General features: G+C 49.3%; 7 protein-coding genes and 2 pseudogenes across 19 annotated transcripts in view; 4 read left to right on the top strand and 5 right to left on the bottom strand.

Moving 5' to 3' along the window:
* The first annotated feature begins 19,751 nt into the window (after nt 1–19,751).
* STMN1 (stathmin 1) lies at nt 19,752–25,770 on the top strand. 2 transcript variants are annotated; one of them, XM_045191010.3, is made up of 5 exons: nt 19,752–19,841; nt 21,469–21,536; nt 22,000–22,172; nt 24,035–24,226; nt 25,257–25,770. In XM_045191010.3, the coding sequence occupies exons 2-5, from the start codon at nt 21,524–21,526 to the stop codon at nt 25,326–25,328; spliced, it is 450 nt and encodes a 149-aa protein (XP_045046945.1). In that variant the 5' UTR covers nt 19,752–19,841; nt 21,469–21,523; the 3' UTR covers nt 25,329–25,770. The 2 variants fall into 2 exon arrangements, with proteins under 2 accessions (XP_045046945.1, XP_053777552.1); XM_053921577.2 differs by lacking the exon at nt 19,752–19,841 and adding an exon at nt 20,965–20,987.
* Nucleotides 25,771–41,770: 16,000 nt separating this feature from the next.
* LOC112299006 (small ribosomal subunit protein uS13-like) lies at nt 41,771–42,267 on the bottom strand (annotated as a pseudogene).
* Nucleotides 42,268–49,317: 7,050 nt separating this feature from the next.
* PAQR7 (progestin and adipoQ receptor family member 7) lies at nt 49,318–59,021 on the top strand. Of its 2 annotated transcripts, XM_045190693.2 has the most exons (3): nt 49,318–49,642; nt 53,519–53,613; nt 57,853–59,021. In XM_045190693.2, the coding sequence occupies exon 3, from the start codon at nt 57,874–57,876 to the stop codon at nt 58,918–58,920; it is 1,047 nt and encodes a 348-aa protein (XP_045046628.2). In that variant the 5' UTR covers nt 49,318–49,642; nt 53,519–53,613; nt 57,853–57,873; the 3' UTR covers nt 58,921–59,021. The 2 variants fall into 2 exon arrangements, with proteins under 2 accessions (XP_045046628.2, XP_045046629.2); XM_045190694.2 differs by lacking the exons at nt 49,318–49,642; nt 53,519–53,613 and adding an exon at nt 53,827–53,952.
* A 1,967-nt stretch (nt 59,022–60,988) lies between these two features.
* Nucleotides 60,989–70,870, top strand: AUNIP (aurora kinase A and ninein interacting protein). The gene is made up of 3 exons (XM_024554402.3): nt 60,989–61,156; nt 68,468–68,606; nt 70,095–70,870. The coding sequence occupies exons 1-3, from the start codon at nt 61,079–61,081 to the stop codon at nt 70,868–70,870; spliced, it is 993 nt and encodes a 330-aa protein (XP_024410170.2). The 5' UTR covers nt 60,989–61,078.
* Nucleotides 70,871–72,047: 1,177 nt separating this feature from the next.
* MTFR1L (mitochondrial fission regulator 1 like) lies at nt 72,048–83,993 on the bottom strand. 5 transcript variants are annotated; one of them, XM_024554403.4, is made up of 7 exons: nt 83,863–83,993; nt 80,716–80,832; nt 80,104–80,208; nt 76,935–77,044; nt 76,538–76,749; nt 75,077–75,404; nt 72,048–73,030 (listed from the first exon to the last, which is right to left on the bottom strand). In XM_024554403.4, the coding sequence occupies exons 2-7, from the start codon at nt 80,737–80,739 to the stop codon at nt 72,925–72,927; spliced, it is 885 nt and encodes a 294-aa protein (XP_024410171.1). In that variant the 5' UTR covers nt 80,740–80,832; nt 83,863–83,993; the 3' UTR covers nt 72,048–72,924. The 5 variants fall into 5 exon arrangements, with proteins under 5 accessions (XP_024410171.1, XP_071076958.1, XP_024410173.1 ...); XM_071220857.1 differs by having other exon boundaries at nt 75,077–75,362; XM_024554405.4 differs by having other exon boundaries at nt 80,716–80,807; nt 83,863–83,975.
* A 2,023-nt stretch (nt 83,994–86,016) lies between these two features.
* SELENON (selenoprotein N) lies at nt 86,017–100,524 on the bottom strand. The gene is made up of 12 exons (XM_053921003.1): nt 100,295–100,524; nt 99,542–99,659; nt 96,444–96,577; nt 93,749–93,961; nt 93,432–93,556; nt 92,780–92,917; nt 91,352–91,433; nt 90,713–90,901; nt 90,323–90,428; nt 89,200–89,312; nt 89,005–89,106; nt 86,017–88,034 (listed from the first exon to the last, which is right to left on the bottom strand). Exons 1-12 carry the CDS (start codon nt 100,484–100,486, stop codon nt 87,864–87,866), a joined length of 1,683 nt encoding a protein of 560 aa, XP_053776978.1. The 5' UTR covers nt 100,487–100,524; the 3' UTR covers nt 86,017–87,863.
* A 6,371-nt stretch (nt 100,525–106,895) lies between these two features.
* Nucleotides 106,896–235,892, bottom strand: MAN1C1 (mannosidase alpha class 1C member 1). 5 transcript variants are annotated; one of them, XM_045190689.3, is made up of 13 exons: nt 234,264–235,892; nt 187,972–188,068; nt 140,480–140,595; nt 138,173–138,253; nt 135,593–135,721; nt 132,629–132,723; nt 125,164–125,290; nt 122,111–122,207; nt 117,120–117,235; nt 112,532–112,751; nt 109,934–110,106; nt 108,559–108,674; nt 106,896–107,480 (listed from the first exon to the last, which is right to left on the bottom strand). In XM_045190689.3, exons 1-13 carry the CDS (start codon nt 234,789–234,791, stop codon nt 107,324–107,326), a joined length of 2,052 nt encoding a protein of 683 aa, XP_045046624.1. In that variant the 5' UTR covers nt 234,792–235,892; the 3' UTR covers nt 106,896–107,323. The 5 variants fall into 5 exon arrangements, with proteins under 5 accessions (XP_045046624.1, XP_045046625.1, XP_045046627.1 ...); XM_045190690.3 differs by having other exon boundaries at nt 122,111–122,204; nt 234,264–235,890; XM_045190691.3 differs by having other exon boundaries at nt 107,343–107,660; nt 234,264–235,886.
* Nucleotides 235,893–260,051: 24,159 nt separating this feature from the next.
* Nucleotides 260,052–260,468, top strand: LOC112299005 (large ribosomal subunit protein P1 pseudogene; annotated as a pseudogene).
* An 11,901-nt stretch (nt 260,469–272,369) lies between these two features.
* LDLRAP1 (low density lipoprotein receptor adaptor protein 1) overlaps nt 272,370–283,802 on the bottom strand; it is a 22,236-nt gene continuing 10,803 nt past the window's right edge. For 2 of the 3 annotated variants that reach the window (XM_053920627.2, XM_053920629.2), the window contains exons 4-9: nt 283,721–283,802; nt 278,525–278,597; nt 278,057–278,143; nt 277,371–277,495; nt 275,904–275,938; nt 272,370–274,416 (exon numbers count right to left, since the gene is read on the bottom strand). The exon at nt 283,721–283,802 is cut by the window's right edge and continues 33 nt beyond it. In XM_053920627.2, the coding sequence (XP_053776602.1) occupies nt 274,272–274,416; nt 275,904–275,938; nt 277,371–277,495; nt 278,057–278,143; nt 278,525–278,597; nt 283,721–283,802 (547 nt within the window). In that variant the 3' untranslated portion in view covers nt 272,370–274,271. The remainder of the gene's footprint in view (nt 274,417–275,903; nt 275,939–277,370; nt 277,496–278,056; nt 278,144–278,524; nt 278,598–283,720) is intronic. The other variant, XM_053920628.2, reaches the window with a different exon arrangement.

Genomic DNA, 283,802 nt, shown 5'->3' with positions numbered 1-283,802 from the left:
TTAATAATGCTCTGAGCACATCTATTTATACAGGGTGTTATTTCTAGAAGTAGAATTGCTGGGTTGATATGTCTGTAGATCTTTTTCTAAACAGCATGAGGATTTATTTTTGTTTTATCTTTTAAAAAATATCCAAGACATGGGTGCCCGTTGCAAAAAAAAAATAGTAGAAAGCATAGAAAGCTATCTAGGGGGACCAAAATCACTCAGAACCCCGCAGCCAGGGCCATGACTGTTCACCTTTGGCATGCTTCCTTCTCGTTATTTTCTGTTTCTGCTGCCGTTACTGGGCTCAGGTCACCCCGCAGGTCATTTTCTCCCTGGCAGCTTTTTCTTTACTTCATGTTATAAGTGTTTTCCTATGTTACTGAGTATTCCAGTAAACATCCTTTTTATGATTTCATGATAGGTGCAATATGTGTATTTTTTCTTAGCTCTTCCCCTCTTGGGAATATTCCCCTGTTTAAGTTGCCTACATTTTTTTTACTCTAACACCTCAGTGAATATCTTTTTATGTAAATATTTGTAATTTCCTTAAGCCTGATTCCCATAAAGGAGAATTACTGGGTCTAGAGGTAGGATTTGAGTGAATCTATTTTTTCAAGTTGAATTTTGAATTGCTCGTATGTATACATGGCACAAAATTTCAAAGGTTACAAAATGAAAAAAAACCCTTTTTTTCCGACTTGGTCCCCTTAGCTGTGATTTTCCTTCTTAAAGGCAACACTAATCAAGGAGGCAGCAAAGCATTATGGTTACAGGTTTCAAAGGCAACACTATTACCTGGTTTCTTGTATATTTTTCTTGGGGAAATGAAATTTAAAAATATATGTATATACATACGTACATAAGCATACATACCTTTTTCATATAGAAATAGTAGCATATCAGAATGCTTTTGCACTTTTCCCTTATCACTTAATATTTTTGATGATTGTTCTACATATAAAATAGAGAACTGTCTCATTTTCTAGAAATATCTGCAAAGAATTTCTTTAAATGGATGGGCCATAATTAATCAATTCTGTTGATACATTTGGAAGTAGTTTCTTATCTTTTGCTCTTTGAGCCGCACAGTGATGAGCGCCCTTCCATATATACCATTTTGTCCATGTCCTGGGGCATCCATCCATCTGTAGAATAAATTCCTGCAAGAGGAATTGCTGGGTCCCAGGAATGTGTATTTTACATGCCAATCACTATTGCCATGTCCTTAGAGGCTGACCATTTCCTCACTAAAGGGGATGGATTTGAGTAAAAAATAGTATGGTGATGTTTGTGGTGTTTGTTCTCAATTGTCTTTTTTTTTTTTCCCAAAAGAATCTGTGAAAGATTTGCAGAAGTGAGCAAATAGTTAATTAAAAAAAAACCTTAATAAAAAATAAATAAAAACACAGAACCTGGGAGAATTTCCAAACCCACTTTGCCACTCCATATGTGTGATCCTGGGGAGTTGCTTGCCCTTGCTGAACCTGTACTATTTTAGAGTTGCTGTGAGGAGGAAATGAGGTAATACACTAGTACAGTGCTTGGCACATACCAAGGCTCAAAAGGTGGTAACTAAGAAAAAAAAGTTTAAAAAAAAATGCTGGCCTTCCAAGTAATCCCAACAGTGAGAGGAAGGGAGACAGCCTTCCTGGCTCTGAAAAGTAGGCTGGGCGGTGCCAGCTTTGTTCTTTCCTCCCAATTCTCCCACTGGTCTTTCCTGCCTTGAAGAAAAAAAAAGAAATCTGGCCACCAGCTCCTGGGGGAGAAACATCCCACACCACGACCAGAGGTTAGGAGGGACCGGGGCCGGGGGCTTCACCCTCATTCACCTTTTGCACCTTGGAGGAGCTCAAGCAGAGTTTAGTCTTCACCCTCCGTGGAGGTCCCTGCTGTGGAGCTTACACCCTGATCGAAGACTGGGAAGACAGGAGCGCTGACCCAGCCTTCCATTTCTCACGCAAAGTTAACAGCAGACGCTTGCTGCACGTGCCTCCCACGGCCCAGCGGTTCAGAGCTGAGGGGGGCGCAGCCAGGTCTGCGGCAGGGTGTGCAACCGGCCGGGTGTGCCCTGGCTGGGGAGGCTCTCGGGAAATCTCGGCGCTGTTCTCCGGCTGCAGGGCCCGGCCAGAGGCAGCTCACCGCCCCCCCACCCCCACCCCAAGTGCTGCGAGCGGTGGGAGGGGTCCCTGGCTGCCGCTGGGTGCCGGAGTTGCAGTCGGCTGCGCCCGGACTCAGGGCGGCCACCGTGGGCTCCGCACCAACGCAAGTCCAGCGAAACCTGGCCTCCCCGCCTTTTCTCCCAGAACCGAAATGCCTGCTGAAAAATCGGCGGCTGGGGACGGACGCCATTTGAGTTCCCACCCTTGTCTCGGCGAAGGAAGAGCCAATCAGATCCTCGTGTGTAGCTATGGAAGCGGCAGGTAGAAACTGCCTCGGTTGGGAGAGCAGATCAGTGTAGCACCGCAGAGCCATTTTCTGGGAGGATTTGGGGTCGTTTCCACTCACAGTATAATCTCCATGTTGGAGAATTTCAGCCACTCCCTACCCTCCGCCGCCCCCCCCCCCCCCCCCCCCCGCCAGCCACCCGATACACATGATGGGGGCTGGGGGAGTCTTTCATTGATTTTTCCAGGGAGAGCTGACACGGACAATATGGTGTGGTGCAAAGATGGTGCTGTGAGGAACCAGTGGACCTGGGGTTTAGACTTGACCCTGAACCTGCTCTGTGACTGCGAAGAAGCAGTACAGCCCCAGGCCTCAGTCTTCTCATATATAAAAATGCAAGAAGGAGTAAAATCAGACCATGTCAAGGATTAGTGAGGGTGGGGGAAAAGGAGTCTTGATTCCCCTTATCTAGGAAAGCTGAAAATACTCATTCCCTGTGCCCTGACCATTCTCTCCTGTCTACCCTGGAGAAATACTTGTACACGCACTCAAGGAGGCTGCCCATTGCCGGACCATATCTAATAAACCTTTGAGAACAGCTCAGTGGCCACCAATAGGGAAAGTATAAATAAAATAGTGTTAGGGATGGGGAGAAAAGGCATACAACTGCAATTGAATAACAATAAAAATTTTTTTTAAATGGTGTTTATATTCATAATGGGTCACAATACCACTGTCGAGTAAATTAGATCTATGAATGCAGGGACATGGATAGAGCTCAAAATTTATTAAGTAAAAATACAAAGTTGCAGAATAATGCATACAACATAATATAATATTTATAACATATAAAACAGAAGTGTGGGTTTTCCATGGCATATTCAGATATATGTAAAAACATTTTTAATGTACTCCTAACTCATAAGAGTGGCTTTTTCTGGAGAGAAGGGGAGGGAGTTGGGATAGACAGTGAAAGGAAACTTCAACTTTCTTTGTATGACTTTAATTTTTTCTTTTAAACAATGACAGTACATTCATATGTTACTTAGGAAAATTTAAACTGTATATTCATAAGAAAAAAATATTTCAAAATGTAAACAATGGTTAATTCCGGGTGACAGGGAATATGAGTAATTGTTGTTTTCATCTCTGTACTCTTTGGATTTGCTTTAGTTTTTAAAAATTCAGGAAAGGGGCTCAAGGGTGACTGTGTGACCCATCAAATCCCTCACCTCAAAGAGCCTGTGCCCCTGTGACTCCAGGTTGGCGTCCCTAAACTCCTAGCCCCACCCTGAAGGGCTGTGGTGTTCCTGCCCTAGCCCAACTCCCAGTCTTGACCCCAGTTTTACCCCCTGAAGCCTGAGGGCTCCCGCTAGGTAAGACCACCTGCGATTCTCTACTGCCATAGGCCTGCGCTCTCTTCTGGGCACTGAGTTGCCCTCTTTCCTCTTCCTGGAACCTTCTTCCCTTCCCTCTTCTTCTGTAGACTTCCTTTGGGTCTCATCAGTGCAGTAGTACCGCCCCCCCACCTCCCTCCAGGAGGCCATCCCTGCTCTGCCTCCCTGCTTAGGTTTGCTCCCTCAGCACTCTGAGCCACTGGGCTATTTACTGTGAGCTCTTTCTCATTCGTGCACTCCCAGAGCCCAGCGCAGGGCCTCAGTAACTCTCTGTTAAATGAATGGACAATCAACATCAAAAGCAGTGAATTCTTCTCTGGGCTAAGCTTCCTGGTGTTCAGTCCAGAGATTCTGCAACTCTGGGGATTCCACTTTCTTAAAGAAAGAGGCAGAACCAGGATTTGAACTCAGAAACTGGAACCCACACTCTTTTCTTTTATTTAATGAAAATACAAACATTTTATTCAACCAAAAGTATCAATATATTAACAATGATAATGGCATATAATGCCACTTATCATTATGCCAGTTATTCCATTATCTGCATTATTTTTTTTTTTGCATCTTTAGCAACGAATACCACCATGTTTTCAGCATGGACTGAACTCAAATACTTGAAAATAAACCTAGAGTTGACCCTTGAACAACACAGGTATGTAGAGCCCACACTCTTCTCAACCGGTATGCTCTGACACTCAATTTGTTCATGAACCAAATATGTACGTAATGAGAGCCTACTGTGCGTCAGAACTGTTCTATCGTAATAAAGAAAATGGACATGCCCCCTATTTTCATGGATCTTACATTCAATTGGGGGGGAGGGGAGACAGTAAGTAAATATATAATTTGCCTGCTTGTGATGGGAGGGATGAAATATACAGGACATTGGGAAGAACAGGTGGGAAGGTGGGGGAAGATGAGGAGATCAGTTTTAGACGCATTTAGTGTGAAATGTCTGTGTGACAACCAAGTAGAGATAAAGAGCAGGAGTTAGATAAGTGTCTGGAGTTCAGGACTGAAGCCCAGGCTTGATATATACATTTGGAAATCAGCAGCATGTATGGCATTTGCAACCAAGGACTGGCCGAAATCCCCAGGGGCGTGACTGAGTATACGGAAGAGGTCCAAGTACTGAGGTCTGCCGTACCAGAGGTGAAGGAACTGAAGAGAGAGTAGCAAAGGAGAATTGCAGTGAACAGCCAGTAAGGTAGGAGGAAAACCCAAGAGTTTAATGTCCTGGAAGCCAAAGAATAAAGTGACTCGAGGTCAGCTGTGGCCAGGATGATGAGCAAACATGGAACTGGCCCTTGGATGCAGTAACGTAGATGTCACCGGTGATCCTGGCAAGAGTTGTGTCTGTAGTGCGGTGGAACCCACGTCTTCATGAGGAGGTTTAAAGAACAAAGGCAGAGAGGGGCAGGCAACAAAGACAGCCCTTCAGACAGTGTTGTTCTAATGCAGAGCGGAGAGATGGGGGCCCTGGAGGACTCAGGGTAGAAGGGTTTCAATGAATTGCAGCGTGAATGTGGCTGGTGGGAGAAGGTGATGGGGTATGAAAAACTGACCAGGAGAGACAAGCATGGGACCCCAGTCCGCCTTCTCGCTCCTCTACCCTCCTCTTTCTCTGTCTCTGTTTCCCTGTGTGTTCTCCTGCCCTCTTCTCCTCGCCCCGCCTTCTCTTCTTGTAACGAGCCCCGGAGCCCACCTTACCTACCTGAGCACACAGTGTAGGAGATCCCTGTTCCAGGGAGGTTTGCCAGATGGTCCTGGCCTTTTTTTCATACAAAACCAGTGCTCTGTCAGGCCACCAAAAGAGGATCGTTTCTGTCCCAGATGAGAAAGCGTGGATCACCTTCGGCCCCAGTGGCATCTCTTTCTGCCTGATGTCATACACTGCCACTGTGGTTGACCTCTTCTTTGCTAACTTGTGAACCCCACTGGATTGTAAAGACCTCAAGAACAGGGACTCCCCGTGATGTTTCTGTGGGGTCCTCATGATACCTAGTTGGGTGCTGTGCAAAGAATATACATTTAATCAACATTTACTGAGTACCTACCCCGTGCCATGGTCTGTGCTAGGTGTTCCAGGCCAATAGTCCCTCCCCTCAGAGAGCTCACGGTCCACAAGATGCAGGCATGTAATCAAGTAACAGCAAATAAACTGCTGAGTGCTCTACTGGAGGAATGCAGGGTGCAGAGGAAGCTTGAAGAAGGAAGAGATGAACTCATGGGGAAGTGGGTAGGGAAGATGTCACAGATGGGGTGGCAATAAGAAGGTACTTGAACAATGGCTAGCAAGATTGGAGGGGAGAGGGCATTACAGGCAGAGGAAGAGTGCAAAGTCACAGAGGTCCAGAACAGCATCGCACACTTAGAAAAGGACAAGTCTTTTCATAGGACGTAACAGTGGGTGAGGGCGTGGCAGGAACAGGGGAAAGGATCCTGGAGAGATGGGAAAGAATTGTGGCGCTCTTCTCGAAAGCTGCCGGAGGTGACTGCCAAAAATGGTTGGCTATTCCTTTGACCTAGAAAACAAAACAAACCAAAACAAAAAATCATGCAAATCAAGGGGTTCAAATTTTGTGTTCACTTTAAGAGCACTCGTGAAACAGCCCAGGCCATCAAGGGTATGCATATCCTAAAGCCACCAAGTATCTGAAGGATGTCACTTTACAGAAGTAAAGGGCGCTGTTCCATTGTTACAATGGCGGAGTTGGTAGGTGTGCCCAGGCCACACAGTGGGGCTGGACACAGGGTCAGTGGCCCAGAAAGAGGGCTGAATTTTTGCTGCACTTGTTTAAACACGCAGAGTACAAATGCTGAACATCCAGGTGAACAGAGCTCCCAAGATGCAGCCGGAACTTCCAGAGCTCCAGGGCAGATTAACCGATATGTGAGCACTCCCTGCCACACCGAGATGATCCTGACTGAAAAAAAGCAGGTTGTCCGCAAATGAGGACAGCCATCAGGCAAAGCTAAGAGAGAGCCCCTACTGTGGTTGAATTATGTCTCCTCAATACATGTTCAAGTCCTAATCCCCTGTACCCATAAGTGTGACCTTATTCGTAAATTGGGTCTTTGCACATGGTCAGGTTAAGATGAGGTCATCACAGTAGGCTTTAATCCAATATGATGGGTGTCCTTATAAAAGGGGGAAATTTGGCCCTGGCCAAGTAGCTCACTTGGTTAGGGTGTTGCCCTGATTTGCCCAGGTTGTGGGTTTGATCCCCAGTCAGGGCACAGGCGAGAATTAACCAATGAGTGCATAAGTGGAACAACAAAACTCTCTCTCGATCATAATTTTTTAAATAAAGAGGGGAAGTTTAGACACAGAGACAGACACACATAGAAGGAAAACAATATGAAGGCGTGGGGACAGTGCCACCTATGAGCCAAGGAGCAGCTGAGGCCACCAAGAGCTGGGAAAGGAGCATGGCGGAGTCTCCCTCACAGCCCTCAGAAGAAACCAACACTGTTGTCACCTTGATTTTGGACTTCTGGCCCCCAGAACTGTGAGACAGTAGATTTCTGTTGCTTAAGCCACCCAGTTTGTGGCACTTTATGAAGGCAGCCCCAGAAACATAATACACCCCACTCCTCCCACTTAGATGGGGCCCTGCACTCTCCAGTGATTTGAGTTGGCAGGTGCCCATGCAGGAAATGGAACTGAGGGAGGGAGTGGACTCAGGACCCATTAGGAGGCTGCTGTAGTGATCCAGTAAAGTGTGTGTGTGTGGCGGGGGGGGGGGTCTGCAAATGCCCTGCAGTGCTGATGGGTACTAATTGATGCCCGGGCTTAGCGGTAAGCCTCCAAAGCTCTGCAAATCAGCCCTGAGTTCCAGTGAGACATCTTTGCTTCCCCTCGTGTATTTTCTCATACACAGCATCCCACTCTTCTCCACTTGACACCCCAGCTACCCCCACCTTCGGGGCTTGAATTCTGCTCAGTGAATACTTTCACCCCGCCTCGGAATGGGTGTGATTTCAGCAGCCTTGGTTTCGGCTTCCTGTGACAGCTGTAACCTCTGTTCTCACTGAATTACTAAGATTGTTGATAAATGCCAAGTGCTTAGAAGTTTTGTGAGTACTGGGGACATGTTCCTGTGCCACTCTATGGGAAAATAGGCTGTGGAGTGGCCAGAAGTTTAATAAATTAAAAGTAATTAATAATGCCCCCCTGTGTTTAGGCCCACCAAGTGCCCATTCAATGAAAGGGCTAGATCTCAAATGAAAATCATCTTCCTAGCCCCATATGGGAAAAATAGTGCATTTTCCTGTTTGAAGCCTCCCAAAGCCCAGCAGAGGACAAGTGCTCCGACCTCCCCATCCCCACACTATTTTTCTTGCTCGCATTTTCATTATTTAGAAAAGGTCCATTGGAAGAAACAATAGAACGCCATCACCTTCAGCCTCCACATTCAAATAAATGTCACTGGTTAAGGAGACATGATGCTACGTGCAAGATGGGGCCCTGAGTTGGGCCCCCAGTTAAAGCCAGATGTTTAGTTAATAGCATTGTACTCAATGTTAGCATTTTAGTTTGGATATGTAAGATGTCAACATCAGCTGGCCTAAGGGTAAATGGGAACTCGCTGTACTACCTTTGCAATTCTCTGGAAATCTAAAATGATTGAAAAATTAGAAGTTTGTAATGTATATTTTTAAATATCCCCGAGACAGTACTTTTTGAATTGCAAGAGACGAGACTCCAAGATAGACCCTCAGTCATGCTGTTTGAGCCTCTGCCTTAAGCGGTATTTAGTTCGGCTGCTAAAAGACAGCCGAACGATTCCTCATTTGCCAGGTGTGCATTCACAGCACTGTAGAATAGCAAGACAGGCTCATAGAGAGTCCTGCCCTGAAGGAGCTTACTCTCCAAGGACGGACAGAAACAGTTGTATGGACAGTTACAATGCCAGCAAAGTGTCTGAGGATCCCAGAGATTAATCAAGGTGGAGAGAATTTCAACAGGCACAGAAGCCAGGGGACTCAAGCCTGAGGGCTGATGACAGCAAAACACTGGGACACATAAGTGTGTGACTCTTAGGGAGTTGGGAATAGTCCATCAAGGCTGAGACTTGGGGGCATGGGGGAGGCAGGGCCTCAGAGACACAGGAGGACCTAAGGTCAGTGAGAAGGACAGAACTCTTTTCTATTTTTAAAATATAATTGTTTTATCATTAATAAAAGTAATATATATTCACTTTAAGAAGTTTGGAAAATCCAGAATAGTACGAAGAAGAAAACTAAACTCAATTGTTATTTTCCCCTCCAGACACATATTTTGATGCATTTCCTTCATTATATTTTGTTCCTAGTTGAGCTCATATTTTACACATAGTTGGGTGGCCTTCGTCAGTTCATTTAATTTAGCACAATATCACAAGCCTCTCCCAATCTTATTTAAAAAAGAATCAAAGTATGAAGGCAGGTTGCTTAGTCCACCTTCCTCCAAATGCAAGAATCCTTCTCCAACACCCTCAGTGGCTGACTGACAGGTCGTCCGGACAGATGTCTGGATGCGTCTCATAGCAACAATCTCATTGGTGCCCTGAGGGGCCCCAGGCAGGTGGTCAAGACGCTCACTCCTGCACCTCTTGGGGAACCAAAAACTAGCACTGAAATAAAGCTGAATGACGGAAGAGTTTCAGTTAAAAAAAAAAAAAAGAATCTCATTCATTCTTTAAGAGGTCCATTCTATTGTTAGCTGAGTCCAGTGACCACAGAGTTCTTCCGAGCGTCTTAATTGTGTTTCCCTGTAATTACCCTTTTCTGAGATGACAGATCTACAAGTACACTAAGAATCAAAGAGTCTTAGGGTTTAATTGATCTTCAGGTAGATGGTAGTTACCTCACAGAGGGTCTCAAATGCCATGCCAACGACCCTTGGACTGTAATCCAAGGAACTCATCACATTTTTTAGGTTTCAGAAATTTTTACCTTCTCATATGATATTCCCCAAAGTTTAATTCATGAAATGTTTCAAGCAGAAAGGTGGTGTGATCAGAAGCAATGCTAGGTTCTTTACATACATTATTTTATCTAGTTCTGACCACAACCCAGAGGTAGGAAATTATTCCTACTTACAGAAGAGGAAATGCAGGCCCAAAAAGGGGAAGTCACATGCCCGGAGTTCACACAAATAGCAACCTAACTGTACAGTGCAGCACCATTTGAAGCACAAGATGCAAATTCTTACTGTGATATGAATTAGCTGTGTGACCTTGGGCCAGTGTCTAAAGTTCTCTGGGCCTTTTTCCGTAATCCGTAAAATAAATAGCCTGAGAAAACAGTTTAGAGTGATAGCTAAAAGCATAGACTTCCAACCAGACTGCAAATCTCTGTGCTTCTCTGTAGCCTAGTTGGACAGTGAGGAAATCTCTCTGCAAGCCTGCTGCTAACATTGGACAGACCCAAGGCAGGCAAGAGTATAAAAGGGAAGCCCACGTACCCTAGGTCTAAGTGTTTAATAGTGATAAATCAAGCTAACACACTATTTCTTTTTTAAATATGTGTTTTATCCTTCTTCCTTGACAAATATACCTCCACAGTAACCCAGAAAGCCAGGTATCTTTTTAAAAGATTTTATTTATTTATTTTTAGAGAGAGGGGAAGGGAAGGAGAAAGAGAGGGAGAAACACATCAATGTGTAGTTGCCTCTCATGTGCCCCCTACTGGGGACCTGGCCCGCAACCCAGGCATGTGCCCTGACTGGGAATCAAACCAGCAACCCTTTAGTTGTCAGGCCCATGCTCAATCCAATGAGCTATACCAGCTGGGGCTAGAAAGCCAGGTTTTGAGTAGAGAATTCCGGGATTCTTTGGAGCTCCAGGTCAGAATGTGGCAGAGCCAGCTCCCTTCTCTTCCTATTTCTGGTCTTGTACTCATCCTCTGGCCTACATGCCCTGGTTCTGTCCACACCCCTTACAAGCAGCCAGCGCACTCACCAGCAGGTAAGTTTACACTTTGGAGGACAAACCCAAGGAAGGGGCTGGTGAAGATGCAGAAAGTGGATTCAGGCCATTTGTACTAGGAGTTCTGGAGTCCTGGGTGCCCAGAGTGTGGTCTAGAAATGGTTACCAAGCTCCAGGTGGGCATGTCTCCTTGGACTCGGGGGATGCTTTGCCTATGAGAAGGGGCACAGCTGGATGAAGGCAGAGAGAGCACAGCCTTTCACAGTGCGGGGCCCAGGGCCAGGACCCTATCTGACACATTTACAGGAGATGCTGTCTCTCTGTGCCTCAGTTTCCATTAGGGTGACCAACTCATTTGGGTTTGCATGGGACTTTCCCAGTTTTAGCACTGAAAATCCCGCATCCCAGAAAAATTCCTTGGCCCCAGTCACCCTTGTTTCCTCATCTTTATAATTAGGCTAATTATATATCATAAGATCGTTAATGAGGATTAAATGAGTTTTTGCACATGGAGTGTGTAGGCCAGTGACTGCTGCATGGTCAGCATTCGATGTGTGTGTTCGCTACTATCTTTTTTCCAATGATTTTTATTGTAGTAAAATACACATACAATTTATCCTCTTAACATTTTTTTAACTTTTTTAAAAACCATTTTACATATTAAGTTCAGTGGTATTAAATTCATTCATAATGTATTTAATCAGCACCATCCCTCTTCATGACCCTTTCACCTTGTAAAGCTAAAACTCAATCCCCACTAGAAAATAATTCCCCATCTGTCCCTCCCCGCCAGCCCCTGGCAACCACCATTGTACTTTCTATTTCTATGATTTTAATTAAGTATCTCACAGAAGTGGAATCATACGGTATTTGTCTTTTGTGACTAGCTCATTTCACTTAGCACGATATCCTCAGGATTCATTCATTCATCCATGTTGTAGCATGTGTCAGAACTTTCTTCCTTTTTAAGGCTAAGTGGCATTCTATTGTATATATATATACCACATTTTGCTCATCTATGTATCTGTCGATGGACATTTGAGTGGATTCTACATTTTAGCTATTGTGAATACTGCCGCTGTCAACGTGGATGTGCAAATGTCTCTTCGAAACCCTGCTTTCATTTATGTTGGGTGTACCCAGACATAGAATTGCTGGATCATATGGTAATTCTGTTTTTTAAGGACCTTCCATATTGTTTTCCACAGTGGCTATATCATTTTACATTCCTACCATCAGTGCACTAGGGTTCCAATTTCTCTACATCCTCTCCAACACTTGTTATTTTTTTTTATATAGTGGTCATCCTAATGGATGTGGGTGGTATCTCATTGTGGTTTTTATTTATATTTACCTAATGTTAGGATGTTGAGCATCTTTTCATGTGCTTATTGGTCATTTGTGTGTCTCTGGAAAAATGTCTATTCAAGTTCTTTGGCCATTTTTGAATTGGAATTCCATTTTTGCTTTAGGAATTCTCTCTATATTCTGCATACTAATTCCTTATCAGATATGTAATTTGCAAGTATTTCCTCTGTTCTGTGGGTTGCCTTTTTACTCTGTCGATACTGTCTTTTGATGGACAAAATTGTAAGTTTTCATGAAGTCCAGTTTGTCTATTTTTTTCCTTTTGTTGCCTGTGCCTTTGGTATCACATCCAAGAAATCATTGCCAAATGTGATGTCCTAAAACTTTTTCCCTATGTGTTCTTCTAAGAGTTTTATAGTTTTAGGTGTTATATTTAGATTTTTGGTCCATTTCTGAGTTAATTTTTGAATGTGGTGTGAGGGGAGAGTACAACTCCATTCTTTTGGATCACCAGTTTCTCCAATGTCATTTTTTAAAAACACTGTCCTTTTCCCACTGATTGGTCTTCGCACCCTTGTCCAAATCATTGGACCATTTATGCAAGGTTTCATATCTTGGATCTCTATTCTATTCATTGGTCTACATGTCTGTCTTTATGCCAGTACCACACTATTTTGATTCCTGTAGTTTTGTATTAAGTGTTGAAATCAGGAAGTGTGAGTCCTCCAGTTTTGTTCTTCTTATAGCTATCATCATTTGAAAGATTCCATTCTACTAGAAAGTACCAAGTTTCTATAAATGGAGGCATGGGGGGTGAGAAAGAGGGAAGAGTCCAGCAAAGCCACTAGCTGAATGGGGACCCCTAGATATTGTTGGTGGGAAGATTGAACTACCGTTCGATGTGAGTCATGTGGCATTTGAGGGCCTTACAGGTCAGGGACATCCATAAGGAGACATCCTTTAGGCTTTAGAAGTAATGTGGTTTTAGAGTTCAAGAGAGAGACAGGAGCCCAACAGGCAAAAGGGAGTCATCGCCATAAAAGGAACCACTAGAAGAAGGCATGGACTTGGATGAGAGGGATGAGGATTAGAACATGTGGAGAGAAGACTGACGTGGGCAACGACATCTTGACCCCATTCCACTCACACATTTATTATGTGTGCACTTTACCATATTTCACCGACTCCAAATGCCATTGATTTTTTAAGACATGGCATTATTGTATATACCACTAAAAATATGCTGTCAATCATTCTAATGTTATTTCTGACTATGAGGCACAACTGATTTCAAAGATACAAAAATATGAGAACATACATCATAGAATTAATTATGATATATGCCAGGCACTGTGTCAGGCATCATGAAGAGGTAAGTGGGATAAAGCTATGAAAAAGGCCCTGCCTTCAAAAAGCTTGCAGTCTCAAAGCGACACCTGCAGACGCCTCTAAACCGCAAGACTGACTGAGACAAGTGCTACAATGCAGGCACCAGCGCCGTTGGGAGATCAGCTGCTGCTTGTCAAGTATTTATAGGAATCATTAATATAGACAGACTTGACAGCCACGTCTTTCTTGGGATTTCTAATCCTCCCCCTCTTTTTCCCTGATGCCTGAAATTTCTAGGGACAAAGCCTTTCAAACCATTTTAGAATGAATTGAAGTGATGGATAAAACACCACATGGTGAGCCCTGACTGGTGTGGCTCAGTGGGCTGGGCGTTGTCCCACAAACTGAAAGGTCACCAGTTGTTTCCCGGTCAAGGCGCAGGCCTGGGGTTGTGTGTTTGGCCCTTGGTTGGGGCATGTAGGAGAGGCAACTGATCAATGTTTCTCTCTTACATCAATGTTTCTTTCCCACTTTTTCTCCCTCCCTTCCCCTTACTCTAAAGATCAATCAATAAATAAAATCTTTTTAAAAAGCAACAAAAAACCACCACATGGCCTTGGCTGGTGTGACTCAGTGGATTGAGTGCCCCCCTGCGAACTGAAAGGTCACCAGTTTGATTCCCAGTCAGGGCACATGTCTAGGTTGTAGGCCAAATCCCCAGTTGGGGGCATGTGGGAGGCAACCAATTGATGATGTATCTCTCACACACTGATGTTTCTCTCCCTCTCTTTCACCCTCCCTTTACCTCTTTCCAAAAAGTAAATAAATAAAATCTTAAAAAAAAAAAAAAACCCACATAATGAGATACAACTCCTATGGAAGGCAGTTTGCCCTTTGACCTTGCAATATATAAACTCTGTATACTCTAGGCATACATCTTGCAGATATATCACCCACATGGAAAATGCCATTACAGGGAGGAACCCCCCCAAAAGTGGAATCTATTTATAAAAAATTGTGCACTTATTCTCACATGTTTAAACTTCAGTCACTTTCCAAGTACTCTCCATTTGATGCAATATATCTATCGAGACGCTTTTTCAACTGCCTTTTAGTGCTTCTGCCATTTTTTGTTTCGCCTCTTCCACATCGGCAAAATGTTTCCCTTTGAGGACTTTATTTATCCTGGGAAACAAAAATAAGTTGCTGGGGATAAGATGAGTGAATAGGGAGGGTGGGGCATGGGAGTCATGCCACTTTTGGTCAAAAACTGCTGAACACTCAGCATGGTGTGGGCAGGTGTGCTTGTAAATCACCCATTGTGAAATGGGCAAACGTGTTAAAAGAGTCTTCAAAAAAAAATTCACTCATGCTGAACACAGCCTCTCACAACAACACCAGGTGATACAAGTGGGTTCCTAGAACACTCACCCAGCAGGGGAAGCCTGTACTGGAAGGGGCCTGCCCTCCAGAAGACAATTCTGGCTGGTTTTTTAGGGGAGGTTCCCCCCTCCTATACAAGGTCATTCATTACACCATCATTTGAAATAGCAAACAATTGGGAACAACCTGAGTCATGGATAGAGCACTGGTTAACTAAATTATGGAACATTCATTCGTGCAGTGGATCCTAGATAAGGAAATGCTTGATCTATGAACACATCCCTGTGTGAAAAGATCCCTGACATGTATTGTTGAATAAAAAAGATCCTAAGTGCAAAACTATAGAGGACCGTTCTGCATGGCAGTGGGAAATGTAGCCCAGACCCCACTCAGAAAGGCCAGTGAGGAGCGAGGTTCAGCACACAGTACCATGCCCACAGATAGGTTCTCCCATGGGGAATCAGGCCTGCAATGTACCTAGGCTGCTATGAGTCTTGCTTTTGCTAAAAATCCCTCACCCTGAATTGAGGCAGCAAATGTTTACTGCATTATCTTTAAAGTAACTTCCCCAAATCTGTGCTAAACCTCCCAAGGACGAGTGTAACCAGTTCAACCACTTTTCCCTTTTTCTCTGAAATCCAACACACCCTACGACCTTACTGAAAAGCACTCGGTGTCATCTGCCCTTACCTGAGCTGATACATGCTTTGTGTGTTTGGCCAAGTTTGTGTGTTGGCCACAACTACGGCTCGTAGCTCTGGTCCCTGTTCAGGTGCCAGATGATGTGGACCCTGGCTGGCAGGGTCCGTGTGTTGTGGCTGAGACAAACAAATTCATACGGACTACAGAAATCCTGTGGAGAAAAGAGACAGCACAGCCACTCTCTCGGTGAACGAGAGGGCCGCGACCCTTGCCTGGACAGGCTTTTATTGCTTTTCTGGGCACATTACATGGAGGATGGTCCTCATTTACTATGCACAGGTTTGTTTTAGGTGGTTACCTTTTACAGAAAACAAAGGAGAGGATGTTGCTAATTACATCAAAGAAGAAGGATATTTGCAAATGCTAAGGGAAAAGTGGTTGAACTGGTTACACTCGTCCTTGGGAGTTTTAGCACAAATTTTAGGAAGTTACTTTAAAGATATGCAGTAAACATTTGCTGCCTCAATTCAGGGTGAGGGAGTTTTAGCAAAAGCAAGACTCACAGCAGCCTAGGTACATTGCAGGCCTGATTCCCCATGGGAGAACCTGTCTGTGGGTGTGGTCCTGTGTGCTGGACCTCGCTCCTCACTGGCCTTTCCGAGTGGGGTCTGGGCTGCATTTCCCACTGCCACGCAGAACGGTCCCCTATACAAAACTGTTTCAGTACTGGACCATTTGTATTGTAGAGGGAAAGAAGAGTATGTACACATTTGCTTGTGTACATGTGAAGAAGCTTTAGGACACACAGGAAGATAATAATGGTTATGCTTGGGGAGGAGTAGGTATCAAAATTGGCAGGTGGGATAGAGAAGAGGGGAGGACTTTTTATACTTTATTTCTAAACTATGTGAATGTGTTATCTATTTAAAGTGTTTGCCCTGGCTGGTGTGGTTCAGTGGATTAAGCGCTGGCCTGCAAACCAAAGGATCGCTGGTTTGATTCTCAGTCAGGGCACATGCCTGGGCTGCAGGCCAGGTGCCCAGTAGGGGCCGTGACAACATATTGATGTTTCTCCCCTTTTCTCCCTCCTTTCCCCTCTCTAAAAATAAATATTTAAAAATAATAATAATGATAAAATGTTAAATTAATTGAAATTTGTAAAATAATCCATGGAAAGAGTTAACCCAGTGACTATGATTCCCACCACAGGGTGAAAGTCTACTATTCATTCATTCATTCAATAACCTATAGCAATCAAGAGACTTCTCTAGTAATAATAGTTACTAATAATATTAATAACAAGCATTAGGCACTTACAATGTGCCAGGCACAGTGTTAAGTACTTTTCTGTACACGATCTCATTGTAATCCCCTAGCATTACAGAAAAGGTTGCTGAGGGTGAGATTTTGTCTAAAGTCAGCTGCAAATGTCCAGGCCCCACCATCCTGGACCAGGCCTGGTTCTGGGTACTAGAGATATCAAGACAAAGATACAACCACTGCCTTCTTGGACTCACCACTCTAGTGAGGGAGCCATGGTGGGTTAAACAGCAGATTCACAGACAGCATTTGAACAGGGAAGGGAGTGTTAGAGCATGATGATTAAGGAATAGGGGACAAAGGGAACAGAGAGTCTAGCGACAAGGAGAAAGCTCTCCCATGACGCCCGTTTGCCAAGGACAGGCCCTGTAAGCAACAGTGGAACTCGGGCAGCGCCTATGTGGGAGACAAGCCCTGCAGCCTCAGAACCAACAATGAACAAAGGCTCCCGGTGCTCTGTAAGAACAGAGGAGATCTGACAACTGCCCGGCGCGTTTGATCAGTGTAGACATGCCTTCTGGACTTTGAAGCCTGAAGTGCTCTCCTTTAGCTGTCTACACAGATCAAATAAACTGGATGACTGCCATATCTTGACTACACTTTGTGCTAATCCAGTTACAGCCAGCTCCAGAGCAATTCGACCAAACCATCTGAGCAGAGGCAAAAATAATTCTCATGGGTAAAGATAGTGCCAAGATGTGAACATTAACTGCTTCCTGCCACTTTGGGAGGGAGTGGGTTTTGAAGTTGGTTTTAGGAAGCTTCCAAAAAGGAAGCTCCTGTCCCTCTCCACTGTGAAGTGACAAAACTGGTTTCTCTCCTCACAGTTGAGAGCTCTTCCAGGGCTCATAAATAAACACCCATACGAGTTGATGATAAATAGCTATGGTCGACTCTCAGGAAGACCACCCCATCCTACAGAACAGATCGTCCCACTACATAAGCACCTTTTTATTCTTGGGGTCATTCTAGGGGAAATCTTACCCCAGCCTCCTCAGTCCCCAAGCAACAGTGAGGATCTCCGAAATCCTTGTCACAGAGACTGGCAGGACCAGGTGTCTAACAACAAATCCAGAAGCTAAGTGGCATCATTAAGAAAGATTAAAAATCTACATGAGTTCTAACATCTTTGTTGCTAACTATGGTTTCCAGGGAAATAGATATCTGCTCTAGGGAGAAAGAAAAGGTGGGGGGAAGCGGTGTAAGTGCTTTAAAATAATCTGTGTTTTGAAAGATTAATTTTTTTTCATGTCACAACATTAATAGTCAGAAATGTGAGATTTTTGTATGGCATTTTATTGTATTTTTTTTAATGCATCAAATGGGTGGGACCTTTCCCTGGAAACCTCCAGATCAAGTACAAAGACTTAAAGATAAAGCCTGGTTCAGGGCATAATAGATCTCTTGGCCTTGGGTTCCTTGCTCATTTGTGTTGCCTGCCAATCTGTCACTTTTCAGTGAGGCCTGGTCCCCATCCCTCTCCAGCTTTTCTAACGATTTCTGAGATTTCACTTAGAAAACCGACAGGGATGGAAACGCCTGGCCGTTTTGTGGCCAAATTTAGTCTGAGAGGGAGAAGCCTTTCAGGGCTCAGAATCTGAATTATATCTGGTTCTGCTCACATACTAAGGGAAAACCACTTATATTGGGGGCGGGGGAGAGGCCGACCCCACACAAGGGCAATTGTTGGAGAAAATGCCGTAACAAGCATATTTCAGGGCACAGCACATTGCTAATTGTTTGCTTTGTGTGGCATGTCTGCTGCCTGTATGATCCAGTTTTCCTTGTCTCAGGCACCTATTCTCTGTATTTCTCTCCAGCACGTCCCTAGTGACTAGCTGAACATGGAGAGGCTTTTTAAATTAGGACTGTTGTTTCAGCAGAGTTGGTCATATTTGTTTCTGGGTTTGGGAAGAGGGAGCCCATTAATTACTAAAATGAAGGTGTCCTTCTGCCCAGTCAGGATCTCAAAGCAGGAGCATTGGTGTGATGACCACCACCTAAGGACACAGCCTTGGTCAGGGGAATAGGAGGAGTGGCCTGGGAACCATATTCATTTCATTCTTTTTCCTCTGGCCCTTTTGTGGGAAGAGGGAGGCCCTTCTATTGGGCTCTGATAGCCAGGGTCAGACCAATTTCCTTTGTACCTCTGCTGTACTGCTATCTATCCAGGCAGGGAGAAATTGTGACCTTGTGGCTCCTTTTGTTTAGATTTTTTAAAAGGGCCCAGCATCGCTCTGGGGAGCACGTGCTCCAAGAACAAAAGCAACACTTAACTGCAGTCTGTGTAGATAGAACAGTTTATTGTTCTTCCTTCCCCATCATCTGGCTGAAGGCTAGGCAGAGCAGATGGAGTCCGCATTTAAGCTAAGTGACTGTTAGACCAAAGGAGATCAAATTCCAGAGCTTTTGGTCTAACAGTCACTCATGCTTCCCCGCATCAGCTCTGGTCACCAGTTCAGAGAACAGTTGGATGGTAGCGAGAACGCCCTCAGTGAGGAAAGGGCCACACCTGTAATTCGTGAGGGTTGAGTGGGTTAGGGATTATGATGATGTCACAATACAGGTGACACGCGGGTGTCAAGGTAGGACTCCGATGCGGGGAGCTTTAACAGGGGCGTAGAGAGGCATTGTCTTGTCACAAAGGCTTGGATGTCTTAGGTAGCGGCACGGAGTGGGGCACCGTAGGGGCACCGCGCAGTTTGAGTATTGCCCTTTCGGCAATGAGAAGCAAGTAGGTCAACCGAAGGAGTCCAGGCAGCGACACTCTGAGAGGTGCGGAGGGACACCGCCCCGCCCCGTCCTGCCCTTTTCCAAGGGATAGAAGAGCTGGCTGAGATCCAGGCCACCGGCCACGGTCACGGGAACATCCTTTCCTGCCTGGAGACAACCGCCCCGACCCCGGGCTTACACCTGGGGAGACCCACAAACACTCCCACCCCTCGCATTGTCCTCCTGCCCCTCCAGCCTGGACTACATTTCCCAAGGTGCTTCGGGGTCCACAGGACCCCCCCCCCCCAAACCAACTGGGCTGTTGGGGGAGGGGCCGGCACGTGCCGCACGTCTCAGCCAATGCAGAGCCCTGCAGGGAGGTCACGTGCCGCTGTTTGGCGCTTTTGTGCGCGCTCTGGGCTGTTGGTGCTCAGAGTGTGGCCAGGCGGCTCGGACCGAGGAGGTGGGTTCGCGATTCTTGGAGGCGGCTTGGGGCAGCGAGAGGGACGCGGCCAGCGAGAGGGGCTGGGCCTTTGTAGCGGCCCCCTGCTGGAAGGCGGCGGGCGGGGCCGCGGGCTGCCGAGGGGCTGACGGGCGGGGGTCGCTCCGCTTTGTGTGCGGCTCGGGCGGAGCCTGGGCTTTGTCCCCACTCCCTGGGGGCGCGGCTGTCGTGGGGAGGGGGCGCGGCCAACTGGGCCAGCCTGGGCGTTAGCCCCCGGGTACTGTCGAGGAGACAATAGGGGGCGTGGGCCCCCATTTGCCTCCCTCACTCCCCCTACAGGCGCAGCCCCCCTGGGGTCCCCATTGTCTGAAGGGGCGGGGAAGGCGTCTGAGGGGAGCACCGCGGCCTTAGGACCTGCGCGAAGCCAGGGCTGAGTCCGCTCCCCGCCGTGGTCTTCGCCCAGTGACTGTGGGGCCTGAGAGGCTAACACCCCAGAAAGGCTTCTGCGTACGCGACTGGGGGTGCAGACAGCTAGGGTGGAGGTGGGTTGGGTGGGAGCGAAGGAAGTAGGTGGTGACTATCCCACGGCCTGTTGCCGAGCGGCGGCGGCGGTGGGGGTGGCCTCGGGGTGGTTTTGGCGGGAGTTAGGGGGGGCGTCCGCGGGGGGCCAGCCTGAGATGGGCGGAGCTATCCGGATGGGACCGTTAGCCCCGCCCATCCCTCCCCTTCCCACGCGAGCGGGCTCCGGAGTGTTGTGAGTTCGGGCAGATTCGAAAAGGCGCGGGGAGGAAAGGGGCGGGGCCAGGGGCTGGAGCACAGGGCGTGTTCTGATTGGCCGGGGGCGACCTGCCCTTTCCTTGCCCAGACCAGGGCCACGTCTATCCTGGGGTCTGCTGCTGCGTTTAATTCTTTGCCAGCGTTAGACCTTTTCTTTGCCTCTGGTTTTAATTTCCAGTTGTTGGGAAACTGTAGTGCTAACGTTTTTGATTCTAGCCTGGGGCCTGCAAGAATCATGACCTTTAAAAAAAATCAAGATGGGATGTAGAATTTTTCATGATACAAGGCAACAAATATTATAACCTAAAACCTAGTGATTCGTAAAACTAATTTTGCCCGCTGTTGGACAGGAACTTAAGCCCCAAGAACAATAGGAGTTCGACATTATTGGTTAGTATTAGCTTGGGCGTTTTGTTTTCCACCAAGGCAGAAAGACAAAGCAGGGGTGGGTATTTCATTTGCACAATGAGTTGTAGGCAGTATTAAGATGGCTCCGGTGTTAGTGTTGAGTCGAATCTGGAATATCTTCTCCTTGGGGGAAAATAAAATTTAGTTTATTGGTGGGGGGGGCCGGAATCTTGTGATTTAACCTATTCTAATTTTTTTTTAAATCCAAGAGCTGTTTGTTGAACAGGCAATCTCAGTTAACTTGATTTTCTACAAACAACGTTCAGATTTTCCAGTGTTTGGTATTTTAGAGGTTTCCATAATTTCTAGTTAATGATGTCCTATTTATGTCCACAGTAGTGATTTTTCTGACATTGATTTAGGTGGATGTGGTTTGAGGTCCCTTTGAATAGATGACATATAGAATGCAAAGAAATATAGAATGCAAAGAAATTGATTGCATGCTTTTGAAAATCATTTTCAGGGCTTTTCCTGCCAGTGGATTGTGTAGAATATACTGCCAGACTCTTCAGTTCACCATGGCTTCTTCGGGTAGGTAAACTGTTTGGAAAAGCTGAATTTGTGATGGGTTTATGATCTTAGAAGAGGAGATGGCACCTGTGTTTTTGGTTTTATCAAAAAGGTATTTTATAAATTGGAGAATAATTAAAGAAGAAAAACGGTTATCATTTGAACAGACTGAGAACTTATAATTGTCTCATTACTAGATGAGTTGGCTTGCTCTGAAGTAAAATTGAGGAGTTTTGCACAAATCTTTTCATGAAAGTGATTGTCAAATACTATTGTCTCAGACTGGTATTTATGAATCAAAAAATGTTGAACTTAGTTTTTGTGGGTGGTTGTATTTACATAATTATTGCTTGCAAATGAAGGTTCTTCATTGGCGCTAATTCTATTCATTAAATTGATTTGGTTTTTATAAAATTATAGAATAGTTTATTAGAATAAGAAAACCCCACTTTTCTGAATACACTATAAATATGATCAAATCCAGATATCCAGGTGAAAGAACTGGAGAAGCGTGCCTCAGGCCAGGCTTTTGAGCTGATTCTCAGCCCTCGATCAAAAGAATCTGTCCCAGAATTCCCCCTTTCCCCTCCAAAGAAGAAGGATCTTTCCCTGGAGGAAATTCAGAAGAAATTAGAAGCTGCAGAAGAAAGGCGCAAGGTAAACATCACATTTGACAGAAAACAGTATTTTTTATTGTAATGTGGCAAATCAGTTTTATGTCCATAACAGGAAGAAAATAATTACAGCTAGACAGTGGTTATAACTTCGTGAAAGTTACATAATGCCAGTGGCTGGAAGAAAATAGCAACTATCATTTATTGAGCTCCTATTATGTACCAACTTCTTATATTTTTTTCTTTTACTACAATGACTCTAAAAGGGTAGGTGTAGTTTGAGATTTTGAGTTTAGAAAATGGTCTTGGGAATGTTAAGTCATTTTCCCAAGTCCAATAGCTAGTGAGCTTTGGAGCAAGAGCGCAAGCCCAGGTCTGTCTGACACCGAAGTTCACGCTTCTCATGCTTTCACTGTGAAACCGTTTTGTGGGTGGGAGAGTCTTTTTTTGTCTCTTTAGACTTTGGGGGTGTTCTTTTGGTTTGTGTGTATGCCTGTGTAGTATTTTTGTTTTTGTGTTTTTGAGAACTGTGTGATAAAAACATTTTAAATTGCTAGTAATGTGATTGTGGTGCGCAGCTGGCATTCTGGTATTGTGGCAGCTTTCCTCTTATGTAAGCTGCTCTTCTGTTATAAAGTGGGCATCCTTAAAAAGAACTAGTCAGAAAAACCAATAAGCATTAATATGCTTGTTAAGAAAAATTGGGAACCACAGAGGTTCATTGAGTAGGAAAATAAGAGTATTTATTATCCTACTTCCTAGAAATAACCATTAACATTTTGGTGTATTTCCTTCCACTCAATATTATTCTATTAATTAAGAACTTTACATAAAATTCTCATTCATTCCCCGTACCAACAACCCTTATTGGGGTGAAAGGGGTTCAATTTTTAAATTAGGGAAACTAAGTCACAAAAAGGTAAGGTAGTAACCATCCCCCAACCAACATAGCTTGTGCAGTTTAAGTGTGATACGTTTCACCACATACATGCACCATAGTCCTTTTTTCAGCTGCTGTTGCGTGTGCTACGCACTTCTCAGAGCCATGGTTGTCTGCACGTACTCTGGCCCACTGCAGAGCCTTTCCCCAGAAGAGTGGCAGTGTTTGCTGTGGAGCATCATCTCCTACCTGCTCTCCTGTGTAGTTTGTGTCCATGGAAGAGATGCAGACAAAGGCTGGACAGAGAAGTTTTTAGAAATAAGCCCTGACCCTGTGGACGTTAGCCTGTGATTTACCCTGGCTAAATATAGTGAAACTATGATCTGACTGAGATTTTGCAAAATAGAATTAACAGAAACAGTGGCAGATGCTCTAGATTTCCTACAAATCAGTGCTTCCAAACACGTCGGAATCTGTTTGGTAACAAGCTATTCTGAGTCTTCCTACCAGGGAAGCATATCGTGGTAATCGAGCTCCAGTGGTTTGGAAGTTAATGCAGCTTCCACAGAGAAGAGCTTTTCTTTCAAACAGAAATTCTTCTGGCTTAAATAGTAGTCTGGAGGCTTAAATTTTCTATCATTCATGTATTTTATCAATATGGTTACATTTTTTACAATGAGCTAATTTTATTTGAGCAGACTTTGAAGTTAACCAAAATTCTTTACTAAAGGTTACATTCCTAAGTGCATATCACTCAAGTCATCTTTGATACTGTTAAGCAGTAAATCTTACAAGGATTTCCTTAAGGAGTAATTGGACGAGAACCTGAACAAACAGTTCTCCAAAGTAAACACAAACAGTAGAAAATGATTTTTATAGTATTTCGATAGAGATAATTCAGGTTCTTCAGTATTGTTTGAAGAGATCTAATATTCTGTCTCTTTTCAATCCTCAATAATTTCTTTTGTAATTTTAACTTATAGTAAACACATTTCAGAGAGCCTAACCTGTTACACTTCCTTTAGTCCCACGAAGCTGAGGTTTTGAAGCAGCTTGCCGAGAAACGAGAGCACGAGAAAGAGGTGCTTCAGAAAGCGATAGAAGAGAACAACAATTTCAGTAAGATGGCAGAAGAGAAACTGACCCACAAAATGGAAGCCAACAAAGAGAACCGGGAGGCACAGATGGCTGCCAAGCTGGAGCGTTTGCGAGAGAAGGTCGGTGTCTCAGCCTTCAACGAGGAGGGTTAAGAGCTTCAAGCCTCATGTACTGATAAAGTGTTAATTGAGAGGTATTTTATTTTTAAATAAGATGGAATATTCAGGCCTGGCTGGTGTGGCTCAGTGGACTGAGCGCCGGCCTGTGAACCAAGGGGTCACTGGTTTGATTCCTGGTCGGGGCACATGCCTGGGTTGCGGGCCAGGCCCTCTGTGGGGGGCGTGCAACAGGCAACCGCACATTGATGTTTCTCTCCCTCTCTTTCTCCCTCCCTTCCCCTCTCTTTAAAAATAAATAAAAATTTTTAAATGGAATATTCAACATTTCCAGCATAATTGCACTTTTCTTTGGAAGAGCAGTAGGAGGCTCAGTCATTACAATTCCTCGTGTGACTGAGGAAGTTCAAAGGTTATGTCTGAACACTGGTTATGTGATTCCCATATTGTGTAAGTGGGATGTGTTCCAAAACCCCCAGTGGACGCCTGAAGCCACGGGTAGCACCAACCCCTCTATGTATATGCCGTGTGTTTTCTCACGCATACATGCCTGTGATGAAGTTATGGCTTCTCTTTGGCATATCCAAATTGCCAGCATCGCTCTTGTTCTTTTGGGGTCATTAGTAAGTAAAAGAAGGGTTACCTGAACATAAATGCTGCGATATCATGACGGTTGATCTGATGACCGAGGCAGCTGGCCACTAAGTGACTAACAGGCAGGTAATAGCTGCAGAGGTACGCTGGACAAGGGGTGTTGTATCCTGGGCAGGACAGAGTGGGACAGCTTGGGAGCTCGTCATGCTACTCAGAACGACACGTAACTTAAAATGTATGAAACATTTATTTCTGGAATTGTCCACTTAATGGCTGCAGTTTACTGAAACATGAAAAGCAAAACCGCGGATGTGGGAGACCACCGTATTTAAAATACAGTTGCATATATAGTGAATGCGCTGACACCGCGTTGGGCCTCTGGGGGGCGTGACTCGAAGGCGGTTTCATTTGGCTAATGACACCTACTGTTTCTTGACAGGACAAGCACATTGAAGAGGTGCGGAAGAACAAAGAATCCAAAGACCCCGCCGACGAGACTGAAGCTGACTAATTTGTTCCGAGAACTGACTTTCTCCCCCTCCCCTTCCTAAATATCCAAAGACTGTACTGGCCAGTGTCATTTTATTTTTGCCCTCCTGACAAATATGCTAGAAGCTGATGTAGGACCATAGGTAGAACCAGACTGTATGGTGTTGTTTTAGGGGATAAAGGGGAGAAACTGAAAGTGTTTTACTCTTTTTCTAAAGTGTTGAAGTCTTTCTAAGGTAGCTATTTTTCTTGTTGCATCTTTTGTACTCCAGTGCACGTGGTGCACTGGGTCGACGGCTAGTACTGTATTGGCTCCGTGAAAACATGTTTGTGAAAACAGTATGTAGTGGCTTCTTTCAAATTGTTAGATGCTGAATACCTGTTTACTTTTAAATCCCGATTCTGTCCCTATCTTACCAGATGCTACTGTACTTGAATGGTTAATAAAACTGCACAGTGCTATTGGTGGCGGTGAATTTTTTCTATTCAGGTAATAAGTGGTCCAGCGATGGAGCCCCTCCTGGCTAATATTGGTTCTGGGTGGGGCCTTTGGGCTGGGAGAAATAGCCGGCAGGCGTATCCCTGCAAATGCTCTGCCCTTGGACTTTTGCACCAGTGTTGTTTGCATTGTCTTCTTCCACAATCACCACTTTGTTGTCAGGCCTTGGCCCGGATCAGCTGTTACGATAGTCTTTCAGATGTTTATTTGCAAACAAGCATTTTTTTGTTCCTGTGTCCTTGTTAAAAAGGCAGAATTGTGGCACAAATGGTGTTTCTAGAGAACAGTTTAAAGGAAATCTTAAGACCCTAGTTAGGGATGTTTGACAGTTGGCTTTATGTTACAGTTGGGAGTGGGGGTACATCTCAATGCTTTCCTGCAAAGGAAGCTACAACTCAAGAATTAGAGTATTTGTAAAACTATCCCTGGAGCACCACCTCCTATGAAGTGATTCAGTGGAACCTTATTCTTGGGGAGCAGCATTTAACTTGGGTGGTTAAAGTTGGCAGTTACTTCATGTTGTATCTAGAGGCTATATGATACTGTTGTCAGCACGGCCTCTCAATTCAGGGAAAGCCTCTGGCAGCTTTCCTAGGGTATTTGGGAAATAGCCTTGTTGCACGTGAGTATTCGCTTCTCAGCCATCTGTACAAAAGCCCTCGGGAGCCAGCGCCTAGAGTGCCGTGTTTGGCCGCTGATCCCGCAGTAGGGTCTGCGTGTCGCTGTGTGTCCCTCTGCAGCTCTGGCTTTGTCTTGATTAGGGCTTTATCACACTTAGAAGGATGATAGCCTCTCTCAATCTTTCTCCTACGTTGTTAGGGTTAAATGACTTTCTGTGTATAGAGAGCACACTCAGAACTGTATTTAGTATGTATTTAGCACTATACATAAATAATAACTACTGTTTTCATCCACAGGTGAGTGAATGAGCTGTTTATACTCAAGTTAGAAATGATGGCAGCTTTTGTGCACCTTGAGTTGATTTATAAATTTACTTAGACCAAGATGATCGATGGTGGGAATTCAATAAAATAAAAAGGTGAATTTAAAGAGTATGGCTTTATAGAGCCCAAAGGAGAAGATCAAGTGTAGTTTAGTGAAACAATAGGTTCAGACCTATCTAAACAGGTCAGGGTGAGGCTTGTGTGCAGGATCTCAGCACTGTTCATCCTCAGATACCCAGGCTCTGGCACTTAGCAGGTGTTAGAGGTTTGCATGGGTGAGATGTGCTGACCGGAATCTAAAACAGGTTCTGAGTGCCTGGCTTATAAAGATGGCCGGAAGATAGAAATTTGGAGTAATGATCTGAGGTGTCCTGCAGATGGCAGTAGAGATGGGCACAGGGCTCTGGAAAAAGGAAGAAAGGGGTCTAAGTGACAATCCCATTAGTTACAACCAGCCATGGGGGCCTGACTCAGTATCAGAAAGTGGTCCTGAGCCCCCACCTCATGACCAGTATCGTGGGCTGAAGGGGGTGCATCTTACAAAATCAAAAGCCCTGCTTTTCTATCTCTGACCTTTGGTGAGGCACTTAGTCCTGAGCCTCAGTTTTCTTCTGGATAAAACAAGAAGGTTGAGTTAGGTTAGTTACCTATCTTCTACTCCAAAATTCTTTGCTTTAATTTGGAGGGAAGAAGGAATGGCGGGTACCCATGGCTTCCTGGGGAGTGCCTGTGCCTTTCTGGGCCCAGCTTTTCTCTGTCCTGTCTTCAGCTTCAGACATCCCAGCAGGGCCTCTCCAAGGAGCACATCCATTCCCTTTGGTTTGAGTGGAAAATAAGGCTTGTTCCTTCTTCCTGAAGCTTTTGTACTTGAACATGGCCCTTGCTTGGTCTTGGTGGAAAAGAGGTTTGAGGGATGTGAAGAAAGCCCTCAAATCCACGTTAACAAGCACCTAGAATGTGGACCACATTGGGCTTCATGCTAGCGATGAAAAGAAGAAATGGGGTCCCGGCGCATCATACGCTTATGTGGGAAGGAGGAGAATTGTACACAGAACACTGCTGTCAGCCATGTGCTTGTACTAACCAAGTGTTCTTCCGTGGTTTGCTGGAAGGAGTAGCCTCCTATTACTCCGGGAAAGAGAAGTGTCATCCCCCACCCACCGGTGCTTTGTGAAGGTGTTTTTTATTTTGTTTTTGAAAGACTTTACTTATTTTTAGAGAGGAGAAAGGAGGGAGAAAGGGAGAGAAACATCAATGTGTGGTTGCCTCTTGCACACACCCCCTACTGGGGACCTGGCCCACAACCCAGGCATGTGCTCTGACTGGGAATGGAACCCACAACACTTTGATTCACAGGCTGGCACTCAATTCACTGAGCCACACCAGCCAGGGCTTGAAGGTGTTCTTTTCTTCTATGAGTGTCATTCTCCCAGTGAAGGGTTCTGATTTCCAAGGATGTTTTAGCACCCCTTGTAAATCTGTCCTTCCAGAAAACAATTTGGCCACCTTACTGTAAATCAGTTGGATCACTATTAAACATGATTCACTTAGGGACAATAAGAAGGTGAAGTGCTGGCTCATCAGAAAAGAACTTCTGAACCTTTTGGACAAGTGGTTGCATTAGATGGGTTTTGGGTCTTCCCTACCTGGTTAGATTGCAGGCCCCTGAGACCAGGGACAATGTCTTGGTCACTTAGGATTCCTCTGAGCTGAACTCCAAAGCCCCAGAAACATTGCTGCCACTTAAGTGTCTCGCCACCTGCTTCTTCGCCAGGTCAAACAGAAGGTCTGCAGTTTCCCTGTGGCTGAGGCCTCTACCAGCAGAAGTTGGTATACTGCACTCGGGCACAGAGAGGATTTTCTGACTTGTTTTGTGCAGGCACCCAGATTTTTAAAACTAACTTGTGGGGTTTGATGAGCTCTAAAAGGGAGGGGCTCTGGCCCACACCTGGAAAGGCCCAGCCTTCTCCCAGTGTGGTCAGGAATGGTCCCCTCCCCGTCCTTGGGCACCAAGTCCAACTGGGGCGAGCAGGCTATGAAATGGATCCAAGGGAAGAAGAAACAGGCCGAAAATTAGCCAAATACCCATGGCCGTCACCTCAGCAGAATGGTGGATGTGAGGGGGACTGAGCCTCTGCAGGTGGTCTCAGGCTCAGGCATCTAACCTGTGGCATTCCGCTCCCCTGACTGGCAAGAAGCCCCAGTATCCCTGGGATGGGGGAGGGCAATGGTAGGGCTAAGCTTAGGCAGCCCTTTTACGTGCTCTCACAGCTCTCTACAACATAATTCATTATCTCTATATTACAACGTTATAACTCAGTATCTCTATTGCACGCTCACCACCAAAACTCTAGTTTCCTTCCGTTAGCATATATGTGGCCCCTTTTACCCGACTTGCTCTCCCCCTACCCCCCTTCCCAGTCCCCTCTTACTTTTTAAAGGAAACTCCACATTGTTTTCCACAGTGGCTGCATTTTACCTTCCCACCAATGGTGCACGAGGGTGCACATTCTCTCCAGTACTTGTTATTTATTGCCTTACTGAAATAGCCATTCTAACAGGTGTGAGGTGATATCTCATTGTGGTTTTGATTTGCATTTTCCTGTTAGTGATGTTGAGCATTTTTTCATATGTCTGTTGACCTTCTGTGTGTCTTCTTGGAAAACTATTCAGATCCTCTGCCCATTTTTAAATCAGATTTGGTTTTTTGTTGTTGTTGAGATGTATTAAGTTCTTTATATATTGTGAATATTAACCCCTTATTGCAAGTAACATTTGCAAATATCTTCTCCTATTCAGTAGTAGGTCGCCTTTTTTTTTTTTTTTAGATTATTTATTTATCTTTAGAGAGAGGGGAGGGGAGGGAGAAAGAGAGGGAGAGAAACATCTATCTGGTACACACCCAGACCAGGGATCTAACCAGCGAACTTTCACTCTGAGGGACAATGTTCAACCAACTGAGCCACACTGGTCAGGGTGCCTTTTCATTTTGATAGTGGTTTCCTTTCCTGTGCAGAAGCTTGTGGAGTTTGATGTAGTCCCATTTGTTTTGTTTTTGGTTTTGTTTCTCTTGCTTTTGGAATCAAATTCACAAAAATGCCACTGAGACCAAGGTCCAGAAGGTTAGTGCTTATGTTTTCTTCTATGTATTTTATTGTTTTAAGGCATACATTCAAGTCTTTAATTCATTTTGGGTTAATTTTGTATATGGTGTCAAATTGCAGTCTAGTTTTATTCTTATGCATGTGGTTTTACAATTCTCCCAACATCATTTACTGAAGAGACTTTCCCTATTGTATATTCTTGGCTTCTTTCTCATAAATTAGTTGCCCACATATGTGTGGGTTTATTTCTGGGCTCTCAATTCTGTTCCATTAGTTAGTTTGTCTGTTTTTTTGCCAATACCATACTGTTTTGATTACTATAGCTTTGTAGTATAGTTTGAAACCAGGGAGTGTGATATCTTCCGTTTTGTTCTTTTTTTTCTCAGGATTGCTTTGGCTATTTGGGGTCTTCATGTCAAACCCAAACTTTTAACACCCCTGTGCTATGCTGCAGCCCCTTATGTATCACGAATGAATTAATCATTTGCAATTATTTATTTCAAGTGTGTCTCCCTAGCTAGAACAGAGAATTCCCGAGAACAGGGGCTATGCCTGTCTCATTCATCACTAGATATCTGGAGGTTAAGAAATCTACTGAATTAAGGCCCTGGCTGGGTAGATGTTGGTTAGAGCATCATCCCGATATGTGAAGGTTGTGGGTTCAATCTTAGGTCAGGGCACATACAAGAATCAACCAATAAATAAGTGGAACAACAAATCTATGCTTCTCTCTCCCCATCCTTCTCACTCTAAAATTAATAAATAAAATTACAAAAATACATATGTACTGAATGAAATCATTATGAGTGGGTGAGTGATTCCTGAGGCCCACCTTTGGGCACTTGCTTTGTCCTCATTCTTTGTGGACTCCCTGGGAGCCAACCCGTTTTTTTCTAGACACAAAGGATGGCTCTGCCCTGGCTTTGCAGACTTGCTGTGGAGGTGCCCAATCCTTGCTGGCATCCTCCTAGATCTAAAGGCACCAGCAGGTGGCCTGCAGCTAGAGTCAGTCCAGAGGCATGTTGTGTTGGGATCATCTACGTTGTAAATTTTTTAGTTAGTGATAATGAATTCCACTTGAAAATCTAATTTCAGGTTTATCTTGAAAAACTGGAAGATCTGGCAACACTGCACTCCCAGACTCACAGAGACACAATCAGCACGCTCTGGGCAGCTGCTGCCCCCCTGAGGTAGGACATGGGTTCTACAGCTTTCCATTCCTCTGGACCACCCACTTCTGTTCTTTAAGGACTGTGGGTGGGCCCCTGCCTGCTGTGGGCCTAGAGTTTGCAGTAACTGACAGAGATGACGGCCACGCCCATCAGTCAGTCACACTTTTTTTTAGGTCTGAAGTCCAATCAGTACAAAACGTATAATAAACAGTAAACAGTATAATAAAAAGTGAATCCCCTCCCTCTGACATCCCTAAGGCCTCTTTCACAGACCCGCTGCACCTCTATGAGTGATACCCATTATCACCTCTCATGGGCCAGACACCAGCTAGGCATCAGAGTCAGGGCACATTTTCAAAATTCAGAGACCTTTGGAGGTAGAATTTCTAAAATTAGAAGCTTAGGTATCTAGATTTTTAAAAAGCCAACAGTGTTTTCTGCTGCTCAGCGAGGCAGAGACTATTATCTATACTCAAGATGTGACGTCCCAAAGCAATTCCTGCTCTTCAGGCCCCCGCAGCCTGGTGGAGTTGGGCCGGAGCTCCAGCCGTGGAGACCACTGCTCAGAGTTGTGCAGACTGTACACTGCACGGGCACCCAGCCAAGGCCGGAAATCTGGTCATCCCCTTGAACCAAGGACATGTTAACACTGCCCCACCCCCCAGAGCAGCAGGCACCACTTTCAAATTGACCATATCAATTATTCAATGCAAATACAGGCAGACCTGTGCTATGAGGTGGGGGCACTGACAGGCTCCTCATCCTGCAGGCCCAGGATGACTTCCTGTAGGAGGTGATGCTTGAGCCAAGCTGAGTATGGGGGTTAGAAGCAAAGAAGGTACACCTGTGCTTCTCTGTCCTGGCTCACCCCACCCCATAACTCCCTATGCTTATCAGGGGCAATTGATAAGGACACTATAACGATGCACATGAGAAGGCCCTGGGAGCCAGACTGGGGTGAAAGGAGGCGTCCAGCCATCATTTGGCCTGAGGCTGCTTGAGCCTGGTATCCAGAAGTGCCTGCTTGGAGGAGCAGGGATGCAGGAGAATTGTTCCTTCTGGAAAGTCCCTGAGGAGCTCTGAAAAGCCTGAGCCCCCCTCTCAGCAGCCTGAATCCGCGCTGCCAAAGACTAGTCCTCCAAGGGCTGCCAGCCCACATGCTGTTACCGGTCGGGAGATAAGCACAGAAATTGAGAGTACTCATTTAGAAACTTTTGTAACAATCCCACACCGTCTGTTGAATCCTAACAAAGACTAGTATTTTGCATCTTTTATATAAATATTTTTATTTCATATTTTTAAAGATTTTATTTATTTTTAGACAGAAGGGAAGGGAGGGAGAGAGGGAGACAACATCACTGTGTGGTTGCCTCTTGCACACCCCCTACTGGGTCCTGGCCTGCAACCCAGGCATGTGCCCCGAGTGGGAATCAAACTGTGACCCTTCCACACCAGCCAGGGCTATATAAATAAATATATTTTTTTATTTTTTGAAGGGAACATATCCTCAAGACTTTATTGTCACACAATAAAACAAAATATGGAGCTTAGATCCAAAATATGGATCATCGGCCCTTTTTTTTTATCTCATCCCAGTTCAAAATGCTCGTATCTCGTAATAGCCAGCACTCTCTTAGAGCTGCAGTTGGGCTCAACACAGTCAACCTCAGCACAATCTTCTTTGTAGTTTTAGCCTTTGTAAGGAAAGTCAGTTTAGCCTGCCCGACTGGGCGGGTGTGAGGGGCAATCACATTGATGTTTCTCTCCCTCTCTCTCTTCCTTCCCTTCTCTCTAAAAAATAAAATCTTTTTTGAGAAAAACACTTAATGAAGTAGGAATAATATTCAACTTAAAAAACTTTTTTAATTTAGTTTGAGAAGCACTGGCCTAAATCTTGACCTGTGGGCTTCCCAAAGCCTGGGAGTTTGGGGGAAGTAGGCATCTAATTGAAGGGCTTGATACATTGTTTGGCTTCATTTCCTCAAACTGTTGAGTTTAGATTTGCCTGCAGAAAGAGGTGTGGGCTGAGGAGTGGGGCGATGGGCACCACCCTGTAAGGGAGGGCAAAAGGCAGTGAGCTGCCTGGGCTGCTGCAGATGGAGGAGGTTCTCCCTGGGCAGGGTTCCTGGGGCAGGAAGGCCAGATGACATGCTGCAGGGCGTCCTGGCAGGCTTTCCTCCTGACTCCGCCCAGGAAGGTTGGGAGGGGTTAGTTTAGAATTCTAAGAATGTCAGCTCCAGCTGGAAGGGCCCTGTGTCTTGAGTACCTACCGGGAGGAAGGACTTGTGAAACAGTTACAGCCAGTTAGTGGTGGTCACAAATCCAGGCCTTTCAATTCCTAGGCAGGAGCAGGGCAGAGCTTTTTGGAGTCCCACAGAATGGGCTTCCAGTATTAGCTAGATCCTCAGGGGACTTGGGCAGCCATACCCTCATCTAGAAAATGGGCCTTTGCTGGGTCTAATGAAGCAGCTAGCCTGGCACTCGGGGGAGGGGCAGGACAAGTCGGTCCCCTGCCCCTCCCGGTCCAATGTTCCTCCTGCCAGCTGCAGGGCCTTCTCAGTCTGCCATTGCCCCTCACTGCAGATGAGGGGACAGGAAGGCAGACACTCTCTCCAGACTGAGAAGAACAGGGGGCACATAATCTACCACACCAGCCCCTTTGAATATCTCTGTACCCAGCTGGCCATCTCTTTGTGCTAGACCCTTGCCAACTCTCTGGGCATCTTAGAGAAATTATTGTCCTTTCTGGGACTCAGAACATCTGTAAAATGAGGGAGTTGAACCAGAAGAACTCAAAATTCCATTTTGGGAAGGGAGTGCTAACATGTGGGTGCTTTACATTTTTGTATCTTTTCTGGGACAGTCAAACTCCCAGCGTGTCAAACTGCGCTTCCCCTGGGTAACTAGCCCCTCTCTCTGTTGTTGTCTGTCTCTGCACTTTCTTGCTCTTTTCTGTCTTTCTTTTATGGCTGGAGTGTTTTGAGCGCTCACTATTTGCTGTGCGCTGTACATGCATTTTACATAATCTATGTTATTGAATCCTTAAAACATCCTTGTGAAGTCAAAACCATTCTTATCCCATTTCCCAGATGAGGAAACAGATTCAGAGAGGTTACGGCACTGACCCATAGCTGGTCGGTGGTGGCAGACCCAGCAGGCTATGTGCTCAACACCGTTCCCCAGCCGGTCAGGCCCCACGCTGGCCTGTAGTCAGCGGGGTCAATATGCCAGCGCTCACCCCCTCCCTCCTGTTCTCCCCAGACGGACTCTGACTCCCATCCCAGAGATGCTCCGGCGGCAGGATCACTTGGGCAGTCAGGGAGAAGGGTTTGGCTGTTGGTGGGACAGTGATCGCTCAGGTTTCAGCTTCTGACTTGTATCTCAGCTGTTATGTCCCCTCCCACCAATCTCCTTCCTCTCCTTTCTCTTTAGACGTCTAAGATCAGGAAGATCCTCTAAGGGATTACCCCAAACAAGCCTCTCCATTCAGTCATTCACTCCTTCATCTGTTGAACAAATACATGCCAGGCACAGCTTCAGGCCATGGCGATGTGGCTATGCACCCAGCAGATAAGACCCCTGTCCTTGTGAACTTACGTTCTGGGAGAGAGAGATGAAGAAATTATGATGAGTGCAATGGAGAGAATGAAAATGGGTGACTTAAGAGACAGTGCTTATCTGTAGGTGAAGGTCTCTACAGATAAGGTGGGTAGGGACAGCGTGTTCCTGGCAGAGAGAACAGCTGGTACAAAGACCTGAGAGCAGGTACCAGCAGGTGTGAGGAGGAAGCACAGACAGACAAGGCCTGAGTGGCTGAACAAGGTGAGCAAGGCGTCCTGTGCAAGGAGGGCCCAGCCACATAGGCCTCTGGGCCAGTACAAGGGGTCGTATTATATTCTGTGCACGATGTGAAGCCTTTGGGGACTTTAAGTGAGGAGTGGCATGAGAAGATTATGTTTGACAAGGAGAAGAATGGATGTAGGAGGAACAAGAGCTTGGGAGGGAGAGATGTGGGCGGCTTGGACCAGGGTGGGGTCAGCAGGATGGAGAGACACAACCCCTGGATTTTCCACGTGGAAGCTGAATGAATGGAGGTGCCATGTACTCAAATGAAGAAGCCTGGAGGGGTAACGGGCGGGGTGGGGGGTGGGGGCAGGATCGGGGTGGAGAGAAGCAACAGTTCCATGTAGCCTTCATGATAGACGCTGCTGCCTGCTGTATCAGTTCTCTCCTTCTCATAACAGAAGACCGAAAGGTCTTTGTGCTTTTTTTGTTTGGTTTTTGTTTTAGTATTTACGTGTCTGGCCCCCTCTCTGCCTTTTGCTCTTTCCCAACCTCCTGCAGGGAGACACACCACAGCCACTGTGTGATCCTCAGGGTAAAAGCCACGTGATGGAGCAGGGAGATAGGTGGAGCCTGGGGCCTCGATAATATCCCTGAGCCGGCACACCAGTCTTTGATTGCCCAACCCTCTTCTTTTTCTTCTTTTTTTCTTCCCAGTATGAATGACGTTTATTATTTGTAACAGGAAGTGGAAGAGAGCAGGGAGGAAGGGATAGGACCACCCTGGCTCCAGATGTGGCTCCGAAGACTTCATTTGCCCACGTCAAACGCTCCAGGTTCTTGTTGTGGGAAGCAAGTTAATCCTCTTACTTGTTGAAGCCACTGTTTTGTGGCTTTTCAGTGCTTGCTGCTGAAAGCAGTGTTATAACTACGGAGTCATGTTGACTTAGAGGTTTTGGAGGATGAACAAAAACTCAGTCATTCCTTCAAGAAATATTTATTGAGCACCTACTATCCAGGTGCTGAGAATTCAGCAGTTAATAAAACAGGCAAAATGCCTGCCCTCGAGGAATTTACACTTTGTCATTAGAAGCCAGACCTGCCTCTGGGCTGCGCATTTTCATTTGATCCAAAGGTGGTGTGGCTCGAAGTAGAAACATGTGATGGGAGTGGAATGTGGCATGTCTGTGTTTTCCTCACCCAACCATTACATTGGCAAATCCTAATGGTCAACATCTTTCTCTCATCTTTTCTATGGGCCAAACCCGGGGCTGCATTCCTCTCTGTGAGGGAGGTGTTATTATTATTCCCATTTTGCAGGGAGATGTTATTATTAGCCCCATTGACACAACTAATAAGTGGCTGTGCTGGAATGTGAACCCAGGGATTCCGGATTCCAGAAACCCCACTGTACTACTGACCCCCTGGGGAACCTCTTGGCCCTTCTTTCCTGCACTCCTTCTGGTTGTTTCTTTGACAGACCCCTTCCTGATGTCCCCTTCTTGTTTTGGATAGGGACTATGTTTTTTGTTCATCTCTCTGTTCCAAGTACCTAACAAGGGCCTGACCCCCTCCATTCATTCATCCCACTTTCCAAGAAGCTTTTTCTGCACTAAGTGCTAGGAACATAGGACAAGTCATAGAAAAACACATCCAGCTCTGGAGGAGGACAGACAATTTTCAGGCATCACGGTGTGATGGGTGCTGGTAGGGTACCAGAGGGACCAATGGAAACACAGAAAAGGGCAACCAAGTCAGACCAAGGTGATGGAAACCAGTCAGGGAGGACTTTCTGAAGGAGTCAACACCTGAGCTGAGTCCCAGAGAAGCAGGAGTCGAGCAGTGGTGGGTGTTTCAGACAAAGGGAGCAGCAAATAGAAGGTTGAGAGAGGCAAGGTGACCCCATGTGGGGGTGACTAGACTGTGGATGGAGTAGGAGGGAGTAGGGAGGCATGAGGCTGGGAGGTCAGCCAGGACAAGGAGTTTGTATTTGATTTGGTCGGCACTTAGGAGCCAGCAATGGCTGATGAGCAGAGTAGGTCTGGGCACTCCTTGCTGTTGCTAGAATGAACACATGAAAAGAATGTTGACTGTGGGGTTCCGTGCATGTGTCCTGCAGGGATGGGGTTGGTTAAATGACCCGACTATGGAAGGACAAGCCAGGCAGATGCCTGGACACCAGCCAACCCCCTCTCTCACCTCCTCCTCCCCTGTCTGGGTCACCATGTCATTCACTGGCATGTTTAGGGCAGCCTCCACACCAGGCCCTGCTGCTGTCCTGGCCGCTCTGCAGTGTGCTCTCTCATCCACCCAGCGACTTTCTGAGGTCGGGCTGTCCACTCTGCCCATTGCCTTTGCCGCCTCAGCTACATGCAAATGGAAGATGCAGTTGCTGCACTTGTCACCCACTTGGCTCTGGCATGTGTAAAGCTGGTTTTCACAGGAACGATGCCCTAGAGTGTCATTGTAAACATGGAGCAGGACAGATATGTGAGTGATAAGCTCAGAGCAAGAGTAGCACCCTGACCCTGAAGTGCCCTACTGAACCTGGCTGATACAAAGAAAGATTTGGCATCATACCCTCCCCCACAGCTTCATATTGCCCGAGGAATACCCTGTTCTCTTCACCAAACCTCTGATGGACTCAAAGGCCAACAGAGAGAGGATGACCCAGATCAGGTTTGAAACCTTCAATACCTCCCACGTGTGCTGCCACCCAGGTGTGGCCTCCCTGTGTGCCTCTGTCCGCACCACCAGGATGCCTGTGGGCTCTGGAGTGCTTCCACCCTCAGGGCCCAGTAGCGAGGGTAACGCCCTGCCCCAACCCAGCATCTGTCTGCTGACCACGACTTGAGGGACAACCTCACCTCACGGTGATCTTGACAAAAAGAGGTTACAGCAGCACGGCCCCAATGGAGAGGGAACGGCGTGGGACATGGAGGGGAACCTGTGCTCTGTCACTCTGGACCTGGAGCAGCAGACACTCCTGCTGTCCTCCTCTTCTTCCCTGTGAGCTTCTGATGGGTAGGAGGTTGCCCTTGGCATCGAGAGGTCCGGATATCCACAGCATCTCCTCTAACCTTCTTCCTGGGCTTGGAATCCGGTGGCATTTCATGAAACAGCTTGCAACTGAGTCCCAAAATGCAATGTTGGCATCCAAAAGGACCTGATGATTGGGGTGCCAACAGAACCCAGGAAGATATCACAGTTAATGACACAGCCTTCGTCAGGCAGATGTGAGTCAGAAAGAAGCAGGAGGAGGAGCTGGGCCCCTTCCCTGTCTGGTGCAAATGCCTCCAAATGATGCAACTGCATAGTGTGGGTTGCATGAGTTCATTCACACGTGTGATGTGCCCTGGCCTCGAGAACCTGGAACCAGACTGAGAGAAGAAGCCTGTCACTGCTATTGACAGAAGTAGCAACCCTGAGTAATAAAGTAAGTTAATTAATTCATGTAAGTGAGATCTGGCCACCCTACTGCTCTAAACCCTTGGTGGGCACACAGCACTAAGTATCAAAGCCGGAGTTTTTACCACCGGGAGACGCCTGAAGGAAATTCTCTGATCTTATCACCTTATACTCCTCCCCTTGCTGTCCTCAGAATGCGGACCAAGACCTCGGTTTCAGGGCTTTCGTACTTGCTGCCCCCTGTAAACACATGCGTGTTCCCTCATCTGAAGCAAGGCCTTCCCTGTCCGCCCTCTCTAAATAGCCCCCAGCATCACGCCCTGTCTCCTTACCCTGCCTCATTTAATTCACAGTGTTCACATCTGTCCCCTTCCCCCCACTAGTAGATAGGGTCCCGAGGACAGAGACTGTGTCTGTCCTGTCCTGTGTCCCTGGCACCTGGAATAGGTCCCAGCACACAGTAGGCAAGGTGCTCCGTCAATACTTTTTGAAGGAGGCTCCTGGACCCATGGTGCACCCCGTGTGGCCGATCTTCCCCCACCATAACCATGAGCTCTGTCTGTGGCTCCGAGATGCTGTGACTCCCTCCAGCTGTCTGTCCATGGGGGGTGGGGGTGGAAATTTCCACTTGAAAATGGAAAAATAGCCACGTTCCCCTGCTGGGCTAGAGGGACTGAGAGGAAATTTCCATGAACTGTCTGGCAGGGTGTCAGAGTGGCCAGGGAGTCCAGGGAGGGCCGGGGTTCGTGACCCGCCATGCCTGCCCCCTGCCCAGACTGGAGGGCAGGCAACATCTGCTTACAGATCTGCAGACCTGGAACTCCATCTGGGCTTACCCAGCCTGTGGGCCTGGGCCGTCCTCCAGCCCAGAGCCAGAGGGTCTTTCATCATCATCAGTTCAATCCCCTCCTTTTCCAGATGGAGAAACTGAGGCCCAGAGACGGGAAGCAATTTGCCCCAGGTCACCCACAAAGTCTGTGACAATGGACTGAAACTCAGTTCATTGCCTGGGTTTATTGCTTCTCTTCCACTCCCTCCTGCTTACCCTTCCACACTCCTCCAACTCATCTTTCCCAAGTGCCATTTGGGGCCAGCCCAGTGCCCTAGGCCCTGGGCTCCCTGCCCTGGAACCTCAGGCTCCCTCGGCTCTGTCATTGCCACTGCCTCCCATCAGACTTCCAGAGCTGCCTGCCCCTCCCTCCCGTGCCCTGTGCCTGCCACAGACTTGGCTACACATTTAGAAATCCCACCCTGCCCTAGCTGGTGTGGCTCGGCGGAGTGAATGTAGGCCTTCGAATCGAAGGGGTCGTGGTTTGATTCCTGGTCAGGGTGAAACCGGAAAAGCCCGCATTTGTGCTGTGCTGCCTGTCACCTACCAGACCCAACACGCAGAGACAGAGATTGAATCTTTATGGGCGCTTTATTCAGACAGCCAATGATCTGAGAAGACGGCGGGTTTGTACCCCTAACAGACTGTCTTCAATTCCATTTTAAACCAACCGTTTTTATCAGGAGAAGGGAAGTTTAGGTAAGGGGTTTGGAATTCAGGGAAAAAGTTAATCCGATAAGAGCTGCAGCATTCTTTCACCGGTGCCCTGGGCGGTGGTCTTTATCTCTGTCTCGGGCACCTTACCCGGAGCACAATGGCTCAGATATGATGCTGACCGCTTGCAGTCCTCCTGAGGCACAAAGGTACACCGCTTATGGTGTCTTGGAGTCAAGGTGGGTCATACTTTCAGTTCCTGAAACAATAGCGTTTACATGCATTGATTGCTAAGCTGATTACCTGAAACTAAAACTTTTCCAAAATTTGAGTCCCCCATGAAGGGCACACGCCTGGGTTGCATGCCTGGTCCGTGGTTGGGGGTGTACAGGAGGCAGGCAATGGATGTTTCTCTCACACACCCATGTTTCTCTCCCTCTGTTCCTCTCTCCCTTCCCCTCTCTCTAAAAATAAATAAAATAAAAAATCCCACTGTGACGTGGCTCAGTTAGTTGAGTGTCATCCCACACATCAAAAGGTCATAGGTTCAATTCCCGGTCAGGGCACATGCCTTGGTTGCAGGCTGCTCCCCAGTAGGGATCATAAGGGATCAGCTGGAGAGTGCTGCCTCTCTGCCTGGTAGTGTAGGGTGAGGTCCCTGGTGGGGCATTCTCTTGGGAATGCCCCCACGTTAGCCCCCGGGGACGGAGTTAGCACTTGGTTACCTGCTGTACCCAGAGACACTAATGCCCGATTACAACCACAACAGACAAAGACGGATTTTCCGCCCCTCTTTCTCTGAGCTATCGGAGGGGAGAAGATTTAGACTAAATAGTACACAAAAATGTCGATCACGCACCAAACTGAACTTTTTAAGACTTAGAAGATGAGACTGTGCTTTGCATCAAGAAAGAAAAGCTACAGGACCCTTTTAAGCAAGGACAAGTCTCCAGAGAAGTTAAAGAGGCTCTGGCGAGAACGAATCGAGGGGCCGCCACTGCCATGTCCACTGACTGGTTCCCCTGGTGTTTGTATTACGAGGCCAGTCTGTGCCGGACATTGATGGAACTGCTGTCAAAGGCCTTCGCAGCCTCGGCAAGGCGTTTATTTCTCTGGGCCTCGGTTTCCTGAGCTGTGAAATACCTCTCTTTTCTGAGGGCCCTGCTGGGCTTAGCCAGCTGGTAAAGGGATCTGAGATCTCTCAGCTCCAAGCAGGAAACTTAAATGTGTCCTTGGCCTTAAATGTGTCCTTGGCCTAGGGAATAAGTCAGGCAGCAAGTCTGAAAGAAGAGTTCCTCTGTATAGGGAGGAAATACACATTTTTAAATTTGTTGTGTAAAGATGTTAATTGTAATGTTATTCCGAACAGTTTTATTGCAACATTAACTTACCATAAATTTCACCTCTTGTAGGTGTACAATTTAACAACTTGTAGTAAGTTTACAGAGTTACTATCACAACCTAATTTTAGAACATTCAAACATTCCAGAGATCTCTCATGCCTATTTTCACTCCTACCCCTGGCAATCACTAGTCTACTTCCTGTCTTATAGATTAACCTTTTCTGGACATTTTGCATAAATAGAATCATGCAATATATGTTTTTTTTGTTTCTGGCTTCTTTCACTGAGCATAACGTTTCTGAGGTTCATCCATGTTGTGGCATGTATCAGGGCTTCATTCCTTTTCATGGCCAAACAATAGACTATGGCAGGGGTCCCCAACTCCCCCGTGTGGTCTGCTAGGAGTCCGCCTGCAGCGAAGTCCGCCTGCCTCCTGAGCTCCGCCTCCTGCCTCCCCACACCCTCATCCCCCCACCATCCGCAATGTGCAAGGTAGCCAGCTCACCTGAGCCCTGCCCCCCACCTCCCTGCCCCACCGCCAGTCTTCCACGAAACCAGTCCCTGGTATGGATATACCACATTTTGTTTATCTATTCATCAATGACAGATGCTTGGGTTGTTTCCACTTTGGGGTCTATTATGAATAATGCTTCTATGAACATTTGTGTATAAGTCTCCTTTTTTCCACAGGTACATAAACTATTTATGAACAGACCAGGCCTAGAGATTTATTTCTTCTTGGACACACCCACCGTGCGACCCTGGCGGCCTGTGATCTTGGTGTGCTGGCCTCAAACACGAAGACCCCAGAAGTGATGCAGCCCTCTGTGGGCCCGGATTTTCTTCAGCCGCTCCAGGTCTTCATGGAGCTTGTTGTCCAGAACACTGGCCAGGGCCTGGCTGTGGTGTCCATCCTTCACATCCTTCTGTGTGTGCAAGAACCAGTCTGGGATCTTGTCCTGGCATGTGTTCTGCATCATGGTGATCACCTATTCCACCGCATCCTCTGTGAGCCCTCCTGCCTTTCGGTGAGGTCGGTGTCTGCTTTCCTCAGCACCACTGAGCATGCCTTCGCCCCACACCCGTCACTGCATGATGGCAAAGGCTATCTTCCGTCGCCCGTGGATACTGGTGTTGCGTACTCGCAGATGTGCTGGAACTTCTCAGGAATCACTAGACACAGGGCTGCCGCGGTGGGTAGGCCTCCTGTGGAAGAGATGTGCATAAGTCTGTGTGGATGTGTGTTTTCAATTCTCTTGGGCAGATTCCTGGGAGTGGAATTGCTGGGTCATTTGATAAGTATGTCTAGTTCTGTTAGAAACTAACTGCTAAACTGTTTTCCAGAGTGGCTGTGCCACTTTTACATTCCCATCAACAATGTATAACGGTTCCAATTTCCTCACCTCCTGGTTGCTTACTTCTGTTTCATTGTAACCATTTGAGTGAGGTTGAAACTCATTGTGTTTTCGATTCTATTTGTCCCGTGACTGATGATGCCGAGCATCTTCACACGTGCACATTGGCTGTTCACACATCCCCCTTGGTGAAAATCTATTCAAATCCTTGGCCCATTTTTTAATTGAATTATTTATCTTTTTATTGAGTTGTAAACTCAGTTTGCAAATATAAATATAAGATTGACAGTCTGACTTATCTTTTCTTTTTAGTAACTTTATCATAAACGTAAGGGTTTATTTCTGGGCTCTCAGTTCTGTTCTGTATGTCTATTCTCGCGCCAGTACCATGCTGTTCTGGTCACGTAGTTCAATATTATGTTTTCAGATCAGGAAGTGAAAGTCCTTTACTTTGTTCTCCATTTTCAGAATTGTTTTGAATACTTTAGATTCTTTGTATTTTCGTATAAATTTTAGGATCAGCTTATTGATTTCTGCAAAAAAAATGCTTGCTGGGAGTTTGATAGGGGTTGAATTTAATACAGTATCAATTTGGACAGAACTGTTGTCTTAACAATATTGAGCCTTTTAATCCATGAGCATAGACTCTCTCTCCAAATATTTTTATCTTTTAAAATTTCTTCCAGCTGTGTTTTGTACATTTTATCGTACAATCTTACACTATATTTATTCCTCGATATTTATACTTCTTTTTAACGTGGTTATGCGCAATGTTATTTTAATACTGAAAGAAAAAGAGGAAGAAAGAAAAATAAAAATATTCTGAATATGTAACTCTGGAGAGATGAGCAAATTATGGTTTCTTCTCTTGGCGGGATATTCTGGGGCTTTTAAAAGTGATTATTATGTATTTCCCCCAGAAAGATCGTGCTGATTGTGTAGAACCACCAAGAAAGTGGAGGGTAGGGACAACACGTAACTCAGCTTTTCCCAGGACGGAGCAGAAAGCCAGGCACAAACTCGATGCTCTGTGTGGTGGCCACGAGTGCTGGCCACCACACACTGGTTTCACAGCATTTACCACGACTTGAATAACAGCATAGTCAGCGGGGAAAAATCGGGTCACCATTGAGCCGATCCAAAGTGGCTTGCCTACAAAGCTACTTGGGTGGCCCACTTGGCATTAATAGCGGAAGATGGATAGTCTGCCTGCTCCGGGTAAACAGTGGCTTTTATCCAGTCCACTACGCTGGCTGTGCCCTCAGGAATGACCTGTGTATCTGGATCATGTACAGCCACCTGCGGATGTTCCACAGGGAGCCGTGGGTCCTGCGGTAACCAGAGCCACTCTTCCAATCAGCTGCATTCAAGACCATGTGTTTTATGGACGTTCAGCCTCACTCATAATAGGAGAAATGCGAGGTAAAAGAAAACCGAGATTCCATTTTTCACCTAGTGAATTAGCAGACATTAAAGGTTGGATACCACACTCAGGCGCAAGGGAAACAGGCACATTTATACATTGCTTGGGAGGAGTGTAAATTAGCCCAATGAGAAGCACACCTTAGCAATATTTCCCAAGATCCCCTTTCACCTGATAATTCTACTTCTGGGACTGCATCTTACAAATATCCTGGCACACCGACAGGCAAAATGATGTAGGGGAAGGGAAGGTCGTTCATCACAGCATTGTTCATAAGCAAGAGACTAGAAACAGTGTAAATGTTCATAAATGGGAGATTGGTTAGTGAATTATGATCCATAAATACAGTGGAAACCATTCAGCCATAACTAGGAGTGATGAAGCCTTGTATGTTCGGGTCCACGGAGGAAGCCTCGCGTGCACATACATTCTTGTGCGTGCACGAATGATTTCCGAGAACAGTTAAGTAGAAAAAGCAAGCAGCAAACCTGGGCGGTCCGCTCCATTTACGTCAGTGCAAGGGGGGCACACATGGGCCTGTGGTGCCCACAGATTGAACAAAAGAAAAGAGCTTTGTCTTTTGCCCCAACTGCCTGTTTAGATACTTTCTTCAGGTTGGGTCTTCATGTCCCTTGGTTAAAACCTGGAACAGGGCCCATCACTTTATTGGACACTCACAGATTTTTTCAAAAAAGGTTTCAATCACTGTAATTCATGAAATGGTTTCAGTGTTTTGGGAAAGTAAGAGTCACAACTTCGGACTATTCTAAGATTTTCGCTCCCCCAGCCTAGGACTGTGTAAAGATGCCTTTTCTTCCCCATTCCCTCCCTTCATCTCTGTCCCATTTACCTCTGTGTGTGGGGAACTGTTCCAGTCCTGGGGATACAGCAGTGGCCAGTGGGCCCTGACAACCTCCCGGGGCTGACATTCCGGCGGGAAGAATTAAACGGTGTGTCGGGGGTGCTGAGTGCTCTGGAGGAAAACGAGGCCAGGGAGGGTTATTAAAAGATTCTTGGTAGGATGGGGTGCTGGTGGGGGCAGGGGCCCATTTATACAGGTGGTCAGGGAAAGCCTAATCAGGCAACATTTAAACAGAGACCCAAAGGACGGGGGGCAGCCAGACAGTCCTCTGCAGCCAGCGCAGCTTCGTGGCCACGAGACCTGTGCAGTCACACCGGGCCTGCGCTCAGCAGGGTCCCCTGCTTGGTCTAATGTTTTGCTGTCTCTGTGTTCAGATGCTTAAATTTTGAACAAAGGCCTGTGTTTTCATTTTGTACAGGGCCCCAGAAATTATGTAGCTGGTTCCTTCTGGTGCAAAGTGAGCGCCAGGCAGAAGACACATCAAGTGCAAAATTAGAGAGGTAGGAATGTATCGGCATCTTTGAGTCGGCAGTAGGAAAGGAGCACAGGGTTGGCTTCTTCTCTGTTTCTGCCTTTTGAGCCCATCCACTCCTCGTCCCCACCCCACTGCGGTTCTGACCCCTCCAGGTCTCTCAGGAGGCGGGGAGGGTGAGGTTACAGAATACTGACTTGAGCTAGTATTCATGTTTTCCAGGCTTGGCAGAGATTTAAGCCTGACTCTTTTTTTTGTTGGAGAGTAGGGGCGCTTCCCTGGAAATCTTGGTCTGATCTCCACCAAAGCAGAGCCTGAGACAGAGACTTAGGAGCTTATAGCTTGTTTGGGAGGTGACTCCACGAAGTCAAGGGAGGAAGTGGGGTGAGCGAGACGAGGAAGGAGGCAAAGCACAGAGGAGGACGCATCTTCCAGATTGCTGCTTTAGGTAGTGGAGCCTGGCTTCCGGGCCGAGGTGCAAACAGAATGCCTCTCCCATGTTATCTCCTCTTGGTCAGGGGGCTGGGGCTTTCTCCAACAGCTTCGGTGCACCACTGGGTGAGGGCTGTGCCCAGGTGTTAAGTGCCTGCACTTCTCGTCTGCACCTAACTAGGAGGCTGACTACAGCTTCCAAGAGAGGCTAGAGGCTGGGGGCAGGCCTTGTGGGGCTTGGGATGGAGCTGGGATAGCCTAGAACTGCCCATTGCTGCTGGGCTGAAATCTGAGGTGGCCGAGAAGGCGTGGTCCTTTGTGTCTGCCGCACCGGGGACGTCACGGTGGGTTCTCCCATCTGGACACCCCTTGAGAAGGGCAGACAAATCTCCACCGGCCAGTTGCTTATGATGGCTCTCCCAACCCCAGGACACCCCAGAATGCCTCCAGTCTCTTTCTGCTGAGGCCTCATGGTCCCTTCAGGAGACCTTCCTAGGCTGGATCTAAGGCCACCCCAGACTGACTCTGTTCTATGGCCCAACTCTGGCCTGGAGGCAGCACACACAAGTGGTCTGCTCAGGTGGGAGTGCATTCCCTCTCACCACTGCCCTCTACTCTGCCAGCCAGCCCTTTGGGATTCTTGGGCAAGAGTCAGATACCAGGCCGCTGAGTCCAGGGGACATTGCCACCTCTCTGGTTTCTTTGAGGCCCCTCACCAGGCTTGAAATGAGAGGAAAGCCACCCCATCCCATCCAAATCTCTCCAAAGGAAACCCTCTCTAGCCTCTAACTCCAGCCTTCACATAGCCTTCAGGATAAAACCCTCCACCTGGGTGAGGCCTGCTATATTCTACACCCTCCCTTTCTAATGTCATCTTCTGCCACCAGGTCCCCATGCTCCAGCCCCAGAACATAGTGGCTCATTCCCTAAACTTACCCCATCACTCATACCTCTGTCCCTTTGCACATGCTGATCCCTCTGCCTGGAAAATTCTTCCCCTCTTCACGGCCTGGTGAACTCCTCTTCATCCTGTAAGACTCACTGTAAGGGGCCTGCAGGCGATGAATCTCTGTAGGAAGTCAGCCCCTCTCACATTATGCTTGCTCTGCACCCTGCATGGTTGACATTGTGGTCTTAGGTCAGACTCTCTGGGCCTGAGTCCAGGCTTTGCTATATGTATGAGTCAGGAATTGCTTCAATAATGCTGCATAACAAGTCACTTAAAAAATTTTGGAGACTTACAACAAGCATTTATTTTCCTCACCAATTGGCACAAGAAGGGAATAAAGAATTGAAATAGGGTAATCACTGGCATTTACTGAGCAATTACTATATGCTAGGCACTGTGAGCACGTTACATGTCTTACTTCATTTACTCCTCATGCCAACAGTATGTGGCAGGTATTACTGATGGTGTTTTAGAATGGAGGAGGTAGATGCCCAGAGACATTACATAACTTGCCCAGGGTAGCATAGCTTGTAAGTGGTAGAGCCAAGATGTGAACCCAGGCAGAATACACCTAGGTGCTTCAGTACTTTGCTGCCTCCAATGAATGATGCCGTTGTTTGGGGGCAAAGACAGCAGTGGGTTCAGGACAGCTCAGGGACCCACATTCATCCTTTCTCTTACTTTGGGGCCGTTGCAGCCCTTCCTGATGGTCTGACTTGTGAAGCCTTTCGACTCCTGTCAGGTAGTTGACTTAGGCCTGTGCACAAATCCAGTCTCCCTGCAGACCTGCCCTGTTCCTCTAAAGGCTGAACCTGTGACCTGGGAGGGCAGCTGGTTGATGCGCAGGTTATTAAATAGGTTCCCCTTCCAGGGCTGAAGGATTATGGGGCTCCTAGAGCAGTGGGGGTCACTGCACCTCACGGGCGGGGTGGGGGAGGCCTATGCTGGGGGAGCAGGCGGATAGGACGGGAGGTGCCCTTGGCCGTGCTATAGCTGTTACAGCAGATCAGGGCAGAGAAGAAAGCGTCCTGGCCCCACAGTTTCACTCCTTGGTAGCAGTTCTGTGTAGCAGATAGGGACTGGACTCGGTCCAGGCCTGCCGCTAGCCGAGTGAGTGGCCTTGGGCAAGTAGCATCCTCCCAAGCCTGCTTCCTTATCTGCAAACTGAGATAATGACAGAACCCCCTCCCGGGCCTACAGTGCATGTGAGGGGCTGTATCCTGGGCCAGGACTGGTCACTGTGTTACTTCTATAATTTTTAACATCCACTCTCAAATACCCACAGCCAAGTTTAATGGTTAACTGCCTTTTCTCCCCAAGCACAACTCAGGTCCCTTCTCAGAGCCTGAATACATCAGGAGATGTGTGACCTGGAATACATCATTTCTCCCTTCTGGGCCTGTTTTTCTACCCATAAAATGGGGGTCAGCACACTCCCCTCATACACGAAGTTGATGAGGTAATATAACAATCCCATGTCCCCTTTCTGAGCCTCAGTTTCCTGATCTGTACAATGGGTTAGGGTTGTCTGGATTAAAGGAGGTAGTCATGGCAACTGCTTAGGGCTGTCGCTGCACATTTGAAGAGATTAATAAACTCTGGCTTTAAAAGTAAGCCCAGTACAGAGCAGGAGTTCCAAAGATGGAAGCTGAATCCAAGTCACCTTCCAAGTCTTAAATTTCTATTCACTATGATAGAATACATTCTATGTTATAGAATATACTCTCCATAATGTCCTTGCTTGTTTTCATTTCCTATACCTACCTTTTCTAAATGATTAGATTTTCTATGCCACTTTTCCTTTCCCCATGGGTAAAGGAGATTTAACTAATTTCTATGGGTTTGTTTGAACCTGTTGAAGTAGAGACCTGTTTCCTATATTATGTTTATACACATTTTATTTTAGTAAAGAAATATACATTCCTTGGGTACATCTCAACTGAGAAAAAACCTTCATATCCATCGTTTTATTTACTCCTCCTAACAGCCCTGTCGGGCTGGTATTCCATTTTACCTTAATAAAACTGGAGCCCAGAGAGAGCAAGGAGACTTGCCCAAGGTCACAGGGCGAGTTAGAGGTAGGGCCAGGACTTGGGACCTGTCACCAAGCCCCATAGCTCTTTCCCAGTGGACTCAGAGCTCCGCGAGGGCAGAGCAGCGTTCCTCCAGGGCTGTCTTCTCTTAGCCCTCGGTCCATCAGGCTGTCCACTCCCAAGATGCAGTGGGGTGTCTCTCACGCTGCCTGGTCCAGGTCTTTGCACACCTGAGGAGCGGACAACCACTGCCATTCTTAGTCCGATATTTACCGAGGGCCTATTCTGGGCAGGCATCCCTCACTCTTCAGACGCTCTGACTCCTGGGGGAGACGGCCACTTACACTAGGGAGTAGTGAGGCGGTGCTTTAATACGGGTCCAAACAATGTACCTGGGCCTGGGCAGAGCAGGGGACGTTGCCCAAGGAGAGGGTTTTAGGTGGGAAGTTGAACGAGACAGGAGTGCAGAGGTGGGATGGAGCTCCCCAGGCAGAGCTGAAGATGGGGAAGGCCGGGCATTATCTCAAGCAGAGGTAGCTTGGGGAGGGGCGGGGTGTGTGGGTTTAAGTGGCTGCCGGAATCTCTAGGGCTCCAGCTGGGAAACTTTTCCCGCTCCTGCTGCAACTTACTCTCTCCAGATAAAATCCACAAGGCCCAGACCTAAGAGCTGGTAGTTCGAGTTTGCCGGAAGTGGGAACCGCTCAGTTGGAGCCTCCGCAGTGCCATCGCCATCAAGCCCTGGCACTGGGGCAACAACTTCTGCTCTCTGGCCTCCGTTTCCCCATCTGCACGGTAACCGCAGAAGCTCCCAGGTCTCCGCCTTCGGTGTGTGTTACCCTTCTTGCATCCGCGTGCAACAAGTGGACTTGGTCAGGGAGAAGCTGGCACTCGCCCAGGTCTCCACCAGCGGAGGCCGGCCAGGAGCCTTGGAGCTGCCCAGCTTGCAGCCAGCAGCTGCCTGGCCCTCCCCTCTGGCTCGGGGTGGGGCCGCCACCCGGCTGCTCCCTTATCTGTGAGCTTGCAGCCAGAAGCACACGGCCGCCTCTTCCAGTTCCGCTGGCTCCGCCGCCGCAGGTACCCGGCTGGGGCGCAGTTGCAGGGGCGGGTGGTGTGCAGCTGGGGTTTTCCTGCGGAGCGTGGGGTGCTGCGGGCAGCCTGGAGACCTGAGTGTGTGGGTGTGCGGAAGGTCACAAGGGGAGAGAGCGAGGGAAGGCAGGACAGCGTCGCTGGAGCTGGGGCATCTCCGGACGCCAGGGGAAGTCAGCTGGGGATGCGGGCACCACTGCGGAGGGAGTGGGAGCAGGAAGGAGGAGCAGAGGCGGAGGGGACCTTCTCAGGGATGAGTGGGCGGAGTTAGGAGGAGAAGGGGAAGAAGAGCTGGCTACTTCCACTGGAGAAGGAATCTAGGGAGACTCTAGGGGCAAAAAAGGGTGTGAGTACCTGGAGCTGGGTAATGTGAGGGGGTCCCGGTTGGAAAACCGGGAACAGTGGGAACAGCAGTGCTGGGGGATTGAGAGGGGCTGTTGCTCCTAAAGGAGCCTGGGCCCCTCGCGATGGGGAAGCCCCCCTGATGTCAGGAGTGGGTGGGGGTTCCCCTCACCCAGTAAGGGTAGGGGAAGATGGAGCCGCACACCGCCCAAAGGGTTCGCCTCCAGCCTGCAGGCTTTGAGGATCTAGAGGTTTCCCTGGGACAGCCCCTGCAGGCCTGGCGGGAGTGTGTGGCCAGTCAGGCCAACGCTGGGAGGTTTGGGAGTTTGGTGGATTCTCAGAGCCTGGTTGCACCTGGGTGGATGGGCCAGGATGCTATCTGAGAGGGACCCAGCCTTCTGTCCTGGGGCTTGTGCCACCTCTGGGCCTTTTGGTGAGAGGCCGGCCCTCTCCAGCCTCAGATCCCCTGCCTAGAGGACTTGTGGCTGGTTAGTGGTGAAACTCAGATCCCGTTTCTGTATCCCATGCTGGCTGACTGTAGCCAGCTAACCCAGCCTCTTTGGGCTTGCGTGCCTCCTTCAGGCTCTTCCCTGTCTTCAGAGCATCTGTGTGTCTGAGCTCCATGGAAGAATCCCTTTAAGAGTTATTTATTTCATTCTGATCACACTTTTCGGTACAAATGGAGAGCCCCCCTCCAAGTACAGTTACAAAAAATAAAAATGGGTTCTGTTCAGTTTTGGAAGTTATGGAAGGACATTTCCAACACATTGGGATGAGTTGGGGAACTGGTTTCCATCTAGGGAGGTGACCCAGTTGCAGCCAGTCAGGATGAAAACTTTGCTCCTATAATCTGTGGCCACCCACTGGGTGCCTGGGAGTTGGCCACAGTGGATAAAGGGCAAGAGAACTGGTTTTAAGAGTTAGATGGACGTGCTGTGCTCTGCCATCCTACCTCTGGGACTTTGACACCAACTTAGATGCAGGTTGAGAGGGTTATAACCAGCAAGCACCTGTAAATTATTAATGTTAGTGCTTAATCTTGTTAACATTTCAGGCTCTACCATACTGTGTCATCCTTGTCAGGGTCCCCCAAGAGTTTACCTCTGACAACCCCAGTATTAACACAGGTCTTGGCCTTACTGTTATTTTTATTTAATGAGGCTAAACTTTGCTTTCCATGGAAAGATAAAGTTATCTTTAAGGAAGTGAGCTGATCAGAGCCTACAAAAGCAACATTGAATACATTTTACCCTTGAACAAGGAGGGGATTGGGGTGCAGCCCCCTTCATTCAAAAATCTGCCTGTAAACTTTTGATTCTCCAAAAATGTAACTACTAATAGCCTACTTTTGACTGGAAGCTTTACCAATAACACAAACAGTTGATTAACACATGTTTTATATGTTATATGTATTATATATACTGCAGTCTCACAATAACATAAGCTAGAAAAATGAAAATTTTATTAAGGAAATTATAAGGAAGATACATTTAAGTACTATATGTATTTATTGAAGATATTCACGTGTAAATGGACCTGCGCAGTTCAAACCCGTGTTTTTCAAGGGTCCGCTGTATTTTGCTACCAGAGGAGGCAAAAGAAGAAGTGGAATTATAACCAAATAATACTTGTAATAGTTAGGTGTTATTTAGTTAGGCTTTTAAGAGGTCAGGGTATTAATATCCTTAGGTGTTACCCTTGATTGTGAACTAGCTGGGCTGTTAGTTCTCTGCGGTGGTATTTTAAGAAGGTGAAAGATGTATACAATCTGAAGAGAAACCAGAGTATCGAGGTGGTATTTTAACTACTTTGTTCACTGGAAGCTCCAGTCCTGGCCTAAAACAAATGTTGTCTTCGGGCCTGAAGGGCCCTTGGAAGTTATTGGTGAATTCACTGTCCTTGACATTTGTAGAGACAGAGCCGAGAGAGGAATGGACTTATCCAATGTCACACGGGGATTGAGTGGCTAAGCCAAAACTAGAACCCAACAAACAGTGGAGCCAAGGCTGTGTGTGCTAGAGCCAACACCTAGGATCTGTGACAGTTTTGCTTTTGCAAGAGCCCTTTGTAGTTATTATCCTCTGATTTTAAATAAGGAAACAGGCTCAGAGAGGTTAAGGAATTTAAGCAAAGTCACACAGCTAGTAAGTTCCAGACTTGAAATCCCACCCTCACATAAAAATGGGAGCCTGGCTTCTTTTGAAATAGTCTGCCCGAGGAGAGTGGTAGACACCCTTCTTTGGGGCAGCAGCTCTCTCTCAGTCACCACTTGGGTGGCTTCTCTCTGGGCTGGACTTTCCAGGTCCCGGGGCATTTGTTTTGTTTGTCAGAGCAGGGAGCCTGTCTGTTTCATTCACCCTGCGTCCCAGCCCCTGTGGCATTCCTTGCGCCTGGCATATAGCAGGCACTGAGTAAAATCTGTGGGATGCGTACAGCCCAGTGGTCTCCCACGTACTACCCATGTACTACCCCATCCCCACAACCTGGTCTCCTAGTTTTGCCCCCAGAAGTCTGGGGGGACTCTTTGACAGTGTGTATCCAGTGGAGAGACCAGGAGGAACTGAGGGTGGCAAGTCTTGGTTGAAGAGCAGATGAGGAGGTTGACCTCAGTTTAGGAAAAGGGGAATGCGAATTGGGAGGGCTGGGAGGTGGGAGGGGGAGGAGGAAGGAGCTGCTCAGACTGACCCCCACTCCCACTTGGACCCTGGAGATTTCAGTTCGGAGGCTCTGCCCACCCGACAGCCTTCCAAACTTGCAAGACATGCCCAGCCAGGCCACATGCCTTTTGTATGACCTGCTAGCAGTGTTGAGGTCCTTTACCTTCTCCCCTTCTCACTCCTGCTTGTTCAGGGAGAGGGCTGCTGGGGCTTCGGCCCTTTCCCTGGGGGTTTCACTTCCTCTCTAGGGTCTGTGGGCAAGTGTAAAGCTTCAAGGGCTCTGTGAACCCAGAGGGGTTACTCTGAATGGTCTTTGCTGAAAACATTTTATTTCGTAAGGTCAGTGTCCCCAGAAGTCCAAACTCTAGTCAAATTCCCCTTGTCCCAAGAAGCACCCTCAGCGAAAGGTAAATATTTAAAGAGACACAGTTAACTTTCAAAGGCCCCAAACCCAGTGGAACCAGCTACTGAGCGCTAAAAGAGGACTGAGTTTTTTAGAGAACCCCAAGCCAATCTCTCAGGCTAGAAATACTTCAAATACTTGCAACTATTATTAATAATTAATTACTACTATTGATAATTAATAACAACGCCAATCCTTTATTGAGTCCCTAAATGTGCTAAAACTTTGTTCTAATAAACTTAATCTTTCCAGCCATCTGTGAGGTAGATAATAATTTCCACGAGGGAGCTAAGGGTCAGAGGCGGTAGGTCACTTGTCTTAGGTCACATAGCTGTTATGTTACAGAATCAGGAGTCAGACTTGGTTTGTCTGAATCTGAAGTCCTTCTCTTTCATGAGGCTTTATAGCATCTGCTTTCTCTTTTATTCCTAACTCATTTTTATTCTGATTCCCACTGAATAGGGGACAAAAGCCGCCAAGTTTGCCTGGTAACCATTAACTAGGCCCCGGACAACTCGTCTCAGCCCAACTGTGCCTGCCTTGCTGGGTGGTCTTGGGTAAGTCATAGCTTTGCAGCCGGCCTGTGGTATCTACAAATGTTTTATGCAGAGGTGAATGGCCAGTTTCCTTCCGCAGCTGAGATTTGGCCAGGAGGGCAGAGGTTAGCCTGGATTTGACCATGTGGGAGTGGTGATGTGGGGAGGGGAGAGGAGTGGAAGTTGTTTCTAGTCCCACCCTTTAGTGACATCACACAAGACAGCTCCAGTCCCTGGAAACCCTGCCCCTAGTGACCCTCACCTGTGGAAGTGCCACCCAGTGCTTGGCATCTGGCGAATTTGCCGAGTCCCACAGCAGAAGTCATCAGCCCCTGGCTCTAGAGTGAGCCCAGCCCCTAGGTAAGCAGTGCAAAGGGGCCATGGAGCTGCACTGGGCTGGGGTGGGGTGCCCGGAACAGGCTGGTCTGGCAGCCTGGTGGGCACACTACTCAGAGATTGCGCTGAGGGTATCCTCTGCATGCCCACCCTCATCCTTCCACCTGCTCCTCTCCCTGAATCCGGGGCCCCTTCCCATGGAGTTGGGATATCGGCACTAATATTCTGAAAATAGACCTATTCAGATGGACGGGGGCCTTTGGCTGAGGTCTAAAGGAAATAGGGTGGCAGGACCTCTGTCATCGCAGTATGTGGCCTCTGTATTCTGTGTTTAGGGCCCCTGTGCTTGGGTGAGGGGGAAGGCTGTGAAGGAGGAGGTAGTCGTGAGCCAGGGCTTCAGTGGTGTGGAGCCAGTGAGTAGCTGCTGACTGGGGGAGACCGAGGTCTCTGGATGTGAATCAGTGGCTAGAAGCATAAGAGAATAATTCATAGGAAAGGACTTGGTTGCCTGCTTTAGACCAGTATTTTCCCAAGTAATAGTTCTGTGGGATGCAGACAGGTGTGACAGGAGGCAGGGCAGCGGCAGAGCGGCTAAGGGTGTATGCTCCGCAGTCAGAGAGCTGGGTCCCAGTCCTGGCCCCACCTCTCTGTGCTGTGTGACCTTGGGTAAGAAGCTAACCTCTCTGAAATTCACTATCCTCAGCAACAAAATGGGTGTAATCATATCTACCTCACAGGCTAGTTATGAGAATTAATTGCAGCAAACTTGTAAAAAGTAAGCATATAGTAAACACTTACTACATTTTAGCTGGCTTTATAATATAATTATTACTGGGAAAGTAATAATTATTACTTGGTTTCGTAAGCTTGGCAAATGTAGGTTCAATAATAAAGCGAAGCAGGCTCCTTTGCTGCAGGACTTGGAGCTCAGGGCCTTCGGGATGCTGTGGTGCCTTGGGAAGTGCTAAGAGTGGAATATGGAGCTTTTGACTGACACAATCGATCTCGGACACCTAGGAACTAGGCCACCACACCATGTTGTCCTTCGCTGGTCTTTGTGGTGGGACAGAAACCTTCCTGGATGGGACAACTTTGGGAAAGGCCTTTCTCTCTCTCGTGTCTCTTGTCTCCTCCATGTAAAACAAAGTTGCTGAATGAGATGCTTTCAGAGGCCTGTTTTTGGCTCCCTGAGGTCCTGAGACAGGAAGGCAAAGTTGTAGACAAGGTTAGAGGCCAGGGTGTTGAGGCTGAAGCCCAGTCTTTTGGGGAGGAGTTGATCCAATGTTGTCTTCCAACCAGCAAGGCAGGGCTGGGGTGTTCTTGTGCTTGGGATGCAAGCGGTTCTATTATTTAGTCCATCGGCAAGGTCTGCTTCCTAAACCCACTGTGTGCCAGGCTGTCTGGGGAATGGGCAGTGGAAAAGCCCTGGACTCCCGTGTCCTAGCGCACTTCCTCTTTGTGCAAGAGAGTGATGACTGCTTTCATGCCTGCTTCCCCACTGGCTAGGAAAGGCTACAGACCAGAGCTCCCCAGAATTGTAATGTGGGGGAAGCTTACAGATGCCAATCAGGCTAGGGTGAGGAAGAGTGTGGGCTGAGGGTTTGTATTTTTTTTAATTTAATCTTTATTATCTTTTTTCCATTACCATTTAGTCGCCTTATGCCCCTCTTCCCCCCAGCTACCAGCACACTATTGTCCATGTCCATGAGTCCTTTTTCCTTTTTGCTCAATCCCTCCACCACTAACCTTCCTCCCCACCCCCGCTAGCTGTCATCTGTTTTCCATCTAAGAGTTTGTCTCTATTTTGCTTGTTAGTTCAGTTTGTTCATTAGATTCCACATATGAGTGAAATCATGGTATTTGTCTTTCTCTGACTGGCTTATTTCACTTGGCATAATATTCTCCAGTCCATCCATTCTGTTGCAAAGGATAAAATTTTCTTCTTTTTTATGGCAGAGTAGAATTCTTTTTAAGTGACATCATAGACTTTAAAGGTTTTATTTATTTATTTTTAGAGAGAGAGGAAAGGAGGGAGAAAGAGAGGGAGAGAAACATGATGTGTGAGAGAAACAGTGATTAGTTGCCTCTCTCACGCCCCCAGCTGGGGACCTGGCCCACAACCCAGGCATGTGCCCTGACAGGGAATCGAACTGATTACCTTTCGGTCTCCAGGCCGGTGCTCAATCCACTGAGCTACACCATCCAGGGCAGGGGCTTGTCTTGATGCTGCCTTTGCACAGCAAGGCCCCTGCGTGTACTTGGACTGTGGGTGAATTAGTGAGTGGCTTTGGGGGTGATCCTGGTGGGGGTGGTTGGTGGTAGAGAGCATGAACTCTTCTTCCTGCCCAGGTCTCCTCGTCTCTTGCAGTGTAAGAGAAGCTGTAATAAAATCTGATAAATGATGGACAGAAAACCTGAATGCTGAGTTCAATAAGTTTGTTGGAGGGAATTTATTTGATAGAGCAGCGTTGTTGGCAGGTGCTGTATTTTCAATAGATATTTGATTTAATGAATAACGATAAGCTTGAATAAAGCAACTGGTGCCAAACAAATGCTATAAAAATCTATTTATAGCATATAATTATAAAACGATTAGTAGCATCTGCCAGCTTACCTTGCAGAGGCCAGTTTGGAGTAGTGATCAAGACTAGAAACAGAAGTTAGACTGTACCTCGGCTGCTTCCGAGCTAGGTGGACGGAAGGGTGTTTAACTTCTTTGTGCCTCAGTTTCCTTATCTGAAAAATGGGAATAAAGATAGTGTCCACTTCACAGCATGCTATGAAGTGTAAATGAGTCAGTTAAATGCCTGAAACAGTGACACATTATAAGTGCTGTGTAAGTATTTGCTATGATTTGTTCTCCTTTTTATGATCTCTACCTAATCATGAAGTTTCTGAGGACCGGGCTCCAGTCCTTTCCTCCCCTGCCCTCGCCAGGACCCAGCACAGGACTTGAGGCAGAAGAGGAGCGCTCAGTTTGCTAAATAAATGACTGAATGCGTCTTAAATGCTAAATGGTATAACCCGTTATAGTTTTCCCACAGACGAATGTGGGGAGGGGGCAGTAAGGAGATCCCCTGGAGGTGGCAGCTCCAGGAGGGAAAGGAAGCTGGTACAGGGTGTTACATTTGGGTTAGGTGGGAAATAATGGAGGGAGCAGATCACAAGGTCTTGAATACTAGGGTGAGGGGTTAGGTTTTATTTTTTTGGAGTTAACAGCCATGACTGGGGTGGAAAGGCTGGAAGATAAGTGTCTGATGGTAGGAACTCAAGTAGAGAAGTCATCGTCTGAGGTTCAGGGAGCCAGGAAAGTACCACAGAAGAAATGGGTTTTGAGGGATGAATATGAGTTTGCCAGATAGGCAAGAGGAGGAAAAGTCTCAGATGCAGGGAACAGCTTATGCAAAGCTGTAGATATTTGAGACAGGCCCAGGGGATTGGTGAGGCTATGGCTGGATTTGAATGCATTGTGGTTGAGCAATAAGGCTGGGAAAGGTAGCAAGGACTAGATCATGTAGGGTAATGGAGGATCAGTGGGAGACTGAAGGGGCTAAAGACAGGCAGCTGATCTGTTAGCAATGTCATTGTCTTCGCTAGGTGAACACTGATGGCAGCACAAACATAGGAGAAAACTACAGGGGCTGCTGTGTGGAGCCTGGACTGGAAAGGAAATGGCTGAGGTAGTGAGCCTCATTCATGGATGCTTTCCTCAAATGTTCATTGAGCACGACTCTGTGTTAGACACTGTCCTAGGCATTTGGGATACATCAGGGAGCAGGACAGTCATGAGTCAGAGCTGAGCTCTCCCTTAGGATGCCTCTTTTCTTCTGAAAGTCAGTGTAGAGATAAGGGGGTGGGGAGGAGGGAGTAAGAGCTGGGTATGGGGGTGAGGGGATGAGGACTTAGCTCTGGTCCCTCTTACAGCTCCCTGCCCAGTCCACATCCATGGCCACAGCGGTGGCCCAGAAGCTTAGCCACTTTCTGCCCAGTTTGCGGCAGGACCACCAGGAGCCTCCGTCATCTGTGCAGCCAGAGCCTGTCTTCACGGTAGACCGAGCCAAGGTGCCACCCCTCTTCTGGAAGCCATACATCTACGTGGGCTACCGGCCGCTGCATCAGACTTGGCGCTTCTACTTCCGCTCGCTGTTCCAGCAGCACAACGAGGCGGTGAACGTCTGGACCCACCTGCTGGCAGCCCTGGTGCTGTTGCTGCGGCTGGCCATCTTTGTGGGGACTGTGGACTTCCGGGGAGACCCCCACGCCATGCCCCTCTTCATCATTGTCCTCGCCTCCTTCACCTACCTCTTCTTCAGTGCCTTGGCTCACCTCCTGCAGGCCAAGTCCGAATTCTGGCATTATAACTTCTTCTTCCTGGACTACGTGGGTGTAGCTGTGTACCAATTTGGCAGTGCCCTGGCACATTTCTACTATGCCATTGAGCCTGCCTGGCATGCCCAGGTACAGACCATTTTCCTGCCCATGGCCGCCTTTCTTGCCTGGCTTTCCTGCACTGGCTCCTGCTACAACAAGTATATCCAGAAGCCCGGCCTGCTGGGCCGCACATGCCAGGAAGTGCCCTCGGCGCTGGCCTATGTGCTGGACATCAGCCCGGTGGCACACCGCATCCTGGTGTCCCCCAACCCTGCCACAGATGACCTTGCTCTTCTCTACCACAAGTGCCAGGTGGTCTTCTTCCTGTTGGCTGCTGCTTTCTTCTCGGCCCTCATGCCTGAGCGCTGGTTCCCTGGCAGCTGCCACCTCTTTGGGCAGGGCCACCAGATCTTCCATGTCTTCTTGGTGCTGTGCACGCTGGCTCAGCTGGAGGCTGTGGCGCTGGACTATGAGGCCCGGAGGCCCATCTATGAGCCACTGCACACCCGCTGGCCCCACAACTTCTCTGGCCTTTTCCTGCTCACCGTGGGCAGCAGCATCCTCACTGCATTCTTCCTGAGCCAGCTGGTACGGCGCAAACTCAATCAGAAGACCCAGTGAAGGGAGGTGGCAGCTGGTAGGGAGGGAGGTAGAGTGGGAGCCCAGGGGTCTGGGCTTGGCCACATATGGGAACAAGGCCTGGTAAAGTTCTTCGTGTCTGGAATGTAGTGACTCTCTGCGCATGCCTCAGCTGCCAAAGGTGGCATTGGCCAGTCCTTGGTCCTTCAATTTAGGGATTGGCCTGGAGCTGTTGAAGTCTTTCCTGAACCTGCCCCAGCTCTCTGACTTGGGAGAGGGAAAGAGATAAAGATGTGGGCCACCCTGGTTTGCCTCCCTGCATTGCCTCTCACTAGGCCTGAGGATGGCAGGGTCAGCTGGGGCCAGGACTCTGGTTTGGGGCCTCCAGATTATCTGGTGGGGGGTAAAGGTGGAATTTAGGCCAGAATTAGATTTGAGTTGAGGGGCAGCAGAGGCCTCAGCGACTCCCATCTACCCAGATTTCATTAGTGGATAGGAGGAGGCGGGGCCCAGTATGTGCACAGGAATTACCATTGTTTGAACCCCAGCCTGGGGTTCTGGAGCTTCAGAGTCCTGAAAGTTAGATGGTGCCAGGTGCAAATGGATCCCATCCAGTGCCACATACCTCCCAGTCACTGTTCTAGACACTGAGCCCAGCAGTCCTAGCTTTGGCCTCCATGTTGCAATGTCCTGTTCCCAGCCATTTTCCTAGTTCCCTTGTTTGCGATTCAGTTATCCATTCAGTGTTTTCAGGGCTTCTGCTCAGGGGCAGACTATTGGCTGGGCCCTGTGGATCAATATAGGATCAAAGACTTTAATATTGGAATGAGCTGTCAGGGGAAGCACTGAGGAGGGAATAATCAGTGTGGCCTGGGGCCCTCAGGGTCTTAGATTGAGAAGGATGAGTAGGAGTTTTGCAGATGGAGAAGAGGGAAGGAATTCCAGGCAGAGGGGAGAACCTGTACAAAGAAAGGCCAAGAGGTATGGACGGAGTTCAGTGGGCCTGGAGCTAGGGGCGGTCTGGTCTCTGATATGTCCTAGGTGCAATAAAGTTACTGTGATAACAGCTGCCTCTTTGTTTTTTGTCTCCTCTTCCAGGGAGACCCATAGGTCTGTTCATGGTGTGGGGTTTTTTTTTGGGGGCGGGGAGGGCTGGATCCCCTGGGGGTGAGCACAGGAAGGAGGGGGCAGTTACTATTTGATCTTTGCCTGAGGTGACACTGGGGCCTTATACACTGTATGTGTGAACTTGTTTTTGGCAGGGAGGTGGGGGGCAGTTTTATTACTAAATAAAATTTATATGTTAAAAGAATGTTTTAAAAATATACATAATGTCATTTAGTAATTTGACAAAGGTTTCATTTTTTGGTTATTCCTTCAAACGAGGATTTTATGTTAATTTTTTATAGTATTACTATATGTTAACTTTTATAACATTGCTTTTTTCAGAGCAATATATGTATGTACAGTGAAGGAAAATTAGGAAGTACAGATAATAAAAAACCCCAAATGCCTAAGAAATATATATATTTTTTTCAGATCCAAGGTGACACACTAAGCCATGAAGGCAGGACTGGAAGCTAGTTCGTTCTTGACTTCAAATTTTTAGTGTTCACTTTAACATTTTCTAAGTCCTCTCCCATGTGGTTTCATAGTTAAGCTTAGATTTACTTTCTTTGAATTACGAAAGCAATTCATAAACTCGAGGGTATGTTAACCATTTAGGGTAGTGTTGTGGACCTCAGCTTTGAAGTTGTTGGATCTGAACCGAGGCCCCACCCCTCCTTTTTGAGACAAGGAAAAACCCTGAGCCCCGGGGTGGTTATTATATTTACAATAAAAAAGTACAACTAACTCAGCAAAAAGAAAATGCATGTTTCTTATGCAGATCCGCGAACGCGTTCACACAGCATATTTCCCTCGAATGAAAAGAGCATAAATAGGAAGACCGTAAAGGGAAAGGGGCTCCACCAACAGAGGACGGGTTTGTGAGTGTCGGGCGGGGCTTAGGGGAAGGGGTGGAGCTTGGGCCTGGTCGGAGCTGACGCTTGGGGCGGTACCTGCGCCCGCGCGGCCGCGACGTAGCCCCGCCCCCAGAGTTGGCGCGATATTCGAACGACGGCGGAGGCTGTTGTGGCAGTTCCCTGAGGCCGCCGGAGTCTATTCCCGGTATCCGGTTGGCTGGGCCTCCTCAGCGGGCATGAGGCGCGGAGGCCCCGAGGCGGAGGCCTGCGGCGTATGGCTGGACGCGGCGGCGCTGAAGAGGCGGAAAGTGCAGGTGGGACGCTGGGGAGCGAAAGGGTGTTTGGGGGACCCTGAGGTGATGGAAGTGAGGTCGGAGACTGAGAAAGGAACCGCTTTGGGAATTCAAAGACAAGAGGGAGTGGAGCCTGAAGAAGGATGGAAAATGGAGTTTGGGGAGGCGGAGAGAAAATGGGGGCGGAAGGAAGACCAGAGGGATATGGAGATCTGGGACAGCAGGTTTCGGGGTGTGCGTCGGGGCGGGTGGAAAATTCGCTCGGAGGAGTGTGATCGAGCGGACAGACTCCTGACGCAGTCGGAGTCCCCGCAAGGGCTTCCTGCGGACGTGCTGGGAAATTCTCATCCTGCGGGGCCGCCAGGGTGCGGGCCATCTGCCTGCGCGAACCAGGAGATTCAGGGGGAAAAAGTAGGAGAGACGGGAAGGGGAACTGGCGTAATATGTATTGAGCATCCACTGGGTGCCAGACACATTATTAAGCACTTAATGTGCGTTGTATGTAACATCACGTGTTGGGAATGAGGAAACTGAGGTTGGGTAACTAAGCCAGGTGCGCCCGGGTAGGAAGGGTGGGAGGTCACACCCAGGTTTGTCACATTTACCCGGTTCTGCGTCGGTCATTACGAAGGAGCTGACAGGAGATAGTCTTCAGTGTTTATTGAGCATTTTATACTCCGCATTGTGTTAAGTATTTCAGATAGGTTCTCTTGTTTGGTTGGTACAACTCCGTGGTAGATAGAATGATAATAGCCACTTGGTCCATGAAAACTGCGGCTCAAAACCCTAAAGGCCCCAAGTCTCAGGGGGGAGACGAGATGCACTTTGCTGGGTGCTTTGCTAATCGTAGGTACTCAGGAAGATCAGGGAAGTAGATTCTGCCGTTCTCTCTGCTTGCGGATGAAAAACGGGCCGCGGTTGAGACATTCACACAAGGAAGGAAGCAGGGGTTCAAGCCCAGTTCTCTCTGCTGCAAAGGCCAGTGTTGTTTGTTACCTTCTACCAGACAGGATTTAGGCCCGGATGAGTGGTTTCAAGGGAAATGTGATTTTGGAGGTGAGATTATCGTGATGTGGGGTTAACGAGGAAGATTTAACTGAGCAGGTTTGAGATTAGGCCGGTGGCTGAATTTGGATAGTTTGGGCAATAATCTCAAGACCAGGTGGTTAGCCTACAGTAAACCATGAATGACGCTCATTTCTGTGGGTGGCTACAACTTGCTTAACTAAGTACTGTTAAAAAAGCATCTTACGACTGAAATTTTTGAGAAATAACAAATAAACCACCTGCTCCTTTAATTTTTTTTAACTTAATGTTTTTGTGATAGGTAATACCTTTCATGTAGTACATAATTTAAAATGTATAGGCTATGCAGTAAAGCATCTTCCTAATACTCCTAACCATCCTGCCCCATGTCAGAGGCCATGACTTCCTTGTGTGTCCTCCCAGAGATATTCTGTGCACCTACAAGCAAATGCACAAATTCTTTCTTATAAATAGGAGCATAATATTCATTGTTCTGCAATTTGCTTTTTCACTTATTCCATATTATGGATCATTTTATATGCATTCATAAAGAGTTGCTCCATTACTTTTAAACACTATATAGTATTCCATTACATGGAGTAGTATCCCTTAGTACGACAGTATTGTCTTAATCTGTTCAGGTCAGGTTCTAGTAAGAACTTTCTCCTGGTCTGCAGATGGCCACATTCGCACTGCGCTCACACGCCCTTTCCTTGGTGCATGCTGTGGGGGGAGCGAGGGAGCGTGAGCAGGAGGGAGAAGATACAGGCATACCTCGGTTTTATTGTACTTCACAGTGTTGCAGTTTTTACAATTGAAGGCAAGATCCTCTGCTAGCAAAAAGATTACAGTTTGCTTAATTGTGATACTTTATTGAGGTGGTCTGGAAGCTGTTTAAACAAAAATTTGAACTTCCACAGCTGAAAAAGTCTTTTTAAAAGAAAAGGTTTATTGGGTAATTTCTAGCAACAAAAAATGACCACGTCCTGGGGCATGAAGTCTAAACCACCAGCAGCAGTGCCAGGTGGAATAGGTAACATGTCTGTCCTCCTGGAGTCGGCAAGAGTTTTTATACATCAAGTAGTGGGGAGAAAGAGGTAAATTGTTTTGAAAGAATTTAAATTGACTGTACAGATAAAGGGAGTGCGAGAAGGAAGTGGGGCTGGTTCTGGGATAGGCACAGAGTCTGTAAGGAAGATGGGTTTGCTCCTTTGGATTGGTAGGCAACAGTCTGGAAAAAGCTCATGCATGTGCAGGATGCGATGGCTTCTGGGGTTTAGTGGCACCTGGCTATTCTCTTAGTTCCATAATGGCAGAAATCACCACCTGGAAGTTAATTCAAAGTTCCAACACACACTCAGGAATGTAAGCAGCCTTGTCGGTTTTTGCTCTGCAGTTGTTAACTGATTAATCCCTTCTTATCTCTTCCTTCCACTCTCTGGCCTGTTGTAATTTAAGTTAGTATTTCTCAGAATATTCTCCTTGTCAAGTCAAACCCTCAATATCTCTGAGGAATATCTGTAGATAGATTTGTGTGTACTTGGCTTGAAGGCCAGCAAGAAGGCCAGCATGGCTGGAGCAGAGTGAGGCAGAGGAGAGTAGATGAGATTTAAAAGGTGTAAGAGGGCAAACATGGCCAGACTGTGCCTGTGGGGTTGGGGCTTCCACATACGAATTTTGGGAGGAAACATTTCAGTCCATAGCAAGTTTGTATATACATTTGATATTTACCAGTTCTTTATTGACAAAAAATTATCTCTAACCTTTTGCTATTAAAAACACTCATGATGCCCTGGCTGGAGTGGCTCAGTGGATTGAGTGCCGGCCTGTGAACCAGAGGGTTGATGGTTCAGTTCCCAGTTAGGGCACATGCCTGGATTGTGGGCCAGGTCCCCAGTGGGGGGCGTTCGAGAGGTAACCACACATTGATGTTTCTCTCCCTCTCTCTCTCCCTCCCTTCCCCTCTCTCTATAAATAAATGAATGAATGAACGGACGAACGGATAAATAAAATAAAATATATATTTTTAAAAACCTGCTTGGACTGTTACATATAGAAAAGTGATTAGATAAACGGCTCAGTGGATTGAGTGCCAGTCTGCGAATCTAAAGGTCACCGGTTTGATTCCCAGTCAGGGCACGTGCCTAGGTTGCAGGCCAGGTCCCCAGTTGGGGGTCTGTGAGGTAACCGATCTATGCATCTCTCACACATTGATGTTTCTCTCCCTCTCTTTCTCCCTCTCCCTCTCTCTAAAAAAAATAATAAATAAAATCTTAAAAAAAGAAAAAGAAGATTGATCTGTATGTGGGACTGATTGAAACAGGTAGTGAATGGGACCCTGCCCAGTTAAGAGAGTATGGTAATGGACTAGGCAAGAGTTTATGAAATCCTGAACCAGGGTAATGTGTTACTTGTTTTGCAGGTTTGGAGAGTTTGAAGTAAGGTTTGAATTAAAACTTTGTTACTAATTCAGTAGAGCTTATTTATGTTGTTAGAGATGAATAGGATCCTGACAGCTTTTCTTGGTCAGACTCCGTAAATAGTTTTCCTTAGGGCATCCTTATTAGGTAGCATCATCCTTTCAGCGCAACTTGATGAGGCATGTTAGTGACTGGTTGGAAAAGGTTTTTGTCCAAAATGTCATCAAATTAGTGCTGTAAGAGACTAAGGAGGAAGGGGGGACTTGGTGATGGTGCTGTCAGTGACTCTAGAAGTGGAAGAGATGAGTATGGGTCCTGAGAAGCTTAAAGGAGGAGATAGTATGGCAAAAAGAATGAAACACATACATTCGTGTATACCAAAGCTACATTAGTTTATATGGAAAGTATCAATTCATATGTAAATTCAAAACCAGAGTGACCTTTATGAAAAAAAAAAGTTGGATCAAACTATGCACTAGACTTGTATTGAAGGCCACATGAATCATAAAACAAGGAATTAAATTGGTTTGAAAGCAGAACTTTAAGGCAAGTTTACAGGTAAATTATCAGAAAAGATAAAGAGAATGAGGGTGAAACTGAATTTAAATGCAGTGGAAGAATGAAAACATTTTCTAATAGTAAAAGGGGTGAAGTTTATGATCTCAGAACTGCTTTGATACTTTGTGGAGTATAAGGGTCACACTTATGGGATGAATTGCAGCCCCCGCCCCCCCAAAAAGGCATCACTCTCCGTAGGAATACATAGTTGTAGGAAGTCAGGTTTTCCTCCTACAACTCTGAAAGAAGAAACTTGGTGGGACCGTGAATATGATACACAAAGAACTAGAGATTCTTTGATTTGGGGGGAATATGTTTCTGAAGATAAGGTTGGTTAGGACATTCTTATAGGGTAAGAAGAGTTAATACCTAGGCTGTGGCTCACTGACGGATGTGGTCCTATAGGAGTCCAATGCCTGTCAGGCTTTCTTAATGCTGTCTTATGTATACACTGGGGCTGCCTCTACTTTGAGGTAGAGGCAGTCTGCTGAAGGACTTTGTGCCTGGGCCCTTCTCAGTTCCACATGATCTGTTCTTACTCAGTCTTAACAGACGTAGATTCTTGAAGCCATGGGTCTTCTGAGAGATCTACAACTGGGGCAACACCACTCAGGACATCACTCTGAGCTAAGGAATGAACATCCCTTCTATTCCTGCTAAGTACGGTCAACTTGGTAAACCAAGTTTTGTTCCTGGATGTTTTGCTAATTGAGGTCTTACTGCTTATCATTTGATAATCTGTACCTTTCTTTAAGTCTTTATGGGATTTAGCATACTTGTAGTAATTTAAATAACTACTATTAGTTTTTTTTCCCTTAAGCTATAAGTTTTACCAGGGCAGAAACAGTCTGTTTTGTTCATCACTATATTCCCGGTTCTTAGCATATAGGTGCTCAAATACTGTTGGAATACTAACTCACATTATTTCACCTATCTAGGATTAGTATCTTATAAAATTTAGTGCCTGCTTGGGCTTCCTTGTAGCATGGTAGCCAGGTTCCAATAGTGAGTGTCCTAAGAAAGCAAGGCAGAAATGCATAGCATTTCTATGACTTAGTCTGGGAAATCATGTAGTGTTAGTTCTATTATCTCATACTTTGTCAGGCAGTGACAAAGTTCTTCCCAAGTTCAAGGTGAGGGAATATGGATCTCACCACTTACTTGATGAGAGGAGTGGCAAGCTCACATAAGAAGAGCACAAGAAATGGAAGATCCTGTATTGGCCATCTTTGACAAAGAGCGTCTATTGGAGTTTGTAGTTTTCATCAAATTTGGAAAATTTTTGCCATAATTTCTTCAAATATATTTTGTCCTCATCTGCCTTGTTTTTGGAATTCTAGGAATGCTTGATAACCTACAGACCATTAAAACTTTTATTCTTTTCAATATTTCTCTTTTTGCTTCATTTTGAGTAGTTTATATTATTATCTTCAGATTGACTGTTATTTTCTTACGTAGTATCTAATTTGTTATTAAGCCCATCTTGTGAATTTGTCAAATCTTGTATTTCTCTCATTTTCATGTTTTTCTTTAAATCCTTGAGTATATTTATAGTAACTATTTTAAGGTCTGCTAATTCTGTCATCCCTGATATTTCTGAGTCTCCTTCTTTCAATCGATTCTCATTAGCCCCGAATTGTGGATCTTTTCCTGCTTCACATATCTAGTAATTTTTATTGTGTGCTAGCATCTTCAGTGATACATTTTTAGGTATCTGGATTTTGTTGTCTTTAAAGAATACTGAAATTTGTTTAGGTAGGTAGTTACTTGCTAATCAGCTTACTACTTTAAATGCTTTTAAATTTTGTTAAGACAGCGTTGGAATAGCTTTTGCTCTAGGGCTGGGTTAGCTTTAGGCTAAGGGGTGATCCTGCTGAGAACTCTACTGAATGTCCCTGGTATTCAAGAAGGTCCCTCTACTCTGGCTGCAAGCCAGCCAGCCCTGTGTGAGCTCTGGGGATTATTCAGCTTGTAATCCTGGCATTTCTTTCTTTCTTTTTTAAAGATTTTATTTATTTTTAGAGAGAGGGGAAGGGAGGAAGAAAGAGAGGGAGAGAAATATCAATGTGTGGTTGCCTTGCATGCCCCCTACTGGGGACTTGGCATATAACCCAGGTCTGTGCCCTGACTGGGAATCGAACTGGTGACCTTTTGGTTCACAGGCTGGCACTCAATCCACTGAGCCACACCAGCCAGGGCACAATCCTGGCATTTCTTTGTCTGGGCCCATGGGGTATCACCTAACACATGTGTAGGTTAGTATTCATAATAGACTGAAGGGATCTCTGTAGATTTCTGGATACATTTCTCTGTGCTGCAAATCCCAGCCACCTCAACTTCCTCAACTTCCAATCTCAATTCACTCCATTCATCAAGACTGTGGCGCTCTCCCTGGTACTCTCTACATTGCAGTCTGGAAAGTACTTCCAAGCAGAAAGCTAGAGTGATCCCTTTGTTTTCCTACTCAGAAATTCTTTTCAGGAATCACCATCCTGCACTGTTAATCCGCTGTCTATAATCACTTGTTTCATGTAATTTACCCAGTTTTCTAGATTTGTAAGGTAGAAGGGAAAGTTCTGTACCAGTAGTTAGAGTCAAAGTATGGATTTTAAGTCCAGGATTTCTTTCTTCTTTTAATCACTTAAACTTTTGGTTTCCAAATGGAAAAATGAAATGGAGTCAGTTTTGGGCTAGGATTAATAATTTCGGTTCAGGTTTCACACCTATTTCTAACTTGCATGAATATTGGCAAATCTCATTTTTCTTTGGCTTTTACAGACAGATTGAATTGAATACAACCCTATTCTCCCTACTTCTCAGGCATTTCAAAACAAGCAAATAGAAACAAAAACAAATCACACTAAATTAGGGTTATAAAAGCTGACACTCCCAAAACCTCTCTGGACCATCTTCCAATTCATACTGTAAAGTACAATATACAGGGGCCTGAAATGGAAGTGTGGTAAGACTGATGCTGTAATTATTAAAATGCATCAACTGCTGCTGATGGAGAATCATTGTCTTTAAGTATAAATTCCTCCTTGGAATCCCTTCAACAAATCCTGTTTATTTAGTCAGCCTGGCCGATTTCCATGAGAAAGCAGAAAGATAGGGCTGTCGTTGGAATATGTGATTCCTGAGAAAAACAAATCGATGTGGCAGGAAATGGTAGAAGATGATACACAGCAGAAAGTACCTAGGAAGTAGGATCTGAGTGGATTCCAAAGGGTCCGTTGGGGGGCGGTCACTGATGTTGATTGAATTTCTCCTGTCTGGCTGCTGTTTTGATATTAATAGGTTCTATTATTCTTTTTCTCTCCATTTTCAGACACATTTAATCAAGTCAAGCACCAAAATGCTAACACTCATTCCTGGAGAGAGAAAGGCTAAGATCTCTTTTACTCAAAGAACTCCACCTGCAGGCGTTCGGCAGACCAGCATTGCTTCCTTCTTCACCTTGCAGCCAGGTATGGTGACCTGTCTGGGAGCACCCAGGAAGTAAAAAGGAGTGTTTTTTTCATGCTAGAACGTTTTAAGTGACGACACCAGAGCATTGTGTTAAAATAGCTCACCTATTAGAAGTTATAAAACATAAGAAATCATCACCTTTTGAAAAGCAGTATATGCATACTTTTACAAACATACTTTTCTGGTTCTGTTTTGCTCAGTCTAATATTAAATATTCGTATTCCCTGTCAGAACAGCGAGGAAAGGTATACTTGGGAGTTGAGGGTGTACAGGGGAGCTCACCTTCAGTTAGGTGTGTGTCTTGGATTGGTCACAATGAGGAGTCTATGTAAGATCAATTGATATTTTTGTATAAAGCTTCACAAATTAGTCAAGGTTCATCGATCCTCTTTTTCTTAGAAAGGTTGGCATTAAAGCTGGCTTGGGCCTTATCATCCTTTGACAGTTCTTTGCTTTCATGTCCCACTTCAGGGAACCAGCTGACTTGAGAGCAGGCTGGGGCTTACAGAGCAAGGTTCCTGCTAGTAGGAGGGCGTCGGAAGAAGAGCTCTAACTCTTGGTGTGATTCCCAGGATTTCTTTGCATAAACCTCCAAAATGCACTTTCCCTACCCAAACAAAAAACTCTTTCGCTTTAACAAGGACAGACTTTTTACAAAAACACTTTCCATTTCAAATTTCAAATTCTGGCATATTCTACTATATAGAGTTCTAAGGCAAAACTGAGAACTGAAAAAACATAGTTTCTGCAGTATAATTCTTAGAGGAGAGGAAATTGGTAATTCAGCTTTGTTATAATTAGGTCTTCGTATAATTTGGTGGTGTGGGGGGAGAATTCCATGGCATTAGTCCTTAAGGCAGAACAGGGTACATTCCACGCCTGATAAAATTAGCAGGCTGGACACCAGCAGTTGTTTATTATTGTCCTTCCTGATGCTTGACTTAGCATCTGTCTTTACTCTTTACCATGAAATGTTTGGGGAGTGGGGAGCCTATGCTCTTCACATGATCACCAGGTTTCTTAGAGTTGAATGGTTAATATCCTTGAGGCCTTAAAAAAACTGTGTTGAGTATGTTTCTCAAAGGATAATATCCCGGAGTAATATTTGGCAAGGATCACTAGCAGAAAGCAAATTAAATAAAAGACAAAAACAAAACTGATGTGCCCTCTGTTATACAAACCCCACATATGAAAACTCAAGCTAGAAAAGTAGGCTGTGGTCACGTCTGACTTTAGTAGGTAGGTTGTGGGAACCAACCCTGTATTGGAGTAGGGGAATATATAAGATCTGTGTTTTAGAAAGATCATTTAGGAGAGAATAGAGAGATGGAAAGTAGGAAGCTCAGCTACAAAAGGATGTAAAGAGCCTAAGACCCCTGCACTAGGTAGTGATAGTAGCTGATAATGATTTCAGAAAGAGCCAGCTAAATCCTGCTCAGGGCACAGTTTTCCTGAAAAATAGTATTTGTGCATGTCTGTTTTACTAGGAAAGACAAATGGTGGTGATAAGAGGAATGTTTCATCTCGTGTAGAAAGTCAGACCAGCAGAGAGTCTAAGAGAGATGCAACCCAGCTAGACCATCTGATCCAGGGCCTGGGGGATGATTGCATGGCACCCCCTTTTGCCACTTCAACCCCTGCAGATATCCAGGAAGCTGGACTTTCTCCTCGGTCCCTTCAGGCTTCTGGTCAACACAGAATGGGAACCCCAATCTTGACTGAGTCTTTGTTCCAGCCTGGTACCTTAGTCTGTGCTGGAGAGAAGCAAGACTCACTGGCTTGTTCCTTCACCCAGGACTTGGAAAGTTCTTGCTTGCTGGACCAAAAGGAGGGAGAGAAGGATTCTTCCTGGAAAAGGGAATGGCTTCGTGGATCTAAGAAAAAGAACTCTCAGGGCACAGAGAGATGCAGTAAACCCCTTTGGGGCAAGGGCCATCAGCCCTGGGACAAGTCTGAACTGGAAAAGGTGTCTGCCCGGGAAAATAGGCAGGCCCCTGTCCTCTTTCAAACATACAGGGATTCCTGGAGTGGACAAAACGCAGAAGCAGTGAAACAAAGTTCTTGTCGTGTTCCTTTGTTTTCCTGGGACAGTGAAAAGAATGACAGGGACTCCTGGAGTCAGCTTTTCACTGAGGATTCTCAGGGTCAGCGGGTCATTGCCCACAACTCTAGAGCTCCTTTCCGAGAGATAACCAACAGCCAGAACCAGGGCTTAGGACACTTTTCTCACAGTTCTAGGGCTCAGTGCCAGGATAGGCTCTGAGCCTGCAGCCTGATTTGCTCTTTACCCAGGACTCCGAAGGCAATCAAGTTATCAGGCACCAAATCTAAATGTCTTTCAGGGTTTGGTTTTAAAATCTTGAAATGACAGATACAGGAAAATATCTCAGGGAGGGGCTCGGGTGAGTATGTTTGGGTAAGGGGGAAGTGTGTGTTGAAGCTGTTGTTATTGAGCATTTTCTTCAAATAAAGGGGGTGGTGACACCTGAGATAGTATGGTTGGCATCATGCCTTTCCCTAAGTTAGGGGTGGTTGGTACACTCTCTGTACGACGCTATGGTGAGCCCCAGGGAGGCAGGGCAGGCCCTCCTCCCTCCACCACAGAGCCTGTTATGCAGCCTGCAGTGAGCCACCTTTCTGCCCTTTCAGATGCCTAACTAAGACATCGCCTCTTACAGATGTGTACACTTTTAACCTCTGGCTGTAATCACACTTACTTGACCTAAGCTTGGGACCATTATTCCTGACACTTTGAGTGGTTAAGTCACAGCTCCCTGACCTGGGTGTACAGGGGCAGGGGGATAGAGAGAGAGGTAGAGGGTAGAATGATGGCAGTTTAATTTTTAATTTTATTTTTGTGATAACTTTACAGCATTTTAAAGTTGTATGTTTAAACATCTCCCTTAAAAATCCTGGGCTATGTAACAATCTAGATGTGACTGTATCACTCTTCTACTATAAAGTGGGAGAGAACTCCCTTTATAAAATCGAGTCCAAATAAATGACTGTTTATAAAGCTGGCTCTGATGGTAATTAAAACATTACCAATTTTATTTCTGAAAAAGGAGCTTTTTAATGTTATATGCTGTCATTGCTGTGGGTCCCATCTGAAAGGAATCTAACTTGACCTGTGTTCTACCCAAGATTTTACCCATCAGGTAGCAGTTTCCCATGATGCAGGTGTGGAACCTAAGAGGCTCCTAGGGGGCAAGCTTGCAAGTTATAAGATGGAACTGCTTTAAGAGCCTAGGACAAAATCTCTACAGAAAGGGACAAAAGTTTCTGAGGAAAGTTCTCTTATAGAGGCAGGACCTTATGAGGAAAAGGGGGAAGTCAGGATCCTGTTCATGAAAGTACACATACTGTAAAGTTAACAGGAGTCCTATACCTGTGGGGGACACCAGGAGATTGTAACTCAGAAATGGACACAGCAAGTGCAGTATCTCTGCAAATCCTTCCTTTAATGTCAGGTAGTGCTTCAACCCAAACACACACAATACATATCGTAGAGAAAGGGACCTGAGGGTGTCTGAGTCATGCATGGTGTGGGTACAAACCTTGTCCCAACGCAAAGAAGTCAAGGGCCTGCAAGAAAGATGGTATTCTCTTTCCCCTCCCCATTTCTCTCTTCTACTGGGCTTAAACTAAAGTCCACGGAAGAGCAAGAGTTCAGTCAGTGGAACCAATGAGGCCCCAGGGCCTTGGAGGGTAGATTTGGTTGTACAGTATTACAAAATATATTTAAGAAAAAAACAGCCCAGGCCTCCTAGAAGCAGCCCAAATGTCAGCTGGTTCAGAGGCCAGACCTCTACTTCTAGGTGTTGGACAGGGGAGAGGGTGACTGCTGGGCATTGGTGCCGGTGTATGATGGAGCAGCATAAGATTTTTCCTGCCCTGTGAACATGTACATAAACATTTGAGCTCCCTTGGCTCTGCTGCAAGGAAGCTGCTGAAAGTGACAGCTGGGTGCAGTGTCCATTGAGACCAGTTATGGGGTCTAATGCAGTGAAGTCAGTCATTCAGGACCTATTTTCACACAGGGGTGAGGAAAAACCAGAAACTCCTGGCTCAGCCTTTAGATTGAAACATTCCAACCTATACATTTACCTGTAACAGGTGTCTCAGCTCAAAACAGGCCTTAGCTTCTGCTAAGGTTTGAAGTATGGGAAACAATCCAGCTCTTTCAGCCCAAGTTCTAGCTTTTGGCAAGACTGTTGCAGAAAACTTCTAATGGAGAGGCAGAAACATCTGTGGTGAAGAAGGCAGCTATTGAGGAATTCCAGGAGCACAAAACTGAGTTTGCAGAGCTGAGTGTTATCAGTTTCCTTTTCTACTGATATCTTCTTCCTTCAGAGCAAACTTCCTTCTTAGGACCTCAGAGATAAGGACGGCAGGGTCCTCCTCCTTCAATAAACTCCGGTTCCTAGAGACACAATAATAACTTAATTATTAATAATTTAATAATTTACTGAGTACTTACTCCGTCCAGGGGAGTGTTCCATGTCTTTGAATATGATTTCATTTAATTCTCACAACAATCATATGAGGCAGGTACTATTAACAACAGGCTTTCATAAATGAGGGAACTGAAGCACAGAGAGGTTATATAGTTTTCCCAAAGCTACTTAGTAAATGGTGAATAATCCAGGGTCCAAAACCAAGCTAGCTAGCTCTAGATCTCATTTCTTAACTAGAATTCTTTACTATTTCCTGAGATGGGTGTAAAGTATAGGCAAAGTAAAGGACCATCAAACCAGTTAGAATTAGCCAGTGGTAGCTAAGATTCTGCTCCTACCTCAGGTGGAAAGTGACTAGTAACTCTTGGCCATTCTGACCTTTATTAATCCCAGGGAAAAGGTTTTCTGAAGATTACGTACTATTGTGTTTCCCCAACAGGAGGGCTGTGAGATTTTAAAAAATGAGATCTAGAATTTGTAGTAAAATGTTCACATCATAAGGGACCTGTGGGAACAAAACCAACTCCAGATTGGGGTAGGTCCAAGTTATCTGATATATAAGAATGTCCTAGACGTCTGCAAAACAGTTGCTTGAAATCCCAGTGGACTTATACACATATATACATTGTCATGAAAGTGTTTTACTAATCCTTAGGCTATTCATAAAGGTCAAGATTAACTATTAAATCTTGAAAGCAAAAACAAGTAATTGCTTTCAGTATGGCACATTTTTGTGCCCCTTTTTTGGTAGGGTTACCTTCCCATCCTTAGTCATTAACCCATCTCCGCCTATTAACAAGGGACAAAAGATCCCAAGACATGGTGGGAGGAGGGGCTTGGGTCTAATACAGGGCAGGAAGCAAGTAAAAGAAAATTTGAGAGTCTATGAAACACTGAGCAGAAGAGAAAGACTCAAGGCAGCCCCAAAGCAGCAGCTGAATTTGGGAATGCAAGAGACCAAAGAACTGTGGGTATGACTTAGTCCAACCTGGCTATGGCCGGAGAAGGAAGGTGAAAGTGACTTCTATAAAGGATCCACTACCAGGAAGCAATGAGGGAATCACTTAGTTTTATCTGGTTTTCAAAGGTCAGTGGGCCCTTGCACAACAGGCCCTTTATCAACTCAGGAGAGGGCCCTCACCTCCCCAAGAGTTTTGAATCTATGTTAACAAATAGAGCTGCACATTCTGGACTCTGGCCTTTGGAGTCTGGATGTCACACTTGAATGTTTCAATGTCCAGGAACCTGCAGACAAACTCCTCTGGTGTGTCCATGCAGGTGCTCAGACCACACGTGGAAACACTGCGAGCTGGTCGCTGCCTCCAGCTGGGGCACTAGGGCTTCCTTCCTAGATGAGTTGCTCAAGGTGTAGGTGTAGAAAACGTTCATTTCCTGGGCTGATACCACAACATCCTGGAAGAGCCCAGGACAGTATTTCCCAAATTCCCTCACATTCCCATAAAACAGCCAGAGTGCTACTCCTCACGGGTTGGGCTTAGTAAGTGTGAGGTGTATTTTGAACAAGTATGAGCAATTCTGATTGGCAGCCAGGTTTAGGAACTTCCTATGAGTCTCAAAAAAAGCCTTGTTCTCAAATCTCTGAAATTGCAGAATTAGTTTGCATAATGGACCACTGTATTTGAAAGTAGGAACTCCCAACTTTATGCAGTTCTCCCACAAAAAAAGTCTACCAATTTGAGATACTAATTATGCAACACTACACTGAAGGGTGGGGCATGGGGGGGGGCACTTACTAGCAGTATGAGAATGGAAGTGGTAAAGCCCTTGGGAGAGAGAAGTAGGATTAGATGAACCTTGTAAAATTCCTATTAGTCTAACATGTGGTTGGGTTAGATCACTTCAACCAAATCTGAAGTGTTCCTTTTTCCTCAAACTGGGGTAACATGTGGCCACTACTGAGGACTTGTTATGTAAGTACCGTTTATTAGATCCTTGGCTACTGGTGACTTAAATAGTAACTAGATCCCCAGAGCTCCTTGTCAAATACTTACAGATCTTGGCTCTGTTTCATCCGGTGAAAGTCCTTCAGGATCCCCATCATATCTGCAAAGCTGCTGGCCTTGGACAGAGAGATGCAGTCATCCTCTTCAGACGAGCTGCAGGTAGCTTTGTGTTCTGGTTTGCAACATTCAAGGCTGGCAGAACAAAGCAGAGGGACTGATGGAAGCTCAGGGACCTCTACCTCGGTCTCCTCGGTGATGTCACTAATGACAAAGGAAGTTGTAGAGTGGAATGAGGATCCAAAACAAGGTAAGGGAGAAGAGACATTTGAACTTCCTGGAGATAAGAAATCTGGCGTTAATGAAGCCGAAGCTGAAGCTGAAAGAGAAAACAATAGTCATGGATGGACATAGGGGCTAGAATACAGCAGTTGTATCTTCTCATAAGCACTGCCTACCAAACATTCATTTCCTGGGCTGATACCAGGACATCCTGGAAGAGCCCAGGACGGTATCTGTAAGCCAGTGGAAGGTTCTCCCACTACCCTTCCCTCTCAGAACTTCAAGAAGATGTAGAAGCACTGAGCTCTTCAGTGTTCCAGAAGAGTAGAACATCCCCTCTCCCCCAACCCTGCCTCTTAAATAAAGGCCTTGGCTCCTAAAAGCTTCCATTCCACAGTGAGCTATGGAGTAACAACCCTGTTAGGCTGGAACAACAATGCCAGGACCAAGGCCTGAATTTGTCCTTTTCTCTAATTGGGCTAGTGCTTCTGACTACCCTGCCTTTGAATACTCTGAATGGAAGAAGCATTCTGCAGCAAAAACCAGAACGGTGACGGTCGTAGTTTCCCAAATTTTAACAGAATTGCCTCTAAGTTTCTAAGAATCCCTATGGCTTTTCATATGCTACTACATTAGCTTGCCTTGTAGATGATAAAGTAGCCAATAAATACAAACGGAAAATTCAAGTGAATTCCTCTATACAACCAGCATACGAGGGAATTAAATACATGAAGATGTCAAAGAGAATGCCATAATTGTCATGTGTTCTACCAACTGATAAGGTTTGGAAGCTGAGTTCAACTAGGAGCAAAAAGAATGAGGATAAGTAAACCCTGAACTTCTCGGGAGATTACACCTGTTGGTAATTCATGCCACTGGTGAAGGCAGACTCCCATCCATTTCCAGTCTCTGGTAGACAGGACAAGGGAAGGGAAGACAGGTGCTTAATGGGGATGCTTATTTCTTACACTGAAAAGGGAAGCTGCTGAGGGCTGATGGAAGATGTGATCTTAAAGACACTTGGCAAAGGGTATTGGTTTCTGTCAGCTCAAAATAACTGACAGAAACCATCCAAGAAGCACTACAAGCTAGTCAGGTCTCAGAGCAACCCCAAAGCCCTGGGCCCAAGTCCCCCGGAACCAAGGACCATTTTCTTTAGCACTATTCTGTCCAAAAGCCAGGGGAAAGGAACAGCCTGCTATATTCTGGCCCTGACTCGGGGGCTCCTACCTGCATCAGCTGCCACTATCTTAGCAATCTGGCTGCGCAGGTGGCTCAGCTCATCCTGCAGCTCTGTGGTGCGGCTGAGGGCTGGCAGGGCTGGCTTCTTCAAGGCCAGGAGCCTCTCCTCGGACCCGCGCAGGTTGGGCACCGAGGCATTGCGCTGCATGACAATCAGAGGGCTAGGCTTCCAGGTGTGCCTCAGGGGGCGTGTGTCACTCCTGGCCCGGGGAGAGACAGGTATATCACAGTCAGAGGGCCGCTGCACCCCTTCTAAAACTCCTTCACCCACTACAAGATTAACAGCCATTCAGCGTCCACAGGTCTCACTGCCATTGCCCTCAGCCTCTCATAAGCACTCCCCCTGCTGCCTGCCATCTCATCTGGGAAGAAGCTCCTCAGCTACCTGACCCGGGCGTATGTCTCCTCTTCATCTGCAGCAATCCAGGCGATGTCAGCCAGAGTAGGGACTGGGGGCACATCCCTCAGACACAGATCAGAGACGTTAGGCAAGGTCTGTTGGAAAGCAAAATTCATCAACAAACATCATGACGAGACAATCAGACTGGGCAAAATACATAGGAGGGGCACCTAATCTAGCACTGGGAATGATGTCAAGAAGGCCACCTAGAAAAGGGAGAGGAGAGTTCTAGGTTGGAAACAGCTTGAGTAAGATGCCAGAAGCAAGAGATCTTGTGAGATTACTAATAGTTCAGCATGGCTGGAACAGAATGGGGGTGAGGGAAGTTGCAAGAGGTTGGAAGGTCAATTAGGAGCTTTAATTCTAAGGCAATAGCAAGCCACTAGAAGGTTTTATGTAAGGATTAGATTTTAGATTTTAAAAGATTACTCTGGCCCTGATTGGCATGGCTCAGTGGGTTGGGCGTCAACCTGAGAAAGGAAAGGTTGCCAGTTCGATTCCTAGTCAGGGCACATGTCTGGTTTGTGGGCCAGGTCCCCAGTTGGGGGCGTTCAAGAGGCAACCGATATTTTTCTCACACACTGGTGTTCCTCCCTCCCTCCCCCTCTCTCTAGAAATAAGTAAGTAAGTAAATATCTTTAAAAATAACAAAAAGATTACTCTGCTGCTGTAATAGATGGGAGCATAGATGGCAGGGTGAACAGTCCAATTATGAGGCTATTGTTTACTCCAATCAAAACAGGGTGCTCTAGAGGAGGGATGGGGCCTGTTGGAAATGGATGGGAGTCTGCCCTCACCAGTGGCATGAATCACCAACAGGTGTAAATAATAAATTGATAAAACTTTTAATGAAGTTTTATTTGAAAAATAATTGCACCAATTTGTTTATTATGTGTTGTTTGTGGTGACTTTTAAGTGGTTAACTGCAAAAGTGAGTAGCTGTAGCACTGTCGCCATCCACAGCCTAAATGTTTATTGTCTGACCTTTTAAAGAAAAAGGGGTCTTTAGCGGGATGGGCCAGAGTGACCTTGTAACAGAGATGACTACTGTCTGCGAGCCCCTGGGCATCGATAATCTGTTACATCAACAGGAAGCTTCCTCTGGCTAGCTCTTTTCAATACCTTTGTAGCTGACTGGGATTTACACTGTTAACAGCAACACTGTTTTAAGCCAACTTGATAATTTGAATACTTAAACAAATAAAAATACATGATTAATTATACAAAAGGAATAGAGTAAGATTCTTTAAAATAGCCCCTTGACCCAAATGAACAACATCCAGGGAACAGAGAGGCTGAGTGACACTGTGTAAAAAACTAAAGGAAAAATTAGGAGGATTCAATTATATTTTGAGTGGGAATGCAAAAAGCAAATACACATAGAAAAAGAACTACACCACAACATGAAAAGTTACTGTGTCATGACTATGGGATCATAGGTCATTTATTTTCCTTTCTCCTTTTTTATTTTCCATAATTTAATATTTTATATGGGTAGATTAAAAAATAAAGAGTCCCTTAAATAATATTTAAGGTAATTTACAACAAATACAGGGATACCAGTAATTTCTCACCCCCGCCCCCCCACGAGTTAAATTCAGATGTTCCTGCTACGAACTGTTTGGAAGGTGGATCAGGAGTTGATGGCTCTCGCTTTTAGACAGGTAGGTAACCTGGGTCTCACAGGAGTGAAGTGATCGCCACTGACCCAGGAGCTACTGCTAAGGTGGGCCATTTAGGGAAGCTAGAGCACTACTCTGCTACTGGCAATTAAATGAGTTTACTGAGCATATACTACGTTCTACTGCACTTCACAGATGTTGCATTTTTACAAATTGAAGGCAAGACCCTCCATGAGTAAAAAAAGATTACAACTCACTTTATTGCGATATTTCCGTTGTTGCGGTGGTCTGGAACCAAACTTACAGTATCTCTGAGGTGTGCCTGTACTCACACATAGTCCTACTCTGTGGGAGTATGATTAGCTTTTGTGCCCTTGATTAGCTCTGCCCAGCAGCACCTGGCCAAAGGACTAGAGAGATTATAACCAAGTGTGGAAGCAACTTCCAAGGTCCCTCGTACTCCCTAGCTGTGCTTCCTCTTGTTTCTGATGCTTGAGGCAGCTGGAGCCACCCTGCGCATGCCCTTTAGGCAAGTCTGGGTAATCTGGGTCATGGGACAGCTTCCCCTCCCCTTCCCAATACACACACATTCATTTCCAACACCATTCCTGACTCTAATACCAGCCCCGGCACCACTTCTGACTCCAGATCCAGCTCCTACACGGATTTCACAGGGTTCATCAACATCTAATGTACAAATTCATCTCCTTCGTTTCTGTAGCCACCTGGACCTGCACCTTTTTGTGCATATATTTCTGCCTTCTCTGTGTAGGCAGAAAGCTGAAGTGTTCTGTGTCCCAGCTCCCCAGACACATACCTTAAGCATGTAGCCCCAAGCTGGTGCTTAACCATTAGTTCTTTGCAGAAGGCAGCTGGGAAGAATAAATCCTACTTGATTTTCCTTTGCAGAAGGGGTCTCAGGGACACCAGCTAGGGAAGAATCACTACTGCAGAGTGAGTGCTAAAGGCCCCGTGGACAGAGGTAAGACTCAAGTAGCCCAGTAAAGGAGTGGCCCGACTTCCCCAGGAAGAAGAGGATAGGCCTCAGGGAACTGAAAATAGGTGACTGAGCAGCCAAATCTTAGGGCTAGTAAAGAAAAGCACAGTTCAGCTCTGAGTCACACACAGCACTCAGTGTCCCACATGGGGACCAGCCAGGGTTGCAGGCAAACACCTCATGGCACAGACCTGGCTAGTCTGGAGATGTGGTTCAGCAAGGGCCCGTGGCCCACTCTCAGAAATTGGATTGCTAGAGCCTGATGAAATGTGAGTACTCAGCAGAGGCATCAGACATGGAAGATGATGAATTTAGGAGCAAGTTGGAAACCTGACTTGTGGCCACAGGTCTGTGTGCAATCAGGGAGACACGGTGATCAGGATCCATTCATTATAAGCACTTAACAAAATGAAACCAAAAAAATGGCCAGGAACTCAATCTGCCTTGGCAATGCCAAGGAGTCTGGGGCATGGAGCAGCACCATCCTTCCATACTCTCTGAGCCTCTCATCTTGCTGCTCTTCCAGTCCACTCACCTGAAAGGATGCCCGGGGACATGGCTTCAGGGGCAGGTTGGTCCCAATTCTTCTTACTACACTGCGAGCAGCCCCATGCGGTTTGTTTTGCCAGATTGGGATGGTCTAGAGCAGAGAGCGACAGCCACAACCTCAGAGATGAGTTCAAGTATTGTCCCCATCCTCTCCCCTACTCCCCTTTACCAGGGAGACTGGATTCTTCGATCCCAGGGACAGGGCACCCTATGGGGTAAGTCAAGTCTCAATTTTAAGTGACCCGGGCGGGTTCCCCAGCTGTTACCCTTTACCTTGGCAAGCCACCTGAGGGATACCTGCTGTTGCCAAGGCGCAGTCAGTGTTGGAAGGGGCCGGTGAAGGGCTGAGAAATTAGCTGGGTGTAGGGATCATCTGGGCTTCCCTCCCTCCCCTCTGCACAGAAAGGCACAAACACACTGACTCCTTAACTGCCCCCAAGATCCTAGTGGGTTCTGCCTGGTGGAGTGGGTGGAAGGGTGGCCTCCCTTCAGTTCCAGGCCTCCAGAGGAAAGGAAGGATTAACTGAAGAGCCTCAGCTTCAGCAGGCCCCGAGCTCAGCCTCCCCCACCACACCACTGCCCTCGGAGTGCCCCTTACCACATTGGCTTCCATTCCCGACATTTCAACCAGCTCTTGCACTTGCAGGACGAGGCAGCGTCGGGAGGCGTGATTCCTTCATATCAGGCCATCTTAAGGAACATGAGAGTTCCCTCCCTGTGAAACAACCCTCACAGTGGCGACTCAGGGGTCACCACACAAGCCCCACAAAACCAGGCACTGCAGAGCAATGCCTAACACCAAGGATTCTCTTACATTTCACAGGGGAGAAAACCAGCCCAAGAGGCTGCCCTCACCCAACAATGGCTCTTTCCAAATCCAGACCCTTAAAGGTTCTGTTCCAGACTTATTGTGTGAACTTGGACAATGCTGGAGCCCCTCCTGGGCCCTTGCTTTCCTGAGGCAAAACCTCTAAAGATGAAATAGAACCCTTTGGTAGTGAAAGGGAAAGGCAAATTGTAGGTACCACCCAAGCCCAACATTCACTCTCCTAAAATTTTTATTTATTGATTTTTAGAGAGAATAAGAGAGAGAGACGTCAACTTGTTCTACTTATTTATAAGTTCATTGGCTGATTCTTTTATGTGCCCTGACTGGGGATAGAACCTGCAACCTTGGTGAATCAGGATGATGCTCTAACCAACTGAACTACCCGGCCAGGGCTCCAGCATTCTTTCTTGAAGATGATGTATAAAAGCCCAGCACGCGCCGCCCAGCACTGCAGGGGCCCTGACGGGGAGAGGTGAAACAGACCACAGAGGAAGGGACAGCCTGCTCTAGTCAATCTCATCTATTAGGCTACAGGGAGAAGAGCCAAATGCTTTTGTCCTGGCTCAGCCATCTACTGGCTTTGTAGCCACAGTCAAGTCACTTAACCTTTCCAAATGGTGGTTCTCCACCTCTAAAAAGAGGACGAGAACAGCTGCCACTCTAGGCTACCTTAAAGATCCATCAGTGAAGTAGGAAATTTTAAAGGGCTTAATGAACTGTTAAAATGTGACAGATGGGTGGGGTCACTCTTGACTGGATTCTTCGCAGCTGCCCTTGCATGGTGAGCAGGTGCAATCAGTGAGCTCACTCGATCCCTGTTCATCAAACACGAATGGTGCCCGCCTTGTGCTGGGCACTGTAGGGCCCCTGAAAAGGGAAGACACAGCCATGCTTTCAAGGAACGCACAATCTAGAAGAGACAGCACCGGAATATATAATTCTAGCCCAGAATATAGTTATCTTCAGGAAGGTATACTAGGCAGGCGGTCAGGTGAGTTTAGCCCCCTGCCCCAAAGTCCTGTGGTAGTTTGGAGGGGGAAGGAAGGGAAGAAAAACAATAGCACAGGTGCAGGTCAGGACGGTGAGAGACAGCTTAGAGGAGCAGAGTGTAAGGGGTAAAGATTAACTGGGGGCGAAGTCATGAGGGCTGGGCCTGCCCAGGTGAGAAGTACCGTATTTTGCCGTGTATAATGCGCACTTTTTTGCCCAAATTTTTTGGGGAGGAATAAGAATGCACCATACATGGGTACAATAACGGGTATAACCCGTGTATAATGCGCACAAAGCCAAGGGTGTACATTATACATGGGAACGCATTATACCAGGCGGAATACAGGGAGCGGGGGAGCCAGGGGAAGGCTCTGATCAGGGTACGGGCTGGACTACCGAAGCAGCTCTTTCTTGTAGAGTCTCTCAGCCCTGGGAGAGGAGTCACTCACTTCATGGGGAAAGGAAGTTGGAAAGAAGGAAGTTATCACTCACACAAGGAAAGGAAACTGGAGAGACGAAGGAACTGGTTTAAGGCCACTCAGCGATCATGACAGTAGAAAGCACCTCGAGTCTGGTCCAGAGCCTGCTGCCTCCCGCATGGGCTCCACTTCTAGGCGCAGACCAAGCCTTTGATCACAGTCCCTGTGAGCGCCAGGCTCTGTGCTCTCGGGGCCACGTCCCACCTAACAGTGCCCCCCTCCGCTTCCCACTTCAGTCCCTGCAGTCACTTCCCTGAACTTCATTCTAAAGACGCAGTGGGGCCCAAGTCTCACACAAAGCCACAGGATCTCTCTAGAACACCATGCTAGTCAGATTGCTCCTTTGGCTAAAACCCCCACAGATCCAGGCTCCTGCAGGTCCTCCACCACCAGGCCCAACTCAGGAGACGGAACTCGGCACAGCCCACAAGGCCTGCGACCTGCCCCTGCGCACTTCACAGCCACACATCCTGCCTTCGGCTTGCCCTTCAGCGCCCCCGGCCTTCTTCCAGCACCTCCACACCGCCTCTGAGGCCTTGTCCACCTGCATCCCTTTCCCAAAGCTCACTCTTAATCATTCTTCCGAGCTCAGCTGAAGCATCGCCTCCCGTTACCCGAGAGTCAGGTCCTCTACTGTTCACGCCAGGGCATCCTGCCTTTCCTCCATAATTAACTGTGTAAGGTGCCATTTGTCCCCAGGGCAGGGACTTCCCTAGGCACAGCACAGCGCCAGCCTGGCCCACAGTGAGCGTGTAAACATTTGTCCGATTAAAAAGTGAATGAAAGCAGAGCACCGACTCAGCCCTCGCACCCTCCCTCACCACCTTCGCACAGTGTACTGCCTAGAAGAATCTTGCCCGTGCCAACGCCGGTCGGTTCTTACCGCCTCTGCGCTCCCACAGTCCCTCTCCAGGCTGTTGTCACGTTTACACACGGTCCCCCGCGGGAGCCGGGCAGGGCAGGGCCCGGTCTCATCCCTCCTGGGTCCCCTCGGGGGCCGCCACGCTCAGCGGAACTCTGCTGAGCCGAGAGCTGCGTCGGGGAGCCTGTGCGGGGACCTTGCCCGGGACACGCCTCCCCTCCCCTGCAACAGCCTGACCCGACAGGGGCAAGGTCGGCCAAGTTCTCGCTGCCGGCCAGGCGGTCCCTAAATCCACAGGCCCGGGGCCAGGCCCCAGAAGGAGCGAGGAGGTGGCAGAGGCGGCTCAGCCCGCCGAGGACCGCGGCCGAGACGAGAAGCCTACGGCATAGCTCGGCCACCGAAGCTGGGTGACTCGGGGGAGCAACTGCCCCTTCGGGACTCAGTTTCCCCCCCCTTGCCCAATGAAGCAGACAAAAGCGGCTCCAACGAGAACGACAGCGGGAACGCGAGCCGCGGGCCCCCGCAGGGCTCCTCGCGCGAGACCGCGCCCCTCCTCCCGAGCGGCACTCGGTCATAGCCTCTCACCTAAGACTCGGGCTCCGGGGACTCTCTCACCTCACGGCCCCTCCTACTATAGCGGGCCGCCCAGCCTCGACCGGCCTCACTTCCGCCGCTCGGCCTCCGGAAGCAATCCTTCGCAGCTGCGCACCGAGCCGCGCCCCCGCGCGCCCTGGGATAGCGGGCCGCGCGAGGCGGGGCGAGCTCCGCCTCGGACTGGGCGGGGCGGTGGGCGGTGGCACGGGCAGACCCGGAGGGACACTGCCGTCCCAGACCACGCCCCCTGCCGTTAGAGCCCTAGATTAAAATTGACAGAGGTCGGAGATGTCTCTGTCTCTTTGCTGCTTTACTCCCGATCCGACCTTTGCAGTACGAGATCTGACTATGTCGCTGTTCGGCCCCCAAATTGTGTGGTATATACAGTCCCCATCCCAACTGCAAACTTGAGAACCCTGGCGTTCCAGATCCTTAGGTTGCAGAGCTTGCCTTGCGTATGCCCTGGTCCCCTTCCCAGTTCTTACCGGCCAAGGCCCTCTGCCTTCTCTCCAGCAAAAATGGGCTTCTCCCCTGACTCCTGCCGTCCAGCGCTTTGTAGCCTTCTCCTATTTTAGCCTTTATGTGTTACACATACACAGTATTTTCAGTGATTTGATCAGATGGGTAGAGTAGATCCCAAAGGCATTGGGAAAGAGAATCACCCACATTTCCACATTCCTTCCAGGCCACTCACCCACTCCCTCTTTGTGCTCAACCCCTCCGGTCCCCGTGTCCATGGCATCCAGGCCTGGATCTGCGCCCTCCTCTGACCCAAGCACTGTGGCTGTGCCTGGCTCCCAGGTTGCAGTTCTTCGGTCTAAAAAAATATCCTGCAAATCCCAAGGGGCCCTGCATTTTCATTTTGCACTGGATCTTGCAAATTATGTAGCTGGTTTTGGCCAGAGACCTTAGAGGTCCCTGAGCCCCACCATATTTCAAAGGACATTGACTTCCACGTGAAGCCCTGTTTCCAGGATGGCAAACTGTTGCTTATCATCGATTCCACTTTCCCTGGCAATGGCAGATCTTTGCTGGATGTGGTAGATGCTGTCTTGGAGCCCCACCCATATCCCCTTTACTCTGCCAGTGACTCCATCCTCCAGCTGCTGTGTTGGCTGCTGCTCGCAGCTGCTCCCTTTTCTGCGAAATTGCCCTTGCAGAAGGCAGAATGGAGGCCCCATCCTGGGAAGTCACTCCATCCCTAGCCAATGGCTGACTGATAAAGGTTCCAAAAGGCTGGTTTAACTCTGTGGTGTGGCTTATGCTCCAGAGCCCTTTCCCTGTGATCAGGCCAAGGCTAGGCTTTGACCCTATCCCTGCTCAGCGTCTTTCCTTCCTGCTTCACTCTCTTTGCATGTCTCTCCTGAAGTGGCCTCCTTCAAAAACAGATTACCTAATGCCTGTCCTGAGTTGTGCTTCTGAGACAATGGGTTTGACTCTATCAACACAGCATCAGATGCTACATACATCAAGTTACACTATGAGGTCTATCACAAAATTATTTTAAGAAAGTCACTCAAGTCTTTTGGTGACAGATAAGATGGTCCCCAAAGGCATTTCAGCCACACTCTGACAAGCCAATCCCACAGAGGAGTCAGACCAAGAAGGACGAAACTGAGCAATCCACTCAAGGGAAAGGCACTTCGAACCACCCTTGTCTCTCTGGTTTTATTATAGGACGTGTTAGGGACAGGTGAGGGAAGTGGCAGAGGTGTAACAAGAGGGCAGCTGGGGGCCTGCCCTCACCATGAGCTTCAAGGCACACGGGGGTCAGGCAGAGGCCTCTGATGAGGCTGCAGAAAGCCTAGGCGATCAGTACCTACTGCCACCCATGCCTGGAAGCATTGAGAAAGGCTTAGGGGCCCTCCCTCCAGTGAAGGGCATGGAAGCATGCCGCTCCCAGGACGTAAGGAACTCAGCTGAGCTTGCTGGCTCATGCCTCATTTGGTCTGGAGATCAGAGAACAAGGAAATATTTTGGCTTAAAAGGACTTCTTTTTCACCTCAGTGAAAACAGGCAGGAGAGAGGGGTAGGGGTGCAATGTAGAATAAAACACCCCATAGTTAAGACAAGCTGAATCTTAATTCTGCCACTGAGTGACCTTGGGCAAATCGCTGCATTTCCCAGACTCCATTTCTTTTCTTTTTTTACAGATTTTATTTATTTACTTTTAGAGAGGGGAAGGAAGACAGAGAGGGAGAGAAACATCAATGTGTAAGAGATACACCGATTGGTTGCCTCTCACACCCCCCCAACTGGGGACCTGGCCTGCAACCCAGGCATGCGCCCTGACTGGGAATCGAACCAGAGGCCTTTTGGTTTGCAGGTCGACGTTCAATCCACTGGGCTACAACAGCCAGGGTGAAACTCAGTTTCTTCATGTGAAAAATGGGAACAGATAATAATATCCGCCTCACAGGCTTGTTGTGAGGATTAAATGAGAAATGACATGTAACCTTAACAAAATGCCTCAGATGGAGGAAGCTCAGTGTGGATTCTCCAATGGCGGGCAGGGGAGCTCAGCAGATGGAAGGCCTGGGAATGTGTCCAAGGAAATGTCTGCCTTCCTTCCGCCTAAGTGTAAGAGATCCTCTGTGGGGCGGGGGCAGGGGCGGGAGCAGGCTTGGCCCCAGGGCCTTAGCGAAAGCCCCAGGGGCCCTTGTGGAGAGCGAGGGTGCACTGACCCTCTGAGAATGTTTTTTTAAAAAACCAGAAGAGAAGGAAGAAAGGTGTATTTCCTCCCACAGGTGCAACTGCGAAGACATCCAACTGGATCCATCTAGGATTTCAGATCCAGCCCTCATGGGGCAGCTGCTGGAGGGAGCCTTTGCCCCTTCCTTCTCCCTAGTGCTGGGGTTATCAAAAATACCTACAAACTGTGAGAAAGGTCACATAAAAACACTTCTCTGCATGTATAAAAAAGAGACTGGCCGTGGTCAGTGGCTTGGGATGTGAACCAAGGCCCTAAGAGGGGCCGAAGAGGGTCAGCAGCCGCGCAGCAGTGGACAGGATGGTCGGGGCCACCCTGCCTGCTGGGATGGTGCCGGCTCTGCCCTTCGGCTGGGCTGCACTTCTGTGGTGCTGAGGTCTTGGGGCAGGATGCAGTACCAGGGCTCTGGCTCCAGCAGCCCTGTGACCCTGTGCTGGAGTGGGCTCGGGGATGCCTGCAGCCTGGGCCTCGGGGACTCCCCAGTGGAACCCCTGGCTAAGGGCAGCAGCCTGCTTCACAGCAAACCTTTCCAGACAGCTGGCCTCCGGCAAGGCCCCAAACAGTTTGGGGGTCCTGTCATCAGGTCGGATAGACTGGTCTGGGAAGCCAAGTTCTGGGGGACTGAATGGTTTCCCCTTCTGAAGAAGGGCAGGTTCTGCCCAGAGCCTCCAGATGGCTGTCTCCCGCTGACACCGACCCCACGGGGGACACCAGGCACAGGAGGACAGCTAGGGCTGTGGCCAGGAAGAAGGCTCCAGACAAAAATAGGGCACTTCTCTGGCGCCTGCCCCCCTCCCCCCCATGCCAGGACTTCTTGATGTTCCTTTTGGGGAGAGGTGGAAGGAGAAAGGGGTGGCCCTGTTTTCCTAGCACTCACTTCTCTCTATTCCTCACCCCACAAGGGCCTGGACTATGTGCCTGAGAGGGTGACCTCTAGTGAAGTGACCCTGGACTCCGTGCCAGGGGGTCTCAAGCTGCTTCTGGAGCCAGGTGGGCAGTAAAGGGCCGATGGTGACAGCTGGAGCTTCAGGTTCACGCACCAGTCAGCCACGCACCTCCTGGTCAACTCCCCCGTAACAGGTGCAGAGCTAGGACAGCCACCCTTAGCTGACCTCTGATCTCACAGGCAGCCGGGAGTGGTGGGGTGCGAATGCCCCATATTTGAAACGTGTGAGGACCACCATGGCTCTGGGGCCGAGGGGCCTATCCGTCATTGCAGGAGGCCTTTCTCAGCAGCTCTCCCCTCAGCCTGGCTCCTCCAGGCCCAGATGGGGCCGCCGCTCTAGGGCTGGAGGAGGGGCAGGCCGCGCCGGAGGCCCTCCTTCAGGAACTGCATGTAGGTGGCCGTGGACGGGTCTTCGAAGGTGGATGAGAAGCTGAAGGCATTGTTCTCGACATCCTCAGGCTTCATGGAGGTGATGTCCAAGAAGTAGTTGGCGTTGATGTGGTGGACCTTGGAGAAGGACTGGGTGAGGTGCAGGGGCCCGCCCAGGCTCAGAGCCCCTCTGCTCTGTCTGCTCAGCCTCTCTTGGGAGAAGCGGCCACTCTTGGGCCTCAACTGTTCTCCCCAAGGCGGATGGCAGATGGGCAGAACCCTTGCCAGAACCCAACCCCGGGCCCAGGCTGCTCCTCGCTCCTGCCTCTGCCCACTCAGGGCCCTCTGACCACAGAGCTCCACACCTCGCCCACTGGGCGAAGGAAAACCCCACACCTTCTATTACACTTTCCCTGTCCCCACCCCCACTCCTCTGCTCCGGTGAGCCCTGGCCACCACACCCCCTTCTGTCGGGAAGAGCAGAAGATGCTGAGGCCCCCAGGCAGGCCTGCTTTCGAAGCCAGCTACACTTCCTACTTGTGCAACATGAGCCCCTGCTTCCTTGTTTGCACAGTGGGTGTTTGTGATCCTGTAGCTCCCAGAGCCTGGTGAGAATCTGCTGGAGGACCTGCGTGCCTGAGTGCTTGCGAGGGGCCCTTAGGGGAGCGGTAGGGCCTTGAAGTTTGCCTGGGCCTGGGGGTCGGGTGGGGGGTGAGGTCCCTGGTCCTCTCTACCTGTCACAAGGCCTGGCCTGTCCCTCCCTCCACCCCAGGGCTGACCGCAGTGGTCCAAGGTGAGCTTTCCCTTCCAGGCCATGCCCCCTTCCACTCCGCTGCCACACCGTGCCCACCACTTCCCGATCCCCAAAGTGCTATCGAGGTTCCCTGCCCTGAGGAGCATCCCGACACCGGCACGAGGCAGGCAGATTGGGCATTGAGATCCCTATTTTATAGATGTGATGACTGAGGCTCTGCCTGGCTGAGACAGCCAAGAAGTGGTGGAGCCAACCCGAATCCCGATGAGGTCTGAGTCTGTGCCCGTGGCTGGCTGCCTCCTCTACCCATGGTGCCTGGCCCTGGGCGGGGTGTAGGTGGTGGGGGTGACCTACCACGGTGCCGTTGGGCAGACAGATCATCATCTCCACCGGGAAGCTGTACTTCTCCAGGTGCAGGTCGGCCAGCTCCTTGTGGGATGGGTTCTCCTGGTTGGTCTACGGGGACAGTCGGGCACACTCCTGAGGCTTTGGCCCCTGGCACTGTCCTCGGGGCTCACAAAGGGCTGCTCCCACCCACCCTCCACTCACCTGCAGGTCCTCCAGCTCCTTCACCAGGGACCAGGTGCTAATGAAGCTCTCGTTGAGGAGGGCAAGAATGGGCGAACTTTCCAGGACCGTCTCCCGGAGAGTCCGCCCTGAACCTGTTCAGGGAGACGTGTGGCCAGAAGTGTGAGGCACCCCGCGTGTCTCCCCAGGCTTCAACCAGCAGCAACCCTCACGGGCAACAGAGTGGGCCGTGTGCCGGTGGAATGCAGCAGGCTCAGAGTCCGCAGGTGCTGAGTCGATGGCAGCCGCAACGCGCTGCGTCCTGGGACTTGCAGCTCGAGTCCACGAAGCTCCGTCCCAGGGTCTTCGCCAAGCCTGCTCTTCCTCTAAAATACTCTCCCTCCTGTCACTTGACAAACTCCTGCTCATCCTCAGAGTCTCGACTTAAATGTCACTTTCTCTAAGAAGCTTGTCCTGACACCCCTAGTTACACACCCGCATGCCATTCTGGGCCTTGCACTGGACCAAACACACGACGCTCGCACTTACTCATCTGACGTCTGCCTTCTGCACCGCACTGCGCTCCCCAAGGACAAGGGCCCCTTCTGATTTCCTTGCTGCAAGACTCCCAGTGCCCGGCCAGTGGCGTGGCACTGGGGGCCCAGCATGCTTGTCGATTGATCGGATGGGGACAGGCTCACTGTCTTACTCATCCTGGTACCCACTGTCTGACGCCCAAAGAATTTTGCACCCAGCAGGTCTTCAGTGAATTTCTGACGATGTGAATGCATGCCTCGCCTCTGGCACTATTTCTGTTTTTATCTCACTGGTGTTACAGAGCACAGGCACTTACACATCCATTTCTTGCAACTCTGGGAGGTGAGCATGTTCCCCCTCCTCTACTGTTGAGAGAACTGAGGCTCAGGGAAGGGAAGTCAATTGGCCATGGTTTCTAAGGTGAAAATGGTTGAGCTGGGCTCTCTCTGCTGCACCCAGCAGCTTCCTCTGAGCTCAGCACAGAGACCTCCCGAGCCCTCACCCCAGCCCCGTGCAGTCCTGAGTCCCCCATGCTCCAACAGGAGAGGCCGTTGGTCTAAGAGCCTCCTGTACCCCACAAAGCGTGAAGTTCCCCCCTCCCCCCTTGGACTGGCCAGGTCTCCCTCACCTCAGCAGGACTGGTCGTCCAGGGCCCCCCACAACAGGATCGAGTGCACCAGCTTGTTCTTGGCCTTGGCTTGGTCGAAGGCCTCGGTGAATGGCAGGTAGGTGACCTGGGGCCAAGCCAAGACAGAGACAAGCTACTGTGTGCAGCCGGGGTCCCATTCAGGGGCTGAGTGTGTAATGTGTGCGTGTGTGCATGTCTGTGAAGGGGTGTTGTTGGGATGCGGGTGCCTCCCCGAGTCCTGAGTAGCAAAGGGAGGCCCCTCTGGCACTGCTTGGCCCTGCAGGGCGAGAGCCTCAGGGGCAAGCCCTACACGGAGCCCAGCGCCCTGTGCCTGCCTACTGCTCCCAATGCTGCAGCCCCAACCCCCTGAATCCTGACCCCCGCCCTCACCTTCTTGAAGGGGTACATGGCCACCTCCAGGCGCCGGGCGGCCTCCTCCCAGCTCAGCTCCTGCTGCCACTTGATCTCCTCAAACACAAACTGGAGGGGCTCCCCTGAGGGCAGGCGGCTGTCAATCATGTTGCCATCCTCGTCCAGGATCACGGAGGGTATTGAGGGGCCTGTGGCCTCCAGCTCCATCTAGGCCAGAAGTCAGCGAAGGATGACATCAGTGAGGGATGTCTCAGAGATGGGCAAGAATCCTCAAGGGGCCTAGAGAGACCCTCAAAGACGCCCCACTCATTGCAGAGGTGGGGAAACTGAGGTCCAGGGATGGGCAGGGCCCGGTCAAGGCTATGCAGTGAGCCTGGGACAGAGCCAGTGTCCAGCCAGGGCTCCTTCCACTGCGTGAAGCTGTCTGAGGACTGTGGCAGACGTTGGGTTTCGTGTGCAGAAGCAGGTGGTTTCCCAGAATCCTGCGCTGGGCATTGTTGGCCTTGGGCTGCCGGGAGCTCTGCCCTCCACCCTGGACAGGCCTGAAGCTCCTAGCCACCTGGGCCCTCCCTGCAGTCAGGCTCTGAGGTCCTGTGACCGAGCCCTGCAGCTGAGCCTCTGCCTTCCTATCCGGGTAGGGACCAGCCATGTGCTCACCTGGGGTATGTAACCGATGTCCACCTCCATATTGCTGTTCTCACTGGCCCCATACAGCCACTCCATGTCCACGTTCAGAGACCTGGGGGTGGGGCAGAGGGTGGCCAGGCTGATGTCAGACATTCTCTTGTTGAAGGTGCACAGCTGTCTCCATTTTACAGATGAGAACCCTGAGTGTTGGCAAGTTGAACCCAAGGTGTCAGCTGCCTGGGTCCCTTCCTCTCCCCGGGACTGCTCTTCCTAAGGCATTGCAGCCGCATCATCTTCCACCAGCCCAGCCTTCACAGTTCACAGAGGGCTTCCATATCCACGACTCCTAGATTGCCCTCGACCCTTCCAGGCAGAGGTCATCAGTGCATCCGTCTGGGGCACAGCTGAGCAGGCAAGAAACCTTGACACTGTCCTCTAGCGGGAAGTCTGGCCCGACCAGATGCCATCTACAGATCTGCCACATGAGGGCACCCCAGGACTGACAACCAACCACTACGGGCTGGGTGAGCCGTGTGCCCTCAGTTGGGGGGGGTCAGCAGTCCCTGCAGCCTGGTCCTGGGGCTGGGCATTTGCCCTTCTTCTTCTGTTTCCTCCAGTCCAGGACCTCCTACCTTCAACACTGGGGCAGGGGTAGATGAAACCTGGGCTGAGCCAGCCGCTTGCCTGCTGAGCAGAAGGAGGAGGAATAAAAGGAGTGGGGAGAAGCCACTCTGTTCCTGGGGACAGCCTTCTCTTCCCAGGTTATTCCAACCATCCCCTCACTCCTGCCTGCCTCCTATCTAGAAAATGAGGAAACTGAGGCCCAGAAAGGGCCAAAGCCTAACCACAGACATGCAGCCTGCCGGTGTCATGGCTGAGTGACTTAACTCTGGGCCTCCCTGCTCCCAGCCCAGGTCTTGTCCCTGCACTGAGTCACTAAGCAGCCACTTAGGAATCAGGAAAGACTTGAAATGCCCCCTCCCCATCCCCCGAGGCCCAGTGGTAGCGACTGCAGGTGGTGGAGTGCAGATGCCTTCTCTCTGCCTGGTAAACCCTCCTCCCCTTCTAGGTCTCTGCTTGGACATCCCTTCCTTTGCGAAGCCTTTCTAGACCCAACGGGCCAGGACTCTGCCCACCTGCCGCCTGCGCCTAGGGCGGCCCCAGCAGGCTGGGGTTAGGGGTCAGTGCTGTGAGGGTGGGGAGGCTCAGCTCCAGGGAGGCTCTGCTGCTACTACTGTATTGGGTCAGAGTTGGTGGGCCAGGCCCATGCAGCACTTGGGACATGCTGTCAGGTGATGAGATGACCCTCAGTATGCCTCAGGCTGCCCCCTCCTGGGTCAGCTCCAAGTCTCTCCCAGGAGATGTGGTTCTGGAGAGCACAAAAGGGCCAGAGACTGAGTGGGCCTCTGGGCACCTGCTTCTGACCCTGGAGCTGGGGGCTTGGGCCAAAGCTCCCACCTGTGGTTGGGTACGAAGAGCCGGAAGTCACGGACGTGGGTGGCATCTTTGGAGAGGATGATGTGGCCGGTGAACTGGCCAGGCGAGAACCAGAAGGGGAAGTCGGGTGGCTCGCTGAGCTGGAACTCGGCGTGGATCCTGGGGGGAAGGGGTCCGGCTGGGAGAAGGCCCTGCTGAGCTGGAGCCCACCCTCCCATATCTGCTCCAAAGCCTGGGAACCCTTGGCTAGTCTGTGGGGGACAGGGCTGAGCAGGGACCGCCGAGAGTGTGTGCAGCAGGGAGAAGGCACAAGGCCCTCGGGCGCCGCCCTGCTCAGGGCCCAGTTCACCGGCTGCCTTCTCAAGCCTTGTCAGACCCTCTTCCTGCAGTCTCTCGGGGGGTGTGCGACCCGGCATCACAGCTCTGTACACCCCTCTTTTGCATGGGTGACAATCACATTCGCCAGCCCGTGCTAAGCATGCTCCGCTCCCAGGAGGAAGTCACTAGTACCCTGACCCTCACATGAGGAAACTGAGGCGCAGAGGGCCCAGGAACACAGGGTGTAAGTGGGGCTTCAAGCCAGGCCTGCCCTCCCCTTGCTGAGCCCTTCTGTGCTGCCCTGGAGTCCCGAGCCCGGGTGGGAGGCAAGGCTGGAGCTGTGAGGACCCCTCACCGGAACATCACGGTGTAGTAGAAGTCACTGACGGCGGTCAGGCAGGCGACGGCCCCCTGCGGGGCAAAGCGGGTCTTCACGAAGGGCCGCGGGTGGAACATGCTCAGGAGCCGGTGGATGATGACCTGGGGGGAAGCAGTGGGGCCTGGGGGCTACTGGGCCCTGCAGGCCTTGGGTGCAGGGTGGAGGTGGTCCAGAGGGAGGTGGACAGCAGGTGGGGTAGGGCTGGCACGGGGGTCCAGGTGCAGATGAGGAGGGGCAGTGACGGGACAGGGGCTGGGGCGCAGGGCCCCGGGCTCACCACGGGCTGCCCTCACCTCCTTGCCCTTGGGCGGTGGTGGGTAGAAGCGGTTGTTGGACAAATAGCCGGTGAAGACACTCAACTCACTGGGGATGATCCACCAGGGCTCGCCCAGCTCCACCTGGCCCGGAGGGGGAAGGAAGGGCCGGAAGTGGCGGGCAGCAAAAACGGCACTTGGCGAGGCTGCGGTTGTCCAGTTGCGGAGGCCAGACAGGGCCATGCGGGAGACCTGGAGCAGGGAAAGCCGAAGCTCTGGGGCACTTAGAAGACGACTTTGAGGTCCCTTGTCCCATGCGTGGGTGCAGGTCTTTTTTTAGGCCTGAGCCAGCCCATGAGCCAAGGGTGCAGACGGACCGGGGGAGGCTCCGGTCCTGGTGACGGCCACAGGCCTGGCACTGTACTGCCAGAGCTGAGGTTCATCCCCACCCAGCCCTCCCGGGTCCCCCACCCAAGAAGCAGTGCCCGGGGGCCCACTCAGGCCTAGTCCAGGCCAAAGCAGCTCACTGGAGCATGGGGAGCTGAGGGGCCCGGAGGACTACCCAGGACTGGAACAGGAAGGGGGGGAAATCCTTCCTTGTCCTTGGTACCCACCCTGCTTTCTGCTCCCTGATCCCTCCTCCAAGTCTGACCCCTGAGGAGGCTACTGTCCCGCAGACCAGGTCAGCGTTTGGGGTTGGAGCTGAGTCTGAGGACAGAGGCAGTCACCACCTTTAGGGTGAAATCTCCAGGGTCAAGAGCAGGATGAGACTGCAGAGACCGGGAAGAAAGGCCACCCCCCAGGGAGTGCCTGGGCCCCACTGGATGGGCACCTGCCTCACTTCTACCTGAGGTGCTGACGGGCAGGAGAGAGCGAGGGTCAGGGACCTGCAGGCCTGTGTGCACACCTGCCCGGTGCACAGGTGGGACCTGGGAGCACGCAGGTACCACCTTCAGTAGCTGCTCCCTGCGCTTCTGGGCTCCATGGGGGGTCCCTTCCCACTGAGGCATCAGCCCCATGATGGTGAGTCCCTGTCTTTGACAGCAGCAGGTCCCCTCTCCCTTCCCCACCTCAAAGGCTCAGTGGGAAGGGGAGGTGGGAAGAGACAGGAGCAGGGAGTTCCCACTGAGGGGGGTTGAACAGGCAGGTCCTCGCAGCAGCACCGGTTGTGCACGCCCAGGCAGACCGCCTGTCCCCCGCGCTGGGTCCTGCTTACAGGCTGGCGAGCAGGGGAGCTGCCTGCCAACAGGAGCTGGGCTCTGCGAGGGAGGGCCTGGCGTGCCGCTCCTGACCCATCTCCCCTGCAAGTCCCGTGCTCTGCAGGGGACTCATTTGCTCAGACAGCTTCCACCCCAACTCCAGGCTCATCACCACCAAACCCACCTCCACCCAGAGCTTTCCATGGAAGGTCAGACCTACGTTTCAGACCAGTTACTGGACTCTCCCCGTGACACCCCCTCAGTACTTCAACTCCAGCCTGCCCAAACCGCTCTGATTCTGACTCCACCAGACCCGCTGCCTTCCTCTAGTCCCCCTGGGGCAAAAGGCTGCCAGCCTCTGGTGACCAGTGGGAAGCCTGACTCCTCCCTGTCACTTCCCATTAGTAGCCACGCCCTGTCTCCTCCCGGCCCCCAAGCTCCAGGCTGTCTGTCCTCCATCAGCACTGCCTCCCCTGATTCCCCTGCCTCCCTGCCACGCTCCCAGGAGCTCCTCTTGCTTCCCATCCCATTCGCTCCAGCTGCCATCCTGGGAAGCACAGATTTGACCAGGGAACTGCCCTATTTAAAAATCTGCTACGGTGTTTTGCTGCTGCAGAACGAAGGCCACAGCCAGGCAACTCAGGCCCTTCTCAGTGTGGCAACTTCTCGTCCCGCCCCACTGGCCGGGATGCCTGTGCGTGTGTCCCATGTGCCCTGTGTCCAGGCCCCCAGCTCCCTGCCCTCGGGTGACCGGCTGCACTTTCTGCCTCCAGGCCTTTGTTCATGCCAAAATGACACTTCAGCCGAGACATAAAGGCTGAGGAGGAATGGGCTGGGCGTGGGGAAAAGTTGTTCCTGGCTCAGGAAACAGCACAGAGGAGGTTGAGGCTGGAAGAAAGCCCAGACACGTGGAGTGGCTGGAATAGAGAGAGCCCAGGGAGAGAGGGGGAGAGGGGTGGGAGAGGCAGGCAGGGTGTGGGGGTGCTTGGGTCCTGTGATGGGCCTGAGACCTCAGATTCAGGGCGGGGCTGGTTAGCAAAGCACCCGTCAGATGCCCTCCCCACCCCACGGCCCCCTGCTAGGGTCTGAGGTGCACAGATGTGGGGACACAGGCCTGGCCCTCAGCAAACTCACAGCCTGTGGGGAAAAAGACCAACTTGCAAAAAGTAATGATTCTAAGTGAGGCGGCTGCATCAACATAGTCTCTACCCTGCCTCATCGGGCTAAGCCCTCCTCCTCCTGCAATCTCCTGCAGAGGCCGCTCCTCCAGGAAGCCATCCCAGATCCCCCACGGGGTGAGAGGCTCATGCTTATCCCTCCTGCCTCCCCCACCAGCCTGTGTGCCTGGACAGCTGGACGGCAACACACCCACCTCTGGGCCCCCAGGCCTGGCGCACTGGGTGCACAGAGAGCAGCTGGTAAAGAAATACGGAAAGAGAAGATGAAGACGGTTCATTCTCCGGTGGCTGGTGCACATAAATGGCCCTCCATCTGTGGTCCCACCTGTGGGGCTCCCCTCCCCCACCCAGACTCACCCCTAGGAATCCATCTTTGCTCTTGGTCATGGACTCTGGGAGCAGAGGCTGGAATCGGGCTTCTATGGTGAGGGTCTCCTCGCTGGGGTCAGGCGGCAGCTCCTCCTCCTCGTAGCTGGCCGTGGGAGTTGACCCTAGGAGACACAGATCACTGGAGGGGGGCCCTCGCCCTTGGGCTTCCACTCTGGCCAGCGGCTAAGGGAGCTAGCCTGGGGCTGAGGGGTAGGTTACCGAACGCCTGAGTAACAACTGATACGTGTGGCATTTTGGTTTCAGAGTCTCCCTGTGGGGCAGGTAACATTACTACCAACTCCCGTTTTATGAATCAGAAATTGGAGGCTCAGAGAGGTGACGTCATTTCCCCAAAGTCACACAGCTAGGTAGCAGGGGAGTCAGAATTCAAACCTAGGCCTGTTTTACTCCAAACCCATTAACCATGACCCTCTTCCAGGGGAGTTAAGATAGTGTCTCAGCTTCCTCACAGGCTCAGGAACCAATTTGACCTAGGTTCAAATCCCAGCCCTACCCCTCACCGCCTGTGTGCCAGTTGGCCAGTGGCTTGTTATAAGGGTTAAATGAGATAATGCACGTGGTGTTAGTGAAGGGCCTGGTAGAGAGCAAACCCATACTAACCTTAACTGCGTTACTATTACCAGAGGTTTCAGGGTCAGGGAGCTGGGGAGCTGAGGCTCAAACCTAGTTCTCCTGATGCCAACCTGTGCTCTTTCCAGCAGGCCAGGCTGGCTGCAGAAAGGCCATTCTCACTGTCACCCTCCCCCATGTTCTCCAGACCAAGTCCCCGGTGCTGGGCCCACCAAAGATGGCAAGTGGGATCCCCAGCACCAAAGAGAGAAGCTATTTCCCGGCACTGGGAGAGGAGAACACAGCCCAGCTCCAAGCTGAGGTTGGCTCAATTTCCTGGACCATTTGGGGCAAATCCCTCAGCCTCCTTTGCTTTCCTGTGTGAGAAATGGAGAGCATGCCGTCAAGAGGTCGCGTTTGAAGGAACAAACTCTGCTGAGAGAGGCACTCAGTGGCCGGACCCGCAGCAATGAATGAAGCAAGAAATAGAATCAGGCCATCTTCGGTGTTGCAGAAGGAGCACTGGGGTGGGAGTGAGGAGACTCCCTTCTCCCGGATTCTCAGGGAGGCGTCGCTTCCCCATTTGTATGAGGAGGTCTGGACTGGCAGTGGCTGACCTCGACTTCTCAGACCTCTTCCTGCTCAGAGATGAGCCAAGTCTGCTGTCTTTCAAGTGTGGAGGTCCAGGTGTCTGCAAGTCTATTTCCAAGGGGTGACAAATCCGTGCAGGGCCCCACAGCACGGGTAACGGAGTGAAGTAGCGGTGGGGCCTGTCATGTCTGCTGTCCCAGGGCAGGTTCGTGCTTGGCCGTTGCTGACAGGCTGCACGGGTGCACTTGAAGCAGTTCCTACCCAGGGTCACCAAAGTCACCGGGGATGCCTTTTAGACCCCAGGTGCCCAGAACCCATGCAGACCCACTGAGTCAGAATCGTAAGCGGCTAGAGTCACCCAACTGCCCTTATACTGAGCACTCGCCAGGGCTCCTGAAGCGAATCCCCACCCTAAAAGCCCCTGTTACGTCTTCATCTGTAACTCAGCGCACAGACCTTCCCAGACCAGCAGTCTGGGGTCTCACAGGAAGGGGGCGGTGGGCATGTACGCGGTCATCAGCCTGCTTGCTTAATTATTTCACTGTTGTCACAGGTAATTATTCATAATGTCCAGCATTTTATAGCCCTTTGGTTTTTTAATAAAAAAGTTTTATTTCCTGACTTATAAGTAACATTTGCTCATTATAGAAAATTTGTAAAACTTTTAAAGCAGAAAATTAAACACTCAGGACGGTACCAACTAGAGACTGTTTGCCTCTTTTTTCTGCCTAGATTTGGTGTTTTGGTTTTGTTCTTTATTTTGTTTTCCCAAAACTCGGTCCAGTTTGCACTCACAGGGGCCTGAGAGGCAAGGAAGGTGGGGTTCCTTTCCCAATGGAGAAAAGATCTGTGTAAAAAAATTCAAAAGGCCCCAAGGCCAGCACATTGTTGTGAGGAAACTCCTGCTCACTGTCCATAAAAAGGGACAAGGAGGTGGCCGTGTGGAAGATCGGAGAAGAGCGTCCAAACTAAGAGGTCGGAGCAGATCCACGGGCCGACCTGTTTACCCACCTGCCTGCTTTCACCACAGACCTGACTGCCTCCAAGACACGGACACGCGTCTGCTCCGGCAAGTCGGCACTTTTCCTCCGACTCTCCCCCTCTGGCAGTGACCACAGGTCACCAGCCCAGTGAGTGACGGACCTGCCTGACCCATCCCAGGACCCAGAGAGCACATCTCGGGGCTCTGGTGCTGACTCGCTAGAGAGCCACTGGCGTCTCTTCCTGCCTTTCCCATCAGCTGACCTGCTTACACCGGGCAACTCAGGTACCAAGTAGGGGCCAAGGTTACAAGTTCGAGAAATGTCACCAGAAATGGACACAGAAGTTGGGGGAGTGGTGGGGCCTGAGAGGAGCATTTTATATAATTCACTAGATGTTTCAGGCCTCCATCTTTATGCGGTGACAACAGAACCAAACTCTGATGACAGCTAGGCAAAAACGGACAGCGGGCCTGGGAGGGACAGGAGCCTGACTGCCCCTCGGAGACTTTAATGTTTACTGAGTCACTGCAGTAGCTCCTGGTGACTGTCTACTGCTTATCAGCCACTTTGCAGTTGCTTTCTCTGATCCTGAGACCCGCTGGCTGGGGCAGCGAGCTCCCCGTGCCTCAGTTTCCCACACTGGAAGCCTCAGGATCAGGACAGTGCCAGTCTCCCGGGGCGTTGCAAAGAGTAAAGGGACGTCTTTCGTGAAGTGCCTACAGTGATGTCGGCCCCGAGGAGCGGTCAGGGAATGTTACCTGGCGTTGTTCACACGTGGAGCGCAGACGGGAGTGAGTGTGCTGAAGCAGCGCGCGCAGGGCAGCTAGTCTGCCGGGACCCACAACCTTCCCGCTTCGCCACGCGCCCCTTCTGCTCAGGGCAGATAGGCAGCCCCGAAGCAGAGGGAAGTGCCTGGGCTCCCTGCCCAGCTTCTCCTGGTACCTGTCAGCTTCTCTGCGATGGGCCTGAACTCCTCGGGGCTGATGTACATATCGTGGTCAGTGTCCAATGAGGAGAAGAGAAAGAGGCCTTCTGTCCCCAGGGCCTTCAGCGCTGACTCCTGGGGGGGCGGGAGGGGCTGGCTGAACACCAGTTGGACACCATCCTCCTGAGTTCTCTCAACACCTCCCTGGCCCCTCCGTCCAACTGTAACTGCCCCATGCCCCAGGCCCCTCCCCTGGTCCCTGCTTTATTCTGGGCCTCACCTTTCCCTGTCCCTTCTGTCTGGCCTCATCCCCATTTCACTCCATTCATAAACCCGATGTCCTCTCTCGCCTGCCCTCCCTGCTGTCTCAGCGCTCCCCAGGTCCCTTCCAGATTCTCCGGGCCCCAATTCACTCTGTGCCTTGTCTGCCGCCCTCCGGACTGTGGACTGGCCCCCTGCAGTTTGTCTCAGCTCCTGCCTCACTTGCCCCACCAGTCCTTCCAAGCCTGCCAGACCCTGGTACCCTCTTTCCCCGTCGCTTCCATGCTGTCCTCCCCAGCCCGCTAGTCCCATCGGGTCCATCCCCCTCCAGGCCGCTCTTCCTTCCCCGCCCCTACCCCAGCTCACCCCTCCCCATCCCTCGCACTGTACCCACCTATCGGGGCCTGCTCCGCCCCGCCCCGCCGCCTCCCTTCCCCGGGGCCCCGATACTCTGCGTCCCCGGCTCCCCGATTCTCCGCTCCCCCGCGCCCACCGCCCGCCGGCCGGACCTGCCTCGAGGCCGCCTGGGCCTCGGTGTAGCGGCCGTAGGCCCGGGTGGCGGCGGCCGCGGCGGCGGCGGCGAGCAGGGCCCCGAGCAGCGCCACGGCGCGAGCGCAGCGCAGTGAGGGCGCGGGCGGCGCGGGTGGCGCGGCGGGGCCGGGGTTGGGGGGCTCGCGATCGCTCGGCCGGGCCCGGCCCATGGCTGGGGATCCTCTGTGGCTCCGGGAGGCTGGGTAGCGGACTGGCGGGCGGAGGGGCGGGGCCGGGCGGGGCGGGGCGGTCCGGGCGGAGGGGCAGGGCGGCCTCGGGGCTTTGGGGCGGGGGCGGGGGCGGGGGCGGGGGGGGGGGGGGGATGGGATGTCGCGTGTCGGAGTCTTGGCCGCGCGCCCCCTCCACCGCTTGGCACAGTGTCTGGGCACACTGTGGCGTCGCGGGTGCTGAGCGAGCCAGTGAAGAGATGCCTGGACTCCCTGCCACCTCTGCCATCCTCAGGCCTGTCCTTCCTGCCATCCCGTCACCTCCTTCCTGCACTGCAGTTTCCCAAACTGAAACCAGGCCCCCGCGTCCCAGCTTGCTGGAGTAGGCAGCAGCAATTCTAGGCCGAGGCCCCGGAGGAGGAAAGGACTGGGGCGGACGGTAGGGAGGATATGCACCCCCCTGGGCTTCCTGGGGAGTGGGGTCATGAGCCATCAGGCCTCGTGTCCACCTCTGCTGGCACTGACCGTCCAACTGCAGAAGACGGGCTCTCCACTCTCCACCCTTATCCCACTTGCTTCTAAAGTGTCTTCAGCCAGCTAGAAAAAGAAGAATTGCGACCCCATGAAGGGAATAACGTGTATTCCCTTCATGGTCCACCTAGAAGTCCACCGCTACAAATTTACCAGGGATGGAGAACGCCTGTTCAAGGCATGTGCAGGCCGGCAGTGCAGGCTTGAAACCCTCACCTGCCAGGGCCAAGCTGTCCTCACCTGCAAGGAGGAGTAAAGAAGCCCTTCTGTGGGTTGTGCTGAGCAGGGAAAACCTTACCTGGTGGGGCTAGGCTGTGAGTCACCGGCCGCCCTCTGCTCTGCTGGGCCTGGCATCACCACAGGTGTGATTTTTCTGGAGAACAACATTTGGCATGCCAGGACCCTGGATTCCACCGGAGCTCTCTTCTGTTATGTCAAGGTTCCCAGGAACCGGGGTGTGTGTGTGTGTGTGGGGGTGCTCAGCCTGCGCTTTCCCGGGAGAGTGCAGCAACTCCTGAAGCCTCTGGACAAGAGCCCTGAGCCCAGGGGAGCAGCCGTGCTGTCCTTGGATGTCACTGCCACTCCCAGCACTCATGTACTGATCAGGTTTGGGGTGGCAGGGGGATTTAACAGTCCTGAGCACCCACTGTGCACTGGACTTGGTGTTGGGTGCTGGACCTGACCTCATAGTGTTCTCTAGCCACCCAGTGACATAAGGACCATTGCCCCATTTTAAAATGAAGGAGCCTGAGTTCTGGCACCTAGGGTTATTTGAGTTCAAATCTCTTGCCAGGTGTGCCTTCCAGGGGATGAGCGAGCCGGCTGCATGGGGGCAGGGGCTTGTCTCTACCACCACTTGTGTCCTTCATTGGTGATCAGCCATGACGGCATTGTGCAGGTGGGGCCCCGTCCTCCCAGCTCCCGCACAGGACCTAGGGCATGGTGGGCACTCCGATGCCTTTTGGACGACTGACTCCCAGGGACCAGAAGTTGTGGGTCCTAGACCCACCAGCCCTTGCCCGGCACCCTGGCCCAACATCCTCAGAGGCACCGGCTGAGGGCCTGACATCTGGTGTTGTCTTCAAAGGCTTCCAACTGTGCCACTTCCAACTCATTACCATTAATGTTTGGGGACACCCAGCATACGGCAGATGCTATTAGAAAAGCTAATTCCATTCTATCAGGAAGGAAGCAAAGCTAACAGAGCACAAAGCAGGTTAGGAGGGGAAGATTGATGAGCCAAGGCCCCTGGAAAATAAATGAGAGAAGTTTTCTTCACCAAATTACTTTTATTTATTACGCTTCCTTTTTGTTAAAGACACAGACACCACACAGGTCTCTGGGCCCAGGGCTGGAGAGAGGGATGGGCTGCTGGGAGAGGGAAGGGAGAGGCTCTCAGAGCTCAGCAGGGTGTGGGTTTATGACTCGGTCAGGGAGCCGCTGGGAAAAGGGTCAACCTTGGGACTCAGCTCTGGGGAGAGCTCAGTTCTGGGCTTCCGTAGAGCTGCCCAGAGGCCAAGAACAGCTGCTAGACCCGAGCAGGCCTGTCCGAGCCCTGGTTTCCTCCTCTGTGAATCTTTGCCTGTAGGATTCTCCGGGCAGTGCCCTCCATGAAGATGAATATGCATTGAATCTCAAACACCCCAAAGCACAGACCCCTCTCTGCCAGACTCCTGGGCAAGCTCTCAGCATCTTCCTCGATCCTCCACCCCTACCTGAGCATCCCCCAGGGCCAGGCTGGCCCCTGGAAGCCTGATCTCCCAAATTCGCAGATTCAGGGCTAATGGCAAGATGCTTGTTCAATTTGAAAGGCATAACGTGTTCAGATGTGTTGCTTTGAGAGTTTGGCCTGTCTCCTGGGCCTGGTTGACACAGTTTCCTTCGAGTTTTGGAGCAATTTTGTTTTTTTTAGAAAAGAATTTGACAGCAGTGTTTTGCCTAACACTTACACAAGACTTTATAGTTTACAAAGAACACACGTAATCGTAATAACAACCATCACTATGTGTACTGAGTTTCTACACTGGGGAGCTCGTGAACCCTTGAAATTGCCCTCCCTTTCCGCAGCTGGAGACGCAGAGGCTCTGAGGGGTTAAGGGCCTTGTCCAAGGTCACACAGCCCAGGGAAAGGGCAGGGTAGACCTGAACCCAGGTCCCCTTGGCTTCAACCTGCACTTGTCCTCTTCTGTCCTGCCACTCTGCCTTTCTCATGTCCAGCCTGACCTAATGAACAGTGATCTGTAGGTAAACAGTGAATGAGAAAAAGACAAAACAAAATAGAAGACAGAGGCTTTTGCAGAATATAGTCAGAGGCTGGGAGGAGTATAAAAATAACCAGGTATGTTCAAGGGAATCCCTGAGTCCCCAAACAATACGTGTTATATTGAGATTACTTTTGTAATGATGCAGTTGGTGGAGGGTCAGGGAGTCAGTGGACCAGCTTCCTACGACTGCACTGTCCAAGACAGCAACCAGTAACTACACATGGCTATTGATATTTAATTAAAATGAAACAAAATCAATATTTTCTTCCTCAGTTACACTTGCCACATTTTAAGTGCTCAACATCCACATGTAGTTACCCTATTGGAAAGCACAGATTGCCCTGGCTGGTGTGGCTCAGTAGGTTGAGCGTTGGCCTGGGAACCAAAAGGTCGCTGGTTCAATTCCCAGTCAGGGCACATGCCTGGGTTGTGGGTCAGGTCCCAGCTTGAGGGCATGTGAGAGGCAATCTCTCCCTCCCTTCCCCTTTCCCTCTAGAAGTGAGCAAATAAAATCTTTAGAAAACTAGGACCTGTAGCATCAGCATCCCCTGGGGGCTGTTAGAAATGCAGAATCACAGGCTTCACGCTAGAGACACTGAATGTGAACCTGCACTTTAACAAGATCCCTAGGTGGTTCAGGTGCAGAAGTTTGTGAAGCTCTGATTTAAGAGACAGGCTGGTGGGATCAAAATATTGTCCCAAATATAGGAAGCCAAACATATTTTTAGATACAAAAAAAAAAAAGAAAGAAAGAAACATCAGCACCCCTCCCCCCAGCAGTGTGTGATGAAGCGTTAGTCATTGAGGGCTGAGCATCTCACGTCACATGGTCAATGAATGTATTTTCGAGGACAGACCCCCGGATGTGAGCTGGGGTGGGGGGCATTTTTCATCTCTAGCACCTTATCAGACCACAAAGAGTCACCTCCCCAAAGCAAAGGCAACAGACCTAAGAATCACATTTTGGATCTCGGGGATGCTACCCTGAAATCAGATTTTCTACTTTTGCTTTTCTTTCCAATGCATTTGGCTTTTGAACTTTGTAACTTGCCAAAGACACAATGTGGTGCATGGAGCCAGTCTGAACAAACACACAGTCATTTAGAGGGAGGCATCTGGAAAAGGACTGCGTCCTGCTCTTTCCAGGGGTGGATGCTCTGCAGGCCTCAGTGCCTGGAGCCAGGTGCTAGCAAAGTTTCCTGGGAAAGAACCAGCATTAAGCTGTTCTAGGAAGAAAACAGGTGCAAAAGGCAGTTCCATTCACAGCGAGGACACAGATGAGGCTTAAATGAGCCTAGCAGCACGCTGACCCCCCGCTGGGAAGGAGGGGTCTGCTTAGGACCTGCTTCCAGGCCTTGGGTTCTGCTTCACTGAGGATGACTCATCCTTAAATTCCTCTCTCCTCGCAGGCTGCCTTGGGTCTTTCGTATTCTTATCCCTGGAATGGAGTTAAGTTGCCTAAAGGATGATATTTCTTCAACGGCAAGGGCCCTCCTGGAGGATGAATTTTAAAATATTCATTTTCACAACTTGCTCCCAGCGATAACAATGAGAAGACAAGAAGCTGGGGAGGAGAGGAGGACAGTGACATGGGTCCAGCGGGGGGTCTGGGGCTTCAGGGAACTTCGAAGTGATTTGGTGGCATGGAGACGCTCTAGGAGCAGACTCTACGGAGAGGGAGGAGAGAGAAAAAGGAATGGCCAGGCATGCTCTCCTAACTCTCTTTATAATGCTGAAAGACCTGTAGACAGTCCTGCTGGGTTTGCCCAGCCAGCAGGCAGGTCTGTTATTTTGGTAGCAAACCTCATTTTTTTTCTCCAGTCCAGATGCCCTGCCCTCCCTTGGCTGGGGGCTCATGACTTGGGCAAGGCCACCTGGAAGCTCACGTCCTTGAAGGGTAACAGCAGGATCTTGGACTCACCTGTGCTGGTGGTGGTGCCTGAGGAGGCTGCCTCCTGCTCTTGCAGCCTGGATCCCAGGCCAAATCCTCTTCCTTCCTAGTCCTTCTTGAGGTCTGGCTGTTCACTCTCTTGAGATTTCATGAGCCATCCCAAGGCATTTCAATAAATTATTATTATTATTTTTGCTTCAGTCAGAAAGACTTGGTTTCTATTTGTAGCTAAGACCCCAAACTGATAGAAACCCAAACACCCAGCACCAGGGGCTCAGCCCACAAAGCAGGATGCAGCGCACAATGGAATACTACGCACCAGGAACGGCAGGGAGGTAAATGTGTATTTTTGACATGCAAAGATGTTCATAACACAGAGTTTAGTGTAGGAGCAGATTATAATAAAATAGGAGGCACAGTACGATACTGTATTTGCAAAAATCATATTCTTTGTCTTCGTAGAAAAAGATCTAGAAGGAAATATCGCAGTATTCATCCTGGAGGGTTGGACAGTGAATGACTTTCTTCAAGTTTGTCTTTATTTCCTAACCTTTCTGCAATGTTTGTGTGATGAGTGTTTCTGTCTGTCTTTCTTTTCTAATGGGCACAGGTGGGTCGCAGAGCCACACTTGCAGAGTAAAGTGAGGTGCTGGCCTCAGGCAGCGACTTACTCACCAAACGCGGGGCTCCTGCCCCGGGGCAGTTCGCTGACAGCTCTGACTGCTGCTTAGGAAACACACCAGAAACACCAGAGTGCTCGTTCCTCAGAACGAGGAAGAAGCACGTCCCATACCCGGGGCGCCAGCGCTACCCCACTTACTCCGACAGGAACCTCATGGGAAAGACGGCCAGAGAGGGGCGGTCACCTGGCCCAGGGCCCCAGCACCCCAGAGGCTACTCAAGTTTATAACAGCCAGAATGAAGTGGCTCAGTGTGTGGAAGGGCTCCCAGCTACCCTGTGAAGCTGTGCGGATCAGCTGCAGAGCGGGGAGGGGCGAGGGGAGGAAAAGCACTCATCTCCATATTGGGACCTGGATTTCTCGTTGGGCAGGCTGGCGGCCTCACAGGCAGCCTCAGAGGTCACAGGGGAGAGTGGATTTGTGGGGTGCTTGTCCCGCTGCTCCTTCTTATCTTCCAGGTCTCAGCTTGAAGGTTATCTGGTCGGAGAGGCTCTCCTTGACCCCTAAGCTAGGTTCTGGCCATCAGCACGCCAGCCCCTTGGTCTTCTTTGTAGCCTCTCATGTAACTTGCAGTCATGCTTCTTACCTGTTGGTTTACTTTACTGTCTGTTTCTCCCTCCTTGACTCGTCTGCTCCCTGAGGGCAGGGACTAGGACTGCCTCACTCACAGCGTCTCTGGCGTCCACCCAGCGTCTGATCCCCGGTAGGCACTCACTGGGTGTCTGCCGAGTGATGGAACAGATGGACACAGAACCGGGTCCTGTGATGAAATCACAGGGGCTGGGCTCACCTCCGCCTTTATTGGCTGCCTGATCTGTCAGTTGCTGCTTCCCTCTGGGCCTCTTCCAAGCCGTGGCCTAAGTATAAATACCCACTCTTTTAAAAGGACTGGCCTCACCCTTCCTGCATATATTGGGCACTATTTAAGGGAAGGTAGAAGACGGAGCCATTTATTAAATTGCACCTTAAACCAACTGCTGGTTGGTTATTGTGATGATAACATTACGGTGATTTTCCCAGTAGTCACTGATGTGCAGTAAGCCTGATCATATTTCTTATTCAAGAAATTCTTTTATTGTAGGTTTACAGATTTTCCCATTACAAGAATGAAAATAGCACTAGTGATTCGTAACACTTAGGCCCAAATCAAAGGGGACCCCTTCAAATCATAAGGTAAGTGACATGTAGTTGAACATACAGTGAACGTTGGGCAAGAGGCATTTAAAATATAGAAAATAAGGTCAAAGCTTTTGTATGTGTACAAACACTTGAAGGTTTAGTTTATCAGGGTGACTGTTTTTGAAAGCATGATTTTCAAAACTATTTATAATTTGTGATAGAACACAACTATAGAGAAAAGGCAAAATCAAGCAAAAACAAAAATACCCCCAAAACAAAATTTAGTGAACCAAATGCACGGGGTCGATGTGCAAACCTCCAGTCCTTTGGCCCTGGAGTGGCAGCTGAGCAGCTTTCACAGAAATTCTCTGCAGAACGGAATGTCTGGGCCTGGCGTGACATCACTGCGTCCCAAGTCCTGTCTCCTCACAGAGGAAAAGAAGTTGCTTGTCCAGCACAGCTGCCTGGAATGGGGCCTGTGTTCCCAATCCTTCTGAGAACAGTCCCCAAACCTGAAAAGGCAAGGTGTCCCTGTGGCGGTCTCGGGGGCAGCAGGGAGACAGGGTCAGAGCGGGTCCCCGACCCTGCCGGCGCTGTCCGAGTGGTTCACGGGCAGTGGGTGGGCCTCCGTGTTGAACACCCAGTCTTCCAGGGACAGCATGTCATCTTCAGAGAACAGAAGATAGAGATACCTGTGTCCCCAGGAAGGGAGGGAGGCAAGGCACAGCCTGTCAGTGCTCTGTGGAACAAGGGAGCCCAGGGAAGGAATCTCAGGGGCCTCAGCGACAGGCCTGTGGCCATGGGTGCAGGGTAGTCCGAGCCCCGAAATCTCCTCGGAAGGCTGGACCCAGGGAAGATGCTATGGATGCCGAGAAGAGCACTGAGCTTCGGGGAAGACAGGCCTGGCTCGATCCTGCTCTGCCCCAGCCCTCACCCCCAGCAGCTTTGTGCAGGCACGTTCCCATCAGGCCCTGGGGTGAGTCCTGCCAGGGCACCTCATGGCCTAGATTCTGCTTTCTTTGCAGGTGGCCTGAGCCCTGCACTGTCCACAATCTTGGGCTGTTCCCTTGTGTGCCCCCGGGACGCTATGAAGTAGACAGTGGGGCACTAAAAGGGACAGGAAGTGGTGACTCCAGAACCTCAGCTTCCCAAGCTACCTGGGCTTTTGCTAGAAGGGATGGACCATTCCAGTTCATCCTAAAGGGGATCACTCTGGGAGACAGGAAGGAAGCGAGGGAAAGTTGGTATCGACGCCATCATCGTAATTCTTATTTTACAGACAAAGGCAGAGTTTCACAGAACTGAAGCAACCTGAGGAGACGGGTTACAGAACTGAACTTACCACACAGCTAACACTTCAGGGGCTGGAGTCCACCCCAGTCTCACTCCCCGAGGTGAGAAACCAGCCTGGCCCAAGGCTCTCCCCTGGGGGTGTCACACTCTGGATCCAAAGCACCCCACCCCTCTTTGGCCCCCTTCCTGTGACGGCGGACCCTGACTCTGGAGCAGGGACAAACTGCTGACCCTGTCCCCCTCCCCCAGAAAAGCTGCGCCGCCCACAGAAGGAATGCTGCCCAAGCCCCGACTCACTTTAGCGTCTCCGCGAGAAAGAAGGTCTGCTGCCTGTTGTCGTGGCTGGGAACACCGCTGTACACGTCCTGGATCCCAGAGAAGCCGGCTTCTGTCCGACAGTGTTTCTCCAAGGCCTGAGCAAAAGGAAGGCAGCCTTGGTGTGGGGAGAGGAGGGTCCCCCAAGACTCATGCCTGCACTGTGAGCCAGAGCTCACCAACAGGCGGGCCCCTGACCCCTCAACTGGGGACCCCTGGCATCTGTGGAAGCAGAAGGCCAAAGTCTTGTCAAGGTTCAGCGCCAGGCTGGAGGGGCCTGCTGCTGAGAGCTTGGGTCCTGAGCTCTCCACCTGGTGTGAGCTTAGAGGGATCTTCTCTTTGCCTCTCAGGGAATAGACCGATGACAGGCTTGCCCACAGAGGGGACAGAGGAAGGCACTGGTGATGTTCGTGGGCTGGGATTGGGACTGTTGTACCCCAGGATTCCGTGTGGAGACGGGGTCCCTGGGCCAGAGTGAGGTGAGCCCTGGGCTGTCTGCCTTTTGTATAGAAATGCATTTTTTTTTTTTTAACCCACTGAGGGTTTGTAGAGGGGGCCCAGGAACACAAAACACTTGGCCTTCAGTGGCCAAGAACCAGGCTTCAGGGAAGCAGGAGACTCTGGCCAGCGAACTGTAACAGCGAACCCGAGCTGGCCCCTGTGCTCCGCCTGTGCGGGATGCTCTGGGTGTGGCTCTGCCCCGGACAGCACAGGCCTCTGAGAGCAGGGTGTTGAGGAGGGTTGGGGGAAGGGCAAGGAGGCTCAGCATACATCAAGGACCTTTCTGGAGTTCCCATACCTGCTTGTGGCACCTACCCTAAAGTGGGCATGAGATTTCCCAGTAGGTAGTTGGGGACAAGATGGCTACTAGAGGAGAGACTGGTAGGGTGAGGGGTGTACAGGGCAGAGCCCAGAGAGGGGTGGGGTTGCATGGGGCTGGGCTGGCTCTGGGGAGAGGCGGGAGGTGAGCTGTTGGCATGGCAGCTGTTCTGCTTGAGAGGAGAAATCTAAAGCTTTGGCCTGGGCTGCAGGGTCAGAAGCAGTGACCACACGTGCTCTGGGACCCTTTGGCTGCTGCCCTGCCTTTGCCCCTCTGCGTTTGCTGGACCAGCACCAGGTCCCCAAGACTACACGTCTGAGAAGTCTCTTCTCAAGTTCCTGGCTTGATTCTGCCCAGCTGGGGGCTCCTGGCTCTGCGACCACAAACTTGACCCTTTGCATTCTGAACTGCAGCCAGATGTCCACCTGGCTTGACCTTCCTCTCAGTGCCTGAGCTTTGACTGTGACTTCTCAGGGGCACCTGCCACCTGTTCCAGCCTCCCCACGCCCTGGCCCCGCCCCCAGCCCGGTAGCTCACCATTACCACTTCCCAGCCCCACTCCCTGTAGATGGGGTCATGCGTCTGCCGCCATAAGTACATGTAGCTCTCCACCACCTCGGGTCTCAGGATGTAGTAGCTCTCGCTCAGCTGCGTGGCCACCGCCTCTCTGCCGGAGTTGAACCAGAAGGCCTCGGGCCCCAGTTTGGTATCTGTAGAATGACCAAACACAGGGCCTGGGTCAGACCGCCTACCTGCTTTTCAGGGTCCCAGTGCCCTGGATAGACCTGGGGGTGAGGGCCGGTGATGTTGCTGTGGGGAGGGCTCAGCCTGCCAGATATCCAGCTTCCCTCTTGGCCCGGGCTGGCCAAAGCAAGACTCTTGAGGCCTCAAAAATGTTGCAGTTTTAGAATCTGGGAACCCAAATGAACTTCCCTACCATGTTTCCTGACTGTGTATTTTGAGACATTAGCTCTGCAAGGTGTTAACCAGAGCTCGGCCAAGACAGGGCTCCAGGGTTAAACACATTGGGGTTTAAACACAGTGGGTTAAACAAAGCGAACTCCTGCAGGGCTTGTGAGACCCTTGCCTATGCTGCTATGCAATGAGGCTTCTCCTCCGGCCTTAGGAAAGGCTTTTAGCTGCTCCCAGAAGCAGCCCTCCAGAGCTGCCAGTTTGGGAGATGCAGACTGGAGACAGGACCCGTACTCAGGTGGAGGGAGCTGGCTCGTAGAGAAGGCTGGTGAGGCCTGGGTTTTGCTGCTGTTTTGTTTTTGGACAACTGACTGCCATTCCTGTCTTTGGATGACCACAGTTATATGACCACCGCCGCAGCCACCATTTATGATTTCAAAGGCTGTACTGGGGACTCTACGTACGTGATTTCCATCCTTAAATGTGGGTTTTTTGGTTTTTCTTTTTGTAAGGAGACATTATTATTCCTCTGCCATGAGTGCAGAAACTGCAGATCAGAGAGGCTGACTTGCCCCAGGGAACACACAGGAATCGTGGCTATGCTGGGACATGACCGCTGTCTGCCTGCTACCCTTTCCCTAGGCAGTGCCCTCTCTCTTTCCCTTAAGACTTTGCTTGCACATCCTGTCCAGGTGGACTGAGGGCCCAGTTCTGGTCCTACTGTGAGCCCTTCCTCCTCCTATTAGAGTTCAGGCCCTGAGAGGCCCTGGGTTGCTTTTCCTCAAGACATGGGCTTTGCAGGGGGTCCGACTCTTCTGTGGAGGGTTTCCTGGAAGAGGAATTAGCCAGAGCGGGGCCCCTCCCAGACTCTCAAACAGGGCTGCCACTCCTGCCATCAGAAAACAGTCAGAAAAACAGCCGTCTTGCCAAGCTGCTAATGGGGTGAGGGCAAGAGCGACTGCCGGGCCGGCCGTGGCTGAGCGGGGCTGGCTGGAACAATATGCTCTATTAGGCAGACTGTCTTCTACGGTCTGCGCTGATTGTTCCAGACAAATAGCAAGCTTTTTATTATTCCTGAGATTTCCTATTTGTTTATGGCGCCAGCAGAGAGAGCTCTTTGAAGGGAATTGAAGACCAGTTTGAGGGACCCATTGTGAATTGCTGGCTTTCTGAACAGCTCCAGGAGATCGGGATTCAACTGCAGCCGTCATCTCAGTGGACCACTAACAAATTCCCCATGCTGCTGGCTGAAGGCGCTGGCAATGCACTTTCTGTGGGACCCAGGACCTGACCCTGGAGACCTGTGTTATTGTTCTCATTGAACTGACGGGAAGACAGAGGCCCCCTCGCTGGGGAGTGGCAGAGCAGCGCTCGAACCAGAAACTTTTCCTGCAAATCTTGGGCCCTTTCCTCCACTTAAGATGGGGATTCACTCAGAGTAGTGGGCACCTCCTGGGGCTGGGGGCAGGGGGTGGTCCTGAGGGTTGGTGTTCAGAGGCAGCACACGAGTTGGAGCTGAGCATCAGAAGACCTGGGTCCTAGCTCCAGCTTAGCCACTCAGAGCAGTATGACTGTGGCTCTGGACTGACTCAGTTTCCCCATGTGTATAATAAGTGAGGATTTGGGTCCCTGTCCTCTAACTGTGACTCTTACATTTGACAATTCTGCATGAGTGCTGAGAGGGTGGTCAAGAAACTCTTAAGCTTCCCAGCTGTCTTGGATCAAAGGGGGTAAATGTGGGGGTTCTGGGGAGAAAAGCAGAGGTATGTGGCAGCAGGAGGTCAGGGAGAAAAAATCTGCTAGGCCCAGAAGCCAATGTTTCTGCCTCAGGGGCCAGAGGACCCTCTCCTCTGTGCCCCACACACGGGGCCTCGGGCAAGTCGTCTGGGAGCCTCAGCCCCCTCCTCTGGGTGGTGAGGGTCGGCGATGTGATGTGCTCTGGGAGGAGATGTGTGTTGAGTGCTGAACGGACACCTGGCCCACACGAAGGGCTCAGCACGCCAGCCCTGCTTTCCCTTCAGTTCAGGGTACAACCTCCCCGCACAGACAGCACAGCCTTTGTTCGGGTTCTGCGTGACTGCAGAAGGTGGGACTTCCCCAAGAGAATGCATTCCCTTTACTCGCTGCCACTCTGCTGGACTTCCCAGTTCTCCCTCCCTGGTGTCTGGCCTCAGTCTTTCCCGCTGCACGCACCCCCCCCCCCCCGCCCCCCTGCAGGGTTACCTGAGCGGTCATAGGACTCGTGGCACGTCTTAGTGATCTGGGCTGCGAGCTCTCGATAGCGGGCCCTCTTTTCCTCCTCGGCGTCCTCAGCGCCGAGGGCGATCATGCCCCCAGAGAAGCAGGCCAGGTGTCCCATCTTGTGGTCCAGAATCCCCCCACGCCACTCAGCAAAATACGTCAGCCCCCCGGGGGACACGTTCAGCAGGTGGGTCTCTATTGCCTGGGAGCAAGGTGGGAGTTGGGCAGGGAGAGGGGTGTGGGAGGTATGGAGAAGGGAGGGGGAGGACAGAAAATGAATATTTTGGAGACCGCAGCAAACACAGCTCTGCTGAGCCCTCCATCCCAGGTAAAGGAGGCCCACTGACCTTGGCCCTGTCGGGGCTGGCTGGGCCCTGGTGCCTACTGGGGGCTTAAGGGAGCTCCCCAGGGTGAATCTCTTACACACTTCTAAATTCTACATATGAAAAATTTCAAAAAATCTTTAAAAGTCATCACCCTCCATTATATCCTTGGTTAGGGAATCATAATCTGAAGCCCCATTGGCCGGTGGAAATTGTACACGCCACTTTCATGTATGTGTATTTTCATTGGACGAGATTCTCAAAAGGAACCCCTGGGAAAGGAAGAGCTGCTCTATACAGGCCCTTGTCACACGGCTTCTCATTTAATGCCACCACAGGCCAGGGGCATGGCTGCAGTGCTCTCTACAGACAGAGGTCGAGTGCCTGGACCCGGGTTACCTGGCCACACCAGGATTAGGACAAGGACCCCTCGACGCCCACGTGCCACTTCTTACACTACCCCACGGCTGCTCTGCTCGTTTGGGTGGCGATGGGCTTTGAGAGCCCTCCCCAGCTCCCGTGGGAGCTGCTGCTGTTGGCGAAGACTACCAGGAAGTTGGGGGGATAGGTGTCAGGCCGTCATGCCTCCCACTCCCTACTGGTCATCCTGGTTGCCCTGGAAATGGAGGTGTTGGTTGTAGCTGCCCACACAGCTGCAGGGGGGCTCAATGGGCCCCGCTGTGGGTCTGGGTCCAGGGCAGGGTCTGTGGGCCCAAGCCTCTGCCTGCACTCTTGCCCCTCCATTCTGTTCTCCAGGGGGCCTCTGCACTCTGTAAATAATGAATCTGACTGTGTCTTATGCCTGCTTAACACCCTTCCATGGTTTCCAAGTGCCTCCAGATAGTCTTCCAAAGTCCAGCGGGGCCTCTGAGACCCCCAATCTGGAGCCTGAGGTTTAACCTGACACCACGGACATGGCTCTCAGGCGCAGACTCCACGGGCTCAAACCCTGTCTCCATCATCTTCAAGCTGTGTGACTTTGGGCAGGTTCTGTGTTCTCTCTGTGCCTCAACTTCCTCATGTATAAAGTGAAGGAGAAATGAGATGTGTCTGCAGAGCTCAGCCTGTTTCTCAGCACAGAGAGAGTTCTCAATAAATGTTGGCGATTCCAATTCCCCCCCAGTTTGCCCTCTGTGCCCCCCTCCTCTGCCCCAGCCCCAGCCACTGGCCTCTTCATGCACACACCCCTCCCCACACTGAACTTTCTGGGAGTGCCTCCTCCACACTGGTGCTGAGCTGGGGGCCTTGCATACAGCCCCTGAAGATGGGCCTGGACCCTGCCTTAGCGAGCACAGAGACGTCCCAACAAAATCAAATACATGTGAGTGTCACAACTGTGATCAGTATTTTGAATGAAGCAAATTGAGGGGACAGGATAGGGAAAACCTTGGGGAGGGGTCCTACTTTGCAGTCAGGTCGGAGAAGGTCTCTGCCACGGTGATGGTGGCATTCACAAGCTCATGAAGGTGCCTGCCTCGGGGCTTTGTCCACACTCCGCGCCTGCTCCACTAACGCCTGCTGACCTCCACCTCCTCAAGGATGCTGCCTGGGAGAGGACAGCCTCATGATCTACACCACTGCGCCCGTGGCTCTAGTCCCTTGTGATCTTTCTACGTGGTGCTCTTCCCAAGCTGCATATATGCCTTTGTGTATGTTTCCGTGGAACATGGCTCCCTCCCAGCACTCTGTGCGCCCTGTGCGGCAGAAGCTTCCACCAGGAGTCTCCAGCCAGGGCCCCACCCACGGAAGGTGCTCAAACAAAACTGCTCCTTGAGTGTTTTCTCCTTTTCCTTCTCCTGTGAGGCCTGGGATGGCGGGCTAGCTGCAGGGCCCTCCCTGAGCAGCAGAGGGGGAAGCGCTGCTGATGGCCCTGCCAGGGCACCTGCTCACGTGGGGAGAGGCGCGGCTGGGTCTGCTCTGGGCTGGGCCCTGCGCCTGGGCAGAGTGGGTCCTGGCGGCTGCTCTGCATCACTGAGGATGCAGGTGCAGGCCGAGTCCAGGGTGCAGAAACTGGGTGCAGTTACCCATTGTCAACACTTGGGAGAGAACAGAGATACAGGTGTGGGTGTGGAGGAATCCCTGGAAGCCTCCCACTGTAGCCGAAAATCTCCATCTTCGAGACTCTCCCATAGGCTATTTCTATTATGCTTGGGGTTAACTTCAAGCTAAATTAATTTTGATAATGAGGAAATGATGGAGCAGTCTCTCTTCGAAGAGACAACTGAGATAGCAGATGCAAAGATTAAAAGAAAAACAAAACCCTAAAAACCAAGGCTTCTAAAACTTTGAGCAAAACACAAGACAGCAAAGGCTGGCTATGAACTGGTGAAAAGGCTTAAATCACAGCAAGAGACATAGTGAAGAGCTGAGAGGCAGAGGCCCGTGAACCCCAGCTCCGCAACTTGAGAGTTAGGTGACTTTGGGCAACTTATTTCATTGTTCTGAAGACTCCCTTTCTTCATCTGTAAAATGAGACCAATTTCCAGGCTGGCTGGGAGACTGTTCAGAGACTCTGGCTTCCTTTGCTTCCTGGACGGGCCCTACCCCATCCGCTCCCTCCCGAGAGGGACTTGGGACAAGCCAGGCCCTCTGCGATCTGGCAGCTGGTAAAGAGGCAGGAGCAGTCGACCGTGCCTGCGCCCTGGTTCTGCCACCTGGGTGTGATCTTGGGCCTTTCTGAGCCTGTTTCATCATCTGTAAGATGGGGGCTAAATAAGACAAGGTACTAAGGGTACCTGCCCGGAGGAGGCCAGAGGGACAGAAGCTTCCTGTCCTTTTCGTCCTTTCTCCCAGGACCCCCAGGGGTTGCCCAGTCAGCCTGTCTGAAGCCCCATATCCACCTCGCATGTTGATCTCACTGCAACTGGAGCTTTCTGGGCTGTAGCTCGGGCCCCACCCCAGGGGTTCCGAGGTAACCTTGTTGGGGTGCAGGCTGGCCGTCGGGATTTTTAACATGTGACTTGTAACATGCCAACAAGGTTGAGAACCGCCAGAACATTCTTCAAAACCCCGAACTTGCCACAGGCTCGGCCCTTACACCGGGTCAGAGACACTGCAGGCCCTTCACTGGGGAGCTCAAACAGGACCTAGGCTGGTTGTCTCCTGTTCAATCAAGTGTTTCCATAAAGCTCCCAGTTTGCTTAAATAATTCATAGCCATTTCTTCCCTTGAAGCCTCAGCTACAGTGTGCCCTCAGGGGCAGGGAACTAGGCTGCTCATTAACTTGATGTTTATTTTGCAAGGGCCGTCAGTCAGAAAGGGCAAGGGCCTCTCCAAGCAGCACACTGGCCACCAGCTGAACGCTAATCCGACACGGGACCCTGGCTGCTGGCTAAGCTCGGCGGTAGAAGGTTGGAGTGGACGGCTGGGCCACACTGAGCTGGGACTGGAGTCCCAGGACCTGCTTCATGACTAAGATCTTGGTGCCAGGGAGCTGGGCAGGAAAAACTCATTACTGAGCATGTAGTTTAAATAGTCCACAGCCCTGGAGGCCTGTTTCAATGAGCTTCCTGTAAGCGCTACCATTGTTGGCTGGGTTCATGTGATCAGAGGGTAGTGAGAGACCATTCACCCATCCAACCAACTGCCTACCGTCCACCCACCCACATCCACCTACCCATCTACCATCTAGCCATTCAGCCTTCTGTCCGTCTGTCCAGAGCCGGGAGATCTTGCTCTCGCTTCAGCTCTGTCAGTCCCGTGCTGTGTGGCTTTGAGCAAGTGTTTCCCCCTCTCTGGGCCTTGGTTCCCATCCATGTAAAGAGAAGGAACAGAGCCGGATGCTCCCCTGGCGGAGCCCCCTCCCAGCTTGGGTGTACTAATTGTCACCTCTGGTTCGTCAGGAAGATGGCTGAGGGTGTTGCTTTGGCAGCCTCCCGTGGGGGCTCCCAGCCCACTGCATGGCTGCATTCTGGGCTCCGACACATCAGTTGAAGCATAGACACCATGGTTTCTGAATCAAACTGCCTGCTGCTTCCTGTGAGACTTCATGTGACTTCACCTCCTTACACTTGGGTTTTATATCTGTGAAACAAAGACTAACATGGCCCTAATTTTAAGGTGTTCGAGAAGAGTTATGAGACTGGGTGTGTGAAGTGACTGCCTGGGGCTGGGGGAGCTGTCTTGTCATTCTTCTGGCCCACTCCCTGTGGGGGAGGGGCAGACAAGGCTGTGGCACTCAGGGGCCCTGTGAGCACAGGTGGCAAGTGACTGACCCACCACCTGTGAAGAAGCAGGGCATGTCTTACCTTCAAGGCTTCGTAGTACATATCTTTGGCCTCCATATCTGTCTTGGCCGACATCAACCAGGATTTGATCAAATATTCATAAAAACTGTCCCCAAGTCCTCCAACTGAGACGTGGTCTGTGAGGGGAAAGAGAACAGAACATTATCTCCGTCTGTGGAGGCCGCAGCAGGACCGATGGAGCACGCCTCTCACCCACTGGGTCTCGAAGGCCCTGGTGCGTGTGCGGGTGGGGTGCACGCATTTAATCAGCAGCCACCAGGCCGGGAAGAGGCTGAGAGAAAGGCTGGCTTTCGCCTCGGCAGAGCCAGGGCCACCTTCAGTGAGGTGGCCCTGCACAGAGGTGCGTGGGGCCTATCCGGGTGCTATAAATCATGTCGCTTTAGCAGGCTGAGGACGGCAGGGCCTCTAGTTGTTAACTGCAAATGAGCTGCATTTCTTTAAAAAGATAACGTGGTGGCAGGGAGTTCAGAGACTTTTATTGCCCGGTGACAAACATGGTAATTAATGCTGAGCAGGGTCACAAAAAGCCATGACAAGGAAGAAGGAGAGGCTTGATTTAGCTGGTCAGAGTGCTGAGCCATTCTGGGAAAACAGAGTTTAAATTTAGCAAATCGGGATCCATGGAGTTCAGAAAGCAGGGTGAGGACAGGTCGGGTTTGGGTCTGAGGACCCCCTCTGCCTGGTGGCATCTGCCCGGGGTCCCCACAGAGCAGGACCTCCAGGCTGTGGTTGACTGAGGACGCATCCCCACCCAGGGCTGTCCCAGGAGAACAGGGACAGATGGGCTGAACAGAGAGCACTTAACCACAGAAGCAAGACACAGGAAACTCACGTGCTCTGAAAATTGACAGCAGGGAAACATAAAGGCATTTAATGATATAACAAAGAGCAAACGTCGGTTCTCTGTTATGATTCACTTAAGCAGAGAGATGGAGGAAGGGGAACAGGGAGGGGGGTTTAAGGTAGAGTGGGAGGAGTGGGAAGAATATTTTCAGCTCCTTTGCAAAAAGAGGGTAGAAAGAGGGAAAATGGCTGGGGGTTGGGGGAAGAGGAAAGAAATAGAATACATGAACAGCTAACATTTACCGGGTCCACTGTTGGCTGGGAGCTTTACTGTATTATTTATAACAATCTTCCCAAGGACCTCGCAAGGTGGGCACAATCAACCCCATTTCCCAGGTGGGAAAAATGAGGGCAAGCCTAAACAGCTCACACAGGGCCACCTCCCTGGCGGAGCTCTCAGTGTCTGCAGCTTTACACAGTCCATCAGAGAGCGAAACTGAAGATGGGTAGAGAAAGGACAAGTGCGAAGGGAGAAGGACCAGAAGTCGAGGGTAAAGACAGATGGGGACTGGGAAAGGGGGCTGAGAAGAGGCCCCCACAGTAAATCAGCCCTTCTGGCCTTTTCTATAAAAAACTCTGGCCAGCAAGTACTCAGGAAAGGAACAAGCACTTGCAAAAATTGGAACAGGCCAGATAAAGCCTGAGCCTCGGGGAGGAGTGGGAGGACGTCAGTGTGGGTGGACTTTGCCAGCACAGCTCACCCCTTGGCGCCCCCTATCCCTAGGTGGGGGGCATAGCTTGGGCAAGAACAAAGAGGGGCGGGGGTGTGCTGGGCCCAGCCTGTTGATGGCGTGTCCCTGCTGCAGCAGAAGGCGGGTGCAGAACAGGCGTGGGGGAAAGTGTGCCCCTCTGACTGAGTCAGCCTCCGCCTACAGCCCACTGACAGCTCAGCCCGAAGGGGGCCCTGGCTCCCAGGTGCGCAGCGAGGGGCACTGTCATCTCCATACTCATCTCCTGGCCCCGCCTCCCCTGTTTCCTCTGCCACCCCCCACACTCCTAGCTCCCAGTCTTCCCAGGTTGTTTCTCACCTGCGACTACCCCTCCGCCCTCCAAAATGACCTTCCCCACCCTGCATGACTAGCGCGTCCTCCCTGCTACTCCAGGCTCAGGCTTCCTCTCCTCTGAAAGGCTTTCCCCAGGGCTCTCAGAGACCTGCTCACAATCCCTCCCCCAGGTGGACCACAAGGAGTGAGTGAGGTAAGGTGCACACCACACCTGACCGTGTGCTTCATGAAGGAAGGGCTCAGGGTGGCCACCCTCCCTCCGCTGGGTGCCTGCTGATGCTGCGTACAAATCTGCTTGTGGGTCTGCCTCCCCAACTTGGCTGTGGGCTCTTAGTGGATAGCGACAGTGTAGGATTCACATTTTATGTCCAGTACCTTTATGACACACAGCAGACGCCCTGAACGAGTGAAAGAAAGTAGGTTTGAGCCATGCTGGAAAGGGCCTCGAATGCCAAGCCAAACAGTTTGGACTTCATGCTATGATTTTAGAAAGCGTGAATGATGTGGTTGAGGGTTTCACCTGGCAGGTGTGTGCAGGAGAGGGGAGCCAGGTCACCAGGGGTTCCACAGGTGACTGAGACATGACACTCTCTTGGGGGGGGTGTATAGTCTCTCAGGGGACCGTGACTGAGTGGACAATTCTCATTTGGAGGTCCCACTGCTTCCTAGCTACCGTCTGTCTGCAGCATCGGCCCCAGCACGGTGCGATTCACTGGGAGAGGTGCAGAAGGGGGAATCAGAAGACGGACCTGCCATCCACTTGGGGCAAGTGTTTCCCCTGTGGGCCCTCCGTCTTTGATGTGAAATGCTTTTGAAGGGGGAGCACGAGTTGGTGTCCATGGGCCTTAGAGCAGACATGGGTTCTGCCTCTTCCTGGCCACTCTCACCACACCTGGCAGCAGGAGGCAGTTACCTACAAGCTGGGAATCAGCCAGCAGGAAAGTAGCAGGCACTGGGGGAGGCTGCCGGGCTGGGGCAGACGGGCAGTTCGAGTTCCCTTTCGGAAGAACCTAGACCTGCCACTTCCTTCCCACTGGGGAAAGAGTGGGACTCAGGCAGTGGACAAGGAGGACGAGTCACTCCAGGGGCCAAGCTGGAGGGCGGGCAGCCCTCTGAGCTCTCATCCATGCTTGGTGCCAGCAGAAGCCTGGTGACCTTCCCCTGGCTGTGAGGTCCTAGCGGCAGGAGGTCTTGGTCTCCCCTGTTGCCCTGAAGCTCAGCTTCAAGCAGGAGTGGGCAGCAGACAAGAGTAGCCCCACTTCCTCCTTTGCCTCTCTAAGCTGCAATTTCTGTGGTTGCAAATGGGCTAAATAGAGAATTCAAGGAAAGAACATGAGTACACTTAGCTTATGCAAGTTAGGGATGTTATCTTCTGGAAAAATACATAATCACACACACACACACACACACACAAAATGCCCAATGAAAACCACAGTAAACCTGAGATACCCCCAGGCGCCAAAGCTAGGGAAGGACAGTGGATGCCCAGAGGAGCAAGGCTTTGTAACCCTCCTCTGCTCTTCAGCAGGCTGTGGATTCATATTTTATTAATATGAAACAATATTTCACATGTGACTGACTTTGCCCAGCCCTGTGACCGATGGTGCAGACTAAAAAGAAAATTATGCTTCTCGGTGGGGGGTTCCCCTGTAATTTGCCAAGGTAGCCGTTCAGGCTGGGAAGCCACACCCCTCTCCTTCTTACGGGTTTTGCTGCATTGTCCTGAAGCGGCTGAGGCCAGCAGCAGGGTGGTTTATCTCTCTGCCCAGTGAGGCCTTGCAATTAAAAGTGGTAATAGTTATTGAATTGTCTCTTCCTGTGGCCATAATCTGTAATCCGAACCTTCATTTTCTCCCTGCACTTTTGGATTTGGCAGCATGTTTGGTTAAAAATGCTTAGCATTTCTATAAGTGGTTTTTGCAGGAGGCCCCTTGGGAGTGAGGTCATCACCAGGGAAAAGTCCTGGGTTGAATTTTCTGGTCCCCCTGGACCTGCAGGTCATGGAGGCTCGGCCTGGAAGGACAAGGCCTCACCGCACCCCTGCCAGGCCCTGCCGGCTCACTGATGGGCGCCCTTTCCTTTTGGGATAGCCCATTTCTGGCAGATGAATGGGCATCTGCTTCCTGCAACTTTTGGCGGTTACTCTGCATCATCCACGGTACACAAAGAACACATCTGGAGTTCTCCCCTTTGCAGGAGAGGAAACCAAGGCTCAAAGAGATAAAATGACCCCCCCCCCCACACACACACAGTCATGAGTAATTAGACTCATGTCTACTTTGCCCCTGAGCCCTTGCTGATGCCATAACAGCTGGGGCTACAAGGGGTGGGGCAGGGAGAGGGGTCCTTGTGTGGGCAGAGTCACTGATGCAGGGCCTCTGGGTGCCCCTAGAGCAGGACCCATGGCACTTGCTATGGCCATATGACCAGGGCCTTGGTCAGGAGGGCAAGGTGGAGCAGGGCTTCCCAGTGGGGGTGCAATGCCAGGGGCCTGGGAGGCTTTTCAACACTCTCCCACCTAAGCATCCCCCAAACCCCATTCTGTTTCAGTGGGCGAAGGTGGAGGCTGTGAATGAGGCTCCGCAGGTGACCAGGTGACCAACAACCGTCCAGGTGAGAAGCATGCGTCTGAACAGAGAACAGCAGGAAATCCTGGGACCGATTCTTGCAGGTATAAGATACAGCAGGGAATTCACGGTTTTTATGTTGCTATATTATACAGGTTCTGCTTAATTTTTTTAATCTAAAGTTGGAGGTGGGGAACCAGATCAAAGAGGCGAGGAGAGGATGCACGGCCTCTCTCGGAGTCATTTCCAGAGTAGACAGTTGTACCTGGGGCACTCCTGGGGGCAGGGGATAATGAAGGAGGCTTCAGTGGGCTCCGCAGAGACAGAAAGCTGTAACCCTGATGGAGGCTGGAGACAGCTATCACGAGGGGGGTGCACAGGGCCGGGCCTTACTAGACCATCACATCTGTCACCACGGCAATGACCTCCATAATGAGAACTCCCCAAGCTCCCAGCAGGGTGGGGGGACCCAGGAACATGGAGCGAGTGATCCATTGGTATGTGCCTAGCATGGGGCCGCATGGGGAAGCTGGCCAGGAACCAGCTGAAGGAGGGGCAGCGGCGTTTCTATACTCACGCTGCATCCAGTTCCCACTCACGGGACTGATGAAGTTGGGGTAGAGGCCGAATGGCTTATCGATCTTCCTGAGGACCTTCCGGATGTGCCTGACCTGCTGAGAGATGGACACCAGGTGTACCTTCGCTTTTCAGAAGAAGCTAGCCTATTCCTAGCCCACCGAGGACTGAGGTAGCTGATTAGATCCAGGGGAAACCAATCCACGAGGTAGGGAGAGCTGCGTAACCAACAGCAAGCTCCAACCTGGAGCAGCTGGGATGGCCCTGACCTTGTGCCCATGTATGGGCGCTGCAGGAGAGAGCCACAGTGGGGCCTGACCCGCAATCTCTGCACTGACCGCACTGCCTGGGGTCTGCCAGGCCCCCCACCCCCACTCTCACCTCACTCCTTCCACATTGTGTGCTGCTTTTTGGTGGGAGGGTCTTTTTAGGAGGGGAGATTCGTATAAGGATGCTAGCTGTTTCGTAAGCGCAAGGTAAAACTGCCTTTTTAATAGGTCAGGAATGGTCAAATATTGGCAATTTCATATGGTTCGACCTGGTAGTACATTATTTTTTCTGATACTGCAAGACCCATTCCAGAGGAGAGGCCTGGGCCCCTCCACAGCCCTGTGCCCTCAGAGGCACTTCAGGGTTTTAATAACAACAGCTGTTAACACTCCTTAGTTCCTCTGGGCCAGGCCTGTTACACTCAAGTGCATTATCTCCCACCATCAGAACGGCCTACCTGGTGCTATCATCTCGGGTTAACAGATAAGGCACCCGAATCTTAGAGTGGTTCAGTGACTCACCCACAGTTACCCAGTACTAAGTGTCAGGGCCAGGTGAGTTGGGTTTTGTCTGACCACATGGAGTAGCCCCTGGGGTCAACGTGGATCAGGGTGGGGACCAGGCAGCAATGTGTAGCAGAGGCTGCCCCACCTGAGCAAGAGGAAGCTAGATTTGCAACCTTTGGGGATACTGAGGGCGAGGAGGCTTTGGGCTATAAAAGTGGGAAGGCTTTATCGCTCAGGGTCTGCACTCGGGCAATGGATGAAATCCTCCCAGTACAGAAGCTTCCAGGAGAGAAAGACCCTCGGGGACATGCTGTATCATGCTCACAAATTTATCTACAAGCTAAGGAGCAGGGAGAGCAGCCTTTCAGCTGCCAGACCTTCCTTTCCAGGCTTTGCCACATCAGATTTCATATCCATTTAAGTTAATGCAGTCCATTATGGGGGACAGGAATGTGCTTGTACCTGACTTATTCTCAACTGTCCTGGTGGTGAGCAGGGAAGCAGGCTAAATTAGCTCCCCAACAGGGTGCGGGCGATTCTAGAATTTGGGCCAATTTGTTGACTGCCAATAATTGCCTCTGTGGGAGGCATGACTGGGGGATGAAAATAGCTGGAGAATGTAAATGCTGAGAGAGGCAGAGAAACAGAGAGGCAGTGGACTCGTGAGAAAAAGCCTGAAGCCTACTGTACTAATCTGCTCTTGGAAGAGAATGGGCTTCAGAGACAAAAGGTCCTGGATTTGAACCCTGGCTTTATCACTTAGCAGATGGATGGTCCAGGACAAGTGACTTAACCTCTGAGTCTCAGTTTCCTCCTCTGTAAGATGCGGAGGGCAGGAAGCCCTGTCTCCTAGGGCTGCTGGGAGGGTTAGTGACACTCCAAGGTGCCCAGTGGGTAGTCAGGCAGTGGCAGCTATTATCTCCAGACTAGCTGGGGACTGGGGTGAGCTCCTCGTCCCTCTCTTCTGAGCCAGCCACAATCTTGCTGGAGGACTTGGCTCAAGAGCTCTGAAAACAGGGATGCTGGAGGAGGGCGTGGAAGTGGGGTTAAACTTACTGCATGAACTTTCAAGGTGAGGTGTCACAGGGAAGCAGAGTCCCCCCTTATAAGGTCTGACAACGTGATGGGCTGTCTAAGGGTGGGAGTGAGCCCCAATGCAGAGGAAATGACCAAGGACTGGAAACGCTCTTCTTGAGCATTTCCTCAAGAACACATGGGTGGAGTCCCATACTGAGTAAGCAGTCATCTTCAACCTCGGGTCAAAAAGCATGTGAGTGCTGATTAAAAATGCAGATCCCCAGGCCTGGGCAAAGCCCAGAGATCTGTTTCCTCACAGATCATGCCGGGTGATGCTCTGAGGCTGGGTGGCTGACACGGCACTGGGAGCCCCGGGGTAGAGCGTGGATCTAGGAGCTCCCAGCCCCTGCGCATCCTCAGAGGCTAACTATTAGGGGACAAGAAGGCTTTGGGAGTGGGGCCTCCAAAGGGCTCTTCTTGGAGGGCAGGGCTTCATCTCCTCGGGCAGGACTAAGGAAGGGACAACTGCTGATGGAGCCTGAGCTCCATCTGAGGTAGTGTGTGTGCACTTCCCTTCTTTGGGGTTAGGGTTAGACCCACGGAGACACTTCCAGACAGTGGGACCACCAGGCTGTGACATGGGGAAACGGCTCCTTTTGGAGGGCCTCACAGAGGAATGGGCAGCTGTCAGAATGGATGACAGCCTGGACGCTATCTTTCAGCATCTCTTGGGGCCTTAGCCAGCCCGATAACAGTGAGAAAGGACAGACGTGTGCCTCTGCTACGGAGTCAAATTGCTTTGCCAGCCTGCCGACAGCATGAGCTAGACAGCACCGGGAAGGAAAAGCCAGGCAGATCTCCCCTGAAAAAGTTAGATGTCTCTGGAAAGGGGATTTTTGCACCAGGTGGCCCATTCCTGCCAATGCAAACTGGTGCTTAGATTTCAGCTGCTGAGCCTTCTGCAGATTCACACGTGTGTGGTTGCCAGTGAGCTGACGCATTCCAGTGAGAACCTTCTCCCAGGCAGCCCTCAGTGGGACCCTGACTACTCCCCATGCTGGCCTTCCCTGCCACCCGGGACTGGGTGTAACCAGGTCTTCCCCAAGTAGCTACTAGTGGGGCTTCTGGGTTCCCCACACACCCTCCTGCTGATCAATGAGCCACTATCCTGTGGCCTGTGCAGGGCTGAGTCCCACCCTTCTGCTCCCTGTGGGGAGAAGCCGAAGGAGATGTTTGGGGAGAGAGCAGGGAGAAGACTTGCCTTTTCAGCGAAGACCTGGTTGCCAGAGAGCTCAGTGAGGTGTAAGAACTCCAAATGCAGGGATCCAAACTCCGCCAGGATGCTGCTGCTCCCGGCCATGGTCCAGCCCCAGCTCCTGTTGGAGCCACTGAAGAGACAGAAGCAGCCACTGTCACCCCTCTGCCTCCAGCTGGCTCCTCTGCTTAGTGGGGGAGCATCTACTCTCTGCCAGGCACTGTCCTAGGAGCTTTAGCCACATAATCTCAGTTAATCCTCCCTGGGGGTCTGTACTAGTAACAGGTCCACTTTGCTGATGAGGACACTGAGGTTAATGAGATGAAGTGACTTGCTGGAGGTCATGTGAACCCAGGCCTTTCTTTGTTTATTTTTTAAGAGAGAGAGGGGAATGGAGGGAGAAAGAGAGGGAGAAAGACATTAATGTGCAATAGAAACATTGACTGGTTGTGTCTCATACATGGCTGACAGGGGACTGAACTTGCAAGCTAGTCATGTGCCCTGACTATGAATTGAACGGTGACCTTTCACTTTCCGGGGTGATGCCCAAGCAGCTGAGCCACACCTGTCAGGGCCCACCCAGGCCTTTCTGACTTGCAATGTTCTTTGTCCCTGTAAGACTTGTGGGCTTGAGAAGGACGATAACAGAGCTGCCTGGGTGGCCAAGACATGGCGCAGGTGCTTTGCTAAATGTACAGGACAATGCTGTCAGGTACCCTAAAGACTCCTCAGACACTCTGTCTCCATCCTGCGACTGCAGGCCACCCGATGGCTCACAGTCAACGGTGCTGCACGAGGAGGGAGGGTCTGAACTGGGGCAGAGGAAAAGCGGGGACCCTGCCTGGCGCTCTCTCTCGCCCCTCACTGCCCATGCTGCCCACGGACACATGAGAGCCCCTCTTGGTGTTTCGTGGAACCCACACCTGACAGGCAGGCAGCTCTGATACAACCATACACCTGGAACTGCCAGGCCTTGGGGAAGCCCAGGCTAGGAATAAGAGAACCAGAGGCTGCTGGAGCAAAGATTTCTGTACCAGTTAACCACACACTTCTCAAGAACACCTTAGATAAAGTAAGTTAGGTATTTTTAGCACCTTGCCACCTCACCGGACAAGGCTATCAAATAACCACTTCACACATCGGGTGCTTTCACAGAGGATGGGTGGGATGTGAGAACACGGGCCCCTTCCCAAGCTCCAGCTCCCCCTCCCACCCCGTGGGAATATAATGAAGGCCATCTGTAAGTGTGCTGTGGGACCTTGGGAGCCCGGCCACCAGCTCCGTCAAAGAATAGCCAAAAAGAAACTGTTCCCGGATGTGGACCCGGAATAGTAAATAGCCGGAATTCTGATCTCACACAGCTTGTGTGTGCGACACACCCACCCTGCATGTGCTGTACGACCCTGTGCCGGGAAAGCCTGTGTTGCAGAGACTTCGTTGGCGGGCTGCCCGCTCTGCGCACAGAAGTCCTAATAAACTCCTGTCTTTCACAGTCAGTCCTCTGGGTTATTTCTTTGGAATCGGCTAGTACACTTAGCGGAACAGAGGAAGAGTGCGGAGGCAGGGCCTCAAGTACCAACCCCCCACTCCCACCCCCCAGCACCTGCCGCTTTCACGGATGAGGAAAACACAGCAAAGGAGAGTAACATCACCTGCCTGAGATCACTCAGCAAGTGCAGCAGCTCAGACCCAATGCTGGTCTGATGTCCTAGCCACTTACAGGCCATGCTTTTAATTACATCATAATAAGCCGGGACACTGCCTTTTCAGGTGTTTTCACTTAAAATCTCCCTGGGGTTTACAGCCAGGAGGCACAGGTTCAAGTGTGTTAGCTGAGAGGCCTCGGGCAAACCATTCCTCCCTGGTACTTTAGTTTCTGCACCAGACAAACTAGGCAAGGATTAAACCTCCCGGGGCTTTTGTGGGGGTTAAGAGAGGGGAGGAAGGTGCAGAATAGGGGTGGCCTTGGGCAAGCTGTGTCCTCTCCCCGTGCCTCAGTTTCCTCTTATGTATCATGATGATCTATCCTGTAGAACATTTAGGACAACTTGGGGTGGGGCAGGGGTCAAACTCCTGCAAGGGATTGTGGAGGACAGGGAGTGGGGACAGAGTGGGGTGGAGTGAGCTCCCCATCTGTAGAGGCTCCAAGGTGCCATTAGTAGGGGCAGGCGGTGGGGGTAAGCCCTGTGGCTTCCTTGCTGTGGTGGCTCTGGTTCCCCAGGAGCGGCCCCTATCTGTCCCTCTGCCTCCCAGGAACAGGAAGGACCCAGAAAGGCAGGTGTGGGTGTGGGAGGTCATTGTTTGCCACCTGAGGGGTACTGCTTTTCCTGGGGTGGGGCTGGGGCTCCAGAGATTGCCCTTCTCCTATCTGAACCCCATTCTCTGCCTAAATGTTGTTTCTGGGAACGTCAGAGAACTCACGCCTCCCAGCTTCTGGAAAGTCAGAAGACTCACGTTTTGGGATCTTTTGGGGCAGGTGACCTCAGTAAACACAGAGGTGACCACTAGCCCCTTCTTCCTATCTCTACTTCCTTGGGTATTTCCCTGACTTGGGGCAGGGGACAGGTGGGGGACAGATGGGTTCCACAGGGAGGGGACACTTGGCTCCTGGAAAATAAGTAAAACAGCTTCCATTTATTGAGCTGCTACAGATGGCAGGCACTGGGAAAAGCTGTTTGCATCATTATTTCATTTAAAGTCCACAAGGTAAAGCATCATTAATTCCAATATGCAAAGGAGGCAAGTGAAGCTCAGAGGGGGAAGTGAGTTGTCGAAGGTCACTTCCATAGGTAGTGGAGGTGGGATTCAAACTGAGGTCTGTAGGGCAATTCCCTAAGGGGTCTCCCACCCAGATGGCCCCAAATCCACCCAGAGGAAAGGGGAAGCTGTCCCCACTCTGTCCCTCTTCCCAAGAGAGACTTCTCTCTTTCCAGCTTGTGATCTCAGCAGGCAGAGGGTAACCTGAAAAATCGATGCTTCCTGCCCTTGCAGAGAAACGCAAGGTACAAATAAAGCCACCAGCCTCCCAGCATCTCTCATTCTCATTTTCCCCACATGACCTCTCCTTCCTCTCCTCCTCCTCCCTCCAACGCTCACCCTCCCCAGTGGGCCTTTCCGTAGTGGAACTGCCCTGGCAGCAATGGGCCATTCCAGCCAGGGCAGAGGTGGGTAACGGGCAGGTGCCTTCCCTTTCTCCCGTCTGGCTTCATATGCTGGCTCCCCAGGTGGCCTCGGGCAGGTGGGCTAGTTTCTGTAGATCTTGGTTTCCTCATCCCTTAAATGATAGTACCTACCCCTCATAGAGTCATTGTGAGGTATAATTTATGCATGTAATTACTGTCACTTTATCATTATGTAATTATGCACATGCAAATTATGTGTTGTTTGTTAGAGTTATTAAGTTCCTGATATGTGTCAGGCAGCTGTGGTGTCTTATTTTAACTTGACATCCAACTTCGCAGGATAGATACCATGGTCCTTCACAGGTGAAGATACTCAGGCTCAGAGAGGGGAAGACACTGTTCTCCAAGGCCACACAGTAAGACAAGGGGCTGGCAGGGCTGAATCTAAATCCAAAGCCCAAATGCCTCTTCTCTGGGCAGCATCCAGAGACCGGAGGGCCTCTGGTCAGCCCTACGAGGCAATGAGTGGATGGAAGCTCTGCCCTGCACTCCCCTCCTAGGCTTTGGAGTCCGCAAGGGGGCCAGGAGCCTGGGTTCGCTCCTGCAGTGGGAGGGGTTGCTCCACAAGGCCTCTCCCCAGCCCTGCAGAAGCTTCTGTGCGTGTGTCCCTGTGCGTAATCGTTAACTTGGAGCAGGACCTGGAATCTGATTCTAACTTCGCCTTGTGCTATGTGACCTTGAGTAAGACACCTCACTCCTCTGAGCCTCGTTTCCTCACTGGTAAAATGGGATCCGTGTGGGTGATGTGACTGAAAAGACAGGATCCGTGTCACGTGCTCACAGCGAGCCTGGCACCCAATGAACACTCAGTAAACAGTAGCAGTTACTGAGATGTGTCCACCGGTGTGTGTATGCACATGTAAATGCACATCTGTGTGTGAGCATGCACATGTATGTGTGGATATGAGAGTGTGTGTGACAAAGGACAGCTTGTGTATCTGAGCCTTTATGATTGGGATGGGTGGCCGCAGAGTGATCTGTGTGTGAGAGTGAGTCAGCTGCAGAGGTCCTTGAACTGGCCACTGCCACTCTCCCAGATAGCTCCGTGGTCCCTGCAGGTCACAGGTCACGGCTGCCCCTGTGTCTGCCACCCATCAGGGAGGAGGAGCAGCCCAGCTTCCTCGGGGACCACCTCCCCTCAAGGTCCTCCTGACCCGCAGTTTCGGGGCAGGGCCTAGTTGCCCCTCCTGCTGGAGCCTACAGTCAGCCCTGCCCAGAACAGGGCTGACTGTAGGCTCCAGCAGGAGGGGCAACTAGGACCCCCAGCTCCCCCAGCAGGACCCCCAAAGAGCAGAGTCAGAGCCACTCAGGCTGCGTACATCCCTGACGTTCTCCCTGGGGAACAGGGAGGCACTTTTAGCAACAGATTCTTACCCAGAAAATGGAAAGGGGTGTTGCCAGGAAATCAGCACATGCATACACGTGTGTGCAGCACCGGCAGCATGCAAACAGTCCCAAAATAAATGCTTTTTTTTTTTAAAGATTTTATTTATTTTTAGAGAGAGGAGAAGGGAGAGAGAAAAAGGGGAAGAGAAGCATCAATGTGTGGGTGCCTCTTGTGTACACCCCAGTGGGGACCTGGCCCGCAACCCAAGAATGTGCCCTGACTGGGAATTGAACCAGAGACCCTTTGCTTCACCGTCTGGTGCTCAATCCCCTGAGCCACACCAGCCAGGGCATAAATGCGCTTTCTTAATTAGAAATGGTAGGACCTGAATTGATCGGGCCTGGACTCTGAGGGGCACGAGTCATGCAGACAGCCAGGACTGTGGTTTGTAGGGCTCACAATGCCACGCACAGAGGAGGGAGGAATGCCTGAGCCAGGATCCTATCCCAGACCCCGGGCAGTGAGGCCCTGCAAGCTGGACCCAGGAGAGGAAGCTGGGAAGACTGTGTGTTTGTGCGTCCGCTCCACGTCAGCTGGTCCTGTTTCTTTAGGGTTGGTGTGTGTGGAAAAGGAATCTGAGCAGAATCCCAGTGTCCAGTTCTGAGGAGTCAACCCTGGCACTGAGAATGGGATTCTATCTGTCCTGAGGGCCCTTCACTGGCCCTCAGAGAGTTAAGTGAAGTTGTACCCCAAGAATGCTTTCTACACAGGGGACAGTGTGTGGAGATGCCAAGTCCCCTCTTCTCTGAGAGCCCCAAGAGAGGATGCTGAAGCAATTCAGGCTGACACAGGGGTGGGACCTCCCCAGGACAGAGGGGCAGCCGAGGGCCCCCACCTCCGCTCCAGTGTCCTCCTTCCCTCCCAGACAGCTGGATGAAGCTCTCCTTGGATTGGGAACCCTGAGACAAGAAATCACTTGTCTTGGTGGAAGGGGGAGGCCTGGTGTGGTGGAAATACTATAGCCTTCCTCCTGGGTCTGGGGTTATAGGAGGGGCTCAAGGCTTGAGGGTGGCCCCAGAGAGCTGAGTGTCCTCTACAGGGTGCCCCAGGGGTCCACTCCATGAAGTTCAGGGGCAGCAGGGTTCCTGTCTGAGGGTGAGTCATAAGAGCAGAGCTTTCCAATCAGTCCTAATAAAATGGGTTTAAATCTTAGCATCATTGCCATTAGCTATGAGACCTTGGGCAAGTTACTTAGCTCTCTGAGACTCTACTTTAGTAATGGGGATGATATAAATCCCTACCCTGAAAGGGTTGCTGTGAGCAGGAAGTTGGGTGAGGCAGTGTACGGAAACCCATAGCATAATGCCAGGCACTTAGTTATTGCTCAATAAATGGCAGGAACGATGTTGTTATTAATCTTTTATCCCATACACACTGTCTAGCAGGAATACTTGTTGAAGGAACAAAGAAATGGACATGGATCCTGCGGTTGAGAAGCTCCCTGGCGGGGATTGGGGGACACATGAAGGTGAGGGTGACAAGGGCCATGAGAAAGGAGATAAAGTGCCCGGAGGCCAGGAGAGGCAAAGACACTTCTGGCTTAATGACGAAGGTGGCCTCTGAGCTGGGCTTTGAAGGCCAGGGAAGTTGAGAGTGAGGGGCAACCCAGGGAGGGAACAGAATGAGAAGGCAAAACAGGGGGCACATTCGGGGTGTCCAGGAGCAAGATTCATGCTCCCCAGTGTATCTTAAAGCTGGCCGGGCCACTTGTTGTCTGGACTTTAACTCTGTCCTTCCCCCTCTCTGGTATTAGTTGCCACATCTGCAAAATGGGTGGATGTAAATACGCTCCCGCCACATGAAAGGGAAGCACTGAGGGGACAGGTGAGCTGGACCAAGCTGCAGTGCTGGTCCCACCCTTCTCTGGCTGTCACTCTGGCTCTGTGACTTAGTGACTGCACGGAGAGATTCTAGTTCACATACCAAATTAAGCAACAGATCAGGAGGGGAAGTGATGAACACGACCAATGAACATCAGTGTTTTAGCCCTGGCTGGTGTGGCTCAGTGGATTGAGTGCCGGCCTGCAGACCAAAGGGTTGCTGGTTCAGTCAGGGCACATGCCTGGGTTGTGGGGCCGGGTCCCCTGTTGCAGGCGTGGGAGAGGCAACCATGCATCGATGTTTCTTTCCCTTTCTTTCCTCTCTCTCTAAAATAAATAAATAAAATCTTTTTAAAAAAGAGCATCTTAAAAAAAAATCAGTGTTTTAAAACAGAGCCAGGAGAAAGGAACACTTCCAATCGAGTCTTTCATTAGTGAAACCACTGTGACTTTTTAGTTTTATTCAATATTTTTAGTATAATCTGCATGTTCCGCAGTGAGAATTTATTATTTTTATAGAGGGGAGAATTCCAATAAACATTATTATTAGAAACGGAGTTGGAACTCCCGGGTTCACGTCCTGGAACAGTCAGTTACTGGCTGATGTGACCTCAGCCAGCTGCACACTGTACTCCTCCAAGTTGGAGCCTCTGCGGGCTCGACACCCTGATGCCACTCTGGGCCTGACCCTGGGCTCCTGAGGCCCAGCCCTGCGGGTGGGGGTCGGCAGAGCAGATGTCTCCTTAGAAGCTTTGGGCACTTTCTCGTGGCAGGAGGGTATGGCGTGCCTCACTGGTCCCTGACCCTAGCTAGGGACAGAGGGCACACCCGGAGGGCGTGAGTCATGGCAGCACTGTGGGACAGTCGCAGAGGGACAGCTGCCCCTCCCTACCCCTGGAAGATCGGGCCTTGTGTGTCCTAAGCCCCAAGAACCAGGTCTGGTGACAAACACCAGCCCAGGAGAGCCCTTGGTGAGGGTCAATGTTCACTGTGCCACTGACCGGCTGTGATTCCTCTCCCTGTGCCTCAGTTTCCATGCAGGTGCAGCCAAAGCCACAAGTGGGAAACAGAAGGTCTCCTACCTTTTGAAGTTCACGACACCTTTTGGGATTCCTGTGGGGGTGTTGAAGGCGGGCAGGAGTTTCTCTCCGAGCTTGATGGCCTTTATGCGGAACACCTGGAAGGGTCAAAGGGCATTGTGAACCTGGGCTGCGTGGGGTACAGCCACTGCAAGAAGCTGCTGCTGGTGGATGAACCCGACAACAGTGCCGGACCCAGAGCAGGAGGGGCACTGCGTTAGGCCCCGCGGAGGGACAGGCCTGGATGCGAGCCTGGCTCCACCAATGCCTGGCTCTGTGGTCTGAGGTGGGGCACCTCTCTCTGAGCCTTGGTTTCCTTGGTCATAAAACAATGACAAAATTGCCTTCCTCAGAGGGTTACTGGGAAGAATGAAAATGAGGTCATAGCTATAAAACACTGAATACGATGTCAGGACTATGATGAAGGCTCAATGGTTAGAACTGCGATTTGGGTAAGCAGTAGGAAGATGCAGCAGTCAGGGCAGTGTGTCACCAGGGTCCCTGCCTGCCCACCCGTGGGACCAGCATGGCACAGGCTGAGCTCCGGGGAAACACATTTGTACAGAACATAAAGAGCAGTGCACTGGGAGCCCAGACCCCCACTCGGTTCCAGTCCCTGTCCTCGGCTTGACACCTCTGTGTTCTGTGCAAACCCCGGCTTCCCTTGGGCAACACTTTCCCACTGTAAACTAAGGAAGGGCCTTTTCCCCTTTCACATCTGGATTCTGCCTACTGTTTCCATTTTACAGACGGGAGGAGGAGGAGGAGGAGGAGGAGGTGGAGGAGGAGGAGGGCTTATCCTGAGCAAGGAGGCCCCAGGACTCAGAGCCCCTGCCCCAGGCTCTGACTCTGTCAAACTTCTGATTAATTAAAAATCACCTGTGACCTTCTGACTCAGCAGTTTCCTTCATTGAATTTATTTTAAGGAAGTAAATAATTGAGGATGTTGTAAAGATTTAACCTCACAGCTACTTATTCCAGCATTGCTTAGAATAGTGGGGAGAAAATGGGAATATTCTGAATAGCAAGCAATAGGGAAGTGGTTAAATGTTGGCTTATCCAGGCGGAGGAACACCATGCAGGCACTGAAATAATGCTGTAGAAGAATATTTAACAGCAAAGAAAGGGTTCATAATGTATTAAGAGAAAAATTGTCAAAATAGTGTCAGTCAGCTTTTGTAAAAATTACATACAGATGGGCATGGGGGAAAGGGTGGAATCACCAAAATATTAACATCAGTCTCATGGAGGATTTTTATTTTCTTCTTTTGGCTTATCTCTATATTCTGGGCTACTTTTATACTAAAAACAAACCCACATTAAAGATCATTTATCTTTTAAAAGATGGGATGCCAGTCCCTAAGCAATGGTGCCTGTTGGGACTACACAGGCTTCCTTTTACTTCCGGAGCTTGAGGGTGACCGGTCTGCTGGTGGTCTGTGTGCGCTGCACCCCAGCACGCGCAAGTGAATAATGCTGAGGAGGCTGCTTGGGGAATGCAGTGAGGGGTGTTTCAAACACAGTGTGGGAAGTGCATTAGAGACCCTGAAGGGTGGGTGTGGTCCTTGCTTAGGAAGGGGGCAGGATGGGAAGGAGGAGGGGAAGAACCCCATGGGGCCCAGCAGTGATGGGCAAAAGAAGATGATAATGTCAATACCAGACCGTGGGTCCCAGAAGTGGGCATGGGGCCGGCTATGTCAGAATTCCTGGGGAGCTGGTCTAGAATCCAGATTCCAAAGTCCTCCTGACACCCCAGAAGCCAGTGGTTTAGCAACAACTAAGGGCTCTCATTGGAGGCCCCTGATATCCTGATTCCTGAGGAGGCTGAGCCAGGGGCGCAAAGGGGCCCACAGGAACCTGGACCCAAGGCTGAAGCTCCAGGCTGCTGTGTGGCTGCCCTTTGCCCTGCGGACCCTGAGCTAACTCTTCTTTCTCCTCGGCCGGCACTCCACATGTTCTGCTTCGGAAGGCCTTGCTGCCGGCTGGTAGGCTGGGTCTCAGCCACCCCAGGGAGGATGCTGAGTGAGTGTGTGTGGACAAGAGTGGGACCACGGGGAGCAAACACTGATCCTCCTTGTCATCTTGGAAGTGAGTGGGTGTGCAAGGTGTTCTGAACCCAATTCCAGTCCGTGTGGAAGTTCTGCCACACCACCGAGCAGCTCTCAAACCAGCTCCAGGTTTAAGGCTTCATCTTGATTCCGACACTATCGAGTGGAGAGGGCGGCAGGCCCCACAGGTTAGGGTCAGTCCTACAACACTGCTCCCTCCCCTCTTCAGATGCCCAGTAAAAGCGCAAGTTGTTACCTGCGCTTTTGTTACTTCTGACTGAGTGGTTACAAATAAGAGATTCCCACCAACCCCTCCTTGGGTTTGATTAATTTGCTAGAGCGGCTCACCAAACTCAGAGAAGCATTTTACTTACTGAACTACCAGTTTATTATAAAAGAATATAACTCAGGAACAGCCAGATGGAGAGCGACATAGGGCAAGGACTAGGGAAAGGGCGTGGGGCTTCCACACTCTCCAAGTGTGACAATCTCCCAAATCTCCACCTGCTCACAGCCCAGAAGCTTTTGGGTTTTATGGAGGCTTTATTATAGAAGCAGGATTGATGAAATCACTGGCCACTGGCTACTGATTCATCCTCTAGCCCCTCTCCCCTCTTCGCAGGCCAGGGGTGGGACAGAAAGCTCCAACATTCTAGTCACATGACTATTTCTCCTGGCAACCAGCTCCCATCCGAGGTGGGGTCCAAAAGTCACCTCAAGAACATAACAAAAGACGCTTTTATCATTGTCATCACTTAGAAAATTTCAATGGTTTTAGGAACTCTATGCCAGAAACAGGGCGAAGACCAAATACATATTTCTTATTGTAAATCACAATATCACAGTGTGGCAGGAGTCTTATTTACATGACCTTCAACCCTTCCGCAAGCCCTGTGGGGAAGATATGGGAGGGACTAACCTGAGTCTCGGCAAGGCAGCTTGCCCAAGGTGTGGGGCTACAAAGTGGCTGTTTTCCGGGACACAAGCTGCCTTCAGAGCACAGAAAGGCCTCAGCAGCCATGGTAAACGATGGGCAGTAGCCTCCTGGCTTGGGAACAGAGATGAAAGAAACCAGCAAGAATTACACTCTGTAGAGTGAAACGGTGCTGGACTGGGAGTCAGAGCCCAGGTTCAGACCTTCCCACCTAGCAGCGTTGTGACCTTGGGGAAGCCAGGTACTATCTCTGAGCCCCATCTGCGTAATGGAATGGTGACATGTGCCCCGGCTGCCTCGCAGAGTTCTTCTAGAAATCCCTCGGGAGGATGTACGTAAGTGAATGTGCTGCATAAACTGTAAAGTGCGCTGCCAGTGTCACCTGTGAGGCTGTGGCTGTGCTTGAGCCCCTCGGGGGAGTCTTGGCAGGGCCGGCTGCTCAGCAGGGGGTTCTGTCCCCACAGGTTCTCTCTGAAGCAAAGAAAGGCCTTGGCCCAGGAAGGGGCTGGGGTCCCTTCACCATTCGTTTCACAAATATTCATGGGAAATTTTAAGAAAGACTCCACGGATGCCCACTGTGTGCCAGATCAAGGACAGAGAGGAAGGTGACCCTGGGCCAGGCTGAACGAGGGCCCATGGCAGAGAGGCCACAGAGTCATGCATTGACCCAAAACAGCCCTCAGAGACTGCGTGCCCTGAGCAAGGGACTTACTTCTAAGTCTCAGGCTCTGCACCTGCAAATGGGTGAAAACACCACTTCATGGCTGTCTGAGGAACTGTGGACATGGTGCCCATGCCCAATTTCTCTGCCACGTGGAGCTGCTGGGGACAGAGAGGGGCCATGAAGGCATGGCTGGAGGACAGGGGCTGCCACATTAACCCCAGGAGCCTGTCTGCTCAGGGATTCTGAGCCACCGGGGCCTCTCCTTGGTCCTTCTGCACTATTTGTAAGTCACAGGTGCTCCTATTCACATCCTACAGTCTGGTCTGCATCCTGGAAAGCCAGGTTCATGGTCCCATCTAGGGAGCTGAGGCCTCAGGACAAGTTCTCAGAATCACACACCTCAGAGGAGGGGCCAGGGACAAGCAGGCCTGAGGAGTACCAGCTCCATCCTGAACTGCTGGCCCCACAGGGACCCCTGTAAGCCCCGCTGTATCTCTGCCCCCTTCCCTGCACCCACCTCCACCTCTCTCAACCTCGACAGGAGGTGGGCAAGTACCCGTGAAGACATGAAAGCCCTTTTCTGTTCCATGTGTCATCTTCTGTCCTGGGGTCTTCAAATGAAATTCAGGCCTTGGCTCAAAGGGCCAAAGCAGAGGGGTCCCATCTACAATTATTCGGGGACAGATTGGTATAAGCAGTAATCTCTGCTGAGGAGCTTATGCTTGATGGGGAGAGGCCTAAAGTGACTGGAGAGGTAAAGTTGCATGCCTGTTGCCTCTAAACTCTTGACTTGAGCCCGTGCGCCTTAAATGGAAGGGAATGGAACCGCCTCTCAGACTCAGGACCTTTCTCCTGCTTGCTGGCCTCATCTCCATGCCCTGCCCCCCACCCAACAGGCATAATTGTTCATCTCTGGATGGACAGAGGGGGGAGTTTGGGGAAAGGATAGGCCCATGCAGAGGGGTCCAGCCCCAGGGCAGAGGTCACACTGCCTAGGGGACCTTCTAAGTACTAGGAAACACAGCTGACCGATACCTGGGGACCTGACCAGCCTCACTGGCGGATACTCAGGCTGTGCTTTCCCAGGTGCTCACAGTGGGGGGAGTGGAGGAGAAGCCTCCCACTTGCACAGAATTCTGTGGCTGTGAAAGTTCTCTGACAATGCAGCCCTGGGGCCAGATCCTTTTCTTCCTACCCCACTTGACAAGACTTTAACCCAGTGGGGGATTTTAACCCAACGAGGACCCCATGGTGGGGAAGGAAGTGAGGCCCAGGGATGGAAGGAGGGCCTTGCTGAAGGCCACAGGCAGGTGTGGTATGAGAATGAGGTACTGTGCCTACGGCCCTCCTTCTGGAAGCTAGCGCAGTGCACCTGGGCTGAGGCCCGGTACTTACAACCTGTGGCTGCCCCATGCCCCTACCTCCTGCCCTAAGACCTGGAGCCGGTGTCCGGCCCAGAAGGGGAGGGCAGGGGTGGTTGTGGAGTACTGAGCAAAGCCAAGGGGCCCTAGGTGGAAATGGTGAAACAATGCTTTCGGCTTCTTCAGTCCTGAGAACCAGCAGTAGCCAACCAGCAGCTCCGCGAGTCCACACCGAGCCCAGGTGTCGCTGCACGTCCTGCGAGGAGCTGCATGGATGGTAAGCAGTCCCAGTCGTTGCCCTTAGAGAATTTACTACCACATGTGGAGCCAGGTGGGCTCACCCGGGCAGGAGACTAGAAGCATCAGACAGAAGAGGCAAAAGAGGCTGCAGGTGGCACCATGGAGGTGGGGGACATGGGTGGCCCTGGGCAAATCCTCCTGGATCCCTGTTTCCTCATTGGTGAAATGGGGGGGTGGGATGGGTTGTTTTCCCAAACCCTTTCCAGCCTGACCATCCAGGACCTAGAAGTACCAACTCACCTCCTCTCCTGTCAGGTAGAAGGCTGAGAGGAGTCCTCCGATGTACCGGATGTTCACCTCAAACAAAGATGCTTCTCCGCTCTGCAGGGCAGAAAGAAGGGGGAGGGCAGTGGGGACACTTTGAGATGCCTGCAGGGCTCCCCGGGGTGGGTAGGCCCTTGAGACAGGTCACACCACCACTGAAACCCACCCACCCTGTTGATCTGGCCACACCTGGGCTTGTTCCCTGGATGCTCAGTGGTGGTTTTCAGAGCAAAAAGCACCCACCTGGCAGCCACTGCACATTTACAACACTCCAAATAAACACTGGGTTCGGCTTCCCTCCCCAGCCCTTGCCCAAGGCCATTGGAGCAAAGTTATGTCTGGCTGCTCTCCAAGGAGCTTAAGAACCCACAGGGAGCTGCTGGCTGAAGCTTAGCCTGAGGGCAAGCAAATCTTGCTCTGTTCTGGCCACCTCGGCTTAGCAGCAGGATGGTGTGGCCCTTTCTTGGAGTGACAGGGCAAGAGGAAGGTTCTCAAAGGAGGTTCTGGGGCAGACAGGGCAGGTCCAAGACTGAGAGGGGGGAGGGCCAAGCAGCTGTTGGTAGGTAACCAGCAATTTCTCTGCCTCAGCTCTTCAGGCCTCAGGGCACGCCCAACCTTGCCCCAATCACTGTTACTTCCTCTCTGAATTGTGGTCTGTAAATCATGGGGTGCTGGGCATCAAGCTAAGGACCAGATCTGGGTAAAAACCCCACCTGAGCCGCTTACTTGGCTTTGGGACTTTGGCAAGATATTCAGCCTTTCCTGTGCCCAATCCCTTCTTACCGAGCAGGGCAGATGTGAGAGGCTGAGCCGTGCGGGTGAGGTGCCTGTCCAGTGCCAGCGCGGCCTCCCCTGCTCCTGGACTCGCCCTGGCACCCTTCCAGTGCCACGGTCTTCTATAACTGACAAGGGCAGTGATCATCCCCTTATCTGGGAGGGCTTTTCCCTTGACTGAGCACTTGCAAAGCCACTCTTCCAGTGCTCACAGATGTCATCATTCCCATTTTTCAGATGAGAAAGCCAAGGCTCAGAGAGGGGGACTGACCATGTCTTGCTTTCCTCCAGGGACACTCCCTAACCTGCCCCAGTTTGCCTGAATGTCCCCAGGCTGCCTTAGCCCTGCTAACACCTGGCTCCTCAGGCAGCTTCCTGATGCCCACTCTCTCCCCACCATCTGCAGAGGGACAAGGTGGGACTATGAAGACACTGCCCTTCTCCCGCCTCTGCCTTTCTTCCATTCGATCCGTAGGAAATGGGATTCTAAACTCCTCACCCCACACAGACCATCAGAAGTCATAACAAGCTTCAAAATAGTCATGATGATGATGATGATGATGATGATGATGATAATGGCACCACTTAAATCTGTATCGGACTTTATGGTTTTATGAAATGCTCTTTACAACCCTCTGTGATGGTTAAAGCTCACAAGCCTGTGCATTAGGCACCAGTATTTTTGCTATTGTGTAATACCCATCTGAAGGTTGGGGAAACTAAGGCGCAGGGAGGGTAAATGACCAGGCTGTGTGTCCGTGCCAGGGAAACGCTTCTATAGTGCTGCTTTCCCATACTTCGCTCAGTCTGTCTCTCTCCCCATTCTGCACTGACATTGGCCTCAATTCTGCCAGGAGCTGCAGGAGCTGTCCCCGTTCACACCAGGACCTGTCACTCAGAGAGCCCCAGATGGAACCCTGCAGTGTGTTTTGATGTAACCCCCTCCCCCCTCCCATCTGTCTCCATTTCTTGCTCCCTAAATCGGTCTAAACAGCCTCTCCCCATGCTGAGCACAGGCCTCTGGTATGGCTCCATTACTTCCGTCTGGGCTGGGAGATTATTGGGGGTGGGGGCTGGTATTTACGGCTTTTGGGCCATCCAGAGACATTACCATCTCCTCCCCAGGCTCTGGTCCCTGACCAGGGATGCCTTCAAGGCTGGTTCAGACCTGGTCATGGGCGTCTCATCTGTCTCAGGAGGGCAGCACAGGGGCGGAGGGGTGGGGGCGGCTCCAGGTTACAGCAGCTCTGATAAGCCACTTCTCCACTCCACAGAGTCCCTTCTCCTGTTGCTGTTTGCCAGATTCAGTCCTAGAGGGGTCTTCCTGGGTGTGAGCAACATGCCTGGCACCCCAGGGCAGGGAAGGAACAGCCATGGTTGGACTGCCCTGGCTAGGCAGCTTGGGGCCAGAGCCTCCACACGTCTGGGTCTCAGAGATGACAGGGTGGAGCTGGCTGCTGACCTCTCCAGCTGCTACTGGCTCTAACATCCGGAGGGGCTCTGACTCACCACATTCAGGTGGAAGTTCTCTTCAACCCAGGCCTTGGCCTCCTGGAATTCCTCTCTTAGCTCCATGAGGTAGAGGGTGTCAAGGGAGTCAATGACTGTCGCTCCGTTAAGGCCTCCTGCAGTACAGAAGATTGAAGGTGTGACCCAGGCTCATTCTTGTCCCCTCCATCCAGCCACACAAGCCACCCAGACCCCTCTAAATGCCTGGGCAGGCTCCAGGGACAAGGCTGGCCCAGGAACAATCTAAGGAGGCTCCAGCCCCACCAACCTTTGAAGGTGAGCCAAGGACCCAGTTTCCCCCTGGGGCTGCTTCCTCCTCAGGGCAATAAAGAGCAGGCGGCTGGCGTGGGGAGACCAAGTTCATGGGCTGAGCACCCCCCCCCAGACCTGGGGTCACTCGTATCTGCCAGCAGGTCCAGCGTCAGTGCCAGTTGGGCACCCACTGCTTTTCTGCGATGCTGGGGTAGGGGTGAACTGGCACGTGGCTTACACAGTCTTAACAAATGTGCCAGTGCTCCAGGCTCTTCAGCTCCATTCTTTATTTCATTCTAAGAAAAACCCCATAAAGATGCTCATAAATATCTATTTAGAAAGGTATTTATTGCAGCGTCATATATAATGGGGAAAAGTCGGGGGGAAAAAAACTCCAGGCCCAACAATAGGGGATTAGTTATATAAATTGTGGCTCACATATAAAATAAAATACTACGCGGCAATCCACACAAGTGAGATAGACCTCACTTGTGTTTGTTATTGGGGACATATCTACGGGATCTGTGAAATTAAAAGTAGATTGCAAAAGAAAAAAATTAAAAGCACAGTATAATTTCTTCATTGTATCTCAAATGTGGATGTATCTGCACAGAGCTAAGTCTGGCAGGACATGATTCAGTGGTTAGCTCCCAGGACTGGGATTACAGGTGCTTTCTGATGTCTTTGCTCATGAATTATTTTTATAATTCGATCCGTAGGAAATTTATTTCTGTTTTAAAAAAAGAATGTAAAAAAGTTTGGGCAGAGAAACCACACACATGCACAAAGCAAAGATTTTCATAGCTACTTTTGCTCTAGACAGTGAGTTCACAAGCATGAGCTCTGAGGCCCGGCCCTGCCACTGGGCCTTTAACTCTTGTCCTGGGAGTAGGCTAAGAAAACTGTGCAAAAATGAGTTTTCCACACCAGAAACTGGACAGAAGAGTGATGAGGAAGAGCTCCCTATGTGGCACAAACAGGAACTGAAGCGTAGAAGACTGAGGGAGGAAGGGAAAAAAGATAATCTGGTGTCTTCTGGAGGGCTTCCTGGAAGAGGTGGCTGCTGCCTCCCATCTACTTCTTAAAACTACCTACTAGTGTCACTGCAGGCAGCAGTAATTTCCTTTAGGGACCAGAGGGCAGCTTATGAGAAGTAATTGTTCCTTCAATGTCCTCTGTGCAAGTGGCTCAAAGCACTGAGAATCGCAGGCCCCACTTCCCTCTGTGGAACCCTAGAGCTTCCTGGCAGCTCTGAGCCCCACCGGAGTCTCAAGCACAGCTTTGTGGGCACTGCTGCACTAAATCAGCACCTAATCTCCTTAATTAGTGCTTCCCCAACTGTTCACTTGTGTGGCTCTGTAAGAGAGAACCCTTCTGAAACTCAGACACTTAACCGCCTCACCAGTCAGGGCTAGGTCTGAAAAAGGGCACCGTCTGGGAAATGTCTGGAGGAAGAGCAGGATGAAATTGGGGGAAAGATAAGGCTGGAGGTTAAAGAATCCATTTCCAGAAGGAGGGGAGGGCTAGGGAAATGAGAGGCTTCTCAATCCAGAGTCACTGTTCTGGGAGGGCTTCGATCTGTGGGTTGAAGTGAATTTCTAGAAATGTCAATGCCTCCCATGCTGAAGAATATTGTAGGAAAACATACCCAAAGCCAAATAAAGTTGATCCTTTCCTGGTCTATCCCAGCTGCTTCCTCTGCAGGTGTCAAAGGCAAAACATGACTCAGAGGAACTCTTTACCCTCTTGAGGTGCTCAGGCATGGGGACACTGATGTGCCACACACGGACAGAACCAAGACATGTCAGGCCATAGAGTGCCTGCTCTGAAGCCAAGACCCCCAGCTGTTATACCACAGGGCCCTAAACCTGATTTTTATGAGGGCCTCCGATTAGGGCTGGGATGGCCTGAGATTAGACTTTAGAACAAGGGAAGGGGGGAGCCCCAGCCCCAGGCAAGTGTGATGTATTTTCCATGACAAGGGTGCCTTTCAGCTCCCTGTGAAAACAAGTTCAGATCTGATTGCTGACCCTGCCTCACCCCTGCAGGGGCAGGAGGCTGATCTAGTGGGGAAGGCTTGAAGCGAAACCCACACTGTGCCCTGTCCATTCTTCAAGGCCGAGAGAGAGGTGGCCCAGAGTATCTGATTTCTGATTCTTGCCCTGGGCTGCCTGGTGTTTTCACCCCGTGGGACCTGCTTTCTCTAGGCTGAGCCTTCGCCCAGAGTCCCCAGGGCCTTGGCTGGGCTGGGAGGGCAGCCAGGGCTCCTCATGACCAGCTCTCCTTCCCCAACCCCCCAGAGGCACGGGCTGAGAAGGCAGCTTGCTAAGAGATTGTTGGCAAGGTTCTGCCCCTGCTCTCAGGTTCCTGAATCCATCTCTTGGTTGATCTCTCTCCCTCATACCCACCTACCACACAGCTGGGCTGCGGGCCAGCAAGGCACTTATTGAAAAACCTTTCATTCCAGGCCAGAGGTTGCCCAGAGGCCAGGCTGGGCAGCAGAGAAGGCTCTATCCCGAATTCAACTCTGTTTGCACCTGTGGTGGCTTGGGCAGCTTTCCGAGGAGAAGAGATACATCCCATTCAGTAAGCAGGCCCATAATTCATATGCAAAGAGCCAACAGGGCACAAAAGTCAGGCAGCCGGCTTGGACTGGGCCTGAGCCTGGGGTAGGTTTCAGGTTGGCCCCCTCCCTCAGCTCCAGCTCTGAATGCTTGCTGTTCACGGAGGACCCCTGTGCCCTTTCCTGCCCGGCAGGAGGCAGTGAGGTGTTAAAAGAACAATGCTCTGGGTTCAAACCCCAATTTGGGCCAGCAACGTGTCTGCTCTAAGTGCCAAAGTTCTCATCTGTAAATGAAGTTAGGACCACTGGAGGAGGGTACTGAGGAGCCACTGCAGGTTTCTGAGCCTAGATACGTGTGTCATGTACATGCTTAGCCCAGATACATCTGATAAAGACATCTGTATGTGCCTAGCACAGAACTTGACAAATCCGTTCATTGGTTATTTCTGTGGTCCCTTAGTAAACTTAGAGACACTGGCCTAGCCAGGGAGATGGGTCCAAAACGGCTCCATCACATACTAGCTGTGTGCTGGGGCAAGTCAGTGTCACTCCCTGAGCGCCATGGTCCTCATCTGCAAAGTGGGGACAACGGTAAGGCCTACCTCATAAGGCTGCAGGGAGGGTTAAATGGGGGCAGTGGGTAGAAAGTACACAGGATGTGGAGTACACATGAGGTTAAGCTGATAAATAGAAGTGTGGTCCTCCTGGCTCCCAACTGGCCCTAGGCAGTCCCTACACAAATTCCTCTGGGGCCACTGAAGTGTTTTGACATTTCTGCATACTAGCCTCTGCCCACCCTGCAGGGTGGTGTGGTCATGAGACTGCGATTTGCAAAACCCTTGGCCCAACTTCAAGGAAAAGGGTCACATGGGTTCCACCTGTGTCTGCTGCTGAACTCATCACCACCTCTGCTGTGGGTGTACACCTGTCTGGGCATCTTCCTACCTCCAGGACCCCTTCCCTTTTCTTCCAATTCACCCTGTACATTGCTGCCTGACCTGCCTACCTAAAAGCAGATCCCACTAGGTCCCGCCACAGCTCAGGAACCTGCAATGGCTTCCCAGTACCCACGTAATAAGGGGGTGAAACTTTTTGGGTCTGACTCCAAAGGATCTGGCTCTGCTTCCATCAGGCTCTGCTTCCTGGACACATTGCAAGCTCCTGCCTCCATACCTTTGCATGTATGGTCTCCTCTGCCAAGAAAGCTTCTCTGTGCATCTGGGCATACTCAAAGCCCACACATTCTTCAAAGTCCGCCTCCCTTTGGCAGCCTTCCCTGATTCCAGTCAGCCAACCTCTTCCTGCCCAGAAAATTCCTATAGCAATTTCTTGGTCTCTCTTTTAGGTACCTACCACTCCCACCCTGAACTGTGGGGCTTTGCCTCCTTGAGGTCAAAGGTGCCCACTGCCTCTCTCACACTTTTTAAAAAAAAAAGATTTTATTTATTTATCTTTAGAGAGAGGGGGAGGGAGGGAGAAAGAGAGGAAGAGAAACACCAATGTGTGGCTGCCTCCCACACGTCCCCCTACTGGGGACCTGGCACACGCCCCAACTGGGAATCGAACTGGTGACCCTTCGGTTCTCGGGCTGGCACTCAATCCACTGAGCCAGGCACACTTCTTCCCCTCTTATCTCCAAGCAATCCCAAAGTCCAGGGACCCTAACCCAAACGGGCCACCCACCATTCTCTGTGACACTTCTACAAACTGCTAGGAATTGCCTTCCTGTTCCACTTTCTCTGCGGGAATCTAGAGCCCACCCAAATGCCTCCGTGCCTGTGAAGCTGTTGTGGTCTCCACCCCGTGGTCCACATGAAGTCTCACCCTCTCCGACTCTTCTCCATGGAACTGTTCCCCAGCCCCTCCGGGGCCAAACTGAGTGGGTGCCCCCACTTTGTCTGCCCCCATCTGTAGCAAAAGTGCTGCGTCATTCTTATCACACATGAAGGAATCATCAATTTACTCGCTCCTGTCCTTCCCTAATAACAGGTCCCTAGTCAGCATCAGTCATCTCCGGGCTCAGGAAACGTCTGAGAGTGGAAGTGGGAAGGCAGGGGTCAGGGTGGGGGCAGTGGGCATCGGGCATCACGCTTGCTCTCTGTTGGATCTTGGCCTTCAGGATACCACTCTTCCTCTTGCTCCCCCTTCTAACTCCGTGACTGCTTCTTTGCAGCATCCTTTGCAGGTTCTTCCTCATCTCTAGACCTCTAAAGACTTGGGGTGTCCAAGGCTCTGATTTGTGCCCTTTCTCTTTTCTGTCCTCCTCCATTCCTTAGTGATTTTGTGTGGCCTCACAGCTTAAATACCCTCCACAGGCTGATGATTCCAGGATTTAAATCTTCAGCCAGGACCTTGTCCCCAAACCCAGGCTCACCTATCTGACAACTCCCCACTTACATTTCCACATGGAGCTCCATGCGCATCTCACATTCAACTTGTCTGAAAGCAAATTCAGCTCTTCCTTCCAAACCTGCTCCTCCCACAGTCTTCCTACCTCAGTTAATGCCAACCCCCTCCTCCAAAGAGCTATGGCCCCAAACCCTGACTTGCTCCCACACGCTGTCCTGCCACAAATTCTGGTGGCTCTATCTTCACTATTTCCAGACTCTGCCCACTTCTCACCTTCTCCTGCTACCACCTTTAAAAATGCAAGTCATATCATGCGACTTCTCTGCTCAAAACCCTCCCATGGTCCCGTCAGGCTCGAGGCCTGCTACCTGGCCCTGGCTTCCTCTCCCCCTACCTGGCCTCTCATCCTCCACTCCAGCCGCACACTGCTCCTGAAGCCTCCAAGCCTGTGCCCTCCCCAGGCCTTGGCACATGGGACCATTCCACTGAACTAACACCCCCTTGATCTTCCCTACCCTCTTTGTTTTTCTTCAGGGCTTTTATCCCAGGGATGCCGCACATGGATCTGCTTCCCGGTTTACTGTCCTGCCCTGCCAGAGCATCGGCTGCTGGGGGAAGAGCTTGGCTTTGTTCCTGGCTTTCCTCCACTGCTTAGAACACTTTCCAGCCCATCATAGGTGCCAGAGAAGAATTGGGAGTACAGGGTCCCCTCCCCCTGGGAGATCCTTCGAGGGGGCTGTGGCTCACTCACATCTCTCAGTGCCTGGCCCCCAGAGGCATTAAAGGTAAATGTGTCAGTTGAATAAACTGAGCCCACTGTGCGGGTATCTGCAGTGACCACATCCAGGACTACCTGGCACCGTTGTCCTGTGCAAAGCTATCGGTCATGTGTGTGTCAGTCTCTACAGAGACTGGACCCTCAGCCCCTGTAACCTCCTCTCTAAGGCCTGCCTGGCCAGGCACCACCCTGCCCTGCTGGACTGTGGTGTGTCCTCTCCTGATTCTGCTATATTCATGATGATAAGGTTTTTTTAAAATGTGATTTTATGTTAGCAAAGAAAAATGGATCAGGCTGGGCAATACAAACTCTAGGAAGAATGTTTGGAATGAAAAAAATCACCCAAGGCGTAGCCTATTACTGCAGTATCCCCACAGCCATACACTAATGGCTGCATTTAATTTGATGATGTAATCCACAGGGACTTCTTAATCTGTAAAGAAACAACACAAATGTTTTTCTCGGCTTCCAAAGAAACCAGTGTGGCTGAGTGGCAGGGTGTACTTCCCAAAGATGGCTGCTACATACATCCCACCCCACAGGAGGAACTCCTCCCAGGGCTCCTCTCCTCGAACCTGGGTGGACCTGTGTGTTTACCTGGAACAACAGAACGGAGCAGAAGGATCATGTGCTATGTTTCAGGCCCAGACCTTAAGAAACTGGCAGTTTCCACCATCTGTCTCTTGGAACGCTGTCTCTTGGAACCGGCCACTATACTGCGGGGAAGCCCAAGGTATCCCACGAAGACAGAACATATGGAGAGGCCGCGCGTATGTTTTCTGACTGACAGCCCGTCTGAGCTCCTAGCCAACAGCCAGCATCAATTCCACACATGTGCATGAAAAGGGTTCAGCCATCAAGTCCCCCTCCACCTGCAGCCTTTCCAGCCGAGGGCCCATACACAGTGGGGGAGAGACAAGCTGTCCCTGTGGTCTCCTTTCTGAATTCCTGACTCACCACATCTGTGAGCATAATAAAGTGAGTGTTCTGAACCACTACGTTTTGGAGTAATTTGTTATGCAGCAGTGGCAACTGGAATGTTCTGCCACTGGGTTTCTAGGAAGATTAATTAAAGCGATATCCCGACTACCCCAGGGTACACTGTTTAAAACCACGTCGTCTTGTATGGTGAGGTCTCCTGGCTGCATGAACTCTTTGTAGGGTTTAGGACCTCTACATTTCTATCAGGTCTGGGTTTTTTGTTTTTCCTCCAGTAGGAATTTTTCTTGAATCCTCCCACAATGGCTATTTGCTGGGTCACATAAAGTTGTGTTCAGAGGCTTTTTCCAGGCAAAGGTTTCTTGGAGCCTCTGGAAGGACTAATGGTCTATTTTTGGGAACTATTCCTGGAACCCAATAGAATGCTCTTAGTAGAGGTTGATTAATAAAAAATGATCAGATCTAACCAGGTCATTCCCCTCTTTAAAAGCAGTCAATGCCCCCTCTTCTCCAAGTTCAAAGTCCTGGGCGTAGCATGCAGGGTGCCTGCAGTCTTTGCCTTGGCAGCCTCTCAGGCCCCACCTCTCCACTGCTCTCTCTGCATGTGATGCTCTACCCACATCGGGACACTAGCAGCTCCCCAAAAGCTCTCGAGTGTCTGCTGATGTGAATTCCTATGCCCGAATGCCTTCCTTTTCTGAGCCGGCTTGCTAAATACTTACTCATCGTTCTGGCCTTGGCTCAAATGTTGAGTCTTTGCTCAAGATGTTCCTGAGCCACCAAGCAAACCTGACCTCTTTGCAAGCCTGTTCTGCTTTGATGCAGGTGGCTCTGTCATAGCACTGCCCACATTACCTCATACGTCCGTGCTTACATACATCTGGGAGGCCCAGGGGGCAGTGTCTGGGTCTGACTCTGACCAGAGACCCCGGCACCCAACCCCAGGCCAAGCACAGAGAAGGTGGGAACAAATAACCGTTGAATGAATGCACAGCTAGTGCCAATGCCCACAGCGCTTTCCTAGGATCTCCAAATAATTAACAGGCCTCTTGGCCTCAGACACACCACACGCAGCGGTGCTCAGCTTTCCAAGGAAAACACTGTTGGAGGGACAGGATGGGTGGCTGCAGACATCAGGGCCCTGGTAAAGCTAATGGCTCCTCCACCTTCCCCAAACAGATGCCACACTCTGCTGCCACAGCCAGCTGGAGAATGCTTGCCGTGGTCTCCTGCTGCATGAGGTTCACTGTGACAAATGGCCAGACATGGTTCACCGAACCGGTTTCCTGGACAGGGCTCCATTGGAAAACTGTGTTTGTTTTTTAAAATGTTAATGGTTTATTGTTTTTAAATAAGAGTTAGGGGTGCTGCCTGACCTGGAAACTTGTATTGAAAAACTCTGACGGAGCTGTGGATCAAGCTCTGCACGGCTTTTTATCTCAGAACATCTCTGAGAGAAGATAAGGAAGATGGAGACAGGGGAGCCCTGGGTACTGCAGTGATTTTCCAAAATCACACAGAGGCTCAGCAGCTCAGGGCAGAGCTGTAACCAGATACCACCTTTGGGACCACTGGATCTTGTAGGTGTGGTTCTAATCCCCTCTTCGTCCCTTCCCAGGTGAGTGATCTTGGGCAACTGACTTGACCTCTCTGGGCCTCAGAAAAATGGGACAATGTGGTCTCCAGTTCAGACAAATGTATACAAAAAGCATTCAGCAGACACCCAGCACACAGTAGGTGCCCAATGCTTGGGGCTGTTATCATAAGGCTCAGTTCCAGCAGAGGAAGCCACACCAGGGCTGGCAAAGATCCACACCAGATCTGCGGATCCTTCACAGACCCTTGGCTCAGCAGGAAGGATGACACAGCCTTTGTGCCAGACAGGCAGGAGGCGTGAGCCACCAGGAAGGCAAGACCAAGCTGGGCAGGTACTGCAGCATTTTATACCCACTGCTTGCCTCAGTGGGGAGAAGAGCAAAATCCAGGACCCTTAGCTGCTTACCCCAAGAGACACTAAAATACAACTGCTGCTTTGAGCAGCTCCTAAGGGCAGACCCAGAGTTGCTCCGTACTCTGGCTCCTACCTGGCTTTTACCTTCCTGTAAATCAGATGCTTGCTCAGTTCTCTGTCTCCACCTCTGAGGGAGGGGTAAACATCCCTGGCCCATCAACCTTGGTCTTGTCCACGTAACTTGCTTTGGCCTTATGTTGGGTGGGAATTAAACTCTGCCCTTGACTTTAGGCTTGGCTGTGAGACTTGCCAATGGGATTAGTGGGCATGACCGGAACAGAGGTTTGAAATACACTTGCATGGTTGGGCTTGCCCTGCTGCATTCCTGCTTTTCATCATGAGAAGGCCATGTCTCAAATGGCCATTGGTCCAAGAGGGATGAGAGGTAGGTGAAGCAGACCTGGACCCCACTGGGCAGAACCTAGATAAACCCAACTCCAGCCCCTCTGCAGCCAAACGAGAAATAAGTGCTCACTGCTGTCTGCCACTCACTGCGGGGTAATTTAGCGCATGAGTTATTTTGGAAACAGCTGACTGATATAATGCCCTTCCAGCCCTATTTCTTAATAGTCTTTTCATGTTTTAAATACTCCAGCTAGACTAGTGGTTCTGTGTGGTCCACTCTTTCTAGCCTTCCAGCCCTTTGCTCAAGCTCTTCCCTCTGCTTCAAATGCCCTTCTTTAACCCAAAATGTCCCCATACACGTCCTAACCCACACATCTATTTTAAGTCCTAGAGAAAATGCTGTTTCTTTGGTAACCATGAAGACATCTCTGATTCTCCCACCCGGACCAGAGGTCTTCTTCCTCTAACTCTTTTATTAAGCGAACTGGTCTTGAACTTTCACCATAGTAATCTGGGTCATTCCTGTGTCGTTTCTCAAGTCCACCCCGGGCAGGGAGTGTCTTTAGGACCTAATCTCAGCCTGGCTGCTCTAAGCCGGCACAGGCCCTGCAGAGTCCAGGTGTCGCTGGGATCTGCTGAACAAAGAGGGCTGGGCACCCTCCTCCCACCGCCTCATACCTCGGTGGGGAAGCCTCCCTGACTGCCGGGGGCCCCTTGCCAGAGGCGGCTCCTATGTGGGGTGAGGCACTGGGGGCCAAGATCAACTCCAAGGTTCTGGCCCAGGGCAGACACCCCCACAAAGGTTTGCTTGTGGAATACGAAATTCTCCAAATACTTGCTTTGTGCCAAGCATTATGCTACATGTGTCACACATTCCTTGTTTTTTATACCTCATGGCAACTCTATTATTGTCCCTCTTTTACAGATGAAGATTGAGGCTTCAAGGAATTGAGTCACTTGCTCAAGATTTATTTATTCACCCAAACATAGTTTTGAGTGCACAGGATGTGCCCGGTGCTAGAGCACCATGGGGGACTGACAGTCCTGGTCCCCACCCTCAAAGAGCTGCTGGCCTAGTGGGGCAGAGAGACGCCAATCAGGTGTCACACAGATGACATCTGGTGACAAAGTAATGTGTATGATAAAGGAAAAGAGAGCACACGGTAGCCAAGGCCAGGAGTGGGGGCAGGCGCAGCACTGCCTCCTGAAGGAAGCACAGGAGGAAAGAGAGGCGACAGGAGCGTGTCAGGCAGAATGCACAGCAAACGGAACAGCCCGAGGTGGGAAAGTCTGGATGTGGCTGTGGAGCAGAGGCGAGTCACGGGCAGTGAGAAAGAGGGCACATGGAGGGTGGGGAGGGGGCTATAGGGGTGGCTCAGAAACTTGTTCTGACTGGTGTTTGAAAATGATCCTCTGGCTGTTGTGTGAAGAATGTCCCAGTGAGGACCGCACGTGGGGTAATTCAGGGGCCTGTGGATCTGGGTTGGTGAGTGCCTACTAGTGACCTATGGAGGGAAGGAGGGAGGCAGGGAGCACCTGGGCCTGTGCACCGACACCCTTTGAAGGCAAATGTTTATCAGTCCGGGAACAAGAAAAACTGACCCGGAGCACAGGGCAGCATCAGCCAGTTGCCTCACCTCAGCCCTATCAGGGGAGACCCCAGCTGTCCTCTGACGGCACCGGGACCACCCAGGTCCACAGGCGCAGGGCCACAATGCCATCTTGGATATACAGTGTGGCCACACAGAGCTCTGCATTGATCCTGGCAAAAACAGCCTGTGGGCCAGAGCCAAGAGGCGCAGATGCGTGGCTCTGATAATGAAATGAATGATGATTATTGGAAAGGGGAAAAGAAAGAAAATCAAAGAGGCCCTATTCAACCCAAGAAACAAAGAGATGGCAGAGTCAGTGCCAGGAGAACCTGGTACAGGACTGAGCCCCAGCAGGGGGTCTTTGCAGTCACTGGGATAGACGAGCTGCAGGGAGTGGGACAGCAGTGAGGGCTGAGCCCTGGAGTCACACTTCCTAGCTGCCTCAGTTTCCTCATCTGTATAGTGGGAACAACTCCACCTTGCACAACTATTCCGAGGGTTAGAGATCACATAGTGGACGCAGCCCCACGACGAGCCCCCATGGCAGGCCTCAGTGGGTGTGCTAGTATCAGCTGTCAGTGTGAGTGGAGACAGGCACGCGCTGCTGAGCGCCCTACAGGCAGCGCCTCTTTTAAGCCTCCCAACAACCTCATGAGGGGTGTGAGTAGTGTCCCTGTTTTACAGACGGAGAAACTGAGCCTTAGAGAGGTCATGTAAATTTCCTAAGGTTGATGAATAGGGAAGCCAGGATTTAACCCAGGCTGTCTGCTGGGGAGGCTCTGTGCTTCCTCGCTGTGACATCCCACTCCTGTGTGATAGCAGGGAACTTGGCCAGGTTCAAGGAGCCTGGCAGTTCCTCCTACCTTTGCGCCAGGGCAATGGCCTGAAGTAGCAGGAACTGCCTGAGAAGAGGTGGGTGTCTCTTCCTGCAGGAGCCTGGCCCGTGACACAAACAGTCTAGACAAGTGCCACCCCCGCCGGGACAGATTTTTATTTCCCACAGAGAATGGGGTAGGAAGTTATTTTGGAGTCAGGTAGTTGTAGTATGAAATCTTACCTTGGTTATTCCTAGCCGTGTGACCTCTGGTTAGCTATTTCACCCAGATGAGGATGTTGAGGATGGGAGCCTCCACATCCTCATATGTGAAATGGGGATAATGGCAGATGTGCATATTACTACAGAGACTGGCACTAGAAGGGGCACAGGGAAGGGTTTTTTTTTGGTCTTTAAATATAAATGGGCTGCTGGGGATGCCTATGAGTCACCTTTAATTCAATTTAATTTGCTTTTTTTAGAGGTAGCAGTAAGAGTGGTTCTGGTTAAAATGTTCAAGTCTTGCTTTGCATATTGCCAGCTGTGTGAGCACAACCAAGTAACTTGACCTCTCTGAGCCGTGAGTGTGCAGCTGTCTAAAGGGACTGGTAATACCTATCTTGAAGGCGTAGGCTGGTTGGATGAGGCACAGAGTCTGGCAGAACGGAGGAGCAGGCGGTGGAAGGTGTTGAGCAGGGAGAGGCCCCCACCCTACTTGCTAAGCCCGCCCACTCCTCAACCCCTGTGGGACAGCCCTGAGCATGCTTCCTAGGTGAGAACCACCTGTTTTAGATCTCGGGGCCAAAGCAATTCACAAATGCAGCAAATGTGTCACAGCCCAGGAGACAGCTCTCTCTGCTTCAGAGAAAACACACAGTTCAATTTCCTGAAGATCGAACCCCAGAAGCCTTTCAAGGTTTTCCCAGTGAGAGCAGTCCTAGGAACTAGGGAGGCGCCACCCTCACGCGACTGAACAATTAAAGCCCCGAGTATTTATCATTCTCAGCAAAGGTTTGAGAGGACAACTGAGAAAATGGAAAAAAAAATATCTGATTTTGGCGTCACGGTGTTCAGAAATTTATGGTAATCCATTTCCGTCAGTCCGCGGAAGGCACTGCTCAAATCATTAAAAAGCCATCGTCCTTAATCATGCACAGAAAAGGCCAGTCTGCGCCTCTCAGATCATTTTCAAATCATTTCAGGTTAACTTCCAAAAACTGACAGGCAAGCAGGGAGGGGAAGGGGAATTGTGACAGATGATAATCTGAGGAATTTCTAGTTCTGGTTTTGGGAGGGCGAGGGACTTATTTGAGAGAAAATCGCCACCCAGGCCTTGGTGAGGAAGATTCCAGGATGGGTCATCTGTGACTTCTGCCCTCGAGGAGTATGCTCCTGCTTTCTTGGAAAAACAGCAAATTCACAGCAAACTATTCAGTAAACAAATAGTGACGATGCATTGTGACAGGTGCTGATGATAAAAGGCTGAAGTTTACGCAGTGGTTAAGTCTCAGCTGTGAGCACACAAACCTGGGTTTGGAATTTGTCTACACTACCTGTGGGACTGCACAAATTCCTGTATCGCTCAGAGACTTTTCCATAAAATAGGATGCCCATCTCATAGGCTCGGGAGGTTATGAATGAGTAAATTCATACAAAGCCTTTCATGCAGAGCCTGGTATTTAGCAAACTCTCATTCAATGCTGGCTACGCAGCTAGCTCTGCTGAAGGAGGCCTCACAGATGACCTTTGATTTGGATCAGAAAGGACAAGGAGTCTGCAGGTGGGAGAGCTAGAAGGAGAACATTCCAGCGAAGGCCCTGTGGTAAGACACTGGTCAGGGAGGAGGAGCGCAGGACATGTGGGAAGATGGATGAGGGAAGGAATGCTGCAAGCTAAGCTGGGAAGGTCTGTGAATGCCAGGCTAAGGAGCTTGGACCTCACGGAGAGGGCGATGGGAGTCATCGAGGTGTGTTGGCAGGGCCAGCCCGTGAGCAGCTGTGTGGATTAGAAGCTAACTGAGGAGTAATGGGGTGGCTGTAGAAAAGGAGGCTGCAACCCAGGCTCCTCCAAGGATCAGGGACACCTGTGTCTTCTTCCAGGTCTCAGTCCATGTTGGGGGTTTGTTGACTTCTAAGTGACCCCCCCAATCAAACTCTGATCCAGGATCCCCAGCTTTTGTTTGAGGAAAACGCCCTTTGCTATGACCAGGAGAGCCCATGCTCCCCTTCCTCAGGGCAGAGCTGTTGTGGGGAAACTGCTGCCCAGCTAGGAACGGCACTTCACCCCTCTTTGCTCGTAGATGGGGTCCTATGACCGAGTTCTGGCCAGTGGAAAGTGGGCATAAGTTACATACACCTCTTTGGTGCCTGGTCCGGCAGCACCAGCTGTGGGATCCATACTCTGAAGATGATGGAGCCTCCGTCACCCTGGGTCCCTGAGTGACCGCAAGAAGCAGACTCCCTTTTCCTCCCACCAACTGGGCAAGAAAGAAAGGTCTGTTTTCTCAATCCACTGAGACCTCTGGGATTATCTGCCACAGCAGCGAGCATTATCTTAAATAAATACACCCACTAAACAGAATGACCTTGGGCATGTTATTTCACCTGAGCCTCAGTTTCTCTAACTCATATTTATGTGAAGGCCCCAAACAACAAATGTGAGCAATGCTTTGCAAGCAAGGAAGTACCACAGAGATGCCATTCATTGCAGTGTTACCGGCTTAGGTCTCTCCAAGAGCCTGAAGCAGAGGAGGCTTTGCCCAGCCCTTGCTGAGGCAGGGGGAGTGCAGCCCAGGGCTTAGAGAAGCAAGGGGTTGAGATCCACCAGCAGATTCTGACCCAGACTGGAGACTCTCACTCCAGGTTTTAGTTCCACACCTCTGCAGAGATGTTCTCCATATAACTGAGTCCTCTGGCATTGAAGACTGGGGCCTGGCCTCCATCTCTTAGTGGCTCCCCTGGGAGCTTCCCTGGTGACTTGTTCCAGCCTCTCACAACTCATTAACAGGAAATTGCATGCCCTGCCAGGAAGATGCATGCCTGATTTTTCAGACAGGTCAGGTAGACACTGTTATCAAAACTTTGTCTTGTCTGCACAGCCCCCACATTCTCCTGCTCTGGGGCCCTTGTGCCAGGCTCGGCGCTCAGGGCACACCCTCACTGCCTTTGGAGATCTGAGAACTTCGTGTGGTTGAGTGCTCTGCCAGACAGTCTGGCAGGGAACAGGGGCTCAGGATGGAAGCCTGCATTAGTGGTGAGGCTCAGTCTGCACCCCATTCCAAAGCAGTCCCACACTCCCAGCCCAGGATTGGTGCTGAGACCCCATAGGAAGACAGGAGGAAGGCCTGAGCAATATGTAGCATGCAGAGCGGGATCTGGGTATCAGCATCTCTAACAGGGCCATGGTCATTATGTGTCCTTTTGCTGAGGGGGTTCCCTCTTTCACATCTTGGGGCAAGGGGTGGAGAATGCCCCAACCCCAGCCTCTGAAGCCTAAAGTCAGGGGCAAGGCCACATAGTCCTATGCTCATGGCCCCACTGCCCTGTTCTCAGACACTGGCCTCTCCACCTCCCATGCTCGCTCACCTCTGCCCAATGCCTTGCTTGCCAGTGCTAGCTAGGAGCTTTGAGGAGCTCTCAAATCACCCGACAGAGTAAACATCATCAACGCCCTGGACTAGGCTCTATGAAGCAACGACAACAACAAAAAGTATCTGTTCCCACAGTCTTTTCACACACAATAATGCACTGTTTGATCCTTATAACCACCCAAGGAGTGCTCTCACCTCGATTTCACTATGGGGGAAACTGAGGCTCATAGAAATGAAATGACTGGTGCCCAAGGTCCCCCAGCTAGCCCACCAGGCAGTAATCTGAGCTGGGTCCAGCAGGCCCCATAACAATCATGGTCACTTGTTTAGTACATCCTACATGCCAACCACTAAACTGAGCATTTTATTCTTAATCCTCCTAACTACTCTACAGCATAGCAATTTATATTATCTCTGTGTCCAGATGACAAAACTGAGGCTCAGAGGGGTTAAGCAATTTGTCCAAGGTTACACAGCAAGTAAATAGGAACCGTGGCCTTTTAAAAAGCCTACAGTGTTGTTGCTTTCTCCCTATACTAATTGCCTCAGCAGTGAGAAGGGTCCTACCTGGGGAAGGCAGGGAAAGAGGCTACCAGCTCCTATGAAGCAAAATATAAAACTGCACACAGGCGAGTCACCACTCCATTAAAAACTTGAGTGTGCAAGTATCGGATGGGGTGGGGTATGGCAGACAGTGGGTGTGTGTCTCTGGAGCGGGGCCTGACAACCTATGTTGGCTCGTGGTCTCTCGTGGTTGAATTTTTCTTTGTAAGGATGGCTAAGGGTTAAGGTGAATAGGAACCAAGTGGGCACAGGTGTGGTGGCTCAACCTTCCCTTGGCCCTAGTGGCAGGGGGGGGCCTGCCCTCCCTCTCCCCAGGTGCAGGAGCCACCTGGCCAGGCAATCTCTCCACCACATTCCAGACAGGCTTTAGTCTCAGGCAGAGATCAAAGCACACCAGCCACCACTCCTCTGGAAACGCACAGCTTTTGCAAAAGTGAGCACTTGTAGGAGAGGGGCTGAAGCCGCAGCTATAACCCAAGGAATGTTAGAGAGGCCCCGATGTTTACAGTGCCCCACTCCCAGCCATCATAGACGCTAAGGCCAAGGAGCTGGTTTCCAGTTACCCTCTGAAAAGTACTTTGTGATCTAGCCCCTGCCCACCTGGGCAGCTCATTACCCATCTTTCCTTTCATGTTACAGTCACACTCAATCCAACATGCCATACCACCACACCTTTGCCCAGGCTTTACCTCCTGCTCAGAATGCCCTCCCTCCCCCTGCCCTCCTATTCTGCGGCTCTAGAGTGCATATCTGTTGTTCTCAATTGCCTTGAATCCACCCCCACCTTTCAGATTGTTCAGAGTTCCCCTAAAAAGTCAAACATCTTACATTTCTGTTAAACACTTCAAAAGCAAAGTGGGCTGGAGAGGGAGGATCAGGAAGGGGAGAGAGCAACTATAAAGTGTGATGGAGAGCCCAAAGACACACTGCACACCCGCTCTGGGAGGCCCTGGGATGGCCTGGATGCCCTGCCTGGGCAGCCTTGCTCCGGTTCGCCACTGTAACAGCTCCCGGGCTCTCACAGCACCATGCCCTTGTGCCTGCAACATAATTCTGCTCTTCTCTGCATGGGAAGCTCCAGCTCATCCTTCGAGACCCAGTTCGATAAAGCTTCAGAGGCAGAGCCAGTGGCTCATCCTTTGTATTCCCCGCACTCTGTGTTTCATGGTTGTGTGTGGATCCTTCTCTCTTGGAGAAGAGCCCTTTGGGGGCAAGGGACATGGCTAACCCACCTTTGCAGCTCCAGCATCACCCCAGACTGGCCTAGAAATGCCTCATGAATGAATGAATGAGCCTTCTGCTAAGATCCCAAGAGGCCTAATTCCCCACTTCCTGCTGGGCCTTCCTGTCCAGTCAGGAGAGAAGCAAACTGCGGCTTTGTCTCCAGACCACATTGGTATTGACCAGAGCTGGGGTTTAATGGAACTTTGACAAAGAGCAGCGCCCACGTTCATTTTCCTCGGCTAATTACATTTCCCAATTGAAACGCTTCTCTCTGGGCTGGTGTTAAAGACATGATTAGTTTCCAGAATGGATTCAAAAGAGGTGAGAAGCAAGAAAATAATTAAGCCAATTTTTGATTGAATCAAATAATTAAGCAAATTAAATTGGTTGCCAGTGATCTATAGCCCCAGCCCACGCCTGGGGAGTGCATTTCTCTATCAGAGAGATCATTCCTGATCGTGTTAGAGATGGAGAGCACTTCTTCCTAGTAGTACGGAAAGAAATGACTCAACTGAATATAAATCAGGGTGGCAGGACCCTAGGTTGCCAGTGTAGGCAAAGTAGTCTGGGTTTAGTAGAAGAAATGGGGGAGGGGGGTGCTCTGCTCCAGAGCCATGCCTGGGCACCCATGGTAGAAAGGCAGAATAAGTAGCCCCAGTTCCTCACCCCTCCCTGTGTCCACAGCCTCTACCACTCCAAGCAGTGTGTTCTGCCCTTTCCTCATACTCTGAGCTCAGTCATGTGGCTAACTTTAGCCAATGATGGCAAATGTGATGTAAGCAGAGGCTTGAAAAAGCTCTTGCTGTCTTGCCCCTTTGCCATCATGATGACAATACACCTGGACTCGACTGCTGAAAATGAGAGACAGGGGGAGGACAACTGTGTTGCCCAGCTGTCCCAACCAAGGAATGGCCCATAGTTAGCTGCCCCCAGACATGAGGGTGAGCCCATTCAAGATCACCAGAGTCACTTAGCTCACCCAGGCCAGAGCAGCTGAACCATGAAGACCCCCATGCTAAATTAACATTACTGTTACATGCTGTGAGGTTTGTGGGCATTTGCTATGCAATATCACTGTGATAACAGAAAAATGATACAGCATCCCTCAGCTTGGGCTGGCCCATTCTCCAGCTGTAGCCTCTAGAAAGTACACTGTACCCTCAGCCAAGCATCACTTAGAACCTTGGCATTTGAACATTAAATCTTTACACAAAAGTTCATCTGAGCCCCACAAAGGCTTTTGCAAAATAGTCAGGACAGGGATCATTTGCCCCATTCTACAGATGGAGATGAGGCTTAGGAAACCAAGTGATTAGGAGAGTAAGAGATGGTGGTTAAAGGCAGGGGGTTGAGCAAATGTATTAGCTTCTAGTTTCTCCTAGAAATTCCATGAAAACAACAGCATGCAATTTTATTTTTAAAGGCACTAACACACAAGGACAAAGCAAACAGGGGAAAAAAAAAAGGCAACGAAGTCTTGGCAGCTGGAAAGGAGAAGGGTGTGTAGTGCTGACTTGGCAATGCCAAAAACGAGCCTGAGCCATGACACTGAGAGCAAACACGTGCTCAGGCCCACACCAGAAAAGCGCAGAGGCTCTGGGACTGGGGGCGGCTCGGGGCTTCTCTCGAAGTGGAGTGCCAGGAGGGTTTGTTGTAAGTCAGCACGAAAGGCGGTAAGACCTGTACATCTCCTCCCTACCTCTACCCGGCCAAGAGAACATCCCCCTCATCCCAGCAGAAAACTAGAGGTTAAGTCTTGGGAGGGAGGGAGATGAAGGTCCTCTGGGCTATGGGAGACCCCATCTGGAGAGCATGGGGGTTAAGTGAAGGCTTCTGAACTGCCCCACTTTGTCCTCCAGCCTCCTTGACCAACTGGCTTTCAGCAAGCCGCAGCGAGGAGTCCACTCTCTAGATAGGAGAATGAAAACATCCCTGATGCAGAATCTGACCAGCCCTACATAGCAAAAACCTCTATCAAGGGATCCCTGGTGGATTACCCCTAGTGAGGCACCAGCCAACACAACCCACTCGCCACGTTAGAGCTCCAGCCATCTTCTTTCCTGCCCATGTTTACCAGGAGCACCCAGCCAAGAATCCCCAAACATTTGAGGAAAGGCTAACATGTAAGGAAGAAACAAACAGGAAACGTAAATTTGGAGGACACAGAGGCTCTGCAGGAAGAAGGAAACTACAAAAAAACTCTTCAGAGAGACAAAACAAAATGTTGTATCTATGAGATAAGGAAAGATGCTCAAAAAAAGAAAATTCACACAATAAAACAGAATTCTCAGAAATTAATGCACTGACAGCAGAAATGAAAAACTCAGTAAAAGAGTTGGAAGATAAACTTGAGGAAATTTCTCTAAGGTTGAACCAAAAAGAGAGGGAGGAAGGGAAGAAAAGAGAGAGGGAGAAAATAGAAGAAAAATAATAAGAAAATTAGAAGACAAGCTCATGAGGCCTAATATTCAAACTGTGACAATTCTAGGAACGGAGAAAATAGAGGAAAAAGAATCAAAGAAATAATTCAAGAAAATTTCCCAGAACTGAAGGACATGGCTCCCAGACTGAAAAGGCTCACTAAATGAATTTGAGAGACACAGAGAAGAAAAGACAGGGACCCGGCAAGCAGAGCTGGATGTGTACGTGGTGTGTGCAACTTCTGGAGAGTATGCTTAAAAGGGACACTTCTTCTCTTCTTCTTTTTCCCTTTCTGCTGGCTGGAATGTGGACATGATGACTGGAACCAGAGCAGCCATCTTGGACTAGAAGGTAGAAGCCACTACTAAGGATGAATGGTGGAACCTGTGTCCCCGATGAGGGTAGCGTCACTGTACCAATCCTAAACTGACTACTTGGACTTGTAGCTGAGAGGAAAATAAACATCTTTTTGTTGTTGTGGTTTAAGCTATTGCTATTTTGAGTTTTCTGTTAGCTCCAGGAGAACCCAATACCAAGCAATAAAATGAGCAAAGGCAAAGAGAGGTGAAGTGAAAATGTCCCTAGTGCCATAGACTCCTGGACATGACCATCCAAATTTGACTATATACTGCTGGAGGGTGGGGCCCTGGGGTTCCTCATCTTCCAGTTTCCAGGGTTTGGCACCCAGAAGGTGCCCAGGAGAAACATCGAGTTGGCCGGAAGACCATAGCATAGCTCAAGCCCTAGCCTGATGTTATAGACTGAATGTTTGGGTCTCCCCCAAATTCATATGTTGAAACCCTAACCTCCAGTGAGATGATATGTGGAGATGAGGCCTTTGGGAAATAATTAGGTTTAGATGAGATCATATGGGTGGGACCCTCTGATAGGATTAGTGTCCTTATAATAAGATATACCAGACAACACTTGTTCTCTTTTTCCCTCTCTCCCCCTTCCCTCTCCCACCTGTACACAAAATCATTTGAGATGTCAGTGCAGAGAGAGAGGATGGCCACCTACAAGCCAAGAAGAGAAGCCTCAGATGAAACCCACCTTGCTGGCACTTTGTTCTTGGACTTCCCAGCCTCCAGAACTTTGAGAAATAAATTTCCGTTGTTTAATCCACTCAGTCTATGGTGTTTTGTTATGGCAGCCTGAGCTGACTAACTCACGCAAGACAGACTATGTGCTTGCTCTCTGACGACAGGGCCTAGACTCCCCTGTTTACCACCACAACCCTGAAATGCTGGTGTAGCAGAAATCTGAGGTTTTAAAGGTCAGCATCCACCCATCCTTCTTGTTCACAGGTCCCCAGATTGCCATCCAGGGTACTTCCTTTTCTCCCTCACTCCTAGTCTATGCCTTCCTTGGGGTGGGACTGTCTAAACACTTGTTGGTGGGAATAAGCATGTGACCCAGACCTCAGCCAATCCATAACTTTCATCTCTCTGGACATAAGAATTAGTTAGGGACAAACAAAACCATGGGCCTAATTAAAGCTTGTCAGAACAAATCTTAGGACTTCAATAGAAACAAACAGGAAAAGTGGCTCTAGCACTTCTACACCACACACAAATTGGGTGGATGGACGCTAAAATAGCGGTAGCCAAATTGTTATTGTAACTGCACAGAAACTTCATTTCTTCAATGAACTTTTCACCTGTCTGTCCTTTTAACTCAAACTGGCCTTGTCCAGCACCCTGACTCACCTACCTCCCTCTGCTTTGCAGGTCCACTCCCCTAATTACTAAGCCCTCAGGACATTGAGGTTCTGGTCAGCATCAGATCACCTTAGGAACAAAGCCTTGGGCCTGTTGACCACAGAGACAGAGTTTCAGTCAAACTAGAGATAACATCTAGGCCTCATTTGTGTTTCAGCTCCAGGCCCAGAAAAGCAGAAGGACCCCACTGACCACACCCTTGTGAAACCAGACAGAGTGACGCCAAGGTTGACCTCAGGACCAGATGCAATGATCAACTACCCTCTACCCTAGCCCTGAAGCATCATAGAGACCACAACCCTCTCTAACGCCCTTAGTCACCCTGGTTAATGACTTTCTCCCTATATAGCCCATACCCTGGAAGCCATTAGGGAGCCAGGTCTTTGAGCACGAGCTCACCTGCGACTCCAGAGGTGCCCCCGTTTCCTTAAAAATAAACCTTTGCTGTCTAGGTTGAAACTCCTATTTGCATTTGATTGGGCTTTGATGCCCACAGGTGAGCAAACCCCTGTGGTTCAGTAGCATCATCAAGGAAGAACCAGTCTAAGAATGAAGCCAACCCAGAGAAAGTAGAGCACAGAGACAGAGAAAGAGAAACTGAGTCTTGGTGACTTAATTTGATACCTGGATCAAGTCTACACCCAGGGATTTCAAGTAATTGATCTTGTAAATTCCTTTTGGGCTTAAACCAAATGGGCTTGAGTTTTTACCACTTGCAACCCAGAGAATGCACACTAACACAGCTGACCTTGAGGATTAATGCCACCCTTAAAATATGTCATCTTGGGGGCAGTGCTGCCATCTGACACAGGTGCCAGGGCACCACCAGGTTGTTGCATTAACTCTACTTCCTTCGAGTGTAGCTGACTCAGAACTCAAACAAGACCTCCTTGATTCAACTGGTATGTGACATTGTAAACCACTCTCACATTATCAGCATTGCAAAAATTCCCCTGTAAAAATACAGGAGTCTAAAATGTTAATCTGGGAATTAGTGGACATTTATCTTCTTTTGGATTGGTGTAATTTCCTCCCATTTTTTTAATCTGCTTTCTGAGCCACCTCATTTATCTAAGCTTTCAAAAGCTCATGCAAAACACATAATGTACTTCAGCTACAAAAATCAATACTTGAGTACACGTTTTTACCAGATTGCTATGGAGATTCTCCTGCTTTTCAGAGGCCTGACTACCCAAGTTTATTCATGAATAAGAACCAGAATAGTTTCACTTATAAACAAAGCTTTTTCCTAATTTTCAAATCAAAGAAAAAACATAATTAAAAAAATGTTCCTTTTTATTTTTGAAGGGAAGGAGTTTTATATTAGTGTGGATTTCAAACAACCCTCACCTACCCACAAACACCAGGGACAACAGACTGACTTTAATTAAAGACTGTTTACCCTGGAAATGGTTGCTTGCTGCAATTTGTACCGAAGAGACACATTTGCAGACGAATGGATTGTGGTCCTTAGATTTTCTCAAACGACAGAAGAAGCAGTTATGTGCCCTCCTCATTTCCTTACTCTGGACAACTCTATTAAGAGAATAATTTGCACGGACTCTCTGCTACTCTGCATTTTAAAATGTGATCTATGTCAATGCCTCCAATATTTTTCTCCTTTTAAAAATGAGTGATATTTAAGGAAAAATGGCAGCTGGGTGTCTATTTGAGCAGGGGCTGTAGGAAACTCAGTTTCTAACTGCCTCCGAGGCCCCAGTTGCTTACAAGTGCATGAATGACCAACCTGCCGCCTGGGTTTGCAGCTGCAAATAGCAGATAGACAGTCTTGGAACACAGGAGGATACTAATCAAGTTCACACGCTGGCTCTGGACACTTTGTTCTATTTTTCTATTTCCTGGCTGCCCAGTGCCAGAGGGGTTTGGATGGGGCTAACTCCACCGCCATGGAGTGAAAATGGAACTGTCTGGCCCCAAGGCTTCCTAATTCGTACATGGTCTCAAAAGAGGCCTGAGGCTCTGCCTCAGCACTGGGCTGAAGGAAGCCCAAACTATAGGGAGGTCTCTGGCGCTGTGTGGAAACAAGCCCCTGTGGTGCCTTCTCCGTGACGCTGTGAACACCCGTGCGGGCTGCATTGCAACGCTCTGTGGGGCTGAGATCCTAGAGGACAGAGGGCACCTTGGGAGCAGGGCTAGTCTGACTCCTCAGGGCTTAGCTCATTACCTGGCACACAAGTGGTGCTCAATACGTGCAGAATGAGTGACTGAGTAAAAGCATTTTCTTTAGTTCTGTCCGTTTGGAGCTGAGCTCAGCACTAACAGTGACTGGGAAGCTGGTCAGTGTATCCCAAATCCAGGAAAGGCATGTCTAGCCCTGGCCTGAGATGATGGGAATTCAGCTTCTTTCTTTCATGCTGATCCATGAGCCACCTGAGAGTAAAAAGGAATCTGAGTGTTGTACATCGAAAAATATTCCCGTTTTTCCACCCCTCCCTGTATCCATGCCTTTGAAAATGTGACTTAGCAGCTGCTCCCATCAAGACATGGAATCTGTCTCCTTACCCCTGGGTCTAGGCTGGCCTTTTTACTTGCCTGACCAACAGAATGTGAAGGAAATGAGAAAGTGCCAGTTCTGAGAGGGTCTTGAGAGGCTGTGCATGCGTCCACGTTTCTCTGCCACAAGAAGAAGTCCAGGTCTACACGGGGCAAAGCTAGTCATCCGGCCAAGGTCATCCTAGACCACAGGTGGCAAACACAAGGCCCTCAGGCCAAATCCCCCCCTCCACCTTGTTTTATCCAGCCCGGCACCTTGTTTCTACCTGGTGGCAGTGCTGAGCTCTTGCCTAACTGCTTAACTGTTAAGGAGCAGTTACATTAGACCAATGGGCCCCCAGGACCTCCCAGCTGACTGCAGACATGTGAGTCAGCATAGCCAAGACCCACACACTCATGAAAAATAATAAATGGTTTTAGTTTTAAGTCACTGTTTCAAGATGGTTTGTTACACAGCAATAGTTAGCTGATATGCTGTGTTCAGCATTCCAAATGAGAGGGCACCCTGAGGCCCAGACAGGGGAGAGACTGTGCCTAAAGTCACATCTGCCAGTGATAAGAATCCAAGTATGGGAATCACTCACCCAGGGCTCTTTCAACTATGCTGAGCACTGATCTTATTTCAAGAACTCTTTTTTCATCATTGTAAGTCATCAGCCCTCAGGTTCTGAATAAAAAGGCAGGAGCAGGTACGTGAAGGTCACTGAGCAGTCATAAAGAGGCAAAGTATACGCCATTAGTTGCCAGCTCGCTACCTCTGTGTTTCTAGAATCACGCTCCTAGAAAGCCATTGGGTACCCACATATTGTAGCCATGTATTCTGCCATGAAACTCATACCACAGTGGCCTTTCCCAAATTTGTAAAAAAGTTATGGAAATCAGTATTTTTTAATATTAATGCATGGTGGGGCAAAAGGAGGTTTACAGTTGTGAGTACATGAAACACCGAGTTTATTCTTATATTATTTATTAATTATTGTATTATTTTCCATGCGAACAACTATAAACCTACTTTTGCCCCACCTTGTAGTAATCTATAGAAGGCACTTAATAGCATTTGGCACAAGTAAATGTTTAATAAATGTTAGCTATTATTATAATTTTCATTTTCTCCTCTCACAATTTTTTTTAAGTCTTCACCCAAGGATATATTTATTAATTTTGAAAGAGAGAGAGAGGTGTGAGAAATATCAGTTGTTGCTTCCCATACATGCCCCAGCTGGTATCAAACCCGCAATCTAGGCATGTACCCTGACTGGGGATCAAACCTGCTCGGAGACTGAACCCACAGCCTTTTGGTGTATTGGATGATGCTCCAACCAACAGAACCACCTGGCCAGGGCTCTCACAATTTATTTTAAAACCTCTGGTGCCTGCTCCCATTTGTCAGCCAGCAGGCAAAATAAATGAATAACAGTGACAGCTAACATTTATTGAGCATCTGTGTAGGCCAGGCCTTTTACATGCATCACTGCAGTTAATCTTCACTACATTTCTTAAGGTTGCAGCCCTATTTTACAGATGAGGAAACCGAGCCCCAGTCAGATGAATTTGCCCAAGGTTAATAAAGCTGGGAAGTGGTGGATCAGGATTCCCACCCCCACTGTATGATGCAAAGCCCGTGGGAGCAGAGACCATGATTATTCATCTTGGTTCTCTCTAGTGTTTAGCCTAGAGTGGGGGTTGAAAAAAAGTGCAGGATAAATACATTTCAGGGGGGTCAAAAATATAGTGTTTCCCCACACCAGAAAGGCTAAAATTAAAATGACTAACAATATTAAGGCATTAGGGAGGATGTGGAGTCAGTGGGACTCTCATGTACTGTCGCCCCTAACCCCCCGCCAGATCCTGGGCTTTTATGCTTGAAAGGACACTTATTGTAACCAAGAGGGCAGGACAGCAACCAAGTCTGATGGAAAACAAAAGTGAAAAGTCCTTACGGAGCCATGGTTAAGAGCATGGGCTTTAAAGCTGGACAGTTAGAGTGAACAAGATACCTCTGTGAGCCTGTAGGGTGTTAGTTTGATCCAGCACTGTTACTTTCCACAGGATTCATTCGTCACTTCTACAGATTTCACTGAGCACCTACTGTATGCTGGCACTGAGACTCTGGAGCTGCTACTGTATGACTGCACAGTAAGTGGGTGGGCCTCTTGGAGTTTTCTAAACTCTATCAGCTTGTTTGGTCTTTGGTCACCTCTGCTTATAGGTCTCCGAGTGTCTCTTCTCTCTGACAGCAGGAAACGTCAACTACAATCCAAGCCTCACCAGCTTAGCAATAACCAAAGCAGCAGGAACTGCCATCCATACCTGCCTTTCCTTTCTCAAGTAGGAAAACCTTTCCCTCTCTGGAACATGAAAGCCTATGGATTTCCCCTGTTTAAGGGTGCTTCAATGGGCTGGGCCTTTGTGTCCCCTCGAATTTCATGTTGAAATTCTAACTCCCAACGTGTTGGTAGGAAGTAAGGCCCTTTGGAGGTCTTCAGGCCGTGAGGGCAGAACCCTCATGAATGGGATTAGTGCCCTTATGAAAGGGAACCCAGAGAGCTCTCTCACCTCTTCTGCTGTGTGCACACACAGTGAGAGGATGAGATGGCTATTTATGAACCAGGAAGCCAGTTCTCAAGCAGGCAATGAGTCTGCTGGTACTTTGATCCTGGACCTCCTGGCCTCCAGAACTGTAAGAACTAAGTATTTGTTCTTTAGGCCACTCAGTCTTTGGTGTTTTATTATAGCAGCCCCGGCTTACTAGGACAGGTGCTGTTTGGTAAGGCAAGATGATCTTCCACCCGCTCCAGCCCTCCCTTACTTAGTACCCTGGGGTTACCCAGCCCAGTAGGTCCTGGACTCCTACGTGGCAGTGGACATTGGCTGTGTTTCATCTGGGCAGATCTGTGGATTCCCAGCCCCTGGGCTCAGGGAGATGCAAGTGCCCAAGCCCCAGCTTGAGCTGAATGAGTCAGAAATTCTTCAGGGACTTTCTGAAATACTTTCTAAGACAGTGGCCCTTCAGTACTGACTTGGGATTGAACTCACCACCACCTCAGGTTCTAAGATCACATACCCAGTTGTCTAACATTCTATATTTAAAAAAACACTGTCATATGATTCTTCTGGTTTAATCCTTCTAGCCCTAACCCTTCAAGGCTGGAGAGAGTTAGGAAGTAGTCTCCCATTTTACAGATGAGGAAACTGAGGTCTGAAGGTGAATTCCTTAGGATCACATAGTCCTCTGCCTGGCTTAGTCCAGGGCTCTTTCAACTAAATATCTCACGTTCTCTCATAAATAGAGCAGGGTGGGGAGCAGGGGCAGGGAGCGAGGGGATCAGTAGTACAGTGTGCCCAACACCACACTAGGTACTTTGTGCGTTACCTTAGCCTAACCAGGTGAGAAGGTACTACGCCCATTTCATAGATGAGGAAACAAATCCAGGGAAGCAAGTGATTTGCCTGATGCAATAACAGTAACAACTGGTAAAGCAAAATTCAAACCCAGGTTTTGAATCTCCACAGTGGCAGGTAGAGACCTACTTTCTAGAAACAGAGTTAATGGGGTGCCAGTCTGGTGAGTGACAAGAAATTAGTAGGATGAAATAATGCGTAGTTCAGTCACTGACTCCTGAAAGCAGCTCTCAGAGAGGAGGCTAGCGCTGTTGGGAGCTGGGTGACATCGGAACGTGAGCTAGCCTCCCAAAGGGGCCACCTTGAAAGAAATGAGTCACTTATGTTATTCTAGTAGGTTTGTTTTTAAAAACAGTAAGTTTTAAGGTCAAATAAAATGAGACTGTCAGTCTAGAAGGATGAAAGTCTGTCCCGGAATTACTCCAGTATGTCTCATTATCTCGGATCATGCTCTTGGATTCTGCCCCAAAATACATATTTCAGCAGGAGACCTTCACCTCCTTCATGCTCTGGGGCTGTGAGTCAGTGTTACTGGCCCTGAGAAATAGGAAGATTCCAAAGGGGCTAGGCAGTGGAGCTGTCACAAGTTCCTGTTACAGCTTTTCTATCAACCAAGCTCTGGCCTATCCCACTGCGCAGCATCTGAACACTTTACAGAGAAGTGAACAAAAACAGCTTCTCAGTAGCCAGTTTGAGACTTCAGACATGATCCATCCCAGGCACCCACAGATAGGAAACAGAAGCCGAGCTCCTGCATGGGGGCAGGGGCTGGAGGAGACCTCCTCCCTTCTACTCCCAACCCTTGTTCCCCAGCACCTGCATCTGAACTGTTTGCAGCTGTCTTCCCCGAGAGATGAAGAGCAATGTGAGGGCAGGGCTCAAGTCTGATTTCTCTCTGGAATCTCCAGTGTCTAATCCAATACTTGGAACTCCATAGTCAACAATGGCTCATTGAATAAACAAATAAATCAATAACTGTTACGTCTTGTCCAGTGACCGCTTTGCTGTACCAGGGGTCTAGCTGGATAGGACTGTGAGGATGATGATAGGGAGGAGGAGGTAAAATTGTTCAAGGTTAGAGCAGAGTTCTGGGCAGGAAGAACAGAGGGAGAACAGATGCTGACCTTTCCAACCTCAAAGCCCGCAGTAGCTTTTCCCAGTTGGCTTATACCCTTTCTGAAGCTCTCAAATGCATTTTCTCCTCAAGATCAAGTTACTTCAGAGACAAACCAACTCTCTGGTTAAGTAAAGAGAATGTGAGCAGAGCAGATTATCTATTGATTGCCGTCCCCCCTCCCTCACCCCTGGGGGTTTTACAGATTAACAGCTCCTCCTCCCAGGCTCTGATGGGCCAAGAGGCATCATGATGGGAGGTCCGGAGGTCAGAGCTTTGAAGGCCTGATTTTAGTGCTTTAGGAATCTCTGCCTTTTGCGATGGCTTTCTATGTTGGCATTTCCGCTCTCTGGGTTTTAAAGAATGAGAAATCTGTGGCTGATCACATATTCAGCAACCAAGTGCACTTATTCGAAGACCTAAATTGCAGAAATAACTCGCGTGATTAGCTGAATGAATATGAGTCTGGATCATCAAGCTCAATCTATGGATAAATCAGGAAGAGAAAACTGGGCCGAATGGAGGGCAAGCCCTCCCCATCCAGCTCTGCTGCTGGGCCAAGACATACATTCTCTGCAAAGTGGTCAAGGCAGGAATCCTCAGAGATGCTTTGCCTTGAAATATCCATGTACAAGGGCCAGCCACATTCTGTGCCCCAGCTCCACAGCACAGCTTCAAGGTCCAACGTGGCTGGACCTCTGGTTGTTCCCAAATCGCAGAGCCACTGATGATGAGCCAGGCCCAGAGAGGGTCATGAGAAGAGGGCCCTGGTCTCATCTCCACGTCACAAGCCTGTCCTAGTGCTCACTAGTGAGTCCCTGCAAAACAGGTCTCACAGCCCCTGTCCTGGAATCTGTCTCTCCCTCATACCCTTCTTTTCCCAGTGCACTTCCTGCTGAGAGCTCAGGTGCCTTGTGCATGCCAGCTCTCCTCAGGGTGGCCTGCAAGGACGCCCCCAGCCAGAGCCCAGTTTTTGCAAGGAGTGTGCTCTAGGAAGAGCACAAGATCTTCCCACTGGGCATACCTCAGCCCAGGCCCACAGGCCGTCCAACCCGGCTGGGTTGTGCAGGCAAGCTCCTGGCTCCCCTACAGCCCGGTGGGTCTTCAGTTGCCTGTTCCTGGCCCTGATGGTTTCCTAGAAGGCACCTTCCAGAGACTGAGAACCACATTAGGTCATAGTGACACAGCACAAGTACCAACAATTTTTCCTCTCCTATTCCTACTATGCAACTGTGGGCCTGAGGGGACTCCGAGAGGTAAGGCAGTCACTGAGTAAAGAGCTGCAGGAGAGGAAGCCTCAAACCATGCAGGGGGAGGTGAAACAGACCTCACCTTTTGTATCAGAAGCTTCTGGGGTCCTAGGGCTTGGGTTCTAACCCCGGCTTTGCAATTTGCTGGCCTTGTGACCCTGGCCAATGTGTGTACCCTCTTTGGGCCTCAGTGGCCTCATCTGTACAATGCAGATATTTCTGTACGAATCATTTGTAGGGTCTCATAGATAATATATTTAAAGCACTTAGCAGAGTGGTATGTGGTAAATACTTGGACATGTTAGTCAGTCCTGTTCTAAAAACTTATCCTAAGAAAACAATAGGACTACCGGAGCTACCATAGGGGACACAAGGACAAAATCAGGGGGGAGGGTGAAGATGGGGGGGTGGGATTGGCTGGGGTGGGGTGGAGGAATGGGGAGAAAATGCAGACAATTGTAACTGAATAAAAATTTTAAAAAAATTAAAAAAAAAAGAAAATAGGACAAGTTTGCAAACATTAGTGAGCTGAATTAGGAAATTCATCTCACCATTATTTACAATGGCAAAAAATCAGAAATAGTCTAAATGTCCAGTAATGGGGTGAGAAAAAATATGAATTGTGTACATGTATAACATGTGAATATATATGCATATATACACACACATACATGTACATATATAATCCATCCATATAACAGAATCCGCAGTCATTAAGTATGACAATATAGGTGTCAGTGTTTAACAGCTTGAAAAAATATCACAAAATACTGGTAAGTAAAATAAGACAGTATTATCATGTAATTCTGTTTATATAAAAATATGTATTTATATCTACTCATTTTCTTGAGAGCAAATCTAGAGAGACACATGAAACTATGAGTCACCATGGGCTGGTGGGATTACAGGAGCATTTCTTTCTGGTTCTTAGTTATAATTTCGCCACAATGGGAATATATTACATTTATCTTTTTCTAAAAAGAAGGGAAAAGGGAGATGAAGGAATTTTAAGGGTAGGACAGGATTTTCACACTCAGGTAGATAATACAAACACAGATAAAGGGATTTGTTCAAACCTTGCCACTCTCCAACTAAGAGGCCTGAAGAACAGCAGCCTTAAGAGGGAAAATCCACGTTTCAAGGTTTAGTGCCTGAGAAGAGTAGCTTAAAAATGAAAGTGTCTCCAGCCATCCTTGTGTCCTTCCCCATCACTCCGTCCCGTGGGACACCAACCTTGAAAGTCAGCAACAAACCAGATATAAACTGTGCCCTCCTCCTGGGGAATGCAAAACCAGAGGATCAGGATGACAACAAGTTTCTATTTTACTCCAAAAACAGAAACTCTGGGGCACAAATCAGCTCTCTAGAAGGAGAGACATTTTAACAGGATCAGCTGGAGGTCGGGGAAAATTAAGAAATCTAAACATCTCCGTGTCATAACTTTGTCAGCTGTGTTGAAGTTGACAAAATGCTTACCCAGCACCTCAGACATATGCTAAATTGAAGTGATTAAATGGGTAAGCTATAATCACTGAGATTCTTTAGCAGGCTTGTTCGTGCCCAGTGGACTGCTTGCCTCTGCTCACCACACCTGCCTGGGGGCGGGTCTCAGGGCAGGAGCTGATTGGTTCAGTCACCTGCCCATCTCTGGCACCCCACTGCGGGAGCCAGCACTGGATGTAAGGGTAGGTCAGAAGTTGAGCCTGCCTCCAGGAAGCGGTTTCTGCTACAGAGCTTGCTCTTCAAAGAGAGAAACACAAATCCAATTCACCTCACAAAAGGAACAATACTGGAGGCAGGAAGGAAGATAGAGGGGACAGATGGATAGAGGCTGTTCTGCCTCAGGAGTGAAAAAGGTTCTGCCAAGGTTGTCTACTTACCCTCATATCCATCAGAGAAGGGAGCAGAGATATGCTGAAGAGGTCAGAGTGGCAGGCAGGGTCTACAGGGAAGGTGGTGAGTTGTTTATGATAATAAAGGCTTTTCTTATCAAAAGCATCCAAAAATCCTTCTTTCCCTGGGTACGTAGGAAGTGGGGGGGCTGACATCCATCCACACCCCCAGCCCCTTCTCAGCCACACCTCAGAAATAGTGCAAAGTTACATGGAGTAAAAAATAGCCTATGTTACCTGAGGGTGGGCCGGCAGCCCCCAAGTACCAAGTGGCCAGCAGGCACCCCCATTTCACAACTGGTCTGCTGCCATTTGCAAATGTTCCTGTTCACCAAACATCTACAGAATGAAAACCCCTGGACACGCCCGGCCCACTCCCACCGCCCTACCTCCAATAAAGCAGAAGCCCCACCCAGTTGGCAGGCTCAGCAGAGGGGCAGGGCTCACCCCTCCCCAGGGCACCTTGCCAAGTGGGGCTGTGGGAGGGGGGCTGATCACTTCAGGAGCAGTGGACTTTAGACTAGGAGGGTTCTGTGGCTCCTAACCCAGTTGTAAATCAGAACCACTGATGGAGATTCTGTTCTTCGTACAGGTCCTGGGCCAGCTCCAGACCCACCGAATCAAAATTTCTGGGATGGAACCCAGAAGCCCATGTTTTCAAAAGCTCTACAGGTAATTCCGATGCTTTCCCCTGGTTAAGATCCACAAATTGGCCTACACTGCTCATTTCACAGAGAGCAAGACTATCCCAGGGAGGAGTGGGAAAGTGTGTTGTCCAAGGGCGCACAGGCGATCATTGGTAGAGCAGGGATGGACCACCTCTCCTGCTTCCCTGGGCAGCTCTGACAGTATTAATAGATGATGACAATAATGATAACGGCAGCTACCATTTCTCGGTACTACTCTAAGGCCTTTACATGAATTAAACAATTGTATTCTTACAACCACTCTGAGGTAGGTATTATTATTCCTGTTTTTTCTGTGGGAGAAAACTATGGCACAGAGAGGTTAATTCAATTGTCCAAGGTCACACAGTGGTAAAAATGGTGACCAGGCTACCCGGTGCCAAAGCCTGTGACCCTAACCTTTGGTATAACTGCCTCAAATCACAAGGATCCTCCTTCAGGGGTTTGCTTCTTCCTCAGCCACTGAATTCAGATGCAGACTTGGGGATGTTTCTGGAGAGATGATCTCTGTGGAGCTGCCCAGCTTGCATCCTGAGGAGAAGGCGGAGCCATAGCCCTGACCCTCGGAACCTGGGGGAGCCCAGAGTGTGTCTCCTTGGCCCTCAGCCGAGGGGCCTTCATTTGCATTTACACCTGAATCTGGGTGTGGTTTATGTCCCAGGAATTCAAGGCCCTTCAGATGGAGCCACATCACCAGCAGGAAGAGCAGGAGAGGCGGTGTGTCCCAGCTCAGCCTCCCTGGTGTCCGCTCAGACCGTGGTGAAGGTCATGCTACAGCCTGGCTGGGGGTGCCCAGGACTTCATCCTCCTGGGTTTGGGGAAGACAAGCTAACAACGTTGGCTTTGTGCGTGTACAGCCTAAGGCAGGGAAGAGAGACAACGGACCAAGACTGAGCAGGGTCAGCAGAGAATGTCACAAACTCCTTTCAGTCAATACGCACAGAACCTTCTTTGCCTTTCACTGTTATCTCTGGGTCCTGCCAAAGCACCGCCTGTGCTTGAGGCCACACTGGTGATGCACAAGGAAGGCAAAGTGGGAAGTCCTGGCACGAGGGGGTTCCCAGTCCCCATGGCTAAGGAAAAAGGATGCAGGGGCTCTAGACGTAGACAAGCCTGGGTTTGCACTGCCGCTCGGCCTCTGGGCAGGATGGGATAAGTGACTTTTCCTCTCACCGTAGTTTCCTCACCATCACAAACCTGCCTCAGAGGGGCACTGTGAGGGGTACGTGAAACGCATGCCAAGGTGCCTGCACTAGCAGGTGGGCGCCTGTGGTGGCAACGTCCCTGCCGCTGCTCACTACCGGAGACAAAGAACCTGAGCTATTGAGGGTTTGATCTGCCAGCTTTAAGGACAACGATGAGAAGGAAGGGAATCCCTCCCCTCAAGTCTAAGGAGTCATGAGCTCTTGGGACCCTCACCTAGTGAGGAAGACAAGGACACAGGAAAAAAATACTTAAAACACTCTTTTACAATGGTATTGATATAAAGATGAATATAATTCAGGCTGGAGTCATTATCATGTGTTCATTGTAATATTCATATTTTTCGTCTGATTTTAAAAGAAACTAAAATATGAGACTTCTGGCCAAGATGGAGGCGTAGGTAGACACACTGTGCCTCCTTGCACAACCAAAAGAAAGACAACAACAAATTTAAAAACAAAAAACAACCAGAACTGACAGAAAATGGAACTGTATGGAAGTCTGACAACCAAGGAGATAAAGAAGACACATTCATCCAGACTGGTACGAGGGGAAGAGATGGGCAGCCGGGTGGAGAGGACTCGCAGCAAGGCCGCAGCTGGCAGACCCAGCGAGGTGGCAGTTGGTGGACGGGGCATGCCCTTATTTGTGTGCAGATAAACCGGGAGGAACAACTGGGGAGTTGTTCCCCAGTTGACTGAGCAACCCAGGGTCCCAGTTCAGGGAAATAAAGCCTCAAATCTCTGATTGAAAACACCTGTGGGGGTTGAAGCGGCAGTGGGGGAAATTTCTAGCCTCACAGAAGAGTTCATTGGAGAGACCCACAGGGTTCCAGAACGTACACAAACCCACCCACCTGGGAAGCAGCACCAGAAGGGCCCAATTTGATTGTGGGTAGTGAGGGAAGTGACTGAAAACCAGCAGAGAGCAGAGCAAATGGCATTGCTCCCTCTCAGCCCCTCCCCCACGGACAGTGTCACAGCACAACGACCAGCGTTACCCTGCCCTGGTGAACACCTATGGCTCTGCCTTAGGTAACAGGCAGGCCAAGACAAAAAAAAGGCCCAAGTGAAAGAATAAATCAAAGCTCCAGAAGAAATACAACTAAGCAATGAAGAGATAGCCAACCTATCAGATGCACAGTTCAAAACACTGTAATCAGGATACTCACAGAATTGGTTGAATATGGTTGCAAATTAGATGAAAAAATGAAGGCTATGAAAAGTGAAGTAAAGGAAAATGTACAGGGAACCAACAGTGATGGGAAGGAAACCAGGACTCAAATCAACTGTGTGGATCAGAAGGAAGAAAGAAACATTCAACCAGAACAGAATAAAGAAACAAGAATTCAAAAAAATGAGGAGAGGCTTAGGAACCTCTAGGACATCTTTAAACATTCCAACATCTGAATCACAGGGGTACTAGAAGAAGAGGAAGAGCAAGAAACTGAAAACTTATTTGAACAAATAATGAAGGAGAACTTCCCTAATCTGGCAAAGGAAATAGACTTCCAGGAAGTCCAGGAAGCTCAGAGTCCCAAAGAAGTTGGACCCAAGGAGGAACACACCGAGGCACATCATCATTACATTACCCAAGATTAAAGACAAGGAGAGGATCTTAAAAGCAGCAAGAGAAAAGGAGACAGTTACCTACAAGGGAGTTCCCATAAGACTGTCAGCTGATTTCTCAAAAGAAACCTTGCAGGCAAGAAGGGGCTGGAAAGAAGTTTTCGAAGTCATGGAAGGCAAGGACCTACATCCAAGATTACTCTCTCCAGCAAAGTTATCATTTAGAATGGTAGGGCAGATAAAGTGCTTCTCAGATAAGGTCAAGTTAAAGGAGTTCATCATCACCAAGCCCTTATTATATAAAATGTTAAAGGGGCTTATCTAAGAAAAAGAAGATCAAAAATATGAACAGTAAAATGACAACAAACTCACAGTTATTAACAACCAAACCTAAAACAAAAACAAAAACGAACTAAGCAAACAGCTAGGACAGGAACAGAATCACAGAAATGGAGATCACATGGAGGGTTATCAGTGGCAGACTGGGTGGGGAGAAAGGGGGAAAAGGTACAGAGAATAAGTAGCATAAACGGTAGGTAGAAGATAGACAGGGAAAGGTTAAGAATAGGAAATAGGAATAGGAAATGTAGAAGCCAAAGAACTTATATATATGACCCTTGGACATGAACTAAAGGGGGGAAGGCAGGTGGGAGGGGGTGTGCAGGGCAGAGGGGAATAAAGGGGGGAAAATGGAACAATTGTAATAGCATAATCAATAAAATATATTTTAAAAAAAGAAAGAAAAGAAATTAAAATACTTTTGTGAGCCCTAGGCACTGTGCCTAATGGAGATGTCAGCCCTGTGCAGGGGCAGCTGGGGAGGGCCTGGCTGGGTGCTGGATGCTCAGATTCAGCCCCTTCCCTCCGAGGCTGTGGTCCCTGACTCCCTCCTAAGTGCTCCCCTCTCTCTGAGAGACAACACTCTGCCTGGCCTGACCCCCTAGGCTTGGCCTGTGCTGTTTCCTCACCTATAATAGCTTTCATTGATTTTTGTCAAAATCCACCCCCTCCCATATGGTGCCTCTCAAATGCCATCATCTTTGTGATTCCCCTGCAATGAAATGTGGGGAACTTTATGAAAACTTTGAAAACAGTCTCAGGAACTTGCTCAGCAGCTCTCCTGAGATAGTGATGTTCTCTACGGCAGCGTTTTGCTGTAGAGAACACGCGTTCTGTCTGGCAGCATAGGCAGATGTCATTTGTCTCCTGTCCAATAAGCTCGTTGTCTTGTTCACTTTGGTGCTCTCTCCCCCACTCCATACCCAGCTCAGAGCCTGGCACACAGTAAGGAAGTACTCCATGCAAAGTTGTGGAACTGAACTGAAACTTAAGAAATAACTTAAACTCTCCACATCCCCATGCATCATCCGTTACTTGTTACAAAACAATATGCAGATGCATTTTTGGGCGACTGCTATTTTGGGAACAGTATTATTTGGGGAGCACAGCCCTGCTTGCTGGATAAGAAACAGGCTGACAGCCTCCACCACGCTGGTTCCCCTCCTCCCTGTCCTTATCATTTGCTTGGCCATTGGTGGGATTAGACAACAGCAATTATCCCCACATGGTCTATTTCCAGAATTCAAAGTTATTAGGGGAGAAAATGCAATTGTGTTTTATCCAGTGATTTAAAAAAAAAGCAAGAGCCGTGGATTTCAAACTGCCTTTCAGACTTGATGAAAAGAAAAACAAACTTGAGTATTAGCCCCAAATCGTGCTGACAACACACTTCCGGGCCTCTTTGTGCTCTTCCAGGCTCTCTTCAGAATTTTCCAACAATTCCCATTGAGCCCTGCGTGGTTCTCATGCTGACCGTTTATGCCTGGGAGGGCAGCCGTCTGTGGAGCGGGGATCTGATTTGCCTGACCGAGAGGCCCCCAGGGGTGGGGAGAGTGAAGTCCTGGCTCCCACCTTCCATAGAAGTGGTTACATTTCGGTCCTCACCCTGTGTGCTGCCACCGTGACCAGTGCAACACCCCCTCCTCCAGCACTGAGCCAGCTGCCCACTTGGATGCATCAGGCTCTCTGCAGCCAGGGAGAAGCACACCCCAAAGTGGCCCAATCACTTCCTATTTTAAGACCTAGAAGTAACATGAGAGACCATATGCCAGGCACCCATACTACGTGGTGGAGAGATAAGCTCAGAGAACAACATGGTCACAGAACAGATAGATGGCCGGAAGCAATTAGAAGCCAGGCCTCCTGGCTCTTGGGGCCTGGGATGGGGAGAAAGTCCTAGGGAGCTACATTCACGGGGCCCTATTTATACACTGGCAGTGCTCACAGATGGTCTCTTACCATGCCGCCACGCCTGTCCCTGCATCCCACTAAACATCTTTTAGATCCCAAGGGGCCATGGTCTTGCTCAATCACCCCTCTAGGCCCATGCATGTGTGTTTCTGTGCCCATAACCCCTCCCTTACGCTTCTTCATTCATGTTGCAGGCCCTAGTGTAGAGGCCACCCTTCCCAGAAGGAGTTAAGGAGCCGTTGGAGTGAGTCTGTATCTCATAGCACTCTTATTGCCGTAAGTGAGATTACAAGTTCAGGCTTTCATTTTCCTTCTACCCTGGCAGGTTTGTGCGGATGTCCATCTTGCTCCCCGCTGTTTCCGCCGTGTCTAGGACAGGTGCATGGTAGGCACTGCACAATCCTTGACAGATGAAGAAACGTTCTCATGTGATCCAATGACAATCCTGTGAGGAGGTGTCATCATCCCCATCCCACAGGAGAGAAAGCCGAGGCCCAGAAAGGAGACATGACACTTGCCCAGGCAGTTGGCAGTGGAGCCAGGATTTGGAGAACTCAAGTCTCTGACTCCCAGGTCAACATTTTCTCTGCTAAGACCCCTTTCTTGGCACAGTAATCAAACTAGAGAAATCCAGGTTCGTGCCACCTCAGACCTGTGTGTCACAGCTGGGGTGGGCGGGGAAGTAAAGAGGCCACCCGTGTCACTGAGAAGACAGTGTGGGGAGGGGGTAGTAGAGGAAGACATTGTCACCCATTCCTTCTGCAAGGAGCATTAGAAGCAGTTGGCCTGGGAGCCCCAACTCACCCCTAAGTTAAGGAAGGAAGAACAGGGACCCTTTCTAGACCAGTGCTGAGAAGACACTGCAGGGCAGCTCGGCTCCAGGGAGCACAGGCCCAGGAAGCTGGGGCTTTGAACACAGGGGTGGGATGTGGGCTTGATTAGGAGGGAGACAGCCTTCAGCAGGAGAGTAATATTAAGCACACTGACCACAGCAAACATTGGCAAGGACTCACCCCAGAACTCTCATCATAATTGGTCAGACTGCCAGTTTATTCACTCTGGAAAACTGGCAGCATTCAACTTAAACTCAACATACTATCAGACAGTATGACCCAGCAATTCAAATCCTGGGTAGATCTCAACATGAATGACATTTATTTCTATCAAAAGCACGTACAAAAGTGCTTATAGCCCTCAAACACTGACGGTAGGAATACAAAAATGCTGCAACCACTTTGGAAAACAGTATAGCAGCTCCTCAAAAGGATACGCATAGAGCTACCATGTGATGCAGCAATCCTACTTTTAGGCATATGCCCAAAAGAAGAACCTATGTCCACACAAGAACCTATGCATGAATGTTCATAGCAGCAGTGTATATAACGGCCCCCCCAAAAAGTGGATACAATCCCAATGTCCATCAACTGCTGAATGGATCAATAAAATGTGATATGTCCAAACAGTAGAATATTACTTGGCAATAAAGAGAATAAAGTACTGAATACCTGGCTACAATGTGAATGAACCTTGAAACATTATGCTAACTGAAAGAAGCAGCCACAAAAGGCCACATATTATATGATTTTTAAGAGATTTAATTTATTTATTTTTAGAGAGAGGGGGAGGGAGGGAGAAAGAGAGGGAAAGAAACATCAATGCACAGAATAAACATTGATTGGTTGCCTCTCACACACCTCCAACTGGGGACCTGGCTGCAACCCAGGTATGTGTCCTGACTGGGAATCGAACTAGCAACGTTTCAGTTTTCAGGTCAGTGCTCAATCCACTGAGCCACACCAGCCAGGGCTGTATGATTCCTTTTATATGAAATGTTCAGAATAGATAAATCTATACAAGAATGGAAAGTAGATTATTAATGGCCTAGGGCTAGTGAAAATAACCAGTCACTAAATTTTAAACAACAACAAAGAAGTGTTTATAGCAGCTTTACTCATAATTACCAAATATTGGAAACAAAAATGTCCAGCAAAAGTAGAATGGGCAAACTTGAAAAATGAACAATAGTTTATAATATGAGTGAAAAAGGTAAACCATAAAAGAGTATATACAATGTGATATGAAATTTTAAAGCAGGTAAGACAAATCCAAGGTGACAGAAGTCAGAACAGTGGTGATTCCTGGGGACTACTGGCCAGGAGGGGTCTAAGGGAACTTCTGAGATAACAGAAATGCTCTCTTTCTTGATCTACAGGGTTGGTTAGAGGGCTGCAAAATTCATTCTGCATGCATTTAAGGTTTCTGCATTTTACTGTGTTATAAGTTATATCTCAATTGTTAAAAAGTAATTAAAAGTAAAAGAAAAAGATAGAGGCTCAAGTTAAACACCAGGGTTCTAGTCCTGGCTGTCAGACCTGTGAGTCCCCATCCCTCTCTCTCAGTGCCTCTTTGTCCATCATCTGACATTGGACCAGGTGGTTTCAAAGAGTCCAACTGGCACTGCCAGTCTGAGATTTTGCAAATTCACACACTTCTTTGTCACTGAGTTTGCTGAGAAATTGGGCAAATGCTTGCCATCAATGCCGTGAAAAGAAAAGGGGGCTGGTTGTCTGCTGTGGGCTCAGCCTTGTTCCCAAGGAAGAAGAGGTCTGTGGAAAGTGGGCAGGAACACACTGCCAGCAGGAGGGAATGTCAGTTTCAATATGAATCATCTCATGCGTCCCCAGCAACTTGTTCTGGGAATAGATACCCTGACTCACTCTTTCCCGACAGGAACAAGACTAGCTACTAAAAATTTCAGATTTCAAGAGAACCAGTACAGCCCAAATAGCTTGACAGAGATGAAAAAAAGACACCAACCTTGTAACCAATCGGGAACCCCAGAGAGGACGAGCCTCTTTGTACAAAGCCCAAAGGAGGACGCCGGCTCAGGCGGCTGCTGGCGCCAGGGCTGGGATGGGGACCCGAGATTCCCAAGCTCGAGTTTTCTTTTTACAACAACCTGCTACTATATTTTCTAGAGAAATAAATTATGTTCTTTGCTGGTAGGAAGCCTTTTAAACAAAAAGACAAAGAAAACAGCCAAAATGCATCTTAATTAGAAATTGCTTGGGAAAAAATCTTTGAGGGGGGAGGATGCAGAGCACCATGCCAACCATGCCATGGGTGGTCAGCAGGACCAGAGAGTGTGAAAATAAGCAGGCTAATTTGGAGGTGAATGATTTGCTTTGATAATCACCCAGTGTGACCCTACCGACCTTCTGGTATCCAGAAGGTGGCTGAAAGATCATGGATGTGTCACCATTCAAGGCCACAAGACCACCCTGGGGGTCTGACCTGTAACTGCCAGTTCTGCCTGTCCTTCATGTGCATGGGCTTAGTATTTTTATCCTGTTCTGCAACCTGTGCTCGTTGCTGACCTGCAAAGGCCCGTCTGCCAGTGGCCTGGTGCTTTTATCCATTTGCTCTGCACTGTGACAGCCTCTGGCCTGCAGATGGAGCAACCACGACTCCAAAAAGCATGTGACTACCGGGAAGGATTTTTTGCTGCCCTTAAGAATGATCCATTCTATCCAAGGAATTACAACATCACCACTTCTGAGGCTGATGACAGCTCTTTCTCAAAACAAGCTCAAGGCCTGGGTCAGGAATGTGCACCACGGCTTGCCAAAATCAGTGAGCCACACGGCCTGACAGTGATTTTCCAAGAACTATAGCCACTTGGTGTTTTGTTTTTCTTTCTTTCTTTTTCTTAAGAAAAAAAGAACTCATAAAACAAAACTTGTAAAAAGAGGAAGTAGTATGTTCAGCCAGATAAGTCAAAGTGCTCTGTTACCCAGTAAAAAGGGAGAAGGGAAAGAAACTGGGAAGGATGTGTATGCATGCAGGGAAGGAAAAAAACCCATGTCTTGCAAAGATTTACTATGTGCTAGGAAGTGTGCTGGGGCTCTCCAACTCCCCACCCCGCCCCACCCTTTTATAAGCAAGTAAACTGAAGTTCAGAGAACTTTGTGACTTGCCCAATTTCATTCAGCTGGTAAATGCTGGGGATCTGAACCTGGGCCTATCTCCAAAGTCAAAACTGCTTCCTCCCCGAAACAAAGTCGGAGATTGGTTGAAACACAGAGATCTGAGGAAAACGGGGGAAGCAGGTGGTTTTCACAAACTGTCTGGCAAAGTGTGCAGTTTCCCAGGCAGCCACACTGGTAGAGTAACTCTCACCCACAAAAAGACCCAGTGAGACTGACGTGTACATGTAGAAAGCTGAGAACATTTTGCAGAAGGCACTACTAAGTCACACACCAAAAAGCAATTGTAAAAATGACATCGAGGGGCCTGGATTTATTCCCTCTTCAACATCATATTTGCTCCGTTTACAAGGCAAAGATGATTTTTCTCTCTGCCAAGGCCGAGCATTCCCAGCCCGTGATCTGAAAATCATGCTGTGTTCATTTTGCCTCTTAACTCGCCCAAGGCCATAAATCATATCTCAAAATGGGGTTTTGGTTGACAGTTCTATCGGGGATTCACCAGGCAGAGACAGAATCCAATCTGGGGCTCTCACAGGCATCCTGGGCCAGCTCGGAGCAGGGGGCAGTTGCTTTTGGCCATGCAAGCACCTCCATCCTCCACAGAGAAGACGCCTGAGATCACATCTGCTGACTGAGCAGGACAGCTGCTCGTACAGGGTTAGTCTGCTGAGTTGAGCTGCACTTTGTGACAGAGGAGGTCAGGGCAGCAAAGAGAATTCGAGAAACAGAGAGTAAAGCAGGGCCCAGCCCATCCCCCACCAAACCCAGGATGTAGCCCACAGAGACTGCAGGAGGCGTTTCTTTCATTCTACAATATTTACCAAAAGTCTATGATCCAGACACTATTTCTTTCCTCGGGATATAATTCTTCGCACAATTATTTTATGATAAATATAACCGCAATGGCAGCATCTTATAGCTAATGAGCAGGTGTTTACACATTTCCACTTTATCTAATCCTCACAACTGTTGGGTGGAGTAGGTGTTATCCGCATTGTAGAGATGAAGAAGTTGAGGTGCAGAGAGGTTAAGAAACTTGCCCAGGGTCACATGACTAGTAGGTGGCAGAACCAGGATTCAGATTCAGGCTTGTCTGACTCTCAAATCCACGTTCCTCTCAGCCTGTCATGCTGGTGACCAGTGGCATGGTTTGCAATTAGGTGTTTTCAGCTTATTGGACAGGGTTAAACATATTTTCCTGTGCTGGGAGAAAGGAGGGAAATCTGAATCTTTTTTCCAAGCCCTGAGTACTCAGCTGATGTCCAATAAATACCGATGCCTAGAGGAGGGAGGCTGCAGCATCTAGCCATGACGCACCTGCCTTCCCCAGCTTCCATGAGGGCGATGGAGTTAAAGATTCAACACCACCCATCCTGAGACCCTCCCTCTGCTCCGTTGTCTTCTCCACAGTCACAGGCTGCCGTAAGTGATCACGGGGGGCGGGGGGCAGGGTAGCATGGTGGTTGATAAATTGGGTTTTGGAGTCTCTGCTTGATAACTGTGTGACAAAGCAAGTCCCGAAACTCACCAAGTCTTAGTTTCCTCATCTGTAAAATGGGGATAAGATAGGTAAGGGCTGTTAGAAGAATACAAGAGAGTACAGCAACAGTGCCTGGTGTGACACATTTACAGGGAATGGTAGAGTCCTGGCCCCCAAATCATGCACTTCCTGACAGTTTGCTCCTGCTAAAGCTTTGAGAATGCTTCGCTCCTGGTGGTGATTTGGCCATGACCATAGATCTGTGTTTCAACAATCTGGCCTTGGACAATTTTGGTGTTACCTTGAGCAAGTCCCTTCCCCTCTCTGAGCTTCATTTCCCCAACTGTAAGATGAGGGAGTGAGGCTTGCCTTCAAGAGCCTCTCTAGTGGCCACCTCCTAGCTAGTGCTCTGTGCCCTGTGAGGACTTCCCCACTGCCAAGGCGGATGAAGTTCTCACAAATAGCTCTGGCTTCTTGGGACAATTAATGCTCATTAAGTGCTTCAAGGCTGGCAGCTGGCACCCAGTGTGAGGTGTCACTTACTACTCGCCTGGAAACCCTTTTGTTAGCAGGAGGCTGATTTATCTCATTGCTTTGAACCCCAATCCTCCCTTGCCTCTCCCCTGTTAAAAACTCCACTGTAAGCTGCTTAAATGAAGGGGGGAGAGGTACAGTGCCTACCAATGGGCTGCCCACCCACAACCTCTGCCACAGGCACTCAAGGGCTGGGGGAACAGGGAAGGAGGGATCAGGGCTGGGAAATTCCTGGAGCCCTTATGTAGGTGCCTGGGTCCATAGGGCTTGGGCATGCCTTGGTGAAAACCAGAGAAACTGTCCGAAGGGCCTTACATCATCCTCAGGACAGCTGAATATGAAGAATGCTGCCTATGTGCCAGGCATGAATATGAACATTTCTCATGTATTAACTCATTCAGTTTGCAAAATGATCCTGTGAGTAGGTACTGTCACTGTCCCCACTGCATAGCTGGGATGCCAAGGGCCACAGAAGTTAAGAAACTTGCCCAAGATCACATAGCTAGTAAGTGGCACAACAGCATACAAATCCAAGCTACCTGGACCCAAGAGTCCATGCTCTCCACCTAGCTTATTTAAAATTCCCCCACGTCCTAGCAGCAGCCCCTTCTTACAAGTGAGAAAGCTGGGCCTCTACTGCTCTGTGGCTGGTTCCTCCAGCCATCCCTTCTGGAATCTGTTCTTTAAGTGGCAGACCCCCTCTGTGCCTTAATAGTGACAAGAACACTGCTATCAAGTGCCAGCTCTCTGTGGCATGTATCTAGGCCCAGTGCATGTCTTCTCTAATTGTCACCACAAGTCCAGGAGGAAGTGGCCTCTGTCCCACTCTGCAGTCAGAAGCCACACAGCTGCTAAGTGGCAACACAGAGGTTCCACTCAGGCCCACTTGGATCCAAGTCCATGCTCTTTCTACCACCCACCTGGACACTTACTGCCCAATCTGGTCACCTCTCAGAGGAAGGGGAAAGAGGCCAGGGTCCAGGTGAGGAGCAGGCTGTGTCTTCTTTGCTCACAGCCTCTGCTCAGCTGGGTACTGGTAAAAAGGAAGCTACTTTGACACTGAATTGCTTAGGACACAAGGACTGGCTTGAGAGACATCTCACCCAGCACTGTTGCTCTCAAAGTGAGGACGTATTCAGGGAGGGCACGTGGCCAATTGGGAGGGGAATTGAGTTTGGTGAAATGCTGCACAGGGATACCAGGCTGCCATCTGACATCCTTGCTGCAGCTCCTGTAAATCCTGCAAAGCCAGGTCCCAGTGTGAACTCCTCACCCTTTGCCATATGCAGCCCTCCTGGCCCTGCAGGCCTGGAGAGGAAGCTATAAGAGCCTGCATGCAAACAGCACAAGGAGGCAGCTCAGAGTCCTGTGCACATAGACTAGGTCAGGTGGGACCGGGTGAGCACTGCTGCCACCTGACCATTCCCTGCAGGTCCCTGTTTATTGGAAGGTCATTGATGACAGTAGCAGCTGGAGTCCAGGAATGATGCTGCCCAGCAGCCCACGTGAATCCACAAAAAGAAGTGGTGGTATGACAAGCAGCTTACTCTGGGCCAGTTCATCTCCTTTTGTCTTTGGGAGTAGGGCAGCTTCAAAGCCCTGCATGGGCGTTTCCCAAACTAGAGCCTCCTTCAGATTCCTAGGATGCCCCTAAGCCCTCTCCTCTGGTGCATTCCTCTGTATCATAAGACCCGTTTGTGGTAACAGTAATCATAGCTACTACCTGTAAAGCAGGTTCTGTGTGTCAGGCAGGCCCTAGGTGGGGGGTTTGATGTTCTCATTTGCTCCATTTTACAGAAAAACTCAGGCTCAGAGAGAAATGACTCGCCCAAGGTTATACACCAGGAAGTTGTGAAGTCTGAATTTGATCCCAGGTCTTTTGGGCTCCAGAGGCACTGAACATAAAGCCAGTGAAGTACTGGTCACATGCCTACTTGTGATCACTTTCTACTTGTCCCTCTCTCTAGGAGCACCTGGACAGACCCCAGAGAGACTGGAGGAGGGTTGCCAGTGTATGTCTTAGCAGAGTTGGTGGAGTTTTTGCTGTACCATTTACCATGTTTCCCTAGCAGTCAGCACTGGGCAAGGCCCCAAATAACCATCTGTTGAGTGAAAAAGTGAGTAAATCAAGACTAGGTCTCCTTGCCCGGTGCCTGGGTCCCTACACATCCTGCTTTTCCAGGAGTTAGATGCCCACTGCAGCTCATTTGCTGGGTGCAGAAGTATAGCTCTGCCTCACTGCCAGGACTGCTGTAGGCACTGGATGTTGGGGCACCCAGAGCCCTGCCAAGGCCACTCTTGGGAGACATAATCCGCAGGACCTCAGAACCCCTTATGGGCTCACCTGGGCAACTGCTAACCACATTTATTGCAATGGAGATTATAAATCACTCAAAGATACTTGCATGTTCAGGCACACTCGCAGAGCAGCCCCAGTATGAAGGATGAATGAACACAGGCCCAGAGATGTTAAGTGACCTGCATTCGGCCACACAGACAGTTGAGGGCAGAGGGAGGACTTGTACCCAGGTCTTCTGAATCAAGGTCCAGGTGTCTTTCCGCCATTCTAGGATCTTACTCTCCACCAGCCTTGCTGATTAGAAAGGGACAGGGAGTTGAGATTTACATCTCAGGACTTGAGGAATTTTACAAAGTGGGACTTGGTTTAGCTCAGTCCCTCCCAGCAGCACTCCCTCTGTGCTGGGTGACACTCTGAGCAATAGCTATGCTCAACAACGGCCTCGCCCCGACTGCCACCAACTCCCTGAATAATTGCAGACTCTTTGGGGAGAAGGGGATGAGAAGCTTCCTTGATCATGTCCCTGATTTACACTAGAAGCCAAAGCTCCAACAACTGAGACCCACACCAGCCGTCTTTCCCCAGCGCTGACGTGGGCTGTTGGGAAATGTCTGTGTTCTAGGCAGGTCAGGCAGCTGGGCTCCTAAACTGGAATCCACACATTCCTATTCGAGGGTAAAAAACATCTGTCATCCTCCCTTCTGACTCAGGAGTCCTTTCTAGGCATCTATCCTAAGACAACATTTTATGCCCAAAGATAATAATTGCTGCATTATTTTTAGGAGTAAAAAATTGGAAATGACCTTCATCCAACATTAGTGGATGGTTAAATGAATTATGGCACGTCCCTGCCATAACTGCAACCATTAAAAACATTCTTTATGAAAAAATTCAAATGACTTAAGAAAACACTTACAACAGTAAGTCAAGAAAACAAAAAGAAAGGACACAAAATTGTATATATAAAGGAAAAAAGCACACAGAAGAAAAGATCGGATAGAAATGAGCCAAGATGTCAACAGAGGCTGCATCTACGTGGTAGAAAGAGTTATTTTTTGCCTGCTTTACACTTTTTTGATACTTTCTCATTTCCCCACATTTCTATGATAATTAGAGGAGAAAAAAAGCAGCTACCCAAATTCCCACACACTCTCCTCACAAAGGGAGTAAATTGTCTGAATAGCCAGAAAGGTTGTGAAGCTGGACAGTTAAGAGGGAGGAAGGGAGGTCCCATGTCCCTTTTCCCATAACACAAATACTTCTGACAGGGCCATACATGTCGGGACTGTCCCTTGTAAACCTGCCTTTGAGATTCTCCTGAGACCTGTTTTCTGACTTGGTTCTTTGGTTCTTGACATCAGGAGCCTACATCCCTAAGGAGTGAGGGATACAGGTACAGAATGTCCATCTCCAGCCCCAGACAGCCCCTGAATCTCTGGGAATAAGGAAGCCAGGTTGCCTTCAGCATCTTTTCAAGTGAAAAGCCTGCACAGAGGAGACCTGGCAACTTGGGTAGGTGTTAAATTTGAAATCTGAGGTCCTGCCCCCAATAAGGCACCTTGGGAGTCTCTTTGGCCAACAGAGGCTTTCGAGGTGCTGGGTTAGGAGAGTCCGGTGGCCAAAAGGTCAGGAACATCAGCAGTGGGACTGCAGATCAAGCACAAGCTGCCGACACATAGCACTACCTGTGTGGCTCCCTAACGCATCCACCAAGTCAGTGTGCGAGAGGCATACCGCTACACCTTAAAGGCTACATACGTGCCCATCTCATTAGAAATGTGTCCAGTTTCTCTGTGAAAACACCCAATATCAGTTTACAGCTATACTCAGAGGAGTGGGTTTAAACTCAGTCCTGTGTTCTTCAGAACTCCAAACCTTCTCCACGAAAACATGTCTCCATCACTCACCGTCCCCACTTAAATTTCCAAGTTTGTCTGCTCTAAGAAATAAATGATCAGTGCACACAAAGAAGTGTTTAAGGTTAGTGAGAAGCATAAGGGTTGCCCCAAGACTAGAAGGCTCAGAAGCCGGGACAGTCCAGAAGGAACCCAGACTTGGAGAATTAGGGACACAGCTCAGAAGGTGAAAAACCAACAATAAATCCACTCAGCCACCAGGGGGCCAGTGGGTCTCCCCGATGTTCACTCACCAAACATGTTGCCCTCGTAGCCATCTTTTGTGAGGGGCCGGAGCTCATTTTTCCCCATCGCGTAACGCTTGTAGCTCTGCCAGGCAAACCGCATCATCTACAAGAAAAGGTGGGAACGTGAGTGGCGATTCCCAACAGTGCAGACCGGCAACTGTTGAAGTGCAGAACTCCTATTAGTTCTCAGACTTTAGCGTGCACCAGAATCACCTGGGGAGCTTGTAAAACGGGCCCCATTCCTGAGTTTCTGACTTGGCAGGATGGAATTTGTTTTTCTAACAAGTTCCCGCATGATAACTGGGAACTTGTCCACGGGCAATGTGGTCCATGGGCCACGTTGGAGAACCACTGAGCTATCATGTCATATGTGTTTATTTCTGCTTGTCACCTCACTTCCAGGCTTCCTTTTGCTTTTCATCTATCTTCTGGCCTCCCTTCCTCCTCAGCCCCCTCTTTCTGGACATTTCCACCTGCATTCTCTGTGCTCTGCTGCTCCTGGAGTCAAGGCTTGGAAGCCATCCCTCCCAGGCACATCAGGACAGCTAACTACTGCCGTGACGGCTGCACAGACCAGGAGGGCAGACGTGATACATCTGCGGCCTGTGCCCTCCGTCAAATGGCAGAAGAACCTAGCACCACCCCTCCATTTTGTAGATGAAACTGAGGCCCACAGATGGAAAGTGGTCAGGGCGGCACAGCCAGCAGGGCTGGAATCCAGCTCTTTCAGCTCGCTGGCCAGCAGACCCCACCCCTGTGCCTAGCTGGAGAGGTGTCTTCTATGTGGCACACATGCAAATGTCATGGTAATGCATGCCTAGCACTTCGCACGGGCTTTGAGTCCTGGTTCTATTCCTCTGTTATTTTCTACTTATCTTGAATTGGCAATACGGAAACTAATTGCTGGGTATGAGCGCTTGAGGGAGACTGGCCTCCTCCCTCAGACTCCCTCGATTAAGTCAACGTGAGGGGAAGGAAGGGCGACGGTGGGGTGGGAGAGCAGCAGGAGGCTGTGAAATCAGATGACAGCAGAAAAGAAGGAGCAGAGGTCTGGAGGGGGAGAACTGCACCCTGCCGTCAATACCCCCTCCTGCTTAAGGCAGAGAGAGAGAGAGAGAGAGAGAGAGAGAGAGAGAGAGAGAGAGAGAGAGAGAGAGATGTGGGTGTACAGGAGTAATTAAGAAAATCACAGGTATCTACATGTTCTCAAAGGAGTTGTCACTGCAGGGGTGCCGAGATATTTGGAACGTGGCCCATTCTTATATCATCCACATCAACAAAGGGGAATAATGGCACCAACGATTCCTGTGTCACTTGGGACTGGATTCAGAAGGCACTCAGAACTTCTCTCAGTTGCACGCACACACACACACACACCAAGCACACACAGACCTGCAAACCTTGGGTCTCCCACCTTGAGTCATGAGTGACTCAGCACAGGCACTGGGTGAGCAGGGGACAGGAAACACCCCCAGCCAGACAGTCCTCATTTCTCTTCCTCACATACCCTAAGTAGCACCTATCAGGTGTCCTGTCCTGTGCGTGGCCGCAGTTGGGGCTGCAGCCATGAGGGGAATGCTCTCCTGGCCTCTACCCTCTTCTTCTCTGCCAACTGCTTGTCTTCCTTCAGATCCCAGCTGAAAGGACACTTTGGCAGAGAGACCTCCTTCCCAGCCAAGCCTAAGTTAGGACCCTACTCCTATTTCACATTCCTGATGCCCAGCCCCTCAGCAGCCTAGAGCCAAGCTTTTATGCTTACAACTATCTGGTCAGTCCCACTATCCCTTATTTATTGCCACAAGGCCGGCAACTCATCCAGGGACATGACAGGCACATAACAGGGGCTCACTAAGCATTTGCTGGTTCTGGAACTTAACATGTGGCTGGAAGACTCAATGTGGACCACACATGGCACAGGTAAGATAGGTAACAGGTCAGAGGGAAGGATCTTGTGGACAACAGAAGTGCTCAGAAGATGGTAGGCGTGTGTCTCAAGGGAAGCTTCATGGGTACCCAAGTATCCTAAAAGCTGAGTATGACTGTGAGGGGGCACAAGAAGAGGATGCATAGGAAGGCTAAACTTAATCTGGAATTGGTGATAAGTGTACTGGGTAGCCCCTGAACTTGGCTTTAGAGGTGGATGGTCCCTAGCTTTATATTTAGGCAGTTCTAAGGTCACCCACTCTACTTCCTGTTCCATGTAAGTTCCTTAACAAAAGATTAAGCAATCTTTGAACACCTCCAGTGACAGGGTGCTCACCCCCTTACAGGGCAGCCCATTCCATTGAGGAGTTTCACAAAGTTCTTCCTTAATCCAAATCTGTGTTCCCCTTTGGGCCATGGAGAGGTCGGTTCATATACTTCCATACCACAGACCTCCAGTCACGGGCAGCCAACGCTCAAATGGTTCAGAAAACTGTGTGAGTGTGTAGCAAGAGAGAGAAAAAAGCAAACAGTAAAATATTAACATTTGAGGAATTTGGATAAAGGGTAAATGTGAAATGTTAGCTAGATTTTTGTAACTTTTCTACAAGTCTTAAATTATTATTTTTTTTAAACCCATTAGGGAACATTGCTGGAGATTGATGTCATTTTCACCCAAATTTATATGTCACAAAATCTGTCTTTTCTCTGCTTTAACTTATGACAGAGTGTGCCTGTTGCCAGTCTCCTTGCAGCTCTTATTACCTGAAGCTCCTCCAAAGCCCTGCTGGGCCTTTACACCTCCTCCCCAAGCCGACCCTGCCCACACTGGTCAGAAGACAGAGCAAATGAGAAACTAGCAATTTGGATTCTCCTTTTATAATTATATCACCATGTTCCAGGGAGGTGCCCGGTTTTACTCTGTTTTTCCTGCTCCAAAAATAAAAGACCCCTTTGGTGGTTCTGAGCACTTTCCAGAAGTCCCAGAGCAGTCTTGGCTTCAACCCCCGTGACCCCTCCTCCCACATCTGCATCAGTCTTTCCCTTAGCTCAGTTCTGTGCCCCATACTCCCCTCTTGTGCACAGTCCTTTTATTTAAATCCTCGCCCGAGGATATATTTACTGATTTTAGAGAGAGGAAGGGAGAAAGAGAGAGAGAAATATCAGTGTGAGAGAGAAACATTGATTGGTTGCCTCCTGTACGTGGCCCAACCAGGACCAAACCTACAACCTAGGTATGTGCCCTGGCCAGGAATCAAACACATAAGCCTTTGGTGTAAGGATGACACTCCCACAAACTGAGCCACCTGGCCAGGGGTGTATACATTATTTACCACAGTTTGAAAAATAAGGTTGATCTATCTATCCATCATCTATCATCCATCCATCCATCATCCATCCATCCATCATTCATCCACCCATCATCCACCCATCATCCATCCATCCATCCATCCATCCAAGGTATATGTGCTCACTGTAGAAAAGCAGAGAGAAAGTAAACTACTATATTAAAATACTATAACTATCATTCCCATTTTGATGCCTTTCTTTTCACTTTTTTTCATTCATCTTTGCTTCTTCCAATGATGATGACATAAACATTTTCTATTTTATTACAAAGATTCTGAAAATATCATTTTAATAGCTTTATAATAGCCCGTCAAGTAGATTTAAACTTCTTTCCTTATAATTGGACATTTCAGTGATTTCTACTTTGGGACTACTATAAATAATGCCATAATGAACATCTTTGTGCAACTTCTCTTTCTATATTTTGAGTAATTTCCAGAGTATTTGAGAAACTGCTAGAAAAAAATTTAGAAGTTATTAGTATATACATTCTCTTTTAAAGATTAAAACCAGATAGCTTGTTTTGACCACCACTGAGCAAAATTTGGTAAATAGGAAATGTATAACACTTTTGTGACAATACAATAAAGTAGATCACTTGGAGAGATAAAACTAATGTAACAATCAATCATTGCTACATTTGTGTAGTGCTGTGCACACTTTATCTCATTTGGTTTGGGTAGTTCAGTGAGCTTGACAGGTATTGTTCCCATTCAGAAATAACCATGCAAAGGCTAAATAAAGTATGAGATATAAAGTTTTGAACAGATATTTAAAATTATGTTTCCAAATGTTAGAGATATATAAAAATGCTCATTATATATTAAGTGGAAAGCAGGATACCAAACTATATAGTACGAATCTCACAGGGCCCTGTATAAGTGTATTAAAGAAAAAATAAAGACTAGAAGAAAATATACCAAAATGCTGACAGTGGTTATGTTTGAGACGTTATTTTTGTCTTCTCATTGACCTAGATTTTCTGGATTTTCTATGGTGAGTATCTAGAAATGTTTGTACTGTGAAAATTAAAGGTTGTTAAAATGAACAATGTAAGGAATAAATGATACGGTGCTACTCCTAAGTCACAGGGGAGTTCTGGGGTGGTTGGCCATGGGGTGGGCGGGATGGAGCTGGGTTTGGATAGGAAAGAAGGCCACCGGCAAGAGAAACGACATGAGTAGAAGCCCAGATCCAGAATCTCAGAGTCAAACAGAATCTGAGTGCCAGAGACAGCATCTGGTCCCAAAGCCACATTTCACAAGGACTATGTGAAACCCACACAGGGGAAGTGACTTGTCATGGCCAGGACACAGTTGTTATTAACACAGGGGTGGTTTTGTCTCCAAAACCACGGGCCAGGACAGTGAAGCAGCTGACTGGGCCCAGGGAGGCCTGAACTATGGCAAGAGAAATCTGGGACAGACTCAAGAATATAACTGTACGAATCAAGAGACATGAAAACTTAAAAAGCAAGAGAAATTATACCTCTGCTCCCACTGGGTTCTACAAACGCACAACAGGCGGTTATTTGTGTGTGTGCTGGAGACAGAAGGCAGATCTCGATGGTCTCTGGAAGCCCCTCCCTTCCATCAGTCTGTGATTTATGGATTCAAAGAATACCTAACAATAGCCTACGATGCCTTCCCTTCACCGAGTCCTTCGAAGGCAGAAAACAAAGCTCGAATGACAGAGTGACAAGCAGAGCAATCAAAGCTGAATCCTAAGACATCTTGTCAGTTCTTTCCCAAACAAAAGCTCTTCTTGTCCATTGGAACGAATTACAGTGACATGAAACCTTAAAATGTAAAATATTTACTAGTTTGAGGCAGACATTATTATTTTACCTAAGTTATTCTTTCTACCTGTCTCAGAGCTCTAGGATTCTCTCTCACAGAAAAGCGACTAGAACTCACTGTGTGAGCCGCACACAGGCCCACCCCAGCTGAGGAGCCCCAGAACAATGGAACCAAAAGAGAAAGGATGCATTTGAGGAGGGAGGGGCTGGGAATACTGGCAGACCACCTCCAGAGGGAAAATAATACAAAGTTTGCTTTGGAAAGTTCTTTGGGGGCAACTGGGGAGGAAGGAAGTGAGCACGGAAACAGTGAGACATACTCCCCTTTTCAAAATAAAACACACACAGGCAGCACCAAGTCTGGCAGTGACCCAGAACGACAGTTGCAACATCTCAAAGCTACCAAGAAGGGAAATGGATTTTCCCAGTTGTTAAAGACAAGTGCTCACACCTTATTGCATCTCCCAGCAGCGACACCTGGCCCCATTTGCAGGGGTGGAGTGGGAAAGGATTTGGTCTCTAATAATCCTGGGATCTAATGACCTCACAGATAGAGAAATTTGAATATTGAGCTGATTTTTTCCCTTCACTTTCAGAACAGTCCAGGGAAACAGCTGACAGCTTGGTAGCTGAACACCATCCACATTAGATTTCTCAATCCACCCCCGGCTACGGGTACCCCACATAATGATCTGATTGGTGACTGCTAATGAGATATAACCTCTGGTCTGTAGTTCAGAAGCTGGATGCAGGTGGGATTCAGTTATGCTGGGGATTGGAGGGTGTTGATAGGGTAGATACTGCCTCCAACCCTCTCACTTTTGGGTTTGCTTGAGCTACAGGAAGTCATCTGAAGGATATGTGATGTGACTCCCTATTTATCTGAGGTCCACAGATCTCCCATATCCTGCCCATGGGGATTCGGATTTGAGCAGTCTCAGAAATCTCCCTCCATCTCTAGCGGTTCTGAGGCACTGTGGTTGCAAGTGTGGTTGCAAAGGCCTGGAGGCAGACAGGCCTTTGCTACTCAGAGTGTGGTCTTGGGACCAGCAGATGGGCACACCCAGAGGGCACGTTAGAAATGCAGCATCCTGGGCCTCACCCCAGACCTACTAAGTCAGAACCAGCATTTTAACAAGATCCCCAGGTGACCTAAATGCGCATTAAAGTTAGACACTGCTATAGGGCTCTGTCACCTACTGGCTGTTTGGCCCTGAGTGAGTGACTTAACCTCTCTGAGACTCAGTTTCCTTATCTGTAAAAGGAGGTCAGTAATATTTAATCCTTCTAACAACCCTGAGAGTAAATGAGATAATGTATGTAAAACGTTTACCAGCATAGCAGCTGGTATATAATAAGTACTCAATAAAAAGCAGCCAAAAGATGATTACTATCCTATTAATTTACCTACTATGTCTTTTTCCATCCATTTCTCTCTGCACTCTTATCCAAACCCTTTGCATTTCTCCAACAGCAGCCTATAACTGGCCTAAATCAGTCTTTTCTGGCCTCCTACACTGTTCTCCACACTGTAGCCAGGGAGATTATTTGAAATGCAAATTTATTCATATCTCCACCCCATCCCCAACACACACACACACACACACACACACACATTTCTGTGAGATATAAAGATCAAACTCATTCAAGCCCATCAAGACCTGCAGAGTCCCCTCACTCATGCCTCCAGCCTCAGCTTACCCTACCGATCTCTGTCCCCGCCACACTAGCTTCCATTCTCGGTTCTTCCAAAATCCATGTCTCCTGCCACAGGGCCTCCCACTCTCTGGACAACTTCTCACTCCCCTCCTGGCCTGGCAAATGCCACTCATCTTTCAGGTCTCAACTTAGTTGCCATGTCTTACTGAAGCCTGGTCTCCTGGATCAGGTCGAATGCCCCTATTACAGAGGAATACTAAAGTCAGAATTTTATAATAATTGTGTGATTGATTAATTAGGGTCTACTTCCCCCACAGGAGTGTAGGCTCCATTGCTCGCTATTGCTCCCCGGCACTTAGCACATAGAGGCCTTCCATAAAAATATGCTGACTAAATGTCTAAGGATGGTGACAACACAGGGGCCCCTGGCCCACTCCTGTCGTGAGGGTCATGGGAAATCGGCGATACCTGGGTGGAAGCCCACTGCCCAGTGGCTTTAACTCATCAAGGGTTTACCAACGGCTCAACAAGGGAGCAGCTCCAGCTGTGAGGCCACAAGGGACAACCAGAATGGGCAAGATACTTCCTACTGAGAACGTTTATAAGCTCGGTGTGGAGTTTGCAAATGGACAAAAGAGGCTGAGGGAGAAGGTCAGAAGCAAATTCGAGCTCTGTCACTGCACTGAGATGGGCTCCCCGACTGCTAAGTGAAGGATCTTCTTTGACTTTAGCCCAGTGAGTCCCATTTTGGACTTCTGACCTTCAAAACTATGAGAGAATAAATTTGTGTTGTTTTAAGTGACAGAGTCAGTGTCAGTCTCATTTGTCACTGTAACAACAGGAAACTAATATATCACCATGGAGCCTTTGCACTTGCCAATGAAAAACTGAGTGAACAGACTACCAAGTCTCCAGTGCACTTTCCATTCCACCAGATCCTTTTCCTGCATAAGAAATTCTGATACTCTGGAGCACCGGTACCGGCATCCTGTTCTCCTACAGCCCCTTGCCATCCATCAACAACAACCTGTCTGCAGGAGAATAATTTCTTTTGTGTCTGTCTCTCCTGCCCTTGAGCTCTGTGACCTATTCACCTCTGCATCCCTAACCCCTGGCACAGAGCCTGGCCAATGAAATAACACATTAGTAAGGGCTATCCGTGTTACCTCTGTTATCCAGCAGTGGACATCTGCTGAGCACTTACTACGTGCCGAGCACTGGGCCAAGCCCTGCAATCAACCTTGCAAGGCGGGTTACCGTTATTATCCCTATTTTACAGGTTGAAGCAATTGACTCCTAGAGGGCTGAATAACTTGCAAAGGACACAGAACAAATTAGTGGCAGAGCCAGGCAATGCATGCAGGAGAAAAGTGGGAAGCCTGCACTCTAACTGTGGCAGCACACTGCTTCCCACTCAACAGCCCTCTGAGGTGAGATTAGTGCCTCCTTTTCCCAGCATTTGGGCCTATGCAGCTGGCAAGTGGCAGGGCCTGTGTTTGAAGGTGGGGTCCGGCTGATTCAAAAGGCTGTGGTACCCTTTCCGTCTCACCAGGCTGCTTCACTGTTTAATGAGTAAAAGAACAAAACATGGACCCGCCACCTCTGCAAGGCACGTGGCACTCAGACTCAAAATGAGAACTGGCTGCTGCCTTGTGCCTGGGCTGACCGCCCATCCTGAGGTTCTGCTTCTTTTGGAAAACAAGAAATGTCCAAATTCCCAGTTCCTGGAGGCTCGATCTGCTAGAAGGAATGGATGACCTGCTTTAAAACTGCTCCAGCTGTGCTTGGAGCCTCTGGAAATGTGAAAGAGGCAGAATCAGTTCTTTTGTCTAAATATCAAAAGGAAAAAAACAGGTTTAAGTGAAAACAAGGAAAGTACCAAAGTAAAAGGTAGAGGGACTTTGATGAGAGCATGGAGCGAAGTGATTTCCACTGCTAGGTTTCCCAGGAGGGCAATTCTGCTTGAAATCTGGAAGTCAGCCTTGATAACCACTTTCTAGACTGTTAGCAGCCTAGGTGTCCTGTCTCAGGCCTTTGGAGTTCACAGGGTGGCCCTCGGCCGAGGATGAGAACAAAGGCTCCCCCAGGGGAGAAGCCTTGCTTTCCAGTAAGTCTCCATTTCTTGAGGAACAGCTCTGAGTATAAAATCCTCGGACCCATCTTTAACTCATCTGTGTAGAACAGTGTGGAACATCTACATTTCCTGGTGGTTCTCCTTGGATTCCAAAGAGGATAGTACCATTCTACTCAGAGAGTCCATTCCTGGACTCAAGAAGGAGGCCTGATGACCTCCGGACACACACAGGCAGGAAAGGGCCCTATTTCTCGTCCGGTAAAATTTCGTCAGTCGAGGCTTGGACAATGAACCATCGAACATCTCCTTGTAGCAGCCCCTGTGCCAGACGTCATCACATACATCTAATTCAATCCTCCATCACTACTCTGGGAAGCCGGTATCACGCCCATTTTACAGATAAGGATACTGAGATTCGGAGAGGTTCCGTAACTATTCCAAGGGTCTACAGCCAGTAAGTGGAGGGTTTAGATTCAAACCAGATCTGACTCCAACCTTTGCCTCTTCTTGTTCTTTCCTCAACCTCCCCTCATCTGAAATCCATTCAGAAAATATATATTGAGCATCTACTATGTATCCATATACACAGCAGATGACTTTTCTCTTTATTCCTCCTAGGCTCCCATCAGCAGACTTCAAGGCACATATTTTCTTTTCTACTTTTTTCCTCTTTTGGGGGGGGGGCAGTGGCTAGAAATCTTTGCAAAACCCACTGATAAGGTTACCCATTCATACCAGGAGAGAGAATTCCAAAGCAGTAAATAGACCCACTCAGCCCTACAAAAACCACATAAAATGACTCGGGTCTTAGAACTCATTTGTCCTAGGAAGCCAAGTAGCTGCCACCCTGTAAGCTTCTTGAGTTTGCATTGATCGGACAGCTCAGCGTAGCTTTCCTTTTCATTTTGTCGAAGTCTGTAAAGATGGATGATGTGCAGGGACACTTCTGGATTCATAATCAGGGGTTGGTGGTGGTTTCTCACTCCTGTAAGACTGAATTTCATGGGACGTATTCCTTGACGGCGTTGAGCTGAAGTGCTGTATTCTTGAAAAGATTTCTGCAGCCCTATTATGAAAGATGACCTAATCATACAGGAGAGAATAAAACATCAACCAACTTGATTTCAAAACTCTGAAATAGACTCCAAAGAATAATTAACTAAGAAAACCAAAAGACTCTAATCTTGATGAACTAATGGGACAGACTAGGAGAGAGCAAAAACTCAGATCTTCAAGTGCCACGGATTTTTGAACTGTTTGAATGATCAGAATCAAAGTTTACACAGGCCTGGCTTGACTTTTTGCTTTCTCCTCCCACCGCCCTCCAATCCACACATCCCACTCCCAAAGCACTGAAGGCACCTGCCCCAGCTCTGCTGCTCTAGCTTCTAATGGAACCAGGCTTTTCTCTGCCAAGCTCCCTCCAGATCTGCGCTTCCTGCTGGGCCCTGTGAACCTGCTGCAGGAAGGTGGCAGCTCCTGCAGAGCCAGCAAAACAGACCCTTCCACAGAAGGCAGACAAACAAACAGATGGATGGCTGTCACAGGTGACGGCATGCTCACACAGTTTCTCTTCCCTGCACTTGCTTTTGAGGTGCGAGTATATACGGGGGGGTGGTGGCTCACCGGGGTTCTTTCATAAATCTCAAAGACAGGCCTTTTCAGACATGCCTGACAAAAGAAAGGCCTTGGTGAGATTTCTGTCACTGACAGCCGTATATTCTGTGTAAGGAAGAAAACCACCCTGTTTTCCCAATTCTGAACATAATGCTGAAAAAACATTGCATAAAATGCTATCAGTTCAGCTGGCAGGGTGGGGGTGGGGTGGGGTCTTCTCCATCTGTGGTTAAGAAAATAACACTAAGTCTTGGATGCCTTATTTAAGGCATCCAACCTGCTCACCCGAGAGGCTGCTCTTTTTGTCTCTCTTTTTCTGGGCAAGAGGAAGAAATTCCTCTTACTTTCACTGTGGACTCAGTGTTCCATTTAGGAACCTGAAAAAGATGTGAATAACTGTTCACTTTCAGATCTGACTCCGGGCCTGGCTGGTACCACTTACAGTGAATAAAAAGGATGAGCTTCATTAGCTGGAATTCCACAGCCCCCTCATGGATGGAAAGTCACTCAGTGAGAAAGCTTCATTCAGGGTGATAAAAGGGAGTCAGGGGTGGAAATGATGCAAAAAAGACAGAATGTGAATGCAAAAATGTTTCCTGAGTGAATAGCTGTGACTATTTAACCACTAAAGGTTAAACCCTCTTGAGGTCAGGGAAAGAGCCAGAGGAAAATCAGAGGCAACTTTCCTCTTTTCCTGGGATAAACCCAGCAAAATTTTAAAATGCAAAGCATCTCTAAACAGCTATTTGATTAGGTTTTTTCCCAACTAGGCTATGATAATTAGCAATGCCTGGGAGATGAGATTAAATATGCCAATCAGTCCATCTCAAGAGTTTAGCGCAAACAATGTAGAATGTAATTATTTTTAAGTAATAACCACTTTTGTGGGGTTACAGCCTTAACTGGAGATCTGAAACCCAATAGATGACCTCTCCCCATGCCCAGAACAGCTGCTTACCACTTAAAAGAAAAATAGCAATGCCAACTGTTATCTGAAAATTCCACCAGTGTGACCTTTAAAGAGAAAGATTTTGAGTATTTCTGGTGATAACTCTGCCACAATTTCTTCCACTAATGGGGCATTTTCAAACTCAGCAGGGTGATGGAGATAACCTGACTTCACAGGGGTGCAATAGACTCTACCTGCAATATCTAACGCCCTATTTCCTCCATTGGTGATCATTTCTTAGGCTGGAAATCATCAAAAACCTAAAGATTCACAACTTCTCCCTTCTCCACGCAGTCTGTAGGGGTGTGCAAAATGGGTCCCACAGTAGAGATTGGCCTGTAATGGGACAGAATGTTATCTAAAAGAGGAGAGCAGAATGCAGTCAACTGTTAGGAGTGGGGTGGTTTTTTTCCCTGTACTGCTCCAGGGGAATGTTGCATCGTGAAGAACTACTCTGGTTCAAAAGAAGTCTTAGAATTCTAAGACTCAGGCTGTCGTCACACTGGGTCCATTTTTCACCCCACAGACTGAACTCATCTATCTCTCCAAACAGCTTTTTATAATATTGTGGTGGCAAATGGCTAAGCGGAAGGTTTAACTTCTTTAGCCTGTAACTACAGAAACATGTGTGTCTTGGGCACAAAGGGATGTTTCCAGGCAACATGACAAAAATGAGTAACATTGATACTCCACCTCATGGTAATAGCTTTTATAATTAAAGATTACTGCGAATACAACAGATCCCAACACAAATGGGAATAATGGAGACACAGCCATCCCTCTGCCTCTTTGTCAGCAACTCTAGTCTACACGTGGACCTTGTACTTCCATGGGGCTGGAGAGGTCTGTAATTAACCACCTGCCAGTGTCGGTGACCATAACTCTAACTGGGGCAGCACTTTCTTGACTGAGTTCTCTCAAGTGATAATTAAACCTGCCAGCCTCACTTGTAAGGTCTGATCACAACTGAGCAGTGCATGTATACGATGGCATGTCTAACAGTGACAAATTCTCCGAGTACCGGTGGCTGGTGCCTGGGCTGCCAGCACTCTCATCATGAGATAAGTATCTCCTTATATGAGTGCCTTGAGTCACAGCTCCTGCCCCATGAGCCTTCACCTTTTCTTTTAATCGAACAATGTTTTGCAATTTCAGCTCCATCTATCAGGCACCTCCATTGTCCGCTAATGGAGTTTACAGAATCCTATTCCCCAGTCTATAGCCAGGGCCAAGAACTCTTCAGTCATTCCTGTAAGTCCAAGAACATTTCAGATGCACTATAAATTGAACTTGAACTCCATCCACCACCAGCTGCCCACCTGAGAACATGCCAGCAAGGGCTTCAATTCATAATTAGATGTTGGCTAGACAAATTACCTGCCAATACTACCTTTGCCTACCAGTATCACACAGGCCAATAATGTTCAATGTGGGGTACATGGAAAGGGAGCTCTCCTGGGAGGAGGTGTTTTTGCAAAATCCATTTCCTTGACAACTGTTTTCCAAGCAAATGCTAGTACTGCAGGGTTTTTTGGGGTTTTTTTTGTCCCTGGTTTTGAACTATTCTGATGTCTAAAAATCAACATTGTCAAATGCCCTAATGTGAAAAATAGGGATTAAAATAGAAGCAAAAAAAAATTTGTTTAAGCTCCTAGAGTTGAACAATTTAAAAGCCAGGGATTTACATTATCTTTTTGGGGGGAGGAGACAGTAATGAGCAAAAGATGGGCAGCATGTAGGGGGACCTCTAGGGATCACTTACTCAACACAGGTGACCATGGAGAAGAATCTGGAGGACAGATGGCCTGCCATGCTTGGACCCCTCTGCCCAGAGTTGAGGGATGAACCTAGTCTCCATGGGGAGTGCAGCCTAGTCCCTGATTGTCCCCCTGTGGGTTTAAAGGAGTTCCAAAAACAAGACAATCAGTCTCAGGATGAGGTCATGTTCCTTTAGAATCACATAATCTTGGATTTTGAGACAGGCCCAATTTCAAATATCTGTCCCATCATCAATGTGTTGGGTACCATGCTTTAAGTTTTTATTTGGAAAATGGTCTTATGGAGTTGGTGTAGGCAGAACTGCATTCCAAGGGCAAAGACAGACCAGGGGAGTAAAGAGTGCTACCATTCTCTGCTCAAGCTGACTCTCCTCCGCTTGATGACTTCAATGGAATTATTAGCTCAACTCTACACAGGTCATGGCAAATCAGGACACTTCTTAACAAAATCATCTACCCATCCATCCTTCTATTCATCCACCCAATATTCCACATTAAGTACTTCCTATATGCCAATAACCATGCTTGACATTGGGGCTGCAGAGGAACAGGATGAGTGCCTACTATGGGGGATCATTTTTAAAGCAGGGTTCTTAATTTGGGGTTTATGGATGGAACAGGAGCCTGTGAACCCCTGTAAATAAAAGGAAAACTGTGTGAGTTTTTGTGTACACATGTGCATACCAGGAGCACTACTTTAGAGAGGAGGGTTTATAGTTTTCATCAGATTAGCATAGGAATTTGTGACACCAGAAAGGTTAAGAATCACATAAAAGCTCAAAGCCAGATTGCTGGGTTATGTCACAGAGATCTATCCACAGAGAAGGGGTGAGAGAAGGCTGTGCAATGAAGGTGATGCTTGGGTGGGACTTTGACAAATGCGTGAGTTTGGCTTCACCTGCTCCAAGTCAAAGAATGAAGGCCTCATTCCTTTAGCTCAAGCCTCTTCCTCCAGTGCCCTCTGAGCCCCTCACCCACATCAGTCTCCCTCCTCCATGCTTGTTCCTTCCTTTAATCACTTATCCAAATTTCTTCCGAGTGCCCACTTGTGCCCTGTAAACAAGATAGACACAGGCCCCTGTCCTCCTGGACCCAATATTCTTGAGAGAGACACACACATCCATTGAACATAGACAGAGACATATAAGTACAAACTGAGATCAATGCATAGTAGGGGGAAAACAGAGAAAGAAGAGAATGACTGCCCGTGGGGCCTGATTCCAAAGAGACAGGGAAGGCTTCTGCTCACTGGCCAGCAATCAGGATTATGAACTGCCCCACAAGTCTGAAAATGCTTCACAGGGAGAGACTGTGGATAATCTGGCTTGGCAGTTCATAGAGCTTGCAAACCCCTGGCACTGGGTAGGCACTTGTATTTGCTAACAAATAGATGAGTGAATCAGCAGGCTACCCTGTAATATTTCCTATATTAAATACTTCTAAGCCCTTTCAGGTACAAAGGTCTCATTTTAGATATCCTTTAACCTCTCAGCAGAGAGAACAGCCAACAAATTATTAGATTAGGAGGATGCATCCCATTTACACAAACTCCAAAGAAACTGTGATTTTGCTTCCCTCTTACTGGCTTTCTCCCACAAAGCTACTTTAATATTCAATACCGGGCCTTCATTCAAGTTCCAAGCCATTCACACATGACTCTGTTCAGACTCGGTCCTCAAGCCAGCCAAGGCTTACCTCCATCAGCGCAAAGCTGAAAGACGTGACCACAGGGGAGGCACAGCTCACCCTTCGTGGGGATGATCAAGGTACAGAGAGGACACACCTGTGCCTCCAAGGAGGGAGCAGTATGAAAATGCACACTATGGGCTGACGTATTGATGTTGTTTACCATCTCTTATGTTTCCTGCTGTGTCTCTGGTGCCTGGCGCATAGTACACACTCAATACTTATTTGTTAAATAAATGAGTCAGTGAGTGGAAGGGGAGTTGTGCTTGCCAGTCAAGGTATTGAGGTGGTAGCATACATGGGCCACATGGCATAGCTGTACCCAGTGGTGTGCTGGCAAAGGTATAGCTCCCACATGAGCACTGGTTGTTATTTTCATTTATCTTAAAAAGACAAAAAATGAAATAACAAAAACATACCAGGATTTCATTTATTTGTCAATGATGTGAGCAGATTCTTTCCTGAACTGGATGGTAGTTTTTGAAAACTGTTAGAATTTTACTTTCCATTTTTTGTGTAATTTACAATGATGTACTTTTTTTTAAAAAGGTCTTCAAAGATATTTTATTGATTATGCTACTACAGTTCTCCCAATTTTTTCCCCTTTGCCTCCCTCCACCTGGTACCCTCATTCCCTCCAGCAATTCCCCCATTAGTTCATGTCCATGGTCATGCATATAGGTTCTTTGGCTACTCCATTACCTATACTATTCTTAACACCCCCCTGTCTATTTTGTACCTACCTATTTGTGCTTCTTATTCCCTGCACCTTTCCCCCCCACCTTTCCCCCTCCCCCCTCCCAACTGATAACCCTACAAATGATCATATCTATGATTCTGTTCCTGTTCTGCATGTTTGCTTAGATTGCAATTTGGGTTCAATTATTGATAGTTATGAATTTATTGCCATTTTGATGTTCATTGTTTTCATCTTCTTTTTTCCATATATAATTACCTTTAGCATTTCATATAATTGCTTGGTAATAATGAAGTCCTTTAGTTTTACCTTGTCTGGGAAGCACTTTATCTGCTCTTCCATTCTAAATGATAGTTTGCTGGAGAGAGTAATCTAGGTTGTAGGTCCTTGCTTTTCATCATTTTGAATACTTCTTGCCAGTCCCTTCTAGCCTGCAAAGTTTCTTTTGAGAAATCAGCTGACAGTCTTATGGGAACTCTTCTGTAGGTAATTGTCTGTTTTTCTCTTGCTACTTTTACCATTCTCTCTTTTTATTTAACCTTCGGTATTTTAATTATGATGTGCTTTGGTGTGGTTGTCTTCTGGTCCATCGTGTTTGGGATTATCTGTGCTTCCTGGGCTTGTATGTCTATTTCCCTCACCAAATTAGGGAAGTTTTATTTCATTATTTTTTCAAATATGTTTTTAATTTCTTTCTCATCTTCTCCTTTTGGCACCCCTATGATTCAGATGTTGGTACGTTTAAAGATGTCCCAGAGGTTCCTAAGCTTATCCTTTTTAAAAAAAAATTCTTTTCTCCTTTCTCTTCTGAGTGAATGCTTTTTCCTTCCTTAAGTTCCAAATCATTGATTTTATTCTTGGCTTCATCCTCTCCATAGTCAGTGCCCTGTAGATTTTTTTTTTATTTCACTTAATGCAACCTTCATTCCTGCCTGGGTCTTTTTTATGGCGTTGAAGTACCCAATGAGTTCCTGAAGCATCCTGATAACCAGTGTTTTGAACTGTGCATCTAAGAGGTTGCTTATCTCCATTTCATTTAGTTCTTTTTCTAGAGTTTTATTTTGTTCTTTCATTTGGGCCATATTTCTTTGTCTCCTCATTTTGGCAGCCTTCCTGTGTTTGTTTCTGCGTATTAGGTAGAGCTGCTTTGACTTCCTGTCTTGGCACACTTGTTAAGTTGTATGGGATGGAGCCTTAGAGCAACGTTTGTCACTGCTTTGTGGCTCTGTGTGGTGGAGGGCTCACAGAGGGGACAATGCCGCTGCCTGGCCTCTGGATTTTTTCCCAGGAGGAAGTTGTCTCTTCACTCACACTTCACTTTTTCCCCATATGCCACTGGTTTCCTTCCAGCTATTGCCCTGGTGCTGAATCCCAGAGGAGGCGGGTCTGAGTGATTTCTAAGTCCATGGTGGACCCTTTAAGAAGATGCAGTTGCTTCCACTACCTCAACCCCCACTGGTTTTTACAGTCAAAAGTTATGGGGACTTATCTTCCTGGCGCTGGGATCCTGGGCTGGGTGGCCTGGACTGGGGCTGTGATCCCTTGCTCCCAAGTTATCCCTCCCATTTTTTATCCACTATTCGTGGATGTGGGACCACCCATTCCCATCTCAGAGCCTCTCTGCACCACTCTGTGTCTCCACCCCATCAGTGTCTCCACCCCTCCCACTGGTCTGGATGAATGTTGCTTCTTTAAGTCCTTGGTTGTTGGACTTCCACACAGCTCGATTTTCTGACAATTCTGGGTGATATTTGTTTTGTAGTGTAGCTGTATTTTTTGCTACAGGTGTACGTGGAGGCGAGACATGTTTACCCACACTTCCATCTTGACCAGAACTATAATGATGTACTTTAAAGTTTACTTTGCATTGTTAACAATTTCTCCGCCACTTTTGTGGAGTAAATTCAGAGTCTGGCACAAATAATGCCCTTTTTTATTACAAAATCTTTTATTACAAAATCATATTCATGTGATTCTGTAACATAACAATATCACACTCAAGCACAACATATGACATTTTAGGTGAAATGTTCAAATTAAAACTATAAATTACTATACCCATGTTATTACCCTACCACCCACACTCAAGCAGGCGTTACTTCTGCCGGACCCTGTACTTCTACCACAGCTGATCCTCAGCCACCAGTGGTGCCGGAAAGCGTCGTGCAGCAGCACACCACTCCATGCAGATACAACAGATGCATTAACCTTAAGCGTGTACATAAGTAATAAAGCACAGTAAATTAATTAGAAAGTGATGAATTTTGAGTAGTTGCTCCCTTTGCTTTTAATACAATTTATTTAATTGTAAATTTGTATAATTAATTTCTAAATAATGGCTGTATTTAACAACCAGCTCACAAAATTCCTGAAAATTTAACAATGGCTTTTCCCAAGTCAGCTTTAGCACATGACTGGGTGTGTCCTGCAGGCAGACCCAGCCCTGCTGTGGGATCACAGAAGATTCAGCTGAATGGACTCACCCAGCACTGGGCAATCGGAAAAGCCAGGAAGCAGCTATAGTAATGTTTGCACAATGTGTAACTTTTGCCTTAAAAAAAGTTTCTTTTGAATTACATTTTGGGCCCCCTAATCTTCCCAATTTAGGGTTTCTAGTAGTTGTGCTCCAGCTCCACTCCAGGCCTCAGTTCCCTGGAGGAAGGGTATGCCAAGGTGTTCTCTGGAGGGTCTGGCTGCCTCTCGGAGGGCTTGGGAAAGATGCAGCCAGCATGATGCTTTTTAGGTAGTGAAGCACATCCTGTAGAAAACTGACCTCAGGGCCCAAACCATGGAGCCTCCAGCCCCCTCCCCCACTCTAGCCAGCCCTTAGGAGTCATCATGTGATCAAGGGTAGAAGGGTTGATAACCAAGGGTCTCACTTTAGATTCATCATCAGGCTCTGCAACTTTCTAGCTATGTAACTCTGGGCACGTTTAACATCTTTGGGTCATCTATAGCTTCCTCAACTATAACACAAGGAGAGCTATCTCTGTCTCCTACAACCATCATTAAGATAAACGACCTATGAGAAAGGCCCAGCCCCTGGCAGCGGTCACTGAGTTTTGGCTTTGAATGACTGACATCTTCTAGGCCACCCAGAGGGAGGTCAGGTGTTCCAAGGCCTGAGTGGACAGGGAACTGCGTACAGAGAACAGTGAGGTGCACAACTGGGGCCTGGTGGTAAATGAGTCTTAAGTGGGTGAGTCCTCAAAGTGAGCCTGGTGTCCAGCTGGTGGCTAAGCCCCACAGGAGGTCATCCATGTCCTTTCATCTGGAGGCCTAGAGTTCATTACCCCTGATCACACTACAGGGCAGTGATTCGCCATGCAAGCTGCATGGGTGTTTTTATTCCGGTAAGAATGACATATAGAACGAAGGCAGTGGGAGCCAGCGATAACTTACCAAGGCCAAACCCCGTGGGTAACGGGGCCTAACATGAGGTCACTGGGCTCCCTGGTTCTGCCTTCTCGTTTTCCTATGGCTCTTGCTGTATTAATCTCTTCTTTGTGTGTTTGTCAAAGGGCATCCCCTCGGCCCCCAAGTGAGACATAAATAGAACTGATGTACAAAAAGCTACTATATTCTCAGCACAGGGAGTGTAAGGCCCTTAGTCTCAAAGTGACAGATGAGTAGGAAATTATTTCTTGCTAAAGAATAATGAAGACCATAAATTGCTGTGTGTACAGATGATTCTCTAGAAGGTAAGCAACTCTGACTGAAACAGGAAGTCACCACCACTGAAAGCTTCAGAGCCTTGCTCCATGGTTGTGTTCCTATACTTCAGGCCCCCCCATACCTCACCATACTCCATAACCCTTGCTCCTCCTTCTCCCCAACCTCTAGAAAAAGGCACACACTAAAGGTGGTTGTCTCAGGGTCAAAATTCCTCACTCCTGGAGAGTTTCGGAACAGGACGCTGTCTAGCCAGGTAATAAGCATGACGATGACAGGGTCTTGTTTAGAAGGTTGAAGGCCCTAGGGTCCCTGTTCCTCCCAGATCCCAGACTCTTCCTCTGCCTGGTTACATCCCAAGATGGCCCATCTCAATCCCTGTCTCTCCTCTCTGACTCCTCCCTGACCAGCGAACCTACACAGATAGCGAGATGCCAGTGTGGGCATGACCAGACAAGTGTCCTGTCCTTTAATTCTGTTTTGACAGCAACTACGGAAGAACCACTACAATTAAGAAAACAGTACAGCCTGATAGCAGAGAAACACACAGAATTACCTGCAGAAAGTAGAAACCTGGAAAGAATTTAACGCTCAGGCTTATTTATTCCAAATGTGAAGCTGACCCTATAAAACTGAGGAAAGTGTTTCAGCTAACACTTAGGCAAAACACTACTAAAATCAGCAAGTTGCTAGCCCTGGGGAAAATGCCCAACATATCTGTAGCCATACTTTGAAAAGATGTCTTTATTTTTTTAAAAAATATTTCATTTATTTACTTTTAGAGAGAATGGAAGAGAGGAAGAAAGAGAGAGAAACATTAGTGTGCAAGAGATACATGATCGGTTGCCTCTCATATACCCCAAACTGGGGACCCGGCCTGCAACCCAGGCATGTGCCCTGACCGGGAATCGAACCAGCAACCTTTCCATTTGCAGGCTGGCACTCAAATCACTGAGCCATACCAGCCAGGGTGAAAAGAGGTCTTTAAAGGGATATGAAAATCCCAACCTAAGACCCATGTCAGTTTTGTAGACAGTCCTTTACAGACAGTCCATTTGGGGACACCTCCCACTCCAAGAAGAGGAAATAGCTCCTGAGGATGCCCAGCTCAGGCCTGGGCTCACTCGCCCACCCCAGTCCCAGAGGAGCTATTTCACACTGTCAGGCTTGAGGATGAGATTTTTTTTCCCCTTTAAATCAAACTACAACAGGAGAAATTGAGGTTTCAGGGTAAGAGTGAATTTCTTGACGTTGTCCTATTAACTAATGGCACAATTCCCTGAGGGAAAATTGGCATTTTCTAGACAATTTGTAAAAGGAAGAGATTTCAACCAATAGATTTTACAGTCAGTACCCCTGATACGAGGCCGATGATAGACCCGAGGAGAGAGACTGAGAGTGGAAGAGGGGTGTTGGAGGAAGAGCCTCCCTTCTAACCAACCAGCTATGCTCTGCCCCACACATCGATCACTCCTGTCCCCAAGGGCCAGATGAAAGAGACAGAGGACAGTTTTCCATTTGTATTTGTCAAACTTGGCTCTCTCTCTTGAAGCCAAGAAAAGAGATTTAAACTACAAATGTTGGCTGTCCCATGTAACTAAACTAGTCGTTTGGTATCTTGAGAGCATCTGAGGATCATAAGTGGAGGTGAGGAGAGAGGGTCAGCTCTTCAGCTCTCGAAGGGCAGTCATACACAGCAGTTCCCTCCCCAAGTTCCATGACATCTGGGAGCTAAGTGAGAGACTGCATGAGGCAGGAAGGAGACTAGTTTGGGCCCCATAATTCATAGATATAACTTGGACCTGGAGATGCTCAAGGACTTGCCCAAGATCACATAGTAAATGAATCCCTTAATGCGTGACCTTTGGGGATGAAGTAAGTCGCAGGCCTCAATCAGAGATATGGTCTAAGTTTTGTTTTTATTTTAAAATAGCCTAGGTCACAAGATGTTTATTTCAAACCAATAAGGCCTTGCTTTGTTTTAAGCCACTTCAATTATCAGAGGACAGCATGTGTTCTGGTGGAACCATGGAAAATTTACAGCCTAAATGTGTGCAGATTGCATTCTTCAGAATCTGCCATAAAGTCAGGCTTCCCATTGCAGCCACACACAGATTAAGTAAAAGCTCCGCTAAGCATAAAGAAAGGTCAATTATTTGCAGAGGAGAAAAGCTGCTTCAGCAATGGCTAGGTCCTGGGATCTGGTAGAGCTGGGGGTGGGGGAGCGCATACTCACCTGAGGGCCACAGTTTCTTTAAATCAGAGCCTGGATGTAGCTCCACAGTCTCCCCCAAATAAAAGTCAGGACTATTTTCTTTTACAAAGCTTTACCCTCTGGAAGGAGTCAGGTGCCTCATGAATCCATAAAACAGGTCCCCTAAAACAATATCTACACTAGACTTGAAGTCTTTGATGGACCCTCATCTAGAAAGGCAACCCCCATTATCCCTGTACATAGGGAATGAACACTAAGGCTCAGAGGGGTTAATTAATCTGTGCAGAGTTGCACATCAGTGATCAGTAAGAGATCAGTGATTCTAGGTTCTTGGGCAAGGGGACGGGAATAAATGAAGGACTCAGGCCGATTCCTTTGTAGGAGCTGGGCGATGCAGCTCCTACAATCCTTTGAGTTCCCAAACTTGTCTCCCTGTTCAGCCAGGAATGTATCAGGATTTCTAAACCTCATCACTATTGACATTTTGGGCTGGATATTTCTCCACTGTGGGGGGCTATCCTGGGCATTGTCAATGTTTAGCAGCATCCCTGGTCTCTACCCACTGGATGCCAATAGCATCTCTAGATGTTACAACCAAGAATGTCTAGATGTTGCCAGATGTCTCCCCCTCCCCAGAATTATCCCAGTTGAGAACGACTGAAATAGAAAGATAGCACATTTCAGAGAGTGCAGTCCCCTACACTCTCCTCCAAACATGCCCTGGCCCCTAGGAAAGAGTTGGGCCACTCAGCAAGTTTCCTGCAAGAGTCAGACTTGAGGGAAGCTGAGGCCAGCCATAACAGCCTAATTCTGGGGGAAGTAGCTTAAAACCTATACCTCTGTGACATGGCCCCTCAGCCCAGGACACTGACACCTGCCAGGCGCAAGAGGGTTCAGAAAAATCAGGGGGTCTGTGGAGCTCCCTACCTGATAAGCCAGAGGACCACATCCAGGGTGGGGTGACAGGGCATCTGATTAGAAGGCATTTGAATTAGGGGCATACGGTAGTCACATTACAAGGGTGGTTTTCTATAAGGGCCCCTTGGAGAGATGGGCCATCTCTCCAGCAGTGCTGGGAAATTTTCAGGGGTCTCAGCAGAGAAGTTACAATAGAAGCTAATATAGACTAAACACCTACTATGTGCTAGGCACTACACTAAGCAATTTATGAACACTCCAACCCTGAGGTTATCACCCATTGTGCGGAAAAGGTAGCTGAGACGGCCCCCTGTCCATCCTGCATGTCAGTGGGAGGGCACTCCCGCTCTGCTTTAGGAGGAGGCAACCTCACGACAGTGCCTCTTGAGGCTCTGGCCCCAGCTCAAAAGACCCACCAAGGTAGGGGGAAAGAGGGCATGACTTGAAGCAAGCAGCAGTCTTTGCTGAACAGCCACGTGCCCACTGCTGCCAGCAGCTCAGCCCTATGCCTGAGCGGGTGCTGGGGGCCTTCCAGCCTGTGGGTGGGAACGGCTGGCGCCAGCTGGAACAAAACTTGAGAACACATTAGCAGAGTCTCACTTCCCAGGAGAGCGCGACTTCGCCACACTGAGCAGACTTCTTTGGCAGCAAGTAGTACTTGCAAGAGTCCCTGTGTCGCTTAGAGAAGCCATTTGTTTCCCAACAGCAACCAGGAAGGTAGCAGCCGTCCTGTGGCAGGAGTCACTAGCTCTGCCTGGACCTCTTGTCAGGGAAGCCTCTGCCGGGACCACACAGGCCTTCCAGCCCTGACACGCAGGACAAAGGCTCCTCAGCTCAGAGCCCAGGAGTACAGTATCTACCGGTGTCCTCAGGAATTGCCTGGAGGCCTGGTGATCAGGCTCCTAGAAGTCAGGAGCTGATATGAAGAGGAGAATTGGAAAGATGAAGCACTTGGCTTTAGATGGACATTGCTGGGAAATAGGACAGGCCCACTGAGTCCCCGGACTACTCAACAGTCCTTGCTCCGGCTGGTCTGAAACCACAGTGGGCGGGCAGGCTTCAGGGTCTTCCCTCTTGCTCAGAATCCCTCCTGACACAGAAATGGGCCTGAGCTGCTAAGCTCCTCAAATAGAACAGGACCCTGTTGCTTTTCTAAACGTCACACCCAAAAGTCTGAGGAAACACCTGAAATAAGCCTGCCATAACCCCCACAGCTCAGATGTTCCCCAGGGCGAATCTCTCTTTCTTTCTGACAACTGATCACAGGCCCTGACCATGGTAGGGATTAGAATGCCCACTAACAGGTCAGAAGGATCAGTTTGTGGTTAAAGGATGAACACATTAATTCTGTGTGACCTGCTCAGTGACAAGAGCCAGAGAGAGAAGCATACATTAGTCTCTCCCTCCAGAGGGCATCTTAGTTGGAGAAGTGGAGTTCCTTGAGTCACAGCCCCACCGACACAGAAGGATAGGAACTGCCTTGAGGAGTCTTGTCCACATTGCTGGGCATGTCTGTCTCTTCCCACCTGCTGGGAAGCTGCTCACAATGACAAAGGCAGAATGGGAACAGGAATCTGTCTGACTCATACCACTTACAGGGCAATGAGCAGCCTGAAGCATCCCTCCTAGCCCCAGGATCAAGGCAGTGAACTGGGAGAGGCTTGAAGTACAGCTGAAGAGCCAGGCGAGCTCAGGGTCGGGTCTGGAAGAACCAAGAATGCTCTCGCCTTTCAAACAGGGCAGTTTGTCTTTCTGGCCAGCTGGGCTCGGTTAGCGTCAGAAGTCTCCAGCAAGGACTGGTTTGCACTTTCCCTCTGGGACAGAAGAAAGGATGGGAGAGGGTTTCCAACTGGCACTCTAGAACTCAGCAGTGGCCAGTTGGCCAGCCCCTGGTTCTTGGCATCTGCTGCTTTCTAGAATGTTTGTTCATTAGTTGATGAAAACCATTCCAAGTGTCCAGCAGGTGGGAATCTTTCCAGAACCAAGCTTCTCACCCCAGCTCTTTCTGTGGTCATGTACTCTTTCTCCTACGCCAATCCCCTCCGGTTCTCCTTTGAGGGGTTCTTATTTACTAAACAAACAAGTGAAAAAAATAATTTTAAAAATGAGCTCAGATAAGAGCAATAAAGCCACCTGTTAGCCTTTGACATTAAAACTGATTTGAAATAGGAGAACCAGATTTTCCAGGTAAGAATTACAGGGTTTGTGGATTAAGGAAACAACCAAATCTCCTTTATTTTTCTTCTAAGAGGACTAAATTGATATTTACTTACACAAGCCAAGAGCAAAAAGGGACAACCAGCTCTCCTAACAGCTATTTATACATCCAAGTCTGGCAGATTTATCAGCATCTAAAATGGCAGAAAAAGGATTCAGAACACGATGTGTCAGAGATAAGTTCTATATTGTCCCAAATAGAGTTTCCTATTGTTAAAAGCCCCTGTTCCTTGCTGGAGGGAAGACTTGCGTCATGCCGCAGGGAGAACACAGAGTCAAGCAGACTTAATTTCTCAGGGGGTGGGTCATGAGCTCCCAACACAGACCTGAAAATAAGCTCAGAACCACCTCAGAAGCAACAACTGCACGGAAGTAACCTGGAGCAGTGGTTGCCTGCAGATGCTGACGGGTCTCCCAGAGGCCTCAGCATGGTCAGCAAGGGCACTGATTTGGAAACAAAAGGCTCCAAACTCCTACACAGTTGCTAGTTGTGTAGACCCCTCAGCTCTGGGTTGAACTTCACACAAGTTCAATAAGCTCAGAGCCCAGCAATGGGCCAGATGCCTCCTTATTCCTTCCTGGAGGGCAGAAAAAATAAATACTGGCTAAGAAACAATGCTGAAGACCTGATTATAAAAGAAAGAAGAACCATATATCTGGTGGTAGAAAAGATTTGCCTTGTGCCCATGGAAAATGGAGACCCACAGGATCCCACCAGGGATGCAGATCTGTGTGCATGGAAGCTCCTGGCATTTGTACCCTCTGCTCTGGGTCAGAAGCTCTGAACCACCACACTGGCAACTCAGCATAGCCAATGGCCAAAGGTCTTCTTAGGAGCTAGTACAACCACGGACAAATGGAGTATCTAGAGTTTTAAAAGCGTTAAAAGCAACAAGGTTGGAAAACAACCTCTGGAGTTCACTCTGTGACATTGGACAGGGACCAGATGTTTCCATCAGATGCAGGGCAGCTGGAGAGGAGCAGCAGGCAGGCTCTCAGAACCCCAGAAACCAAGAAGTCCCTTTGAAAGGCAGGGAGTCCAGCACTCTGGGACCCTCCAGGCTAGAAGCCACCCATGTATAGTATGCCAGGAACAGAAACATGCATATGGATAAACTGGTCTCTGAAGCCCTGAATCCATCTCTTGACTATGAAATGACAGTGGCATCTCACAGGCCAAAGGGGCCCACAGAGAAGTGCAGAGCCACTGAGAATAGAAATGATAGGTTCCTAGGGCAGGTATTCAGGGCAAGATGCTAAGGTTTCTGCCTCAGAGCTCACCACTGGTGAACTATAGTAGCAAAATGACCCATCAACTTGAACTTCAGAACCATTAAGAACAGCTACACAGCCCCAAGACTGGGGAAGCTGATGTAGCCCTAGGCAAAGGATCAGCCAATATGGACCAAGGATCCCCCCAAAAGTGTCAGTAAAATACTGAAATGCAAGGACTTCTTTGCCCAAGAGAGGCTCAGTCAAGAAAGTCTGCAGGGCAGAGGTGAAAATGGGGCGAGGGGGGCCAAAGAGAGGAGAAGGCATTCAGTCAGACTGAGGCCTTTGAAGTCCTCTGTCTTCCCCACACTCTGTGGATTCACACTGGCACTAGGGAAATGTCTGGGATTTCTGACATTCAGAAAGTGCCTGAGTACTAGCACGCTGTGTATGCCATCATATCGTGCATTGTTGTCACACAGACAAAAACTGGAGCTCAGAGTCTCTGGTGGAAAACACAGAGCATCTTCACAAGGCCTGGTGCCAGGGGTTCTTCCGAGACTCAAGTGTTTGAGACTCAAGTGCCGGATGGTGCAGGAGGGTTTACTTTCTAAACTGGGTGAAAATTCAAATCAAGAGTCCTGGGGTCCTTCCTGGTACGTGCCTGGCATAAATGTTAACAATGCTTGTGAAATTCCTAAGGAAACCGCAGCAGCAGGCTGACTCGGCTTCCAGGCTTCTACTGTTGACAGGAAGTAGGAGACAAGTAGTCAGGGAAGAATGACAGTTTGGGGATTAGTGCGATGACAATTAGACAAGTTCTGCTCTGCTTCTCTTTACAAAGAAAACTTCCCTTCTTTCCTCTTGGAATGCCATGTTAGAAGAGAGACATTTCCATGGCAACGACATACACATTTAGTGATGTGTCACTAAATTTGTGTGTGCACAAAGGCACATTAGGAGACTTTTTGAATGTGGCAAGAGAAATAGATTTTCATAATTGAATATTGCCCTCAAGTAGAGTTTACCATTTGCTGAAAGCTGGGGCTGCAGCAGAAAATGCTAACTCTGCTTCATCAGAATCAAGACTCAACTCCAAAATCTCAGCTGACTTCAAACAAGGGCTGTCTCCTTGGGAGGCTGCTGCCCAGAAAGGGACACAGACAGATGGGGGCACAGCGGGGGGTCAAGGTGGCCTTGGCAGAGCCAGGGAAACAGATCCATCTCAGGTTTGACCAGATCCCGAGGAGAGCAAAAGCCACCTACATAAGAATCTGATATGCCCCTGACCCTTCCCCAGGTTCTTAGTACCTCGTGACCCCAGACTCTCCTCTGTTCTCACAAAGAGAATGTAGGAAAAAAGTAGCACCAGTATCAGATAGCTTCCCCAGGAGGTGGAACACGATGAAAAGAATGCCGAGTCTAGAGCCAGAAGGCCCAGGTGTATGTCCTAGTTCTGTCTCTTCCTAATCATGGAACTTTGAAAGCCACTCGTTTTCTCAGTCTCAGTCTGTAAACTGGGAATATGCTTCCTGATTACCAGATGTTCTAAGGAGGCAGTGAATGTAGAAGCGTCACTATTAAATTGTAATGTTGTTAAACTATTAACACTGTTTATAAACACTGACTTGGCCCACGCACCACAGAGGAGGCCTCTGCCCGATGCAGGCTGGGCTCCCAGAGGTTGGTTATGGTGAAGGGACCCACCTCAGCCCTGCTGCAGGTTTATGGTGGCCTGATTCCAGGTCACCCCAGGGACTGGTACAAGGGGTGAGGGGATATCCCTGTAGCACGTGCCACAGCTTCAGAGCCTCTGATGTCAGCCTTTCTGGTCCTCCCTGGCCCCACACCTACCCTAGGTCCCAAGTCAGTCAGTGTACAACAGACAGAAGGATGGGGGGGGTGTCCCATTATGTATACATTTAACTCACACATAATCAATTCTACCTATCCGCCACCCAATCTCTTTATTCTCCCTTTGACCCTTTCCCCACTTAAACAAGACCTGGGCTTCCACTGCTACAGGAAAAGAGAAGCCCCCTCTGAAAAACAAACATAAGAAGCTAAATTTGGCCTTTTGAGCTTCCACAGGTCTGGATACTGGCAATGAGAGATCTTTAAGGATAGTTTGACCACACATGCTTGGATTTCACCTCACATGCTTCATTCAGAACCTAACCCCAGGGAGGGGACAATCAGCTGCTTCAGCCGCAGGAGACTGGCGTTGCTTTGGGGTGAGATATGGCACCTCCGTACTGGAGCCTAGGGAAGCACCCTCACCCTCCACCGCAGCACTCCTTTTTCCCGCCCCCCATCAGCCTCCTCTGTGGGCAGGGCTTGGACCTGCCTCCTCTTTCTACTGGTAACCAGTCTTCCCTAGGGTGAGGCCACACCCATAGCTCAGGGTCTAACACCTTACACCCATGGACACCACCTGGATCAGCCCTCCACAGCCCACCTTGTGGCCCTTCCACTACTCAAGTCACCTGCCCTACACTCCACACACTCCCACAAAACTGGAGAGGTTCACCGTCCCCTGAGGCCTGGGCCCTGGACTGCCCAGCTGCGCTTGTGAACTCGGAAGAGATCCCCAGGCCCTGTGTTCCCTCCCTGCTCATTCCTGATACTACGCCTCACTGAGGCCCACCCCAGATAACTATTTTGGCTAGCACACTTGGCTCCAAAGGTCACCACCACCCTTGATACTGTGGGGGAGAATGTTAGATGGTGCAGCCGTTGTGGAATTTGGCAGTTCCTCAATAAGTTAAACACAGGATTACCATGTGACCCAGCAATTCCACTCCTAGGTATGTACCCAAAAGAAATGAAAACATATGTCCACCCAAAAAAGTACATATGAGCCCTGGCCAAGTGGCTCAGTTGGTTGGAGCGTTGTCCCGTACACCAAAAGGTTACGGGTTTGATCCCTATTGGGACACGTACAAGAGGTGACTGATTGATGTTTATCTTTCATATCGATGTTTCTCTTTCTCTCTTCCTCACTTTTTCTCTCTAAAAATCCATAAATATATCCTTGGGTGAGGATTTTTTAAAAGTATACATAAATGTTCATAGCAGCATTACTTATAACAGCCCAAAAGTAGAACTATCTCAAATGTCCATCAACAGGTGAATGGAGAAACAAAATGTGATATATCCATACAATGGAATGTTATTTAGGCATAAAAAGAAGTGAAATGGCCCTGGCTGGTGTAACTCAGTAGATTGAGCGCTGGCCTGCAAACCAAGGAGTTGCCGGTTCAATTCCCAGTCAGGGCACATGCCTGGGTTGCAGGCCTGGTCCCCAGTTGGGGGCACATGAGAGCAACCACACATTGATGTTTCTCTATCTCTCTTTCTCCTTCTCTTCCCCTCTCTCTAAAAGTAAATAAATAAAATCTTTAAAATAAATTAATAAAAATAAAAGAAATGAAACAGACACATGCTACATCACGGATGAACCTTGTGAGCGTCATAAGGCCACATATATATGATTCCAATTACAAATGTAAAGAATTCAGAATAGAAAAATCCACAGAGACAGAAAGCAGAATAGTGATTGCCAGGGGCTGGGGGAATAGGAGTGGGTACAGGGTTTCCGTTGGGAGTATGAGAACAATTTTGGAACCAGAGAGTGGTGATGGTCACATATCACCAAGAATATACTTATTGCTACTGAATCATACACTACTAAGTGGATAGAATGATAAATTTTGTTATGTATATTTTATCCACATTGTTTTTAAAAGGTCGCCATGTCAGACAGCAGTCTCTCCAGCCTTAGTTTACGGGAGCCATTGCCGTCTCCAGAGCCCAGACCAAGAGAGGGAGCAGTGAGGACAGGAAGTTCGGGCCCATAGGGGCCAGCAAGCGTGTACAGAGTCAGGGAGTCAAATACTTTCCGACACAGCTGAGGACCACAACAAAGTCCTCTGCCAACATAAGAAAAACTGGGTGAGGATGGGCATGGGAGAAGGAACAGGAACTCATTTTAGCTTTCAGCACCTCTCCAGGGAGGCTGAGCAAGCCCACACAGGCTATTGTTGGAAACACAGTGACCACAGGGAGAAAAGCACCACGTTCTTTTCAGCTCTTTGACAATAAATCAGAACTGACTGGCACTGGTCACGTTTCACCTGTTACTCAGGGGATGAGTAGACTTAATATTAAGACTCCAGGATGCTCAAGCCACTACAGGAGAAGTCAGAATGATTCGGGCTAGACAGCGGCTGCTTTGGACCGGAGCTTTCAGGATTTCTTCTAGACACACAGCCCAGCTGAGGAGTCTGTTTCTGCTCCCAGACTGGGGCCAGGAAGCAGGCGGCCTCTGAAGTGAGGGCTCAGCCAAGAGAAAATCTGGGAGGGTGGCCAGGGTGAGAACGCCACTTAGACACACTCCTTAGACGGCAGTTTCAGCAGGGACTCTACCAAATGACTCTTCCTTTGATGGTCAGGGGCTTGGTTTCAAGAGAATCTGCCCATTGGAGTAGAGGGTTCTGGCCACAAGCCGAGAAGAACATGGTGGCATCTACTCGGCCACTGCCTGCTGCTGTGGTCACGGGGAAAAGACAAGATGCACCTTCACCTCTCCACAGTTTCTCCCTTCCCTTGACAGCAATGAAGATTAAACCACATCTTCTCCCACCGCACATGGCCTCCTCTTTCACTGATGAAAGAGCTGGCCTGTGAATCTTTAGTGAGTGGCCAGGACGGGGATGCACACATCCCATTTCCAGAAAGAAGCTGGAGGAATGGCTCTGCGTGTCTGCTGGGACAAGGAGTAAGCAAGCTGCGAGGCTGGGCTCACTCAGCATCAGGCCAGAGGAAGTCACATACCATCCCCAGGCTGGCTGCTGGGCTCTCGGTCAGAAGTCAAAGAGCAGACAGCTCAGAGCACCCAGCTCTCCTTAGCAGAGGTCTGAGGGTGAGTCCTGATAGCCCATCAGGAAACAAAGGGGAGATTCTCTATCCCTGATGCCAGCAGGGAAGGAAAGCTAAAGAATCTGTGGCAAGGGAAGACAGCCTTCTGGAGCTGGGAGTGGGTGGGGAGGAGGAAAAACTAAGGGCAGGCCCTCAGGAGAGGCACTGGGTGCAAGCTTACATGAGGCTGAGAGCTGCTCGCTGGGCTCCAGGGGCAACCAGGTGTGGAAGACCAGTTGGTGAAAAAGGAGAGTGGACACAGCTCTCTTGGTCCCTCCACCACCTGCCTCTACCTTATCCCCAAATCTCTGTTTTCTCTTTAAAACACTGGCACTTCCAAAGGTTCTGACCCCTGTGCCTTTCAGCCCAGGTTTTCCTCGAATAGCTCTGTGCTCAAGCCTTAAACCCCTGGCACACCATATGATGACTTGTAAATCTGCCTCTGCTGTGCCAGCACCCACGCCAGTCCCAAACCCATATTTTAACCACCTAGATTTCACAAGTGTATCATTTTTTATCATGTCTAGAATTCAACTGTTCTCCCCTTCCCTGGATTTCTCCTTATCCTCAATTGCTGATGTCTCCATCTACCCCAGGTGGAAACCTCCACCATTCCAAACCTCGCATCCCACACCCACACCTATGACACCTCCCCAGACCCAGCACACGGGCTTGCTTTTTTCTGCAAGCCCACTGCCGCAGTACTCTCCACATTTGCCTGAAATGCTGTCCTTTCCCCCAAGCTCACATCAAGTTGACATGACTTCCCAGGCCTTTGTTCACTCCCATATTTTGGCACCTTCATGGTTTTACGACTGTGTACATGTTACACATGGTGTACTGTCTGTCACATCCTAACCAGATGTCGTACTCGTTGAGGGCAGAAGCCTCATCTTTGCCTCCTCAGCCTCTAGAGCACTGTCTGGCACGCAGTCAGAACAATGTAAATTCTCTGGAAAAGTTGAACTCAAACGAGACAGATAAGCAGCAGGTTGTTAATATTCCTCTCACTACTATCAGTTCAACTACATTATTTCATAAAGTCTGGTTTGAACCTGTTTGACAACTAGATTTCCAACACGAATGAGCTCTGCAAATTCTGGCAGTCACATGAAGGCATTTCCTAGAACAAAAATGATAGGGGGTGGGGGGTGAGGGGGAAACAGCAGCTAAAAGGAGGTAGGACTGAGGATTATATCAAGACAAAAATGAGGGTGGAGAAGGTTGGGCCCAGAAAAGCCCCAGACCCTCTCCAACCTAAGGACTGGCATCCACCTGGGAGAACTGGCAGAAATGGACCCTTGCGGAAGTATCTCAGCATCTAATTAAACATTTTAAACTCCACTGCACATGGGAAGGAAACCCACGTCCCCCATGGAACCCTGAGAAATGAGTCGTTTCCAACCAATCTATCACCGTAGCATCTGGGTACCTTGGGAAGATGAAAATAAGGCCAATACATAAATGAAAACCAATATACCAACAATCGTCTCCCCACACAGGCCTCTAGGAAGCCACAACTACAGCCATCTGCCAGGCTCCATCTTCGTCACTGCTTCCTGCAGCCAGAGGCCTCTGAGTAAGTGCACTTTAATAGGAGATTTAACAACAGAAGGAAAATTCTTCTCTGAAGTCTGACTCTCCATTAGTGCTCCTATGTTAAAGTCCACCCCCTTGAAGCTGGAACGAAATAAGTCTAGCATAGAATGGACTTATTCTATAGTCCACATCAGCCAAAGAATTTGCTAGAAATAGTTGGGACAGATTGAAGAAAGACTGCAACTTGGCACCAGTTGAAAATTCAAAGGTTTTTTGCATGGAAACTGCTCTCAAGGGGGCTGTCACTAAGCTGTGGGGAGGACACTCACACTAATATATTGTGCATTCTCACCTCCTGCAGCTTCCTCCGGAAATGGCCTGGATAGATTTGATGTGATCAACCCAGGACAGCAATTCTCAGGTTAAGTCACATGCAGCTCCTGGCAAGGTAGAGATGCTATAAAATTGCAGACGCTGTGGCCGTGAATCTGAACACCTGGGGCTGGGTTTGGCTCTTCTACTTCTTCAATATCTCTTTTTTCCTGAGCATCTGTTATTCAATTTTAAGGCCCAAGTAGCAATGTGAAAAGGCTGCTCTGTTAGCTGGAAAGTGGCAGGGGCAGCCACAGGAGGGAGGGTGATAGCCTTTTGGGAAATCTACTTCTGGGCAAGCAACTATTTTCATTTCAGATGTTTATGTCCCACCAGCTTGCCCAAAAGAGATTTAGGTGGGATAGGCAAATATTTATGCAGCTAACCAATGTTTCTCTCCCTCTACACATCTGTATGTGGCGGGAAGTGATTCAGCCATGTGACAATGCTACACTATAAGATTTCTTAGAGCCAGAGATTTTTCTGTTGTTCCTTCAGCTCATAACCTTTAGTGTATAACTGAGGCTCAACAGTTGTTGTTTTCAATATTTTTTCTTACAGTTTTAATAAATTCATGGCTTTGCTTGATCATGTTAACAGCGTATGCTCTTAACTGCAGAAAAGTCAGTGTTAACTGAGTCTTTTCCCCAGCTCATATTTTCTTCCCCGATCCTGGTTGAGGTCTAAATAAATATAAAAAGTTTCCTACCTCTCCCATGAGTATCACATATCACAAAAGGGAAATCTAGCCAGAAAGGAGGTATGGCTCAGGTAAAGACAAAACTGCCATAGATTAGTTCTAAAGCATGGTGCACGTTAGAACCACCTGGGAAGTTTTTAAAAATCCCAATGATTAGGCCTATCCCAGACCAATTAAATCAGACTTCTGGGGGAGGAACGGGGCGTCAGTATTTACAAAGATCTCCTAGGGGTTCCAAACTGCAATAAAGGTTAAAATCCCTGTTCTAAAGATTAACGAGACCAAATTCTTTTGAATACCTACCAAGACTATGACAATTTGTACTTTATTCCATCCCAAAGTGAACTCTTCCTGTAATTATCACACATTAGCTTTCAGATGATGTAATAGAAAGAATGTCAACCTAAGAGTAAGAAGAGGTTTAAGTCAGTGCATCATAATTTCAGCTGGCAGGGCCTGAAGCTGGTCATTTCCTTTTCAGGGTCTTCCTCCCCTCCACTATAAAAATGGAATTATAATGCATTCCCTGTGGGCCATAGGCTATCGTGGGGACCAGCTGAATTCTTAATGGGGAGCTAGGGCTCTGCTATGAATACAGAGACATGCACAGGAAGAATTACTGATCTGATCCGTGTACGAGGGGGTGGACATTAGCCCTGACTCCCTCCAAAGCAGACCCTCTGGACATTCTCCCTCAGGATGTAAAAGACAAGGGGTAGTGTAGAGGCCAGAGAGTCAGAAGCCATTTTCTAACATGTAAGAAGACTGCAAGTTCCAGGGCTGACAAACTGGAATTCTGCTCCCACTGGAGCCAATTTTAAGAGCACTTTCCTTTGGAGTGCCAAAAATCTTATTATTCTTTAATCTAATCCAGTTCCTAATCACAGGAAGTCTAGGCTGCTTGTCTCCCTCAGTCCCATGTGGACTACCACCACTCTGGGACCATTCTTTGCTACTCAAAGATCAATAATCAGACACAGCAAGGCTATTTATACAAGACCACCCTTGAGAGACATCCGTGTGAACCCCTATATAATGTACGCCCAGGAAGGCCTGCATCTGAAACTGCTAGAAGTCTAGACGGAGCTTCTATTTTTCTGTCAAAACACAAGTATTTGTTATAGAGGGTTTCTTTATATTCTAGTAGCAACATTTATTGTATTTGATAGGCTGTTCTCTGAAAGGTCCAGTTCTGAAAGCAAAAGCTAAAGTCTTCTTTTCCCATGGTTCTTATAATTAAAACCAAGACTACACCAGAACTCTGTAAGGTATGACAGGGACAGACATGGAGAGTGTCTTCCGAAAGAGTTGGAAAAGAGAAGATTTGCTGATTTAGGTCAAGAACGAAGTAGAGAAAAACAAAAAGGTGCGAAAATGTCTTCCCAGGAGATCAGCATTTGCTTGGCAAAGTGCAGGTTTAACCTCTGAGAAGCTCATTGTAGGAGTGAAAATGGGGAGAAGGATCTTAAATAAGGGACAAAACTTTTATTCACCCCCCACATATCCCAATGAAACACATGCAGTTAAAGTATCTTTTCAATAAGATAACTACATTCATTTCACCTGAACTTTCCTGAATCAGGGTAAATAAGAGATCAGACCTCACAGATGCACCCTGGAATGTACATTTAGCTTCCTTCTGATCAGTAATTCAGTGATTTGGCCTACACAAACAGTTCTCTCTCTCTCTCTCTCTCTCTCTCTCTCTCTCTCTCTCTCTCTCTCTCTCTCTTTCTCTCTTTTAAATGTGGGGATTTACAAACCAAATTCTAAAATGCCATAATTACACTTAAGGCAAGGAGCCAGAGAAAATACTGGACATGTTAAAAAATCCTAAGATGAAAGTCACACTAATGGAGGCTGCTGGAACATCACAAATACCAATGAATATTTATCCTAACATCTAAAAGCAGAAAATCAAAAAATGTGCAAATAACTTAAGATGATATCAACCAGAAATTAGGAGCCCTTTTGAGAACTGTTGTCTCTATTTGGGGTATGCTTGCAACACAAATTCTACTTCATGCATCTAATATCAATTACCAAAAATGAATACAAATCTTTAAATATCTAAACTACACTTAAATATGTACATAAAGTCTGTGCATTTGATTCAGGAGGCTTTAGAGAGCTACTCAAAGTCTGTGTATTTGTACTTTACATATAATGATAACAAGCTAGACTGAATGGTTTCCTAGCTAACTGCAGGTTACAAAATAGCAAAATAAGAAGATTAGAGAATAAAGCAGCAAGAGGCAGGTATCCTGACAGCTAAAAGCAGTGACAGCTGACAGTCTTAACAGTAAGGGGAAGAAAAACTGCTTAAAAGCAGACAAATCTAGAATCTCAACAAAGCAGTATTCACAATGCTTGCCATAAAATTTTTAAAATGAGTAGACAAATGTAGGAAAACGTGAGCCATAACCTGGAAATAAATAGTCAACAGGGACAGACCCAATGATGACAAAAATATTGGAAATAGCAAAGGCTTTTTGAAAAGCTATCTTACATATATGTGCCTTAGAATTTAAAGAAAAATATAAAAACAATGAGTGAATAGATAGTAAATATTGGAGAAACAAAGACAGCAAAGAGAAGGTCCTAGTTAACATTCTAGAATTAAAGAAAAAAATTACTCAAAAAATTCACTGGGTGAGCTTAATAACAGATTGGTCACTACAGAAGAAAAGTTCAGTAAACTTGAAGGTGGGTTAATATGAATTATCCATACCAAAGCACAGAGGAAAAGAGTAAAAACAAATGAATAGAGACTTAGTGACCTCAAGGAAAATATCAAGGAATCTAACTTATTTGTAACTGGAGTTCTAAAAGAAAAAGATAGGTTGGGATAAAAAATATTAAAGAATCATGGGCAAAATGTTTCCGAACTTGATAAAAAAATATTAACCCAAGAAGCTCAACAAATCCCAAGAAGGATAAACAATGGTATCTACACCTAGGCACATCCTAGTCATATTATTGAAAACTAAAGATAAAGAGAAAAATCTTAATAGCATTAGAAGAAAGGAGAAAATATATATGGGAGGGAATATATTCTAACCTCTCATCAGAAACAATTCAAGTTATGAAACAATGGGTATTTTATGTAAAGAAGGGGAAAAATCAACTTAAGTTCTCTATCTAGCAAAAATATCCTTTAAAATAAAGGCAAAATAGAGGCTTTTTCAGATAAACAAAGCTGCAAGAATTGGTTACCAACACAACTACATTACCAGAAATGTTTAAGAGTTTTTCAGGCTGAAAGGAAAATTATACTACACAGCAACTCACACATACAAGAAGGGATGAAGAGGAATGAAGAACACTACAAATGGTAAATATGTGGGTAAATAAGAATCTAATTTATTAATTTCTTCAAGAAAATTGACTATTTAAAGGAAAAATAATACCAGTGTATTATGAGGTTTATAGCATATGTACAAGTAAAATACGTAACAGCAACACAATAAAGCTTAGAGGAGGGTAAGTGGACAAAGGCAGATTGTCAGATTAGATAAAGAAATTAGAAAAAGAGAATAAAATAAGCCCAAAGTAAGCAGAAGGAGGGAAATAACGAGTTAAAAATCAATAAAATGTAAAAATGACTTAAAATAAGATCAAAAGTTGATTCTTAGAAAAGGTCAGTAAAACTGAAAAACTATTAACTAAACTATTTTTGAGAATAAGACAGAAAAACCAGTTACCAATATTGAGAATGAAATGGGAACATTATAGATCCTGCAAACATAAAAGGAAAATAAAAATTGTAAAAACAATGTTATTCTGATAAATTCCACAACTTTGATAAAACAGGTAAATTTCTAGAAAGTAAAATTGACAAAACTGACACAAAAAATAGAAGTTCTGATAGCCTTATATTTGTTAAAATAATTGAATTAATAATTTAAAACCACACACACAAATCTGCTAGGCCTACAAGGCTTTAGTGGTGAATTCTACCAAACATTTAGGAAACAGGTAATATTAGAGTTCCGCAATTTTTCAGAAAAGAGAACACTTTTCAGTTCACCTTATGAGGCCAACATAATGCTTTATCAAAGCCAGACGTAGAACTGTCTTGAATCATAGACAACATGATTATATGCATAAAAGATCCTAAAACATATACAAAAAATTAATAAACCAATGCGATAAAGTCACGTGATGCAAAGTCAATATACAAAAACATCCATGGTATTTCTACATACTAGCAACAAACAATTGAAAAATAAAAAGTTAAAGAATACCATTTATAGCCCTGGCTGGTGTGACTCAGTGGATTGAGTGCCGACCTGCGAACCAAGGGATTGTTGGTTTGATTCCCAGTCAGGGCACATGCCTGGGTTGCGGGCCAAGTTCCCAGTAGGGGGCACACATGAGGCAACCAAACATTGATGTTTCTCTCCCTCTCTTTCTCCTTCCCTTCCCCTCTCTCTAAAAATAAATAAATAAAATCTTTTAAAAAATTATTTAAAAAAATAAAGAATACCATTTACAAAAGCATACAAATATAAAATACTTAGAGAAATAGTTAATAAAAGATATTCAGACCTCTATATTGAAAACTATAAAACACTGTTCAGAGAAATTAAAGAAAGTCTAAAGTAATGAAAAGAAATATTGGATAAAAGACCTAATACTGTTAAGATATCAATTCTCCCCAATTTGATTTATAAATTCAAGAAGAATCCAAGCAAAGTCCCACCAGGATCTTTCAGACACTGATAAACTTGTTCTCAAATGTATGCAGAAATGCAAAGGACCTTTAACAGCCAAATCCATCTTGAAAAAAAATTCAAAGATGGAGGAGTCACACAATTTATTTTTAATACTATAAAGCTCCAGCATGCAGATAGTATGAATTGGCTAAAGATTAATCAATAGAACAGAAGAGTCCTGGTCCAGCACAAATAATCCCCCTCTTTTATTATAAAATCTTTTATCACAAAATCATAAGCATGTAATTCTATAACAATAATATCACACTCAAGCACACCATATGACATGTTAGGTAAAATGTTCAAATTAAAACTATAAATTATTACAGCCATATTATTACCCTACCAACCATGCTCAAGCAGGCGTTACCTCTGCCAGACCCTCGTCAGTTACACTAACATGGCATTGAAGCAATTCAACAAGGAAAATAAAGTTTTTTCTTTTCAACAAACAGTGCTAAGCAACTGGACCATCAAAATGGAAAATAATGAGCCTTAGCCCCTATCTCATACCACATACAAAAATTAATTGGAAGTAGAGGAAAGACCTAACAGTAAAAATGAAAATGATCAAGCTTCTGGAATTTAAAGGAGACTATCTTCATGATCATGGGGTAGACAAAGACTTTTTTTTAAGTACACACAGAAATAATAACCATAAAAGAAAATATTGGCCCTGACTGGTGTGGCTCAGTGAACTGAGCACCGGCCTGTGAACCAAAAGGTCGCCGGTGCGATTCCCAGGCAGGGCATATGCCTGGGCTGCAGGCCAGGTCCCAAGTAGAGGGCATGCAAGAGGCAACCACACACTGATGTTTCTCTCCCTTTCTCCCTCCCTTCCCCTCTCTCTAAAAATAAATAAATAAAATCTTTAAAAAAAAAGAAAATATTGATGCATTGGACTTCATCAAAATGTAAAACCTCTGCTCTGTGAATGACATCATTGAGAAAATGGAAAGATAAACCATAGAATGGGAGAAAATACACATATATCGGACAAAGAACTTATATCTAGGATATGTAGAGAATTTCTAGAATTCAATAAGATGATTAACAGCCCATTTTTTAAAACAAAAATGGCAGAATATTTTAATAGATACTTAAAAGATGCAGAAATGGCAAATAAATACATGAAAAGATGTTCACTATCAATAGTTAACAGGAAAACAAAAATCAAAATCACAATGAAATATCACTGTACATCACAAGAATGGCTAAACTTAAAAAGGTGGACAATACCAAGTGTTGCTGAAGATGCAAAACCCTCACCAGCTGGTGGGAGTATAAAATGGTCTAACTACTTGGAAAAGCTAGTCCAGTTTCTTACAAAGTTAAACATAAATATTTACACAAAAGAGGCTTTATTCATAATAGCCAAACACTGGAAACAACCAAAATGTCCAAAAACAGGTAAATGGATAAACAAATTATGGTTTATTTATCTAACAGAATATACTTCAACAATAAAAAGGAATGAAGTATCGATGCAACATGGGTGAAAGAAGTCTTGCACAAAAAGGCATATATTGTACTATTCCATTTATATGGAGTTTTAGAACAGACAAAACTGGTCTCCGGTGACAAACCAAAACAGTGGTTGGGGGTGGACGATGCGGGATTGACTGTGAAGGAACAGCGAGGGCTTTCTGAGGTGATGGAAGTGTCCCACATCTTGATAAGGGAGGGGTTTATAAGATAAGGGAGTGGCTTTCTGTATTTGTTAAAATTTAGTAAACTATATATTTAGATCTGTGCATTTTGCTACATATAGAAATTATATTTATGTTTAAATAAATAGATGGAGTCCTGTATCACAGGTTCGTCGTGAAGGAAAGAAAAAAATACAAGAACGTAAGAGACAAGCATTGAAGAGGACAGTCCTATCTATACACCTTACCAGGCCCTACAGAACACTGCTGTTTTACTGCACAGCAGATTTGATGGTGACCAAGTCATGGCACAGGTGGAAGGAAGGGAGCAAATCTACTATCCAGTCACTGAAAATGGTTGCTATTTAGTGAAAACTGTTTGCCTAGAAGGCTCGCCTGTGGAGCAGAAGACTCCCAAAGCATGCCAGATAAGAGCACAAATATTGCTTTTCTATTAAGAAGGACACTAATCAGTATGCCAAAGTTTCTTCTGCAAAACTTACCACTAACGACACTGCACTAAAATAGAGGGGAAATTGCCCTGTGCTCTAATTAATGAAAATTCAGAGTTAAGAGGATACTCAGACCCCCTTATACTACAAGCTGTTCTGACCACCTGACTGCCGAGTTTGGGGAGTTCTCAACCCAAATCTTAGAAAACAGCTTTCTCACAGGGGAAGAAACAGCTACAGCTGGGCCACCACACTGATGCCACAGCCTGTAGCTTTGGTCTCCGTGGCTTCTGGCTTCTGTTCTTTCCAGGAATGGAGAAACCAACAAGCAGGTGCGGCTTATAGTGATTTCTGCATTTAAACCACCAAAAAGCTGCCCTAGCTATTAACTAGCCCCCAGAGCTGAGTGAAAGCAAAGGAGGAAAGAGGAAAGGGACTTAGGTCCTGGAGTCCTCAAAATTCTTTGAGTCTCCAGTTTGTTTCTTACCATGATCTGCCATGATAATACAGAGATAAGAAAGTCCATTGTTTCTTGTCCCCAAACTATGCAAACACTTATACATAAGGCCTTGGCCCCAGGGTAATGGGAAATCAAGAGCCAGGGATTATTGTTTGAAAAAGCCTGTTTTTTCTGGACTGCAGGTGCACAGAACTGGAATAATAACAATAATCCTTGGTTTATGACATCCATCCCAGCTCTGTGCATAGCCCCTTTTTTAGAGAAATATAATAAATGCCCATGAATTCACCTGAGGCAATTGCTCTTCTGAATCCTGTCAGTCATTTCCTTGCTAAGGCTTTCCTGACCTGGCCCATGAAAGCCAGGTAGGGAGAGGATTTCCCAAAGCCCCTACCACCTCAACACAGACTCAACTTGGGCTGCAGAGGCAGCACCTCCCCCAGGCAGAGGCAGTGCCACTAGGCTGTGTGCCCATCCAGGAGACCAAACAGCTCTCCCGCACACGGCTTTCCAATCTGCTAGCCTGATTTATTTTTTTCAATAAGAGAAAAGATGTAAGTCCCTTTGAGCAACGTATGTGTGATATATATCACAATATTTATTTTTGGTGGAGTAATGGATCGGTCTTCGGGGAAAGCTAGAGAAAAGGCATTTCTTGAGCTTGGATGTAAATCAGTCACTCTGAAAACCACAGGGGAATCTATATTCTTACCCCCCCGCTAACTACAATGTGAAATAAGCATCTGACTTTTAAAAGTCATTGTATTACTCGTTTCTAGACCAAACATTAAAGATAGTTAGGGATGTGAGGCCTGAGAAGCAATTGCTCTTGGAATGTCTGTGTCTAATTCTCCCAAGTGATGGCACAACTCAAAATAAAAGTAGAGATCCACCCAACCTGCGGCTGTTAAGTTGTATACCTGGCGGGGACAAGTTCTAAGCTTTCCTTAGAGTACTCAGTTTTAAGGAAAAAGGATGAGGTACATGGCTGGGCTTAGGATGTAAGGGTCTCCCAAGTGACCTGTCCAGTTATTATAGGCCAGTATTCCTATCTGTTTTAATGTACTATAGAGCAGGACAAGAGTAAAACTGAAGGCCGGGGTGGGGAAGATATTCAATGGATTTGCAACTTAAACAGAAGTCTTCAAAGGAAAGCTATTTAAATCTGAGGTGTTGCTAATATTAATTATCCTAGACATCTACAGGCTCAGATTCACATGCTATAAAGAACATAAGGCCTTTTAATTTTCCTACCTGGCCCTGGCACTAGCAGCAATAAATCAGATATACAGAGAAACCACACATGACTAACGAACCAGCCCATTAATGGGGAGCAAAGAGCATTTGCCAAGATGACTTACTCAGACACAGCCACATATCATTACCAGCAATATTCTGGAGGCTTAAGGCAGCAGGTACGGAAGTCAAGAGCCTGGGCACTCCCTGCCTAGTCACAGGCACTCCAGGGCAACTTGGGCATCCAGCAGACGCCTGTTATCCAGGCCTGAGAGATTTCACTCATGGCTGCCCCCTCCCTACTCTCTTCAAGTTAAACTTGCACTTGGGAAATTACTGCAACTTCTAAAAGACCTCTTGGGACATGGAGCTGCTAAGCCCCCAAACCTTGCTGTGGGCCCCTACTCTTAAGACTCAGAATTAGGTACCACAGGAAGAAGGGCCAGCCTCTGCCACCAGAAACCTTAACTGCTAGTTTATAGATCTTTACTGTAGCCACTCATTCAGGTATCTGAGCCAACTAGGTGTCATACCCTATTCTAGGTGTTTGGGCAGATCAGATCCATAAAGAAAACAGTAAACAGATAGGCATAAGGGAGAGATAAGAACCTCCTAAATGCCAGTCTGTTCATTTTACCACGAAAACTGAGGTGCAGTGATAAATAGGAATTTTCCCCTTAGGTTGGAGTTGATGGTGTGGCTAGCACTTGATCAGGTTGGATTCTTTATGTAGAACTGCCACATACAGTGGTATGTGAGGGCAGAGGGGATAGGATAGGGTTGAAATTTAATCCACATTCTTCATATGGGCTAGCTGCACTCCAGTGCTGTGTCCTCACTGTCCCAGATATTGCACTGTCCCAACCCCTTTAATAAAAGCCCCATTCACTGGAAGGGACAACTGAGGTTCCCCAGATCAGCAACCAACCATCATTGGTAGGAACCAGGAGAGTTTGAACCCTTTCATTGGGATGTAATCCTGACAAGCTATATGCTCCCAACTCTTATCATGAGTGAAAAGAGTCTATTGAACTTAAATCCATCAGAAACCCTCCTATGGCCAAGGTCTCTATAATAATTTTAACAATAATTTCCTATACTACTGTCAGATATGAAAGGGAAGAATGTTAGCCATTTTCCATCTTCTCCAACTGTTTACTCTTCATGATCCCAAGCTGAGAATCTGCCACTGTTCAACCCCACATCTAAAACCCAATATGGGTGATAGGGATAAATAACTTAACTCCGTAAGTATCTACTCTTGACTAGGTGCTAGGGATCCAACAATGAACGCCACCACCATCAACAGTAACACACTACTGTCCCTGACTGCATGGAACGAAGACATGTTGAATGCAGAGCTGGGTAAAGCCCATCTGCTAAGAAGTTCCCGAGCAGACTGGCAGTCTCCTTAGAGGCCAGGTCCAGAAGCAAGAGTGGATGTGATCAGCCTACTCTCCCCTCCCTCACCCCATTTTACAGAAGGAAAAATGAGGCCCAGGAAGGAGAGGAAGTGACTTTCCCTGAGTCTGACAGCTTGACAGTTGAGCTAAACTGTCGAACCCATGTTCTCTGGGTCTCCCCTTTCCCACCACATTGCCCCCTAAAGTTCCAACATAGCGAAGTGAGGAGAAATAGTTGGTACTAGTGATGAATTGCTTCCTGATGCATAAATACCCAGAACATGCAGCTCCAACCCATCTTATCAGCACAGACCTCGTGCTCATGTCCACCCCTCAAACTAGAATGTTGATAAATATACTTCGAGGATCTAGAGCCCAGGTATTCAGTCTTCATTCACTGTCATTTATCACTCTCTCTGACTCTCTTGGTGTTTACTTTCTCTTTAAAAAACCTCATCTTATATGAACAGAGCCCTTTTTATCTGATGCTAGCTCCCCCTCTGCTCCTGGGGTCTAATCAATCCATGTCTTCAAATAAACAAGCCAGAGAGGGAAGCAACAGTCCCTTTTATTAAAACAGGCACCTTTCTGAAATGACCCACCCCTGGGCACAGCACAGACAGAAATTTAAATGAGGAGGAAATAAAGACATTCTCTAGCGACAGTCATATGCGTTCCCCAGCAGGCGGGACACCAGGGAAGGTAACTCTGGGTTAAGAGATACACCAAAAACTCTGCCCCACGTTATTCAAGTTGTTTGGGAGGGTGAGGGTGTTGGGGTCCAAATTCAGGAAGCCTGAAGAGGCAATAGGCTTCAAAACATAATAGCGTACATAGTCCAGGCCTCTCCATTCTGAGGAGATTAAGGTCTTCAAGATAGTAAGAGAGCGTTCACTAAACATCAACTTTAGGCATATGCAAGCAGGCCTCCAGCTACCTCTGGGGCACACTGGGATGCCACATAGAAAAATCCAGACATCTGGCACCCAACATGGACATCTGCCCATCGTGTTATTTCACAGCCACCTGCAAAGCACCAACTCCCACCACCCTCCAGCCACTGCAGCAAGTCACACCCGCAGCCTCTGCCAGCAAGGGAGGCTGTCTTTGTACAGAGGGGCAAAACCAAGTCCCCGCCAGCCAGTCCGCCACGACTTCCAATCCCAGGCTTTCAGAAATGGGTCACATATCTAGACACAAATGCAGAAAGCACCTCTTCTGGAAGAGCACAGTAGTTAGTTCTTAATCCTTTGGAGATCCTTTTGAAAATGTATGGCAGCCATGGACACCCCATGAAAAACTGCATCCATGCAGACCATACGTGATTTCACTGGGGGTTGCTGCCCTCTGAGGAGGTCTGAAGGGCAGAAAGGGCTAAAGTGGTCAGAGGGACATTTATGAAAGAGAGCTGTGGGTGGCCTGGGTGACTATACAACAGTTTCTTAACCAAAAAGATGTCCCTTCCTTAGTTACTGCAAATTCCAGCCTTTAATTAACCTTTGAGATATCAACAAGAATTTGGAATTTGAGAGTGAGCGTGTGCACACATACACAAAACAAGGCCTCATCTTGTCTTCCTATCTTGAAGTCACAAAATATCCTGTGATTGCTAGTTAACAGTTTCCAAGCAGGGCTGAGTAACTGCAGAGATGAAAAGTGGGGGAGAGGCCCTGGCCAGATAGTTCAGTTGGTTGGAGCATCATCCTGATAAGCCCAGGTTGCAGGTTTGATCTCTGGTCAGGGCAAATACAAGAAGCAACCAATGAATGCATAAATAAGTGGAACAACAATCTCTCTCTCTCTCTCTCTCTCTCTCTCTCTCTCTCCCTTCCCCCTCCCTTCTCTCTAAAATGAATTAAAAAATTTTAAAAGCTAAAAAAAAAAGAACACAAGAAGTGAGAGAAAGGTGGGAGTTGGGAGGGAGGATAGCCTGACAAAGAGAGGAGGACAACTGAGCTCTGCATTGGCTGAGCAGGTCTTGCTTGGCAGGACAGGTCCTGACCCTCACTGCCTGCTCCCCCTGGAAATCACAGCAAACCTTCTGACTCCTTTGCAGCAAACTGAGAAGTCCAGAGAGGAGCAGCCCTTTCTCCCTCCATCCCTGGAGGGGGTTGGGGGGAGCATCTCTCCTTTCTAGGGAGAAGACCCTCGCCCACTGCTTGCCCACAGCCCCCTCGTGGCCCGGGGGTGTTACTGCAGCCTCTCTGCATTGCTGAGCACAAACCAAACTCAGGCAGCTCTAACAGTGGTAGAACAGAATATTTAGGTACCAGTGGCAGCTTGGCAACAGTTTCAAGCCATGGTGCTGCTGTGTTTGCTTTTGGTTTCTTAAACTAAGACGAAGATTCAGACTCAAAGTGATCCTTCTAAACTCCTCCCTGGTACAATACCTACAGGGACCAAGTCCAAGACCTGCTTCAGTAAGCCAATAACCTTGGAGTTTCTGTAACATCGCCACCACCTTACTGACCATTTCTTCCTGCATCACACGCAGTTATGTGCAACTGTTCCAAAGCTCAATAGAAATAGTTAACAAGAATGCACAACATCCTCTAGTTTATAGATTGCTGGCTACCAAAGACTTGTAGGACACCAAACGCCCCCCGCCCCCCAAATCCTGGGTTTCCAGGTAGCAGATCCTACAGGGGTTTGGGGGAAGTCAGGACTTAAGGACACACAGTGAGAAAGAATATGGCCCTTGGCCCGGTGCAAGCAGATAGGGTGTCCATTGAAGAACTTTACTAGAGGCTGCACAAAACTCTTACTAGCCGCTACACAAAAGGAAGGAGTGGAGCCCACCCACCTGGGCTGGGACTGGACTGAAAGACCAGAGTCTGGGGGTGGGGGAAAGTTGGTCTAGTGATTCAGCTACCACCTGTCAGGGGTGGGAATCATTAACTGAACCCAGTGGTGGGAAAGTGAGCAGGGAGGAATACAAGTGGGAAGTTAGGGAAGAGGAAAGAGGGTGCAGAGTGTGTCCAGGGGGCCTAGAGTAGACCAGGGATCAGAAGTAGCTGGGGCCAGGGGAAGTGATGGAAGCACAAGAAGCTCTTTCCTTTGGGGGGTTGGGGGAGAAGTCCTTACCTCCTTGATTTTTTCCCGCTTGGTTTGAACTAGGCTCTGGGGCTCCTCACTCTCATCAGTTCTAGTCCCCAGGACCGGGTGGCGGAGGCGGCTCCTGAACGCGTTAAAGTCAAAGCTAAATGGAATGCTCCCCTCCTGCGGTCTGAGGGCCTCCACATCGCCCGTGGCCTCCTCCCGTGGCCTGGTGGGGTGGGTACGCCGCAGCCACCCTTTCCTGCTGCGGGTACTGGCTTGGCTGCTGGGGTCGTCCTTGCCCGGGGCTGGCGCAGCGGGCGCTGGGTTAGGGGGCGACTCCTGCTCTCGGGCCAAGGGTTGGCCGGGGACATCGGCAACTACCTCCAGGCCGGGATGCTGGGTCCGGGGCGCCAGGAAGAGGCGCTTGAGGCGAGAGGAGTTGGGCAGTAGGAAGAGGGCCCCGAAGCACAGGGTGGCGAGGCCTGAGAGGAAGAGAAGGAAAAGGAACTTCTGCGGCAAACGCAGCCCCCACGGGGAGGCCGGGACGAAGCCGGGCACTTTCCTCATGAGCATCCTGGCTTGGAACAGGACTGGGGGCAGTCAGCTCCGGCCGGGCCCCGGAGGCTCTCGGAGTCTAGGCACTTGTCAGCGGGGGCCTCGGCTAGGGGAGGTCATCCAGGGGCGCAGCCCGGGGTGGTGGGGGTCTCTGAGAGTTTCGGCCGGTCTAGTACTGCCTCTCAAGGATGAACTTCCTTCAGAGTTTGGAGCGAGTCTTCCCACGCCGAGGCGGGGGGCGCCGCGGCCTTGGCGGGGCCCGGGCGAGCCGGGTGGCACGGCTCAGGGCCCGGGCCCGCAAGGGCTGGCCGCGCAGTTCCTCCTCGCAGCGGTCGGAGCCCACGGGCCCCCGCGCCTTCCCGCGCTGTGGCCGTTGCTGGGACTGTCACATGCCGGCCGCGGTACCGGGGCTGTCGACGCAGAGGGGTGCCCACAGGCCTCGTCCCCGAGCCGAGCCGCCCTCAGCCCCTCGGCCCAAAGTTTCAGCCTCAGGAGCAGTTTCCAGAGGGAGCAGACTCTCGGGGGAGGCAAGGCAGTGGCGGGCCGGTGTGTCAGCGGTGCTCCGAGAGCGTGTTGACCCAGCCAGATCGCGACAGCGCCCGGACTCGGCTATCTGGACACGTCCACAACTTTATCCCTCCGCGGAGCGAGCGCCAGGCAGCGGGAGCTGACACTTCTGAGCCTGCCGGGGCAGAGGGCTTCCCGGGCCCCCGTGAGCAGAGGGATGCCCGAGCCTGAGTCCGGAGCGGGGGGCCGTCTGCGACCAGCCACCACGGGGTGGCTGCAGCTGCACCTGGGAGTGCGGGTTCTCGCCCTGCCAACTCGGAAGGGCTCCGGGCTCCCGCTGGGATCACCTGTTCCCCGCCACCACGGGCTCCGTGGAGCGTGTAGCCCCGGTTGCGGCTCCTCCGCTGCAGTTGGCGTCCTCACAGCGGCTGCTCCAGACGGGCCAGTGACGCTGAAGGCTGAACCGCCCGCTGAGCCTGTGTCCCACGCGTACAACCACCCCGCCACCTCCGCCGCCTCCGTCGCCTCAGCTGCGCCGCCGCTGCAGCCCGGCTTTCACTGAGACAGCGCCCGCGGCTCCGCCTCCCACCGGGCCACGCCCTCAGGCCACGCCCACTGCGCGCCCACGGTCCACCTCAGCGGCGCCGCAGCCAGGCCAATGGCCTCACGTCCGTGGGTAGGGAGTGCAGGGCCTCTGCCAGGGTGAAGAGAGGGAACTGGACTCCAGGCCACGCCCCCTCCCCCAAATAGCCAGCATAGTGCACACCCCCCATCCCATCAGCACCAATGGTCCAGCTGCGCGGGGGGTTGGCAAGGGCGGGGTAGGGAGCGGAGCGAGGTCATTGGCTGTCTTGGAGAGATCCTTGTTGGGCCGCAGTAGCCCATTGGTTAGTATCCAGCGTTCGCCGGCCTGGAAGCGACTGAAACCCCCTTCCGCCCCCGTCCGCGCCACTCTGGTTGTTCATTCCTCTGTTGTTGGTCCTTCGGGGGCAGCAGACCTGGCCAGACTGGAGGGCTCTGGTCATCATTAGGTAACCTCTCTCACCCCTCAGTGTCAGTCCAGCACTGGCAGGGTGCTGGGGGGCTGCCCAGGGGTCTCCAGAGCTTCTGCAGGAGCCGCGGTGATGCCGTTGTGGCAGGCTGTGAGGAAGGGGTGGCTGGAGCCAAGCCAGGGAGCTGTGGCTGCGGTTGGGTCCGGTTAAGGCAGTGTGTTGATTGGACCCCCGCAGACCACGGCTCTGCTTTCCTTTTCCCTCAGCCGAAAACCGGGCCAGGACCCCTGGGTCGGGCAGGGAGAGATGCTAACTGCAAAGGTAGGAGGGCAAGAAAGGAGAGAACCCTGGCTGTGTGCACACAAGATCGCACACATGTAGCTTGGGTTCCTAGGTGCCTGCATGTGTTTATGTGCACTTGTGTGTTCCTCTGCGTAGATATATATGCACTCACAGATTGCGTGTGGGTGCGTACTTGCACACAAGAATACACTTAATTTAGGTGTGGACACTAAGTAATTATACCAAAGCATGCATAGACATATACACATCAGCACAAATACTGACATGTGCACTCACATATCCACAGATGCGCAACAGGCAGGTCCAAAAACATGCACATGTACACACTGCCCGGGCAAAGCAACATTGTGCTGTGTGGGTCTTTCATGCAAAACACTTTATAGAGACAAATAACAGCAGAGGGAGAAACAAATTAAGAGGTGTAATAGGCAAGAGGGAAAATATCTGCTTTCAGCTGCAATTTAAAATGAAATGCAGCGTTGACAAGATAGAAAATACTGCAGGGAGGACTTTCCTGACAGAAGAATCGGCCCAGGCAGCTCTCACCTCGTAAATCTTGCTTCTTCCCTGAGGCCTGCTACCAATGGGCTTCTGGGACTCAGATATCCTTATATCTCTGGCCAGGCCACTGACAGCAAACCCTCCCCTGATATTTAAATACCCTTGGCATATAAATCTCTTTCAGTTGAAAATAAAAAGCTACTCTGGGTAACAGGTGCAAATAATTTGGCCATTGAGTTGAATAGCCCCTCCCAACCCCAGAAGTTCTAATTCAGGTGTTTCAGTCTCTGATGAGTTTGATTGGCAGGAGTCAGTTTCCTGGGACTCAGAGACAAGGATGCGATCCACTTGGATACAGGAGCCCAGACACCTGGCCGGGCCTCTCCTGATCCCCACTGCCTAAGCATCTTCTCACTGGGTCCAGCCTCCAAAAGTGGCAGACCTGTCTCTGGAGAACCAGGCAGGAACCCAGCATTCTTTGGAGGCACCTTGCATTGTTCCAAATTGAAAGAGTCGGGGAGTCACTCTTCAGTCCCCAAGAAGGTAGGACCCAGGAGAAAGAGAGGAAGGCGAGGCTGAGCCTCAGAAGGACTTGTCTGTTTGAACTGCATGCTCACAGTGATGGTGACACCTGGACCAATCTGTGGTATGCTGGTGTCCAGGATAAAAGCGGGGCTGCAGCACGACTAACATGCCTTCCACAGACTCAGGCTACAAAAACCAGAGCCCAGAGGAGACAACTCCATTTCCAACCAATATCATTGGGTGATTATACTGTGTTGGTAGTACCCAAGGCTTTACAATCTCCCCAGCAAGCTCACGGAAACTCTGGAAGTGCCCATCCCACTCCCACACTCCTAGACCCCACAGACCTTACACATACCACGGCTCTTTTCTCACTGGGTCTCTACTATCGAGGTATGTCCCACGGCAGACACTGAGTTCTTCATGGCAGGGACCCTGGCTCGATCACCTCTCTCACTACCCTAGCTCTTAACTCCAGTGCCTTGCATGTCGGCACAATATTTGGTGAGTAATGAATGGATGAGTAAATGCCCATTTCACAGGTGAGGAAACTGAGGCTCAGGAAGGGGAATAATAGTGAACTGACATTTTCTATGTATCAAGCATATCGCTTTATTTTTCAGGACAATCTTATGAGGTAGATACTATTAATAGCTTCATTTTACAGATAAGAATATTAAGGCTTAGAGAGATTAAGAGTTAGTTAACAAGTACCTTTCTCAGTGTAATTCAGAAAGTCAAAAGGGATTGGGCACAGAAATGAAAGCTATTTTAAAAATCTCTTTATTCTGTCGACAAACATGTATTGACATCAGATGCTAAGCATCACACTAGTCTCGGGAGGACACGATGATGAGCAAAGCATGGTTTCCGTCATTGTTGATCCATTCATTCATTTAGTGAAGAACTCTATCAAACACCTATTATGTGCCATTTACAGAGAGGGCCAGCTTAACAGCCCTAAATAAGGCAGACATGAAGCCTATCTTCAGGGACTTGCTTGTCTAAAAGGCAACAGGGACCAATTCAGCCCGTCGGGGAGGAAATCCCAGGCACTGGGCCCTGGGCTAAGTCCTTCACTCTCATCCTATCTGACCCTCACAATGGTCCTCTCTAACATAGGCCTTGAGATCCCAATTTAACAGATGGGGAAGCTGAGGTTCATGGGCATGACATGACCTGTTGAAAGACACACAGAGAATAACTTATAAATACCAGAGAAAACCAGATTCATCTAACCCCAGAATTTACGCTTTTTCTGTTAATAATATTAATAATAACTAAGGTTAATGGGGCATGCACTCTGTGTGATGGATGCCCTTATAAGAGCATGGTGTTGAATCTTATTTATCTGATCCTTACAACCACCCCATGAGCCGGGTACTATTATTGCTGACACTTTAAAGAAGAGGAAACTAAAACACAAAGAGGCTAAGGAACTTGCCTGAATCACACACAGGAGAAGTGGCAGAGGGGGGATTATGAACCCAGTTGATCAGGCTCCAGAGCCCCTCCTGTCTTTCCCGAGTCTATTGCTCTCCATCTTTTAATACCAGCAGGTCAGGGCGGGGAAAGAGCACACTTGCCTCAGGCGAAATCACCACAGGCTTGTTGGATTATATGAGCTCATTTAGTCATTCAACAAGTATGTATAAAGCTCCTGCTGGTTCCAGGCAATATGCTAGGCTTTAAGGAGATAATGGTGAGCAAAAATAGACACTTTGTTTCCATTGCAGAGCTTAAAGTTTCATGGGGGAAGAGGAGTTAAAACAAATAAGCAACCCCCAAATAAGTATGTAAGCTGAGATAAGAAAGGAAAGAGAAAGAAATGCTGCTATAATAACATGTAACAGAGGATCTGGACCCAGACTCCAGTTGGGTAAGAAGTGGTCAGGGAAGACTCCCCTAAGGATGAGTGGAGTTACCTAAGCTAAGAGAGAGAGAACACCCAGGTTGAGAGGGGAGCATATGTAAAGGCCCTAGGGTGGGGGGGTTGGGGAGAAGCATGATGCTTTTGAGAACAGACAAGGCAGAATGTCTGCAGTAGAGAGAATGACGGGGAAAGAGGAAATATCACTGAATGATTTAGGGCAGGAGTAGGAATGTGTGTGTAGGGGTCGGTGGGTGGGTGGACTCATATTAACATTTTAAAAAGGCTACTCTAGCTACAGTGTGAAGCAAAATAGACAGCGGGAATGAATGAAGTGGGTGACTTACAGAGGATATTGCAAATCTGTGGTATCTTGGACTGGAGAAGTGAAGATGAACAGGATCGCAGAATCCAAATCGTATTTAGAATCCAAAACTGATAGGACTTGAAATTGGATGTAGTTAGAGGGAGACATCTGCAATGATTCCCAGGTCTCTAACTTGCCTGGGGGCGGTGGCATTTGTTGGATATGGAGCCATGAACTAGGCGGCCTTCCTGTCTGCCTGAGGAGGTGCTGGCCAGTTGATATGGAATCTGAATCCTAAATGGTCATTAGTCCCATTTAGAATAGAAGACTAGAAATGAAGCCAAGTGAGCCAAGAGATAATCATCAGGCAGCTTCCTTAATGGCCTCCAGACAAATTCAACCCCCGGCAGGAGAGACACTGATGAACGGGGCCCTGCCAGGTGAGAGCACGCCAGGTCAGTCCCCAGATGAAAGGCCCTGCGGCTCTCCTAGGCTCATTACAGCAGGCTGCAGTCAATACCTCACTGTACAGCTGGACCGATTTCAGGATTACAGAGCCCAGAGCACCTGCCCTCAGACTCTTAAAAGATCATGAAAGTTTCCTTTCAATTCTTCTTGCCTGAGTCCCCAGCCTTGCATCAGAGGTGGCCCAGTCAGCCAGGAACAGGTATTCTCAACCAGGAGCAATTTTGCCCCCAGGGAACAGTTGGCAATGTCTGGAGATAATTTCGCTCATCACAGTTGGGGAGGAGTGCTGCTGCCATCTAGTAGATAGCGGTCAAAATGCCATCGAACATCTCACAGTGCACAGGACAGCCCACCCCCACTACACAAGGAATTGCCCAGCCCCAAATGTCAACAGTGCCGAGGGTGACTTTGTAGTCACAGAGGCCGGAGTTTGCACCCTGGCTCTGCCACAAGTTGGCTGTTGATCTTGGGCAACTTGTCTGAACTCTCAGAGCCTCTATTTCTTCATCTGTCAAATGGGATCAATAGTAACACACTCATAAAGATGACAGAAGGATTAAATTACACTGAAGAAAGGAATGCAGACCCGTAAGAGCGAGAACCGTTGGCTCAGAGTACCAGTTTTGAGTCTTGACTCAATGTCCTACCATCAGTGAGACCTTGGGCAAGTTGCTCACCTCTTGAAGCTCCAGTTTCCTCATCTGCAAAATGGAGATAATCACAGTGCCCACCACATAGGGTGTTATGGAGACTAAAGGTAAATGTCTTAGCACAGAGTCTGGTACATAGTGAGCAATGGAAAAAATGTGACCCATATGATTAAAGACAAAAGGAATCAGTGCTGCCCCATTTCTTCCTGGCAAGCAAGCTAGCGGCCCAAGCTGAATCTTTGTAACTCGGTTTCCAGGGAAGCTCCAATTTCAAATACTCTGTCCGTGGTCCCTGTGAGTACTCTCATTAGTCAGATTGTACCAGGGGTGCCCACCCTTTCGGCATCTCTGGGCCACGCTGGAAGAAGAGTTGCCTTGAGCCACACATTAAATATACAAACACTAACAAAAACAGATGAGCCAAAAAAAGGTCTTAAGTAAATTGACGATTTTGTGTTGAGCCGCATTCATAGCCGTCCTGGGCGCAAGCGACCTGTGGGTGGCAGGTTGGACATAGTTTACACACTGATTTTCGTCTCAGAAGATACGGTCCCTGTCTCAACAATAGTAATAGTGCTGTTTATGAAGTCAGGCTCGGCTAAGCCCCTCTTCTCCAAGAGTATCTAGATCATCCAGCTCAACGGCCCCCAGTCTTTTTGGCACCAGGGACCGGTTTCCTGGAAGATGATTTTTCCAGGGACTGGGGGTGGGGAGAGGGTTGGGCAACAGGAGGCAGAGCTCAGCTGGTAAGCTTCATTCGCACTCACCGCTCATCTTCTGCTGTGTGCCTGGTTCCTAACTGGCCACAGACCATTAGGGTTCGTGGCCCTGGGGTTGGGGACCCCCGATCCAGCTTAATGGTAGAATGTTCCAGATGTGGAATCTAAGGATCAAAGTAGATAAATCAGCAGTTTGCAGGAGAGGCACCACTGAATCTCAGCACTTGAGAATCCCAGCTGAGGCCACTTCTACAAGCGTGCTAAGGTAAGGGGTCAAGGTTCTCACTCCTGCAGTCCTGGGTTACATGTACCTAGCTAATATTGTGAGGATTAAATGAAATAAACCATGTTAATGTTCTAATATAGTGCCTGGCATATAGCAGGAACTAAATATTAGTTATTATTATTTATGGTGCTGGGACTTTTTAAAGGGCATGTAAAATAAATATGTTTGAATCTCATAAAAGTACATTTCCAAAACCCTACATCAATCCTCCCTCAAGCAAGAAATAAAATTGTATCCAAAATGTAATCCTGACGAGTTTAACCATCTTGTTCTACTTGCTAATACCAAGGAGTTTTTGGTTGTTTGGGTGTTTGTTTTTTAATGTCTATGGATTATTGAGGCTCCAGCTTCTATGGGGGTCCAGAGTCTCTGCCCCTCTGGGATTAGGACGGTGAGAGGGGCCCAAGGCATCAGCCAGGTATTGCTGGGTGAAGACCACGTGAACCAAACAATCATGGGAAATTCCCTCAAACCGTATTCATTAAACCATCCAAGTGTTTTCTAGAAACAGATCAATAAGCCAGACGGACAACAGAGCATTGTGGCCAGAGCCTTGAATCTCATAGACCTGCATGTGAGTCCAACTCCTGCCTCTTGGTGGCTATGTAACCCTAGGCAAGCCCCCTCATCTGTTTAACCCTCAGTGTCCTTGGCTATAAAAACAGCAAATTGAAGGTTCGAAGCTGACAGTGAAAGAGAAGAAACATTGGAGCTGGAGGAGGGAGGTCCATCGCTTATCCTGCTTGTCCCAAGTCCCAGCTCTCCATGTGGTTGGGTGACTGGGTACGCCACTCATCTGTTGGAGCCAGTTTCTCCATCCATTAGGGGGGCCCCTAACACCCTACATGAGGTAACCAGCAGGCAGGCAGTTGGTTAGTGTTAAAGTTAAGGAGACGTGTTCATTGTGGCTACCACCCCTGCAGAAAAATAATTTTCATCATTTCACAAGTATGTATTGAGCCTCAATCATAATTTAAAATAATTTTGTGATGCCTCTGATATGTCCTATTTTATTCCATTCTACTTTTTCTAATATCCTATTCTATGTGTTTTTCGAATACAAAAAAAAATAAGCTGATAGAAACTGAGCTAGTCATTTGCACTGTTTGTCAAATATTTCTGGATGTCTGCCTTTGGGACATGTGGCAGGGTGGCTCCACCTCCTTGTGGTTGAGTAGAGCCATGTGCTAATTCTGGCCAATGAGCTGCTAGCAGAAATGACACATGTCATTTCTAGTCTGGAGCATTTAGTTGCCAGCGCCATATCCTGCAGAGCGCTGGCTTTCTCTCTAGCAAGGTGCCTGACAGGGACTGAGGTGGCAGCTGCTGCATCAGCCAGGGTCCCCGTGCAACTATGATGGGCAGAACCTTGGAGCATAAATGAGAAATTCATGTGTTGTGCCAAGCCACTCAAACCACGGGGCTTTCAAAAAGTTTTTAACTTAAAAAAATTTTAAGGTGAAATAAACTTTAATAGTATATTTTATTTAATCCAATATATCAAAAATTATCATTTCAATTATTATTTTAAAAGCCAGTGACAAGATAGGTTATATATTTTTAAACACTAAATCTTCATGATCTAGTGCAGCGATCCCCAGTGTTTTTGGCACCAGGGACCAATTTCACAGAAGACAGTTTTTCCACAGACTGGGGTGGGGGGGATGGTTTGGGATGATTCAAGTTCATGACATCAAGCTCACCTCCTGCTGTGCGGCCTGGTTCCTAACAGGTTGGGGACCCCCGATCTAGTGTGTGTATTTTACCTTTACAACACATCTTAATTCAGACTAGCCACACTTCTAGTGCGCCAGAAGCCCCATGTGGCTAGTGGCAACTGGACTGGACAGCGCAGCTGTAATAGCGAGTGACCTGCATTTTGAAACACACTGTTTTAAGGCATCCTGAATAAATCAATCTTTATCTTTGTGCAAAGGATCTTTAGAAAAGGAAATCCCATGTTTCATAAAACAGGCTGTGGCTAGACTTCAGATCCGCTTCTCCTCCTTTAGTCTGCAGTGGGGGTTGGGGGGCATTCCTCCCTGCATTAAAACTGGCTGTCATTTCCCTCCCTTTAGCTAATTCACTCACCTCCACTCTCTCAAAAACAGGGGGGAGGCTTTTAAGAGGCCCAGGTTGAAAGTAAAAAGGAAAGTATGATTATTTGAAGTATTCTCAGTACCCACAGTATTCCAGCATACTGAGGACTTAGGTTTGGGAGGCAGATCCCAATAGTAAGTCTCACCCAGTCCCTGCTCACTTGGAGGATGAATGTAATATTTGCTTCAGGCTCCGTATAGTCAGTTATCTCATTTAGTTCCCACACCATCTTTATGAGGAGTGCATTACTATTGATCCCATTTGACAGATGAAGAAATCAAGTTGACCTTTGGGGCTGGACAATTCTTTGTCATGTTTGCGGGGGGGGGGGGGGGGGGGGGCTGTTCTGTGCATTGTAAGATATTTGGTGGCATCCTTGACTGCTATCCACTAGATGTCAGCAGCAAGTTGGGGTGGGGGCAGGGGAGTGGTGAGCAGCACTTTCTTCTCCACGGGATATGTATTGTGGGCTTCCAGATTCCGAGGGATGGAGGGTAGGGGTGGGGGTGGGAATGGGGGAGGGGGACTAAGGCATTAGAACTTGATCTCATACCCTGGGGAAAACAGAATTCCTTTTGAGTTGGGAGGTTGGCTTGGGACCTATACAACAGGATTAAGAGTTGCAGGTAAATACTAATTATTTTCTTATTAATTTGGGATTAATTTGTCACTGTTAAAATGGGATTATACCACACCTACCGCTTAGGTAATGCATTTCTTTAATTTACCAGTACATCAGGAGCATTTCCCCATGACACTAAATATTCTTCTCTTCCATCATTCTGACCGCCAAACGCATTTTTAAATGGAGATACCGAACTTTACCTACCCGGTCCACTATTGTTGGGCATTAAGGTCACTTCTGATTGTCATTGCATTTGACAATAGTTTGTCACTCTCATAATTCCTTGGGTTCTACAGAAGGCATGGTCAGAGGACATATTCAGATGGAGAAAGGCATGATTACCCCCAAAGTGTCCTTCTGGCCTCGTGGAGTCTTGCCACATAAGACACCAACCTCTGTGGAGGAGAGGGGGGCACGGCTTTCTCTGAGCATGGCCGGGAGAGCTGTGTAAGGCGGAAAGTGCTAAAGACAGAGAGAGGGCCACAGTGGTACCAGGTCCTGCCACTTCTTAGCTCTGCAGACATCCCCTCTAAGCTCAGTTTGCTCATTTGGGAAATGAGGATAATAATGCTTCCCCCTTGGTATTGCTGAGAAGATTAAATTAGACTGGCAATGAATTCTGGCTAAAAAAGACAGAGTGAGCACACACACAAAGCTCTGCTCTCTCCCGATGCTCCACTAACAGGAAGGCAAAAGTGATTTTTCTAAAGACATAACACCACCAGCACAATCAGCACAGCTGAGGAAATAGCATTACTAAAATCTGAAAGGCAGAAAAGGAAGTCAGTGGGTTGTAACTTAGGGGAACCAAGAATCTTGAACCCCAAATTGCCAATGGGGAAAGCTAGAAGTATCCAGATTTATACTTTATTTTTTTAAAGGTTTTATTTATTTATTTTTAGAGAGAGGGTAAGGGAGGGAGAAAGAGAGGGAGAGAATCATTAATGTTTGAGAGAATGGTGATCTGTTGCCTCTCACATGCCCCCAACCAGGGACTGGCCTACAACCCAGGCATGAGTCCCAACTGGGAATCAAACTGGCAACTTTTTTGCTTTGCAGGACAACACGCAACCAACTGAGCCACACCAGTCAGGGCCAGATTTATACTTTAGAACCCCCAAAAGGCTCTGCGATTATCTACAGAGGTCAAGGTGAGAGGGAGCTAAGAACAGGAGGGTGGGTCCCTGCTCTTCCCTGCCTTCCCCTGTACTCGGTGACTGATTCTGGCTAGAAAACCAGGTCGGGCCTGAGGACAGGTGTGAGAGAGGCAATCCCTCCTGTGGGTACGTCCAGCCCACTCCATGCCAGGCCCCAGGTACCCTTGGTGGGGGAGGGTGGCAGACACAGGAACACAGCAGAAGCTGTGGGAGGGAGACTCTGCAGGACCCAGCAGAAAGGCCAGCCAGCCAAGGCGAGTTAGAGGGGACTGAGACAGGGAGGTCTGGTGGGCTGCCTCACGCAGAGCCTTTGCTCCAATGGTCCACATTATGATGGGGCACTGGGGTCTTAGAGGATGAGGGCCTTGCCCCAAATCCACACTCATTAGCTCCCTCAGCCCCTGTTCTCACTGTGTCCCCCATTCTCCACCAGGTAGACAATGGCCTCTTCTAGGACCTGCTACTGGTGCTTTCTCTCCAGCCCTTGCTCTGCGGCGTGTAGGGAACAACCCACTCAGCCTGTAGCTGGGCCCGAATCCTCCATTTGACGCCTCCCACTCCTCAGTGAGGCTGCACCCCCTTCCAGGAAATCACCACTGACTCGTTCTCAGAAGCTCCTACTCCCAATCGGCTGTCACATAAAGTGCTAGCTGACGTGCCTTCAGACCCTCTCAGAGGCAAAGGGGCTTTCCTGACCATTTGAAAAGGAGCAAGCTTCCAGAGGTCAAAGGTGGAAAACGAGGCCTACAGGGCCAAGCGTTGCTCAAATCTCACCTGTCGATGGTCAGCGTTATAGATAATGTCCTCTATGCTAAAGGGAAAGTGGGGGGAAAGGTGTTCCTGGACCGGTCTGCTTACCTAGAGTCGAATGCCTTTTGCAGAGGTAGAGGACGCTTATACCCCCACAGGGCGAGGGCCCATGTGTTTCTGTACTGTGATTTAGAAAACAAAAATACAGGAAGTCCAGGTACATTTGAATTCCAGATAAGCAACCAATAACTTTTACACTTGAATATGCTCCATGCAATGTTAGGGACACGCATAGAGTAACAGGTTACTCATTACTGATCTGGAATTATAGTCTAATGGGGCTTTCTGTGTTTTATCTGGCAACTCTATCCGTCCCAGCGCTGGGGCAGGCACATAGCAAGTACCCATTGAGGGAGGGATTTGTTTGTGCTTTGAACTGGATGTGAAATAAAAATTTTAGATTTCACTGGGTGAGAGTGGACTTCCTAGTTACTGAAAGTGAGTTTTAATTATCAAGATGAAACTGTTATTTTGACCAAAAGGAACCCGAAAGCCATGGATCTGCCTGAATTATCATTAGGAGTCAAGGACTGAGCCAGGGAAAATTTTCCCTTACCTCATTAGTTTTTCTGACTGGTTAAATAATTCATCCAACATACAGCAGATTAACAGGAGAAAATAAAATTTTAGTATTCACATGGGGAATTCACACAAGCGTGAAAATTCCTAAGACAGTGAGGCAAAATGAGGTATATGTGTCATTTTGGACAGGAGGGGGAAGTAGGCAATTCAGAGGCGGATGAGAAAGAGGAAACATTTGGTAAACAAATTCTTGCAGGCCATTCGGAGACAATGGGACGACGGGGGATCCAGTGAATGGATCTTTGCTTAGATCCTCCCTGTCTTCCCCACTTAATTCACATATCCTAAGGTGGCCTGTTTCCCTTCCAGACAGAGGTTTTTCTATCTGAATTTCGTAAGACAGGAACAGGGCTGGTAAAAAACAGCTCTTCCTGAGTGTGTTGGACTTTACTTGTTTTCAGCTCAAAAATAATCTGCATACCTGGGTGTCATATCTGGGGAGACTCAGTCCTGCTCCCAGCCCCATACAAGGAGGGGTAACCTGCCCTTGACAGACTACACTTGCTGGCAGATAAGAAAAATAAGGTAGTTTCTTCCTGGTACCCCCTCAGTTTCAGCCTCTTGAATTCATCCATTCAACAAATACTTATTGAGTGCCTACTATGTGCCAAGCACTGTTCAGTAAACCAGTGGAATTACTATGATCATCCTTCTTATTGTCCCCATTTGATTAAAGATGAAACCAGAAGTCCCGAGGAATTCGGTAACTTGCCCAAGGTAACATAACAGGTAGGGGTGGATCTGGGATTAACACCCAATGTATCTGATACCCGAGCCCTCACTCTTTCCATTGTGTGACTCTGTAGAGCTATGAGGCACACTGAGTAATAGGGGCACAGAGAGTAGAAGGAAATGGCCACGTAGAGCTCACACAGATTACTAGCAGTCCCCCAGCCCTCACCCAGTCTTATAATTTCATCTCCTAAATATCTCTGATCCATCCACTTTGCTCCCTTTCAATCACTACCCACTCCACCCCCAAACACACACACACACACATCCCAAACCACCCTCAGCTCTTGCCTTAACCACAGCTTCATATTCCAGAAATCACTCCAGTTCTTTTAAACAGAAAGGAATTCAATATAGAGAAATAGCCCTTACTACACTGTTGGGAGGTCAGGAGAGGCTGGCTCTAGGCTGAGCTTCCAGAAATGACCCCCAGGGTAACCCTGCAGCCTCTGCCACAATCAAGAAGCTGGGGGATCCAGACGCTGCCACCACCCCTGCTGACTCCAGGACTATACTCAGCCCTGATCCCTGCCAGCAGAATGGGTGCCCCAAGTGCTTCTCCTACAATCACAAAACAAGGGTCCACCAGGGGTGTCCAAACTGCGGCCCACCGGCTGCATGCCGCCCAAGATAGCTGTGAATTCGGTTCACAGCTATCGTAAATTTACTTAAAACATTATGAGATTTTTTTGTGATTATGTGTCACAATGTATTTAATGTGTAGCCCAAGGCAACTCTTATTCTTCCAGTGTGACCCAGAGATGCCAAAAGGTTGGACGCCCCTGGCTAGACACTGAACATGCTGCCACAGCTGCTGAAAAAACATATCCCCATGACTGAAAAATCAGAGAGGCATGACCTCTGCCTTATAGTGTTAATGTCCATGCTGCTTCTGATTAATAGGACTGAAACCACTTGGCTTTAGAACTCTAGCTTCTTTGTGTCTCCAGTACAGGAAAGCACACTACAAAAGATGCTGAGTGGAACTTCTGGTCAAGATGGCGATGTAGACAGACATGGCTCACCTCTTTGCATAACCACAGCAAAATTACAACTAAAATACAGAACCACCATCACTCAGAACCGTCAGAAATTGAGTTGAATGAAAGTCTGAAAACTACAGAATTAAAGAAACCATATCCATCCAGACTGGTAAAAGGGGTGCAGACATGGAATGGGCTGGTCCCTCACCCACATGGATAAAACTTCAGGAGGGATATTTTGGGAGGATGGAGTGTCAGCCCCATACCAGGCCCCCCAGCCCAAGTTTCCAGTGTCAGGAAGATAAATCCCCATAACTTCTGGCTACAAAAAACAGTGGGGATTGAGTCGGTGAAGGAAACTGCTAGAGCCCCAGTTCTTAAAGAACTCACACACAGACTCACCCACACATACTCACTCCCTCTGAGCTCCAGCACTGGGGTGCAGTTTGAAAAGGCACCAGTGGCACACAGGGAGAAACTGCAGTGTCTGGCATCATGGTGAGCAGAGGCCATTGTCCCATTTCTAAATGCTCCACCCACAGAGCTGGTAAGCTGGTGCCATATCTGAGACTCCATCAACTTGGCTAACACTGTTTGACCCTGCCTTGGAGATCCTCAGAGACTCCGCCCCACCCAACTTATGGGCCCAACCAAGCTGCTTTTCCATATGAATAGCTGGTCTTGGCTCATGATTCACAACTCCCTAAATTGTATCAAATAAGCAACAGCTGGCTTCAGTGAGTCCTAGAACTGGCACTAGCAGCAGCCAGCCTAGATTTACTGCTTGGCTTCACCTGGGAAACTCCAAGCCCAGCACAAGTAGCAGCCATCTCAGATGGCTTTATAGCTCAGGCAGGGTGGCCGGAGGCAAAACACAGGTGTGGGCTGACCTTGACCTGCACCAACTGGGAACCCCAGGGCCAGTGCACCCAGTGGACAGCTACAGACCAGGTTGGAGCAACACCACCCTGCCCCTGCACAGCTGATCCTCCATAGAGGGCAGAAGTTTGTGGTCAGTGGTCATATCCAATCCTTGCAGTGGACTGGCCTGGGTAAATCCCTCCCATGGATCTGCCAACAGCAACCAAGCCTCAACTACAGGAGGAGGTTGTACTCAACCCACATGAAGGGCACAAGTCGAGTACCCAGCTTGGGTTATAGGAGACTCTGTGCCACCGGACCCTACAGGACACCTACTACATTAGACCATACTACCAAGGCACGGAGTCAAAGCAGCTCTACATAATACATAGAAACAAACACAGGGAGGCTGCCAGAACAAGGAGACAAAGAAACATGGCCCAAATGAAAGAACAGATCAAAACTCCTGAAAAACAGCTAAATAAAATGGAGATAAACAATCTACCAGATGCAGAGTTCAAAAGTTATAAGGATATAAGGATGGTTATAAGGATGCTCAAGGAACTTAGTGAGGACCTAGACAGCATAAAAAAGATCAAGTCAGAAACGAAGGATACACTAATTGAAATAAAGAACAATTTATAGGGAAACAACAGTAGAGTGGATGAAGCCAAGAATCAGATCAATGATATGGAACATAAGGAAGCAAAGAACAATCAATCAGAACAAGAAGAAAAAAGAATCCAAAATAATGAAAATAGTATAAGCAGTCTCTGGGACAACTTCAAGAGGTCCAACATTCACATCATAGGGGTGCCAGAAGGAGAAGAGAAAGAGTGAGAAATTGGAAATCTATTTGAAAAAATAATGAAAGAAAACTTCCCTAATTTGGTGAAGGAAATAGACATGCAAGTCCAGGAAGCACAGAGCATCCCAAACAAGATGGATGCAAAGAGGGCAACTCCAAGACACGTTATAAATAAAATGCCAAAGGTTAAATATAAAGAGAGAATCTTAAAAGCAGCAAGGGATAAGCAGACAATTAACCATAAAGGAGTTCCCAAAAGACTATCAGCTGATTTCTCAAAAGAAACTTTGCAGGCTAGAAGAGATTGGCAAGAAACATTCAAAGTCATGAAAAGCAGGGACCTACATCTAAGACTCCGCTACCCACCAAGTCTATCATTTAGAATCGAAGGGCAGATAAAGAGCTTCCCAGACAAGAAAAAACTAAAGGAGTTCATCATCACCAAACCATTATTATATGAAATGTTAAAGGGACTTATTTAAGAAAAAGAAGGTCAAAACTGTGAACAATAAAATGGCAAAAAATGCAAATTTATCAACAATTGAATCTAAAAACCAAACTAAGCAAACAAGAACAGAGACAGAATCATGGATACGGAGAGCATTGTGATGGTTGCCAGATGGGAGGGAGTGTGGGGGGAAGGGTGAAGAGGTAAGGGGATTAAGAAGTACAAGTAGGTAGTTACAGAATAGCCATGTGGATGTGAAGTACAGTAGAGGAAATGGAGTAGCCAATGAACTTATATGAATGACCCATGGACTAGGACAATGATGGAGGGATTGCCTGAGGGAGTCGGGTATGCTGGGTGGAGCGGGGACAAAGGGGGGAAAATCAGGATGCCTGTAATAGCATAATCAGTAAAATGTAATTAAAATAAAAAAGATGCTGAGCAAGTCAAGCTGTGGTATCCTGGGCCCTCTCTCATTCCCTAATAATTGCTCTGCCTCCTCTTGCTATAGGGCCTTTGCACACTGGGCTTCTACCCAGGATTCTCTTCCCTCTCCTCTTCTTCCCATCTTTTTCGGATCCTAGCACAAGTATCTTCTCTGATCTTCCTATTCTTTTATATCTCCATTTTACAGATGAAGAAGCTGAGGCCCAGAAAGGTTAAGCAATTTGCTCAAGACCACTCAGCCAGTAAGCAGTGAGCTGTAATTTGAACCCAGGCAGACCAACTCCAGAGACTGCTCTTAATAGCTGCATCTGTTATGCAAAGATGAGTTCACCTGGGTTAAAAGGCCAGGGGCAGGGCATAAAGGTGCCCTGCAAATAAACAAGACTGAAGCTTCAGCAAATGTTGACCATCCCAGAACCCTCTGGGAGTGAGGTGCAGGTGGGAGGTCTCGGGACAAGGTCGAACACAGTGGAGCTTGGCCCCAGCTCCCGGAGCAGATCAGTACACAGAGCCCTGACACTGCCGCCCCCCCACTAGGGGCCAGAGAGCAATTCACACTATGTCACAGGAGGGAAGCATCACATGGCTCTCCCAAGAGGGGTTATCAATTTCAGTGGCAAAACCACAATCACAGTGAACAAAGTGTGTTCAGTTCTCATAACATGAGCAGGCAGAATTTTTTAGGGCAAAGAGCTGTCAAAGAGAAGAAGCCCTCATAAAGGAAGGGCTTGGGGTACAATTGGTGCCTGGGCTTGCCTCCCCATAACAGCCAGGGCCCAGTGAAGAGAGCTGAGAAACCCAGAGGACAGTTGATTTTTTTTTAAATGTAGTATTTCCTCAGCCCACAAGCAGCAAAAGGAATCACTTGCCCTCCCTAAGGTAGGTGTAGGAATTCTGGCATATAAGAACAGTATTTCCTCTTCCCTGGCTGCCATGACTCCAGTCCCTCCAAAGCCAGCAGGTGCTCAGCAAAGGGAAAACACAAGACCAGGAAACCCAGGTTAGTAAACCTGCTCTGCCACTTACCAGCTATGTGGCCTCGGGCCCAAAACCTTTTCCTCTAAACCTGCTTCTTTGTCCGTGAAATGAGGGCATTGGATGAGAACAAAAGTTTTAAACCTTCCTCCTTAGCAGCAAAACCTTTGTTCAAAGCAATCTTCCATAGTCCTGTCCTCTAGTTGAAGAGGGATATTAAGGACTCAGAGACTAGATCACTCACAACCCCGACCCCTGTGGGGCCATCCTCTTGAGTGAACCACTCAAAGAGATGATGTCTAAGGATGCTTTGAGCCCTGCGATTTTAGAAATCCACGAATAGAATAGTTTGTGGGGACTGGAGGATTTAGCCTGTGAAAGAAAACATTCCTAATACTGTGACTGGCTCATCCTGCAACCTTGCCCATTCTGGACCTCAGCTTTCCCATCTAGAACCCGAAAACTTTGGAATTAGTGGTCTCCACAGTCCCTTTCAGCTTTGACAATCTAGGACTCTGCCCTGGCAAGGTTATGGGAAAACAAGACCCGTGGGAGAAGCATATGAGGGGATGGGCCAGGAACAGCAAGAATAGAGTGATTTTCAGAGATTCCATTCCAGCACAACGCCAGAGGCAGCTCAAGGAGAACTGAAGCTTGTAAGAGGCAATAAACCCTGAAATCAGAACTCAGAGGTCATGGTTGTGGTTCCTATTATAGAAAGAATAAGAAAACTAAGGGTCAAGACACTAAATGTGGATTGTAATGTGTGAGATGGATGGATGGATAAAATGGATGGATAGTAGGTAGACAGGTAGACAGGGGAATAGATGGGAACGTGCAGGATAGTAGTGGGATGAAGGGAACGGGTGCATGCAGGGTGGGCAAACATAGGTTTACAGTTGTGCGCACGTGAAACAGTTTATTATTGTATTATTTACTAATTATTGTATTATTTCCATACAAACAACTATAAACCTACTTTTGCCCACTCTGTATATATAGGGCAGGTGAGAAGATACTCAGTTAGATGGGCAAGAAGGTGAGCAAGTGGCTGAGTAATTGGATTTATGGGTGTGCAAGCAGACAAGCCAAAAGGTGGGTGGTCACGTGGGCAGGCAGGTAGATGCGCAGGTGGCTGGATGGGTAGGTAGGTTTCACAATATAAGGGGAGAGAATGGATAACTGTTGATTGATTGGCTTGTTTGGTTTTCTTGGCCACCCACCCCATTTCCTCTTCTATACCCTACTCCCATTCAGTCAAACACCTTGAAGACTTACAGTGAACTTCACAACGAATTTTACCACTAGTCATGAGTAAGATTATTTTATGTAGTTACTGATATAATCATAGAAGCAATCCAGACACAGCTTGAAGTAATGCTAAATCGTAGAACAAGAAAGATATTCCCTTTCAATCTTATGTCAAGGAGAAAGACCCCTTTGGGGCTACCTGTGTTTAACACCTCAGTGACACTTGTTAGTCTCCCTTTAGAAACAAGAGAATGCAGACTTTGGGATCACAGCCCTAAGCAGGTGATGGAATGTGACATTATTCCATGTTCATTAGGTTTAGTTTTACATCAGTTTGTGTTTAGGACACAAATTAGAATAGCGTTACAAAGAGCTTCCCTTTTAAATGAATGTACTTAAGTAAAGCAAGTCAGCTACATGTAAAATATTAAGTGACCAATATCACTGGGACAAGAGACGAGCATATGGTAAAATTCCTGAAGATCGTGAATGCTTATAGAGAAAAATAATCTGGCTACGTTGCTTTCAGGCTTAACGCTCGTTCCAGATCCTACATGAGTGGACCACTGCTCACCCCAACCCCAGTCTCCCCTGCACCCCCACCCTGCTCCCCACTCTGGTCCAGACACATGAAACTTCTGTACGTTCTACCAACTTTCCAGCTCTCTCTTGCCTTCAAACTGTTGTACCTGTACATCTCTCTGTCCGGAACGCTCTCCTCCTTCCTCTCACTTGCAGAATTCCTACTCAGCCCTCCGGTCTTGGTTAAACGTGGCCTGTTCATCCAGCAAGCCTTCCTTCACCCCGCCCCCACCCGGTGAGGACCGCTGCTAGAGCAGCCTGCATGACTTCTTCGCATGGCTCAGCCTCAGCCCACGGTGGAGAAGCTGCCTTCAGCCGCCTGCACTGCCTGTGCGAGGGGAGCTGGTTGAGCGCAGGGACTCGGTTCAGTTCAACCCTCACGTGTTCACTCGGCAGTTTTACTGAGTGCCTGCGGAAGTGCCAGGCAATGTTCTAGAAGACGCAGCAGTAAATGGGACAGAAAAGTCACTGTCTTCATTCTAGACGGGAAGTTGGATACAAATAAAATAAAATGCATATATTATATAGTACACCTTCAGGTTTTAATAAGTCCTTTCAATAAGTTAAGGCAGAGTTATGTAAATTTTGTAAAATTAAAGATGGACAATGGGGGCCTTGGCTGTATTTGAGATTGGGGTCAGAAAAGGCCTGTGTGAAGGGGTGATGTTTGCGTAGAAACCTGAAGAAAGCGAGGGGAAGAGGACAATGGGAACAGTGAGGAGGAAGATGCTGGGGTTCAAACAAGCTTAGTGAGTTTAAGGAGTATCTAAGGGGTCAGCGTGGATGCAGCAGCGTGAGCTTCCAGGAAGTAGAAAGATTGGGCTGTGCCCGCCCCTTGCTCTGGGGCTCAGGAAAGAGGCTCCCCTAGGACCACAAATGTGCTCTGAGTAAATACGAGGGGGAGGCCTGCCTGCTCCCGGAGCCCTGCCTAGGAGACTGCCAACATTTGCAGAGGTGCTTCCTGTTAACATTTACCTTGGCTGATGTTTATTAATCGGGTCTATTAATAGCCTTTTTATTTGGCCCTTCCTAAGGAATACCTTCTAGAAGAAGCATTTCTCCCCAATTATCCCCTGCCTTGCTTAGTGTTTCAGGTTTGTAAATTGCTTTTTTAGCCCTTATCTTTTGATCTATTCATTTATTTATCCACAGCACATATATAATTGATTGAGCAGGGAACAAGACAGACTCAGCTGCTACCCTCACGAAGCATATATTTTTGATGAGAGACAGGACTGGAGGGAGGCTCATTTTATCCCCCTTGCCTTTGATAGCTTAGGCAAGTCTGTGGGGAACATCAGCTCTGGAAGATATCAGTGTTCCTTGTGCCGAGACTCTTCAAGGCTCTTCTCCGAGTCCTTAGGCTGTGGCCCTGGGCCTTAGTAAACACACTCCCTGGTGTCGCTCACGCCCAGACATCCCTTCATATGTTTCTTGTTACTTAGAGAAATTACACGTCCTCTCTCTTTGACCAACAGTGGGGGTGAGTCCTTCCTCCTGGAACTTGTTGCCCGTCCTGCTGGCTGGGTAAGGCAGGCTCCTCTCTGCGGACTGCTGGCCATTTGAGGACACACTCGCCAGGCTGAGAGCCCCTGCTGAGGATGATGAGAGTGTGGGGCTGCAGACAGACACTCTACTGCTTCTCTAAATTTTTCCCCAGTTATCTTTCTCTGCGCCGAGTGGTGCTGGTGCTGTGTGTCCCTCCCCCTTGCATGATAAATCTGGTGGAAGTAGCCAGGAAAAAAGGAAGTACCCTAAATTATTATCAGTGTTAGAAAAAAGATGACCAAGAGCCATGGGAGGAACCTATGACTTGGCCTCGGGGGTGACATCACAGGCAGAGTCGGAGATGGAGGTCTGCGTACGGATGTTTTTAGGGAGCGTTTTGAGATCAACACCTGTGGAATGGAGGGGCAGAAGGTGGAGCCGGGGGAAAGGGGAGACCCTGACACAGGTCCAACGACACCTCAGCTGACCCTATGGGAGCTCGGGTGCTAGAAGAACCCTTCAGAGTTGTCCTGACATGGCTGGAGATGGCTTCCCCACCCCGAGTCATCGATCAGTCACAGGATGTGGGCAGTCCTGAATGGGTGACAGCTGGAGGGTGAAGGCTGTCTGCAGACCTGGGGTACCAAGTCCTCCACTGAAGGCTGATCTGGGTGACACCCTTATGTCCACCACGAGGAGCTTCAGGGAGACTTCCTAGGGGAAGGGGCATTTTGCCTTGAAGATCCAGGGGTGGACAAGGAAAGAACAGTGGTCTAGCTGAAGGGGACAGTATATAAGAAGACCTAAAGGCAAGATGGCAAAGGGCACTCTCAAGGAGCCCCATAACCCAAGAAGAAACAGGCAGACCCCTCTAAGATGAAGGAACAACCTTAATGAGGCAATGGACTCATCCAAAATCTCGTTTCGGTCAACAATGGAGCCTAGTGTAGAACCACGGCTTTGGACTCTGACCCAGAGTCCTTCCACTTCCCATTCGCAATCCAGATACCAGTCCTTGGTCACTGGTTTCTCTTCTTTGAAATGGTCGCCTTCATCCTCTATGACTTCCTCTGTGCTTCGTGCAGTTTCCACAGCTCTGTCCAGTGAAACACTAGCTTTCCTTCTGGTCCAACACAAATAAGGCCATTTGAAGGGACCCTGGGCTCCCACTAGGCTAGGTTTCAGGTCAACGGTTGGTTTGTTGTTTGGAAATTAGAGGTCAGTCTGTAGCCATGGTCACAGTTCAGCCAAGAACTGAGGTCAGGACTGATTTACAGCAAGGTCATGACTGAATTTCTGACCAGAGTCAAGATCTAGTTGGCAGCTAGATTTAGAGCTTAACCGATAGTAAGGGCTAACCTGGAATCAGGGTTAAAGAACAGTCTAGAAAAAAGATAAGGGCTCAGTTTTAGAACAAGGCCAGGGCTTAGCCTGGAACCAGGATCAGGACTAAGTCTGGGACTATAATCAGGGCTTAGAATGGAGCCAAGGCAAGGCTCGGTCTAAGGGCAGCTCTGGGTCTCAGCCTGGGACCATGGCTAAGACTTGGGCTGGGGCCCAGGGATGCGAATCTGCATCCGAGACTAGACTGAGGACCATCGGGGCTCTGGTGTCCCGGACCCTTGGCCTGGAATCTGCGCTGTACCCGGGGTGGGAGTAGGCAGGAGACACTCAGGGAAGACAGACACACCCCACCCTCAGCCCAGCTGAAGTGCCACCCCTGCTGCTGGGGTGGGTGTGTGCGCGTGTTATATGGAAAGCAGGGCCTGTGGGAATGCTGTGGCACTGCGGGAGTCCGGTGTGCGCAGGGAACTGTCTGCACAGTCCAGATGGGGCCCCAGGGAAATCAGAGTCAGCCACCAGGCAGGCCCAGAGACGGGTGCAGGGAGGGGGAGGTGGTTCAGGCTGCACTCCCCTGAGACTGTTACGAGAGAGCCCCATCTTCTGAACCTGGGCCTCTGCATCAAATGCCTACTGTAAGTCCCCTGTGACTGACCCTGCCCAGCCCCCTGAGAGGATGACGACAAAGTGCAGAGGAAACAGCCCTGGGCTGGGTCCTAGGGGCCTCGGGACCCCTGCCTCCCTTCCTCTCTCTGGGCCATCTGTAAAATGGGAATAAAATAAATTAAGAAGGGTATTTGACAAAAGAGGAAACTAACAATCTGAGAGGAGAGGTCTCACTCCTGGTCACACAGCCCAGTGAGAAGTAGTGTGGAGACCAGAACCCAGGCCTGCTGGCACCAAAGCCCTTACTTCGCATATCAATCAATCATTGCCTCCTTTGCCTCCAAGACCCATCACAGCCTGCCCATGTCCCACCCCGTTCAGGCTTTCAGGGAAAGGCAGGCAAAGGGACGGGGTAGGCTGGGGCAGGACAGCCATCCCACTTGGGTCTGCTGGGATCATGTAGTGCAGAAAAGTTGAATGGCCTCAGAGGCCAGGCCTGTCCTGTGCTGGTGAAGCTCCAGCTCTGGACCCAGGTTCAAATCCCAGCTTCCCTGCATACCTACTGTGTGATCTCGGACAAGTCACCTCACCTCTCTGAGCAAGATGCAAAACTCTATCTACAAAACAGGGCTAACGGAGTGATTTCCTCCTTTGTGAATACTGGGCAGGAAGCGCTGTGCAGGGTGAATGGTCTACCAATGTCGCTGCTTATGCTGCCTCCGCAGTCTCACTGCCCAGCATTCACCAGCCTCTCTGTCTGCCCAGCGTGCCGCCGTCCTTCCTGCTTCAGGAGCTTGGATGCGCCATTCTCTCAGCCTGGCCTGCCCTCCAGGTCACTTCCTGGTGACACCCCCAGGGAAACCAGAATAGTCTCTGTACCTCCTTTTATAGCACTTGTCAGACATGCCACATGAGGGTGGGGTTATGTGTATAATCGAATATTGAGAGGAACTTCTCCACTTGCCCCACAATTGACAACTGGGGTGCAGAGCTGGGGTGAATAATTGCTGAGCACCCCATGTGCTGAAGAAGGGCCCCTAAGCTGGTCATATGGCCTCTCCCGGGCTTTCTGAGGGGCGAGACTGGCCATCCCATGGGAGGCCAGGGTATGACAGGGGAGAGGGACACTTCAGTGATGTGAAGCTTCCGTTTCATGGACACTGTGGATTTTCTCTCCCTTATCCCCAGAGACCCCGCCCAAATAAGCCCCTCGAGAGGTACCAAGAAAATCCCGTTACTATGGAAGCAGGAGGCTCCTGCTAGGAGATGAAGTGGGCATCTCCTTCCTGGGAACATCTGCTGGTGGGGCAGACTTGTTCTGGCTGAGGGCCCGTGTGAGCAGGGGAGGAGAGAAGTAGAGAGAAAGAGCAGGGTGGAAGGGACTAGCCACAGGGCAGCCTGCATGCCTGCGGCAGATGTCACAGAAAACAGCTGGGTTTGTGTCATCCAGGAAGGCACAAGAGGGGACCTGCAATAGGAACCACAGGGTAGAATGCTGCAGGTGAGTGGCAGAGGTGACAAGCCAGATACCCACATCAGCAGACGACGGAGACCGGGACTCCCACAGGACCCCCGAAGAGCACACACACAGGCCCAGCAGAGAGCCAGCACTCACTGCCTGCCAGAATCAGGGCAATGGCGGCTGGCAAGGCGAATTCACAGCGAGGAGCCTGGCTGTGGGTGGGTAACAAGATGTTGCCTATTGAACCCCGATTCCCTCAGCATCTACACCAGAGAGGCTATTTTCAAAATGGAGAGGGATTAAGGAAGTACTGACAGCTGTGACATCAGTGGACAACGAGAACACCCTGCTAAGCAAAAAGTGCCAGACACAAAAGGCCACGGATTGTACGATTGCACTGATACGCAATGCCCAGAATGGGCAAATCCACAGAGACAGGACGTAGACTGGCAGTTGGCGAGGATGGCAGGCCGCTGGGGCAGAACAGGGCATGGGATGCTAGTGGATGGAGGGTTTCCTTCTGGGGTTCTGAAACTGATGGTAATGCTGGTTACACAACGCTGTGAATATTCTGAAATCCATTAACATGGACACTTTTAATGGGTGAGTTGTATGTTATGTGAATTCTATCTCAAAACAGTTGTTATTTAAAAATGGAGGGGGTTTAGTTTGGGACGATAAAAAATTCTGGAGGAGGATGCGGCAGCAATGTGAGGATGCTTGAGGTCATTGAGCTGTACACTTGGAAACAGGTAAAGTGGGAGATTTTACATTATATGTATTCTACCACTGTTTTTAAAAAATAAAAATTTAGCTTTTCCCCAGGTGCTGAGAAGGTGCTCGGTCCTTCCGAGGAAGGTGAGGCCTCGTTGGGGTGAGGCCCTCACTTCTTATGGCGACTGGCACCACTCCTGGCAGCGCTCGCCCAGCCTTCGCCCACAGCCCGGCCTCTGTCTCAGAGCTCGCCTGCATTTACTCAGAGCTCGCCTGCGTCCACTCGGCCCTCATCCTGCATGACGCTGAGGTGATGGTGACGGAGGATAAGATCGATGCCCTCATTAAAGCAACTGGTGTAACTGTTGAACCTTTCTGGCCGGGCTTGTTTGCAAAGGCTCTGACCAATGTCAACATTGGGAGCCTCATCTGCAGTGTAGGAGCTGGTGGACCTGCCCCAGCAGCCAGTGCGGCCCCAGCAGGAGGTCCTGCCCCCTCCACTGCTGCTGCTCCCGCTGAGGAGAAGAAAGTGGAAGCAAAGAAAGAAGAATCTGAGGAGTCTGATGATGACATGGAATTTGGACTATTTGACTAAACCTCTTTTGTAACACAGTCAATAAAAAGCTGAACTTTAAAATAAATAAATAAATGAATGAATGAATAAATAAATAAATAAAATTTAATTTTGAAAAAAATGGAGGGGTAGTAAAGTGTCTCAAAACAAGACTATGTTCCCCTGATCTATTGCAAGACACTGGAGATAAGAGACCAAGTAAGAACCAGTGGCTTCTTGCCCCCTGCTGAGTAACACACACACACACACACACACACACACACTCCAAGTCCCTCAAGTCTGGCTGGGGACAAAGCGGGGGAAGTGCCTCTGGGATTAGGATTTCAAACAGATGGTCTTGTAATAACTGAATGTGACCACAAGACCCTGGGACCCGCCCCTGCACAGTTGAGCCTGTGATTAGAGAAAAGTGAAACTGCTCCCTGTTAAGACCCCTGTACTCAGTGCAGTAAACAGGTACAGATGTTCACTGTCAGCTTCCCACGGAGCATGAACCCCCCGAAGGCAGGGCAGCTGGGTCCGGCCTGCACTGGGCTCAGCACAGAGGCAGACACAGCGTGGGGCAGAGGCTGATGGGAGAATGAAGAACTTGCCTCATCAGAGAGAGAAGGAAACATGTCCCTGCCCAGGGCCTCACAACCGTAAAGGTGGAGGCCAGGACTAGAACCGAGATTTCCACCTCCTGTGCCCCAGGCCCATGTTGGGCAGGGCTGGATTCCGCAGAGAGTCCCTCCCCCAGCTGTGCACATCTGTCAGCCCTGGTGGGATGAGGCAATCGCCCAGAAGCCTGGTCAAGGATTCAAACACCCGGGACAGAACAACAGGAGGCTCCTTCCAGGTGGGCAGCTGGGGTCCCTGCAGAGCTGTCTCCTGCTGCCTGGCTCTGGGAGCTGCAGCCCTAAGGCCACACCTCCTTCTGTCACCCCAGTTCCTCCTGACTGGGAGGTGGGAACCCTGGGAGACTGTGTTGGTCAACTACCCCCTGGGGGATGGACTCAGCAGGTCCCTGCCCCTCTCTGGATCTCAATTTCCCCTTCAGTATAATCAGGTTCCATCTACTCTGCTAGTCCCACCCTGTGTGGCTCTTGCTGACACTGACTTCTGAGGGCCCCCAGCCTGCCTTCAGGTGCCCCAGTCTGAGGGAAGAGACACTCCACCCTTCGAAGCCCCAGTGTGAGGTGGGAAACAGCCTTGCACACAGGACCTCTGCATCTATTGGAAAAGATGTCATTCTACTCAAAGGAGCCTCCATTCAAAGGAGGGAGACCCCTCTGATTCAGGAGCTCCTGGTCTGAGCGGGGAGACATGGTCCAGCAGGAGGCCCAGTCCAGCAGCAGGCCCCTGTGCCAGTGCCTGGGCTTCAGTTGACTTTTCTTTTTCAGATACCCTCTCTTCTCTCCAGGTGTGGGGCGGAGGGCTCACACCTCCGTTTCCCAGAACCCAGCAGCTCTCTGTCTACACGGCAGGGGCCCCACCGAAGGCTGTTGGCTGTGGCCAGCGCCATGACAAACTGCCCACATGCTGGGGCCTGACAGAAAACACATGTTCCTGTTACACTATTCGCTTCTGGTGAGAAGCTCTCTGGCTCAGCTGTGGCTGCCACAGTCCCCGGGGATGGTGGCCCCTAGGTCCAGCCAGGGTCTGTCCCAAGCAGGGCAACAGCAGTGTCTGGAATCATAAGTGCTCAGATTGGAAAAGCTCTTCCTGCCTCTGCAAGGCCCAGAGACCAAGCTTGGCCTGAACTTGGGGCAACCCCTCCTGGCTCGGAGCTGTCCAGCATCCACGGTACCCGGCCTAGTCCTCAGCGCAGCCCGGAAGTTCTGGGTTGTTACTGACGAAGAAACTTAGATCTTGTTTCCCAGTGGTGAAATGAATTTGATAAAAGCAACACCTCTCAAAAGATAGTTGTAAAGATTAAATTGAAACACTGCAGGTGAACGTTAGCATAGAGCCCAGCCAAGGGGAACACTTGCTGTTTAGGGGTTTTTTTTCCTGATCAGTACTTAACCCCCTTTCTTGTTTGGGGGGGACCTCACACCAGGTCCCTTCCACATCTGTCCTTTCCCTGATCCTGTTCTCTAATCGCTTCTGTGAGCTCCTTGGTGTCCTGCCAATAAATTCCTGTTCTGCTTAAATCAGTGAGCACCCGTCTCCACTGTTTCCCACCGAGAAACTTGACTGGTTTGGAAACGGGTCTGCGGGGGTGTGTTTCAGACAAGACACACATAAAAAATAGGGGAAGTGATTATCTGGGCTAGGTGGGGCTGAAGGGAGTGAAAATCCAGTTAGTGGTGAAACTGCTAATTAAACGTAATTAATTAATTAAGTCATGGCCTGTGGCCATCTGGAAAGAAGTGCCCCTGAAGGCAAAGCTTTGAGGCCTGAGCCACTATGGCCATCAAATGCATGAATGGCACGAAGACGTCAAAGAGGGGGCAGCAGCTTCCATAACACTGGACAATTGAAAGAAAATCAGTAAAAAGCTACAATCACTAGATTCTTGGCTCAAGGCATAGACTGGAACCCAGGAAATTTCTGTAGCGGAACTTAAAACTCCTTTATCTTTCAGTGCAGCAGGTTACGTTTGTGGAAAACCAAATGCAAGGTCTGATCCTTGGCATTGCCAACCCACCATGGCAGTGGGGTTCACAGCTTCCTCTTCCTCTGCTCGCTGCATTAAAGCTGACAGTTCATCAAGGCTGGTTGTGGGTCCTCTTCTCTTCTTGTTCTGCATGCCTGCAGCGTGTGGGATGCGTTTGGTGGCCAGCAACAGGAAACTATGAGAGAGGGGAGGCCCAGGGCAGGCAGGCCCCTGGCATACCCAGCTCCCAGCGGCCCCCACTCTGTCTGAAGGACAGGTGCTTTTGTCTCTGGGCTCTGGCACCCTCTGGGTTGGCTGCACCCAGGGGTGCTGGAGCTGCCCATGCTGGCCTGCAAGAGCTGATGGTGTGCATCCTAACTCCATGTTCAGTGACATTCATGTTGGCAGCTTGAAATTGGCCATGGAGAGGATATTCACACCACGGAAATCAGTAAATGCTACAAATCAGTGCTTCTTTTTTTTTTTTTTTTTTTTAATTGGAGAGATGGTATACCAGCACACCACGGGCTTCATGCCAGGTCTGGTTCCCTAAGGGGTGGCAATGGAACCACCGGCTTCTTTGTGAACGTATCCAGGGAGGAGAGGGGGATGGGAAGCAAGAGAGGGAGGTGGTGGGGAGAATCTCTGCCCTGACTGTGGAGCCAGGTCGGCTCTCCGGCCTCACTGAGAACCAGCACCAGTGGAATGCCATAACTGGACTGGCCGAATCTCACTGGAGCTGGGGTGTGAGGTCAGCCCCCCTGAAGAGCAAGGGCTCTGTCTGAGGCAGATTTCTGAACAAAACATGTCTTTCAGAGAATGAGGAAGGAGGAATGGAGGTGATGTCCATTCCTGGGCATGTGTCCACCATATGCTCTCGGGGTGTCCACTCACAGCGGTGGTTTCACTGATGACTACCAGAACTAGGGCCCCACCCAGACTTGTTTAACTGACCACATACTGGACATCTCCACGTGGACGATAAGAACAATAATCCCTATAGCTAATGTACATACCACTGACCACACACCAGCTGCTGTTCAAGTGTTTTATTTGTATCAGCTCATCTGACTACCCAATAGCTCTATGAGGGGGTCCCACAGTGGCCCCCACTCACAGATGAGGAAAATGAGGCTAGGAGAGTTGGCATGACTTGCCAGAAGAGCCCACGGTTGGGGTGCTGGGACAGGGAAGCCGCCAGCCGGTTCCGGGTCCTTGCTCTGAACCTCCACCCCACCCTGCCCCACAGGCACCTCAGAGTCATCTCCTTCCCCCCAAACTGTCCTGGGGCCCTGCCATCCTCATCTAATGCCAACCCCGAGTTCAGGTGTCCCTGCGGGCCTCTCTGCTCTAGAAACCTTTCTAACCTCAGGCCAGGCTGGAGGTCCCGTCTGTGGCTGGCACTGTGACCTCTGCCCCCTTCAACGGAGTCTGTGGCACTGGGCGTTGTAACCATCTGGCTTCTTGTCTGTTTCCCTTGAGGACAGAAAATAGTTCCTACTCGTCCCCACATGCCCAGTGTCCTCAGCCCAGGCCCTGCAGGTGCACAAGGCCCACCTGGTCAAGAGTGGTCCTGGCATCTGCATCCAGGCATCACCACTGGTCAGCGCTCCCCTCCCCCAGCCTTCTAGGCAAAGGTCCTGGCAGCCCCTCCGCCACCCCACCTCTCCCGCTGGGTCTACTTCATAGGCTCAGCACGGATTTCCTTACCTCCGCATCTCAGCCTCCTTCCTGCTTTACTCTTTTATTAAGATTCTAATTAAATAATTCTAATTAAATGTAATGAGCTGAATCGGCAAACCTACTGCGATAAAGCAGCATTCGAGATGTTTTCTCTCCTAATCTTTCTCGGGTAGTGGAAGCGAGAACGCGTGGGGCTCTGCTGCCTGGAGGTGACTCAGCAGGATGGGGGCTACATGCCATGTTCGGAGGACATCACCACGGGCCAGAGCCACACTGGCCACCCATGGCCCCGCTAGGGCCTCCCCCGACGGAGCCAGCCTGCGCCACAATGCCTGCCCAGCCTGATGGTGCCACGTTGCTCCCTCCACACCAGGAGGCGCCGGTGAAGGCTCCAGGTCATGAGGGGATTTGCAAATTGTGCGGTGTTTGCCTCTGCCGTGAATCCCCACTTTACGAAAGGGAAGAAAGGGTGGGCCCTGAGGTCTGGTCCCCGCCCCTTCTCTGTGGCTTTAGACAAGTCCCACCCACTGAGTTACACCAGGCCTCCATACCTGGCCTTGCCCTTTCCTGACTGTGACCGGAAGCATGTCACTCTCTCACTGAGCCTCAGTTTCCTCATTTGTAAAATAGGACCAACATCACCTACTATGCAGAGCTGCTGTGAAAATTACCTTACAACAAAAATAAGGCACAGAATAAGTGCTTGATAAGTTGTGATCATGATTATCCTAAATCCATCTCCCCACCCCCACGGTAGCCCTGGGGGCTGAGAGATGACCGAGGTCAGGGGAGCTAAAGAGGGAAGTTAGAGCTTTTAGAATGTTCTCAAACCTGATCCACCTTCCTCCCGCTCTTGGTTAGATCAGACTGATGGGCCGGTGTCAGGGACACAACTCTGCTGGCCCTAGGCAGGACTTCACATCCTCTACTCACAGGCCCTGCCCGGGCAGCGGCCCCCAGTCATAGCACCCCCTGAGCTTCTTCCCGTTCCTGGCCCTGCTGGACCCTCACAACCACCCTGCAGCGAAGGCAGAGCTCTGTTCATAGTCCCATTCCACAGACAGAGAAACTACGGCTCAGAGAGCGGGGTGGTGCCTCGCTCAAGTCATCGCACATTCCCATCGCTGCCCCCTACAGACAGGAACACACAGACACACAGACGCACACGCACAAAGAACTGCACACGTGCTCAGCCCCAGACTCACCGCCCACATGCTCACATTCAGGTGTGCTCGCCTGCAGCACCCTCAGGCCCTCTGAGCCAACACATGCTTGCTCCGTATGCCCAGAGAAATGACACAGCGTGCCGGGACATTTGCTGCACCACAGCCTCACGGCTGGCAGGGACTTGGAGGGGCCAGCTCTCCACATCACATGAGAGTGCACAAACCCCAGATGCAGACCCACAGACACGGAGTCAGGAACACCACCAAACTCAGGCCCCAGGCCAGGCGCACACTGTTGTCCTCCAGCAGGAACATGGGAGGAAATGCAATTCCCTCTTCACCTCCACCTGCCCCTTTTCAAAGCCCTGAACCTGCTTTCTCTTGGGCCTGATCCTCGATGGTTGCTATGGTCCCCTGAAATGGCTGAACTGACCCTCCCCGTGTGGCCTGTACAATCTTGTCTTTCTCCGCTCAGAACTTCCCATGATTCCATCTCTCTCAGAAGCAAGTTGAAGGTCCTCACCCGTGGCCCCAAGCTCCCACGGGGGTGGGGGTGGGGGCAGAACCAGCTCTCTGACCTCATTTCCCCGCCCTCTTCCCTCCATCCAGGCTGTGCTACTTGCTTCTTCTGTTCTTTGCGTGCTCCACACTTGACCTGCCTCAGGGGCTTTGCACTTGCCATTTCCTCCGTCCCAAATGCCCTTTCCTCGAACAGCCTCGTGTGTGCCTCCCTACTTCCTTTAGGTCTCTGCTCAGATGTCCCGACCACACTACATAAAGCAGCACCGCTCGCCGTGATACTGTCCTCTCCCCCTGCTTTTCTCCGTCACAGTACTGAGCACCACCTAGATTACTGACACATCCTTGGGGTGCTTGGGCGTCCTCTCCTTCCAGTGGAATGTCAACTCTACGAGGATGGGATTTTTGTCATTTCATCTGCTGCCATGTTCCAAGCACCTACCCCAGCCTGACATAATGGTGGGTGCTCAGTCAGTGGGTGTTGAATAAATGACTCTAGACCCCCAGCCTGGCTCAGAGAGCATCTGGCGGGGTGGGGGGACCCAAGCTCGTGTGCAGACAGACCTGCGGTACAGTCCTGGTTCTGCCACTTCTTTATCAGGTCACTTCACCTGTCAGAGTCTCGGCTCTCACAGGGCTGTGGTGAGGAGTAAAGATAAAACGTGTGAGTCTCACTCACACAGCACTTGACATGTAGTCAGTATGACAGTAAGATTCCTCTGGACTAACCACCCTGGTTTCTCTCCCCCTGCCAACCAGGACCGTCAGGGAAGGAGGGGGTGCCAGGCGGTCTGGTGGTGTCTCAGCACCACCTACCTTCCCTTCTGTGGGCCCTCCTGTAGCTCAGGCTAGATGCCTGCAAACCACTTTACCCACCTCCACTTACCAGCAGGCTTCCGGTCAGCTTCTGCCAATGAGATCGGAGAAGCGGGCCGCTGGGATCCCGGGCAGCAATTCCAACCCCAATCTTTCCTGATTCCATGAATCCTTGCAGAGGCCTCCCTCACACCCCCAGCCCTCAGTAGTTTTGTGAGCAGACTCTCTTTATTAAGAGAAGTATTTCCTACTTGAAACATTGAGTGGAGAGATGTACTCTTGACCGAGGACAAGGAAGTTTCTGAAGTTTTTCCTGAGGGCACAGTTTGATGGTGGGGAGGGGCGAGGGTGTACACCTGGGTGGCATCAGCGTGGAAGCCAGCAGGACGGCTTCCTCCCCAACTTGTCTCCTCCCCAACTTTGCCACCTTGGCTGGGCCTTACCTCTGGGGTGAGACTGGTCACCCACTTGTTCCCCCACCCCCACCCCCATCCCGCCCACCCATATTGCTGCCCTTACAGCAATAGTAAATACAAAGTGCCAACCACCGTGGACAGTGTTCTGAGCACCTTGAGGGTATTAACTCACTCACTCCTCACAGCACCCCAGTTTGGACAGTGTTGTTGTTGCCCTATTTTACACGAGTACTCTGAGACCCAGGCTATTAAGTCATTTGCTAGTAACTCACTCACATGGCTAGAAGGTGGCAAATCTGAGGTTCAGACCCAGTCTGGCTCTAGAGGCCGTGCTCATAGTCACGCTCCCTGTCCTCTCCTCCAGGCATCTGCACCAGCAGCTCAGGCTGCAGATGAGACCTCAGGTCCTGGAGGTGCCAAAATGAAGGGTGCTCATGAGTCGATGCTCATTACCTGCTTGAGAATCCACCAGGGTCCTTTCTCCAGCTTTTTCTCATCATAATCACTTCCACTTCCCCAGGAGCCTGGCAGACCTCAAGCACATGGCCCCCGTCCAGCGGGTGTGGGGAAGAGACTTCTCTTTCCTCTCTATGTGGTAGATGGAGGACTGGGCATGGGGTCTGTGGGAAAGACTACAGCTCAAACCTCAGTACTGCTGAACTGCCCATGGGGCCCGGGGAAACCCTGTCCCTCTGTGGGCCTCTCAGTTCCCAACTGGAAACCAAGATGGGATGGAGGACCATTAGGGGCTCCTCTAGCACTCACGTTCTAGAATCCTGCTTTAAGGACATTTGAAAACCAAGATCTTTGATCAGGCCAGAGGAGTAGACTGTACACTTTACCAAACCAGGCTGGCTGGGTGTACCAGGCCACTGGCTGAGTGACAGAGAACAAGAGTACCAAAGCCTAGTGCACATGGGGGCATTCACTGGCCATAGGATGGGTTTGCCTCCAAAACAGATAACCTGCAAGGTGGTCCATTGGGCTGCAGAGGCTCCTGTCTTGCCAACTGACCCAGGGCTGCCCATTCTCTCAGCAGTTTCTCATAGGAAGCCAGGCTGGTTGCCCCCTCTTTTGACAAGCTGACAGGAGTCATTGATGTTATGCTGGACACTTGGGCCACAGGGTGAATCAGACACAGGCGCTGGCCTCTCGGAGCTCCCAGGCTATTAAAGGCAACTTCAATCAACCTTCCTACCCTCCTTCAACGCCCAGCTGGGACACTCCCCTCATGCAGGAGCCCCTCTGGCTTCCTCAACCCTGACTCCTGAAGTCCCCCTCAAGTGGTACACCTAACCCATGCCTAAGTACTTTCCAGGGCACTATGACCCACAACCCCTGGACTCTGAGGAGATCAAGCCAGACCTTGGCAGCCCCACTCCATGTGGGGACTTGGCAGGTGCATCAGAATTGTTGCTTGGCTACAAGACCTTGCTTATGACACTGCTCACATGTGTCCTGGCTGGAAGGAACAGCACCAACCTGATCCAGCATCTAGGCACTGGACAGTCGGCCAAGGTTATTCTGTGCTGGGCTCAGAAGCTCCTAAGCGAGATCACTGTGATGTCCAAATGTTTCCAGTGACCTGCTAAGAGGCAGGGCCACCTCAGGACAGTGGAGAACACAGGCTTTGAATCCCAGGCTCCGGGGGCTTCAGTTTCATCATCTCTAAAATGGGCTAATAATGCCTAATAGCAGAGTCACTATACAGAGCAGCTTAAACAAGCTCACATGAACGGGTGCCACGGCGTTCCAGAGATGTACTCCGCTTCTTCCCGGCCCCTCTGAGGCTGGTGTTCACCACCAGCAACACACTGAGTGCCCCCAGAGAAAGCCTTCCTCCTCTGAGGGCACCAAAGTTCACTCTGGGCCCCCCTCCCACCTACCCCGTACCCCACAGGCTGGGGCAGCACCTACTGGGGCAAGACAGGGCCCTGATGTGATGAGACACACCTTGCTGAGCCCTAAATCGGGCATGTCCAGAGCAGCAGCCCCAAAGGGCAGCCACCTGAGAAGGGGGTGGGAAGGATCTGTTCTAACCAGTCAATGAAGACAGCCCCTTCCTCAGGTGACTAGCCTGGCCTAGGCCCATGGAGGCACCCACTGGCGAGCACCTCCTGTCTGCCCTGTGGTAGAGGCTGCCCATTGCTGGGCTGCTGGCAGGGCAGAGCAGGGAGGGTCTGGGCAGCTCAGCTTGGATTTGCTCTTCGCGGGGTGGATGGTGCCATGGAAATAAATTCTGGAGCCAGAGAGACTGGGGTTCAAATCCCAGGTCCACTCCTTACAGGCCGTGAGACTGGTCGATTCACTTATCCTCCCTGGCCCTCAGCTGTCCTTCCCACCTTGAACATGAAACAAGGCCTACCCTCCCTCACAGCCTGGTTGCTGGGACCAGTATCACTGAGCTCAGGTATGAAGAACCTAACAGGGCTGGCATGTACGAGAGGGGGACCCCCCAAAAAAACAGAACTTACTTATAAAAAACTGTGTACTTATTTGTACATGTTTAAACTGTAGTCACCTTCAAAGTACTCTCCATTTGATGCAATATACACATTGAGATTTTTCCCCCCACTGCTCAGAAGTTTTTAAACTTGATTTTGATGCTTTTTAGTCTTCCTATTTTTTTGTTTCACCTCTTCCACATCAGCAAAGTTTCCCTTTGAAGACTTTTTCCATCCAAGGAAACAAAAAAAAAAACTCTCTCAGGGCAAGATCAGGTGAATAGAAAGGGTGGGCAATGGAGGTCAGGACACTTTTTGGTCAAAAACTGATCACTTGGTGCGCTCATAAACCATGCACCATGAAATGGGAAAACGTTGTCTTCAGAAAAAAATGAAGCCGAACACAGCCCCTCACGCCAGCTGGTGGGTGCACTGACAGAGGTGCGTTCCTCGGGCACTGACAGAGGTGCGTTCCTCGGACACTCACCTAGCAGGGGGGAGCCTGTGCTTTGCCCTGCAGAAGCTCGTTACCTGCTTGAGAATCCACCAATGTCCTTTCTCCAGCTCATCATAATCACTTGCACTTCCCCATGAGCCTGGCAGACCTCAAGCACACGCCCCCGACCAGCCCCCGACCAGCGGGTGTGGGGAAGAGACTTCTCTTTCCTGGAGAGTGGAAGATAATTCAAAATGGAATTATCTTCCACCCTCCAGAAGATAATTCCATTTTGGGGGTGTGTCCCCCCTCATAGTAAGCACTGGAAAAAAGCTTGCTTCCTAATACATAAACAGACCACCCACTGTGACTCCTTACACGGCGGGTGGCCAACGGAGGACGGCAGACCAGACCCCAAGCCAACACCGAGTACACCCAGATTCTCCATCTGAGTTGGTCAGAAGTCCCTGGAGAGATTTAATTGGGCTGTTATCTCCTCCTGGAAAAGAAGCCCCCAACATCCACCAGCAAAGCTGACGGTCACATCTAATTTGAAAGGCAACTTTGTTCTTTCCGGCTTTGACTCAGGATTCATAATTTGGGACATCCAGAGACTAAAGACATTGGGCAAATTTAAACTGAAAGATGAACTTGCTGAGTGTCTTTTCAGATTATGGGGGAAGAAGAGAGGAGAGAATTTCTTAGTCACCTAGGATCCACTCAAAATTCATAGCGAGTCTGCCCAATGGCTGACATCACAGGGCTCTGCCTCTGGGTGCTGACATGTTGAACAGCATGGTTTGAAAGGGACAAACAGATCAACGTCTGAGGAGACCCCCACTGGAGAGAGTGGACTTTCTGTGTGGGCAGCGTGCGGCTCGCTAGGAGGTCACGGGCACCAGGACCGCAGCCTGGCTCCTAGCAGGCCAGGACGTGGTGGTCACACATTTCCGAGTCTGGGCCGTGGCTCTGCCAAGTGCTGGAAGGGTGAGGGGGGCCTTCTTCCTCAAGCCTTGGTACCCGCAGCTGTAAAGGGGGCTCATACCATCTGGGCTCAGTGGGACTATGGTGATAATGTGGTGAGTTCAGCACAGAGAGAGCTCAGTTAACAGGAACTATCAAGTTACTGATTTTACTTTGACTTCCTTAAACGTATTGCGTCCAAATTGCCTTTTACTCCGAGATAACTTTTAGATAAGCCCTCTAGGTACACTACCAATATGGTAATGGTCACCTCTGAGTCTCACAAAACCCAGGGAGGTAGGAAGGGTGGGACTTATTATACCCTTTTCCCAGATGGGGAAACTGAGGCTCCAGGAAAGCAACTGTTCCAGTGTCAAACCCCTAAGTGGCAGAGCCGGATCTGGACCTTGGGCCACCCCCCAAGTCACTAAAACATACTTTCTACCATCCCCCATCCCCAGTCACACCCAAGCCACACATCCTGGGCCCATTTGGACCCAGCCTGGACGGCCACCCCTAGCATTGAACCCCAGGCCAGGGTTGTGTTTGGCAGTTTGTCGAATGAATAAATTTTGGGACACATTTGAGAATGCGATAGAAATGTACATGCAGACACACAACTGTATGCCTATACTGGGGGTTCAGACCCTGGTCAGGAAGCCCAGATCTCAGTTTTCCCAGACCCCTTCAGTGCTGACCCTGCTGCACTGTCCCGAGATGACCTCACTACACACCCCACCTGCCAGGTGAGAAGGGGGTCCCGCTGGGCTCCAGTTAAGGGATCGAAGGCCACATCTCCCACTTCTGGGTCTGTGGTCACTGCTGCTCCAACCACCAAAAAACAGGTGCTACTGGACACCCCGCTTCTGCATGGCCACCAGGCCATCCATCCAAGCGCTTTGTTTCAAAAAGAGAACTTTTATTACTTGTTCTTTTCCTCACTAGAAATTCCTTTACAACAACACAAAGAAAAGCACAAGACTTATCCATAGACCTACAGGGAGCACACTGACCGCTGGTGGCCAGAAACTACAACCAAGGCCACAGTTCCGCTCACACAACACAGTCTGGCCCTTTCTGGGGCTCCTGGGCCCCGGTGCCAAGGACGGCGTGTGTCAGGCCTGACCCTTGCTGCCTGGTGACAAACACAGGGGCAGACACCAAGGTCTGGGAAGGGCAGCAGGGGTGTAGGAGCTGGGCAAGGAAAGGAAGACCCGCCTATATTCTGATAATGACCTCACAAACCCCACCCCACCCCACCCCACCCCCAGGCACTTCTGTCTTTCTGTTTTGGTTCAAGTACTTGCTTAGACAAGTTGATTCTAAGGAATGGTGTTATCCCTGGGTTGGTAAACCTGCTCCAACTATAAGCACTAACTTACTGAAGGCCAGCAAAGCCAGGCCTGGGAGGCTGCTTGGCTGTGTCCCAGGCTGTGGGCAGCCCTGGGACTATGGGGGGATGAACGGGGAGGCAGGAAGGAAGACCCTGAAAACAGAATGCTGCCACTGTGTGCCGACCCAAGGTCAGAGTGTCAGGATGCTTAAGAGTTTGGTTTTGTTTAACTCTCCAAACTAACAGACTTCAAACACTTCCATTTTCACAGAAATCAGCAGCAACCAGACAGCTAGCAGAGCACAGAGGCTCACACCCGTTCTGTAGAAAGGCACCAGATGGTTTGTTACAAAACACATTTTGGTCAGAAAATAGCTGGGGTTTTTGGTTTCTGAGAGGACAACAAAGCTAGAGAAAAGAGGTGTGAACTGTGTGAGGCACAGGTGAGAAGGCAGCTTTGGCATCAGGTCTGGGCTCTGCTCTAGACTCTACCCCTTCCACCCTGGTGGCCTCGGTTTTCTCATCCATAAAAAGGCAACAAAATATTCTTCCCCAAATCTGGGCGTGAGGTTTCACACATTTCTCCAGGAAGTAGGGGAGGTGGGACTCAGACACACACACAGGGATGTGCAAACACACGGGACAGTGAGCACAGCTCACCATTGGGCAGGAAGGATGGGGTAGGGGACCCTGATGGAGGGCGGTCATACACAGGTGATCACCACAGCTGCGGTCAGACTCCGGGGGTCTGTGGGCAGCAGGTGACACTGTTCGGGGCACTGATAGGACCACCCACTGGGACTTTGGACCCCTTCTCGTGAAGGGCAACTGGGAAGCTCTTTGCACGCAGCACCATGGAGCAGCCCCTAGGAGACACACCTACTGTGTGTGCTTTAAAGTGCCAGCTGTGTCGTCTTTGGTCAGGGGCTGCCCCCTGCCGCTGAGAGCCCCGGGGCCAGGCTGAAGCCCAGGCCTGCTGGGGGCCCTGCAGCAGATGAACTGGAGGCTGCAGTCCTCTCCTGAGGCTGCGGTGCACTCCTGTGCTCAAGAGCTGATGGAAATGAATGCTCCGACTACCTTCACCGAGGAGCGGGACCGCCTGCAGGGAAATCTGGGTCCTTAAAGAAAAGGGGCAAGAAAGGCTTTGGTCACTGCCCAGATACCCACAGCAGGGCAGAGCTCGCTCAAGAGAAGGCAGGAAGCTGGTTATGACACCGTGCTCGTGCCTGACAAAACCTGCTTCTGAGTTCAACCAGAAGTCACTGAATAAATATTCAAGGCATCCTTCAGTTCTTAGAGAAGGAGCGGGGTTAAAAAGAAGTTTCTCCTTCCCTTTGCTTGACTGGCTGCAGCTTTGATCTGCACGCTGACAGTGCTGCCCACTGGAAAAGGGTGGCTGGGGGTCCTGGGGCTGTCCCATCCCAACCACAGGTGGCTTTGGTCACATGTCCCGCCAGCTCTGGGTGCTCAGAAGCTGAAGAGGTCCTCCTGCTCAGCGCCGCTGCTGTCAGGTTTGTCCCAGTCGACAGGCGAGAGGCACTGGGTGTAATGGATGTCCTGTGCGGTCAGTCCAGTGTCCAGGACCTGAGGGTTCGTCCGAGACTGCGCAAGCCTAGAAGGCAGAGCTGTGTAAGCTGAGGGCCCCGGCAAGGGTCTAGCGGGGGGCCGAGGAGCCAGTCCGGCCCCGCCAGCACCAAGGTCAGGAGTGAGAGGGTACGGTGCAGGGCATGGGGCGAAGGAGAAAATCCCAGATGTCAGGAAAGGTGGGGTCTACTGTTGTGGTCAAACAGCTCAGAAACCGGTTGGGCGGGCAGCAGCATTCCTGCCATGGAGAGAGGCCAGTGCCCACACCGGCCCTGGCTCCATCAGGAAATGCTCAAGACAGGGAAAAGGGCCGCACTGGCGAGGACAGTGAGAGGGACACACGTGGGAGGCAGATGGCACAACTGTGATTAGACAAACTATTGACTGTCACCATGTTCAACACAGTGCTGTTCAAGAACGAACTTCAAAAGGGAGACAGCCTAAGGGGAGAAGAAGGGAGTTAGGTAAATTCCCGCCCATGTCCTTAAAAGAATGTGAGGCAGTCCATGAATGAGGTGCCTCCGACAGCCTGGGGACATGCTCCTGATATGCAGCGGTAAGTGAAAATCAGGAACCCAAGTGCAAATGTGCAAATGTGACGAGCTGATCGATGCAAAAAAATGTACACAAACAGGATTAGCGCGAATGAAGCCCCAAAGTCTGGGCTGTGGGATTACGGGGTGATACTATTTCCTGTTTAATGCTTTGCTGATTTTCAAAGTTGTTAGTAAAAGGCACATGATACTCAGGTACTCTGGAAAAAGCAAATAAAAGACTGTCTTCAAATAAGGGGGTGGTAGTCGGCCAGTGAAGCAGGACAATAGCCACAAGACTGCCTCTGCCTCCATGAAGGGGCTGCGGGCACCCCCACCCCCCAGGACGGGGGCTTCCACCAGGCTCTGGCAGGAAGGGCTTGGGGAAGAGGGAGAGGCATGTAGGGGCTGCTGAGTGTCCCAGGGGAGAAAGGAAGGCCTAACTCGGAACCCTGGGCTGCCCAGGCCTCTCCTCAGCCCTCTTGGTGTCCCTTCCCAAGTTAAAGGTGGCCATGGCCACAAGGATGGCTCCTGGGAGAAGACAGGAAAATGCCCACAGCTCAGGTGAGACGAAAATAGCTCCTTGCTGCACCTGACATTCCTCCCGTATGCTTCATGAGTAAGCACTGCCTTCTCCCTGCCCCTTTCCATAAATGTAAAACCTTTAGAGGAAACAAAGCCTGCAAAAAAGCTAATTTTTGAAGGTTACACCAGGTGGAGGAAGAGAAAATCAGCCTGAGCTACAGCAGTGTGTTTAGTTCAGCTCAGATACTAGGAACAATTTTTGACTTAGCAGCAAGAGCTTTCTAGTAGACCTGGCCAACCCCAGAGAGTGAACCCCCACCCCTGGAGGTATTCAAGTTGAGACTTTTACTCTGGAGAAGATCAGAGTGCACGTTCTCAAACATGGCAAAGGGTCCCAGAGACCAGCCCACAAAAGCCAGGCCTCCTTCCCCAGCATAAGGAGCCCAGGTAATGGTACCTTGAAAATGCTTCATCCAGGTCATCATCCAGCTCCTTGGGGAAAACAAAACGGGAGATATGAGCCCTAGGTGGGGGAGCCCGTGCTCATAGCTGGGACTTGTCCCAGCCCTGGGTAAGCTACAGGGGCTCTACACACAAGCATCAGAGTCTGGTGGGAGCCTGCAGGAACAGGCACAGGCAGGCCTCCCGCCCGGCTACTGCCAGCAGCCCGCTTCTCAGCCCCTGGACCCAAACCTGGAACGTGGAACAGCGGAAAGGGCACCTGGTGCCTAGACAACTGGGTGGGTTCAATTCCCAGCTCTGTCACGTCACTACTCGACTGACCCCTCAGGCAAGTCACCACTCCTGTTTGAGACTCAGCTTTTCCTTCCATAAAATGAGGGGTAGGACCGCAAGCCTCTACTAGGGCTTTCAGATTCTCAGGGGAAGAGGGAGGGGAAGGTTTCCTTGCTTTCATTCACTTCCAAAAGCCCAGCCCAAATTCCAAGCTCAAGGGATAACTGCCTAGGTGGGAAAACAATGGGGGAGGTCCCTTCACAGTCTCTCCCAGGGCTTGGGCAGGGGCCAAGGGTGGCTCCAGACAACACAGGACAGGCTCAGAGCGCCTGCTCAGTGGACGCTGGGCAGCCCCCACTGGGCAGCAGGATTGGACGGTTTTGCATGTCCCTCAACACGCCAGATTTTTTAAATTGAAGAGATATGACAAGTAATGTTTGACTCGGCAATGGGTCCCAGACCAGAAGAAGAACGCTGCAGGGGCCAGCGGAGGAACGTGAACGAGGCCTACGGATTTCACAACAGTGCTAAGGCTGTGATTTTGATCACTGTGATGTGGTCACATGAGAGGCCAAGATTTGGGGAATCTCGAGGAAGGAGCAACAAAAATTCTTCGAATTGTTTTTGGGACACTTTTTGTAAGTCTGAAATTACTTCCAAACGAACAAAATTTTTAATTTCAATTTAAAAAATCGGGTTCCTCTGTGAGCTTCTGCAGAGGTCAGCACCCTCACTGAAGGGGTGAAAATCCGAGACACACAGAGGTCAGGGGCTTGCCCTAAGTCACAGAGCAAGCCAGGGCTGACTGCTGACTGCCCATCTCTCAGACTCCCCGTTCAGAGGGCTGAGGGGGGAGGAGTGTCAGGAACAGACTCTGCCCACCCAGAGAACAAGGGAGCCTTTGGCCCATCCACCGGTGGGCTGAGCTGTGGATGCTCAGCCCAAGAGGCCGGGCATTGTGAGGAGACAGCTGTGCTGGGAGCCAAGCCTGTTGGGGACGCAGCCCTGGGTTCAAAGGGGACATTGTTCACCGACTACCCTGGGCCTGGGGGCTGCTGGGCTGGGTCTGGCCCTTTCAGATGCCTGTAAGTCATGGTGCCAGGCCCTGGACCCCCCTTCGGCCTCATCCAGGGATCAGGCTGAGGCCCACCAGACCCCTGTGGGGTCGCCAGGCCATAGGAACACTCACCCAGACAACACTGCTGTTGTTCAAGGCTGGAGCCCTCGGCGCCTCGTCCACCTTAGTGGTGTTAGCGCTGACTGTGGAGAGCGGGGCCTTCTCTTCCAAGTCCAGCAGGTTCCCAGTGGCGACCACTATGAAATGTTCGGTCAGATGTGTCAGTGGAAGAGGGGCCTCCTGTCTCCCGGCCTCATCTCCTCGTCCATCCTGGAGCCTCCTGGGCTGCCTTGGTCCTGACTCCCTCCTTGGGCATGGCCTTTCCCAGGCCTATCACCCACAGCCCCACCTTGGCACCTCCCAAAGCAGCTGGACACCTGCCTACAACATGAGAACCTCCCCCAACTACTGGTTTAGGCTGCAACCTTTATAGTCACAACAAGTGTTAGGTTTTTTAAGAAATCCCTCAACACGATATAAAATATATACAGAGAGATATATACATATATTCATATTTTTGCATAGGGACATATCTGGAAGAACATGCACCATAATGAGTAACGCTTTCCCCTTGTCTACATATTCTAATTTCTCTATAATGACCACGTGTTATTTATTTAACAAAACAATTTAAAAACCCAGAGTTTGCTCCAGTCCAGGAGGGAGTGAACAGGCAGACCTGTGGATGAAGGGCAGACCCCACGTCATGCAGCTGATTCCAGCCCCACCCCCCCACCCCCCCCCCCGCCAAGACTCACAGTTCTTCAACGAGGGGGTGCTGTCACAGCAGCCCCCACCAAGGACGTCCCCTCCCTCTTGGCTGGCTTTCTCCCTCTTCTCCTTCTCTGTGGGAGCAAGGCACAGTGCTGTAGAGCCTCTGCCCCCAGTACTCTGTCCCCAGCAACTGCCAGGCAGGGAGCAGGCTGTGGCCAACCTCAGGGGGCAAGTTTAGGTCTCCAGCGGGAAGGAAAGGAACTCTACAGACTTCAATTAATCCCCACAAGCACCTCTGGGGGAGAGACAGCTGTTCCCACTTCCTCTGATAGGGATGCTGAGACTCACAGAGGTGAAGGAACCTGTCCAAAGTCACGAAGCAGGTAGATGATGAAGGGGAGAGTCAGTCCAGGCCTTTACCATCCCTTCTCCACCCCGCACTATTCTGCCAGCCTTCTTCAACGCTCTCTGCACACCCCCACCCACCCACGATGTCTGTGAACAAGACTCACCTTCCTTGGACACCTGCCAAAACTCAAAGGCAACTTTGAAGGCCTGAGCTACTGTGAGGGTGACAGCCTGAGCCTGAAAAACAGGAAGTGGGGTAAGGGGAGAGGTGCGGTGTTAGGCGGGTAACAGCAAGTCTGAACTGGAGGCTGGCCAGGCCCACCCTGGCTCCATTCCAAGGCTCCGGAGTGCCTGATAGAGGGAGGCAGAGTCCTGGCCCCTCTCAAGTCACAAAGCAGCTGGGGTTATAATGAGGCTACCCCCTCTCCAGACAGCTGGGGCCCCATCTTCACCACCTATAGCCTAGCCAAGGTTCCACCCTCATTCCAGCCCCTACCTTGGCTTTTTTCCCTTCCCTTTGGGCTTTCCTAAATTCAATTAATTGTGAGGCTTACTTCCTTTGAGAAACCCTCCCTAATTACTTGAGGATGGCACACAGTTACTTAACCCTTGGAATTAAGGAACAGAAAAGCCAGACTTGGAAAGGTTCTGACCACCGTCTGAATGAGCCACAGTCTCGGAGACAAAGGTTAGGCTGGTTAGTACTGCAAAGGGTCAGGGGGCTTATGACTGAATCCCAGAAAGGCAGTTGGAGGCTTGTACACTCCCTGGCAAAAGCAAGATGTCAATGAGCGCCTATGGCAGGAGACCAAAGCCATTCAGTGCCGTAACTCACCTGTAAGGAGGGGCCACACCTTGGCCTTTCACCCCTGGGGAACTCCCATCCACTATTCAAACCCAACTCAAATGTCACCCCCTCCCTCATGTCACCAGCTGACATGCCTGTGTCACCCAATCTGGGTGCTCACTCAAGGCAGAGTCACCTGACTCCGAGCCCTCCAGAAGTGCAGCACACTGGCTGAACTGCATTTGCCCAAGAGGCATCCTGAGGCCTCACGCTCCAGCCAGGACCGACCCACATCCCACATTCAACTCCTTCCTCTCTGATTCTAGTTCATCAGCTCAGCTTCTGGGAGTGGAAGTCCCAGATCTCACAGCTATTGCTGGGAGCCACAGTTAGCTTCCTTCTGAAACCCCGGGCCTTGAGAAGCAAGCACCAGACCCTTTCAAGTGGACAAATTCAGGCTGAACCAGCCTCTGCCCCACTCCCTTCTTCGCTGCCAGACAACTTAATTTAATTGAGAAATGAATCCGTGGCTACTGCCTTTAAAACTTTTTTTTTTAAATTTAAAATCCCTAAACAAGCTGACTGATCCATGCCAATTAAACTTCACGAAGTATAAAATCTCATTTGAATGTCTCCGTCATTTACATTTTTGATGGAAGTACAGGCACTTTATGGCAAAACTTAAATAAGGTAATTAAGTATGAATCTCTTCACAGCTGTTTACAATTTAAGCTGTCACGTCTGAATCAAGTTTAATAGACCCAGTTACCATTGAGAATTGCCCATGAACTAAAAATATGGACTAATTACAAGCCCAAGTCAGACCACTATACACCCAAGCAAGGGCTGGTCACCCAATGTGGCAGGGAAGTGGAAACACCATTATGTTTGCTTCCAGAAAATCTGTGGGCACAAGCCTAATAGTGTTTTTGCATAAATCTGCTTGTTCATTTGCATGCATTCCTGCCCTTTCACCCTGAATTCCTGAACGGCAAGTTAAACCAAATATAACCCAAGATTTGAAGGTGTACAGGTGGCTGCAAGCCCAGGCTGGGCAGGGACTGGAAGGGGTTTGGGCCCTGCTTTCCGGGCAGTGCAGGAATTTGGGCAGCATACGAAGAAAAGACTGCTCCAGCCTGCCCACAGGTGGTGGGGAGAGGAGGGAGGGGAAGAGGGAGGGCGTCTTCCTTGATTCTATAGGACGGATGCCTGTTCCTCAGTGCCTCTGGCCTGTGGGTCTATCTTATTACCCTAACCAGGTTCTACTTTGCCCAGTTTTTCATGCCCCTGTCTTGTTCCCAGTAACCAGGCTGTTAGCTCCTCAGTGGGGCCAGGTCTAGTTTAGGGCTGCAGAACTGGGCTAGGACCCCAGGATGCCAGATTGTAGCTCAGTACTCAGACCAAGTCCCTTATAACCCTGCTGGCCCAGAAGCATAAATCTTTGCACAAAAGGATTACCCGAGAAATTCCAATGGCCACGTGAGGGAGAAGAGCCCTACCCCACCCTGCCCGGGGCAGGATTAAGGGTATCACTTTGCTCACTACCAGTGCACCTGCACCTCAACCCTCCACCTTCACTTCAGAGTCTAGAGGCTGAAGTGCTTGCTGAGGCTTCCCAGTTGGGAAGATGGAAATGTTGCTTTGTGGAGACTTATCCTGGCCATGCCCGACAGGGGCCACGGGGGAAGGGAGGCCTGGGGGTGGAACTGTCTGAGTTGAGCTGAATTAGTGGGCAACCCAGAAAGGAACCTTTTGCCCCCTACCCTGGATGGGTCATAGGCATCTTGCTCATTCAGACATCCAGGCAAGAAAGGGTGGGGATGTAAAGACTGTGGGCCCCAGGGCAAAAGGAGGACGCAATCAACATCCAAATTCAAGGCTCCCCTGCAGGATGACTGTACCTTGCCATCCTGCCAGGCTCCAGTGACATCTGAGTCCTCAACTACCATTCACTGGACTTAATTCTGCACCTCTGTGTCTTTGCACTTGCTAATTCCTGTGCTGGAGGGCACTCACCCTCTCACCACCCCCATCCTCTTGCCTGGCAAACTACTACCTATACTCCCACCTGGACGCTTCTCAAGGGGCTTCCCCAGGGCTCCCTGAAGGTGGGAGGCCAGGTAGGAGAGGGCAGAGAAGAAGGACAAGGTGTGATCCAGCCAGTCATCCCTGACACAGATGAGAACCTGCTAAGAAGGGTGAGCGTTTGGGCCTGAATGTCCAGCAGCGGCCCTGCCCTCTGCCCGATCAGGACTCCGCTGTCAGCACAAAGCAGTGGCTGGGCTGTTTACCTCCATACTGACCTCTTGGCCTGGGGCAGGCTGACTTTGATCAGCCCCATCTAAAGCCCTCTGGACCTGGACCAGGCCTCCCTTCACCAATGGGCCAGCATCTGCTATCTAAGACCCCCCAACCTCCCCTTCCCAGAGGAAGCCTCTGCATCTTGGGAGCTCCCCACTGCTCCCGCCCCCCCCCCTGCAGCAATGGCCGTGGCCAGCTGCCCTGCCCAGTGCCTGCTCTGGTCAGTGGGGAGGAAAAGATGAACAATGGGGACATAACGAGCCTGTATTTTTAAGTCAGCGTGGCCTCATAAGAAACAAAGCCAGGCGACCACTATCCTGGGAGAAGCCACCACAACTCAGGGACATGGGTATCAATGAGGCACGGGATAAGTGGCTGGAGACACTGAGTCTGCAGAAAAGAAAAAAGGTGCAAAAAAGAAACCAGGGCCTTTCAGAACAATCCTGGAGGTCCCTGAGGTGTCCTCCTCGTTCTGGGATGGGCAAGCAACCCAGAGAAAGGCAGGGTCTTATCCGAGATCACATAGTAAGGACATCAGCTAGGATCAGGCCCCTCGTCTGTCTCCTCCTGTAGTGAGACCTGTGGCAGGCTGAACTGTGCCCCCAAAGGTGTCCCCATCCTAATCCCTGGAAACTGTGAGCGTTACCTCACATGGCAAAAGGGACTTCGCAGGTGTGGTTACGTTAAGGATTTTGAGACAAGGAATTATCCTGGATTAGCCAGTGGGCCCCATCCCAAAGGGCCTTGTAAGAGGGAGGCAGGAGGGTCCAAGTTAGAAATCGCAATGTGATGAAGGAAACAGAGAGATTGGCAGATGCTACACTGCTGACGCGGAGGCGAGAGAAGGGGCCATGAACCAAGGAATGCAGTGGCCCCTAAAACCAACAAGGCAAGGGAACGTATCTCCCCCGGAACTTTGAGAAGGAAACAACCCTGCCAACAAATTTCAGACTTCTGACCTCCAAAACCACACGAGAGTAAATCTGTGTTCTTTTAAACACTAAGTTTGTGGTGGCTGGTATGGCTCAGGTGGCCGGAGTGTCATCCCATAGACCAAAAGGTTGTGGGTTCGATTCCTCTGTCAGGGCCCCATACAGGAAGGCAACTATTGGCTGTTTCTCTCACATGGATGTTTCTCTCTCTCTCTCTCCCTCCCTCCTTCTCTCTGAAAGCAATTTAAAAAAGTCCTCAGATGAAGATAAAAAAATAAAATAAACACTCAGTTTGTGGTAATTTCTTACAGCAGCAATAGGAAACATATCTAAAGCAGGAAGTCTGGGGGTCCGTTTAAAGACTGACGGCCTTGATGGCAGGGGGAGGGGCGAGAGTGTTGTCTCCTTGACTCCCAGGACCATAGGGCATGGGGACTGGTGTTCTGGGCTCTGAACACAGAGGTTAATAGAGGCCAATACTAAAATCAATACATGTCCGGAACCTCTTTCCAGGGCAAATGTTCAGGCTTCGGGAGCCTCAAAAACCAAGGAGGTTTTCAACACCAAAGGTTCACTTGCCCCGGCTGCCTGCCCCAAAGTTCAAGACAAATGCCCAGAGACCACTGAGATTTCCACTGGTCCCCAACAGATGTGGCTGGAGGTGGCCTGGATATGGGGCCAGGAGTCCCTGGCTCCTTACAGTCATGCAGAGAAGGGAAAGATGCGGGTTTAAGCCCTCACTTTGCCCGGCTACTTGTCATCTTCAGCAAGACAGCTGACCTCTCTGAGTCTGTTTCCTCATTAAAAATAAAAATGAAAACAATGAAGACAGCAACTGCCCCCACCTCACAGTGCTGCTGCGAGTATTAAATAAGATACCTTAAAGCCCACCACTGAAACAAGCATGTAACACACCAAAACCGTGGCCCTTTCCCTCCCTGCTCCAGCCACAGGAAGCCGGGCCTCCCAGGGCTCTCGCTTTTGCGGTTCATCCTGGGCCCCTCTGATCACCCATGTCCAAGGACTAATCCTCACAAGGCCCTGCACCTCCAGACCATACTATTAACAGGAGATGCCTCCAAATCTCAAGTCCAACAAATCGTGTTAGAGAGAGGAAGGGGCCCAGGGCATTCCCTGGGGACACGGGTTGTCGCTGCTCACAGCCCACTGTGTCAGGTGTCTTGGTGCCCTCGGCTCTCACCACCCACTTGGGTTTCCCAGGGATTTCATACTTTCAGTGATGTGTGACCTTAGTCTTGCCTCCCCACCAGACGGGGCCCCCAGGGACAGGCTGCCAAGGCCAACAAAACCTGCCCAAGTCCCAGCCCCGCCCTGCTAACCACTTTCCGCTTGGTGCAGAGGAAGGCGTGGCACTCAAGATTCTCGCTGTGCTGGCTCTGGGCGATGTAGGCAAACACCTTG

Source organism: Desmodus rotundus, chromosome 3 (genome assembly GCF_022682495.2).
Source record: "Desmodus rotundus isolate HL8 chromosome 3, HLdesRot8A.1, whole genome shotgun sequence".
NCBI lineage: Eukaryota > Metazoa > Chordata > Mammalia > Chiroptera > Phyllostomidae > Desmodus > Desmodus rotundus.
This window is presented reverse-complemented; position numbering and strand designations above follow the sequence as displayed.

Excerpts from the sequence above, each read along its gene's own strand:
- MAN1C1 (XM_045190689.3), bottom strand. The coding sequence starts at position 234,791 with ATGCTCATGAGGAAAGTGCCCGGCTTCGTCCCGGCCTCCCCGTGGGGG. Across the intron at positions 132,724-135,592 it reads GCTGCCTTGCCGAGACTCAG|GTGTTCCGCATAAAGGCCAT; the intron begins GTTAGTCCCTCC and ends TGACCCTTCCAG. Across the intron at positions 110,107-112,531 it reads CGAGTCCTATGACCGCTCAG|ATACCAAACTGGGGCCCGAG; the intron begins GTAACCCTGCAG and ends GTCATTCTACAG.
- AUNIP (XM_024554402.3), top strand. The coding sequence starts at position 61,079 with ATGAGGCGCGGAGGCCCCGAGGCGGAGGCCTGCGGCGTATGGCTGGAC. Across the intron at positions 61,157-68,467 it reads TGAAGAGGCGGAAAGTGCAG|ACACATTTAATCAAGTCAAG; the intron begins GTGGGACGCTGG and ends CTCCATTTTCAG. Across the intron at positions 68,607-70,094 it reads CTTCTTCACCTTGCAGCCAG|GAAAGACAAATGGTGGTGAT; the intron begins GTATGGTGACCT and ends CTGTTTTACTAG.
- STMN1 (XM_045191010.3), top strand. Across the intron at positions 22,173-24,034 it reads CTGCAGAAGAAAGGCGCAAG|TCCCACGAAGCTGAGGTTTT; the intron begins GTAAACATCACA and ends CACTTCCTTTAG. Across the intron at positions 24,227-25,256 it reads TGGAGCGTTTGCGAGAGAAG|GACAAGCACATTGAAGAGGT; the intron begins GTCGGTGTCTCA and ends GTTTCTTGACAG.
- PAQR7 (XM_045190693.2), top strand. The coding sequence starts at position 57,874 with ATGGCCACAGCGGTGGCCCAGAAGCTTAGCCACTTTCTGCCCAGTTTG.
- MTFR1L (XM_024554403.4), bottom strand. The coding sequence starts at position 80,739 with ATGTCGGGAATGGAAGCCAATGTG. Across the intron at positions 76,750-76,934 it reads GAGACATACGCCCGGGTCAG|GAGTGACACACGCCCCCTGA; the intron begins GTAGCTGAGGAG and ends TCCCCGGGCCAG. Across the intron at positions 73,031-75,076 it reads ATGAAACAGAGCCAAGATCT|GAACCGGAGTTTATTGAAGG; the intron begins GTAAGTATTTGA and ends TTGTGTCTCTAG.